Source organism: Carcharhinus amblyrhynchos, chromosome 7 (assembly GCF_965287045.1).
Source record: "Carcharhinus amblyrhynchos chromosome 7, sCarAmb.v2.hapA, whole genome shotgun sequence".
Classification (NCBI taxonomy): Eukaryota; Metazoa; Chordata; class Chondrichthyes; order Carcharhiniformes; family Carcharhinidae; genus Carcharhinus; species Carcharhinus amblyrhynchos.
The window spans coordinates 112,389,424-112,601,923 of NC_137330.1; the positions used below are offsets into that span (position 1 = coordinate 112,389,424).

General features: G+C 45.5%; 1 protein-coding gene across 1 annotated transcript; it reads right to left on the reverse strand.

The window, feature by feature from the left end:
- Positions 1-22,363: 22,363 nt before the first annotated feature.
- plb1 (phospholipase B1) lies at positions 22,364-172,835 on the reverse strand. Its single transcript, XM_080193449.1, has 59 exons — positions 172,811-172,835; positions 165,403-165,479; positions 164,254-164,320; positions 162,028-162,086; positions 161,891-161,925; positions 159,109-159,152; positions 157,060-157,159; positions 155,105-155,156; positions 152,513-152,593; positions 149,398-149,463; positions 147,801-147,883; positions 147,654-147,711; positions 146,334-146,438; positions 144,839-144,934; positions 136,418-136,495; positions 136,173-136,250; positions 135,265-135,325; positions 132,249-132,307; positions 128,579-128,652; positions 124,756-124,799; positions 122,432-122,540; positions 121,029-121,080; positions 118,248-118,328; positions 113,717-113,782; positions 105,724-105,824; positions 103,165-103,246; positions 100,759-100,863; positions 98,590-98,685; positions 97,131-97,202; positions 95,263-95,379; positions 92,313-92,373; positions 90,137-90,195; positions 88,431-88,504; positions 86,588-86,631; positions 83,522-83,630; positions 81,364-81,415; positions 78,276-78,356; positions 76,055-76,120; positions 74,418-74,518; positions 70,912-70,993; positions 64,400-64,504; positions 64,191-64,286; positions 59,296-59,367; positions 57,943-58,020; positions 56,225-56,285; positions 53,809-53,867; positions 49,911-49,978; positions 49,698-49,741; positions 48,677-48,776; positions 41,688-41,739; positions 40,571-40,651; positions 37,391-37,456; positions 35,611-35,699; positions 33,493-33,498; positions 32,156-32,237; positions 30,439-30,543; positions 29,068-29,163; positions 25,644-25,718; positions 22,364-22,507 (listed from the first exon to the last, which is right to left on the reverse strand). The coding sequence occupies exons 1-59, from the start codon at positions 172,833-172,835 to the stop codon at positions 22,364-22,366; spliced, it is 4,431 nt and encodes a 1,476-aa protein (XP_080049575.1).
- Between the last annotated feature and the right edge of the window lie 39,665 nt (positions 172,836-212,500).

The window sequence follows — 212,500 nt, forward strand, 5'->3', positions numbered from 1 at the left end:
GAGAATGTGTAAGATACATGCACTGTTGTAGGTTGTGAGAGATGTTTATTTTGTTTGGGTTGCTAGCCTCACAGTCTCACACACTGACAAGTTCAAATGTAGATGCAGCCGCATCCACACGTTCTCACGTAAACCCTACTTGCACAAACAAAACCGGCGTGATGTTGGGATCACAGACAAACCCTGAGAGAATCTTTTACAGTGAAAGACACAGAGTAAATCCAATGTATAATGGTTGCTAATTGTGATTCATGACTGAAGCTATATCTCCTGGAAGTGACTCAACTTATTTATTATTCAGTGTGCCAGACTCTTATTAAAAATAAATGACAACCAAACATAACCCTAGGTCCAATTTTTTAAAATTTTGCAGGACAATAAATAGATCTCACTTAATTCCTGCACAATTCATTTGAAAGGTACAGATAACATTGTGAACTTCAAGCCTGATAACTGTATTTAAATTTACTGACTAGCGTCAGGTATTATTTGTAACATTGTTATGGCATTATAGCTTTCAACAGTGAAAGATATTAATATTGATATTCCGCTTACAGGGGAAGTAACCATTGCAGCTTCATAGAATGCCTACAATTCAGGAAAGGCCATTCAGCCCATCGAGTCTGCACTGACTCTCTGATCTTACCCAGGCCGTCTCCCCCTATCCATGTAACCCCGCACATTTACCATGGCTGATCCACCAAAACTACACATCTTGGGACACTAAGGGGCAATTTAGCATGGTCAATCCACCAACCTGCACAGGTGGCACAGTGGCACTGCTGCCTCACACCATCAGGGACCCGGATTCGATTCCCAGCTTGGGTCACTGTCTGTGCGGAATCTGGGTGCCTCGGTTTCCTCCCACAGTCCAAAGATGTGTGGGTTGGGTGGGATTGGCCAAGCTAAATTTCCCCTTAATGTCAGGCATGTTAGCAGGGTAAATACATGGGGTTATGGGATAGGGCCTGGGTGGAATTGTTGTTGGTACAGGCTTGATGGGCAAATGGCCTCCTTTGCCTTGTACAGTTCTATGATTCAATGATCTTTGGACTGAGGGAGGAAAATGGAGCACCAGGAGGAAACCCACACAGACATGGGGAGAACATGCAAACTCAACACTCAAGGCCGAAATTTAACCCTGGTCCCTGGCACTTAGAATCATAGAATCATAAAATCCTACAGTGCAGAAGGAGGCCATTTGGCCTATTGAGTCTGCACCGACCACAATCCCATCCAGGCCCGATCACCATAACCCCATTTGCCCTAGCTCGTGCCTCTGATACTAAGGGGCAATTTAGCATGGCCAATCCATCTAACCCGCACATTTTTGGACTGTGGGAGGAAAACTGGAGCACCCGGAGGAAACCCACGTAGACACGGGGAGAATGTGCAAACTCCACACGGACAGTGACCCAAGCCGGGAAACAAACTTGGAACCCTGGCACTGTAAGACAGCAATGCCACTGTGCTGCCCAGGCAACTGCTTAAAAGGAACAAAGTTGATGGGAGGTGGACATTTCTGATAACACCAGCATTTATTACTCATGAATTTAGTAGACGATAAGAGATAATTTCTTATCTTAACCAGGTAGCAGGTGAGCTGGTGGTAGAAACTCCAAATATATATTTTCATAAAGAACCTGCACAGCCTCAGGACATCTGAAAGCGCTTTCCAGCAGCTAAGTGCTTTACAAGTGTAGTTACTGTTGTAATGAAGGTAATGCAATGTGCGCCAACGTGAGCACTGGAATATCCCACAATTAGCCACGATTTAAATGACTGGAGGATAAATATTGGCTGGAAAGGCAGGAAGTGGTGAAATCTTCTTCGTCCGCATGGGAAGGCCCAGATCCAATGTCTCATGTGAAAGATAGCACCCCCAGCAATGTGGTACTCACTCAGTACTGCACTGAAGTGTCAGTCAAGATGGATCACCAACTGTATGGCTCACAGTAAGAGAGAGGTGGAAAGCTTTACTCTGATGATAGGAGCATTATAACATGTAAAGCAATGTACCTCATTTGCTGCTAATGTATTGCTGGGAAAAGAAACATGCTGTTGAAGTTTTTTGTCTGATATTCACCAGGACAAAATGCATATTTCTGACACGTTGATGGTACATCAGTTATATTGGAATCCAAAGCTGAATGAGAGTATTTTCTTACATACTTTCGTGGACTTCATCCCAGGCTAATATTCACCTTTAAAGTGGAGTAATCAACGTAAGCATCCTTTCCTTGAGAAGCTGGTTGAAAACTCAGCCAATGGGTTCACTTTTACAGTACCATAAGCCAACCTTCACTGGTCAATATGCATGTTTGGATTTCTACAGTTCCACACAATGTAAAATGTTGGGAAAATGACACAAAATTCTGAGAACTTGTACCATCCTACACAAGAACAGCTCCTTTCCTGCTGTGATCAGACTTCTAAGTGAACTTACCTGATATTAAGCTGATCTTTCTTTACACCCTATCTATAACAGTAACATTATATTCTGCACCCCCTCCTATTGTTCTCCCCGATGCACTCTATGAATGGTATGTTTTGTCTGTAGAGTGCATAAGAAACAATACTTTTCACTGCATCTCAGTACACGTGACAATAATACAACAAAACAAATCAAATTCTCTCTTAAGCAGAAGACATATAGGGGACTTGGGCAGTCTTCTGGCTGCTGTACTGCTGTACAATTTTTCTGATTTTCTAATGAAGTCTGTGAAAGTGCATCATTACATCTGGTGATTAGGATAAAATTACAATGACACTGCCTTTGGCCCAACACCTGTGAGTATCCTGTTTATTTGAATTCTTAAAAAATTACTCTTCCGGATGCCTTTTTTGAGCGAATAGACCCATTTGAGATACTGAGATATTGCCAGGCTCTAAGGGACAGACACAGAACAATCTGGAATTGGCCAGTACAGTCAAAAGTTTAGAAGGAATTGCATAAAGAGAAAATAAGAGAAAATAAACACTGTGAAGCAAGAGCTGTGGCTTTAGGTTTAAAAAATGAACATAAGTTAAAAAACACATTTTTATAAAGAAAAGAGAACACAGAAAGCAATGTTTTAAATAAAACAAATGCCCTAAGTAAGCTGCAAGGTGGTGTCCAGAATACAGGAAAATTAAGAGGCTAAAACTGACAAGTTCCTGCTGTTGGAGCAGAGCCTTGGGGATTCCATGTCTGAATCACTGCACTGATGGACTTTAAGAAAGCTGCAAGTTTTACAGTAAAAAATTAAAATTTTTTTTAGAACAATGGCCCCCTTGGATCTCAAGAACACCAGATCTCCAAATGAAATCGGCAAAAACTACGCAGCACATCATAAAGAAGAAAAAATGAACTCTCCATACAGGCAGAAAAACTCTAAAGGTCGCTAAAAGGGCTGCAGTAAAAGTGGAACTACTAATAATTGAAAACAAAAGCAGCCAGGTTCACGCCAAAACTCGAAAGCATGGGAAAAATGCCAAGAGAGAGCCAGTTCAGTGAAAGAAAAGTTGAGTCTTAAAGCAGCAATGCATTTAAAGAGGTGCAATGTCAGTGTACCTTTAAGAGATTTTAAAAAAAATAACCTCTGCAGCTCTCATAGCCTCAGCTCTCATTGTTACTGGGCTGTCTGTTGAAGTCCTTTTATTGCTCCTTCAGTGGTTTAAAAGGGGTTTCCTTGCTTTAACGTTCCTTGCTGGGACGTTTTATGACCCTGCATTGCTGGGAGGAAGATCATATGTTTTAGAGAATTCTTTTTCCTTCCTAGTGAATTTAAGGTTTCATTTTCTATTTTGGCTGGTGGCAGTTTGAGTTTAGAAGGGGCATCAAACTGGAAAAAAACGTTTTTCTCTCTCTCCCTCTTTCCCTGATTTTGGAAATTCTGCTGGTTAGCTGAAAGCAAGGCTTCTTGCCTTCCAGGAGTAAGAGAATCTATTGTTGTTAGCTTCCCTAGGTAGTCTCTCACCCTGGTGTTTGGGAGCTTGTTCTGATGTCAAACTGTTCTGAGTGTATCTCAGTTATAAGGCTGAGAGGTCAGGGTTTCAGTTTTCCAACCAAAGGACTCAGTTCCAGTATCATGTGAGCATTAGTCTTTGCTGTGTTAAACCTGTGGCAAAGGGTTGTTTATGGAAAGTTTTGTTTGATTGGAACTATTTAGATATATTTGTTAAGGGTCATACATTATAGTGGCTGTTTTGTGTTTGCTTGTAATTGAAAAAAGTTATTGCTAATTTTCTTTCTATACATGTCAACTATGTTCTTAAATAAACTTTGTTTGATAAAAGCTCCCTAGTGGGTCATTTGAATCATATCGGAAGTGAAACATATTATGCTTATCCTAGCCAAATTAAAGTGCAAAACTTATGATTCAGTTGGGCTTCATAAGACATTTTGGAGTTTCTGACCTGAGTTGAAACAGGGGTGATACATTTGAAGTGGCAATGCAGTCAGAGTGGCAACAGGAAAAGGGAACATAGAAAGAATCATAGAAATAGAAACCCTACAGTGCAGAAAGTGGGCATTTGGCCCATCAAGTCAGCACTGACCTCAATCCCACCCAGGCCTTACCCCCATATCCCCACCAATCCCTCTAACCTACGCATCTCAGGACACTAAGGGCAATTTTTAGCATGGCCAATCAACCTAACCTGCACATCTTTGGACTGTGGGAGGAAACCAGAGCATCCGGAGGAAACCCACGCACACTCGAGGAAAATGTGCAAACTCTGCACAGACAGTGACCCAAGCTGGGAATTGAACCCAGGTCCCTGGAGCTGTGAAGCAACAGTGCTAACCACTGTGCTACTGTGCCACCCCGATGTTTTTGCTTCTTTTATGAATCTGTACCCTCTCATTCTTGGCCTATTTTGGACAGGAAAACTGGAGAAGACCCCAGAGAGAGGGCAGCTCTCAAGAAAGGTCTATAGGCAGCAAAGATCTCAAGGAAGAGACAACAAAAGACATTTAAAGTGGAGGAAACATTTAAAACTGAACAGTGTGAATTATGTTTCATGACAGTACGGTGAACTGTTTCTTTCTTTGCATTTTTCTGATGTTATAATCCTCAATTTTGTCTCTTTCCAGTGAGGTGAATGATAAATCGAGATCATGTCAAACAGTTCTGGCACTAATGTGGGCTGGAATTCTCCCAATCTGCCCGCCACTGAATTGCAGCAGGTTGCAGACAATGTGAAATGCCATTGATGGTTGGGCAGGAATTTCCGGCTTTTAGACCACTGTAGCCAGAGAATTCCACCCGTAATCTATTCAAATTTCCCAGCTCTGTGCTGCTGATCCTTACCTTATACACAGTCAAAGGGTAAGTTTGTTGATTCTTCACCACCAATCGAGAAGTCAGATTTGTGGTGAACCCAGGGACGCGATCGTACCACCCGTTCACGCCACGCTGCCACTGCAGCGAGGTCGGAGAATTTAGCCAAATCTCCGTCCACCATGGTGGGATGGGAGAATCCGGTTGGCATAAACAGAGGTAAGATTCTGGCCTGCTTCTCCAAGTTAGATTGGTCAGATTTGTTTCCCATTGGTGTGTGGGATTGTAAAATGTGCCAAAAAATGCAGTAGGTTGTGATCCTATTGAAAGGACTGCTGGTATAATACAGAATACTGTGTCAAGTGCTGTGTGCGTAACACAACATACAATGCGGAATGGAATCATCTGTCAAGTCATGTGGATACACAACACAACATTCAACATTGTTATTTTAAATACACCCCCTCAAATAGCGTTTCCACAATGAAATTTCCTTGCGATGAGTAAAAGACTAAACACACTCCAAAATAAATACATTGTGCTACAATAGAACTCCTAGCACTGCGATGACTCACAGTAAAAAGACATGTTACTGACACTGCTTGTTGTAAGTAATAACTTACCTTTTGTCCCCCCAGACTCTAATTATATGGTGGACCATTTTAGAACATAGAACATAGAACATTACAGTGCAGTACAGGCCCTTCAGCCCTTGATGTTGTGCCGACCAGTGGAACCAATCTAATGACCCTCTAACCTAAACCATTCCAATGTTATCCATATGCCTATCCACTGACCATTTGAACGCCCTTAAAGTTGGCAAGTCCACAACTGCTGCAGGCAGGGCATTCCACGCCCTTACTACCCTCTGAGTAAAGAACCTACCTCTGACACCCATTCTATAATTACCACCCCTTAATTTAAAGCTATGTCCCCTCGTGTTAGCCGTCACCATCCGAGGTAAAAGGCTTTCACTGTTCACCCTATCTAACCCTCTGATCATCTTGTATGCCTCAATTAGGTCACCTCTTAACCTTCTTCTTTCTAATGAAAATAACCTCAAGTCCCTCAGCCTTTCCTCATAAGACCTTCCCACCATACCAGGCAACATCCTGGTAAACCTCCTCTGCATCCTTTCCAATGCTTCCACATCTTTCTCATAATGCGGCGACCAGAACTGTATGCAATACTCCAAGTGCGGCTGCACCAGAGTTTTGTACAGTTGTAACATGATCTCACGGCTCCGAAATTCAATTCCTCCACCAATAAAAGCTAACACACTGCATGCCTTCTTAACAACCTTATCAACCTGGATCAACCTTTTAATCCTGAATGTTCACCCAGTCTCGACTCTCCTCATTTCTGTCTCTTGGGTGCCTTTCTATTCTATTTAGCCTGGTCTGTGATTTGATTCATTATTGCTACATGTATTGGGATACAGTGAAAACTATTGTTTCTTGCGCGCTATACAGACTAAGCATACTGTTCATAGAGTACAAATGGGATAATGAAATGAGAGGGTGTAAGATATAATATTACAGTCATAGATAGGATCAGCTTAATACAAGGTAGGTCCATTTGGGCACAGTGGCACAGTGGTTAGCTCTGCTACCTCACAACTCCAAGACCTGGATTTGATTCCTGGCTTGGGTCACGGTCTATGTGGAGTTTGCACATTCTCCCTGTGTCTGCGTGGGTTTCCTCCAGGTGCTCTGGTTTCCCCCCACAGTCCAAAGGTGTGCAGGTTAGGTGCATTGGCCATGTTAAATTGTCCATTAGTGTCCCAGGATGTGTAGGTTAGAGGAATTAGCAGGGTAAATGTGTGGAATTGGGGGTATAGGGCCTGGGCGGGATTGTGGCTGGTGCAGACTCAATGGGCTGAATGGCCTCCTTCTGCACTGCATGGATTCTTGTGATTCGATCCTATGATTCTAAAAATCTGATGACAGCAGGGAAGAAACTGTTCTTGAGTTGGTTGATACGTGTTCTCAGAATTTTGTATCTGTTTTTATTCATTCCTGTGACCTGGGTATCACTGGCTTGCCACCATTTATTGCCCATACCTGGTTGTCCAAGGGCAACTGGAAATGATTGGGGTAAGAATGAGTTGCTGATTTCTTTAGTGAATTTGTTATTCAGCGATTAACAAGAAATTGGCTCTTTGCTGTCATCCGAAGTGACCTAGCAAGCTAATCAGGAGGAATAGGGGATGGGCAGTAAATACTCCCATTACCCAGTGGAATTCTGTACTCCCACGAATCAAAAAATCACCATAAACACTGCTTTATGCATTGGTTAGAAGAGAATACAGTGAGAAGTGGACTACTATATATTCCGTGACAAAATATTTGCTTATGGGGAGGCATTGACCTTCAACTAAGGGGAATAGTTGCTCCTTATCTGCTCTGTGCCTCTCATTACCTTTATCACTTCAGTCAGGTCACCCCTCAGTCTCCTCTGCTCCAGAGAAAGCAACCCAAGCCTATCCAACCTCTCTTCATAACTTAGATGTTCCATCCCAGGCAACGATCAGATGGTTGGCAGCTCAGTAACTCCAGGAACACCCGTTAAAGATGACCTGTGCTGAGAATGCAGCAGGAAGGAGGCTGGGGTTCTGGCAGGCAGACCCAGGCAATTGTTGTCGGTGCAGATTCCATGGTAAGACCTGCTGGAAGGCTGTTGGGCCACCCCTCCTGATGCAGATAAAATGCTAGCGGGAGTGGGAAGTGGCCCCTAACTAGAGGCTTAATTGGTTCAATTGGTTGCCCAGTGAGTGGCCTCGTGCTGACGTTGCTGCCACTGGTGAGGGTGATGGGAAAGCTCCAGGCCCCCGTCCCTACATCTACTGCCGCCATCTTACCCACCCTTCCACCTCCCAGCCTATCGCCAGAGGGGTGGTAAAATTCAGCTCTCGGTTAGGAGTGACTGATACACCGACTTTCCCTGCATTCGTAACATGCACCTTGCTTGCTGCAGCAGCCTCTAACCAATGACTGATAAATAAGTGAATGATGATTCCAGCGCCCGAGCAGAATGTACGTGAGTTCCTGCTAGTCTCCCTCTTAGTAACCCACAGTTAAAAATAACCCAGTAATACCTGAATCCTATTACATGTTCCAGTACACGGTTTCATCACAAAGGCGCCAGAACACTTAATCAAATTAATCAGCATGCCAAGCTTTCACTAACGCACATCTGTGAGGCTGCTCTTAAAATAAAGCTTTTTATTCTCTGTAAGAGAATCAGAAACTTCTTACAAAACCTTTTAAGATTAAGAAATATTCAGTTGACTAAAAAAAGTACAAAGAACAAAGAAGAATACAGCCCGGGAAACAGGCCCTTCGGCCCAACGAGCCCGCGCCGCCATTTTAACATGATGAGTCCCCTCTCCACCCATGACCCTTGTCTATGCTTATGGCACTCCACATTGAGGGGAGACTAATTTAGGGACAATTTGTTACACCAGTCAGCCTAACAGCACATCTTTGGGGTCTGGGAGGAAACCGGAGCACCCGGAGAAAACCCACGCAAGCACGGGGAGAATGCGCAAACTCCCACAGACACCGACCCAAATCCATGTGTCTGCACAGCAATCAGTGATAGTCACCGAGGTGTCGTGTTGCCCAGCATCTGGTCCAGTTTAAGCGTACACTAACGATGTGAAGTACTAGGCTATTCTCGAAAGAACCAAGAGCAGCCCTCGTACAACCCATCGCATGTATGCCCCTTGTTGGACAACAAGGCGGACCGAAGCACCTGTGGATTAAAGTAGTTTATTTATGAGTTACAAGTAAGCTTACTGCAATGAAGTTGATGTGAAAATCCCCTAGTTGAAACACTCCAACGCTTGGGTACACTGAGGGAGAATTTAGCATGGCCAATGCACCTAAACCAGCGCGTCTTTTGGACTGTGGGAGGAAACTGGAGCACCCGGAGGAAACCCACACAGACATGGGGAGAACATGCAGACTCCACACAGACAGTGACCCAAGCTGGCAATTGAATCCAGCGTCCTCAGGCGCTGTGAGACAGCAGGGCTAACCACTGTGCCACCATGCCACCTATCTGATTCTGTACTGTCTTTCAGAAACATTTTTCAGTAATTGCAAATTGAATTATTCCCAAGTGGATCAGACAGTCACGTTATAAATATTGCCTCTTGATGGTAAACCCAATGACTGCACAATCAGTAGATCTGCAACAGTTTGTTGGAATTCTTAAACCCACTTCAAAAAATGTATAACCAGTTTAAGTTCATTTATTAATGTCACAAGTAGGCTTCTATTAACATTGCAATGAAATTACTGTGAAAATCCCCTAGTTGCTGCAGTGTAGCACCTGTTCAGGTACACTGAGAGAGAATTTAGCATGGCCGATGCACCTAACCAGCACGTCTTTCAGACTGTGGGAGGAAACCAAAGCACCTGATGGAATCCCATGCAGACACGGGGAGAATGTGCAGACTCCACACAGACAGTGACTGAAGCACAGATTTGAACCCAGGTCCCTGGCGCTGTGAGGCAGCAGTGCTAACCACCACGTCACCGTGCCGCCTGGTACCACTTGGAACTGTCAATAAAGTTGTGAAATTATCACCCTATTGTGAAAATGGAAGGCTGTGAAATCAATCCTGCAGCACTAATCCAGCAATAGTAGCACTCAGGCTTATGTCACCGGAGTAAAATAGCAATTGATGACTTTAAAAAGATAAGTGTTCCAGGCATCTGGCAATATCACCCAGTCACTTTGTATTTAACTGCACTAAATGTTCAAGAGGGACAAAATCTTTGAGTACCACTTTCAGATGAATCAGAAAAACTTCCTCCATTGTGCTCCAAAGAGGCAAATCAATAGAAATTGAATGAATGTGGATTATGGATCGGCGTACTGTCATTTCACTTTTGGAACCTGTTACTCTCAACCGCATTGAGGAATATTTTTTAATGCAAGGTGGGATAAATGCATCCCAATTGCATGGGCCTCACAGCGCCAGGGACCCAGGTTCGATTCCCAGTTTGGGCCACTGTCTATGGGGAGTTTGCACTTTTTCCTCGCGCCTGTGTGGGTTTTCTCCGGGTGCTCCGGTATCCTCCCACACTCCAAAGACACGCAGGTTAGTTGGGTTGGTCACGCTAAATTGCCCCTTAATGTCAGGGGATTAGCCGGGTTATGGGGATAGGGCTTGGGTGGGATTATGGGCAGTGCAGACTCGATGGGCCGAGTGGCCTCCTTCTGCGCTGTAGGGTTCTATGATTCTATGATTTATAACTCCACTTCTTTCATCACATTGTTCCAGACTTATTTAAAATGAGTGGGGTGGGGGGCAGGGAGGGTGCGGTGGCACAATGTCATGTTGGCAGAATGGGCTCAATCCCAGTAATTTCCCTTTTAAAATATCTGGGCTTTCTTTAAAAAGAAAAATATAAAAATAGAATCCCTGAACCTTCCCTGGAACATCCGCCTCCGACAGATCTCTTTCCCTCCTCTCCCCCAGGGAACATACCTCTCCAAACGGAACCCCACCCCTCTACCCCACAGAACCCATCCTCATGGAACCCCCAATCTCACAATAACCACCATCCCCCCCACAAAATGACCCCCCTGATGGAAACACCACCCCCTCCTCCCCAGGAACACCCCCAACTTAGATCCCCTCCATTACACAAACACTCATCTGTGTAAACCACCCCCCCCTTCCCCCTCCACCCACCCCCGCCCCTGCACTGTCCCCTGGGCACAGCCTGAGGGTCTCTGTCAGTAACAGAAAGCAAAATAGCTGGGAACCCTGAGTGCTTGTGCTGAGAGAGACAGCGGCCTCAGTTTCTCCATTCGAGTCACGTGCACGACATTGGTTTTATTTCCAGGTTGTGAACCTTGACCTGTGCGTAGCAGGATACTATGCAGTACCTTCCTCAAGGAGGCTAACTATAGCCACACCCCCAACAGAAGCATCCAATCAGGGATGGCAAGCAGGATGTAGGAGAGCCAATCAGAGTGCCTGAAGAGGGCAACACTGTCAGATCCGCTGGGAATACTGTTGAGGTGAACGGAGAAGGAAAGAGTGGCACAGGATGGAGGTGCCAATGGGGGTTAGCAGTCGATTCTCTACGCCCAGTGGATCCATCTGCAAGTGACAGGCAAACAATTGTGAGCATTGGTCTGGTTGGATGTCCTGGGAATTCCCCTTCCTGTCTTACAAAATGGCCACTGCTGTGGGCGAACTCAACAATCGCCATGACAATAATGCTTGATGTTGCGTTAGCTCTCCAAAGTGGTACAACATTGCCAGAATTTTACCGCCTCCCTCGCCCAAGGCCCATAAGATCCCGCCCAAGGCCAATGGAGAATGCCATTTGTGAGCCTCACCTACCCCAATTCTGCGGTGGCAAAGAGTTAAAATCTGAATTTAATAAAAAAAATCTGGAATTAAGACGCTACTGGTGACCATGAAACCATTGTCGATTTTTGGAAAAACCCATCTGGTTAACTGATGTCTTTTAGGGAAGGAAATCTCCCATCCTCACCCAGTCTGGCCTACATGTGACTCCAGAGCCACAGCCATGGGCAACTAGGGATGGGCAATAAATGCTGGCCCAGCTAGTGATGCCCACATCCCAGGAATGAATTAAAAAAACATGTCAACTGTTTTACCCTATGTGCCATTTTTACCATTTTGACCTGGGTCCTACCTCCTAACCTTTGATTTGATTTGATTTATTATCGTCACATATATGGGCATATGGTGAAAAGTATTGTTTGTTGTGAGCTACACAGACAAAACATACCATTTATAGAATACATAGAGGAGAAAGAAAGGAGAGGGTGCAGAATGTAGTGTTACTGTCATAGCTAGGGTGCAGAAAAAGATCAACTTAATATATGATAAGTCCATTCAAACGTCTGATGGCAGCAGGGAAGAAACTGCTCTTGAGTCAGTTGGTATGTATCCCCAGGCTTTTGTATCTTCCCCCCCCTGCCCCGGAAGAAGACGGCAGAGAGATGTCTGGGGTGTGTGGGGTCCTTAATTATGCTGGCTGCTTTGCCGAGGCAGCGGGAAGTGTAGACAGAGTCAATGGATGGGAGGCTGGTTTGTGTGATGGATTTGGGCTACCGTTTGTAGTTTTTTGCGGTTTTGGGCAGAGCAGGAGCCATTCCAAGCTGTGATACAACCAGAAAGAATGCTTTCTATGGTGCATCTGTAGAAGTTGGTGAGAGGTGTAGCAGATATACTGAATTTCCTTAATCTCTTGAGAAAGTAGAGGCATTGGTGGGCTCCCTTAACTATAATGTTGGGATGGAAGAACCTGGAAACTTCACCCTGTTAACTCTGTTCTCCTCTCTGCTCTCTGCCCGTCCTTGGATTTACTCCTTATCAGCGTTGCCTTTTTGATTTGTGTGCTTTGAATCTATCTCAGCATGAATTTATTCAGTGAAGGAGGAATTATCATAGCTTAATAAATAGCACCACCTCCTGGCCTTTAACATTTGGTTACATTAACCAAACATTGGTTCAATCAATACTTGTTTGAAGCATTCTGCAAACACACACAATGTTACAGCTTGAGCGCAGAATGGGAATGAAAGCAACACACTCATCAAATTAAAAAAGTACGTTAATTTTGCTCACTTGGTGATTATTTTTAGCAGCATGGTGGCACAGTGGTTAGCACTGCTGCCTCACAGCACCAGGGACCCGAGTTCAATTCCTGACTTGGGGTACTGTCTGAGTGGAATTTGCACATTCTCCCCGTGTCTGCGTGGGTTTTCTCCGATTTCCTCCCACAGTCCAAAAGACATGCTGGTTGGCCATGCTAAATTCTCCCTCAGTGTATGCAAAAAGGCACCAGAGTGTGGCTACTATGGGATTTTCACAGTAACTTCATTGCAGTGTTAATGTAATGCTATTTGTACATAATAAATTAACTTTAACTCTAAGAGAGCAATAGTGCTTCCCAAGTTCCAGGTATTGCCCCCAGCTCTACAGAACGGGTGGCCACATTTATTTACTGCCCCAAGAATTTGAGAACAGATTGATCAGATAAAAGTTGAAACAGAAAGACATTTAGCCATAAGTCAAGTCCCTGCAGTGCTGTTTTCTTCAAATTTTGGAAGAAAATTGATTTTCTGGAAGAAAATCATTTTTTGATTTAAAGAAAACCCAATACAATTTATGCTGCAAGAGAAAGGGTACTGATTGGTTGGCAATTGGCTGAGGCGTTGCCATGGAGATTGCAATGTGGAACTATTGGCTCTCTAAGCTGCCAGATAATTCCAACATTAAGACCTCTGCTGATTATCTTAGATAGATTTTTTGTGTAGCTACTGGCACACTCAGGATTATTCAGCAAGTGCTGCCCAATCACAGCTGACAGTAAGCATGCTGTTTCAGGTTTGTGGGTGCTCCCTGGTTGGGTGCAGTCTGTGCTCTGCCTATTCGGAGGAACATGAACAGGGAATGCTGGAAAACCTCAGGGAGAGAGAATGTTCTGAGTCCACATGACTCTTCTTCAAAGCTGTTGACCTGTAATTTCCCTCTGCCCTCGGGCAGGCGAGCTTGTGGAAGAATGGAACAGAAAAGTATGTACTTCCCTTCCCTTGTAGATGAACGCTGACACTTCCAATCCAGGAAAGGACGCAGGAACAGAGTGCCTCATTCCCACTGAGAAAACTACTTACAGGAACATGCAGTGAGGACATCCTTATGCAAAGGATTTTTAAACAAACGAGATGAATGCACAAGGATTCCTTACTGTTCTACAGCAAGGTGGCACGGTGGCACAGTGGTTAGCACTGCTGCCTCACAGCACCAGGAAATTCATAGAAACCTTACAGTGCAGGAAGAGGCCATTTGACCCATTGAGTCTGCATCGATCACAATCCCACCCATTCCCTACTCCCATATCCCTACATACTTACCTGCTAATTCCTGTAACCTGCACATCTCAGAACACTAAGAGGCAATTTTAGAGGAGCCAATTTACAAAGGAATAAATGGGACTATTCAAATGTTTTAGTCGGAGTAGAGAAGGAGGTAGAAGGGGGGGAGGGGTAGCATTATTGGTCAGGGACTGTATCACAGTGTCAGAGAGGAAGTTTGATGAGGACTTGTCTGTTGAGGTAGTATGGGCGGAGATTAGAAATAGGAGTGGAGAGGTCACCCTGTTGGGAGTCTTTTATAGACCTCCTAAAAGTTCTAGAGAGGTTGAGGAAAGGATTGCGGAGACGATCCTGGTTAGGAGTGAAAGTAATAGGGTAATTGTTATGGGGGATTTTAACTTTACTAATATTGATTGGAATTGTTATAGCTCTAGCTCGTTAGAGGGGTCAGTTTTTGTACAAAGCGTGCGGAAGGTTTTTTGACTCAGTATGTAGATAGGCCAACTAGAGGTGAGGCTATATTGGATTTGGTGCTGGGAAATGAGCCAGACCAGGTGCTAGACTTGGAAGTTGGTGTGCATTTTGGTGATAGTGACCACAATTCGGTTACGTTCACCTTAGTGATGGAAAGGGATAGGCATGAACCTTGGGCTAGTGGTTTTAGCTGGGGGAAGGGTAATTATGAGGCTATTAGGAGAGAATTAGGAAGCATAGGTTGGACTAGGAGATTACAGGGACTGGGAACGTCTGAAATGTGGAGTTTTTTCAAGGAGCAGCTACTGTGAGTCCGTGATAGGTATGTCCCTGTCAGGCAAGGAGGAATTGGTAGGGCTAGGGAACCGTGGTGCACCAAAAAAGTTTTTTCGTTGGTTAAAAGGGAAAAGGAGGCTTATGTTCGGATGAGACGTGAGGGCTCGGGTAGTGCACTAGAAAACTTTAGATTGGCTAGGAGGGAGTTGAAGAGTGAGCTAAGAAGGGCTAAAAGAGGACATGAGAAGACTTTGGCTGATAGGGTTAAGGAGAATCCTAAGGCGTTCTATAGGTATGTCAAGAACAGAAGGTTGGTTAGGGCAAGATTAGGGCCAGTTATAGACAGCAGAGGGAAGTTATGTGTGGAACCGAAGGAGATTGGAGAGGCATTGAACCAATATTTCTCTTCGGTGTTCACGCAGGGGGACATGGATATAGCTGAGGAGGACACTGGGTTGCAGGGGAGTAGAATTGACAGTGTTGCAGTTGATAAGGAGGATGTGCTAGATATTCTGGAGGGTCTGAAAATAGATAAGTCCCCTGGTCCGGATGGGATTTACCCCAGGATTCTCTGGGAGGCAAGAGAAGTGATTGCAGAGCCTCTGGCTCTGATCTTCAGGTCGTCGTTGGCCTCTGGTATAGTACCGGAAGATTGGAGGTTAGCGAATGTTGTCCCATTGTTTAAGAAGGGGAACAGAGACTTCCCCGGGAATTATAGACCGGTGAGTCTCACTTCTGTTGTGGGCAAGGTTTTAGAAAAAATTATTCGGGATAGGATTTATAGTTATTTGGAGAGTAATGAATTGATTGGAGATAGTCAGCATGGTTTTGTGGCGGGTAGGTCGTGCCTTAATAACCTTATTGAGTTTTTTGAGAAAGTGACCAAAGAGGTGGATGGGGGTAAGGCAGTGGACGTGGTGTATATGGATTTTAGTAAAGCGTTTGATAAGGTTCACCATGGTAGGCTTCTGCAGAAAATGTAGATGTATGGGATTGGGGGTGATCTAGGGAACTGGATTAGGAATTGGCTAGCGGATAGGAGACAGAGGGTGGTGGTTGATGGTAAATATTCATCATGGAGTTCGGTTACGAGTGGTGTGCCTCAGGGATCTGTTTTGGGGCCACTGCTGTTTGTAATTTTTATTAATGATCTGGATGAGGGTATAGTTGGGTGGATTAGTAAATTTGCTGATGACACCAAAGTCGGAGGTGTGGTAGATAGTGAGGAAGGGTGTCATAGTTTGCAGGAAGACTTAGACAGGTTGCAGAGCTGGGCCGAGAGGTGGTGGATGGAGTTTAATGCGGAGAAGTGTGAGGTAATTCACTTTGGTAGGAATAACAGATGTGTCAAGTATAGGGCTAACGGGAGGACTTTGAATAGTGTGGATGAGCAGAGGGATCTAGGTGTATGTGTACATAGATCCCTGAAAGTTGGGAATCAAGTAGATAAGGTTGTTAAGAAGGCATACGGTGTCTTGGCGTTTATTGGTAGGGGGATTGAATTTAGGAGTCGCAGCGTTATGTTGCAACTGTACACAACTCTGGTGCGGCCGCACTTGGAGTACTGTGTGCAGTTCTGGTCCCCACATTACAGGAAGGATGTGGAGGCTTTGGAGAGGGTGCAGAGGAGGTTTACCAGGATGTTGCCTGGTATGGAGGGGAGGTCCTATGAGGAGAGGCTGAGGGATTTGGGGTTGTTTTCGCTGGAAAGAAGGCGGCTAAGAGGGGATCTTATTGAAACATATAAGATGATTAGAGGTTTAGATAGGGTGGATAGTAATAGCCTTTTTCCTCTGATGGAGAAATCTAGCACGAGGGGGCATGGCTTTAAATTAAGGGGTGGTAGTTATAGGACGGATGTCAGGGGTAGGTTCTTTACCCAGAGGGTGGTGAGGGATTGGAATGCCCTGCCTGCTGCAGTTGTAAATGCGCCTAGTTTGGGGGCGTTTAAGAGATCCGTGGATAGGTTTATGGACGAAAAGGGATTGGTTTAGGTTAGTGGGTCATTGTTTTGTAACTGGTTGGCGCAACATCGTGGGCCGAAGGGCCTGTTCTGCGCTGTAATGTTCTATGTTCTATGTTCTATTCCTGGCTTGGGTCACTGTCTGTGCAGAGTCTGCACATTCTTCCTGTGTCTGTATGGGTTTCTTCCGGGTGTTCCTGGTTTCTTCCCACAGTCCGAAAGACATGCTTTGGAGAGTTCATAACTTGTTCACCGGGGGTACTCACAAGTTAAAGCAGATGGCAAAGGCTTTATTAAAAAGAGAACAAGGGCATTAACCTGGCATTGCTAAGTTACTGTTCTACCCGAGCACAATCACCAACCACATGGCTTGGCATATCCCCCAGTCAACCATTACCATGAAGCCAAGGGATCAACCCTGGTTCAATGGAGAGTGTAAGAGGGCATGCCAGGAGCAGTACCAGGCATACCTAAAAATGAGGTGTCAAACTGGTGAAGCTACAACACAGGACTACTTGCATGCCAAATGGCAAAAATAGCAAGTGATAGACAGAGTCAAACAATCCCACAACCATCAGATCAGATCTAAGCTCTGCAGTACTGCCCAGGTGCAGTTGTGAATAGTGGGTTATGAGCTGTCTCACAACTCACTGGAGGACGAGGTTTCACCAATATCCCCATCCTGAATGATGGAGGAGCCCAGCACATCAGTGGAAAAAAAATAAGGCTGAAGTGTTCACAGAATCTTCAGCCAAAAGTACTGAGTGGATGATCCATCTTGACCTCCTCCACTGGTCCCCAGCATCTCAGACACCAGTCTCCAGCAATCACTCCACGTGATATCAAGAAACTGGAGTCAAAGGGTATCAGGGACAAACTCTCCACTGGTTGGAGTTATACCTGATCCATAGGAAGATGTTTGTGGTTGTGGAGGGTCAGTCATCTCAGCTCCAGGACATCTCTACAGGAGTTCCTCAGGGTAGTGTCCTAGGCCCAACAATCTTCAGCTGCTTCATCAAAGACCTTCCCTCCAACATAAGGTCAGAAGTGGGGATGTTCGCCAACGATATTCAGCATCATCCACGATTCCTCAGGTACTGAAGTAGTCCACGTTCAAATGACACAAGATCTGGACAATATCCAGACTTGGACTGAGATGTAGCAAGTAACATTCACACCACACAAATGCCAGGCAATGACCATCACTAATAAAAGACACTTGAACCTTTACCCTTGACATTCAATCGTGTAACTATCACTGAATCCCCCACTTCTACTTTTCAGCCTTCACCAGAAGGTGACCAAGATTAGATTTCTCCGCAACAGATGCCAAAAGCAAGATATGGGGATATGCTATGTAAAGGAACAATTAGCAGAAGTCAGTTTCTCATTGAATGAGAAAGGGCGAAAAAGTCAGGATTTAACTGGTGAATATGTATGCAAATGAAGGATTAGAAAAATTGCTTGATTCTGATTTGCTGTCATTGATTATAAGTGCCAAGCTGTTTGTCTGTAACTTCAGAAACACTTGCAGGAAGACTGCAAGCTGGTTTCTCCATGTGCACAAGTCATTTAAGGCCCCATATCGGATGATGCATGGTGTCTAGTGCTGTTTGTACTCAAGTCGACTCTGAATGCCGAAGGCTGCTGGATCTCTGACACGTGCAGAGACTTGTGGAAGTTTGGAACTCTCTCCCTCAAATGGCAGAGGATGCTGGTTCAATTGTTAGGTTTAAGTCTTAGAAAGAAAAGGACAGCATGGTGGCACACTGGTTAGCACTGCTGCCTCACAGCGCCAGGAAGTTGGGTTCGATTCCTGGTTTAGGTCACTGTCTTTTTGGAGCTTGCATCTTCTCCCCATGTCTGCATGGGTTTCCTCTGGGTTCTCCAGTTTCCTTCCAGACATGCTGATGGGGTGCATTGGCCGTGCTAAATTCTCCCTCAGTGTACCCGAACAGGTGCCGGAGTGAGGCGACTAGGGGATTTTCACAGTAACTTCATTACAATGTTAATGTAAGCCTACTTGTGAGACTTACGAATAAAATTTTAAACCAATTAGCTGTCGTCTAATGCTTCAGTTGTACAGAACGTTGGTTAGACTGCATTTGGAGTACTGCGTCCAGTTCTGGTCACCTTACTACCGGAAGGACGTGGAGACCCTGGAGAGGGTGCAGAGGAGGTTTACCAGGATATTGCCTGGCATGGAAGGACTGAGTTACGAGGAAAGATTGGGAAAACTGGGGTTCTTCTCCTTAGAAAGACGGAGATTAAGGGGGGATCTGATAGAGGTGTATAAAATAATGAAGGGTATAGATAGAGTCAACAGTGGTAGGCTTTTCCCTAGATTGGGGGCAACTATCACGAGAGGTCACGAGCTAAGGGTGAGGGGGGAGAAGTATAATTTGGATACTAGAGGGAGGTTTTTCACACAGAGGGTCGTGGGGGTATGGAACACGCTACCAAGTAGGGTGGTGGAGGCAGGAACTCTGGACTTGTTTAAGGTTTACTTAGATAGGCACATGAGTGAAACAGGGATGGAGGGTTATAGACGACGGTTTTAAAAAGGATCAGAGCCTCGGGATGATACTGGAAATGTAATACTACATGTTAATGTTTTGTCTCTTTAATCCACAGGTGTCGGTCCACCTTGTTGTCAAACAAGGGGCATGCTCACGGTGGGTCGTGCATGGGCTGCTCTTGGAGGTTTTGAGAGTGGCCTAGTACGTCGTGTCGTTGTGTGTGCTTAAACCTGGACCAGCAGATGGGCACAACAACAGCTCAGTGACTATCACTGCTAGCTGTGCAGATACATGGATTTGGGCCTGTGTCTGTGGGAGTTTGCGCATTCTCCCTGTGGTTGTGTGGGTTTCCTCCGGTTTCCTCCCACACCCCAAAGATGTGCTCTTAGGCTGATTGGTGTACCAAATTGACACTATTCTCCCCTGAATCTGGCTACATTAGGGGTACCATTCACATACACACGGGTCAAGGTAGGTGTAGGAAAATGCTTTAAAATGGCGGCGCGGGCTCATTGGGCCGAAGGGCCTGTTTCCCATGCCGGGTTGTTCTTTGTTCTATTGAGCAGGGGTATCAGGGGATATGGACCTCGAGCAGGTACCTAGGACAGGATCTTCCGGCTGCGTTCATCCAACCTGAGGTCAACCAACATTTCCACGGCCTATTCCTCACCCACTCAGATTCCTGTGTGGGCGGTTTGGTAAAATTCTGGCCACAGAGTTAGGCCACAGATCAGCCATGATTTTATTGAATGGCCGTTTTGAGGGGCTGAATGGCCTACTCCTGTTCCAATGATTTTCTTGGCCAATTTGCCTTGCCTTTAGATCTAATGCTACCTCTAATATCCCAGGGTTAGATGTCCAGTGACATTATTACTCTGCCATCACCTCTCCCTAAGATGATCTCCCCATATTAGAAATGTCACAGAATCACAAAATCCCTACATACAGGAGGCCATTCAGCCCACCCAAGCCCTATCGCCCTAACCCCACACATTTACTCTAGCTAACCCCCCCTGACACTAAGGGTCAACTTAGCATGGCCAATCAACCTAACCCGCACATCTTTGGACTGTGGGAGGAAACTGGAGCACCTGGTGGAAACCCATGCAGACATGGTGAGAATGTGCAAATTCCACACATACAGTGACCTGAGGCCGGATTTGTACCCAGGTCCCTAGTGCTGTGAGCCAGCAGAGCTAACCACTGTGCCATTCCAGAGCGAATTTCAGTAAGGCGTTTGACGAAGTCCCTCATGGTAGGTTGGTAGAAAAGATTAAAGCTCATGGGATATGTGGCCAGGTATCTAGGCGGGTAGAGAACTGGCTTGCAAAGAGGAGACAGAGAGTAGTAGTGGAGGTCCTTTTCTAGCTGGAGGTCTGTCACTAGTGGTGTGCCGCAGGGCTCAGTACTGGGACCTCTTCTCTTTGTAGTGTATATAAATGATTTGGAAGAGGGAGTAAGTGGTGTGATCAGCAAATTTGCTGATGACACCTAGATGGCTGGATTGGCAGGCAGTGAGGAGCAGTGCCTGGCAATACAACGGGACACTGATAGGCTGGTATATTGGACAAATGGCAAATGGAGTTTAATCCGTTTAAATGTGAGGTGATGCATTTTGGCCGGAATAATGTAGGGGGGAGTTATATGATAAAGGGTAAGCCCATAAGGAGTGTAGAAATGCGGTCTTTGAAGGTTGTGAAGAAAGCCTATGGTATGTTAGCCTTTATAGGAAGGGGTATAGAATATAAGAGCTGGAGTCTAATGTTGCAGTTGTATAGAACGTTGGTTAGGCCGCATTTGGAGTACTGTGTCCAGTTCTGGTCGCCTTACTACCAGAAGGACGTGGAGACTCTGGAGAAAGTGCAGAGGAGGTTTACCAGGATGTTGCCTGGTATGGAAGGACTGGGGTATGAGGAAAGATTGAAAAAATTGGGGCTATTTTCCCTTGAAAGATGGCGACTGAGGGGGGATCTAATAGAGGTATATAAGATTATGAAGGGTATAGATAGAGTAAACACAGGTAAGCTATTTCCTATGTTAGAGACACACAGTACGAGGGGCCATGGGCTTAAGGTGAGGGGGGAGAGGTATAACACAGATATTAGAGGGAGGTTTTTCACACAGAGGGTAGTGGGGGTATGGAATGCTCTGCCAAGTAAGGTGGTGGACGCAGGCACGCTGGAGTTGTTTAAGAGTAACTTAGACAGGCACATGAGTGGGTTGGAGATGGGTGGATATAGGAGATTGTTTTAAATAAGATTCATTAGCATTGGGGCGCCCCTGGTAATGTAAATGGATATGGTACGATAATAATGTTTTTTTCTCTTTTCATTCACAGGTTTTAAGTCGGTCCGCCTTGTGTCCAACGAGGGGCATACACGCGATGGGTCGTACTTGGGCTGCTCTTGGTTGTTCGAGATTGGCCTAGTGCTTCATGTCGTTAGTGTGTGCTTAAACTGGACCAGATACTGGGCAAGATGACAGCTCAGTGACTATCACTGATTGCTGTGCAGACACATGGATTTGGGCCGGTGTCTGTGGGAGTTTGCACATTCTCCCCGTGCTTGCGTGGGTTTTCTCCGGGTGCTCCGGTTTCCTCCCACACCCCAAAGATGTGCTATTAGGCTGATTGGCAGGAATAAATTGTCCCTAAATCAGTTTCCCTCAATGTGGATTGCCATAAAACATTAGATAAGGGTCATGGGTGGAGGGGGGACTGGTAATGTTAAAATGGTGGCGCGGGCTCGTTGGGCCGAAGGGGCTGTTTCCCGGGCTGTTTTTGTTCTTTGATTTCTGTGGATAGGCGGGCTGGATGGACTGAAGACCTTCTCCTGCCTTGTTATAGCGCTGCTGTACATTTTCCCAGTAAAAAGCCCGCTGAACAATTTAAATAAATAAAAACTCTCAATAACATTTGGCCACATAAATTCCATTTATTTCAAGTGCTTTTCGCTGCTGCTTCCTCCATTGTGAAGATTCGAGCTTTAGGATCAGGACCAGTGTTGCCCTAGGGTCACGGCACCCACGGTTATTAGAACCACAAACCAAACTCTCCCCTCTCCCCTGGATACTCCTCCTGTTGTTGGGGCAGGTTCTGCTACACTGTTCCTCCATGTGAACAGATAAGGTGCCTCCTAGAGAAACGTGAAGAATAAAGAGAAGTGAAGTGGGTAACTCCACAATGTCATTGATTTCCGTATTCGAGTTATTGCAGCGTACCGTGTGTTGAGTAATCCATCACCCGACTGAAGTGAGTGACTCGATTAAAAGCTGATGCGGGTGTCACGGTGGCACAGTGGTTAGCACAGCTGCCTCACAGCGCCAGGGACCCAGGTTCAACTCCCAGCTTGGGTCACTGTCAGTGCGGAGTCTGCATATTCTTCCCGTGTCTGTGTGGGGTTTCCTCCACATGCTCTGGTTTCCTCCCACAGTCTAATGATGTGCAAGTTGGGTGGATCGGCCATGGTAAATTGCCCCTTAGTGTCAGGATGTGAGCAAGGTGAATATGTGGGGTTATGGGGATAGGGTCTGGGTGGAATTGTTGCCAGTGCACTCTTGATGGGCTGAATGGATGCCTTCTGGACAGTAAGGATTCTACAAAACTAGAATAAATGTGCAGATGCACAGCTTCAGAGTGAAAGGACAACCCCTTAGAACTGAGTTGAGAGAAATTTCTTCAGGCAGAGAGAGACGAATCTGTGGAATTCATTGCTGTAGAGGAATGTGGAGGTTATTGCATGTACTTAAGGCAGAGATAGCTAGGTTTGATCGATTAATTGGTAAGGAGATCAAGGGCTACTGGTGAAAAGGTGCGAGAATGGGGTTGAGAAACTTATCAGCCATGATTGAATGGTGGACCAGACTCAATGGGCCGAATTCTGATCCTATATCTTATAGTCTTTCCAATTTTGTATATCTCATATCTTGGTTTGTCTGGACAGGAAGGTTGCACATTATTTGCTTATCATCTGTTTCATTCAAATCAAATCCAGTCATCCTTTTGGGGTGGCACAGTGGTTAATTAAGGCTTCCCTCATTATAACATCACCAATTACACAATGGGATAGATGCATTTAAAATGATCAAAGTGTTGCCCGGGGTAGATAGAAACTGATTACAAGTGGATGAAGGATTCAGAATGAAGAGTCACGGACACGAGATTAAAGTGTGCGGGATTTAGAAGGAGAACAGGAATAACTGTCAGTGCGGAGTCTGCACGTTCTCCCTGTGTCTGCGTGGGTTTCCTCTGGTGCTCCGATTTCCTCCCACAGTCCAAAGATGTGTGTGTTCGGTGGATTGGCCATGATAAATTGACCTGAGTGTCCCAGGATGAGTAGGTTAGAGGGATTAGTGGGGTAAATAGGTGGGATTACAGGGATAGGGCCTGGATGGGATTGCGGTCGGTGCAGACTCGATGGGCAGAATGGCTTCTTTCTGCACTTTTTATGATTTCTAACTTCTTGCAATGCATTCAGGGACTATGGTCTGAATACCTCCCCGCTGACCCCAGCAGGCCTGAGGCCAGTTCACACTCTGACCAGCATTGATTGGCTGAAGGCGGGACTTGTGCCTGTCACCGGGAGCACATCTTCCCTTGCAGAGCTGCCGGCCAATCAGGTTGACCAGCAGCTCACCAGTCACTCCAGGGGACAGCGCCGCAGTGGCTGGAAGAGGCATTGCAGTGAACGGTCTGAAACAAAGTGCCAGGAACCAGGCGAATGGCGGGGGTGGGGTGGAGTGTAGAGGAGGCCTAGGAGGGAGACTGGGTCACAGGAGACAGTTCAGGGGAAGAAGGAAATCAAGAAGTCGTTGCCCCAACACCTCAGTCATAAGGAGGCTTCTGACGGAGGCAGAAACCTTATCCTTGATAAACCTTATTTTTTTTGGATTCTCCTCACCCTAATCAGTCAGGTGCCCGCCAACCTAAACATTGAGGCTGGGTGAGAAAAGGCCCTTAGTGGCCTCTTAGTAGCTACTAAAGGGCTATAACTGGGGCAAGGGCAGACATCCAGCTTGGGGTGGAGGAGGGGGGGGAATCCCATGATGCAATTTTACCCCCCCCGCCCGCAACCCACACTTCAGAACCTGCAGGTGATGGAGGGTAAAATTCTGGCCAATGAATTTCACATCAGGAATTTCCCATCAAAGTGTGGCCTGGGGGCACCAGAGTACCAGTCATACTGGACCTGTGAAGGTAGAGGGTGCCACATCAAGGCAGGGGGTGCCACTGCCAGACGGTTGGCTGGAATCTCTTCAAGGGACACAAAATGCCCGCGTAGATTTGTTCCCCTCCACCCCCAAACCCCAGTCCACAGTGAGGTTGCCAGGTTTCACCAGGTAGTCTTCCCACATGGTGAGGGCTCATCGATCAGGTTCGATTCCTGCCACGGCTGATGATGGAATTTGAATTCAATAAACAAAAATATTTGGAATTAAGAACCTACTGATGACCATGAAACCTTTGTCGATTGTCAGAAAACCCATCTGGTTCACTAATGTCCTTTAGGGGAGGAAATCTGCCACCCTTACCTGGTCTGGCCTACATGTGACTCCAGAGCCACAGCAATGTGGTTGACTCTTAACTGCCCTCGGACATCTAGGGATGGGCAATAAATGCTGGCCAGCCAGTGATGCCTATGCCCCATGAATGAATAATAAAAAAAAATTGTTGGTAAAATGCCAGCGGCAATGAGAAGAGGCTACTGAAGTGGCTCGCTTGCCCTCTGGGCAAGAACATTGTGCTCCATTTTGCCCGTTGTTTTTAAAATATCTTGGTGGTAGGAAGGCGATCCGCCTGCCCTCTCCAATTTACAGGCCACTGCCTGCCTCCCAGCCCCTCTCTAAAGTGCTGGTAAACTCAAATCTTAAGTGTGAAGCATTGTAAATTATTACAGGGTGGCATGGTGGCACAGTGGTTAGCACTGTTGTCTCACAATGCCAGGGACCCCGGTTCAATTCTGGCCTCAGGTCACTGTCTGTGCGGAGTCTGCACATTCTCCCTGTGATTGTGTGGGTTTCGTGCAGGGCTCCGGTTTCCTCTAACAGTCCAAAGATTTAAGGGTTAGGTTGCTAAATTACCCCTAAATGTCAGGGGGATTAGCAGGGTAAATATTGGGGTTATGTGAATAGGGCTTGGGTGGGATTATGGTCGGTACAGACTCAATGGGCCGAATGGACTCCTCTGTACTGTAGGGATTCTATGATTGTTACAGAATGAACTACAAGTAGTAATACATGTATTATACCAGGATACAAAAACTCTTCACTTACCGAGCTAGGACACTTCAACTTGGTTCGGTCATGAGTGAAATTGTTGTAATTTTGCTTGTGCCCAATTGGTTCCAGCTGCAGGAAATGGGACGAAGAACATTCAGTAAATAGAAATCTCTACACGTGACTGATTGAGAATAGGGAAAGAGATAGGTTTGTTAAAACCCAAGAACATTAAAAGTTCTTCATTATTTTGTTGTGAGTTAAATAACTGTTATTTTTCCTTTTGAAAAGAAATCCCAGCACGGATCCAGTTCCTGAGATAATCAGCAGCCTGAGAACTCCACTGGAATAGGATCATTGAACCAGAACAGGTGTCACGCTATGGAGATGCTGGGGTTAGACTGGGGTGGGCATAGTAGGAAGTCTCACAACACCAGGTTTAACAGGTTTAACACCAGGTCCAACAGGTTTATTTGGAGCACGAGCTTTTGGAGCACTGCTCCTTCATCAGGTGAGTGCACTGGAGCTATGCTCCGAAAGCTCGTGATACCAAATAAACCTGCTGGACTTTAACCTGGTGACTTCTTACTATAGAACAGGGCTCTGTAATCCACGGCTCCGAGCTGTGTGCGACTCTGTCACATCTCATTTACAGATCGCATCTTTTCCTGCTGGATTAACATGAGAAAAGCCTAAAAAAGGCTGAGTTTGATGCCAAGACACTGCCTGTGTAATTGTGTACGTATGGCTGCCATCTTCATAAGGGCTAATGTGCAGCAGGGCACATACACAGCTGCTCTCGGTATAGAAATACAGAAAATAGGAGCAGAAGTAGGCCATTCAGCCCTTCGAGCCTGCTCCGCCATTCGTTGTGATTATGGCTGATCATCGAATTTGATATCCTGATCCCACCTTCCTCCCTTTAGCCGCAAGGGCTATGTATAATTTCTTCTTAAAATCAGACAATGCTTTTCAGTCCTAAAAGGTTTAGCCCGATCCTTAGACTGTGACTCTTGGTTCTGGATTCCCCCACCATCAGGGACATCCTTCCTGTATTTATCTATCGGGGGGGGGGGTAACTTTATAGAGAGTAATGTGCAGCAGGGCATGTACACTGTCACTCTTTTTGTACAAGATACCTTTATAACTGAGTTAAACAGCTCTCTCACTAAGTCACAATTAGCATATTTACTGAGGTAGACAGAAAACCAGGGTAATTAATGGAGAAAAGTTCCTAACACATAAAATTGGCATTTTTCTATTGGCCATGCTATGTCTGAATAGAGGTGTAAAAATGACAGAGTATTTGCAGCGCAGAAACAGGCCATTCAGTCCAACTGATCCATGCTGCTGTCTATGCAGCACAAGAACTTTCTTCAACACCTCGTCATTTAGTCCCATAAATAGACCCTACTTCCCTCATGTGCTTGTATGTCTATGCCACTTCCCTCAGCTACTCCCTGTGGAAGCAAGTTCTCACTCCTCTGGGTGAGAAGTTTCCCTATTACCCTCCATTTCATTAATTAGTAACTATTTTCTTTGTGTGGTCCCCAGTTTGCGCACAAGTGGAAATATCTTGGTAGCTTCTTCCTTGTTGCCATCAGACTTTTGAATGGATCTACCTTATATTAAGTTAATCTTTCTGTACACCCTAGCTATGACTGTAACACTAAATTCGGCACTCTCTCCTTTCCTTCCCCCTTCTGTAATCTCTGAACGGTATGCCTTGTTTGTATAGTGTGCAAGAAACAATAGTTTTCACTGTACCCCAGTACATGTGACAATAATAAGTCAAATCAAATATAGATCACCAAGCAATTCCATAATAAAGAATTATCAGTAATCCCTCTGTTTTCTCTTTTCTAGAGAAAAGAGTCCCAGCCTGCTCAGTCTTTCCCAATTGGTGTGAGCTCTCAGTTCTGGCATCATTCCAGTAAATCTATTTTACATCTCCTCCAGTACCTTTGCAATAATATGGAGACGAGGACAGTTTACAATACTCCATGTGTGGTCCAACTACTGTTCTATGCAGGCTTAACATAACTTCTCTGCTCCTCAATTCTATCCCTCATGCCAATAAGCTTTGAGGTGCTATGACAGCCATTTTTACCATGAGCCGCATTTTGATCTGTACAGGACATTATCCATTGCCCCAAATGAATCTGTGGAGTTCACTGGCTGTGGAGGCCAGGTCATTGAGTGCACTTAAAACAGAGATAGATAGGTTCTTGATTGGCAAAGGGATCAAAGGTTATGGGGAAAAGGCAGGAGCGTGTGAAAGAGAATTACTTGGAGGGGAGGTGATGGCCTTGTGATATTATCACTAGCCTACTCAATTAACGTCCTGGGGACCCAGTTTGAATCCCGCCATGGAGATGATACAATTTGAATTCAATAAAATATGTCTGGAATTAAGAATCTACGATGAGCATAAAACCGTTGACAATTGTTGGAAAAAGTCATCTGGTTTCCTAATGTTCTTTAGGGAAGGAAATCTGCCGTCCTTACCTGGTCTGGCCTACATGTGAATCCAGATCCACAGCAATGTGGTTGACTCTCACCTGCTCTCCAAGGGCAAGTAGGGATGGGCAATAAATGCTGGCCAGCCAGCGACACACATTCCCACAAATGAATTTTAAAAAATGGCTTTGGAAACATATCAGCCATGATTAAATGGCAGAACAGACTCATGTGGCTGACTGGTCTAATTTTCATAGAATCATAGAAACCCTACAGTGCAGAAAGAGGCCATTCGGCCCATCGAGTCTGCACCGACCACAATCCCACCCAGGCCCTACCCCCTTATCCCTACATATTTACCCACTAATCCCTCTAACCTACGCATCTCAGGACACTAAGGGGCAATGTTTAACATGGCCAATCAACCTAACCCGCACATCTTTGGGTGGGATGGTAGCACAGTGGTTAGCACTGTTGTTTCACCGCTCCAGGGACCTGGGTTCGATTCCCGGCTGGGTTATTGTCTGTGTGGAGCTTGCACACTCTCCTCGTGACTGCGTGGGTTTTCTCCAGGTGATCAGGTTTCCTCCCATAGTCCAAAGATATGTGAGTTAGGTTGATTGACCATCCTAAAAAAAAAATGCCCCTTAGAGCTCTGAGATGTGTAGGTTAGAGGGATGTAGGGATATGGGGGTAGGGCCTGGGTGGGATTGTGGTCAGTGCAGGCTTGATGGGCCAAATGGCCTCTTTCTGCACTGTAGGATTTCTATGATAATTTTGCTCCTGTATTTTATGGTCTTACAGTCTAAATGAGAGAAATGGAAACTGTTTCTTCATGCGCTCCTGTGGAAAAGGTTGGGCTGTTGGTATGATCTCAGTGCACAAGTGGTGAAATTTGGGCGATCTTTGGGCTGGGGATCACTGGGATGGAATCTAAGTTGCAGCCATTGGGTGGACTGGCTGTAATGAGATAGTCTGTAAACAAGGTGCCAGAATGTCAGAGTTAAGGAGGAAGACGCACCATGTTGTTCCACAATCCAATGGCCATCTCAGCATGTCCTCGCTCACTGCAGTGGAAACAATCGACTGAAAAGAAGCTCAGGTCTGGCTGGCCGGTCTGGAAAAAGGAAAGAACAAACTAAATTAATGATGTTGGTGAGGGGGGGTGATGACTGAGTGATATTATCACTAGATTATTAATCCAGGAACTCAGCTAATGTTCTGGGGACCCAGGTTCTAATCCCACCACAGCAGATGGTGGAATTTGAATTCAATTATAAAATACCTGGAATTAAGAATATACTGATGACCATGAAACCATTATTGATTGTCGGAAAAACTCGTCTGGTTCACTAATGTCCTTTGGGGAAGGAAATCTGCTATCCTTACCTGATCTGGCCTACAGGTGATTCCAGAGCCACAGCAATGTGGTTGACTCTCAACTGCCCTCCAAAGGCAACTAGGGATGGGCAATAAATGCTGGTCATTTATTGTCCATCCCTGAGGGCATTTAAGAGTCACATGTAGGCCAGACCAGGTAAAGACAGCAGATTTCCTTCCTGAAAGGACATTACATCTGTCTACATTTCCTGCTGCTCTGGCAAAGCAGCCAGTATAATCAAGGACCTCATGCACCCTGCACATTCTCTCCCACATTCTTCCATTGGGAAAAAGATACAAAAGTCTGAGGTCATGTACCAACCTCTTTTTTCTTGCTGCCATCAGATTTTTGATTGGACCCACCCAGCATTAAGTTGATCTTTCTCTACACCCTAGCTATGGCTGTAACACTATATTCTGCACTCTTCCATAAACTGCTCTATGTACAGTATGCTATGTCTGCATAGCACTCAAGAAACAATACTTTTCACTGTATGTTAATACGTGACAATAATAAATCAAATCAAAAAAAATTAGTGAACCAGATGGGTTTTCCAGCAATCGAAAATGATTTTATGGTCACCATTAGACTTTTAAATCCAGATTTTTATTGAATATGAATTTCACCATGGGTGAATCCAACTCGGGTTCCCAGAGCATTACTCTGGGCCTCTGGATTACTAGTCCAGTGACATTAACCATGCCACTGCCCCTCCTTTTGAAGAGTGGATGCGGTTGTCATGTGCGTTAAGTTTATTTATTAGTCACATGTAAGGCTTACATTAACACCGCAATGAAGTTACTATGAAATTCCCCGAGTCGCCACAGTCCGGCGCCTGTTCAGGTCAATGCATCTAACCAGCATATCTTTCAGGAAGGTTTTGTAGGAAGATTTTACACAGGAAAGTTGACCATAATGTAAGCCCTGCCCCTGAAAGGTATGCGACAATAATCAAAATTCATACTTTCATACTTTGGGTCTCAAAATGAAGCCCAATAAAATTTAGCGTACCTTATTTAATGGGATAATTGTGTTTGTAAAGTAGGGTTGCAACACCACGGTGAATTCGTCATCTGTGTTGTACTTTCCACTGTAAATCAGTGCAGACAACTTGGTCTGAATAAGGAAGAGAAACAGTCTTTTACATTATTTAGCAAAGGAATTAGTGAATCTGTGATTGAAACTGAGTGAAAGGAAACTCAAACTCGATCCGTATTTCACCTCCTCAGCCTCCAGTGGTGAAAGGATCCTGGTCAAATCAACTCAGTACTAATCCCTCTTTTTAACTTTTAAAACAAGTAAAATATCTTCCTCTGTCTGCCTCTCTGATGCCCACAGCTCCCTGGCCAAAGTGACGTGTTTCCAGCTAACATTTTCAAATGCTTAGGGGCAATCGATGCCCCCAGAGGGTCGGGCACTTGGGGGGGTGGAATTGCCTCCTCCCGGGCAGTGTCCCCTTAGCAGTAACAGGCTGGGCCCTCTGGCATTGTCCAAAGGGCAAAGTGCCAATGCTCAGGGGGCACTTTGGCATTATCCATTGGGCATGGGGCAGTGCCAAGAGGGTGAGGTCTAATGGGGCAGGTGGGGGCCTCTGGGGGTGATCAGTGGGGGTGGTGGGTCCCACTGCCAGTCTGCAGTCGCGATTGGTGAGGGGGAGGAAGGGAGACCGGCTGGACATTGGGGTGGAGGGAGGGCAGCCTGCTGGGTAAGGGGGCAGCCTACTGGGAGGGAAAAGGGGGCTGCTGGGGTGGGGGTGGGGGTGGGGGGGGGTTGGACTGCCGGTGTGGGGTGGGGGGTGGGGGGAGGTTGGGGCAGCGGCAAGAGATCGAGGCGGGCTGAGAAGGGCGAGGGTCGGGGCTGTGCCCCGGGATGTTTGGGGGTCATGATCAGGCTGTTGGGGGGGGTGGAGGGCTGGCAAGAAATTAAGCTGGCCAACAATTGGGAGGCCATCAGTGCAGGGCAAGTGCCAATCTCGGTGCTGACAGATCACTGCATGCGGAGTGACTGCTCAGTGACATGCTTCTGGCCTCTCCCCGCAGGGATAGGCCCTGCCTATTGATCTTCAATGAGATTTACATTGAGGCACTCTGCAGTGCTCAGAGTGTCGGAGATTCATTTTGAAATTCCCACTGAAAAAAAACCAGCGGTATTTTCTCCTGTTTTTTACACAAATTTGACACTTTTGAGGATTTCGGAAGAATCGCCCTGCCTGTGGCTGGGGTCTTCTGGTGCCGCTCCAGTGAATGAAGTTGTGGCTGAATGTCAAATTCTCCATTCCTGCTGGCAGTTGGACAGGAACGGACAAGATCGGAGAATCGTGCCCATTAGCAGCAAATATATTCATATTCACCGTGCAAAGCTGCTAAGTTTGAGAAAAACTAATTTTCTTTATTAGTGTCACAACTAGGCTTACATTAACACTGCAATGAAGTTACTGTGAAACTCCCCTAGTCACTACACTCTGGCGCCTGTTCGGGTACACTGAGGGAGAATTTAGCATGGCCAATGCACCTAACTAGAGCATCTCTCAGACTGTGGGAAGAAACCAGAGCACCTAGAGGAAACTCACGCTGACAATGTACAGACCCCACACAGACAGTGACCCAAGCTGGGAATCAAACCTGGGTCCCTAGCATTGTGAGGCAGCAGTGCGAACCACTGTGCTACCGTACCATCCTGTTGAAATAAGGAGGAGTTTATTCTATTAGTTTACACACGAGCTACATACCTGATAGTCTCTGTTAATTCTTGCAATCTCATGCAGCTCAGGAGAGTTTTCTCTTGGGTTTAAAATGCATGGACAGATGGTTCTGTTAAAATGATGACACAAAAAAAATTAATACGTTCTAGTGTCAGTCAAGGAGTTTCCAATTTTTTTATTCATTCATTGGACATGGGTGTCACTGGCTGGCCAGCATTTATTGCCCATCCTTAGTTGCCCGAGGGCAGTTCAGAGTCAACCACATTGCTGTGCTCTGGAGTCACATGTAGGCCAGACCAGGTAAAGACAGCAGATTTCCTTCACTAAAGGACATTAGCATGGACTGGTGAATGGTGCCATTTTGCATGCTTTGTAATTCTTCCATGTCCTTTTTGGCATTCTCCATTGCCAGTGTTATCTCCAACACTCACTTAAAATTTACTTCCACCTCTGCTACTAACTTCTGTTGAATAGCCTCATTACTCACCCTGCAGACTAATCTGTCTCACAGCTTATCATTCAAGGTGGTTCCAAATCCACACTGCTTGGGTTATTCACTTCAGCAGGTAGAATGGAAAAGCAGAATTTTTTTTGGAATGCGTGATACTTGTAAATATTGATATTCAGAAAGACTTGGGGGTACTCATACAACAAACATACAAAGCTGGCACGCAGGTACAGGAAGGTAATAGGAAGGCAAATGGCCTTTATTGCAAAGGATTGGAGGATGAAATAAAGAAGTCTAACTAAAATTGCACAATGCTTTGTTGAGACCATACCCATGTGGATTTGGTCCTGGATTCAAGGGAAGGATATACTTTGCATTGGAGACAGTACAGTGAAGGCTCATTCGATTATTTTCCTAGGGTTCGTGAGTTGTCCACTGAAGAGGGGCTGAGTAAATTTGGTCTGTACTGTCTGTAATTCAGAAGAATGAGATGTGATCCTGTTGAAACATTCAAGACTGTTAAGGGACTTGACAGGGTAGGAACTGAGAGGTTGTTTCCCCAGATTAAACAAGGGGACACAGTTTCAGGATAAATGGATGGTCGTTTAGGACTGAGATGAGGAGAAATTTCAAAGGGTTGTGTTTCTTTGTAGTTCTCTACCTGAGAGGTTCGTAGATGCACCATCACTGAGTATATTTAAGGCTGGGATTGGTGGGTTTTTGGTGTCTCAGGGAATCATGTGGATTATAGACAGGAAAGTGGAGTTGAAGCCAAAGATGAGCCATGATTGTATTGAATGATGGAACCGGCATGATGGGCTCTACGATCTACTCCTGCTCCTGTTTCCTATCTTATCTCCTTCCCAGTTCTCAGGTTATTTCCCGCTTCTTCATCTCCTTCCAGCTTGCCGTTCACTTTTGCCTCTCTCGGACTCTCCATTTTCATTCTGACTTTTCTGCCTCTCTTTGTTCTCAATGTCAATCCTGCAGAGTATCATGAACATTGGCCATACAATCCAAGCTCTAACATTGTGCCAACTGCCAAGTGACCACAGTATTATAATGTAATCAACAGAAACATAGAAGATAGGAGCAGGAGGAGGCCATTTGGCCCTTCGAGCCTGCTCTGCCTTTCATCACGATCATGGCTGATTGTCCAACTCAATAGCCTAATCCTGCTTTCTCCCCATAACCTTTGATCCCATTTACCCCAAAAACCACCCTACTTTAATGTAAATTTGGTGCACAAATAAAAAAAAGTTTGTGGTCTTAAAAAAAATCAAGCACTTAGATTTATTTCATTGCAATAAACTTCAAAACAAGTAATTTAAGTTCATTTATTAATTTTACATTAATACTTCAATGAAGTTACTGTGAAAATCCCTTAGTCACCACACTCCAGTGCCTGTTTGGGTGCACTGAGGGAGAATTTAGCATGGCCAATGCACCTAACCAGCACATCTTTCAGACTGTAGAGGAAACACACACAGACACTGGGAGAACATGCAGATTCCACACAGTCACCCAAGCTGGGAATTGAACCCAGGTCCCTGACGCTGTGAGGCAGCAGTGCTAACCACTGTGCCACCGCACTGCCCTTGTCAATCTCAGAATTAAACCGAACAATTGAACCAGCATACACCATGCTAAATTCTCCCTCAGTGTACTTGAACAGGCGCCAGAGTGTGGCGACTAGGAGGTTTTCACAGTTACTTCATTGCAGTGTTAATATAACACTAATAAATCAACTTAAATTACTGATTTTGAAGTTTATTGTGATGAAATAATTGCATGTTTTTTTTTAAGACCACAAACTTTTTTTTATTTGTGCACCAAATTTACATTAAAGTAGGATGGTTTCGGGACGTTTGAGGAAGAGAGTTCCAAACTTCCACAACTCTCTGCGTGTTAAAGTATTTTCTAACATCTCACCTGAACGGCTTTGCCCTAATTCTTAGACTATGGCTCCTGGTTCTAGAATCTTCACCTAGTGGTAACAGTTTCTCCTGACCCACCCTGTCCTTCCCCTGTCAATATTTTGCAGGCTTAATGTCAGATCACCCCTCAGTCTTCTGAATAAAGGCCCAATTTGTCTCATCTCTCCTCGCAACTTAACCCCTGTTGAGCAGCAGTGCTAACCATTGTGCCACCTCTCAGTACTACTGTAAAGTTGATGTGTTGCTCGATGAATTCCTGCACTCTGTTTATCGTGAAGGCTGCTGTCATCAGCAATAACCACTCGGTGCCTTATTGTCATAGCAATACTGAACAGTACCGGACATTCTCTCTTTCACTTTCTTCCATTGGGAGAAAGATACAAAAGTCTATGGTCACATACCAACCGACACAAGAACAGCTTCTTTCCTGCTGCCATCAGACTTTTTTAATAGAATTTAGGAGCAGGAGGAGGCCATTTGGCCTTTCGAGCCTGCTCCGCCATTCATTATGATCATGGCTGATCATCCAACTCAATAGCCTAATCCCCATATCCTTTGATCCTTTTCACCCCAACTGCTGTATCCAGCTGCCTCTTGAATACATTCAATATTTTGGCATCAACTACTTCCTGTGGCAATGAATTCCACAGGCTCACGCTCTTTGGGTGAAGAAATGTCTCCTCATCTCCGTCCTAAATGGTCTACCCCGAATCCTCAGACTGTGACCCCTGGTTTTGGACACCCCCACCATCGGGAACATCCTCCCTGCATCTATCCTGTCTAGACCTGCATCTATCCTGTCTAGACCTGCATTTATCCTGTCTAGACCTGCATTTATCCTGTCTAGACCTGCATTTATCCTGTCTAGACCTGCATTTATCCTGTCTAGAATTTTGAATGGACCTACCTCGCATTAAGTTGATCTTTCTCTGCACCCTAGCTGTGACTGTAACACTACATTCTGCATCCTCTCTATGTTTGCTTTGTCTGTATAGCACCCAAGAGACAATGCTTTTCACTGTATGTTAATACATGTGACAAAAAAAAATCAAATCAAATCAAATTGAACTCAGGTTAATGAAAATGTTGCCACTTACTTCACTGCACACCCAATTTTATTGCTTTTAATTCTTCGAATACCAATCGTCTCATATAGTTGCATTATGTTTATAAAAGCTCTGGGTACCTGTTTGAATGAGTAAGCAAAGGGAAAAGAAAAGGTCAAAAGGACAATTGAAATGTTTTAAAATCCACAAATCCTACAGAGAATTTTTCGCAGTTGCTTTTTAGATTGTCTCAGGTAATGAGTGTCTTCACCATTTCTTTAGAACTGCAAATGTTAATGTCTTTGCTGAACTTAGTATAAATTCAACTGGAAGAGCTGGAATATAATCAATACATTGATTGATGCTGCCAGGACTTGATGGTTTGAGTTATAAGGAGAGGCTGGATAAACTGGGACTTTTTCACCCTGGAGCGTAGGAGGCTGAGGGGTGATCTTAGAGAGTTCTACAAAATAATGAGGGACACAGATCAGCTAGATAGTCAATATCTTTTCCCAAAGGTAGGAGAGTCTAAAGTTAAAGGGCATAGGTTTAAGGTGAGAGAGGAGAGATACAAAAGTATCCAGAGGGGCAATTTTTTCACACAGAGGACAGTGAGTGTCTGGAACAAGCTGCTAAAGGCGGGTACAATTTTGACTTTTAAAAAGCATTTAGTTAGTTAAGATGGGTATAGAGAGATAAGGGCCAAATGTGGGCAATTGGGAGTAGCATGGTGGTTAACAAAAAAGGACTGCATGAACAGATTGGGCCAAAGGGCCTGTTCCAATGCTGTAAACCTCAATGACTCTAATGTCTCCCAGAAATCATTTTTTAAAAACGAATTTATTCCTCGGGTGACTCTCTATGCCCATTGAGTTGGCACTGACCACAATCCCACCCAGGTCCTATCCCCATAACTGCATGCATTTACCCTAGATAGTACCCTGACACTAAGGAGTAATCTAGCATGGCCAATGCAATTAACCCGCACGTTTTTCAGCCCGTGAGAGAAAACTGAAGCACTCAAAGAAAACCCACGCAGACATGGGGACAACATGCAGACTCCACACAGTCACCCGAGGCTAGAACTGAACCCAGGTTCCTGACGCCCCAGAAGCTTAAAAGAAATCTGACGTTCTTTAGATGGTTACAGCTGGGACTTTTTTCCCTGGACTGTAATAATGGGGTGAAGGAAGGTTGGGAGTGGATATTTCATAATAGTTTATTTATCCATTAGTGTTGCAATTAAGCTTACGTTAACACTGCAATGAAGTTACTGTGAAAATCTCCTAGTCTCACATTCTAGCTCCTGTTTGGATATACTGAGGGAGAATTTAGCATGGCTGATGTAGCTAACCAGCATGTCTTTCAGACTGTGGGAAGAAACCAGAGCACCTGGAGGAAATCCACGCAGACACGAAGAGAATGTACAGACACCATAACCCATGCTGGGAATTAAACCCAGGTCCCTGATTCTGTGAGGCAGCAGTGCTGACCACTGTGCCACCCCACGACTTAGTTCACAAGGGTCACATGGAGTTCAACACATTTAAAGGGGCCATGTAATTATTTGAACCAGATTTTCAAATTGTATAATTAGGTTCATGAACTAGCAATTGCAAGATGCCATTATGACTGCCTTTCAGGTAAAGATTATTCAGTAGCACAAAGCTCTCGAACATTGGCATCCAATGCCAGTGTATTGGCAGGGTATACACTTACGGCTATGATCTCCCCAGTGCCGAGAAGGGGAAATATAAGAGATATTAATTCACATTAGGTGCCTCCTATTGAACAGCGCAGATCATGGGTCAAATCTCACGCCAACTTTTACCTGTTTGTGCAGTATATCCAGTGCCTCCTCGATGTGCTTCACGTAATTATCTGCAGAATATTTCTCCTGCAAGAGATGAAAGGGAGAATCACTACCTTCCTGTTACAGAGTGGAGACCAAATCTCTTGAAATCATAGACTCATAGAGGTATACAGCAGGGAAACAGGCCCTTCGGCCCAACTTGTCCATTCCAACTATGTTTCCGAAAGTGAACGAGTCCCATTTGCTTGCATTTAGCCCATATCGGGAAGGGGTGGAATCGGGATATTGAATTCGATGATCAGTCATGATCATAATGAATGGCGGAGTAGGCTGGAAGGGCTGAATGGCCTATTCCACCTTCTAACTTCTGTATTTCTATGTTAAACCTTTCCTGTCCAAATGTCTTTTAAATGTTGCAAGATCAAGGCGGCATAAACTTTTAACTGAAAGCTGATTTGTGTGCAGTGGGACCTGGGTATCCTTGTGCACCAGTCACTGGGGTAAGCCTGCAGGTGCAACAGGCTGTAAAGAAGGCAAATGGTATGTTGGCCTTCATTGCGAGAGGTTTCGAGTACAGGAGCAGGGATGTGTTGCTGCAGTTATACAGGGCCTTGGTGAGGACACATCTAGAGTATTATGTGCCGTTTTGGTCTCCTTTTCTGAGGAAGGATGTTTGTGCTCTCGAGGGAGTGCAGCAAAGGCTGATTCTGGGGCTGGCTGGACTGATGTACGAGGACAGATTGATTAGGTTAGGATTGTTTTGGCTGGAGTTCAGACAAATGAGGGGGGATCTCATAGAGATTTTATAAAATTCTAACAGGGCTAGACAGGGTAGATGCAGGGAGGATATTCCCGATGGTGGGGGAGTCCAGAACCAGGGGTCACAGTCTGAGGATTCAGGGTAGACCATTTAGTACAGAGATGAGGAGATATTTCTTCACCCAAGGAGTGGTGATCCTGTGGAATTCATTACCACAGGAAATAGTTGATGCCCAAACATTAAATGTATTCAAGAGGCTGTGTTTCAGATTTTGCCTGTTATCCTTTGAGGAAAGGACAGGCTGAGTGCTCTAAGTACCCTATCAGCGTGTGAAGATCTAGACTGGAGATTACTGAAGATGAAAATTTCCCCTCACATTCTTCCATCTTCAAAGCAAAATATTTCACATGAAAAGCCTGCCAGTTCTAACTTTGATCTAAAGTCTTTTCCTGCAGGCCTCATCACCAAAGGCTAAGTATAGAGCTGCGTGGATACTCATTTCCAGCAGACATCACTCTGCCAAGTTATAGGGAGAACGGGTTTTGCATTGACATGGTGCCGCTCACATAATTAAAACATCGCAAAGCATTTCACAGCCAGTGAGTTATTTTTGAAGTGTAGTCCCTATGATTGTGTAGCCAATATGGCCGCTGACCTGCACCCAGCCAGGCCCCACAGGCACACAGGAGATCAGTGGCCAGATCATTTATTTTTAACAAAAGCAAAATGCTGCAGATGCTGGAGACAGTACTAATTCAACAGGTCTGGCAGCATCTGTGGAGGGAGAAAAGAGTTAACTTCTTCCAAAGGTGAATCATATTGGCCGCAAAACATTATGTGGAGATGCCAGCATTGGAAAACTTTGGTTAAATTCCGCCCCTCCTCCCCCCTTCCCTTCCACCCTGCACCCCTCCCCCTCCTCAACCCTCCCTCCCCCTCCTCTTTCCCCCCTCTTCCCCTTCCCCCTCCCTCTGCCTCCCCCTCCTCAACCCTCCCTCCCCTCCTCCCTGCACCCCCCTCTCCTCTCTGCCCTTCCCCCATCCTACCCCTCCCCCTCCTTCTCTCTCCCCCTTCCCTCTCCCTCCTTCTCCTTCTGCTCCTCCACTCTCCACCTTCCCACTCCTCCCTCCCCTTCCTTCTCCTCCTTCCCCCTCCACTGTCCCACTTCCCACTCCTCCCTCCCCTCTCCCACTGCTTGTCCTCCCTCCTCCTCCTTCCCCCTCCACTTTCCCCCCTTCCCGCTCCTCATTCCCCCACCCCCTCCTATCCTCCCCTTCCTCTCTCCTCCCTCCCATCCTCTCCCTCTCCTCCCACCCCCTCCTCCCTCCTGACTGTTGCTGGCTGGCCAGCATTCATTGCCCTTTCCTATTTGCCCTTGTCCAGAGGGCAGTTGAGAGTCAGCCACAGTCTGGAGTCACGTGTAGGCCAGACTGAGTGAGGACGGCAGATTTCCTTTCCTGAGGGACATTAGTGAACTGGGTGGGTTTTCCCGACAATCAACAATGGTTTTATGGTGGATGTATGAGGAGAGATTAAATAGTTTGGGTTTATACTCGCTGGAGTTTCAAAGGATTAGGGGGGGATCTGATCGAGACAGAGAAATGGGATTGATGAAGTAAGTATAAACGTTTCCTCTTATGGGGTAATCTCGAACAAGAGGTCGCTGGTCTAGGTTGAGAGACAGTAGATTTAAAACTGAGATAAGGAGGAACGACTTCTCACAGAGGGTGGTGAATTTGTGGTACTCACTGCCCCATAGTGTGGTGGAGTCTGTATCATTAAATAGTGTCAAGAAGGAGATAGATATATTACCTTAATGACTTCAATCAGGCCATTGAGAATAATTTTGGAATATGAACTCCCTGTCTAAGGAGTCAATTGAAGGGCCAACCAGGGAGTCTTTTTCCTTGTATTTAACCGGGAGTGTCAGTTCCTCTGGCACTCCCTAGACGGCTGACTCTGTGCACAACTGGTGGGATGGTAAATAAAGGGATTTTGGTGAAGAGCCTCTGGAGATATATTACAATTACTGATAAAAAACAGGTTAAAGGGATATGGGAAACAGGTGGGGAGGCGGATTTGAGATCAGCCAATGTCTGAATGAATGGCTCAAAGGGTTGAACTGCAACTTCTGCTCCTATGTCCTCCGTCATCAGTAAATTCTTAATTCCTGATATTTTTTATTGAATTCAAATTCCACCATTTGCCGTGGCAGGATTCGGACCCGGGTCCCCAGAACATTAGCGGAGCTTCTGGATTAGTAGTCCAGTGATAATAACTAGGCCATCCCCTTCCAACCCCCAGTTGTTATAGATTTTACTCTAGGCCAAGGGTGGGCTGGTTCCTGTCAATCCAAACACATAACTATCTGTGAGGAGGATTCTCTGCTTGGCAGATACTTTTAATTGTTACATCAAAGTGAGAATGAGAAGCTGTACCTTAGCCATACAATAATCACAGAGATCATTGCCTCCAATAAAAAGGGTGATGACCTTCCAATCCTGCTGGAAGTTGATCTCCTAAAAGAAACAAAAATACAGTTTTTGCCAAAATGTTCACACAATAATATGCCCTCTTTTCTCGAAAATGAACAAATAGCAGTACAGCCTAGGAGCAGGCCATTCGGCCCATCAAGTCTGTGCTGATCATGTTGTCCTATCGAGACCAACTGCTTATATCCCTCTATACCCCGCCTGTTCATGTGTCGACCCAGGTAAGTCTTAAATGTTGGTGATGTGTCTGCCTCAGCCACCTCACTTGGCAGCGCATTCCAGGCCTCCACCACCCTCTGTGTAAAAATCTTACATCTCCACTGAACCTTTGCCCCCTTATCTTGAACTTGTACTCCCTTGTGATCATCATTTCCGTCCCGGGGAAAAGCTTCCAACTGTTCACCCTAACCATACCCCTCATAATTTTATAAACTTCTATCAGGTCGCTCCTCAATAATGGCTCCTTAGCGAAGCAATCCAGCCTGCCTCCCATTAACTTCCTTCCAGGCTGGATTTCCATGGAATGGACGGGAAGGGTGAAGCAGGAAGGTTAAGATGGGAACTTCCCGACTTGGCAGACCCATCTGCTCTCTGTTAGCGTACTGGCACAGTGGTTAGCACAGCTGCCTCACAGCGCCAGGGATCTGGGTTCAATTCCCGGCTCGGGTCACTGTCTGTGTGGAGTTTGCACATTCTTCCCATGTCTGCGTGGGTTTCCTTCGGGTGCTCTGGTTTCCTCCCACAGTCCAAAGATATGTGGGTTAGGTTGATTGGCCATGCTAAATTGACCTAGTGTCAGGGATTAGCAGGGTAAATATGTGGAGTTATGCAACTAGGGCCTGGTTGGGATTGTGGTCGGTGCAGCCTTGATGGGCCAAATGGCCTCCTTCTGTACTGTAGGGATTCTATGGACATGTTTGGATTGTTTGAAGTGGGTTTGACTGTGGATGACACCCCAGTGTTAACTCCCAGCTCAGAGATTCCCTCAGACAACATTGTTCAATACTGTGATCAAGCTGCAGCCCTGTAGGTGGCAGCAGCGAGCAGTAGACAGCACACTTACTGAACTATCCTTCAGGAGCTGAATCAGGGTCTGAGCCTGTTTGGGCATATCACTGCAGAGAGAGGGGGGAAAGAAACCATTATAAAATCATCATTTTAAAATGCATCACTTTTCAATTCATAGTCTTTGTTCAGCTTGTCATGTTGGTGTCTGCTAGGAAGGTCAGGGCTAGAACATTAAATTCTAAATTTAAATCTTGATTTTAAAATTCTCATCCTCATTTCAGTTCCCTCACCCCTCCCTATCACTGTACGCCCTCCGTTTCCACAACCCTCTGAACTGATCTAATTCTGGTCTTCTGAGCGCCATATGTATCGACATGCATTTAATATTATAGAAAGGATATTATTAAACTAGAAAGACTGCTGAAAAGATTTACTAGGATGCTATCAGGACTTTGTGGATTGAGTTATAAGGAGAGGCTGGATAGACTGGGACTTTTTTCCTGGAGCGTAGGAGGCCTAGGGGTGATCTTATAGAGGTTTTTAAAACAATGAGGGGCAAATATCAGCTAGATGGTCAATATCTTTTCCCAAAGGTAGGGGCGTCTAAAACTAGACGGCATAGGTTTGAGGTGAGAGGGGAGAGATATGAAAGGGTCCAGAGGAGCAATTTTTTTCACACAGAGGGTGGCGAGTGTCTGGAACAAACTGCCAGAGGTAGTAGTAGAGGCAGGTACAATTTTATCTTTTATAAAGTGTTTAGACAGTTACATGGGTAAGATGGGTATAGAGGGATACGGGCCAAATGTGTGCAATTGGGCCTAGCTTAGTGGTTAAAAAAAAGGGCAGCATGGACAAGTTGGGCTGAAGGGCCTTTTTCCAAGCTGTAAACCTCTATGATTCTAATAGGAGCAGGAGTAGACCATTCAGATCATCAAGCCTGCTTGCTATTCAATAATATTACAGCTCACCTGATAATAACCTCAACCCCTCATTCCTACCTACCCCAGATAACTTTCACCCCGTTGCTTATCAATGAATCCATCTACCCCAGCCTTAAAAATATTCAAAGACTCTGCTTTCACTGCCTTTAGAGGGCAAGACTTCCAAAGGCACACAGTCCTCACAACAATTCTCCTGATCTCTTCCTAATTTACCAATATTGGCCCCGGTCCCAGATTCTTCGACAACAGGAAACAACAGCAAGTCTGCTGAGATGCCTCAGGATCTTATAGGTTTCTATCAAGTCACTTCCCAATCATAGAATCATGGAACTTACGGCATGGAAACAGGCCCTTCGGCCCAAACTGGTCCGTGCCAACCAAGAAGCCCATCTACGTTAACCCCATTTGCCTGCATTTGGCCCATATCCCTCTAAACATTTCCTACCCAAGTATCTGTTCAAATGCCTTTTAAATGTAGTCAATGCCCCTGCCCCAACAACTTTCTCTGGCAGCTCATTCACACATAGACCACCCTCTGTGTAGAGAAGTTGCTCCTCAGGTTCCCAATCATTCTTTCGCCTCTTAACTTAAACCTATACTCTTTAGTTCTCGATTCCCCAACCCTGGGAAAAAGACTGCGTGCATTCACCCTATCCATGTCTCTCATGATCTTATACACCGCTATAAGATCACCCCACAGTCTCCTACACTCTAAAGGAAAAAAGCCCTAGCCTGTCCAATCTCAAATTTTAATTGCTCCATTATTTGTGGCTGTGCCTTCACCTGATAGGATAAAAACTCTGGATAGCCCTCTCTACATCTCTCCATCATTCTCCTTTGACACTGTGCTTAAACTATAATCTCTTTGGCCATTCTTTTATTTCTAATATCTCCTAGTGTCAGGTTTTTCTTGATAACTCTTCTAAGAAATACTATGGGATGTTTTACATCATTCTCAAGGCGCTATATAAATGCAAATTGTCGCTTAAACTCTGTGACCCTTCAGAGATCGTTTCTCCTTGTGAGAGAATCTAGGACCAGAGATATAAGAACATAAGAACATAAGAACATAATAACAAGGTGAAGCCTTCCATTGTTTGCTGGAGCAGACGAGTGAAGGAGCAGAGAGAGAGCTAAGATTTTACCTGTTAAAAACCAGTTTAAAATAAGTTTAAAGCACTTTGTTCTTTGTAGAACTGTTTAAAGCATTTATTTATTGTATTTACTGCTTTAAGAATTCTGAGGGAGTGGTTAGCAGGCAGTTGTGGGCCATCAGATTTAAATCAGCGCCAGGTTTAAAAGGAGGCCTGGTGTAGACAGCGGGCAGCGTCTGAGCGGGCAGTGGAGTGAGAGGGAAGCAGAGTGAGCTACTAGGGCTTAATATCAAAAAGGGCTTGAGGGAAAAAAGGCCAGGTGAGTTCGTTTGAAAAACAAAAAAAAAAAATTTTTTCAAAACTACTACAGTGAATAATGGAGGGGCATGTGATGTGTGGTTTCTGTATGATGTGGGAACTGGTGGACCCTAGGGTTCATCCCAGTGACCATGTCTGCAGTAAGTGCAGGTTGCTGGAGGAGCTCCAGCTCAGGGTAAATGAGCTGGCCTCTGAGCACAGACGCTGAAGCTCATCAAGGGGAGAGAGGGTGCCATTGTCAATGGGGTGCAAGTGACATCCACCCCCCCTAGACTGGCTAACTCTAAGGGTCAGGGACAAGAGGGGGCTACTGGGAAGAGGAAGGGGGGTGAGGAGCGGAGGCCTCAGCCTCTTAATCTGCATAACAGGTTTGAGGTTCTTGCTTCCAAGTTGGACGAGAACGAGGCAGGTGAGGTTGGTGAGCAAGCTGCACACGGTACAGTGCTGCAGCAGGACATAGGCAAAGAGAAAGGGAAAAGGAACGTAGTAGTGATTGGGGATAGTGGGGTGAAGGGTATTGACACTGTCCTTTGTCACAATGACAAAGTGCACAGAAGGGTGTGTTGTCTGCCTGGTGCTCGGGTCCGGGATGTCACAGCTGGGCTGCAGAGGAACCTGGAGTGGGAGGGTGAGAATCCGGTCGTTGTGGTACATGTGGGTGCCGGCGACGTAAGCAAAATGCGAACTGAGGATCTGGGGAGGGAGTATGAAAAGCTTGGAATGGAATTAAAAAGTAGAACCAACAAGGTGGTTATCTCTGGGCTACTGCCTGAACCGTGTGCAGATGGGCGTAGGGTTGACAGGATAAAGGAAGTGAATGGGTGGCTCAGGGATTGGTGTGGGAGGAATGGGTTTGAATTTATGGGGCATTGGCACCAGTATTGGGGTAGGTGGGACCTGTTCGGGAGGGATGGGGTTGGTCTGAACCGTGCTGGGACCAGAGTGCTGGCGAATCGAGTAAAGAGGACTGTAGACAGGGCTTTAAACTAATTAGGGGGGGGGAGGGTGTGAGGGTAGGTGACATTACGAGGTCTAAAGTTAAGGAGAGTGTACATGTAAGGGAAGATGCCGAGGATGTCCCAATAATAGAGGGAGTAGGGGGCGTGAGTATAGTTTGTGGCGTTGCGGCAAATAGGGTCCAGGTGAAGGCTGGGATGAAAGCACTTTATCTGAATGCACGAAGCATTCGGAATAAAGTGGATGAGCTGGTGGCGCAGATCGACACAAATGGATACGATCTGGTGGCCATTACAGAGACGTGGCTGCAGGGTGACAGGGACTGGGAGCTGAATGTACAGGGCTATCAAGTGTTTAGGAAGGATAGGCAGGAGGGAAAAGGGGGGTGCGTAGCTCTGCTGATTAAGGATAGCATCACGGTGGTAGCAAGGGATGATATTGGAGCCAAGGAGCAGAGGGTGGAATCGTTGTGGGTGGAGATTAGGAACAGCAAAGGGAGGAAGACGCTGGTGGGTGTCGTCTATAGGCCCCCGAATAATGATCTGGAGATGGGGCGGGCTGTTAACACGCAAATAAGTGCGGCGTGCAGGAATGGGACGGCCGTAGTTATGGGGGATTTCAATCTGCATATTAATTGGTCGACCCATGTTGGACGTGGCGGGCTCGAGGAAGAGTTCTTGGAATGCTGCCGGGATAGTTTCCTCGAACAGTGTGTGTTGGAGCCGACGAGGGAGCGAGCTATCTTGGATCTGGTGCTATGTAATGAGGCGGGTAGAATTAGGGACCTTGTGGTGAAGGATCCTCTTGGGGAGAGTGATCATTGTATGGTGGAGTTTCTGGTGCAGATGGAGGAGGAGAAAGTGGGTTCCCGGACGCGCGTCCTTTGTTTGAATAGAGGGAAATACGGTAGGATGAGAGAAGAATTGGCGAATGTGGACTGGGGGAGCGCATTGGAGGGAGGGTCTGTTAAGGAGCAGTGGAGGATCTTTAAGGAGATCTTTCTTGGTGCTCAACGGAAATTTATTCCGATGGTCAAAAAGGACAGTGGGAGGAGAGGTAATAAGCCGTGGATAACGAAGGAGGTGAAGGAAAGTGTTAAACTAAAAGTGGAGGAATTTAGAGTAGCTAAGAGTAGTGGGCGAGAAGAGGATTGGGAGAGGTTTAAATGTCAACAAAGATTGACAAAGAAGTTGATAAAGAAGGGTAGGAGAAACTATGAAGCTGGGCTAGCGCTTAATATAAAAAAGGATAGCAAGAGTTTTTATAAATATATAAAAAGGAAGAGGCTGGCTAGGGTGAATGTTGGTCCTTTAGAGGATGAGAAAGGGGACCTAGTGGTAGGGGATGGGGATATGGCTAAGGTATTGAATAACTTTTTTGTTTCTGTCTTCACGGAGGAGGACGTGAATAATTTGCCGGGTGTTAGCGATGGAAAGGTGGTAGGAATGGAGGGTCTTAATGACATTACTGTTACTAGAGAGGTGGTGCTCGACAGACTGGAGGGGGCTGATTGTGGACAAGTCCCCAGGACCGGATGGAATGCATCCGAGGGTTCTGAAAGAAATGGCGGAGGTGATAGTGGATGCCTTGGTGGTTATTTTCCAAACGTCGCTGGATTCCGGGGAAGTGCCGGATGATTGGAAAACGGCTAATGTTACACCGTTGTTTAAGAAGGGTGCCAGGCAAAAGGCGGGGAATTATAGGCCGGTTAGTTTAACGTCTGTGGTAGGTAAAATGTTAGAATCTGTCATTAAGGAGGAAATTGCGAGGCATCTTGAAGGGAATTGCTTGATAGAGCAGACGCAGCACGGTTTCATTAAAGGGAAGTCGTGTCTGACAAATTTACTGGAGTTCTATGAGGATGTGTCTAGGGCGGTGGATAGAGCAGAGCCGGTGGATGTGGTCTTTCTAGATTTTCAGAAGGCGTTTGACAAAGTGCCTCACAAGAGGTTATTGCAGAAGGTCGAGGGACATGAAGTTGGGGGTAGGGTGTTAGCGTGGATAGAGGATTGGTTGTCAAATAGGAGGCAGAGAGTGGGGGTCAATGGGTGCTATTCGGATTGGCGGATGGTGACTAGTGGAGTGCCCCAGGGGTCGGTGCTGGGGCCTCAGCTTTTTACCATTTATATAGATGATCTGGAGGAGGGAACCGAGTGTAGAGTGTCGAAATTTGCTGATGACACCAAGATTGGGGGAACGGCAAATTGTGCGGAGGGTGTGGAGAGTCTGCAGAAGGATCTAGATAGGCTGGGCGAATGGGCCAGGAACTGGCAAATGGAATTTAATGTTGGCAAGTGTGAGGTGGTCCACTTTGGTAGGAAAAATGGTAGGAAGGACTATTACTTACGAGGCGAAAAACTGCAGCAGGCGACGGTGCAGAGGGACCTCGGGGTCCTTGTGCATGAGTCGCAAAAACCCAGCTTGCAGGTGCAGCAGGTGGTCAGGAAGGCGAATGGGATGCTGGCCTTCATAGCGAGGGGGATTGAATATAAAAGTAGGGAGGTCTTGCTGCAGCTGTATAGGGCATTGGTGAGGCCGCAACTGGAGTACTGTGTGCATTTTTGGGCGCCGCACCTGCGCAAAGATATTTTGGCCTTGGAGGGAGTGCAGAGGAGGTTTACTAGGCTGATACCGGAGTTGAGGGGGTTGAGCTATGAGGAGAGGATGAATAAACTGGGCTTGTACTCGTTAGAGTTTAGAAGAATGAGGGGAGATCTCATTGAGACGTATAAGATGATGAATGGGATGGATAGGATAGAGGTGGAGAGACTCTTCCCGCTCAGGAAGGATAGTAGGACTAGGGGGCACAGCCTCAAGATAAAAGGGGGGGCGGTTTAGAATGGAGTTGAGGAGGAACTTCTTCACTCAAGGGGTGGTGAATCTCTGGAATTCTCTGCCCGTTGAAGTGGTGGAGGCTGCCTCGCTAAATATTTTTAAGAAGCGGGTTGATGGGTTTTTGATAAGAGAAGGGATTAAGGGTTATGGAGAGAGGGCGGGAATGTGGAACTGAGCCATGACAGATCAGCCATGATCTTATTGAATGGCGGGGCAGGCTCGAAGGGCTGGATGGCCTACTCCTGCTCCTATTTCTTATGTTCTTATGTTCTTAAGAACGTACGAGAAACTGGGTTCAAATCCCACGATGGCAGATGCTGAATTTTAATGGGGAGGTGACGGCCCAGTGGTATTATCGCTAGACTATTAATCCAGAAATTTAGCCAATGTTCTGGGGACCCGGGTTTTAAACCCGCCACCACAGGCAGTAGAACGTGAATTTTATGGGCTGTGCGGTGGTACTGTGGTTTGCACTGTTGTTTTACAGCATCAGGGACTTAGGTTCGATTCCCGGCTTGGGTCACTGTCTGTGTGGAGTTTGCACATTCTCCCCGTATCTGTGTGGGTTTCCTCCGGGTGCTCCAGTTTCCTCCCACAGTCCAAAGATGTCCCCCCGTGTCATGCTAAATTGCCCCTTAGCGTTAGGGGGATTAGCAGAGTAAATGTATGGGATTACGGGGATAGGGCCTGGGTGGGATCGTTGTCAGTGCAGCCTCGATGGGCCTAATGGCTTCCATCAGCCCTGTAGGCCTTCTATGAATGCTGCAGATTACTGGAGGACAGAACAAGAACGTAAAGTTGTTTGTCCTTAACCTGTGGCTTTGGGTGAAGGTGGTGAGCCTAACGTCTGCTTAATCATCATTATAAACCAAAGTTCAAACCACCCAACAAGTACTCACTTGGCTTTTGAACCTGGGATAGCCACATTGAATTTACTATTCTTTTTTCCGGTTCCAGTGGAAAAGCCATGGATATTTGGATTAAACTTTTTCAATATATCTGAAAAAGAAAAGGAAAAAATAAAATCAGATGTGGGCATCGCTGACAAGGCCACCATTTGTTGCCCAACCTTAATTATCCTTGGACAGAATGGCTTGTCAGAGGGCAGTTAGGAGCCAATCCCTCACATGTAGGACTCACATGTAGGCTGGCCAAGTGAGGACTGCATATTTCCTGCCTTAAAGGACATTGGGGAACCAGATAGGTCTTCCCGACAATTGACAATGGTTTCATGGTCACCGAACGGAAAGATGTGCTGGTTGGAGGCATTGGCCATGTTAAATTCTGTACCTGAACGGGTGCTGGTGTCTGCGTGGGTTTGCACGTTCTCCCCCATGTCTGTGTGGGTTTCCTCCGGGTGCTCCGGTTTCCTCCCACAGACAAAAAGATGTGCGGGTTAGGTGCATTGGCCATGCTAAAGTCTCTCTCAGTGTACCCGAACAGGCGTCAGAGTGTGGTGACTAGGGGGTTTTCACAGCAACTTCATTGCAGTGTTAATGGAAGCCTACTTGTGACACTAATAAATATTACTGACACTGGCTTTCCAATTCTAGCTTATTCATTCAACTTAAATTCCACCAGCTGCTGTGGTGGGATTCAAATTCTTGCGCGCGGGACATTAGCCTGGGTTCCTGGATCACTACTCCACTGACATTCCCACTACGCCACTTCCTCTTCATTCTTTATCATTCTCCAGCCACCATTGTCCGCAGTCCCTTGGGGTGTTAACTGAGCAAAATGAAAGCACATCAGATAGAAATAAATGGAGGATTCCCAGGAGCTAACATCCCAAAGAGAGTTACAGCCATTGGAATACTTTCTAAGCCATTGTGTCGCCGTGGAGATTTGATTGTCTTAGTCCTGTGTGCAACAAGGCTAAAAAACTACAATAACAACGAGAGATTCAAGCTAAAGACTTACTGGGCAAAGTAGTCACAACCTCAAGTGACTGGTCACCACCAATGCTACAACAAAAGAGAAATGAATGAACATTGGTACTTTGGACTAATGAATCATGAGAAATGAGTCATTTGAAGCTCAGTTGAAACAAACGGGTTTATTTGAATTTAAAACTAGTTTTAATTTTAATTTTAATTATGGGCTGCCGCACTCCTTGGTCTTTGTGTTTCTTACCTCCAAGCAACACCTTGATATTGAGTTTGCAATTGAAATAAATACTTCGCCTTCGCTCCGAATCCAACCTAAACATTGAAAACAAATAAGATTCTTCAACAACCTTATGCACATTGTCTGAGCTAAACCTTAAAGCAAATATGATCTACTGTTCATCGATGGGAGATTTTGTACAGTAACCATCACTAATAATGGAACTTGAACACATGCCTGGCAGAGATCGCAGCTTGTCTTGAACAGAATGTTAGGATGATGTTCTAACTTACTCTAAGCTTCACATTGCTCTGTGGCCGAGGGCTCAGCTCCTCCCTCTGTGACTGGATCCTGAACTTCCCAACCCACAGACCACAATCTGGAAGGATAGGCAACAACACCTCCTCCACGATCATTCTCAACACCAGTGCCCAACAAGGCTGTGTTCTCAGCCCCTTACTATACTCCTTATACATCTATGACTGTGTGGCCAAATTCCCCTCCAACTTGATTTACAAGTTTGCTGACCACCGTAGTGAGTTGGATCTCAAAAAATGATGAGACAGAGTACAGGAATGAGATAGAGAATCTGGTGAACTGGTGCAGTGACAATAATCTCTCCCTCAATGTCAACAAAACGAAAGAGATGGTCATCAACTTCAGAAAGCATAGTGGAGGACATGCCCTTGTCTACATCAATGGGGATGAAATGGAAATGGTCAAGAGCTTCAAGTTTCTAGGTGTCCCAATCACCAACAACCTGTCCTGGTCTCCCCGTGCCAATACTATAGTTAAGAAGGCCCACCAACGCCTCTACTTTCTCAGAAGACTGAGGAAATTTGGTATGTCATCAATGCTTCTAATATAAACTATATTAAGGCCAGTTCTGGTGCTCCAATCAGCTCCATTTTCACCAAGAAAATAACTCCTTCCAGGGATGAAACAGTCATTTATAGTTCAGATCCGGTTATAAGAAATTAGCATACACTTAGCAAAGATTTACATTTGCACGGAAATTATATCTATGTCCATTATCAATCAGATTTACATCATGCATATATAAGGGTATAATTGTCCAATTACAACTTGTGCACATCTTCCTAATTATAACATTATCAAGGACTGATGCGTCGGAGATGTGACCAACATTCAACCCCAAAAGAGCTGCAATTTAATAGAACTTAGAACATTACAGCACAGTACAGGCCCTTTGGCCCTCAATGTTGTGCCAAGCTACGTCCAATCCCAAGATCAAGCTATCCCCTCCTTATAATTCTGGTGTGCTCCATGTGCCTATCCAATAACCGCTTGAAACTTCCTTAAGTGTCCGACTCCACTATCACAGCAGGCAGCGCATCACACCCCAACCACTCTCTGAGTAAAGAATCTACCTCGGATATCCCTCCTATAAATCCCACCATGAACCTTATAGTTATGCCCTCTAGTAACATCTACATCTACCTGAGGAAATAGTCTCTACACACCCACTCTATCAATCTCCCTCATCATCTTATAAACCTCTATTAATCATTGGGAATATGGAAGCCAAGAATGTCATTGGCCCTTTCTGTGAACCCTATTCCTTTACCATCAATTTCAACCCCTCTCTGGCTGGTTGAACCAGTTGGTAATTATGATCTCCAATTCCACAAGACTGAGCTTCCAAAATCATCTCCAAGTTGTGCCCCCTTCTGATGGGGAGGTAATATAGAATTCTTAGTATGAGGCCCTTAATTTTAGTTTTACGATAATAAATAGACTAGGTTAAGGTAATTATAAAGTGCCTTATATATAGTAAGAATTCATAATGTGCCTGGAACAATATATGCAAAGGTATTATAAACTGTATATCCACAAATTGACCAAGCTTAAACTGTATTTTCAACTCTATGTTGTGCACCTTGGCCAACTTTGTTCTGAATGCAGCATGATGGGAAACACAGTGGCAGACAGGCCAAATACTGTTAATGCAATGGAACACAGAAAGGCAGCTTCTGTTATCTGTTCTTGGATATGCAAAAGGCAAGTTTAATCACAGACCTGGTAAGTAAGGGTGTGGATTTGTTCATGGGTAGCGAGGCTGGAACAGTCTCTCAAGCTGATAAAGGAGGCCCAGGTTCCAGCAAAAAAGTGACTCATTTCACCAATTAAAAATCACAGATGTGAATAATGGCCTTGGTTACTGGTAAGACGTGGATTGGGCCTCCTAAGAGGAAGGAACCTACGTGGGCAATAGTCTAATAATCTCCTATTGACCGGTGGAACGTTATTGGCTGAGGTAATAATGTGTGATGTTGTGATTGGGCCCTCCAGTTTGATTGATGAGACAAGGTGGGATACTGAAATGTTCAACATAATATAATAATTTTATCGGGCAATATTAGGTCAAACCTCAATGACTGTGTCTCACTCCTGATGCACGCATTAGCAAGTAGCTTCTTTCTCGGTCTTTAAATATATGTTGTCTTTCGCAGTCTATGTGGTGGTTGAGTGAGGTTCAATAAGTACAGGGCACTCCAAGGGGAACACCCTTCAGAGAATTCCTCTTACACCTTTCCACTAACGTTGCCTGACCCTCTTGGGCCACCAGCTGATGAAACTCTCCTCCGTAACCCTTGAGACTTCACTATTCTGACCTTCTCCTGGTCAACCTCCCCTCAAATTCCTACAGTGCATAACGAGGCCATTCGGCCCATCGAGTCAACACCAACTCTCTGACACACTTACCCAGGCTCAATGTCCACCCTATCCCTGTAACCATTTACCATGGCTAACCTATCTAACCTACACATCTTGGGACACTAAGGGGCAATTTAGCATGGCCAATCCACCTAATTTGCACATCTTTGGATTGTGGGAGGAAACTGGAGCACCCGGAAGAAATCCACATAGACAAGAGGAGAATGTACAAACTCCGCACAATTACCCGAGGCTGGAATTGAACCCCAGTCCCTGGCGCTGTAAGGCAGCAGTGCTAACCACTGAGCCACCCTTCCCGTCCACCAAATTCTTTAAACCCTGGCTTATATAAAACTCAAGTCCCTCTCACCCATTATTCATTCATCATGCTTGGGCTTTGCACGCTGGCTTTCTCTTCTTAAATTCTTATTTTTGGCACAGTGGTTAGCGCTGCTACGTCACAGCGCCAGGAACCCAGGTTCAATTCCTGACTTGGGTCACCGTCTGTGTGCGGTTTGCACACATTCTCCCCGTTTTCTTGGGGTGCTCCGGTTTCTACCCACGGTCCAAAGATGTGCAGATTAGGTTGATTGGCTATGCTAAATTGCCCCTTAATGTCAGAGGGATTAGCAGGGTGTATAAGTGAGGTTATGCGGATAGGGCCTGGGTAGGATTGTTGACGGTGCAGGCTTGATGCACCAAATGGCCTTGTTTGCACTGTAGGGCTTCAATGATTCTATAATCTCTCTCTCCTCCACTACAACCTTCCTTAAATTTCATCTCTCTGACCTGCCATTTAACTCTGTCTCTTAATATTTCATCCTTTCCCTCAGTTTCCATTATGATTGGGCCTCAAAAAATCTCTTCTGCAATGTTTCTCTCCCCTGATGGTGCCATATAAATGAAAGTTATTGTTGTCAGAGACGTGAGTCATGGCTGAGAGTCTTATTCCTCTTGCTACAAGAACTTGTGTTTTTACAGTGCATTTAGTATAAGAAAAATATCCCAAGGCACCAGCAGAACCTTAAACAAAACTGCAGAGTCCAGTGATCCAGATAGCTGTGACAAGAGCAGAAAAATGATTAATTCATATCTCACAAAATAAATGTGCAGAAGGTCGTGCAGTCCAAACGCGGTCAGTACTGACACTAACTCATAGACCCCATGATAGATGCAACTGACAGCTCTGCAATGGTTGCAAGGGTTTTTTTTGTCCGACATGGGACTTTGTGACGTTTATACTTACTGATAAAGAGTCTCCCATTGCTGCAATAACTTTGATGTCAGCAGGCCGGAGTTTGTGAACTGCAAAACAAAAAACAGAGGTGGAAATAAATGGAACATAGAAAGTAGAGGCCCTTCAAGCCTGCTCCGCCATTCATTTGAATGATGGCTGATTGTCCAAACTCAATAGCCTGATCTTACTTTCCTCCATATCCATTTTGATCCACTTTGCCCCAAGAGATATATATATCCTTCTTGATAAAAAAAACACGAATGGTGGAAAAAGAAAACAGATTTCAACTCTCGATACTCAAAACAAAAGAGAAAATACTGGAAAATCTTTTGGATGCCTTTTAGCTTTGACAAAGGATTGTCTGGATTCGAAGCGTCAGCTCTTTTCTCTCCTTACAGATGCTGCCAGACCTGTTGTGATTTTCCAGCATTTTTTCTCTTGGTTTCAGATTCCAGCATCTGCAGTAATTTGCTTTTATCCCAATACTTATTTTGGTACTATTTTCACAGGTGTGGAAACAGCATGTGATAGGCAGTTAATACAATGCTGACAAAGACTTCTTGCAAGCAAAGGCTGGAAATATTCTCACTCATTTCAAGCTTTGCAGCATCTACTGACTATCAGTGTCCAAAAAACAAATGCTAATGTGCAACTCAATGAGGGTCTTCATGATTTTACTGGAAGAGGTTTCAATATGACTAGTAGTGATTCAGTGAACCCACCTCATCCCCTGGATTAGATTCCAGTCTGTAATCACTCCCACGTATCCATTATTCTATATATAAACCATCTGAACCCCTCGATTAGATTCCAGTCTGTAATCACTCCCAGGTATGCATTATTCTATATATAAACCATCTGAACCCCTGGGTTAGATTCCAGTCTGTAATCACTCCCAGGTATCCATTATTCTATATATAAACCATCTGAACCCCTGGATTAGATTCCAGTCTGTAATCACTCCCAGGTATCCATTATTCTATATATAAACCATCTGAACCCCTGGATTAGATTCCAGTCTGTAATCACTCCCAGGCATCCATTATTCTATATATAAACCATCTGAACCCCTCGATTCGATTCCAGTCTGTAATCACTTCCAGGTGTCCATTATTCTATATATAAACCATCTGAACCCCTGGATTAGATTCCAGTCTGTAATCACTCCCAGGTATCCATTATTCTATATATAAACCATCTGAATCCCTGGATTAGATTCCAGTCTGTAATCACTCCCAGGTATCCATTATTCTATATATAAACCATCTGAATCCCTGGATTAGATTCCAGTCTATAATCACTCCCAGGTATCCATTATTCTATATATAAACCATCTGAACCCCTCAATTAGATTCCAGTCTGTAATCACTCCCAGGTATCCATTATTCTATATATAAACCATCTAAATCCCTGGATTAGATTCCAGTCTGTAATCACTCCCAGGTATCCATTATTCTATAGATAAACCATCTGAACCCCTCGATTAGATTCCAGTCTGTAATCACTCCCAGGTATCCATTATTCTATATATAAACCATCTGAATCCCTGGATTAGATTCCAGTCTGTAATCACTCCCAGGTATCCATTATTCTATAGATAAACCATCTGAACCCCTCGATTAGATTCCAGTCTGTAATCATTCCCAGGAATCCATTATTCTATATATAAACCATCTGAACCCCTCGATTCGATTCCAGTCTGTAATCACTCCCAGGTATCCATTATTCTATAGATAAACCATCTGAACCCCTCAATTAGATTCCAGTCTGTAATCACTCCCAGGTATCCATTATTCTATATATAAACCATCTGAACCCCTGGATTCGATTCCAGTCTGTAATCACTCCCAGGTATCCATTATTCTATATATAAACCATCTGAACCCCTCGATTAGATTCCAGTCTGTAATCACTCCCAGGTATCCATTATTCTATATATAAACCATCTGAACCCCTCGATTAGATTCCAGTCTGTAATCACTCCCAGGTATCCATTATTCTATATATAAACCATCTGAACCCCTGGATTAGATTCCAGTCTGTAATCACTCCCAGGTATCCATTATTCTATATATAAACCATCTGAACCCCTGGATTAGATTCCAGTCTGTAATCACTCCCAGGTATCCATTATTCTATATATAAACCATCTGAACCCCTCAATTAGATTCCAGTCTGTAATCACTCTCAGGAATCCATTATTCTATATATAAACCATCTGAACCCCTGGATTAGATTCCAGTCTGTAATCACTCCCAGGTATCCATTATTCTATATATAAACCATCCCAATCTTTCAGTTATCCTCTAATGAATCCAATCAGCAACTGACCTCACAAGTTTGGTTAAACGTGAATGTGATTACAGAAAGCGGGGGCCTAAAATAGGTAAATGTGGAAAAGGAAACTAAATCAACTTTTGCTGACCTGATGTTGGTACTGTTTCTGATGGCTCAGTTTCTGAACAAGAGAGATCACTGCCCCAATTCTGAAAGAAAATATATCATCAATTCAGAGGGTTTAGATAGGATTGGGCAGCATGATGGCACAGTGGTTAGCACTGCTGCCCCACAGCGCCAGGGACTTGGGTCCGATTCCTGGCTTGGGTCGCTGTCTGCGTGGAGTTTGCACATTCTCCTTGTGTCTGCGTGGGTTTCCTCTGGGTGCTCTGGTTTCCTCCCACACTCTAAAGATGTGTGTGTTAGGTGGATTGGCCACGCTAGATTGTCCCTTAGTGTCCCGAGATGTGTAGGTTAGAGGGATTAGCAGGGTAAAATGTGTGGGGTTGTGGGGATAGGCTCCGGGGTGAGATTATTGTCGACGCAGACTCAAAGAGTCAAATATCCTCCTTCTGCACTGTAGGGATTCTATGAATATCTGGCAATTCAGGTGCTTGTAGAACCACAGAATTCCTACAGTGCAGAAAGAAGCCTCCAGCACCAATGGAGTCAGCAATCACAAGTGTGAAGGAGCATGAAACAGCATCCCAACCAGGTCGTCCTCTCTGCCCTACCCCAGTTACCCCACCCATTTAGCACAGCCACTCCACCTAATCTGCACATTTTCGGACTGTGGGAGGAAACCAGAGCACTTGGAGGAAACCCATGCAGACACAGGGAGAAAGTGCAAACTCCACACAGACAGTGACCCAAGAATGGAATGGAACCCAAATCCCTGGCGCAGTGAGGCAGCAGTGCCAACCACTGTGCCACCACGCACTTGCTGAAGCCATGCAACAGGCTCGACAAACCTTATCATTCACTCTTCAAAATCAGCATCTTCTGTGGAGGTGGTTGCAAGTATATATCCTAATGTTGGCCCCAAATCCACAGCTTTTTAAATTCCTTCATACGATGTGGTCCTCTCTTGAGACCACATGAAATGAATCAAATTGGCCGATAGCTGTGAAGCTGGAGATTTCCAGAGGAGGCCGAGATGGACCATCCACTCGGCACTTCTGGCTGAAGGTTGTTGCGAATGCTTTAACTTTACTTTGATGAGCGGGGCTCTTCTATCATTGAGGATGGAGATATTTGTGGAGCCTCGTCCTCCAGTGAATTGTTTAACCATCCATCACCATTCAGAGCTGGATGTGGTAGGACTGCAGAGCTTCGATCTGAGCCATTAGTTGTGGGATCTCTTAGCTCTGTGTACTATTGCTGCTGAAGCAGCCTGGCACACAAGTCATTCTGAGTTGTAACTTCATCAGGTTGACACCTCATTTTCAGATAGGCCTGTTGCTCCTGGCATCCCCTCCTGCACCTTTTAGGGAGAAACTGTCCACTGCACTCTTTAGGGAGAAGCTGGTATAATGTACTTAATTTTTTCAGAAAGATTTTAATAAAGTTCCACATATGAGACTTTTACAAACATTTCAGATTTAGAATTATGAGCAAATTAAACTGTTGGATTAAATGCTGTCTTTGAAGTAAAATGCTAACATTGGAGTCAGTAAAAGTAATCACTTGCAATTTAAACCAAATAGTATGGAAAGGATCATTCTGACAATATCTGCTCAACATGCTGTTTGGATTGTAATGGTAATTGTTAAATAGTTTTTCTATTCACTCAGCCACCCCACAACCTTTAATTTATTACAATGAGAATTTATTGCAAAACATACAGCGATTAAATGGTGAGATTACCTTAGGGGGTTTGATTGTTGGATCCGATCCTGGGTGAATATAATTGCTATTCTTAGAAGTTCTAAGAAAGGGTTGATCCTGTAATGGAATAAAGAAATGCAAATAGCCTCATGAGTCCTTCGAACAATAAAATATATGGACCAGAACATAATTCATATAAAAGCTTCTCATTGTAAGTAAAAGATACAAAAGTCTGAGGTCACGTACCAATCTACTCAAGAACAGCTTCTTCCCTGCTGCCATCAGATTTTTGAATGGACCTTCCTTGCATTAAATTGATCTTTCGCTAAACCCTAGCTATGATTGTAACACTGCATTCTACACTCTCTCTTTTCCTTCTCTATGTTTTGCCTGTATATCATGGAAGAAACAATACTTTTCATTGTATACTAATACATGTGACAATAATAAGTCAAACCAAATCAAATGAAGCTTCTCCATGTCCTGGAGATCGATTCAGTGTATCGTTTCCGTTTTAAAACTTTTGTTCCTCATATATAGATAGATAGAGTCCCTATAGTTGCAGTTGTAAATGCGCCTAGTTGCAGTTGTAAATGTGCCTAGTTTGGGGGCGTTTAAGAGATTGGTGGATAGGTTTATGGACGAAAAGGGATTGGTTTAGATTAGTGGGTCAATGTTTTTTTTTAAAAATAAGACTGGTCGGCGCAACATTGTGGGCCGAAGGGCCTGTTCTGCGCTGTAATGTTCTATGTTCTATGTTCTATGTTCTAAGGAGGCCATTCGGCCCATTGAGACTGCACCGACCATAATCCCACCCAGGCCTTATTCCCATAAACCCACATCTTTACCCCACAAATCCCCCTGACACTAAGGGTCAATTTCATGGCTAATCAATCTCACCCACACATCTTTGGACCGTGGGAGGAAACCAGAGCACCCGGAGGAAACCCACGCAGACATGGGGAGAAAGTGCAAACTCCACACAGACAGTGACCCGAGGCCAGATTTGAATCTGGGTCATAAGAACACAAGAGTTAATGCTAATGAGTCGAATATAACTCTTCTTTGGAATTGCTGAAGTCTCCTAGCGAGCTCCACCCTCCAGCTCTGCTGTCCATCCCTTATCCTGTACTAACCTCTCCTCCCACCAGCCTCCTCGTGACCCTTTCCCCATTTTATTAATTTCAAAATCCTCCTTTTTGAAAAATCCCATCAAGGCATTGCTCTATCCAACCTCCCCAACTCCTCTTACCTTTGTATGAATGAAACAGGAAGCTATTGTCCTCCATGCTTTTGTATACTCAAAAAAAGTGCAATGTTTGGACACATTTCTCTAGTCCCCCCACCCACCCCTCCCCCCAGCCCCCACACAGCAGCGTGTACAATTCTTACCTGGGATGGGCAACTCAGAGAGATATTTGCTGTAACATCTTGAAAACTGGACTTTTTACCAACAGGCTGTAACTGTGGGGGAAATAAAAACAGTTACTTTTTTTGCTCGGTGTAAATTTGATTTATTTTCTCTCCATCTCTTTAAAGCTCTCTGTGCCACATAGAACCAGATGGTAGCCTGATTCATACTGAAAGCCTGGTAATTATTCTCTCACAATCACAAATACTGATAGAATTCACTGCTTAACTACTTTTATCCATATATTCCCATAGAAACTGGAAGCAGGAATTGGCCATTCAGCCTTTCAAGCTCGCTCTGCCATTCGTTTTGATCATGGTTGATTATCAAATTCAATATCCTGATCCCCCCTTCTCCCATATCCTTTGATCCCTTCAGCCCCAAGAGTTATATCTAATTTCTTCTTGAAATCACACAGCGTTTTGGCCTCAACTGCATTCTGTGGTAGTGGATTCCACTCATTCACCATCCTCTGGGTGAAGACATTTCTCCTCACCTCAATTCTAAAAGATTTACCCCTTATCCTCAAGCTATGACCCCTAGTTCTGGACTCCCCCACCATTAGGAACTCTCTTTTTAAACCTACCCTGTCTAATCATGTTAGAATTTATAAGTTTCTATGAAATCCCCTCTCACTCTTCTAAATACCAGTGAATATAATTCTAACCGACCTAGTCTCTCCTCATAAGGCAGACCTGCCATCCCAGGAATCAGCCTGGTAAACCTTCACTGTGCTCTCTCTGTAGCAAAAACTCCCACCCCTTAATTATTGCTCCTCTCCTTGTGTGAGCTGGGACAAAGAACAAAGAACAAAGAAAATTACAACACAGGAACAGGCCCTTTGGCCCTCCAAGCCTGCACCGACCATGCTGCCCAACTTAACTAAAACTCCCTACCCTGCCAGGGACTATATCCCTCTATTCCCATCCCTTTCGTGTACTTGTCAAGACGCCCCTTAAAAGTCACTACCATATTCGCTTCCACTATCTCGCCCCCAGCACTGAGTTCCAGAGGTTCCACTCTCTGCGTAAAAAAATCTGCCTCCTTTAAACTTTGTCCCTCGCACCTTAAACCTGTGCCCCCTAGTAATTGACTCTTCTATCCTGGGAAAAAGCTTCTGACTATCCGCTCTGTCCATGCCTCTCATAATCTTGTAAACCTCTATCAGGTCACCCCTCAACCTCCATCGTTCCAGTGAGAACAAACCAAGTTTCTCCAACCCCTCCTCATAGCTAATGCTGTCCATACCAGGCAACATTCTGGTAAATCTTTTCTGAACCTCTCCAAAGCTTCCACATCCTTCTGATAGTGTGGCAACCAGAATTGAACACAATATTCCAAGTGTGGCCTAACTAAGGTTCTATGAATCTGGAGTTCAGTTGGAAACGCAATCGCCTCAAGACTGTGAGCTCAAGAATCACTCACGACACTCAAGCACAAATATCTAGGCTGATTCTTCACTCAGGAAGTAAGGCACTATGCCATCGTGCTGCATGGGCAGTGGTTAACACTGCTGCTTCATAGTGCCAGAGACCTGCATTCAATTCCCGCTTGGGTCACTGTCTGCGCGGAGTCTGCATGTTCTCCCCATGTCTGCAAGGGTTTCCTCGGTGCTCCGGTTTCCTCCCTCAGTCTGAAAGTGCCATTGGCCATGCTAAGTTCTCTCGCAGAACAGGCGCCGGCGTGTGGCGACTAGGGGATTTTCACAGTAACTTCATTGCAGCGTTAAGGTAAGTCTATTTGTGATGCTGATAAATAAATAAATAAACTTGTTGGAAGTGTTGCCATCTGGATGAGATATTAAACCCTCTGCTCTCTCAAGTGAGTGGCCATGATGTGGAGATGCCACCGTTAGACTGAGGTGGGTACAGTAAGAAGTCTCACAACACCAGGTTAAAGTCCAACAGGTTTATTTGGAATCACGAGCTTTCAGAGCACTGCTCCTTCACCAGGTGAATGGAACAGACTGCCTGGCACTCTTCTGAAGAAGAATGTTTTGAAATCTGGTGAACGTCCATTTCTTAAACAACATCAGTGAAAAATGGGATAATCTGTGTATTTTCTACACACTGACCCATTTTTGACCCACTTTCCTGTCCTCTTTATGTTCTTCTTCATTCTCTCACATTTTTTTAGTTTTCCACTTTCCCCTTTTTGTTGCGCAGAGCAAACCTTGGCATTGTTCACTCCGTGCCAATCTTCATCCTTTCGATCTAGTTGTTACTTACTGCCATCTCTCACTGTTTCCTGACTTCTGGCACCCACAGTTACAATGATTCTTCACATCCTCTTAAAGATCGGCTGTGCCTGAGTTCCCAACTGGCCATCTGGCTCCTTAAGCATAATACCCGGAGTGAAATCTAGTCCACGCCAGCGGAGCTTAGGAATTAGGAGCGGAAGTAGGCAAGGTCAGTCCTTCGAGCCTGCTCCACCATTCTATCATAGAAACATAGGAGCAGGAGGAGGCCATTTGGCCCTTCGAGCCTGCTCTGTCATTCACTGCGATCATGGCTGATCATCTAACTCAATAGCCTAATCCTGCTTTCTCCCCATAACCTTTGATCCCATTTGCCCCAAGTGTTATATCCAGCCGTCTCTTGACTGCATTGAATGTCTTGCCATCAACTACTTCCTGTGATAATGAATTCCACAGGCTCACCACTCTTTGGGTGAAGAAATGTCTCCTCATCTCTGTCCTAAATGGTCTACCCTGAATCCTTAGACTGTGACTCCTGGTTCTGGACTCCCCCACCAATCAGGTCATGGCTGATCTCTCCCTGATCTCAAATCCACCTCCCCAGCTGTTCCCTGTATCCCCCGATCCCAATTTTGTTTTAGAAATATATCTATCTCTTTCTTGGAACCATTCAATAATTCAGAGTCCACCACGTTATGGGGCAGCGAGTTCCATAAATTCATTACCCTCTGTGAGAGGGTAGTGAATGGCTATATCATAGAAGACAGAAGACAGAGGGTGGTGGTGGATGGAAAATTTTCAGACTGGAGACCAGTTACCAGCAGTGTACCACAGGGATCATTGCTGGGTTCTCTGCTATTTGTGATTATTATCAACAACTTGGAGGAGGGGGCTGAAGGGTGGGTTAGTAAATTTGTTGATGACGCCAAGATTGGTGGAGTAGTGAATGAGGTGGAGGGCTCCTGTAGGCTGCAAAGAGACATTGATAGGATGCAGAGCTAGGCCGAAAAGTGACAGATGGAGTTTAACCCTGTTAAGTGTGAGGTGATTCATTTTGGTAGGACAAACTTGAATGTGGATTACAGGGTCAACAGCAGGGCTCCGCGGAATGTGGAGAAACAGAGAGATCTTGGGGTTCATATCCTCAGATCTCTGAAGGTTGCCACTCAAGTGGATAGAGCTGTAAGAAGGCTTATAGTGTGTTAGCGTTTATTAACGGGGGTTTGAGTTTAAGAGCTGTGGGGTTATGCTGCAACTGTACAGGACCTTGGTGAGACCACATTTAGAATATTGTGTTCAGTTCTGGTCATCTCACTATAAGATGAATGTGGAAGCATTGGAGAGAGTGCAGAGGAGATTTACCAGGATGCTGCCTGGTTTGGAGGGTAGGTCTTATGAGGAAAGGTTGAGGGAGCTGGGGCTTTTCTCTTTAGAGCGGGAGGAGGATGAGGGGTGACTTAATAGAGGTTTATAAGATGATGGGAGGGATAGATAGAGTGGATGTTCAGAGATTATTTCCTCGGGTGGATGTAGCTATTACTAGGGGGCATAACTATAAGGTTCATGGTAGGAGATATAGGAGGGATTGCTGAGATAAATTTCAGACAGTGGTTGGGGTGTGGAATGGACTGCCTGCTGTGATAGTGGAGTCGGACACTTTAGGAACTTTCAAGTGGTTATTAGATAGACACATGGAGCACTCCAGAATGATAGGGAGTGGGATAGATTGATCTTGGTTTCGGACAAAGCTTGGCACAGCATCGAGGGCCGAAAGGCCTGTACTGTTCTTTGTTTCTTTGTAGAAGTATTTCCTCCTCATCTCAGTTTTAGATCCACCGCCTCGCAACCTGTACCTGTGACCACTTGTCCTAGGTTGCCCCATGAGAGGAAATATTTGGTCTGTGTTTACTTTATCAATCCCTTTAAAAATTTTACCTCGATTAGATCCCCTTTCATCCTTCTAAACTCCAGCCAGTACAAGCCCAAACTGTTTAGTCTATCCTCATACGTCTACCCTTCCATCCCCGGAATCATGGCACCCTAGCCAGCTGACCACTGTGGATGGACTGCAGAGTGAGTTAGGTATGAGCTGCTGAGTATTAACAATGGCGACTTGCATTTGGATAACATCTTCAAAGCAGGAAAGCATCCCAAGACTCTTGAAAGAAGTGCTATCAAATAATATTTGATGCCATGCCACACAAAGGAATATCAGGGCAGACAAACAAAAGAGGTGGATTTTAAGAAGCATCTTACAATGGGAAAGAGAGAGAGAGAGGCGGAGAGGTTTAGAATGATAGAATCTCTTAATGTAGGAGGCCATTTGGCCCATCAAGTCTGCACCAACCACAAACCCACCCAGGCCCTATTCCCATAGCACCATATATTTACCCTGCTAATCCCTTAACATGAGGGTCAATTTAGCATGGCCAATCAACCAAACCCACACATCTTTAAGGCATGAATTCCAAAGCTTAGGGTCTAGGCAGCCAGCCAGCCTTGGTGGAGAGATTCAATTAGAGGTCAGCATTGAAGGAGTGCAGAAATCTCAGAGGGCTGAAGAAGGTTCAGAGATAGAGAGCACCGAGGCAACGGAGAGATTTGAAAACAGGGACGAGAGTATGGAAATTCAGGCCTGCGCCTGAACTGTAGCCTATGCAGGTCAGTGAATATACCTACCATGTTGTTCCAGAGAGCTCTTGACATCTGTGTGTGGAACTTCCTGTTTAGATGGAAACAGTCTGGGGCAAAGAATGAGATGTCTGGTCGTCCATTCTGGAATTCGAAAGGTAAAGTATATCAGTAGTGTGAGATGGAGCTGGATATTCTGGGAGCAGTGGGAGAATGTCCCATCCTGCATTTAGAGACATGAAAACAGTCGCACTTACTTCCAAGATAGGGATTTCCACATGGCGAAGGAAGGGCTGTAACACGACAGTGAAATCTTCTCGAGCATCGTACTTGCCTGATTCAACAAGTTTCTGAGTGCTGCGCTGAGGTGGCAGGGGAACGAGAAAGAAATGAATAAATGCTCGTTACAAATCGAGAAAACTCTGTTCACTATTGAACTCATAATTGTGAGTAAGAAGGGAGTCAGCAGAACTCCTCCCCTGCAGTTTATACTCTTATATACTCATCTTGAAATAAATTAAAGGTGAAATCTCAACCCTAATGATATCTTAAATATAATCCTTTATGTATCTCTGTCGAGTGATGTCTGGAACTAAAAAAAAATTTACTTCACTGAGATGTAATTTGTTTTCCTGAGTGAGGACTTGGGTCAAACAATTGTAGTCAAAGACTAATGTCAGTGGGCGCAGGACGCTGCCAACTGAATATTAACACCAACAGCAAACCCAATCTAAGCCTCAACCCCAACACCAACCCCAGCCCCAATCCCAACACCAACCCCAGCCCCAATCCCAACACCAACCCCAGCCCCAATCCCAACACCAACCCCAGCCCCAATCCCAACACCAATCCCAGCCCCAATCCCAACACCAACCCCAGCTCCAATTCGAATCCCAATCCGAGCCACAACTCCAACACCAATCCCAGCCCCAATCCCAACACCAATCCCAGCCCCAACCCCAACACCAATCCCAGCCCCAATCCCAACACCAACCCTAGCCCCAATCCCAACACCAACCCCAGCTCCAATTCGAATCCCAATCCGAGCCACAACTCCAACACTAACCTCAGAACAACCCCAACCCAACCCCAGCCCCAATCCCAACCCCAACCCCAACCCCAATCCCAACCCCAGCCCCAATCACAATCCCAACCCCAGCCCCAATCACAACCCCAAACCCAGCCCCAATCCCAAAACCAACCCCGGCCCTAATCCCAACCCGAACCCCAGCCCCAATCCCAACACCAACCCCAGCTCCAATTCGAATCCCAATCCGAGCCACAACTCCAACACTAACCTCAGAACAACCCCAACCCAACCCCAACCCCAATCCCAACCCCAGCCCCAATCCCAAACCCAACCCCAATCCCAACCCCAGCCCCAATCACAACCCCAGCCCCAATCCCAATCCCAATCCCAACCCCAGCCCCAATCCCAACCCCAGCCCCAATCGCAATCCCAACCCCAGCCCCAATCCCAACTCCAGCCCCAATCCCAACCCCAGCCCCAATCCCAATCCCAACCCCAGCCCCAATCCCAACCCCAGCCCCAATCACAATCCCAACCCCAGCCCCAATCCCAGCCCCAGCCCCAATCCCAATCCCAACCCCAGCCCCAATCACAATCCCAACCCCAGCCCCAATCCCAACCCCAGCCCCAATCCCAACCCCAGCCCCAATCACAATCCCAACCCCAGCCCCAATCACAATCCCAACCCCAGCCCCAATCGCAATCCCAACCCCAGCCCCAATCCCAACCCCAGCCCCAATCGCAATCCCAACCCCAGCCCCAATCCCAATCCCAGCCCCAATCGCAATCCCAACCCCAGCCCCAATCACAATCCCAACCCCAGCCCCAATCCCAACCCCAGCCCCAGCCCCAATCCCAATCCCAGCCCCAATCACAATCCCAACCCCAGCCCCAGCCCCAATCCCAGCCCCAATCGCAATCCCAACCCCAGCCCCAATCACAATCCCAGCCCCAGCCCCAATCCCAACCCCAGCCCCAATCGCAATCCCAACCCCAGCCCCAATCACAATCCCAACCCCAGCCCCAATCCCAATCCCAGCCCCAATCACAATCCCAACCCCAGCCCCAATCCCAACCCCAGCCCCAATCCCAACCACAGCCCCAATCCCAACCCCAGCCCCAATCCCAACCCCAGCCCCAATCACAATCCCAACCCCAGCCCCAATCCCAACCCCAACCCCAATCCCAACCCCAGCCCCAATCACAATCCCAACCCCAGCCCCAATGACAATCCCAACTCCAGCCCCAATCACAATCCCAACCCCAGCCCCAATCACAATCCCAACCCCAGCCCCAATCACAATCCCAACCCCAGCCCCAATCCCAACCCCAGCCCCAATCACAATCCCAACCCAAGCCCCAATCACAATCCCAACCCCAGCCCCAATCACAATCCCAACCCCAGCCCCAATCACAATCCCAACCCCAGCCCCAATCCCAACCCCAGCCCCAGCCCCAATCCCAGCCCCAATCACAATCCCAACCCCAGCCCCAATCCCAACCCCAGCCCCAATCACAATCCCAACCCCAGCCCCAATCCCAACCCCAGCCCCAATCACAATCCCAACCCCAGCCCCAATCACAATCCCAACCCCAGCCCCAATCGCAATCCCAACCCCAGCCCCAATCACAATCCCAACCCCAGCCCCAATCACAATCCCAGCCCCAGCCCCAATCCCAACCCCAGCCCCAAACACAATCCCAACCCCAGCCCCAATCACAATCCCAGCCCCAATACCAATCCCAGCCCCAACCCCAACACCAATCCCAGCCCCAACCCCAACACCAATCCCAGCCCCAATCCCAACATCAATCCCAGCACCAATCCCAACACCAATCCCAAACCCAGCCCCAATCGCAACCCCAGCCCCAATCGCAATCCCAACCCCAGCTCCAATCATAACCCCAACCCCAGCCCCAATCGCAACCCCAACCCCAACCCCAGCCCCAACACCAGTCCCAAACCCAGCCCCAACGCCAATCCCAAACCCAGCCCCAATCACAATCCCAACCCCAGCCCCAATCACAATCCCAGCCCCAATCACAATCCCAACCCCAGCCCCAATCGCAATCCCAACCCCAGCCCCAACGTCAATCCCAAACCCAGCCCCAACCCCAATCCCAACCCCAGCCCCAATCGCAATCCCAACCCCAGCCCCAATCGCAATCCCAACCCCAGCCCCAATCACAATCCCAACCCCAACCCCAATCCCAACCCCAGCCCCAATCGCAACCCCAACCCCAACCCCAATCCCAACCAGCCCCAATCCCAACCCCAGCCCCAATCGCAATCCCAACCCCAACCCCAATCCCAACCCCAGCCCCAATCGCAATCCCAACCCCAGCCCCAATCCCAACCCCAGCCCCAATCGCAATCCCAACCTCAGCCCCAATCCCAACCCCAGCCCCAATCGCAATCCCAACCCCAGCCCCAATCCCAACCCCAGCCCCAATCGCAACCCCAGCCCCAGCCCCAATCCCAACCCCAGCCCCAATCACAATCCCAACCCCAGCCCCAATCACAATCCCAACCCCAGCCCCAGCCCCAATCCCAACCCCAATCACAATCCCAACCCCAGCCCCAATCCCAACCCCAGCCCCAATCACAATCCCAACCACAGCCCCAATCCCAACCCCAGCCCCAATCCCAATCCCAACCCCAGCCCCAATCCCAACCCCAGCCCCAATCACAATCCCAGCCCCAGCCCCAATCACAATCCCAACCCCAACCCCAATCCCAACCCCAGCCCCAATCGCAATCCCAACCCCAGCCCCAATCACAATCCCAGCCCCAGCCCCAATCACAATCCCAACCCCAGCCCCAATCCCAATCCCAGCCCCAGCCCCAATCCCAACCCCAGCCCCAATCCCAATCCCAACCCCAGCCCCAATCCCAACCCCAGCCCCAATCACAATCCCAACCCCAGCCCCAATCCCAACCCCAGCCCCAATCGCAATCCCAACCCCAGCCCCAATCCCAACCCCAGCCCCAATCACAATCCCAGCCCCAGCCCCAATCACAATCCCAACCCCAGCCCCAATCACAATCCCAACCACAGCCCCAATCCCAACCCCAGCCCCAATCGCAATCCCAACCCCAGCCCCAATCCCAACCCCAGCCCCAATCCCAACCCCAGCCCCAATCACAATCCCAACCCCAGCCCCAATCACAATCCCAACCCCAGCCCCAATCACAATCCCAACCCCAGCCCCAATCCCAACCCCAGCCCCAATCACAATCCCAACCCCAACCCCAGCCCCAATCACAATCCCAACCCCAGCCCCAATCCCAACCCCAGCCCCAATCACAATCCCAACCCCAGCCCCAATCCCAACCCCAGCCCCAATCACAATCCCAACCCCAGCCCCAATCGCAATCCCAACCCCAGCCCCAATCCCAACCCCAGCCCCAATCCCAACCCCAGCCCCAATCACAATCCCAACCCCAGCCCCAATCACAATCCCAACCCCAGCCCCAATCCCAACCCCAGCCCCAATCACAATCCCAACCCCAGCCCCAATCGCAATCCCAACCCCAGCCCCAATCACAATCCCAACCCCAGCCCCAATCCCAACCCCAGCCCCAATCACAATCCCAACCCCAGCCCCAATCCCAACCCCAGCCCCAATCACAACCCCAGCCCCAATCACAATCCCAACCCCAGCCCCAATCACAATCCCAACCCCAGCCCCAATCACAATCCCAGCCCCAATAGCAATCCCAACCCCAGCCCCAATCCCAACCCCAGCCCCAATCACAATCCCAACCCCAGCCCCAATCACAATCCCAGCCCCAATACCAATCCCAGCCCCAACCCCAACACCAATCCCAGCCCCAATCCCAATATCAATCCCAGCACCAATCCCAACACCAATCCCAAACCCGGCCCCAATCGCAACCCCAGCCCCAATCGCAATCCCAACACCAGCTCCAATCATAACCCCAACCCCAGCCCCAATCTCAACCCCAACCCCAACCCCAGCCCCAACACCAGTCCCAAACCCAGCCCCAATCGCAATCCCAACCCCAGCTCCAATCATAACCCCAGCCCCAACGTCAATCCTAACCCCAGCCCCAACGCCAATCCCAAACCCAGCCCCAATCGCAATCCCAACCCCAGCCCCAGCCCCAATCCCAGCCCCAATCACAATCCCAACCCCAGCCCCAATCACAATCCCAACCCCAGCCCCAATCGCAATCCCAACCCCAGCTCCAATCATAACCCCAGCCCCAACGTCAATCCCAAACCCAGCCCCAATGCCAATCCCAAACCCAGCCCCAACCCCAATCCCAACCCCAGCCCCAATCGCAATCCCAACCCCAGCCCCAACGTCAATCCCAAACCCAGCCCCAACCCCAATCCCAACCCCAGCCCCAATCGCAATCCCAACCCCAGCCCCAATCGCAATCCCAACCCCAACCCCAATCCCAACCCCAGCCCCAATCGCAATCCCAACCCCAGCCCCAATCCCAACCCCAGCCCCAATCGCAATCCCAACCCCAGCCCCAATCCCAACCCCAGCCCCAATCGCAATCCCAACCCCCGCCCCAATCCCAACCCCAGCCCCAATCACAATCACAACCCCCGCCCCAATTGCAACCCCAACCCCAGCCCCAATCGCAATCCCAACCCCAGCCCCAATCGCAATCCCAACCCCAGCCCCAATCGCAATCCCAACCCCAGCCCCAATCGCAATCCCAGCCCCAATCGCAGCCCCAGCCCCAATCCCAACCCCAGCCCCAGCCCCAATCGCAACCCCAGCCCAATCCCAACCCCAGCCCAATCCCAAACCCAGCCCCAATCGCAACCCCAGCCCAATCCCAACCCCAGCTCCAATCGCAACCCCAGCCCCAATCGCAACCCCAACTGAAATCCCAACCTCAAACCCAATCCCAATCCCAATCCCAGCCCCAATCGCAACCCCAGCCCCAACCCCAACCCCAACATCAACCCCAGCCCCAACCCCAATACCAACCCCAACCCCAACCCCAACACCAACCCCAGCCCCAATCCCAACACCAATCTCAGCCCCAACCCCAACACCAATCCCAGTCCCAACCCCAACACCAATCCCAGCCCCACCCCCAATACCAATCCCAGCCCCAACCCCAACACCAATCCCAGCCCCAATCCCAACATCAATCCCAGCACCAATCCCAACACCAATCCCAAACCCAGCCCCAATCGCAACCCCAGCCCCAATCGCAATCCCAACCCCAGCTCCAATCATAACCCCAACCCCAGCCCCAATCGCAACCCCAACCCCAACCCCAGCCCCAACGCCAATCCCAAACCCAGCCCCAACGCCAATCCCAAACCCAGCCCCAATCGCAATCCCAACCCCAGCTCCAATCATAACCCCAGCCCCAACGTCAATCCCAAACCCAGCCCCAACGCCAATCCCAAACCCAGCCCCAACGCCAATCCCAAACCCAGCCCCAATCGCAACCCCAACCCCAGCCCCAATTGTAACCCCAAACCCCAGTCCCAATCATAACCCCAAACCCAACACCAGCACAACAACAACAGCAGTAGCATCATAATATCAACCCCAACACTAACACCAGCACCAATACTGGCACATCACTCAGCACCAATATTGGCACATCACCAGTACCAATACTGGCACATCACTCAGCACCAATATTGGCACATCACCAGTACCAATACTGGCACATCGCCCAGTACCGATACTGGCACACCACCAGCATCAGCCAATAACAATGATGCGAGTTACCTGATAGGCAGTGTTTGCTTCAGTCATCATCTGTAACTCTGGAGAGTTTTCTGCGGGTTCCACCATACAGTAACACAGCATTCTATCAGGAAACAACAGAAAAATCATTTGCGGCGGCTTCGGGGGTTTTTGTTTCGTTTATTCCTTTGGGCTTCAGCAGCAGCAACTACTCTGATATGGAAGCGCAGTGTGGCTATACTCTGGAGTGTGTCCTCTATCCCCGCACTCTCTGTGTCAATTTGAAATATCCAGGATTTGTGAGTCCGCACACTCTCTACTGAAAGATGACACCTAACAAGAAGAAATGGCTTCAGTGGTGGAAGGGTTGATAGCCACATGGATTTCAAAGAATCAAAGATAATATGAGGTAAGAGCTCTTTATGTAGATCCCATCAGGAATGCACTGTCGGAAAGGGTGGTGGAAGCAGATTGAATAACATTCAAAAGAGAGTGGGATAAATAATGTGAATAAAGTACACGGCTATGGGAAAAGAATAGAAACAGTGGGATTAGCTGGATGGTCCGATCAAAGAGCTGGCATAGGGCTGAATGGCCTTCTAGTGCTTTATCGTTTTCTGACTCTAGGAATAGAGCTGTTTTACTGCAATTGTACAGGGCATTGGTAAGGCCACACCTGGAGAATTGTGTGCAGTTTTGGCAACCTTATCTGAGGAAGGATGTCCTTGCTATAAAAGGGAGTACAGCAAAGGTTTACCAGGCTGATTCCTGGGATGGCAGCTCTGTCATATGAGGAGAGACTAAGCCGGTTGGCATTATATTCATTGGAGTTTAGAAAAGTGAGAGGGGATCTCATTGAATCTTATAAAATTCTAACAAGGTTTACTCAGAAAGAATGTTCCTGATGGTAGGGGAGTCCAGATCTAGGGGGGTCACAGTTTGAGGATAAGGGGTAAACCTCTTAGAACTGAGGTGAGGAGAAATTTCTCCACCCAAACGATGGTGAATGTGTGGCATTCACTACCACAGAATGTAGCTGAGGCCAAAACGTTGTCTGATTTCATGAAGAAATTAGATATAGCACCCTCTTGGGGCAGAAGGGATCAAGGAATATCGGGGGAAGGCAGGATTAGATATTGAATTCGATGATCAGCCATGATTATAATGAATGCAGACCAGGCTCGAAGGGCTAAATGGCCTACTCCTGCTTTGAGTTTGTGTGTTTCTATTCTTAAGTTATTTCTCCCTGTCAGAAGGAGACTGAATAAGTGTTCGATTGCAACATGGAGCAGTCTTCAATCCAATGATTTACTGAACTTGCGTGAATGAACAGCATATAGTTTGAAAGATATTTTCCAGAGCTGGTAGAAACAGCAACAATAAAGGATTAATCCTGTTTTCTCTATGGGAGCTCTACGATAGGAGATAACTTTCTTTATTTTAAGTGTTAAAACAAAAAAAAAATTAAAATGAAAGAATTAAAAGTTTATTTATTGGTGTCACAAATCAGCTTATCCTAACACTGCAATAAAGTTACTGTGAAAATCCCCTAGTGGCCACATTCCGGTACCTGTTCAGGTACACTGAGGGAGAATTTAAGCATGGTCAATACATCTAACCACCAAATCTTTCAGATTGTGGGAGAAACCGGGGCACCTGGAGGAAACCCACCCAGACACGGGGAGAACATGCAGACACCATACAGACAGTGACCCGAGCCAGGAATGGAACTTAGATCCCTGGCTAACCACTGTGCCACCATGCTGTCCCTGCTTACAAGAAAAAGCATTCTTATACCTTTCTCCATAACAATATTGATATGCAAGATTCTGATTAAACCCTGTTACTCTAAGTTCTGTTTTTGTCACATTGTGCTATCGCAATTGTCCTTTGCGCTTTTATTTTGAACTGCTCTCGTTCACGTCCTGTGTTGATTGCGTCTACTTTGTTGTAATATCAAGTCATCACAAATAACTTCCCAAATGTAAATTTCAATTGTGGATATCAATGACTACACTTACCCTGATGCTTGGTTAGTTTACCTCAGGCACAATGGATCTTATGTACTATCTCCAGACATTATGGGGTCATGGTAAATAATATTGATTCTTTATTGTTGCTGCAATCTCTGAAGAGTAGCACCTGGGGTGTGACTAGCTAGTATTGTCTGGGAGATAGTTATTGAAGTTTGTCTCCATCTGCTTTCCTGCAGCAAGTTTTGATATTTCAGCCAGGCTGTCTTTTTTTAACCCTCTCTGTCCCTTCTAATTTTGTTGCAGCCTAAGGTCCCATTTAACCCTACAACACCTGGTAAAAGAAGCAAGAAGCACTCCGACATCAAATTGCAAACAGCCTGCAATGCAACAAACATTTTTACAATGTCAAACAAGAGATGTGAAGCTCAGTAATGGGTTTTATGGGTGAAATGGCTTTGGTGGAATGGAGAGCTCTTTACCCAGCATGCAGAGCAGCAGAGAAACCACTCTATCTGTAGAATTGCCTGCCTGCAACGTCGCTCTATCCCAGGGGATAGTGGTTTCCCTGCCTCAATGGAAGCTGGGTGAAGAATTCAGCCATGCTACTGAAAAGTTGACAGTACATAAATTTGGCTATTTTATAGATAAGAACAGAGAAGGAGGGCTAATGCCAGTCCCTGGATAGTCTGTGACTAACGGGTTTTACTGTTTTCTAATGAATATGCAAATATTCTAATTGTTTTGTAACTGCCTGGGCAAATCCCAGTGGATGTAAATCATTCTTCTGTGGTAACAATCACCACATGCAAATTTAGGGTCTTAATATTTTGGAATTGTATTTAGCACCTGAGGAGTAAACTTCCAAAATCTTTGCCACCGTGGTTTTTGGAGCAAGCAAGGAATGGTTTTAAGTCTGCCCGATCCACTCTGTGCATTGGTTTTGTGAATGAAGTAAAACAAAATTAAGAATTAACCCAACAGTGTGCAGGCTTGTTGCCATGGGGATTGCTTTAGGGTTAGGGTCTCTGGGGGGTATTTAGTGTTTGTTCTAGGGACACAGGATTGGGAACAGGGTTGTGAGTGGAGAGCTGCCATCTCTCTTTGCTACTGACCCCACTGAATCCCGCTTCCCCGGAACGCACACCCCACGAAACCCCTTCTGCCATAACGTAACACTGGCCTGGGTCGCTCCACAATCCAGAAGGTTGGGTAGGGTGTTATTCCAACAGCAACCACTACCTCCACAGTGGCACTGCTGAGCAAAAGAGCTGCAGGCCTCTAATTGCCTAGTGGTTTTTGGCAGTTGGGTCTTCCCATCCTAGGGCCCTGTTCCTCACTAATTGCCTGATTGGCTGGCTAGCAGGCCGGTATTCCTCAAAGGAGGTTTTGTGCTGGTTCTCCAGCGAATGGCCAATCATCTCGAGAAAACTCTCTCCTCCCCGCTGTGCTCTCTCTCAATCCAGATCCCTGTGGATAACATTCCTACATTCACAACTACCATTAAGACGTAAGTCAAGAATGAAGCCAGAATGTTTGCAGATAGAGATAAGCACTTAAATGGAATTACCGTACCTCACAAGTGCCCTGGGGCATCTCAGTTGGGTATCTTCATAGAGGCGCCTCAGTGGAATGAGTTGCAATACCTCTATTAGATTGACGAAAGCTCTTGGAACCTGAAGCAAGGTTAAAGATCAAAGTTACAAATGAATTAGGTGCAGGAGTAGGCCACTCAGCCCCTTGAACCTGCTCCACCATTCAATAAGATCACGATTGAACTGAATGGCAGAGGGGGTGGGACAGCCTTACTGATCAGAAACAAAATCATGTGAGAGAGGATATATGAAGGGAAAGCATCCAGTGGAGACCTTAATTTTAAATCTGAGATCGATAAATCTCTGTTGAGTGAAGGTATTGATGGAGATGGGACAAAGGCAGGTATGTGGAGTTAGGCCAGAGCTCAGCCATGATCTCATTGAAAGGCGGAACCAGTACCCCACAAGGCTGTGTCCTCAACTCCCTATCATACTCCTTATACACCTGGGCCAAATTCCCCTCCAATTTGACTTTCAAGTTTGGTGATGACACCACTATAGTGGATCTGATCTCAAACAATGACGAGACAGAGAACAGGAATGAGATAGAGAACCTGGTGAACTGGCAACAATAATCTCTCCCTTAATGTCAACAAAATGAAGGAGATTGTCATTGACTTCAGGAAGCGTAAAGGGGAATATGCCCATGTCTACATCAACTGGGATGAAGTAAAAAGGGTCGAGGGCTTCAAGTTTTTAGGTATCCAGATCACCAACAACCTGTCCTGTTCCCCTCCATGCTGACACTATAGTTAAGAAAGCCCACCAACACCTCTGCTTTCTCAGAAGGCTAAGAAAATTTGGCATGTCAGCTACGACTCTCACTAACTTTTACAGATGCACCATAGAAAGCATTCTTTCTGGTTGTATCACAGCTTGGTATGGGCTCCTGCTCTGCCCAACACCGCAATGAACTATAAAAGGTTGTAAATGTAGCCCAGTCCATCACACAAACCAGCCTCCCATCCATTGACTCTGTTTACACTTCCCGTTGCCTTGGCAAAGCCGCCAGCATAATTAAGGACCCCACGCACCCTGGACATTCTCTCTTTCACCTTCTTCTGTCAGGAAAAAGATATAAAAATCTGAGATCCTGTGCCAACTGACTCAAGAACAGCTTCTTCCCTGCTGCTGTCAGACTTTTGAATGGACTTTCCTTGAGTTAATATTTCTCTACACCCTAGCTATGGCTGTAACACTACATTCTACACTTTTTTTGTTTCCTTCCCTATGAATGGTATTCTTTGTCTGTATAGCGCGCAAGAAACAATACTTTTCACTGTATGTTAATACATGTGAAAATAATAAATCAATTCAAATCAAACAGACTCGATGGGCTGAATGGCCTACTCCTGTCCTATATTCCCAGGCCTCTTAATCTTGTAGTTCCCAAAAAGGCTGTTACAGGGATGACCATTTACCCATCATCCTCTCATTACCAAAATGATCAGGCAGCTGATTGGCCACCATCTCAATTCAGTACAATATCGTCTTGAGGATTATTTTACCTCAAAAGATATCAAACCACCAAAGATTAAAAGAAAAGAGAAAGCCCCCAGTGAGAGGTGAGGACGAATCCAATGAGTTGAGGGATTGTCTTGAATAATATAAGCCTACCTCTTCGAGGAGGATGTCTAGAGCTTCTTCAATCCGTCTCGCAAAGTTCACCGCTGAAAAATAAGCCTATGAAGAACGAGGAAAATAGGTGAGACAAGCTCAGTACCTCGTAAATACGAAGAGCTCAGGAATTAGCATAGGCAACATGGCAGCACAGTGGTTAGCACTGCTGCCTCACAGCGCCAGGGACCCGGTTCGATTCCCGGCTTAGGTCTCTGTCTGTGTGGAGTTTGCACATTCTCCCCGTGTCTGCGTGGGTTTCCTCCAGATGCTCCGTTTTCCTCCCACACTCCAAAGATGTGCTGATTAGGTGGATTGGCCATGGTAAATTAGTTCCAGGGGGACTAACTACGGTAAATGCAAGGGGCTGTGGGGATAGGTGGGATTGTGGTCAGTGCAGACTTGATGGGCCAAATGGCCTCCTTCTGCACTGTATGATTCTATAACCAGCGACTGCCAGCTGACAAGTTTCCACTTACACCCAGGTGATGTCGCTGTGCCTTCAAGCTGCAGACCCAAAGCCGGGCCTATGGCTCCCAGCAGGCCATGTCTGAATCCCAAATCCGGCAACAAATGCACCAGATAATACTCAGCTGGCCAGACGTTAAAAATCCCCCATCCAACAACACACACTAAAACAGATACACACTCACCACCTCCACTTGAAGAACATGGCCCACAGTCCGACACTGACAAGGCACACTGCACACACAAGGGCAAGTGTTAACCTCTCCCAGATGATGGGAAGCTGATACTTAGGGATGCATGTTTCAGTAATAATAGGGGGCCTGACCACTGCTCACCATTAAATCATAGGATCTACAGTGCGGAAAGAGGCCATTTGAGTCTGCACTGACAACAATCCCGCCCAGGTCCTATCCCCATAACCCCATATATTTACCCTCCTAATCCCCCTGACACTAAGGGGCAATTTAGCATGGCCAATCAACTTATCCCGCACATCTGTGGAGGAAACCAGAGCACCCGGAGGAAACCCATGCAGATACAGGGAGAATGTGCAAACTCTGCACAGACAGGCACCCGAGGCCAGAATGGAACCTGGGTCGCTGGTGCTGTGAGGCAGCAGGAATAATCACTGAGCTACCGTGCCACCCCTTCAGCTTACCTGTGTAGAGAGTCTCTGAGTAATTCACCCGGGAGAGGCAGATATGTTGTTATATTTATGCCTTGTATCTCAGATTTTTCAAAGTGGGCCAATAATCTGAGGGTTGAAGAATCCCTGAGATGAAAGGAGTTTGGTACAGCCATAGCCAGCAGTTAACTCCTTTTTATAGGGCAGCTTGTGCCCCAGGGGAAACACAGTGTTTTATCAAAAATCTTCTGACATAGTGACCAGAATTTTACCACCACCAACACCTTCCCACCCCACCCCCACCGCCCATCACGGGAATCAGAGCAGGTAAGAGGTGGACAATGGGAAGGTCCGCTGACCTCGGGTGGGATTTTACGGTTTTGAAGACAAGCAAGACCATAAAATCCTGCCCAACCTCTCCTTTCCCACAATATTTCCAGTCCCCGAAATCTCCCTCTCTGTAATCACTCCCTCCCTTGATCTCTCCTGCTCGCAAATTCTCTCCACTCAATTTCACCCACTCACAATCTCTCCCTGTCTGCAGTTGCACTGTCCCTACAATCTCTCTCTGCAATCTTCAACTCTCTGCAATCTTCATCTCTGTACAATCTCTCTCTCTGCAGTCTCTCCCTCTGCAATATCTTTCTCTCTGCAATCCCTTTCTCTACAATCTCTCTCTGCAATCTCTCTGTCTCTTTTATCTCTCTCTGTAATCTCTCTCTCTGCAATCTCTGTCTCTGCAATCTTTCTCTGCATCTCTCTCTTTGTAATCTCTCTCTGCAATTTTTCTCTATAATCTCTTTCTCTGCAATCTCTCTCTCTCTGCAATCTTTCTCTCTCTTTTCAATCTCTCCCTCTTTGCAATCTCTCTCTCTGCAATCTCTCTTCCTCTGCAACCTCTCTCTGCAATCTCTCTGCGTACTCTCTCTCTCTGCAATCTCTCTCTGTCTTTCAGATCTCTCTCTCTCTCTGTATAATCTCTGTCTCCCCAAAGATTTTCCGGTCTCGTTATGGTGACAGCGGGTCTGGAAAATGCAGCGAGCAGTTCAAAACTCCACTGAGTTAGGTGGAATGGAACAACACTGCCAGTGAGTAGGGTGGTAACATTCCTCCCAATGACTTGCTTACCGAATCCGTGCAGTAATTGCAGATGTCATTGCCTCCAATAAACAGGTTAATAATCTTCCAGTCTTTCTGGAAATCGATTTTCTAGAGAGGAGAATGAGAAACACTGTCAGTTTTCCAGCCATTCCTTTGGCAGGAGTGATGCCATGAGGTAATTTTTTAATGTTCATTTATGGGACATGGGTGTTGCTGAATGGCGAGCATTTATTGTCCAACGCTAATGGCCCTTGGAGGGCAATTGAGAGTCAACCACTCACTCGGCCAGACTGGGTAAAGATGGCAGATTTCCTTCCCTAAAGAACATTAGTGAATCAGATGGGTTTTTTCCGACAATCGACAATGGTTTCATGCTTGTCTTTTAAGTCAAATTTCACCATCTGCTGTGGTGGGATTTGAACCCGGGTCCTCAGGGCAATTCTCTGGCTCTATGGATTAGTCCAATAGCAATACCACTACATTGAAGCCCTCTCGGTTCCCGCCACGAAAGGACAGGAACCCCATTACCGTGGGGTTTAACTATCGTTAGTGGGCTTCGCCACTGTATTATCCCCCCAAGTTAGGAATCCCGCACTCCTGTTGGTGTGACATCATGTCAGTGGGACTAACAACAGGTCTGGACAAATGGGGAACCAGGCGAATGTTCCCAGTACATTAAGTACAGCCCCGGGGGCGGGGGGGGAGTGCATCATGCCTGTGCAGTACTTTGGCACTACCAGGGGGCATTTCAGGGGGTGGCTTTCACTGGGGAGTTTCGGGAAGGTGTTGGTTCACGGGGGGTGGGGGTTCCCTGGAGGAAGAGGGGATTTCCCAGGGGTGGTTCCCTGAGGGAGGGTGCCCCATGTCCTTGGGGAGGGGGTACCACCCTTTAAAAATGTGGGTAGTGCAGGGAAGTGGAATCGATGTCAACAATTAGACACAGGATGGGATTCTCCAGGCCCGCTGCCGGCGGCCATCAGCGTGAGTGGGACAGGAAAACTTGGAGAGATGCTAAAAGTGAAAGGGCACAACCTTACCAGTTGTTCATGCCATGTTCCTGCTGCGGCGAGTCCAGAGAATTGGCATCCAGCCAAATCTCCATTTAGCACAGCAGATTGGGAAAATTCAGTTGGCGTGAACATAAGAACATAAGAACATAAGAAATAGGAGCAGGAGTAGGCCATCTAGCCCTTCGAACCTGCCCCGCCATTCAATAAGATCATGGCTGATCTGTTGTGGCTCAGTTCCACATTCCCGCCCTCTCCCCATAACCCTTAATCCCCTCTCTTATCAAAAACCCATCAACCCGCTTCTTAAAAATATTTAGCGAGGCAGCCTCCACCACTTCAACGGGCAGAGAATTCCAGAGATTCACCACCCTTTGAGTGAAGAAGTTCCTCCTCAACTCCGTTCTAAACCGCCTCCCCTTTATCTTGAGGCTGTGCCCCCTAGTCCTACTGTCTTTTTTGAGCGGCAAGAGTCTCTCCACCTCTATCCTATCCATCCCATTCATCATCTTATACGTCTCAACAGTGGCAACATTCTGGCCAAAGGCTTTCCAAATTTTCCAGTCACATCTGTGATGGTGACGGCCAATGGCAGGGTCTGACAAGTCCCAGCAATAACCTTTCTGAATGGTCACACAGACTCCCAAGGGCTGAATGGTCTATTCCTGCTCCTAATTCTTATGTTCATTGAGGTGTGTATGGGCACCGTTAGTCCCCGCTAATTCAGTAAGATAACGGGATAAGCAGTCGCAGAACTGTGATGAGCCAATCGCTTATAGTCTCACAGTTGTGTGCCTTTGTGTGCTGCATCTAAGGAAGGATGTGCTGGCCTTGGAAAGGGTCCAGAGAAGGTTCACAAGAATGATCCCTGGGATGAAGAGCTTGTCGTGTGAGGAACGGTTCAGGGCTCTGGGTCTGTACTCATTGGAATTTAGAAGGATGAGGAGGGATCTTATTGAAACTTATAGGATACTACGAGGCCTGGATAGAGTGGATGTGGAGATGATGTTTTCACTAGTAGGAAAAGCTAGAACCAGAGGGCAAAACCTCAGGCTAAAGGGACGATCCTTTAAAACAGAGATGGGGAGGAATTTCTTCTGCCAGAGAGTGGTGAATCTGTGGAACTCTTTGCTGCAGAAAGGTGTGAAGGCCAGGTCATTGAGTGTCTTTAAGACAGAGATAGATAGGTTCTTGATTAATAAGGGGATCAGGGGTTATGGGAAAAAGCAGGAGAATGGGGATGAGAAAAATATCAGCCATGATTGGATAGCAGAGTGGACTCGATGGACCAAGTGGCCTAATTCTGCTCCTATGTCTTATAGTCTTATGGTCTTTTTGTTAACTTCAATGGGGTTGTTTGTTTTTATTTTTTATGACTGCATTGTTAGGAGAGCAAATAAAAACTGGTTGGAAGATCAGGTGACAAGAAGTTATTTCATTTTCAGCTCTGGGCTGCAGTTGGGCTTGAACAGGGATAGCAAACTGAACAGAAGTCTCTCTCTCCCTGTTTTATTTGGAAATTTTGCTGGTGATTTTAAAACAAGGTTTCACCTTCCTGAAGGAAAGAATCTGCTGTTTCCTAAAGTTCCCAATGTTCTCTGAAGCTGTTCTGACTTCAGCCTGTTCTGAGTGAATCAAGACTGAGGGTTTTCAATTGTTCAACCAAAGGACTAAATTTCTGGTGTCACGTGAGCATTAGTCTGTGCTGTGTTAAACCTGTGAAAAGGATCTTTTGTCTATGGGAATGGATTGATTGGAACATTGTAGCTATCTTTGTTAAGAGTCATACATTATCATGATTGTTTGTTTCTTGTTTGAAATTGATAAACGTTCTTGCTAATTTTCTTACTATACATGTTAACTATATTCATAAATAAACTTTGTTTGATAAAAAAAACTCCCTAGTGGGTCTTTTGAATCATACCTGAAGTGAAACATCTCATGATTATCCTAGCCAAATTCAAAAAAATTATGGTTCAGGCAAATTTCATAAACTTTGGAATTTCTAACCTGAACTGTAGCAAAAGGTCCCACCCACCAGTGAAGCTTTCCAATTTGGTTTAAAGTTTCAGAAACAAAATGATTTAATATTATTCGAGGAATCTTACCGAATGATTTTTCATGATGTCCACTAATCGTCTCACTTGACCTGGGAGCTCCCTAGTTATTAAAAGAAAAATATGCGTTTGTATAATAATAGTATTTCTCTTTCACATTTCCCTTCTTGTTCTTTTGGAACATCACTCTTTCTAAAAGAGGTGCTGGTTAGGTGCATCGGCCACGCTAAATCCTCGCTCAGTGTATCAGAACAGGCACTGGAGTGTGGCAACAAGGGGATTTTCACAGTAATTTCATTACAGTGTTAGAGTCATATAGCCATTGTCATAGAGGTTTACAGCATGGAAACAGGCCCTTCGGCCCAACTTGCCCATGCCACCCAGTTTTTACCAATAAGCCAGTCTTGATTGTCCACATTTGGTCCATATCCCTCACCTGTGTAACTGTCTAAATGCTTTTTAAAAGACAAAATTGTACCCCCTCCTACTTCTACCTCTGGCAGCTCATTCCAGACACTCACCACCCTGTGTGAAAAGAATTGCTACTTGTCTGCCCAATCCCCCAGTGTGTCTATGGCTGGGATTTCTAATCAGGCATGAATAGTGACGGGAATGCAAAATCCCGCGAGAGGCCCAAATTGTTCCCCTACCCTCCCGTTATATTATTCACATCGGCCTAAGGGCATACTGACATGAATTACAACTGGTCTCCCACCTGGAACTCACGTGAGTGTAGCGCTGGGCCGAGGGGAGGGTTATGCCAGGCCAATTACTCGCATTGCCTGGGTAGTGCCCAGGAATTGCCCCCTGACGCTTACTCCTGGCGCTACATCCAGGCACAATGTCGGTGGGCAGTGCTGGGGTGGGTCCATGGGGGTTTCCTTGCGGGGACTTCCCATGTTCATGCAGGATGAGGGAGGAACCCCTTGCTTATTTTTATCATCTTTATATTTGGTCCAATTTGGTTTTCAGTCAATGGTAAATGCCAAGATATTGATGGTAGTGGATTCAGGAATAGAAGTGTCATTGAATACTAAGGCGAGGTGATGAGGATCTCTTGTTGGAGATGGTCAGTGTCTGGCACTTGTGTAGCACACACGTTGCTTGACACTTATCAGCCCCACTTGGAATGCTGTCCAGATCTTGCTGCATTTGGATATGGACTATTTCAGGATCAGAGGAGTCTCGAGTGGCGCTGAACATTGTGCGAACATCCTCACTTCTGACCTCATCAGGATAGGAAAATCATTGATGAAGCGGCTGGAGATGGTTGGGCCTCAGACATGAACCTGAGGAAGTCCTACAGTTAGGATTGACATCCACCAACCATGACCACCTTAATGCTCTATATGACTCCAAACAGTGGAGAATTCCCCCCCACCCCGACTCCAGAGCTCCTGATGCCACATTCAGTCAAATACTGCCTTCATGTCAAGGGCAGTCACTCACTCCTCACCTCTGGCATTCAGTTCTTGTTTGAAGAAGGCTGTAATGGTATCTGGAGCTGAGTGGGCATTCCCACTGTTGGTGTATGAGAGGTGGACTGATGGGGCGGTAACTGGCTGATCGAAATTTTCCTGCCTTGTTGTTTGGATGGAACAAATCTTAGCAAATTGCTGTATAGATTCCAGTGCTGTAGATCTGTTGGAGCAGACTGGCTGCGGAGGGGGTGGGGGGTGGGGGTGGTGGTGGTTTGAACTAGAGTCTTAGTCATCTGTATTGCAACTGCGTTGTTGTCAGGGCACATAGTCTTTGTTATGTCTTGTGCCTCAACTATTTCTTAATATGGTCGGGAATGAATTTAGAGGAGATGTGTGAGGCAAGTTTTTTACACAGAGGGTAGTGAATGTCCAGAATGCGCTGCCTGGGGAGGTGGTGGGAACATGTACAATAGCAGTATCTAAGGGGCATCCAGACAAATACATGAATAGGATGGGAATGGAAGGATACGGACTCTGTGAGTACATACGGTTTTAGTTTAGGCAGGTATCACGATCGGCGCAGGCTTGAAGAGCCAAAGGGTCTGTTACTATGCTGTACTGTTCTTTGTTCTGTTCTTCAAATGAAATTGCTGGATGTGGGAAGAGTGAAGCAAGACTACGGAAAAAGGCTTCTAAAGAATGCACCAAAATTAGATTGAGGAACCAGTCTAACTTCAGCATAGAACTGTGCCTCTTAGATACTCCAGGAATGGAATCCAGGTACATACACAGCCAAGGCTCCAGGAAAAGCTTGATTCAGAAATGTTCCGGGACTTTCAAGATTCCCCTTTCCAGTGGAAAATCCAGTCAACGAAGGATTAAATTCACGAAGAATGTCTGAAAAAAAGACAGCGGGAGATATTATGTAACCAGTTAACAAATTCAAAGAAGAAATTAAAAATCACCAATATTTATTGATGAGTGATTTTCTATAAGTTACCCCTTTTGGATATGTTACACAACTTCTTGGGAGAAGTAAGATGCCTTTTGGGAGTGTTAAAGTTGAACATGAATGTGTACTTGACAGTACCATAAATTCAATGGAACAATCAAAATTTTCAAAAGCAACTGGTCAAGGTAACTGTCATACTCTCAATGCATTTAAAACTCCTGCCCCTTAAATGTTTGAAATAACTATATGTGCACTGTTAAAATAAATCATTGCTAGCTATTTCACTGTCTTTTGACATAAGCCTGAGGATTGTCATTACTGGATTTGTGCAGTATAACTGATTTCACAATCTTCCATCATCACCTTTCATTTCACAGTTTGATTGACAGCTCCAAGTGATCATAGAATTTTGAAGGGAGACTATGATGATGGTGCAGTGGACTAGTAATCCAGAGACCCAGGCTAATGATTTTGGGACGCGGATTAATGTTGCATTAAAAAAAAGCCTGCAATAGATACTTTGAACTTTATTTTATTTAATCTCAGCATGGCTGATGACATCTGTCTTTTGTAGATACTGAGTGAGCTGACATGGTAGATATAATGCAAAAAGATGATGGGTGGAGAGCGTGGGTTGGTGTATAAGGTATGAGAGATTATGGGGGTTTGGAGGGCAGAGAATGGCATGGAGAGTATGAGGGGTTAAGGGGGTACGTAGAAGGTATAAGTGCTTGGGTTAGCATGGATAGGCACAGTAAGAAGTCTCAAAACACCAGGTTAAAGTCCAACAGATTTACTGGTAGCATGAGCTTTCGGAGCGCTGCTCATTAATCAAGTGAATGGACAGTGCTCTGAAAGCTCGTGGTACCAAATAAACCTGTTGGACTTTAACCTGGTGTTGCCAGACTTCTTATTGTGCCCACTCCAGTCTAATGCTGGCATCGTCACATCATAGCATGGATAGGGCATGGGGATTGTGTGGGGAACAAGGGAGTGAGGGAGTATGAGGGTTGTTTTTTTGTTTTAATGAAAATGTCCCAACTCAGAAAATCCCTAGATTGCAAAAGGAGGCTATTCATTCCATCGAAGACAGCATTGACTCTCTGAAAGAACATCTTACACAGGTCCCCTCCCCATCCTATCCCTGTAACCCCACACAGTTCTGATGGCCAATCCACCCAACCTGCACATCTTTGGACTGTGGGAGGAAACTGGAGCACCCAGTGGAAACCCACACAGATATGGGGAGAACGTGCAGGCTCCACACAGACAGTGACTGAGCTGGGGATCGAACTCGGGTCCTTGGCGCTGTGAGGCAGCAGTGCTGACCACTTTGCCATCCCCGGATACTGGAGCGAAAATTCAGGCTGGGGTCTCAGTTTAGCATCTTGTTTGAAAGGCAGCAGCTCCAACAATGGGGCACTCCCTCAGTGCTGCACTCGCGTGGAAGCCTCGAAGTTTGTGTTCAAGCCCTGACTTTGAGGTGAGAATTTCAGCAATGGAGCCATGGGCGACCCAGAGATCAGGGTCAGAATTTTACCTCTGCACCCATCACAGAATTGGAGCGGGCGAGGGGCGGACAATGGAAATGTCCGTTGACCTCGGGCAGAATTTTATGGTTTTGGGGTGAGCGAGGTTGTAAAGTCCCACCCCGGGTGTCAGGTGGAAGTTACTTCTGAAAAGCATGAAGTCAAAATATTTTGGGTGAAAACGAAGACTAGAAGCATTTATGTTAAGGAAACACATAAGAGTATTGATTCAGCAGGATGGTGAGCAAGGCGTGAAACAAACATGTTTTCTATTGAGCACTGCTGACTCACAGCGCCAAGAACCCAGGTTCAATTCCAGTCTTGGGTCACTGTCTGTGTGGAGTTTGCACATTCTCCCTGTGTCTATGTGGGTTTCTTCAGGGTGCTCCGGTTTCCTCCCACTGTCTAAAGATGTGTGGGTTAGGTGCATTGCCCATGATAAATTGCCCCTCAGTGTCCCAAGATGTTTAGGTGAGATGGATTAGCCATGGGAAATGTGTGGGGTGACAGGGATAGGGGAAGGGAGAGGACCTGGGTAAGATACTCTGTCAGAGAGTCAGTACAGCCTCAATGGGCTGAATGGTCTTTTCTGTATTGTAGGGCTTCTAAGGTGCGATGATTAATTTCCTCCTGCAGAGCCTCTACCCAATGGAAACATTTAAAATCAACCCTGAGGTTTATTTTGTTCAACCCATCCATCCAGTACAAGGTCCAGCACATGGCCCAAGGTTGATAGGCCTTTGCATGGCCCGTGTCCCGCTTGCTATGGTTCCTGTGGTGGGTGGGATGGGACAGGAAAATTTCACCCTCTGTCAGCAGTAATATCTGGGGTGGCATGGTGGCAGAGTGATTAGCACTGCTGCCTCACAGTGCCTGGGATCTGGGTTCAATTCGCAGCTTGGGTCACTGTCTGTGTGGTGTCTGCACATTCTCCCCATGTCTGTGTGGGTTTCCTCTGGGTGCTCCAGTTTCCTCCCACTGTCTGAAAGAAATGCTGGTTAGGTGCATTGGCCGTGCTAAATTCTCCCTCAGTGTAGCCTGAACAGTCGCCGGAGTGTGGCGACTAGGGGATTTTCACAGTAACTTCGTTTCAGTGTTAATATAAGCCTACTTATGACTAGTAAATAAACTTTGAAACTTTTAATTGTTTCATGAATAATTCCAATGTCTTTGTCTCCACTCCACTACCCAGAGATACATCCCATGAAGCAGATTCTATGCGAGTGCTTGATTTTCAGTGTTAAATTTATCTTTCACAGTTGGCGCTGGTGTGAGGTAACATTCTCTATTTAAACATTTAAATCTGTCAGAATATTCCAAATCTTACAAAGAGTGAGTAAAAGAAAACTTTTGGTTAACTCTGATGTCCTTACTTGGCAGAGTCGTGGAGCTTCTTAATGTTTCATCTCCTCCAATGCTGTTTACAAAAACATAAAACAAGTCTTGAAAACCATTCTCTCCAATAATTTTAGGAAGCATTTTAAAATTATTTTCCTATCTTTAAGTTAGGACACTTTTATGTTTACTTCACTCACATAAATATATAAATCTCAATCTATTTATATAATTCCTGCACACATCCTTCTCGGGAATATCCTAAATTCCTTTACATGCAAACTGGAATAGGAGGGATGAGCAAGTAAACTCATGGTATTGACTCATAGACAAATAGGCGTTTACAGCGTGGAAGCAGGCTCTTTGGCCCAACTTGTCCATGCCGCCCTTTTTTTTAAGCACTAAACTCGTCCCAATTGCCCGCATTTGGCCCATATCCCTCTATACCCATTTACCTATGTAACTGTCTAAATGCTTTTTGAAAGACAGAATTGTACCTGCCTCTACTATTACCTCTGGCAGCTTGTTCCAGACATCATTTCTGCACTCTTTCTAGTTTAATAATATCCTTTCTATAATAGGGTGACCAGAACTGCGCACAATATTCCAAGTATGGCCTTACCAATGTCTTGTACAACTTCAACAAGACGTCCCAACTCCTGTATTCAATGTTCTGACCAATGAAACCAAGCATGCTGAATGCCTCCTTCATTGCTCTGTCTACCTGTGACTCCGTTTTCAAGGAATTATGAACCTGTACCCCTAGATCTCTTGTTCTATAATTCTCCCCAATGCCCGACCATTAACTGTTTGAGAGAGGAATGTTGGCCAGGACACCCTGCTCATTTTGAAAGATCATCTTTGCCTAATTGAACAGACAAATGAGACCTCAGTTGAATGTCTCTTCTGCACTAGAAAGAGTGCAGAGAAGATTCACCAGGATGATGCCTGGGCTGGAGCATTTCAACTATCGAGAGAGACTGGATAGGCTGGGGTTATTTTCGTTCGAGCAGAGAATGCTGAGGAGGACATGACTGAGGTATACAGAAATATGAGGACCATAGATAGGATAGATAGGGAGAAATTATTCACCTTAGTAGATGGTAAGTTACCATGGGGCTTAGATTTAAGATAAGGGGCAGAAGCTTTGGAGGGAATTTGAGGAAAAACCTCTTCACCCAGAGGGTGGTGGGAGTCTGGAATTCACTGCCTATAAGAGTGTTAGAGGCAGGAACCCTCACATCAGATGAGCAGTTGAAATACCATAGAATACAAGGCTATGGGCCAAGTGCTGGAAAATGGGATTAACAGAGATAGGTGCTTAATGGCCAGTGCAGATGGGCCAAAGGGCCTCTTTTTGTGCTGTATAACTGTGACTCAATGATAATTTTAACTTGACTTGCCTGGAAGGGAGAGGATGGGTTTGGGGTCAGTTGTCTAATTTCCAATCCATCGGATTTTAAAAAATGAGATGTGGGCATTGCGGGCAAGGCCAGCTTTCGTTGACCATCCCTTGTTCCCTGTGAAAGAGTGTGGATGAAGGTACTGATACAGGAGGCCATTTAGCCCATCCAAATCTAGCATTCTTTCCTCACAGCCCCTAATTACCTCTGGAAATGATTTCAGAGTTTTATCAGGATCAGTTGAGGTATAGAAATAAATGCCCAGATGGAGCGAATTACTTCATTTTGAGCCAAAGTGACTCTATCACTCGATGGGGAATTTGATTTGGGGATTTAGTTTTTAATTTTTGGAGGCAGCGAGTGTGAATATTCGGACCTTGTTCCAGTGCACGGGAATTTCATTGTTCTGGATTTCTGACAGTTCTGCTCATTGTCAATAATTCAGTCAGATTTTCGTTTAGTTAGCAGCGTGCTTTACCTGAAGGACAGCCCTCTATACTGAGTTAAGACGCCCAGAACATCATTGGGTTTCGAGCCTATTCCATTGCCAGCCTGTAAAACAAAAGAAATGAGAACTAGTTTCAAATTCCCTCCTTCAGGTCAGATAAATCTCTTCATAGAAACTCAAAGCAGCAGTAGGCCATTTGGCCCTTCGAGCCTGCTCCCCCATTCATTTTGATCATGGCTGATCATCAAATACAATATCCTGATCCCGCGCCCTCCCCCCCACCCCTCTGCCCATATCCCTTGATCTCTTTATTCGCAAGAGCTAAATCTAATTTATTCTTAAAACCAGACAACATTTTGCCTTCAACTCATTCTGTAGTAGTGAATTCCACACATTCACCACCCTCTGGGTGAAGAAATTTCTCCTCACCTCAGTTCTAAAAGGTTTACCCCTTATCTTCCACATATGACCCCCCCCCTAGTTCTGGGCGTGGTCATGTCAATTCAGAAACATGGGGTGGGATTTTCCAACCTTTCCCACCAGTGGGATCTTTCAGTCCCGCCAGTGGCAGAAGGTGAAAACCGTGGGAAACTTCCTTGACAGCATCGCGACTGGAAGATCCCACCGCCAGCCAATGGCAGGCTGTCTCCACCATCGCAAAATGCGCCGCAGGGCAGAGGGGACTGGAAATTTCAAACTCCACCATTGTAGCTGGGGGTGAAATTCAATGAATTACATCAATCTAATCATCCAAACCCATCAGGTTCACTAATCTCCTGCTGCAAAGGAATTGTTCTATCATTTTACCCACTCTGAAGTATAAAAGGACTTCAGAAACACAGCAATGTTGTTGTCCCTTAAATAACTATGAATTAACCTCACAAAACATTCCGTTATCAAGATGGCAGCTCCGCCACAGGAAACTAGGCTTGGTCAATGAAAGCTGGCCTTGCCCACAATGCTGGGGAGCAATGGTCTAATGGTACTATCGTTAGCCTATTTATCCAGAAACCTAGCTAATGTTCTGGGGATCTGGAATCGAATCCCACTATAGCAGATGGTGAAATTTGATATTCAGCAAATAATGTCTGGAATGAAGAATCTACTGATGACTATGAAACCATTGTTGATTTCTGGGAAAACCCATCTGGTTCACTAATGTCCTTTAGAGAAAGAAATCTGTCGTCCTTACCTGGTCTGGCCTACACATGACTCCAGAGTCACGGCTATGTGGTTGACTCTCAACTGCCCTGGGGCAGCTATGGACGGGCAATAAATGCTGGTCAGCGATGCCTATTTCCCGCGAATGAATTTAAAAAAATGCCCACGTTGCTCTAGTAACTCCGATGGACTGGAAATTAGACAACTGACCTCAAACCCACCCTACTCCAGTCAGGCGAGTCAAGTTAAAACTATCATCGAGACATAGGGTGGGATTTTCTGACCTCCTTGCCCCTGTAACTGAAAAATCCTATCCGAGGTCAACAGCCCTTTCCATGGTCTGCCCCATCATGCGCTATAATTCCCCTGGAACGGGAAAATTTATGTCTTAGTGTCAGGGAGATCAGCAAGATAAAAACAGGGCTTCAGGGATAGGGCCTGCTGCAGGCTTAATGGGCTGAATGGCCTCTTTCTGTGCTGTGGGATTCTATGATCCTAAGATCACTCATTAGTGATACTCAGACTTTGTTACATGCCTTTTGAAGAGAAGTTAGAGACACAAATACTATACAGACCGTCAGAGAGTCTCCCACAGCTCCAATAACTTTCACATCAGCTGGTCGCAGAGAATGAACTGAAAAAGAGTCAAGTCAAGAATAGTTATAAATTTTGTATATTATTGATGGTGAACACAGATGGACACTATTAGGAAACACCTGTCACGGTATTTGCATCAAATTAAATGCAATAATTCGTCTTGCTTGTCAGAGCTAGAAGGCATTGGTACGGCCACACCTGGATTACTGTGTACAGTTCTGGTTACCCCATTATAGAAAGGATATTATTCAACTAGAAAGAGTGCAGAAAAGATTTAAAAGGATGCTACCAGGACTTGATGGTTTGACTTATAAGAAGAAGCTGGATAGACTGGGGCATTTTTCTCTGGAGTGTAGAAGGCTGAGGGGTGATCTTATAGAGGTCTATAAAATATTGAGGGGCACAGATTAGCGAGATAATCAATATCTTTCCCCAAAGGTAGGGGAGTCTAAAACTAGAGGGCATAGGTTTAAGGTGAGAGGGGAGAGATATAAAAGGGTCTAGAGAAGCATTTTTTTCACACAGAGGGTGTTGATTGTCTGGAACAAGCTGCCAGAGGTAGTAGTAGAGGCAGGTGCAGTTTCGTCTTTTAAAAAGCATTCAGACATTTACATGGGTAAGATGCGTATAGAGGGATATGGACCAAATGCGGGCAAATGAGGCCAAAAGAGGTTACCTCGCTAAATATATTTAAGTCACAGGTAGATAGGTTTTTGATAGACAAGGGAATTAAGGGTTACATGGAGAAAGCGGAGAAGTGGAACTGATCCACTTCAGATCAGCCATGATCTTATTGAATGGCGGGGCAGGCTCGAGGGGCTAGATGGCCTACTCCTGCTCCTATTTCTTATGTTCTTAATTGGGACTAGCTTAGTGGCAAAAAGTGGCGTCATGGACAAATTGGGCTGAAGGGTCTGTTTCCATGCTGTGAATCTCTATGACACTATGAAATAACCAGAGAAAGGTCACCTCTGTTCGATCAGACCTACACAGAATCCCACTCCTACCCCAAGTGGTTGACTGTTAAGGCCAACACTTTTCTGGTCACCATAGTTTAGGAAGGATGGGAGGGTCCTTGTGATGGTGCAGAAGATATTCACCAGAATGGTCCCAGGGAGGGGTAATTCTAGTTACAAGGTTAGGTTGCAAAAAGCTGTTCTGCTGAGATGGGCTAGGAAAAGTACAAAAAGTTAGCATGTGTGTAATTAGGATGGCCAATTCATTGGCCTTTCTGGCAAAGGGGAATGGAATATAAAAATAAAGGAGTCTTGCTATAACGGTACAGGGTATTAGTGAGACCACGCCAAGTGAACTGTGTACAGTTGTACTCTCCTTACTTAAGGAGTTAATACCTGCACTGAACGTAGCTCAGAGGAGACTTGCGAGGCTGATTCCTGGGATGAAGGGATCTTTATCTGAATATATAAGGTGAAGGGGACACAGATGTAAAGTTTTGGGAAAGAGCTGGAGGAGAAACAGGAAGAAGAATGCCTTACACAGCGAGTGATAATGATCTGGAACCCACTGCCCACAAGAGTGGCGGAAGCAGCAATACTCAATAATTTAGAAAGAAATCAATGTGCTCTTGTCGGAAATGAATGGAAATAGATGGTATGAGGAGCAGGACTGATTGAAACACTCTGCAGAAAGTGGGCAAGGACCTAAAGGGCCAAATGGCCTCTTTGTGTGCAGTGAATGACTCGAAAATTCAGTCATGGAATGCCGTTGAGTGGCGAGGGACCTCATGCATGATGAACTCTTAGATTTCAGCTAGCTGAGTTGAGCAGCTGAAAAAAAGAGCTTTGGCACCCGGAAGGAAAAAATGGGAAGCCAAGTCAGCGTGATTATGCTCACGGTGGCACAGTGGTTAGCACTGCTGCCTCATGGCATCAGGGACCTGGGTTCAATTCCCAGCTTGGGTCAGTTACAGGTGCCAGAGTGTGGTGACTAGGGGATTTTCACAGTAACTTCATTGTTCATAGTCCATTGCAGTGTTTATGTAAGCTTACTTGTAACACGAATAAATAAACTTCAAATTTAGTGTGGCCTGGGAATAGGTCTGCTCACCTAGCCCAGTAATGGTGTGGGTATTGGGGAAATAATAATGGGAGGATGGAGAAAGGAGGGAGAACATCTTAAATAATCTATAGTTACCTGATTTAGGAATGCTGATTGATGGAGACTTGTCTTTGCAAAGTAACTTACTCCCAAAGACCTGTAAATAATCACAGGTTTAAATTCAACTCATTTGTATGTTATTGTGACTAAGTCGAGAGCATCTTCTTGTAGCTCCTCGGTGAGTTACAACTGAACAAGAATTTTCTTAATCCAATTTATACCAAAATGGTGATGAACTTTATACTGGTTTCCACACCAGCCTTGCCAAAAATTATTTATGCTAAAATTCTTGACAATCTCATTAGCATACACCACTATCACAAGTAGATAAGACCAGGGGAGGCCAATCAGCCTCTCAAGCCTCCTCCATCACCCAATAAGGCCATAGTTGGTTTCATGGTGGCCCTAAGTCAATTCTCACGGCTGCCAACTACAGCCCTTGTTGATCAGGGTGGCACAGTGGTTATCACTGATGCCCCACAGCTCCAGCGACTCAGGTTCAATTCTGGCCTCGAGTGATTACATGTATGAAGTTTGCACGTTCTCCCTGTGTCTGTGTGGGTTTCCTCTGGGTGCCCTGGTTTCCTCCCACAGTCCAAAATGTGCGGGTTGGGTTGATTGACCATGCCCCTTAGTGTCAGGGGGATTAGCAGGGTGAATACATGGGATTACGGGCAGGGGTAGGGTCTGGGTGGGATTGTTGTTAGTGCAAGCTAAGTAGGCTCAGTGGCCTCCTTCTGCACTGTAGGATCCTGTGATTCTATGATCAGTCCTCATTATATTCAATGACCCAGCCTTGCTCTCTGAGGGAAGAAATTTTAGCACTGCTGCCTCACGGTGTCAGGGACCCGGGTTCAATTCCCGGCTTGGGTCATTTACAGGTGCTGGAGTGCTTAGGTCACTGTCTGCGTGGAGTCTGCACGTTCTCCCCATGTCTGCGAGGGTTTCCTCTGGATGCTCCAGTTTCCTCCTACAGCCTGAAAGATGTGCTGGTTAGGTGTGTTGGCCGTGCTAAATTCTCCCTCAGTGTATTTGAGTGCCAGAGTGTGGCGACTGACGATTTTCACAGTAACTTCATTGCCTACTTGTGACAGATAAATAAACTTCAAAATCTTTAATTTTACAAATGCTCCCTCATCTCCATCTAAAATGGGAGGCGATCAGGACCAGGGGATTTGTCAGCCTTTAATCCATGAGTTTGTCCGGTACTTTCGCTTTCATACTCTTTCCTCCATTTTGCCTGTAGATTTTCAACAATTGTTGGGTTGCTTTTTATGTCTGCTTCAGTGAAGACAGATAAACAAGTACTTGTTCAAAGCCTTTGCCATTTCCTTGTTATCCATTATTAATTAATTCCCTAGTCTCACCCACTAAATGGTCAATGCTTACTTTAGCTATTCTTTCCCTTTGATACACTTGTTGAAGCTTTCACGATCCACTTTTTTATATTTCTTGCTACTTTCCTCTCAAACTCTAATTTATTATCATTATTATTCTTCCTCTCTTTATTCTCTTCTTTATTTATCCTTTGTTGGTTTCTAAAACTTTTACAACCTTCTGACCATTAATCTTTGCAACATTGTATGTCTTTTCAATAAATGAGATACCATCTTTAACTTCCTTAGTTAGCCACAGATGGTGCACCCTTCTCATAAAGGCCAGAATTGTCCAACCGTTCATGCCTATGGGAATTCCCTGATCCTACTGAAGTGAACGGAAATTTGGTTGAGCGCCAAATTCTCCATCCACACTTGCAATGACAACAGGGTGGAGAATTCTGGCCAGAATCTTTCTTAATGGAATATATCTTTGTTAAGAGTCATTCACCATCTCCTTAAATGTCTCTCCCAGCTTCTCTATTGTCTTGCCTTTCAATCAATTTTTGCAGTCCACTTTTGCCAACTCCGTCATTGTCCCCTTGTAATTGACTTTATTAACTTTAAGGCTCTAGTTTCAGACCCGCATTTCTCACCCTCAAACTGAAAGTGAAATTCTATCATGTTATGATCATCTTACCTAAAGGATCTTTTACTGTTAAGCCATTGCTTAGGTTAAGTTTAAGTTTACTTATTAGTGTCACAAGTAGGTTTACATTAACACTTCAATGAAGTTACTGCGAAAATCCCCTAGTTGCCACATTCCGGCACCAGTTCAGGTACACCTTAGAATTTAGTTTGGCCAATGCATTTAACCAGCATATCTTTCAGAATGTGGGATGAAGTGGAGCACCCGATGGAAACAGACGTGGGGAGAATGTGCAGACTCCGCTCAAACGATGCTTAATCCTGTCAGTGCATTATCAGGCCTAAAACAGCCTGTTCCCTGAATACCAAAATTAAGCATAAATCAGTGTTACCCAAGGAAAGCACTGATCAGGTGTTAGTTTTCATTTCTTTTGTTTGTTTGTGGGATGTGGAGGTTGCTGGCTAGACTCTGAAGGCATTTAAGAGTCACCTACATTGCTGTGGACCTACAGTCACGTATAAATAAGCCAGGTAAGGATGGCATATCTCCTTCCCTGAAACAATGAACCAATTAGTGAACCAATTAGTCCTTTAGGGAAGGAAATCTGCCATTCTAACCTAGTCTGGCCTACATGTGACTCCAGAGCAATGTGGTTGACTCCTAACTGCCCTCAGCTCAAGGGCAACTAGGGATGGGCAGTATATGCTGGCCTTGCCAATGTCACTGATACCTCAGGAAAGGGCAAAGAATCTACCAGCAGGAATCTGATATTCTATCACTGGACAGAACACCGAGGCAACTGACACGAAAAAGGAACAAGTTACCACGAAGAAAAACCTCACAGTATAGAAACCCACATCTTAGAGAGTGACGTAGAACAAACAATAACAAATTATTACTCCGTTTTACACACCAAACCTAAAACCAACCATATCAGACTGTATGGAAAGGAACTGACGATAAGTAAGTTAATCAAAGTACAATTTTCTTGGAACAATTTAAGATTGCATTTATTACTGACCTTGTCGGATGGAACAGGACTGATCTCGAAAGTCATGGGTGCCTCTGAGGTCAACAATTCAGAGTTATTTGGATAAGTATAATTACTGTTCCTGTACGTTCTCAAGTAAGGCTGCTCCTGGTATTACCATAAGACAAAAAAAACTTGATGAGATTGCAAATAAATGCGTACTCTGATTTGGTTATTATTAATATTTTTATCGCCAAGTCTATTGGAATGAGTAATTACCCCTGCCTTCCTCTGAGAAACTTGCTTATCAACATTTTTAGATGCAAAATGAAGTTCACAAATCATTCGCCCCCCCCTCCGCCTGCAATGGTGGAGGCTTCTTCCGGTCCCATCGCTGTTAAGGGTTTTCCCGTTGTTTGCACTCTCCGCCACCCAGGATTCCGGGTGTGGGTGGAGGGGTCGCCTTCAGCTGGAAGATTCGGCTATTGGGAACAGCCAGAAAACTTTGGCCGATGTGTTTGCATTCAGTTTATTTTTGATTGGATTGTGACCAGGCAGAAAGTTGAAATTGGTAAGGATGCCATGGTAACCAATTTAGAGAATTAAACTCAACACTATCTAACACTCTAGTGGACTGCCACAGCTCAATTTTAAAATGGACTATTTTTTCCCTAGAGCTTAGGGGTGATCTTATAGAGGTCTATAAAATAATGAAGGGCATAGCTCAGTTAGGTAATCAATATCTTTTCCTAATGATTGGGGAGTCTAAAACTAGAGGCCATAGGTTTAAGATGAGAGGGGAGAGATACAAGAGGGTCCTGAGGAGCAATTCTTGCACACAGAGGGTGGTGAGTGCCTGGAATTAGCTGCCAAAGGTAGTAGTAGAGATGGGTACAATTTTGTCCTTTACAAAGCATTTAGACAATTACATGGGTAAGATGGGTATAGAGGGATATGGGCCGAATGCAGGCAATTGGGATTAGTTTAGTGGTTAAAAACTGGGCGGCATGGACAAGTTGGGCCAAAAGGCCTGTTTCCATGCTGTAAACCTCTATGACTCTATGACTCTTTTAGAAAAGAATTCACTCACAGAATGTGGGCATCATAGGCCAACATTTATTATTCATCCCTAATTGCCCCTGAGTCGCTTGCCAGTTAAAACCACATTGCTGCGGCTCTGGCGTCACATATAGACCAGGCCAGGTAAGGATGACAGATTTCCTTCCCTAAAGAACATTAATGAATCAGATAGACTTTTCTGACAATCGACAATGGTTTCATGGTCATCATGAGACATTTAATTGTAGATATTTTATTGAATTCAAATATCACCAACTTGCCTTGAACCCACAGGAAAATCACACAAATTATGACAACCCATTGTAAGCAAGGAACCAAACAGGGGTCAGTGTTCCACAGAAAAATCTCTGGGTGGAATTTTCTCTGAAAAATCCTAAGTGCCGTTTTTCCAGGGAGGTACGTAATGGTAATTTACAGCTGAAATGTGATTTCTGCCAGTAAGGGGAGTGGGTGGAGCCTAATCATGCCAAAAAGCTGACTGCAGGCCATTAGGGGTACCATTGTGCAGGTGCCCAGATCTCCCTGAATACTGTGTCCATTGTGTGTTGTGAGATCTGTCACCCCTCCCACCTCCAGCACAGACATCGCCCTCCCCCTCCCCCCACGAAACCTCCGCTCCAATCACCACCCCCACTGGCCACCACACTGCCAATCACTAAGTTATTAATATTTGAATCAGCCTCGTGTATAGCTGGCAATATCACAAGAAGCGACAAATTGGGCCCAGATGTGATTTCTTGTCTCTTGTTCACATCTCCCACTCTGCTAAGCTACTCAATCAGTGGGCGCTGAAATATCCCAACCCAAACCTATTCATAGACAAACCCTGTGTAACGTACCTTTGAAGGGCAGCTGATGGGAATGCGAACATCAAACGTTTGATCAGCTGTCTTTCTACCAACTGGCTCCAGCTGAAAGAAGACAAAGAGAAACAAAGTTCATTTGAACCGTTCAGCCAGCTCTGAGCAGAGTCTGACCCTCTAATCTCAGACCTCTTGCCATAAGATTAGGAGTGTGGTGAACTACACTTTTAATGCTTTCCCTGATTTCTTATAATGAATGGTTGTCCGTTGTGGAAATCAAATAAGATAGAATTTACAGCACAGACACAACATCGACACTCCTCAAAGCTCCCTTCCATTCTGATTAATTGCACCCAACTCTGATTAAATACATTCCTGGTGGTCTCATCAGATGGCTCAAAAAGCTCGGTAACACTAACAATGACTAACGCAGCCCGCTTGATTGGCAACACACCAAACACCTCCGAAATCCCCTCACCCCCGGTGCACAGTGGCTGCAGTGTGTGTGTGCCATCTACAAGATGCACTGTACAAGAATGCTCCTTCAACAGCACCTTCCAACCTCTGCCAACTAAAAGGATTTGGACAGCAGATACCTGAGACCACCACCACCATTCACCATCCTGACTTGAAAATACATCGCCATTCCTTCACTGTGGCTGGGTCAAGATCCTGGAACTTCCTCCCTAACAGCGCCATGGATGTACCTACACCTCAAGGACAGCAGTGGCTCACCACCAGCTTCTCAAGGGCAATTAGGGTTTGGCAATAAATGCCGGCCTAGCCAGCGTAGCTTATGTCCAATGAACATATTAAAAATAAGGAATAGTGTTAGTCACTTAAATTATTCCACGTGGCATTGAGTTTCACAATTTTACCACTTTTTGGGTAAAGAAGTTTCTCCTGAATTATTGAATTTGTTGATTATTATGTGATATCTTTTTGGAGCCTCATACTAATCTTCACCTTAGTTGGAAATATCTTCAAATGTACAGTACCGAATTCTCCCAGGCCTCTATAAGGCCACTCCACAAAGTCTTTTCGCAGGGAAACCTATTGAGCATTTTCTGCTAAGTAAAACATTGTAATTCTGGTTTCACCCTTTTTGCATTTCTCTTGTGTCTCTTCAGAATTATGGAAACCAGAACTGTGCACAGTGCACTAAGGAGTAAATTTTATGGTTCCCCTGTCAACAGAGCTGATAAAACAAAGCGGATAACTAATTTACCACTTTCCTGCCCATTCCTTGACCTGTTCGCCATATAATAGTGGGTGGGGAAAGCATCCAGCACTTCTTAGACTTACTGGGTAGACTATTAACTGCCACATAAGGATCTCTTTCCAGCGCTACCACTAGGGTTGCTTTTCAATGGCTGGAATTTAACCGTGATCAGAATCTCTACACTATGACCATCGTGGGAGGTATAGGAGGCGCATTCACCAATTGGACACATACAACTGCACCAACTTTTAAGAAAATGATCAGATACTTAACCAAGTTCTTCCATAAACCCCGTGCTGCCTGAGAATGGCCCTTCAAACTGAAGTGAAAGCAATCTGGAGAAAAATAGGTTCTATCGGGCAGTCCGTCCTAGGGGAAGAGGAATAGGTAATGTTAGATCAGAGATGATGGATGGGGCTCACCGGCTATTCGCTCTCCTGATGCATACATTAACAAATAAAACTCCTTTTCATTCTTTAACTACATGCTGTCTTTCATAGTCTATGTGTTGGTTGAGTGAGATCAAGTACAACACTCCAGTGGGACACCTCAGAAAATTCCTCTCACATTCCCTATTGAGAGAAAGATCAGAACTTCTTTGTCTCTCAGAAGGTTGTGAGTCTCAAAAGAAGTGGAAGCAAATCTTTCAATATCCCAAGGCTTGGGTGGATAGATTCTTGATTAACAAAGGGGGTGAAAGGTGACTGAGGGTAGATGGGAATGTGGAGCTGAGGTTATGATCTTGGGGCAGAACTGGCTTGATGGGCCAAGTGCTACTCCTGCTCCTAATTAGCATGATTGTAACCACAATTAGCTACTTTGGCTGCCAGGTGGGCAATATTACATTGCCCCAAAGTCCATAAGCTGCCTCGGGATGCCTGCTTGGAATGGGCAGATTGCTGTTCCTTTTATCCGTTATTAATATAGAACTGGCGAAAAGGCAGAAACATAATGATATGTGCAATGCAGAGTATTTTTGTAAATCTTCTGGCATCTTTGGCCAGACCCAAACTGACAGCAATTTTAAGGTGGGATGGGCAAGGCCTCCGAGCTGAAGCCCTGTTGCAGGCCCGTAAGAGCCACCTAAGGGTCTTTTCCTGCCCAGCCCTGATATTTAGATTGGTGCGCCGATGAGAACTCAGGGGGAAAATGCATTTGCCAGAAATAAACATAGCTGGATCTCGAGCAGGGAATAGCGCTGGCCACCTGCATCAGAAGGCCTCTTCTGACTGGGAGCGTATTAAGGCCTGGTGATTCTGAATCCTTAAGGCCTGGTGATTCTGAATCCTTAAGGCCTGGTCATTTCTGGATCTCCCCCAACTCTAGCCTCTGAGACTCTGGTTGCCCTCCCTGGGAAATCTCACTCCAGTACCCCCACTAACCTGTCTCTTGCTTCTTGGAATTAGTGCCAAGCAACTCCATGCAGTGCCACTTCTGGCCACTTGCAGTGCTGTTGCTGGAGAGCTTCCAGCCTTCTGATTGGTTGGCAGCTCTCCAAAGTGGCACTTCCTGCCAAGTGGAGTCCTGCCTAATGCCAATCAACGCTCATTAGAGCGCAACACGGCATTGGAGCTGCTGGAGTCAGTGGGGATTGGTTCTCAAAGGCCCTTTGGATGGAGGGGACCACGCCCATGCCATCCTGAAAATTCAGGCCTTTATCTTTATACCAGGATTGGTGCTGACATGTTTGAATGTCCCAGCTTATGTACATACAAATTAGAAGTGATAGGAGGCCAATCGGCCCCTCAAGTCTGCGCGCCATTCAATAAGATCTTTCAGTGCAGAAGGCAGCCATTCAGCCCATTGAGTCTGCACTGACCATAATCCCACCCAGGCCCTATCCCCATAATCCCATGCATTTACCCTAGCTAGTCCCCCTGACATTAGGGTCAATTTAGCATGGCTAATCCACCTAAGCTGCACATCTTTGGACTGTGGGAGGAAAGTGGAGCACCCGGAAGAAATCTACGTGGACACAGGGAGAACGTGCAAACTCCACACAGATGGTAACCCAAGTAGGGAATCTGAACCCAGGTCCCTGGCACTGTGAGGCAGCAATGCTAACCACTGTGCCATCACGTTGCCCATGGTTGATTTGATTTTGAACCTCACATTCCTGTCTATCTCCAATACCTTTCATCCCCTTGTTTATTGAGAATCTATCAATTTCTGCTTTAAAGACTCTGATTCGACCTCCTTTTGAGGAAGAAAGCTCCAAAGACTCCCCACCTTCTTAGAGAAAATTGCTTTCCTCACCTCTGCCCTAAATGGGCAACCCATTATTTTTAAACAGTGACCCCAGAGTACCAGACTCTCCCACAAGAGGGAACATCCCCTCCACATCCACCTTGTCAAGATCTCTCAGGATCTTGGATGTTTTTTATACTTCAACAATACTTCTGACTTACAGTCCGTGCTGCTTTTACATTTTCCTTCAGTTACCTTGTCCCGTGGTATTTCGATATTCTCCAGAAATGGCTGGATGACCACAGTAAAGTCTTCCTTGGTATCATACCTTCCAGATTCAACCAACATGCGTGTTCTTTCCTAAGAGAGCAAAAAAAGCTCCATTTGAATGAATGCAACAATTTCACCATTTTACTCAACAAGAGGTTCTGTGGCGCAGTGGCAGTGCCCTCACCTCTCACCCCAAAAGCTCTGGGTTCAAATCTAACATCAGGTCTTGTTGGCCATGGAAGGAGTGTTCATAACACAATAAATCATTCCACCCACTATTCCCCCAAGGGAAAAACTGCGTATGTGTGAATATGTTGGGGAGACAATGGCCTAGTGGTATTATTGCTGAACGATTAATCCAGAAACTTAGCTAATGTCCTGGAGACCCATGTTCAAATCTTACCATGGAAGATGGAGGAATGTGATTTCAATAAAACAAAAATCTGGAATTAAGAATCTATTGATGCTCATAAAACCATTGTCAATTGTCAGAAAAACCCATCCGGTTGACCAATGTCTTTTAGAAAAGGAAATCTGTCATCTTAACCTGGTCTGGCCTACATGTGACTCCAGAACCACAGCAATGTGGTTGACTCTCAACTGCCCTCCAAGGGCAACTAGGGATGGGCAATACCCATGTCCCATGAATAAGTGATTAAGAAAAGAATTCTGTGTCTCCATCGGCAGATAATTTCTCATGACCTACTGGGGAGATTGAATGTTTCTGACTAATTCCTCAACTGTGTCTTCCATGGGCACCAATTTCCTCCATTATACCTTCAAGAACATTTCAGCTATGCAGAGAGGCTGGTTGTTTTCCTTTGAACAGAGAAAACTGAGGGGAGTAAGGATTGAGGGATTGATTATGAGGGACAGAGATAGAAATAAACTTTTCCCTTTGGTGGAGGGGTCAGTAACCAGGGGGCATAGACTTAAAGTAAGGGGCAGGGGATTTGGAGGAGATTTAAGGAAAAAACTTGGTCATTTTTTGATTTATTATTGTCACATGTATTAGTATACAGGGAAAAGTATGTTTCCTGCACACTCTACATATGTTCATAGAGAAGGAAAGGGGGAGAGTGCAGAATGTAGTGGGGTGTAGAGAAAGATCAACTTAGTGTCCAGTGGGTGGTGGGAATCTGGAACTCACTGCCTGAAAGGGTGGTGGAGGTGGGAACCCACACAAGATTTAAGAAGCATTTAGATCAGCACACGAAACACCATAGCATTTAAAGCTACGGGCCAAATATTGGAAATTGGGATTACGATAGGTGCTCCCTGGCTGGCAGACATATTAGGTCTTTTGCTGTACTGTGAAACTCTAGACTGAAACTCTAGGTCTGATATTGAAAGAGAGGTTTCATGGATATAGCAATGGGATTAAAGCCTGTACAGTACAGTTAAAGCCGGGAATTAACCCGGACAATATTTATCCCTCAAACAACATCGCAGAAAGAGATTACCTCATCATCATCACATTGCTAACTGTGGGAGCTTGCTGTGCACAAAATGGTTGCCATGTAATTCACTTTGGCAGGAATAACAGATGCGTAGAGTATAGGGCTAACGGTAGGACTCTGAATAGTGTGGATGAACAGAGGGATCTAGGTGTATGTGTACATAGATCCCTGAAAGTTGGGAATCAAGTAGATAGGGTTGTTAGGAAGGCATACGGTGTCTTGGCGTTTATTGGTAGGGGGATTGAATTTAAGAGCCTCAGCGTCATGTTGCAACTGTACAAAACTCTGGTGCGGCCGCACTTGGAGTATTGTGTGCAGTTCTGGTCCCCACATTATAGGAAGGATGTGGAGGCGTTGGAGAGGGTGCAGAGGAGGTTTACCAGGATGTTGCCTGGTATGGAGGGGAGGTCCTATGAGGAGAGACTGAGGGATTTGAGGTTGTTTTCGTTAGAAAGAAGGCGGCTAAGAGGGGACCTTATTGAAACATATAAGATGATTAGAGGTTTAGATAGGGTGGACAGTGATAGCCTTTTTCCTCGGATGGAGAAAGCTAGCACGAGGGGGCATAGCTTTAAATTAAGGGGTGGTAGTTATAGGACGGATGTCAGGGGTAGGTTCTTTACCCAGAGGGTGGTGAGGGATTGGGATGCCCTGCCTGCTGCAGTTGTAAATGCACCTAGTTTGGGGGCGTTTAAGAGATCCATGGATAGGTTTATGGATGGAAAGGGATTGGTTTAGGTTAGAGGGTCATTGCTTTTTAACTGGTCGGCGCAACATCGTGGGCCGAAGGGCCTGTTCTGTGCTGTAATGTTCTATGTTCTATGTCTCTCACAGATAACAGTGACTGCCCTTCCTTGATTGGGAAGCGCTTTGTGATGTTCTGACACTATCAAAGGTGTTATAATCAGTAACATCTTCCTTTATCTCCTACCTGATATTTCCGATTCAGCAGCCGAAGCTTCTCCAGTTGTGTGGAGTTGTCTTGTGGGTCAATGACACACTCACAGATCAACCTGCAGGAAAACAGACTGTGATCAAGTGTGCAAATTCCCCTGTGGAGAACAGCCCCTCACACAGGGCAGTGCCTGCACTGCAAAGCGATGAAATCATGGTTAACCCATACCCTACCTCCATCCAGCTATCCTCACTCTATAACCTATAACAACCTTGGCCAGAGACATACTTATCAATCTCGCCTTTAAAATTGCTAATTGAGCTAACAATCTACGTTAGTTAAGAAGTCCCACCAGTGCCTCTACTTTCTCAGAAGTCTAAGGAAATTTGGCATGTCAGCTATGACTCTCACCAACTTTTACAGATGCACCATAGAAAGCATTCTTTCTGTTTGTATCACAGCTTAGTATGGATCCTGCTCTGCCCAAGACCGCAAGGAACTACAAAAGGTCGCGAATGAAGCCCAATCCATCAAGCAAACCAGCCTCCCATTCATTAACTCTGTCTACACTTCCCATTGTCTCAGAAAACCAGCCAACATAATCAAGGATCCCATGCAAATGGCCCTGGATGTGATCTCTTCCATCCTCTTCCGTCAGAAAAAAAGATACAAAAGTCTGAGATCCTGTACCAACTGACTCAAGATCAGCTTCTTCCCTGCTGCCATCAGACTATTGAATGGACCTACCTTATATTAAGTTGATCTTCCTCTACACTCTAGCTTTGATTGTAATACCACGTTCTGCACTCTCTCCTTTCCTTCTCTATGAACGGTATGCTTTGTCTGTATAGCACACTAGGAACAATACTTTTGACTGTATACTAATAGTAAATCAAACTAAACCAAATACTACTTTTTGCGAGGGAGAGTTGCATGTATATCTATAATTGTAGAATCCCTACTGAGCACAAAGAGGCCATTTGGCCCATCAAGCCTGCACCAACTCTTCGACACAGCATCTTACCCTGGCCCAACCCACACACTTGCTATGGCTAATCCCCCTTGTCTACACATCTTGGGACACTAAGGGGCAATTTAGCATGGCCATCCACCTAAATTGTACATCTTTGGACAGTGGGAGGAAACCAGAGCACCTGGAGGAAACCCACAAAGACACGGAGAGAACATGTAAGCTCCACACAGACAGACACCGAAGGCCAGAATCAAATACGAGTTTTGATTTGATTTGATTTATTATTGTCTCATGTGTTGGTATACAATTTCTCGCACGCTATACAGACAAAGCATAAGGTCCATAAAGAAGGAAATGAGAGAGTGCAGAATGTAGTGTTGCAGTCATAGCTAGCGTGTAGACAAGGATCAACTTAATTCGAGATAGGTCCATTCAAAAGTCGGATGGCAGCAGGGAAGAAGCTGTTCTTGAGTTGGTTGGTACAGGATCTCAGGTTTTTGCATCTTTTTCCTGATGGAAGAAGGTGGAAGGGAGAATGTTTGGGTTGCGTGGGGTCCTTAATTATGCTGGCTGCTTTGCCGAGGCAGCTGGAAGTATAGACAGATTCAATGGATGGGAGGCTGGTTTGCGTGATGGATTGGGCTACATTCACGACCTTTTGTAGTTTCTTGCAGTCTTGGGCAGAGCAGGAGCCATACCAAGCTGTGATACAACCAGAAAGAATGCTATCTATGGTGCTTCTGTAAAAGTTGGTGAGAGTCATAGCTGACATGCCAAATTTCTTTAATCTTCTGAGAAAGTAGAGGCATTGGTGGGCTTTTTTAACCATAATGTTGGCATGGGGGGACCGGGACAGGTTGTTGGTGGTCTGGACACCTAAGAACTTGAAGCTTTTGACCATTTCTACCTTGTCCCTGTTGATGTAGATTGGGGCATGTTCTCCAGTATGCTTCCTGAAGTTGATGACAATCTCCTTCATTTTGTTGACATTGAGGGAGAGATTATTGTTGCTGCACCAGTTCAGATTCTCTATCTCATTCCTGTATTCTGTCTCGTCATTGTTTGAGATCCGACCCACAATGGTGGTGTTGTCAACAAACTTGAAAAGCGAATTGGAGGGGAATTTGGCCACACGGTCGTAGACATGTAAGAGTATAGTGGGGGGGGTGGTGAGAACACGGCCCTGCGGGGCACCGGTGTGGAGGCTGATCGTGGAGGAGGTATTGTTGCCTATCCCTGGCGCTGTGAGGCGGCAGTATGAACCACTGTGCCAACATGCCACTCAATAACATTTAACACCCCTGAGAAAGTAGTGGCAGAACTTCCCCTATAACCACAGCAGTTCTTCCAATGATGAACAGCGAAAATGGCTCAAGACAAGGCAGTACGTAACGCAGAACATGTAACGGTTGACTCCTCTGGGAGATTGCTATCGTGATACAATAGCTGCAGGTTAATGGCCATAAAATTAAAACCCCCGACAAAGAGATAAGTCTTGAACAGGACAAGGCGCTCACCAATCCCTCACTTTCTTCCTGCTGATAGGATTTGGAATCAAAGTGCGTTTGGCAGTTAGATGGATAGATTTCTCATGCAAAGGTTGTGTTAAATGGAATACAAACTTTAAAAAGAATCGTGGGCACTTCACTCTGGTGTCAGCGAAAAGCTCCCGCAGCGGCAAAATGTGGAGAACAGTCACCAGGTTCACAAAGGCACGTGGGACCTGAATACAAAATGAAAAAGTTAACATTAATCTAGAACTAAAACTGCGGAAGCTGGAAATCTGAAGTTAAAACAGAAAATGCTGGAAAAACCCAGCATCATTGGAGACAGAAACCAAGCTAATGTTTCAAATCCATAAGACTCTCCTGCAGAACTGAAGGAAGGTTTTTTTTTATTCATTCATAGGTTGTGGGCATTACGGACTGGGCCAGCATTTATTGCCCATTACTCATTGCACTGGAACTGAATGACTTGCTTGGCCATTTCAGAGGGCATTTAAGAGTCAGCCACATTGCTGTGGGTCTGGAGTACATAGAATCATGGAATCCCTACTGTGTAGGAGGAGGCCATTCAGCCCATCAAACCTACCTATACTGGCCATAATTCCACCCTACTCCTGTAACCCCATGTATTTACCCTGCTAATCCCCCTGACACTAAGGGGCAATTTTGCACGGCCAATGCACCTAGCAGCACATCTGGACTGTGGGAGGAAATGGGAGCATCCAGAGGAAACCCATGCAGACACAGGGAGAATGTCCAAACTCCACACAGACACTGACCCGATACGGAATTGAACCCAGGTCCCTGGTCCTGTGAGACAGTAGTGCTAACCACTGTGCCACCGTGCCACCCTGCACGTAGGCCAGACTGGGTAAGGATGACAGATTTGCTTCCCTAAAGGACATTAGTGAATGAGATGGGTTTTTCCGACAATTAACAACGGTTTCATGGTCATCAGCAGATTCTTAATTCCAGATTTTTATTGAATTGAAATTTCACCATCTGCTGTGGTGGGATTCGAACCCAATTCCTTAAAGTATTAGCCTGGGTCTCTGGATTACGAGCCCAGTGACAATACCACTGCACCATTGCCTGCCCTAGGAGAGTTAGAGATGTGATGAATGATAATAGTTCTTAATAGCACCGTTAACACCAGCCTTGTCTGAGATCCACGACACCTTTGTGAATTTCCCCTCTGCTCCAATTAGTCCCTGTCCTTACATTCTGCCCCACTTCATCCATCTGCTTTTCCAGCTATGAATTCAATACATTTCTGCTCCTCTTCAGTTCTGTAGGAGGGTCCTATGGATTTAAAACATTAACTCTGCTTCTCTCTCCACAGATGCTGCCAGGTCTGCTAAGTTTATCCAGCATTTTCTGCTAATTTATTGTTAATCCCAAACTTTCTGGCTCGCCAACCATGAACGCACAAGACCCATTGCTGCTGAGCGAGGTGAGATTGAGGAGAACTTGTTATCAGGTCAGTTCCCAGCAAAGTCAGCTGGTTCAGCTGAGGGCACTCTCTCACCTCTAGTTCTAGAAAGTTGTGGGTTTGAGTCTCATGCCCAGAGACGTGAACATTGAATCTAGGCTGATGCTTCAGGGCAGTACTGAGGGAATGCTACACTGTCACATATGCTGGTTGGGTCTTATTGCTCACCACACCACTCAATCAGTGTGGTGAGCTGGTAAGATAGGGTAAGAGGTGAAAAATTGGGTGCCGCCTGACTTCTCGCCTCTTGTGATCTTGACGGCCCCATTCCGCCAGCAACATCAACTGATTTAAATACTAATGACCTGTTTAACACGTCATTAATGAGCTACGGACAATATCGTCCAAACCCACTTACCTTAGCCTCATCACAGATTGCGGTCCTCATCAGCTAGGGTCATAGGTGGTCCCCACCAACGGGGACCAGATGTAATGTCCTCGTAGGTGGGAACATTGAAACACCTCTGGCGGTGGAAGGCAGGGCATGGTGGTGCTGAGTGCCCCTAGAGCTCAGCAGTCGGCCTCATAGGTAAGCTGAGACTCCCCTCCCCCTTCTGGCGAGACTCACGCTATGTCCTCTGTATTGCACAGTGTGCCATAAATTACCATGATTTACTCTGCTGAAAAAACTGGTGAGAAAATCTTCCGTTTTCTTAGCCGTTTTACACTTGGATCTTTTTTGAGAAAATCCCTCCTGCTATCTCTCAGATGTAGACATTAAATCAAGGTCTTATAAGATGCCACTGTGCTAATGCAAAGGAGGGTGTTCTCCGCAATGTCCTGACTAATAATTATCCCTCAATCAACACCACCAACCAAATTGTCTGGTCATTATTTCATTGCCGTTTGTTGGAGCTTGTGTACAACTTGGCCTCCCTATTTCCTCATTTATACCAGGGGCTACACTTCAAAAAATACTTCACTGCCTATAAAACACACTTGGATGACCAGAGGACGTGATGGGTGATATGTAAATGCAAACCCTTTCTGTCTTTCATGAAGAAGGCCGGGATCACCCAGGAGAGGCGACTTGCCATTGGCTGCTGGCTGCCCAATGGTGGGTTTTCCCATGACAAAGGCAGTTCACCATTGGCTGCCAGTGGGATCTTCCATTTCACCGAAATCAGTGGCCATTTGCATTACTCGCTGGCCGTGCCGCTGAGAAAAATGCCACAGGGTGTTGTCCTCGGGGGGACCAGTAGATGCAGTTAATGGGAAGGGTCAGAAAATCCCGTAGGAAGAGTTTAGAAGACAAGGTTCATCTCTAAGGCCATAAGGATGTCTTTAGGTTATGTGCCTTCTTATGTTTAATGGGCATTGCATTTTAGAAAGGATGTCATGGCCTTAGAGAAAGTAGAGCAATCCTAGATCATTATCCTGAGTGAGGAACTTCAGTTATGCGGAGGCACTAAAGATTGTTCTGGAAGGTTTGGAAATTTCCTTAGATATATTGCACTATCTGCAATAGGCCCAGAGCAAGAACCGGCGTGTTAATGAGTTAAGGAAGAAGCATCATTAATATTTGACCAATGGGCGCAGACCTCCTGTGACTGGAAGTTGGAGCTGAATCTTATCCCAGGGCATCCTTTCAGCTTGTGAGCTGGGGGTGGTCTTGGGGGGACTGGGGGAAGGAGGCTGAGGGCGGGCGAGTCAGCAGGAAGCAAAAGGGAATCTTAATGACAAGTTTCCTTTTAACTTCTCATTAGATATACAACACAGATACAGGCCATTTGGCCCAACCAGCTCATAATTCATCCTTGCTTCCCTCAATTGATTCTATCATCCTATTTCTCTATTTCCTTCTCCTTTGTTTTAGAAAATTCTTCATTCACAGAATGTGGACATGTCTGACTAGGCCAGCAGTTGTTGCCCATCCCTAGTTGCCCTTGAGAAGGTGGTGGTGAGTTTCCTTCTTGACCTGCTGCAGTCCGTGTGGTGTAGGTAGACCCATAGTGCTGTTAGGGAGGGGGTTCCAGGATTTTGACCCAGTGACAATGAAGGAACCACAATATGTTTCCAAGTCAGGATGGTGAGTGGCTTGGAGGGGTACTTTCGGGTGATGGTGTTTAAGAACATAAGAACATAAGAAATAGGAGCAGGAATAGGCCATCTAGCCCTACGAGCCTGCCCCGCCATTCAATAAGATCATGGCTGATCTGTTGTGGCTCAGTTCCACTTTCCCGCCCTCTCCCCATAACCCTTAATCCCCTTGCCTATCAAAAACCTATCTACCCACGTCTTAAAAATATTTAGCGAGGCAGCCTCCACCACTTCAACGGGCAGAGAATTCCAGAGATTCACCACCCTTTGAGTGAAGAAGTTCCTCCTCAACTCCGTTCTAAACTGCCCCCCCTTTATCTTGAGGCTGTGCCCTCTAGTCCTACTGTCCTTTCTGAGCGGGAAGAGCCTCTCCACCTCTATCCTATCCATCCCATTCATCATCTTATACGTCTCAATGAGATCTCCCCTCATTCTTCTAAACTCTAACGAGTACAAGCCTAGTTTATTCAGCCTCTCCTCATAGTTCAAACCCCTCAAGTCCGGTATCAGCCTAGTAAACCTCCTCTGCACTCCCTCCAAGGCCAAAATATCTTTGCGTAAGTGCAGCGACCAAAACTGCACACAGTACTCCAGCTGCGGCCTCACCAATGCCCTATACAGCTGCAGCAAGACCTCCCTACTTTTATATTCAATCCCCCTCGCTATGAAGGCCAGCATCCCATTCGCCTTCCTGACCACCTGCTGCACCTGCAGGCTGGGTTTTTGCGACTCATGCGCAAGGACCCCGAGATCCCTCTGCACCGTCGCCTGCTGCAGTTTTTCGCCATGTAAGTAATAGTCCTTCCTACCATTATTCCTACCAAAGTGGACCACCTCACACTTGCCAACATTAAATTCCATTTGCCAGTTCCTGGCCCATTCGCCCAGCCTATCTAGATCCTTCTGCAGGCTTTCCACGCCCTCCGCACAATTTGCCGTTCCACCAATCTTGGTGTCATCAGCAAATTTCGACACCATACACTCGGTTCCCTCCTCCAGATCATCTATATAAATGGTAAATAGCTGAGGCCCCAGCACCGACCCCTGGGGCACTCCACTATTCACCATCCGCCAATCCGAATAGCACCCATTGACCCCCACTCTCTGCCTCCTATTTGACAGCCAATACCCTATCCACGCTAACACCCTACCCCCAACTCCATGCCCCCTGACCTTCTGCAATAACCTCTTGCGCAGTTTCCGAGTATCTGCTGCCCACGTCCTTCTCGAGAGTAGAGAACACAGAGACAATTTTCTCCAAAGATTTCAAAGTGCCCAACAGACAGGAAATCAGGAATTTTCCCACATGTTTTCTGGACTAAGTTGCTTGTCATGGGTTTACGGCACTCATACAGAGGCCACCAGGTGATTCATGCCAGTAGGGGGAGGCGGGAGGGGCGGAGCCTAAACCTGCTAGAGAGGCCAGCAGCAGAGTATTCAGGAGGCCATTGGGCATGTGCCTATCTCCAGCATAAAGATGAAGTGATGAAGGAGCAGTGCTCCGAAAGCTCGTGATTCCAAATTAAACCTGTTGGACTTTAACTTGGTATTGTGAGACTTCTCACTGTGTCCAATTAAGTTAAGTTTATTTATTAGTATCACAAGTAGGCTTACATTAACATTGTGATGAAGGTATTGTGAAAATCCCCTAGTTGCCACACTCCAGCGCCTGTTCGGGTAAACTGAAGGAGAATTTAGAATGGCAAATGCACCCAAACAGCACGTCTTTCATACTGTGGGAGGAAACTGAAACACCTGGAGGAAACCCACAGAGACATGGGGAGAACACGCAGACTCCGCACAGACAGTGACCCAAGCTGGGAATCGAACTCAGGTCCCTAGCGGTACCACCATGCCAGCCCACATTCATCAATACTATTCACTCCAGCCACTCCGTGTGGCAGTGAGTTCCACATTCTCACCACTCTCTGGGTGAGGGAGTCTCCTCTGAATTCCCGGTTAAATTTCTGGGTGACGATCTGATATTGATGGCTTCTGGTTACGCTTCTCTCCACACACTTTCTCTGCATCCACTTCATCATTGTAAAGGCCTCTGCATTTTCTTTATTCATGGAGAGAGAGGGAGACCCAGCCCATCTCCGGTACATCGCCATTCCTGCTTTCATCCTTGTCATTTTTTCACTTAGTAAACTTCCAACTTGAAAATCTTTGTCTTGCAGACTTTGCATTCCTCTATATGTTTTACGATACAGCAATCAGACCAGTCCAGAGCCCTCCAGCTTTATTTCTGTCCAAGGTTCAATGCAAATTTAGGATAACTTCCTTATTTTCATCTCTATCCCCCTTGAAATAAACCCTCGTCTTTTAGAAAGCATTTAGACAGTTCCATGGGTAAGATCGGTATAGAGGGATATGGGCCAAACGCGGGCAATTGGGACTATCTCAGGGGTTTAAAAAAGGACAGCATGGACAAGTTGGGCCAAAGGGCCTGTTTCCATGCTGTAAACCTCTGCAACTCTATGACTCGAAGTGCTTATTTGTTTTGTTTATGACCTTGTTAACCTGTGTTGCTGTCGATGGTTGTATTTGCACTTGAAGGTACCTTTGCTCCCCCATCCCAGTTAGATTACAATCCTTTTCTTGAAAGTAAATGCAGCCTCTTCATTTTACGTGTCAAAGTGTAATAATACCTGCTGTTTTCCTCTCCTTTCCAGGTATTCAGTCCTCCTGACTGTTGTTGGACAGTCAGCAATATCGAACACTGGCAAGAGGCACAGTGGTTAGCACTGCTGCCTTAGTGGCAGGGACTTAGGTTCGATTCCAACCTCGGGTCACTGTCTGTGTGGAGTTTGCACGTTCTCCCTGTGTTTGCGTGGGTTTCCTGTGGGTGCTCCGGTTTCCTCCCACAGTCTGAAAGACGTGCTGGTTAGGGGCGTTGGCCATGCTAAACTCTCCCTCACTGTACCCGAACAGGTGCCGGAGTGTGGCGACTCGGGCATTTTCATAGTAACTTCATTGCAGTGTGAATGTAAGCTTACCTGTGACTAATAAATAAACTTTAACTTTTTCCGTGTGGAGTTTGCTCCCTGTGTCTGTGTGGATTTCTTCTGGGTGCTCTGGTTTCCTCCCACGCTCCAAAGACGTGCATTTTAGGTGGATTGGCCACGCTAAATTGCCCCTTAGTGTCAGAGGGGCTAACAGGGGAAATACATGGGGTTATGGGATTGTGGTCAGTGCAAACCTAATGGGCTGAATGGCCTCCCTTTGCAGTAGGATTCTATGATTGTACAGTGGTGGCCAGGGCTGGATCTAACATTTCTACGGCTGTGCCCCATGCTTTCAATTCTGATACCCGGCACCAGGGTTTTAGTCTGCGTGGCTGGACCTGGACAGAGGGCACCACTCTGAATGTGCCCAATCTGGGAGGCACAGCAGGCCAAGCGGGAAGCCCTTACTTCAGATTCACTGTCTGTGCCAGAGGAGTGGGTAGGAAATGATCAAGCACTTTGTTCTGTTATGCTGTGAATGTAAAACTTCAATCAGTGGCAAATGAAAGAATAATCAGTCACTACATACACTATGTTTCCCTTACCTCAGATATGCAGCTCAAAACAGGGCCCTCAGCCCAACCAGCTCATATCTGCTCATATCTCTTTACCTGCCAACATCCTTGGGGTTACCATTGACCAGAAACTCAACTGGACTCACTACAAAAACACAATGGCTACAAGAGCAGGTCAGAGGCTAGGAATACTGCAGTGAGTAACTCACCCCCTGACTCCCCAAAGCCTGTCCACCATCTACAAGGCACAATCAGGAGTGTGATGGAAAACTCCCCACTTGTCTGGCTGGGTGTAGCTCCAACAACACTCAAAAAGCAGTTCCCTTGATTGGCCATCCTCAAACATCCACTCCCCCCACCACCAACGCTCAGAAGTAGCAGTGTATCTATCAACAAGGTGCACTGCAGCAATTCACCAAAGACAGCACCTTCCAAACACACAAACACATCCATCTAGAAGGATATGGGCTGCAGATACATGGGAACACCACCACCTGCAAGTTTCCATCCAAGCCACTCACCATCCTGACTTGGAAATACGTTGCCATTCCTTCACAGTCACTGAGTCAAAATCCTGGAATTCCCTCCCTAACGGGTCAACCCACAGAACATGGATTACAGCGATTCAAGAAGGTGGCTCATCACTACCTTCTCAAGGGCAACTAGGGATGGGCAATAAATTACAGTCATAGCTAGGGTGTAGAGAAAGATCAATTTATTGCGAGTAAGTCAGTTCAAAAATCTGATGGTAGTGGGGAAGAAGCTGTTCTTGGGTCAGTTGGTATGTGACTTCAGACTTTTGTATCTGTTCCACTGGGTGCTCCAGTTTCCTCCCACAGTCCGAAAGATGTGCTGGTTCGATATGTTGGCTAAATTCTCTCCGGTGTACCCAAACAGGCGTTGGAGTGTGGCGACTAGGGGATTTTCACAGTAACTTCATTGCAGTGTGAATGTAAGCCTATTCATGACACTAATAAGTAAGCTGACTGGATGAACTTAATGCCAATCAGCCAAAAGGACAAAGTCACAACATGTAAAGTATTTGTTACACTGACCTCACTGTGTAGAACATCCAGTGCTTGTTGTATGCCGTTAACAAAGTTATCTGGAGAGTATTCATCCTACGGATTTGAAAAGAATAAAAAAATTATTACTCCGTAACAGAAATTGTACCGTGCCTTGTTGCGATAAAGCGTCTTGTACTTTGCCACTTAATGAATTACTTTAAAACTTGGTGACCGTTAGTAAGAAGGCAAGCATCATGTTGTACACAGCAAGATCCCACAACGTGGGCAGGTTTTCCCCAGGCGGTCACTCACTGCAATTCCAAGCTAATCAGAGAAAAATACCTGCCTGGATTTACTTGTCACGTCGGCTACGAATTAACCCTCTTTGTTTTTAAACTCACAAGAAAACCTGCTGCTGGAATTACTTAATTTTACTTAAACCACTGTGAGGGTAAGAAAATGTACACATCTCACATGCACTTCAGCAACTGACAATCGTAAATCACATTCCGCCCATAATATTTCCCAATTCAATAATATTCTTCCTGCCAAAATGGAAAAAAATCACATTTTCCCACATTATACTCCACCTCCCAAATTTTCACGCACTCAGTTAACATTCCTATATCTTTGAGTGGGATTCTCCCCAAAAAATTCAAAATGTCGAATTCACGAGAAAATTGGAATAAATCCCCCTGGTCTTTCAGTGGGATTTTCAAAATGAATCTCCCACTGCAGAGTTCAAGGTGTGAATCTCATTAACAATTAATGAATGGGGTCTGTTCCCGCTGGAGGGGCCGGCAGCATAGTGCTGAGTGGGCCACTGTACATGCTGATCTGTCAGTGCCAGGACCAGCGCATGTGCAGTAGCCCCGCACTGCCAAGCTCCCGATCACTAGCACACTCGATTGTTGGTCAGATCCATGACCCCTCATCGCTGCCACTCCAACCCCAACTGGACTCCAACTGGACATGTGCAGGCCAGCCTCAACCCCCGTCCAGCCCCTCCTTACCCCCCATCCCCAGCCCACCTCAATACCCCCCACCTCCCCAGAGTCCCAATCTCCCAATTCCCACCTCGCTTCGCCAGCAACCCCTACCATCCTCCCTCCCAGTCCCGCCCCCCCCCACCTCACTGCAGGCCCAAATCCCCCCCAATCCCTGCGTTCCGCCTGAAATCCCCGGCCTCCCCCTCCCTCCTTGGCTAGCCCCAATCGCTGGCCTCCCTCTCTCTGTGACCGCTGACTGCAGAGTGGCAGTGGGCCCCGCATCCCCATCGATTCCACCCCCCCCAACCCCGCCCCCCCGCTCTCCCCCCCCCCCCCCCCCCCCAAAAGGCTCTGCCCCCATTGGCACTGCTTGATTCCTGGTGAGCATTACCGAGGTGCCCTCTTGGGCATTCCCACTTTGTCCCTTGGTCAGCACCAGGGAGCCAGGCTGGCACTGCCGAGCTGGCAATGCCTGGGGGGCAAATTCCCCCCCCCCTTACCTCCGACCTCTTAGGTGGCCTCCATGGTCCCCCTTCACTACAGCGGGGTCAGGCCTCCAGCTCCCCACAAGTGGGAAGTTACTGTAAATCCCACTGGAGTGAATCATTCCTGGTGGGGTGGTGAGGGGAAGGGGCAGACCATCAAAGGCCAAGAGACTTCAGCCCTGGGCCCGCAAATGATATTGAAATGGTAATTTAAATAATTTATGTAGTTCCATGCCGATTATTGGCATGGAGCCAATGGCTGAAGACGTGCAGAGACCATGGTGCCAAGCAGGGCACCCGCTACATGCCATCCATTGAGTCTCCCACAATGCTGCATTGTTAAAGAAGTACAGCATCCTGGGAGAATCATCCCCCCCCCGCCAATGTCCTCTTCACAATTTCTCACCTAGATATCTTCACCAGGTCAGCAAACATAGCAACCGTGGATTCGCTCCATTCATCCAAATTATTGATATAAATAATAAACCGTTGCGACCTCAGCACTGATCCCTGCAGCACTTCACTCATTACATCTTGCCAGCCCAAAAATGACTCATTTACCCCTACGCTCTGCTATAGCCAATCAATCCCGTGCTCAGGATGATACGTTACCCATGCACCATGAGATATTATTTTCTGTAGTAACCTTTGATATGACACCTTGTCAAATACCTTTTGGAAATCCCAGTACAACACATCCGCAGGTTCCCATCTATCCAAATTGCTTGTTACCTCTCAAAGACCATTAGTAAATTAGCCAATTGCAATTTATCTTTTGGGAAAACCATGTAGACTCTCCCTGATTTAATTAGAATATTCCAAGTTCCCTGCTGTCTTTTCGCATACATTCTAGCAGTTTCCCCACCACAGATGTTAGACTAACTGGCCTGTAGCTTCCTGACTCCCTCCTTTTTGAATACATTCATTACTTTCCAATTTGGTGGGGCTTTTCCAGAATATCATAGAATCCCTACAGTGCATCAGGAGGCCCATCACGTCTGCATCGACCACAATCCCACCCAGGCCCTATCCTCACAACCCCATGATTTACCTTAGCTAGACCCCTAACACTAAGGGGCAATTTAGTATGGTCAATCTACCTAACCCGCACATCTTTGGACAGTGGGAGGAAACCGGAGCACTCGGAGGAAACCCACACAGACATGGGGAGAATGTGCAGACTCCACACAGACAGTGACCTGAGCCGGGAAATGAACCCGGGCCCCTGGCGCTGTGAGGCAGCAGTGCTAACTACTGTGCCACCCATTTAAAGGGATATTTAAGGGATAATAGTTTAAAGGGTTATATTTAAAGTTTATTTAATAGCATCACAGGTAGGCTTACATTAACACTGCAATGATGTTACTATGAAAATCCTCTAGTCGCCACACTCCAGCGCCTGTTTGGGTAAACGCAGGGAGAATTTAGTGTGGCCAATGCACCCTAACCCGTCCGTCTTTCGGACTGTGGGAGGAAATTGGAGCACCCTAGGAAACCCATGCAGACACAGGGAGAACATGTAGACTCTGCACAGACAGTGACCCAGGAATCAAACCCGGGTCCCTGGTGCTGTGAGGCAGCAGTGCTAACCACTGTGTCACTGTGGGATATGGGGGAAAGGCAGGATTAGAATATTGAATTTGATGATCAGCCATGTTCAAAATGAATGGCAGATCAGGCTCCAAGGGCCGAATGGCCTACTCCTGCAACTATTTTCTATGGTAGAGACGTTTACTATTTCACAAATGCACAATCATGGCACTTTGACCAGGATATCTACAGCTGTCCTGTAATACAAGTTTACCAAGTGCATTGTTCTCCATCGTCAAGGTGACAAGCTGGTTAACCAGGGGCCTATATCCCTTTGTGGAAGATTAGTGAGTTTTTCCTGTGTCTTGGCCAACATTCACCCATCGACCAACATGACCAAGAACAGGTTAACTGGTCACTCATCTGATTCTGGGATCTTGTTGTGCACATTGTGTGGGAAGTCACTTCGGACCGAGGTAAGGAGAAATTTCTTTACATTAAAGGATGTGAATCTTCGGAATTCTCTATTCCAGAGGGTGTAGAAGCTCAGCCATTCAGTATATTTAAGGTAGAGATTGACAGATTTCTGAATAACACTTAATAAAGGGTTATGGGGATAGTAGCTGTAAAAGGCATTGAAGTGCCCAATCAGCCATGACTGTATTGAATGACGGAGCAGGCTTGATGGGCTGAATGGTCGACTCCTGTTACCAAATTGGCAACTGCCTTTAGTTACAGCAACAGTGATTAGCCTATGCAGCAATATGGAACATCCCAAAGATGTGAGGTGTGCAGTATAAATGCAATTCTTGCTTTGCTACATTTGTGAGCATTCGAATCGCTCTGTCATAACCTAATCTGTCTATACAGTGGGTGAAAATCACACGGTGGCACAGTGTTTAGCTGCTGCCTCACAGCAGCAGAGACCCAGGTTCGGTTCCTAGCTTGGGTCACTGTCTGTGTGGAGTCTGTACATTCTCCCTGTGTCTGCGTGGATTTCCTCCAGGTGCTCCAGTTTCTTCCCACAGTCCAAAGGCATGCTGGTTAGGTGGATTGGCCATGCTAAATTTTCCCTCAGTGTACCCGAACAGGCACCGGAGTGTGGCTACTGGGGGATTTTCACAGCAACTTCATCACAATGTGAATGTAAGCCTACTTCAGACAAATAAATAAACTTTAAACTTTTAAACTTTAGAATCTCTCTGAATATATTTCATCCCATGGAGCTGTTCCATAGCATGTTGGCCACAGGAATATAAAGTTAGACATCTCACAACACCAGGTTAAAGTCCAACAGGTTTATTTGGAATCACAAACTTTCAGAGTACTGCTCCTTCATCTGGTGCTCCGAAAGCATGTGCTTCCAAATAAACCTGTTGGACTTTAACCTGGTGTTGTGAGACTCCTTACTGTGCCCCACCCCAGTCCAACGCCGGCATCTCCACATCACAGGGATATGGAGGGGAGAGAAGAGAGATAAATGAGAGAAAAAGTACTGTTCAGTATAGCCAAGTGAGGAAAGAGACACTACGCTCTAGAGAAGGTTCAATGTACGTCTGTATTAATATCACCTACAGGATTCTGGCAAAATTTGCAGAGATCATTCCCGCCAATAAACAAGGTGATAATCTTCCAATCTTCTTGAAAATTGATCCTCTGTTGAAACATAATTACACATTCATTAGCAACTCACTTCCAATCTCTCGTGCGACTCCCTGAGTATCTCCCTGTCTGTGTCTCTCACTGATCACTTCCCCACCACCCCGCTGACCACTTCACCCTCTACATTCAACTCTCTATCTATCTTCCATCCCAGTACTCATAGCCCCCGGTATTCTATTGCCCACTAGGGTTGTCCAAGTCTCCTCGTGTCTCCAGGAAACTAAAATAATAATGCTCAGTGGCTCAGGGGTAATCTTACAGATGTCTATGAAATAATGAGGGGCACAGATCAGCTAGATAGTCAACATCTTTTTCCAAAGGTAGGGGAGTGTAAAACTAGAGGGCATAGGTTTAAGGTGAGGGGGAGACATACAAGTGTCCAGAGAGACAATTCTCTCGCACAGAGGGTGGTGAGTGTCTGGAACGAGCTGCCAGAGGTAGTAGTAGAGGTGGGTACAATTTTGTCTTTTAAAAAGCATTTAGACAGTTACATGGGTAAGATGGGTATAGAGGGATATGGGCCAAATGTAGGCAATTGGGACTAGCTTAGTGGTTAAAAAAAGGGCAGTATGGACAAGTTGGGTAGAAGGACCTGTTTCCATGCTGTAAGCCTCTATGACTCTATTATCAGTCCACATTTTTGTGATTGGTCAGTTGATTTGAAGGGCGCACGGGGAACATACGGAGGACATATGGTGTGGGTGTGGTGTTGGGGATGGTGGTGACAAAGTGTAGCGGGAGGTTAAGGTGATATTGGAGGGACATGAGAGGGAACAGCAGGGGAGTGTGCAGAGGTGAGAGCCGCATCATTAGAATGGGTATACATTCATGGGAGGGTGAAATGAGGGATGGGAATGGAATAGGAAGAAGGGGTGGGATAGGGGGATGGGATGAGGATTATATTGGGGGGGTTAGAAAGGAATGGGATGGATATGGCATAAGGCGGAATGGGATAGGATGGAATTGGAGGTGTGAGGTCTCATTATGGAATCTATCCGGGAAGTATTGGGGAAACCAGCCACCCATTGGATCACTGTCTAAATCGCTCCTTACTTTCCAATTTGGTTGCTGCATCCCCCTGATTGCTGCCTATCAACCTGTGTATATTCACAGCCTCTACTCACCAGCCGTGTCCCTCGACTTGGCTAATTTAGTCTTTATACAGAAATATAGTCAGGGATCCCAATTCGGGATACCGGGAGGAATTCTTCACTGGTCCCCTTGGCGGGATCTTCCGCTCTTGCCAATGGTGACCCCCTGTGGCAGGTTCCCCGGCAGCAGGAGCTGGGGGGTGGTGGATGGGGAGTGGGGGGGGGGGGGGGGGGGTGGCGGGGAATGGGGAGGGGGGAGTGGGGTTTGGTGAGGGGATTGGATGTGAATAACAAGAGACCTTGATGTCAGCAGCTGAACCGGAAAATCCTTTAACTGGTCAATGGCAGACCACCTCCTCCACTGCAGACTGGAAATCCCACCCACTCTGTATTACCTGAACACTGCACATTTACGTTGTGTACATATCTTTATAACTGGAGGGAAAATTGACAACACCAGAGTGGACGAGGGGAAGCTTGAGCAAATCTCTATTAGTCTCAACCCATGGATGGTATTTACCATCTTCCAGAGGATTCCAACAGCAGGAAGAGATGGAAACCTTCAGCCCAAGTATCACACAGTTAAAAGCAGAGCAAAGCTCTTCTATAATCTCGGCATCTTTTGATTGATTTGATTTATTATCGTCACATATATTGGGATACAGTGAAAAGTATTGTTTCTTGGGTGCTATGCGGAGAGAGCAAGTCCATCACTCAAACCAGCCTCCCATCCATTGACTCTGTCTACACTTCCCACTGCCTCAGTAAAAGCAGCCAGCATAATTAAGGAACCCACACACCCCGAACATTCTCTCTTTCACCTTCTTCCGTCGGGAATAAGATAAAGTCTGAGATCACATACTAACTAATTCAAGAACAACTTCTTCCCTGCTGCTGCCAGACTTTTGGATGGACTTACCTCACATAAGGCTGCTCTGTCCACATAGCGCGCAAGAAATTCATTGGGGAGAAGGAGAAGAGATGGTGCAGAATGTAGTGTTACAGCTAGCGCGCAGAGAAGCATCAACTAAATGCGAGGTGAGTCCATTCAAAAGTCTGACAGCAGCAGGGAAGAAGTTGTTCTTGAGTCGGTTAGTATGTGATCTCAGACTTTATCTTTTTTCCGTTGGAAGAAGGTGAAAGAGAGAATGTCCAGAGCGCGTGGGGTCCTTAATTATACTGGCTGCTTTGCTGAGGCACGGGGAATGTAGACAGAGTCAATGGATGGGAGGCTGGTTTGCGTGATGGATTGGGCTACGTTCACAACCTAAAGTAGTTTCTTGCAGTTTTGGGTAGAGCAGGAGCCATCCCAAGGTGTGATACGACCAGAAAGAATGCTTTCTATGGTGCATCTGTAAAAATTGGTGAGTGTCATAGCGGACAAGCCAAATTTCCTCAGTCTTCTGAGAAAATAGTGTCTTAGCCCTGACTTGAGGAAACTGTTTCCACATTAGCCCCAACACCCATTGCCCGAGTAAGACTGTGTGCCAACCTGATGGCAGGGACTTGGGCAAAGCATGGCATGCTGCTCTCACAATTATGGGGCAGCTTTGTATAAACCTGAAGATGTGGGGGTTAATATTAATAAGATCAGAATCATTACCGAATCATTTTTCATCAGCTTCACCAGTTTCTGGACTTGGACCAGTAACTCCCTGCGAAATGTAGGGGAACAAAAGAAGATGCAATCAGCAAACTGCTTTGTTAAACAGGCTTTACTCAACTGGTGGAGACTGGATATTGTGATTAACTTGCTTGCAGTCTTTAATGGATTTAATAGATTTTCTTTCTGTTCCTTTTTGTAAAGTGGTGAGGAAGACATTGGTCTTGTAAATACTGGCCGGAATTCCCTGGCCGTTCACTCCGACGGGATTTACAGGTCCCACTGGCAGCGCACCCCCTCCCGCGGGTTTCTCACCGGCACGGGGTGACATCAATGGGAATTCCTATCGTCAGCAGCGGGAACGGAGAATCCCGCTGCCACCTCCCACCATCGGGAATCTTGCCTGTGACCTACATTACCAGTGACAACCGTTAATTGGCATTCTCCCCAGAGGGATGACTGTTACGTTTTGTTGCCCTAGAGAGGAAGTGCCTAAGTTCACTATCACAAACAGAATATGTCTGCACACTATGACGTGCTGGTTTTAAGATCTGGAATGAGTGAGTCATTTTCTCCATCATGTACACTCCTTCACCTGGCCACTTTCCGAAGGTGGGACAACCAACCATGTGCAGAAACGTCTATGGAATCTCTCAGATTTACCGTATGACACAAAAGCTATTTCAACTCCAGGATGTTGTGATGAAGTTTTTGTTTATTAGTGTCAGAAGTAAGCTTACATTAATGGCAAAGTGGTTAGCACGGCTAAATCACAGCGCCAGGGATCCGAGTTCAATTCCAGCCCCAGCTCACTGCCTGTGTGGATCTGCACATTCTCCCCGTGTCTGCGTGGGTTTCTTCCGAATGCTCTGGTTTCCTCCCACAGTCTAAAGATGTGTGGGTTAGCTGGATTGGCCATGCTAAATTGCCCCTTTGTGTCGGGGGCCTAGCTAGGGTAAATGTATGGGATTGTGGGAATAGTGCCTGGATAGGATTGTGATCGATGCAGACTCAGTGGGCCGAATGGCCTCCTTCTGCACGGTAAAGATTCTATGATTCTATGAACACTGTAATGAAGTTACTGTGAAAATCCCTTAGTCGCCACACTCTGGCGCCTTTTTGGGTGCACTGAGGGAGAATTTAGCGTGGCCAATGCACTCTAACCAGCACGTCTTTCAGGCTATGGGAGGAAATCGGAGCACCAGGGGAAACCCACGCAGACACGGGGAGAATGTGCAACCTCCACACAAACAGTGACCCACGCTGGGAATCGAACCTGTGTTCTTGGTGCTGTGAGGCAGCAGTGCCAAACACTGTGCCACTGTGCCACCCCTAGTGGGTGTAATAATATGGGGATGACGAGGCCAGACGTCCATGTAAAAAGTCAAAGATTTTGGACATACGCAGCAGTGGCGCCTGCGACAGCCTGATTCAAGAAAGACTGGGGGGTGTCTTGACGACCAGTACCAGTGGAATGCCCAACCAACGAAGGGTTAAATTCACGGAGAACATCTGGAAAAATATTAAAGTACAAAATCCAAGTCAAATGTACACTCCAAAGAGATTTAAACCTCAAAGTTTCCTACACCTGATAGAGGCATGAACAGGAGGCATTGGGAGAGGGGGGGTTATTTTCCTCCTTGATTGACTTTGGGTGGGTGGGAAAGATGGAGCATGCACAGAATCCAACAGGAATCCCAAAACGTTGGGGGAATTTCCTGCTGAGATAATCCCCATGCCCCCCCACCCCCATTCCCCCATCTATGATATAATGGGCAAAAGGCCCATGGCTGGGAACCCCATTACCTTTCATTTAAACATCAGCAGCGAGCTTCCACATTGTATCATCCCCTCACATAAGAAACTTACTGCCCCCCCCACCAAAATATCTGGACTAACAGTTAAGTCCCCAGTGGGGATGGAGTCATGATGCCTGGGCAGTGCCCTGCATCATGCCCCCGGCACTGCCTAAGGGTACTGCTGAGGGGGATGGCGGGGGTTCTTCCACTGGGGAGGTTTGGCACGGGAGGGTTTCCCTGGAGCGGATTCCAGGGATTGCAGGGATGGGTTCCTTGCCCGTGGGTGGAAGGGTGTTCGTTTTCCATAGGGGGAAGATAGAATCATGGAGTCATAGAAGTTTACAGCCTGGAAAAAGGCCCAGCTTGTCCATGTCGCTCACTTTTTACCACTAAGCTACTCCCAAAAGCCCGCGTTTGGTCCACATCCCTCTATAACCATCTTACCCATGTAACTATCTAAATGCTCTTTGAAAGATAAAATTGTTCCCGCCTCTATTACTACCTCTGGCAGCTTGTTCCAGGCACTCATCACCCTTTGTGTGAAAAAATCCCTCTAGATCCTTTTGTATCTCCTCTCTCACCTTAAACCTATGCCCTCTAGTTTTAGATTTCCCTACCTTTGGGAAAAGATATTGACTATCTAGCTGATCTGTGCCCCTCAGTATTTTACAGACCTCTATAAGATCACTCTCAGCCTCCTACACTCCAGAGAAAAAAGTCCCAGTCTATCCAGCCTCTCCATATCACTCAATCCATCAAGTCCCAGTAGCATCCTAGTAAATCTTTTCTGCACTCTTTCTAGTTTAATCCTTTTATTTTTATTGTTATTTGTTCCTTATCAGGGTGCCATTTACACCAATCTGTCAGAGGCCGGATTTACTGGTGGGGCCGGCTCATTCAGAACCTGCCCACGATCATGATGTCATGGGACCCGCCTCCAGAACTTCCTTGAGCTACACATCGCTCTTTCCACCTGAGTTAACACAAAGTCAACAAAAGAGAAAATCTGCCTATTGAGTTGTTGAATCAATTGTGGAACTGTAAATGGACGAAGTTGGCATACAACTTCACCTACAGATACCTGCTGAGCCCCAGATAGGAATACCACGCCAACCTGCATATTTGCTCTCAGGATTTGGATGACTCTGCCATATGGAGACATCCCCCATGATCCTGAGTTGGTTTTTAGAACTTACAGAATTATAGAATCTCAACAGTGCAGAGGAGGCTATTTGGCCCATCGAGTCTGCACCAACCCTCTGACAGAGCATCCTACACAAGCCCCATTCCCACAACCCCGTATCAGCGTGGGTTTCCTCCGGGTGCTCTGGTTTCCTCCCACAGTCTGAAAGACGTGCTGATTAGATGCATTGACCCAAACAAGTGACGGAGTGTGGTGGCAAGGGAAATTTCACAGTAACTTCATTGCAGTGTTAATGTAAGCCTTACTTGTATCTGATAAATAAACCTTAACCCCACACATTTAATCCAATTCACCTACACATCTTGGGACACTAAGGGGCAATTTAGCGTGGCCAATCCACCTAACCTGCACATCTTTGCATTGTGGGAGGAAACCAGAGCACCCGGAGGAAACCCATGAGGACATGGGAAGAATGTGAAAACTCTACACAGTCATCCCAGGCCGGAATTGAACCTGGGTCCCTGGAGCTGTGAGGCAGCAGAGCTAATGGGTTGCCAGAGGTTCTGGCTACTACTGGAGAGCAAAACATCAGGTGAGAATCACATTGACTTGTCGTCTCCACTCTTGCCCTGTCCTTACGACCTCTGGGGACCCCTCCCAGGGCAGGCCAAGTATCATCCAGAGCCTTCAGCCAGGACTATCAATGGTCCCAGGCATTGAGATTGAGGCAAGAGACAAAGAGAAATCTGAGGTAAATAATACTGATAAAACCTGTGCTACTTACTGGTCAATGTGGTGACAGTTGTTACATTCGCATCTCCCCCGATGCTGTGGGACACAAAAGGTAGATGTTTATGTCTCTGTGTTTCCAAATGCAGTGTAATTCACACACTGATCATGTAATGGAACGCTGGGATAGAAATCAGTGTACCTCTTATCATGTTTAAATTAGATGTAAAGCGTAACAATTTATCAATCAATTCCTCCATGCCCTCACTCCATTCTATCTCTGTGATCTCCATGAAGCCTCACAACTCTCTGAGATCTCTCTGCCCCTTCAATCCTGGCCTCTTCCGCATTTCCAGCCTCCATTACCTCCAACACTGTCTTCAACTACCTAGAGTCCAAGCTCTGGAATTCAGTTTCTAACCTCTCCCCCTCCCTCTTCCCTCTTCAGACGTTCATCGAATTAGCCCGAAGTCAGTTGGCAGCATTCAGAGGAGGTAATGGCTGAGTGATATTATGGCTAGACTATTAATCCGGAAATGCAGCTAATGTTCTGGGGGCCTGGGTTTGAATCTCACCATGGACAAAATATCTGGAATTAAGAATCTACTGATGCCCATGAAACCATTGTCAATTGTCGGAAAAACCCACTTGGAAAACTAATGTCCTTTAGGGAAGGAAATCTGCCGTCCTTACCTGGACTGGCCTACATGTGACACCAGAGTCAACTGCCCCAAGGTGACTAGGGGTGGGCAAAACAGCGACACCCATGTCCTGTGAATAAAAAAAACTCACCCAACTGTGTCAGAAGGCTGTGGGTTCGAGTCCCAGTCTAGAGACACAGGCACAGTGCAGTACTGAAGGAATGCTGGACAGTTGAAGGTACCATTTTCCAGATGCAACATTAACCTGTCTGCTCCCTCAGACGTACAGAGAAAGATCCCATGGCATTATTCCCTGCTACTCCAGCCAATATCTACCCAACAATTAATGTCCTTGAAACAGATTCATTGTTTGCCATCATGATGAATGATAATTAAGGACCCCACGTGTCCCAGATATTCTCCCTTCCATCTTGGAGATTTTCACAGTACCTTCATCGCAGTGTGAATGTAAGCTTACTTGTGATTAATAAATAAATTTTACTTGTTCCACCAGGAAAAAGATACAAAAATCTGAGGTCACGTACCAACTGAACAGCTTCTTCTCTGCTGACATCAGACTTCCGAATGGACCTACCTCTTTTAAGTTAATCTTTTGCTACACTGTAGCTATGACTGTAACACTACATTCTGCAACCTTTAAGAACATAAGAAATAGGAGCAGGAGTAGGCCATCTAGCCCTTTGAGCCTGCCCCGCCATTCAATAAAATCATGGCTGATCTTGTAGTGGTTCAGTTCCACTTACCTGCCTGCTCCCTATAACCCATAATTCCCTTATCGATCAGTAGTCTATCTACCTGTGACTTACACACATTCAACGAGGTAGCCTCCACCACTTCAATGGGCAGAGAATTACTTTCCTTTCCTTCTCTATGAACAGTATGCATTGTCTGTATAGCGCACAGGAAACAATACTTTTCACTATATACTAATACACGTGACAATAATAAATCAAATCAAAAAATTGTCTGCTGCATTTTCTACATTACAACTGGGATTGTATGTGAAATATGCTTATGAAGCACTTGGGAAGATACTGAGGTTGTAAAAGATGCGATATAAATTTTGTTCTAATCTACCACTTTGACCAAATTTCTGGTGACCTGTCCTAATACCTTCCTCTTTGGCTTGTGCTGGCTTCTGTCTGACTGCAATTCTAATGTGTCCTTTATGATATTAAACACACTACATCATGCAAGTTACTGTTGATTGTATCAAGGCCAGGGTGCCTGAAGCTCTTAAAAAGAGAATATTTCTCTTGACTAGGGATTCAGAGATTGAGTAAGATGTGCTTCAAGCCAGATGGGATTCATCAGGAATGAGCATTTACCATAGGAACACAGGTAAGGAGTAGGCCATTCAGCCCATTGAGCCTGTTCCTTCATTCAACTCGACCATGTCTGATCATCCACTATTTCCCCATATTATCCCCTATCCCTTTAGGTATTTGGTATTTAGAAATCAGTCAATCTTTGCTTCAAACATACTCAGTGACTGAACATCCACCTCCCTCTGGCATAGAAAACTCTGAAGATTCACACCATTTGAATAAAAAACATTCCTCACCTTGGTCCTAAGTGGCTTCCTCCTTATTTTGAAATTGTGTCCCCGGTTCCTGATTCTCCAACCAGGGGAAAAATCTTACCTCCAATTAGTTTCTTTTTAAGTTTATTTATTAGTGTCACAAATAAGGCTTACATTGATACTGTAATGATGTTACTGTGGAAATCCCCTAGTCACCACACTCCGGCACCTGTTTGGGTACACTGAGGGAGAATTTAGCATGGACAATGCACCTAACCAGCGCATCTTTCAGACTGTAGGAGGAAACTAGATGCCCAGAGGAAACCCACACAGATACAGGGAGAACATGCAAACTCCACACAGAGAATGACCCAAGCCGGGAATCAAACCCAGGTCCCTAGTGCTGTGAGACAGCAGTGCTAATCTTTGCCACCATGCCACCCCCACCCTGGCTACTCCTTAAAGTATTTTGTAGGTTTTAAAGAGACCACCTCTCATTCTTTGAAATTCTAGAGAATATAGGCCCAGTTTCCCAAATCTCTCTTCATAAGACAGTCCCGCCATCCCTGGAACACATCTGGTGAATCTTTGTTGCACTCTCTCTACATTATCCTTCCTAAGGTAAAGGGACACTGTACTAATGCAGTCTAATCTAGGTTCTATAGAATTGAGGCAAGACTTTGCTTCCCCTACGCTCAAATCCTCTTGCGATTAAGGTTAATGTTCCATTAACCTTCCTAATTACTGCAACTGTATGTTAGCTTTTAGTGATTTGATGATGAGTACAGCCAGGTGCCTTTGCTCATATACTCTTTCTACTAATCTCTTACCACTTAAGGAAAATTCTATGCAATTGTTTCTCCTACCAGAATGGACAATCTCACATTCACGCACATCATATTCCATCTGCCTTGTTCTTGCCCACACATCCAAATCATTAATGTATATAAGTAGTGGACATAGGGATGACATGGTGGCACAGTGATTAGCACTGCTGCCTCGCAGTGCCAGGGACCCGGGTTTGATTCCTGGCTTGGGTCACTGTCTGTTTACTCGTTCTCCCTGTGTCTGTGTGAGTTTCCTCCGGGTGCTCCAGTTTCGTCCCAAAGATGTGCAGGTTAGGTTGACTGGCCATGCTAAATTGTCACGTAGATCAGGGGGACTGGCAGGGTCAATATGTGGGGCGACAGGGATAGGGGCTGGGTGGGTTTGTAGTTGGTGCAGACTCGATGGGCCGAATGGCCTCCTTCTGCACTGTAGGGATTCTATGATAACAATAGGGGCCCAAGTTCTGATCCTTGTTGTACTCACTCACCATACGGTTCCAACGCAAGACTGACACGTTATTCCTACTCTCAGCTTTCTGCCTGTTTACCAATCATTAATCCATGCCATTCCATCCCTTCTAATTCATGTGCTCTAATTTTGCTAACCAAACTCTTGAATGGGGTGAGGTTTACCGGAAGCCTTCTGAAAATCCAACTGTACTCCCCCTATCAACTCCCCTTGCTTAATTATTTTAGTAACATCCTCAGAAAGCTCCCAACAGGTTTGTCAAGCACTCTGCCCCATTTATAAATCCACATTGAACCATTGATATACAACATCACTTAGGAAAGATTAGCAATAAAACATAGAATGTCAGGGCTTTACTCATCAAACTGAAGAGAAAGGGGGTAGGAAAAGTTACTAACCTCCAAGAAAGTCCCCTGTACTGAGTGAGAACGTCCAAAAGATTGTTGGGTTTTGACCCTGCTCCATTAGCTGACTGTAGCATGGGTAAAAATCACAATGATCAAAATCGATGCTGGAGATATTCGTAACAATTTACAATGTCAGCTTGATTGATTCAATGCCTCAGCTAGCAAGATGATCGGTGCACGCTGTGGTCACCGATTAGAGATTACGTTCCAACAAAGGCATTGTTCCTGCCTGAGCTTTTCTGCTAGGTTGCCTAGGAAACGTAGACATGGGAGCATAGGGGACTTCCTGCTGGTCACTGCCCAACACCAGCATGGTGGCGCAGTGGTTAGCACCACTGCCTCACAGCGCCAGGGACCCGGGTTCGATTCCAGCCTTGGGTCACTGTCTGTGTGGAATCTGCATGTTCTCCCCGTGTTTGCCTGTGTTGCCTTTGGTTGCTCCGGTTTCCTCCCATACAACGTAGGTTAGGAGGATTAATGGGGTAAAGACGTGGGGTTACAGAGATAGGGCCAGGGTTGGACGTTCTGTCAGAGAGTCAGTGCAGACTCAATGGGCTGAATGGCCTCCTTCTGCACTGTGAAGATTCTATGATTCTTTGAAATAGGCGTTTAGCCTCAGCTTAATACAGAACCTGGCAGCTCACTGAAACCTATATGTATCTTGGAGGGTTTGGATAATGACAGACTCTTTCATTGGGTTTCAGAATCTACAGAGGAGGCTATCTGGCCCATCTGCACCAAACATCTTACCAAGGCCCGGCTTGGGTCACTGTCTGTGTGAGCTTCCTCCGGGTGCTCCAGTTTCCTCCCACAGTCCAAAGATGTGCAGGTTAGGTTGACTGGCCATGCCAAATTATCACTTAGATCGGGGGACTGGCAGAGTCAATATGTGGGGCTATGGGGATAGGGCTGGCTGGGTTTGTGGTTAGTGCAGACTCGATGGGCTGAACGGCCTCCTTCTGCACCGTAAGGATTCTATGGTAACAATGGGGGCTCACTCTATCCCTATAACACCACACATTCACCACGGCTAATCCATCCAACCTACACATCTTGGGACACTAAGGGGCAGTTTAGCACAGCCAATCCACCTAACTTGCATATGTTTGGACATGGGAGGAAACAGGAGCACCTGAAGGATACTCATGCAGGCACAGGGGGAATGTACACAAGGCTGGAATCGAACCTGGTACCCTGGCATTGTGAGGCAGAGGTGCTAACCACTGTGCCACCCAGTGGGACAGAGCCTTGAGATTGGCTATTTAGGACTCAGATGAGGAGAATTTTTTTTACTCAGAAGGTTATAAATCTTTGGAATTCTCTACCCCAGGAAGCCTTGGCTGATCAACAATTGAGTATAGTCAAAATTGTGATCGATAGACATTTGGACGAGGAGGGTGTGGTAGTGTGACCGCTTTAAGGGGACAATCTCTGAGGGCCGATGATCAGGCCGGACCCTATGGAGAGGCACTGCAGGAAGTGAGTCAATTGCCTGCAAGGGAACACGTTCTGGGTCGGGAGGAATCCCAGTTGGAGCCAGAGAGGTTTGTGTATTACAGTTCTGTCAGACCCCTGTCTTAGAATTGTGGAGTCATGCAGTGCAGAAGAGGCCATTCGGCCCATGGAGCCCACGCTGACTCATTAGAAACACCTGAACTCCCCACCTAATCCCACCTGCCAGCGCTTGGCCCATAGCCCTGAATCTTTTAAAATCATAGAACTCCTACAGTGCAGGAGGAGGTCATTCGGCCCATTGAGTCTGCACCAACTGCAATCCCCATGTATGTACCCCCATTTATGTTGGTATCCTAACCTCTAACCGTTCGTCAGCTCAAGAATGGAATGGCAGAGTTTCAAAAGGTGGAATTGGATGAGTACGTGAGGGAGAAAGAAATAGAAAGCTGTGTAACCGGGTGAGGGAGAGCGAGGGCAGAGTAATCCCTGGCCCCTTTCTCAAAATTAAAGTAATTCATGTCAGCTGAAAATAAACTTCTACAAAACAACAGGCCTTAAAGACAAAACTCCTCGTTTTGAAGCTAAATTCAACTTTAAAGTTTTATATTATCAGTTATGGCTCTTTCCACCATCTTGTTTTTGTTCAAGTGGGCGATGGAGCCAGGGAAATGATTTATTTTCCTTTGAGGGATGTGGGCATCGCTGGCTGGCCAGCATTCATTGCCCATCCCTAGTTGCCCTTGAGAAGGTAGCGGTGAGCTGCCTTCTTGAATCGTTGCAGTCCATGTGATGTAGGTACACCCAGGATGCTGTTAGGGACAGAGTTCCAGGATATTGACCCAGCGACTGCGAAGGAACGGCGATGTACTTCCAAGACAGGATAGTGAGTGGCTTAGAGGGGAACCTCCAGGTGATGGTGTTCCCATATATCTGCTGCCCGCATCTCTCTAGATGGAAGTGGGTTTAGAAAGTGCTGCCCAACGAACCTTGGTGATTTCCTGTGGGGCATCTTGTAGTTGGTACATATGGCTGCCACTGTGTTCGGAGGTGGAGGGAGTGTAGATGAGGTGCCAATCAAGAGGGCTGCTTTGTCCTGGATGGTGTCGCGCCTCTTAAATGTTGAAGTTGCACACAGCCAGGAAAGTGGAGAGAATTCCATCACACGCTGGCCTTGTGCCTTTTAGATGGTGGACAGGCTTTGGGGAGTCAGGAGGTGAGTTACTTGCTGCAAGAGTCCTAGCCTTGGACCTGCTCTTGTAACCACTGTGTTTATGTGACTAGTCCAGTTCAGTTTCTGGTCAATAGTAACCCCCAGGCTGTTGATAATGGGGGATTTAACGATGATAATGGCATTGAATGTCATGGGACAATGGTTGGATTCTCTCTTGTTGGAGATGGTCATTGCCTGGCACTTGTCTGGCAGGAATGTTATTTGTCAGCCCAAGACTGGATATTGTCCAGATCTTGCTGCATTTGGACATGGATTGTTTCAGTATCTGGGGAGTCACAAATAGTGCTGAACATTGTTCAGTGAACATCCCCACTCCTGACCTTACAACAGAAGGAAGGTCATTGATGAAGAGCTGAGGACAGTAGAGCCTACGGTACTATCCTGAGAGATTTGGACCAAACTTAAATTATCACCAGTCTCTGGCTCTGATGTCCAACTTAACAAGTAGCAGTTGGCGGATCAAATCCCCAGAACTTTTGAAGGATGGCTGGTAGTTTCAAGAATTATCTGGCAAGCCTGAAGGATGCTCTGGTGGCTGCAAACAATTGGTTCTGTAAAATGAGTCTTGTAAATCTCATGCAAACCAGGAAAACCTGGGCAGCACGGTGGCACAATGGTTAGCACTGCTGCCTCACAGCACCAGGGACACGGGTTCGATTCCTGGCTTGGGTCACTGTCTATCTAGAGTCTACATGTTCTCCCAAAGTCTGCATGGGTTTCCTCTGAGTGCTCTGGTTTCCTCCCACGGTCCAAAGATGTGCAGGTCAAATTGATTGGCCATGCCAAATTGCCCTTTAGTGTCAGGGCAATTAGCAGGGTATAGGGCCTGGGGGGGATTGTTGTTAGTACAGGTTCGATGGGCCGAATGGCCTCTTTCTGCACTGTATGGATTCTATGATCCCGCGAACCCCGCAAAATAATTTTCTTTCCTCTGGACAATGAAATAAAATTCAAAGAAACAGCATGCAGACTCACCGTGACGGAGTCTCCAACTGCACCAATCACCTTTATGTCTGCAGGTCTGAGCTGGTGGACTAGTGGACAAAGAAAAGGGCATGCGTGAGATTAAACCAAACACTTGAAGCCAGTAACAGAGGAGCATTAACCACAAAAAAACAATTGCATCCATCCAGTTCCTGAACATGTTCACAGCTAAGGATTTCTTTGGGATAAACACTGGTAATAGCTTAGAAACAGCGGAAATTATTCCAAATTTCTTGTGGGCTATGAGGTGAAGACATCAGAATGGGGCTCATGACCGAGCCGTGTACTGGCTCCAATGAACCATAGAATCCTGCCATTGCAGAAGGAGGCCATTCAGCCCATCGAGTCTGCACCGACCACAATCCCATCCAGTCCTTTTCCTCATAACTCCATGCATTTATCCTGCTAACCCCCGACACCTAACCGGCACATCTTTGCAGTTTGGGTGGAAACTGGAGTACCCAGAGTAAACCCACATAGACACAGAGAAAATATGCAAACTCCACACAGACAGTAACCCAAGGCTGGTATTGAACCCACAGCTGTGAGGGCGTGGGGCAGCAGTGCTAACCACAGTGCCACCATGCCACCATTTTTAATGGCTTCTTCCAACTGACTACAAATGAACAGATACGGGGAAGGGCACAGAGGATATTAGTGTCTTGGGGGATTAGCGGAATAAATATGTGGGGAAACGGGGATCGGGCCTGGGCAACAATGGTCTGTTGGAGAGTAGGTGGGAAATTAGGGTGGCACAGTGGTTAGCACTGCTGCCACATAAGTAGATAAGGTTGTTAAGAAGGCATATGGTGTCTTGGCGTTTATTGGCAGGGGGATTGAATTTAGGAGTCGCAGCGTCATGTTGCAACTGTACACAACTCTGGTGCGGCCGCACTTGGAGTATTGTGTGCAGTTCTCGTCCCCACATTACAGGAAGGATGTGGAGGCTTTGGAGAGGGTGCAGAGGAGGTTTACCAGGATGTTGCCTGGTATGGAGGGGAGGTCCTATGAGGAGAGACTGAGGGATTTGGGGTTGTTTTCGCTGGAAAGAAGGCGGCTAAGAGGGGATCTTATTGAAACATATAAGATGATTAGAGGTTTAGATAGGGTGGATAGTAATAGCCTTTTTCCTCTGATGGAGAAATCTAGCACGAGGGGGCATGGCTTTAAATTAAGGGGGGGTAGTTATAGGACGGATGTCAGGGGTAGGTTCTTTACCCAGAGGGTGGTGAGGGATTGGAATGCCCTGCCTGCTGCAGTTGTAAATGCGCCTAGTTTGGGGGCGTTTAAGAGATCCGTGGATAGGTTTATGGATGAAAAGGGATTGGTTTAGGTTAGTGGGTCATTGTTTTGTAACTGGTCGGCGCAACATCGTGGGCCGAAGGGCCTGTTCTGCGCTGTAATGTTCTATGTTCTATAATGCCAGGGACATGGGTTTGATTCCCAGCTTGAGTCACTGTCTGCGCAGAGTCTGCACATTCTCCCCATGTCTGCATGAGTTTCCTCTGAGTGCTCTGGTTTCCACCCACGCTCCAAAGATTTGTGGGCTAGGTTGATCCACCATTCTAAATTGCCCTGTAGCATCAGGGGAATTAGCCAGGGTAAATACCTGGGGCTGTGAGGATAGGGCCAGGGTGGGATTGTTGTCGGTACAAACTCAATGGGCCAAATGGCCTGTTTCTGCACTGTAGGGATTCTATGAGATGCATTTACAACCAACCTAGAGAACTCCAAACCAGGCTCCACTCAGCTCAGCTGAGATGATAATAGCCAAATGAAAGGTATTTATCACAGCGGGCCCCCTTTGTGTCTTGTGTGTGAATTCTTGATTGACTGAGATGGTTTCTACTCCAGTCGGAGGCTGGTCATAAGGAAATGTTCAAACTTATCTTACTCTCTTGATGAAAGAAAGGTTCGTCACACTGAATATAAAGATAGCAAAGCAATCTGGAGGCCGGGAAGTCCACAAAAGAACTCAGCCCTTAAATTAATATATGCCCTTGAAAATAACCTCGATCAGAGGAACATTCCTCCATTACCACCGCGTGGTGTTGTCCGTATCACAAAGGGGGCATCTCACATGTCGGCCATATTGGAAAGGCTGAAAGGTTAGCTGAAGATTGTCCTGTTTTGAAGGGACCATCGAAAAACATTTGGGCTAAAGCGCGGCCTCTACATCTTTGAGGGTTCAGGCTGTGCCCTCATCTCCATGGCGACATCTATTTCACTTCAGAAACAGTGTGATGCCCTCTCCTTCAGCAATGGCTTTGTTAACAGCATTCAGAGGCCCTGTCCACCGCACCAAAAGAAACCTGACAGAAACGATATCAGTGTCCCCAATTCTGCTTAATTTTCTACATCTCCATTGCACTTGGACTGGTGAATGACAGGAGGGTGCTCTGTGCTAGAAAAACTATGGATATCTGGCATCATTTCATTGACGCAATCCACCCATATTAATAAACATCTGACTGAGATCGCAAGAAACTACAAAAGGTCGTGAATGAAGCCCAGTCCATCACTCAAACCAGCTTCCTATCCATTGACTCTGTCTACACTTCCTGCTGCCTTGGAAAAGCAGCCAGCATAATTAAGGATCCCACACACCCCGGACATTCTCTCTTCCACCTTCTTCCGTCGGGAAAAAGATACAAAAGTCTGAGGTCACATACCAACCGAGTCAAGAACAGCATTTTCCCTCCTGCCATCAGACCTTTGAATGGACCTACCTCACAGTAAGTTGATCTTTCTCAACACCGTGGCTCTGATTGTAACACTACATTCTGTTCTCTCTCCTTTCCTTCCCCCCCCATGTACTCTATGAACAACATGCATTGTCTGTATAGCGCACAAGAAACAATACTTATCACTGTATACTAATACATGTGACAATAATAAATCAAATCAAATCTCTTGCATTCCTGTTATTTGTCAGCAGTTGGATGGCCTGAGATTGAATCTAACTGGATTGATAGGACATTCCTATAATGATGCATTTTTACTCTACCTGAAACTGGAACAGCATTAGAGGCATCCCGTTCTGTACAAGTCACTACGCTGCCCGAATCCTATTTGAAAATGAGGCACAGATTTATTGAAAGGGCACTGTTGGTGCATTTAAAGTAAAGCAGTGAAGTAAAAACAGAAAGTGTGCAGCAAGTCATTGGTCTGAGTGTGAGTGGCCCTGGAGAGGGTCCAGAGGAGGTTCACGAGAATGATCCCAGGAATGAAAAGCTTGATGTGTGAGGAGTGATTGAGGAGTCTGGGTCCATACTTGGTGTAGTTTCAAAAGCTGAGAGGGGATCTAATTGGAACTTACAGAGTAAGTGCTGGAAAGACCGAACATGGGGAAGATGTTTCCATTAGGAAGAGAGACTAGGATCCGAGGCACAGTATCAGAGTAAAGGGACAACCCTTTACAGCCGAGATGAGGAGGAACTTCTTCAGCCAGAGGGTGGAATTCATTGCCACAGAAGGCTGTGGAAACCAGGTCATTGGGTGTATTTAAGACACAGATGGATAGGTTCCTGAGTGGCAAGGGAATCAAAAATTATGGGGAAAAGGCAGGAGAATGGAGTTGCGGATTTATCAGCCATGATTGAATGACGGAGTAGACTCGATGGGCTGAATGGCCTCAATCTGCTCCTATATCTTATGGTCTTTTGGTTCAGAACTCCTAGATGAGAGGTCATATCGGAAAGATTAATCCTCACCAACCGCAAGATTGCCTAACAGTGAGGAGGGAAAGAAAGTAATTTAGAAACACAGGGAAAAAAAACTTGTTCCATCAAAATGTGAAAGAGAGCTGGAAAGAATTAGACAAGAACCAAAAAGATGGAAGGAACCAAACAAGGGAGGAGGTGACGGAGGTACAAGGTGTGAAGATGAAGACAGTTCACTGGTGAACTTGTTTACCATCCGGCTGGCCATCTCCGCCTCCACTTTCAGACTGTTCCTATAGCTCCTGTTTTTGTAAGTGTAGAGATAGGGTCTCTTCTGTGGGAATGGACAGAGACAGAGTTAGTGGGATACAACAGCGCAACAGGACAACTTTCCCTTTAAACAGTAAACACGTGCAGGGACTGGCCGCAGGAGGAATGATTGGTAGCAATGATAGGAGTGACTTGTGTAGTCTGACAGCATCACTAGTCTGATCATACCTGATCGTACGGACAGTGCAACTGAGGACTTGTTGTTGTGCACTCAAAGGCTTCCTTTCTGTCATCATTGGGTTGTAGCTGTGAAGGAAAACAGATGAAGATTGATGTTCAGTGTTTTTAAGTTTAAAATTTACTTAGTAGTGTCACAAGTAAGCTTACATTAATGATGAAATTACGGTGAAAATCCCCTAGTTGCCACAACTTTGGAGCCTGTTCGGGTGCACTGAGGGAGAATTTAGCATGGCCAATGCACCTAACCAGCACATCTTTTGGACTGTGGGAGGAAACCAGAACACCCAGAGGAAGCCCACGCAGACATGGGGAGAATGTGCAGACTCCGCACAGACAGTGACCCAGGCCAGGAATCAAACCCAGATCCCTTGCACTGTGAGGCAGCCGTGCTAACCACTGTGTCACTGTACCACTCCTTGTTGCAGAGTAAGTAACAGCACAGATTTGACCTTGGTAACAGTCAGGTTTAATATGAAAAAATTGCAAAATGCACAATATCATGAATTGAGGGCTCATTATTGATAAGAACCTGTATCTGAGGAAGATACGCAATGTGATTCATTCCTTTAAAGATACTTCGAGATCCTGAACTGTCCTTTCTTGTGGTTATCTTTGGTTCAGATTGCAATCTTACCTTATCTGAATTTACATAGGTACAAACAGGTTAATTGATCAAATGATTCAGCAAACCCTAACTGCTGCTGGTCTATATCTCCGGTTGCTGCGTCCAATAGACAGACTTTCAATCAGTAAGGGGACCAAGGGTTACGGAGATAAGGTGAGAAAGTGGAGTTGATGATTATCACATCAGGTCGGTCATGATTGGCCTCATTAGCCTGAAGGCAAATTTAAAGCATCCACAAGCCTTGCTCTTTCAGAAGAATTATAGAATGGTTTAACACAGGAGTCCATTCAGCCCATTATAATTGTGCTGGCTCTTTGAAGGAGCTTTCTAATTAGTCCCACTCTTATTTGTAGTCCTGAAATTTCTTTGAAGGGCTTGTCCAATCCCCTGTGGAACATCACCATTGAATCTGTCCCCACCATCCCATGCACTCAACGTTACAAAACAACTTACTGTCTAAAAATAAATCCCTTCCTCTCCCAAATGCTTTTGAGCCAAATCCCTTAGCTTGCTACCTGTTGACAAAGCACATCTTATTCATCTGCTCCTCCATCCCATGGACATATTCGGCACCTTCGCAAGCACCTATCATCCCCAACTTTGCAATTGGTTGAAGAAGAATTCCTCCTGTCTCAATTATAGCAAAATTTCTCTGTCATCGGAAGTAACATCACATTGGAGCATTCGAGCCTATTCTGCCATTCGATTAGATCATGGATGAGTTCCATCTTAAATTTTTCTTTTATTCATTCTTTTACTTTCTTCACTTGAGTGTCACTGGCTAGGCCGGTATTTATACCCATCCATAGTTGCCCTTGAACTGAATGGCTTGCTAGGCTACTTCAGAGGGCAGTTGTGGCTCTGATGTCACATATAGGCCAGAGCTAGTAAGGACAGCAGATTTCCCTCCCTAAAGGGCATTAGTGAACCAGATGAGTTTTTCCAACAATCGACAATGAGTCACCAGTGGACTCTTAATTCCAGACTATCTTTTATTGAATTCAAATTCCACCATCTGCTGTGGCAGGGTTTGAACCCAGGTCCCCCAGTACATTAGTTGAGTTTCTGGATTAACGGTCTAACAATAATACCACTAGGCCATCGCCTCTCCTTTAGCTGGCCACCAACCTCTTAAGGGCAACTAAGGATCAATGGTGGCCTTGCCAACATTGTTCATTTCCTTGGAATAGGTAAGAGAAGTTAGAAAGAGGAATGGGAATGGGAAGGCGGGGTCGGGTGATAGTAATGAGAGCAGATTAAATTGGACTGATGGAAATGGCAGAGGCAGCATCAGTGGTAAAAACAAAGAAAATGAAAATAAAAAGCAGTAAAAAAAAGCAAGGGAAATATCTTATCTCACTTGAACTATCTTTGACCATCTTCATTTTTGTTGCAGCAGTTAACAAGATGTTATCAGAGATTGGCTGATCCTGCAGCTTATTGTCAAGTATTCTAGGACCACGGCTTCATGGGAAATACACCAAATACACTAATTTTTTAATTAGGGACAAGACCTTTCCTCTAAACCATCTTAAACAAACACGGTTTATTTAAAAGAACAGAAAATGCTGATAAACAGTCAGCAGCTCAGACAGGATTGATGGAGATGAGGAAAACAGTTCAGGTCGCTAACCTTTCATCAGAATTCTTCACCCGTTAGAACCATAGTATCCCTACAGTGGAGAAGGAGGCCATTTGGCCCATCAAATCTACACTGACTCTCTGACAGAGCATTCCCCCAGCAGTATCCTCGAATCACTTGCTGTGAAAAAGCTTTTTCTTCCCATCATATTGGCTTCTTTTGCAAATCACTTTAATTTCCTGTCCTTTCATTCTTGATCCTTTAATGAGCAGTAACAGTTTCCCCCTACCCACTCTGTCCAGCCCCTTTGTGATTTTGAACATCTCTATCAAATCTCACCTTCGCTTTTTTGTCTCCAAGGAGAATAGTCCCAATCTCTCAAATCTATCCACGTGATTGAAGTTTCGCACACCTGAAACCATCTTTGTGAAATTCTCTGTCCTCTCTTCAATGTGTTCACATCCTTCTCATAGTGTGGTTTCCAGAACTGTACACAATATTCCAACTGAGGTCTTGTACAAATTCAGCATAACCTCTTTGTTCTTGCATTCAATGCCCCTATTAATAAAGCCTAGAATATTATAAGCTTTATTAATTGCTCTCTCCATCTGTCTTGCCACCTTCAATCATCTATGCCCATATATACCCATGTCCCTCTGCTCCTGCATCTCTTTAAGAATGTTACCCCTTTGTCTCTCCAAGTTCTTCCTACCAAATTGCATCACCTCACATTTCATCGCATTAAACTTCATCTGCCACCTATCTGCCCACTCCACCAGCTTATCTACGTCCTTTTGAAGTTCCACACTGCCCCCTCACATGCTGACAAGTTTTGTATCATCTGCAAACTTTGAAATTGTCCCCTGGGCACCAAGATCTAGATCAATAGTATTTCAGTAAAAGCGAGAGTCCCAATACTGGCCCTGGAGAACTCCACCGCAAACCTTCCTCCAGCCTGAAAAATATCCATTCACTATTACTCTCTGCTTCTTATTATTCAGCCAAATTTTGCACCCATATTGCTGCAGTCCCTTTTATTCTATGAGCTACGACTTTTCTCACAAGTCCGTTGTGTGGTACCTTCCCTTAAGAAATCAATGCTAGCTCTTCCTAATTGACACTCATTTTTCCATGGGATTATTGAGTCCATCCTGAATAATTGTTTCTAGAAGTTTTCCCATCACTGAGGTCAAACTGACTGGGCTCGGATTGCTGGCCTTATCCCTATAACTTAGACAAATGAGGGGGGATCTCATAGCGATAATAAAATTCTAACAGGACTAGGCAGGGTAGATGCAGGGAGGATGTTCCCGATGGTGGGGGTGTCCAGAACCAGGGGTCACAGCCTGAGGATTCAGGGTAGACCATTTAGGACGGAGATGAGGAGACATTTCTTCACCCAAAGAGAGGTGAGCCTGTGGAATTCATTACCTCAGGAAGTAGTTGATGCCAAAACATTGAATGTATTCAAGAGGTGGCTGGATATAGCACTTGGGGTGAATGGGATCAAAGGTTATGGGGAGAAAGCAGGATTAGGTTTTGAGTTGGATGATCAGTCATGTAATGAATGGCGGAACAGTCTCGAAGGACTGAATAGCCTCCTCTTGCTCCTATCTTCTATGTTTAACTGTTTTTGAACGAGGGCGTAATGTTTGCAATTCTCCAGTTCTTATCTAGCTTGTTGTGTTGAAGAGATCAATGACACATTATTCCCACTTGATGAAGTAAGGAGTTCATCACTTATCAGATTTGACCTGACCCCAGGCAGAGGCCTGTGCAGAATTCTGATCGAGTTTGTTGTGTGTGATGCACGCAATCTGCTGTTTAGTACACACTCGAGCTGTATCAGCAGAAATCTCCTTATCGCTTTATTTTTAAATGAGATAAGATCGGAATGCCCAAGGAATTCAACCTCTGATCTGAACAAATTTGCTTTCTTTCTCATCACTTATTAAGGTCGAAATACCACAATCCTGGAGCATAAAAATAAACAGTTTATTAATGATATCTTATCTGAAGCATCTCGGTTTGGCCAAGACTATCGCTTTTTGTTTTTCCCTCTGGATACAGCAATGCGAAAAGGTCACTGAACCCAAAATGTTTGAGAACTCAAAATAAGTTCCAGTGCGCCAGCAGCGCCTTGTGAACTGTAGCAAGTGTTGTGCTATTATCCAGGCAAGAATTCCCAATCGACTGTGAATCATTGCTTTGTTCTTGACTCTTAAACACCATTGCTTCCACTAACAGGACACCCTGGGGTATGGCTAAAAAAGCAATATTTCCCAGCACTGCTGAGGGGTACAGAGACCATCAGAGTAAAGCAGAAGGTGGGTATCTGAGACTGAGAAGGTGGCTCCAGTTTGGGTTTTACTCTTGCCAAGCAAAGTATTGACAGTGAAATGAGGGGGGAGGGGCGATTTTCCCAAAAGTGCTAAACGGGCTGGAAAACTGTTCTAGATCGCGACAGTTCTGACAGTTCAGCTTCTCACCTGAATCTCTGCACTCTGTGCACTGAAGAGGTCCCAGTCGTGAACAAAAACCCAGGGCAGTGGGGCCTATTGGCACCAGAGTCTGATAGCTCTGGAACTCTGCGCGTGCGCAGTGATCCCGATCTGTCAGACTTCTGTTTGCTGCCCAGCCCAGGACCCCCGCAGTGCTGCTCCTCCCGTCCCCTCCCCCTCAGCGGTCCGATCATAGCCCCCACAATTCCCAGGCCAGCCCTGACCCCTCCCGTCCTGGAGCGCCCCGATGCCCAGGCTCCACCGCCAACAGTGGCAATCCCCCCACCCCCCTCGCCATGGCAGACCCTCCCCCGCGCTGACCTCCCCCAGGGTCAGATACCTCCCTCGGAGGCAAGTTCCCCCAGTAGATCACACCCCCACCCCCAGCCTGCCCTGGTCTCTCTCCATCCAGACCCATCCCAATACAGTGGCAGTGGGACCACCCCCCCCCACCCCTACCAATTACCCCAGGCCCCATCCCCAGTTGGTCCTGCCCCCTTGGCACTGCCTGCTGCCCCTTTGGGCAGTGCCACCCCCTCAGGTGATGAAGGGACAGCCTGTTCCGAAAGCTTGAGGCATTTGCTACAAATAAACTTGTTGGGCTTTAAGCTGGTATTGTGAGATTTCTTTCTGTTTTACCCCAGTCCAACGCTGGCATCTCCACATCATGACTCCTTCTGCACTGCAGGGATTCTACGATTCTATGATGTTAATGTATAAACGCTGGATGGGAGTTTTCTGGTCATCCTCGCACCATCATGCTTCCCTGTCATTCAATCTCATCCACCCTCTGTCGACCTTCCTTTTCATTCTTTGGTCACTAGTGGTGTTTGCTACCAAATAAACCTGTTGGGCTTTAACCTGGTGTTGTGAGACTTCTTACTGTATTTACCCCAGTCCAACGCTGGCGTCTCCACATCACAACTAATAAGAACATAAGAAATAGGAGCAGGAGTAGGCCATCTAGCCCTTCGAGCCTGCCCCGCCATTCAATAAGATCATGGCTGATCTGTCGTCGATCAGTTCCACTTTCCCGCCCTCTCCCCATAACCCTTAATTCCCCTGTCTATCAAAAACCCATCTACCTGTGACTTAAATATATTTAGCGAGGCAGCCTCCACCACTTCAATGGGCAGAGAATTCCAGAGATTCACCACCCTCTGAGTGAAGAAGTTCCTCCTCAACTCCGTTCTAAACCGCCCCCCTCTTATCTTGAGGCTGTGCCGTCTAGTCCTGCTATCCTTTCTGAGCGGGAAGAGTCTCTCTACCTCTACCCTATCCATCCCCTTCATTATCTTATACGTCTCTACAAGGTCCCCCTTCATCCTTCTAAACTCGAACGAGTACAGACCCAGTCTATTCAGCCTCTCTTCATAGTCCATGTAGTTGTCCATCACAACTACAAGAGGGAACAGGTTCAAGGTGAGAAGGGTGAGTTCAGGGGAGATATGTGGGGAAAGCTTTTCACACAGAAAGTGGCGGATGCCTGGAACACACTGCTAGTGGAGGTGGTGGAAGCAGGCACCAAAACAGAAAACACTGGAAAATCTCAGCAGGTCTGGCAGCATCTGCAAGGAGAGAAAAGAGCTGACGTTTCAAGTCCAGATGACCCTTTGTCAAAGCTCTCCCAGGAATGCCGGTTTCAGACTCCAGCATCCGCACTAATTTGCTTTTATCCAGTGGAAGCAGGCACGTCAGCAACATTTAAGGCTATCTTAATAGACGCATGAATGGAAGGTGAACAGAGGGATAGAAACTATGTATCGGCACAGGCTTGATGGACAGAAAGGCCTATCCCTGTGCTGTATTGTTCTTTGTTCTCTCCTCCCTCCCTCCTTCCCTGGCCTTTTTAAAAACCTGTTACATCTCAAATATTTTCCACTTTTGGAGAAAGGCCTCTGTCTAGAAACATGAATTCTTTTCTCTTTCTCCAGCCAGGCCTGCTGAGCATTTCCAGAAGTTTCTGCTGGTTCACATTTCAGATTTCCAGCATCTGAGGTATCTTACTTTCCTCTTTATCTATCTGGTTAGTAGTTTAAATAGGTTAATATCCCAAATGAGATACAAGGGGGAGGCGATGGCCTCGTGGTATTATCATTGAAACCCTACAGTATAGAAATAGGCCATTCAGCCCATCAAGTCTGCACCGATCACAATCCCACCCAGGCTCTACCCCCATATCTCTACATATTTACCCACTAATCCCTCTAACCTACGCATTTCAGGACACTAGGGCAATTTTTTAGCATGGCCGATCAACCTAACTGGCACATCTTTGGACTGTGGGAGGGAACTGGAGCACCCGGAGGAAACCCATGGAGACATGAGGAGAATGTGCAGACTTCACACAGACAGTAACCCGAGCCGGGAATCAACCCCCAAGTCCCTGGAACTGTGAAGCAGCAGTGTTAACCACTGTGCTACCGTGTTGCTAGACTATTTACCCAGGAACTCAGCTAATGTTCTGAGGATCCGGATTCGAATCCTGCCAAAATAGATGGTGGCATTTGAATTCAATAAAAAAAATCCGGAATTAAGAATCTACTGATGACCATGGAACCATTGTCGATTGTTGGAAAATCCCATGACCTGGTTCACAAATGTCCTTTAGGGAAGGAAATCTGTCATCTTTATCTGGTCTGCCTGTGACTCCAGATCCAATGTCGTTGACTCACAACTGCCCTTGGGCAAGTAGGGGTGGGCAATAAATGCTGGCCCACCAATGATGCCCATGTCCCACGTATGAATAAAAAAAACAAGAACATAAGAAATGGAAGTGGGAGGAGTCCACATGGCCCATTGAGCCCCTCAATGTGGTCATGGTCAACCTTGGGTTACATTTTCCCACACACCCCCCATCACCCTTAATTCTCCAAGACAGCCAGCAGCTGTTTATCACACACGTCTATCTGACATAGCAACTACAGGGGTTTTATACAGCAGCTAAAGTGGTGGAAAGTCCCTCTCACTATTGCCTCAGAGAGGTTACAGGCTGGAGTTTGGGTGAGAGTTAGGAGGAATAGGGAAGATGAGGTGGGAATTCCACATTACAATCCAGGTTTCATGCCACCAACTGACTATGGGTGGGGTTTTACTGCCTCACTCAAGTGAGACCGGAAATTTCCGCCCAAGGTCAACGGACATTTCTGTTGTCCACCCCTTGCCCACTCCGATTCTGTGCTAGGCAAGGCGGTAGAATTCCAACGTTTTTGGTCTGTTGTTAGGTTCCAAACTAATACTGGTCCTTATTACAATAACAAAGGGAAACATGTACTTTTTTATCCATTCATGGGGCATGGGCGTCGCTGGCTGGCCAGCATTTATTGGTCATCCCTGGTTTCCCAAGACCAGTTGAGACACAACCACACTGTGGTGGCTCTGAAATCACATGTAGGCCAAACCACATAAGGACCACAGATTTCCTTCCTTACAGGACATTAGTGAACCAGATGGGTTTCCGGCAATCGTCAATGGTTTCATGGCCATCAATAGATTCTTAATTCCAGCTTTTTTTTATTGAATTCAAATTCTACCATCTGCTGTGGCGGGATTCGAATCCGGGTACTCAGAACATTAGCTGAGTTTCTGGATTAACGGTCTAGTGGTAATGCCACTAGGCTATCACCTCCCTCTCTATCGGTACAGGAAAAGTGTCAAGGCAGCTAACAGATCAATGGAAAATACAAAGAAGTCACACGCACCATGTTATTCCAAAGTATTCCGGCTAACAGAGCTTGGCCTTTGGCAGTGAAGTGGAAGCCATCGTGTGTGAAGCAGCTGAGATTGGGTTTACCATTCTGCAAGGAAGAATAAGCAGAAAGCAACTGTAGTCAAAAAGGTCCCTCAGGGAATAACTACACCCTATCAAGCAAATAAAAATAATTCCAGTCTGTAATCACTCCCAGGTATCCATTATTCTATATATAAACCATCTGAATCCCTGGATTAGATTCCAGTCTGTAATCACTCCCAGGTATCCATTATTCTATATATAAACCATCTGAACCCCTCGATTAGATTCCAGTCTGTAATCACTCCCAGGTATCCATTATTCTATATATAAACCATCTGAATCCCTGGATTAGATTCCAGTCTGTAATCACTCCCAGGTATCCATTATTCTATATATAAACCATCTGAACCCCTCGATTAGATTCCAGTCTGTAATCACACCCAGGTATCCATTATTCTATATATAAACCATCTGAACCCCTCGATTAGATTCCAGTCTGTAATCACACCCAGGTATCCATTATTCTATATGTAAACCATCTGAACCCCTGGATTAGATTCCAGTCTGTAATCACTCCCAGGTATCCATTATTCTATATATAAACCATCTGAACCCCTGGATTAGATTCCAGTCTGTAATCACTCCCAGGTATCCATTATTCTATATATAAACCATCTGAACCCTTGGATAAGATTCCAGTCTGTAATCACTCCCAGGTATCCATTATTCTATATATAAACCATCTGAACCCTTGGATAAGATTCCAGTCTGTAATCACTCCCAGGTATCCATTATTCTATATATAAACCATCTGAACCCCTGGATTAGATTCCAGTCTGTAATCACTCCCAGGTATCCATTATTCTATATATAAACCATCTGAACCCTTGGATAAGATTCCAGTCTGTAATCACTCCCAGGTATCCATTATTCTATATATAAACCATCTGAATCCCTCGATTAGATTCCAGTCTGTAATCACTCCCAGGTATCCATTATTCTATATATAAACCATCTGAGTCCCTCGATTAGATTCCAGTCTGTAATCACTCCCAGGTATCCATTATTCTATATATAAACCATCTGAACCCCTCGATTAGATTCCAGTCTGTAATCACTCCCAGGTATCCATTATTCTATATATAAACCATCTGAAACCCTCGATTAGATTCCAGTCTGTAATCACTCCCAGGTACCCCAAACCTACTGTAGATGTTCAGAGTGGGCAGGTCCCATGCCACATGCATGCTCAGCCTCAGCAGGGGCAGGGCACTGCATTAACATATTTAAATCAGGCTCTCAGTCTGATAGTTTGATTGGCTAACCCCAGCAGGAAACAGAAGGAAAGACCAATGATGGGATCCTGCCACTAAAATGGACAGGAACTCTGCTACCCTCAGCTTTCCAGACTTACCCCCGCTCTGTTTAAGGAAAACTGGGCCGTTGGATTTTAAGAAACTTACTGCGGTGAGAGGTATCTCCATGTTTCTGAGAAAGGGCTGCAGAATCACAGTGAAGTCATTGCTCCGGTCGTAGACCCCAGAATATACCAACTCCTCAAGGAGCTTCTACAGAGACAAACACAGCGGGAAGGTCAGAATCACTGCTTATTTTTTGAAAGAACCTCCTTTAATTATTCTCTGCATCATGCCCCACTTGAGTCTGTGGCTGTCCACTACATCAGTTTTAAATTCATTTATTTGTGTCACAAGTAGGCTTACATTAACACTGCAGTGAAGTTACTGTGAAAATCCCCCAGTCGCCACACTCCGGGTACACTGAGGGAGAATTTAGCATGGCCAATTAGCTAACCAGCATGTCTTTTGGACTGCAGGAGGAAACCGGAGCACCTGGAGGGAACCCATGCAGGCAACGTACAAACTCCACACAGACAGTGATCCAAGCTGGGATTTGAACCTGGAATCCTGGTGCTACAAGGCAGCAGTGCTAACCACTGTGCCACCATACCATCCATGTCAGCGAGAATCTCATTTCTCGATTCTCACGGGATTTGCGCCCATGTCTCTGTTCTCGCTGTGGATGAACACAGGCGCAAAGTTGCCCCCTAATGCACACACACATTCACAGATAGGAAAATGTGAATGCAAGCACACATGCACATATACATGCATGCATATGCTCACAGCATCACGAGTGTGCACACACAAACAAGCAGACACGTGCACATATATCTACGTATACAGATATGTTCCAACAAGGGTCTCTGGAATGTACTTAGCCTGGGTAACTTAATTTCCCACCTTATAATTTCTCACCTTAGTAAGAAAAGATTGAGTAAATAATTAAGCTGATCCAAGTATACAGGACCTTTAATGTGTGTCTGCACCAATGTGCAAATTCAGTTTTCTACCCTCTGCAGAATCACAGAATCACTACAGTGCAGAAGGAGGCCATTTGGCCCATCGAGTCTGCACCAACTACAATCCGACCCAGGCCCTATCCCCGTAACCCCACATTTTTACCCCTGTCACTAGGGTCAACATAGCATGAGCAATCAACCTGACCGACACATCTTTGGAGTGTGGGAAGAAACTGGAGTACCCGGAGGAAACCCATGCAGACATGGGAAGAATGTGCAGACACCACACAGACAGTGACCTGAGGCTGGAATGGAACCCGGGTCCCTGGTGCTGTGAGACAGCAGTGCTCACCACTGTGCCACCATGCCACAGTTGTACCATTTTATACCTGCAAATCCGTGTATAATTCCTTCAAAACAACTGAAGATATTCTGGGCAAATATGAGATGATAAGTTACGTACCTGGTAATCCACAGACATGTCTGCTGATTCACGTTTGACCAAACACTGACACCAGTCCCTAAGCAGAAACAATCACAAATATATCTTTACAAAGCCTCAGGCTCTCTGTATAAACTGATGAAGAGAGGTTAATGTGAACATTTTTACCTCAGTTCAGTGTCCCTGTCAGCGAGCGGGTGCAGGATGTTAATATCCGGCATCTCCACAAGATTCACCAAGGCTCGTGGGACCTGCGGGGAGCACAGGTTACTCAGTGAAATCACAGCTCTGTTCTTATTCAGGGTTCCAGGGGAAATGGAGCAAGGGGGGAGAGGGATAAATGGAGCTCAGGTACATTTCACCTGGAACTAACTGACGGGTTGGACAGGTTTCAAAGGAGTGAATGGTCTAATCCTGTTCTTTTTTAACTTGTGCTGTTACCACCAAGCCAGACAATAGCTTCGGCAGTGGTTAAATGGTGCTCTCTCTGACCTACGCTGGATGTTGTCTATTGGTCTCCTCCACTGTAGAGATTCTATGAATTGATTTGATTTATTATTGTTACATGTATTAACATACAGTGAAAAGTATTGTTTCTTGCATGCTACACAGACAAAGCATACCATTCATAGAGAAAGAAAGAAGAGAGTGCAGAATGTAGTGTTACCGTCATAGCTAGGGTGTGGAGAAAAATCAACTTAGTGTGAGGTAGGTCCATTCAAAAGTCTGATGGCAACAAGGAAGAAGCTGTTCTTGAGTCCATTGGTACGTGACCTCAGACTTTTGTATCTTTTCCCGATGGAAGAACATGGAAGAGAGAAAGTCCGGGGTGTGCGAGTTCAATGATGTGTAGTTTATTTGGATTATTGGGTTAAATATGTGGGGCTATGGGGATAGGGCCTGGTTAGGACGTTCTGTGCAGGCTCAATGGGCCAAGATATTTTGGCCTTGGAGGGAGTGCAGAGGAGGTTTACTAGGCTGATACCGGAGTTGAGGGGGTTGAGCTATGAGGAGAGGCTGAATAAACTAGGCTTGTACTCGTTGGAGTTTAGAAGAATGAGGGGAGATCTCATTGAGACGTATAAGATGATGAATGGGATGGATAGGATAGAGGTGGAGAGACTCTTCCCGCTCAAAAAAGACTGTAGGACTAGGGGGCACAGCCTCAAGATAAAGGGGGGGCGGTTTAGAACGGAGTTGAGGAGGAACTTCTTCACTCAAAGGGTGGTGAATCTCTGGAATTCTCTGCCCGTTGAAGTGGTGGAGGCTGCCTCGCTAAATATTTTTAAGATGCGGGTTGATGGGTTTTTGATAAGAGAGGGGATTAAGGGTTATGGGGAGAGGGCGGGAAAGTGGAACTGAGCCACGACAGATCAGCCATGATCTTATTGAATGGCGGGGCAGGCTCGAAGGGCTAGATGGCCTACTCCTGCTCCTATTTCTTATGTTCTTATGTTCTGCTCTGTAGGGGATTCTATGATGTGGGTATGCCGGCGTTGGACTGGCGTAAACACAGTAAAAAGTCTGACAACACCAGGTTTTAGTCCAACCTATTTATTTGATAATATTCTCACAAGCTTTCGAGGGGTTACCCTCTTCGTCAGGTGAAATATGGTTGGACTAAAACCTGGTGTTGTCAGACTTTTTACGGGGATTCTATGACTCAGAGCTTCATTCTAACCAGGGATCTGAGGCAACATGAATAAGTTATTAGTCACTAATGAGATGTCAGTTCCTGTAACGACAATGACAAAGCCATGCTTACCTCTCGTTGCAGTATATCCAGAGCCTCTTTTATTCTGAGTGTAACATTTTCTGGTGAGTCATGTTTCTAGATCAGGAGATAAAGAAAGAGAAACACTTTAAACACTCTGTGTGCAGTGCCCCTTCCATGATGTTTATGAATTTTTGTTCTAAACACATTTGTTCTAAGCTAATGTTTTGTTGTGATTTCGGAATTGTTTTATATTATTTAAGAGCACAGAGAATAGGAGTGGGAGCAGCTCACTCGGCCCATCGAGCTTGCTCTACCAGTTAACATGATCATGGCTGATCTTAAGCCTCAACTCCATTTTCCCACCCATCTCGCCATCTCATTCTATACATGAACCACTTTCACCCTTTTGCTTCTGGAGATCAGTTTCAATTTACCACCCCCACTGTATCATTCACTTCTGGGACGGCACGGTGGCACAGTGGTTAGCACTGCTGCCTCACAGTACTAGGGACCCGGGTTCAATTCTCGGCTTCGGTCGCTGTCTGTGTGGAGTTTGCATGTTCTCCCCGTGTCTGTGCGGGTTTCCTCTGGGTGCTCTGGTTTCCTCCCACAGCCGAAAGACGTGCTGGTTAGGTGCATTGGCCATGCTAAATTCTCCCTCAGTGTACCCGAACAGGCGCCGGAGCGTGGTGACTAGGGGATTTTCACAGCAACTACATTACAGTGTTAATGTAAGCTGACTTATAACACTAATAAATAACCTTTAATCTTCTGCAGTTCTGAACAAGGTAAATGGCTGCCATGACCAAAGTTACTTATTCCCTTTGGAATTCAGCAATCATGCCACCTCCCAGTGTTTGACTTGCTACTGATAAAAAAGTGGGAATTTTGCTCATTCTATTGGAATAACAGCAATACGTCTGAGAAACTGAATTAGTGATTCATTAGCCCATCTAGCTGAGCAAACAGACTTTGAACTTGCCATCCCACCACAACACCCACCCCCTCAACACTTCCTCTTTGAAGGTTTCTTGGAAGAGGCACAATAAACCAATGGCAAACTTTTGTAACCTAACACCGGCTCAGTCAAGAAATACATAAGAATCAAAGAACAGGTTAGGAGGCTGACTCATCGGGCCAGTTTCACCAGGAAACCATCGAGCCAGTTTCACCATTCTTCCCATGTGCAGAATGTGTGGATAGACCATGCTAGATTGCCCCTTATTGTCAGCAGGTCTAACTAGGATAGATTCATGGGGTTATGGGGATAGGGCCTGGGTGGGATTGTGGTCAGTGTAGACTCAATGGCCCGAATGGCCTCCTTCTGCACTGTAAGGATTGTATGATTCAGTGAGGTCACAGCTGACCTGTGTCGTAATTCCATCCGCCCCTTCCTGTTTCACATCTCTTATCACATTTGACGAGCAAAAATCTATTTTGGACAGAAAAGTATTGGTTGAGCTAGCATCTTCTGCTTATTGTGAGAGAAACCTACACTCTTCAACAGGCCTTGGTCTGAGGAAATGTTTTCTCACTTCTCTCCTGATAAGTTTAACTCTGATTTTGAGATTGTCGCCTTACCCTAGAGCAGAAAGGTTTTATCTCGGTCTCCCTATCATAGAATCTCTATAGTGCAGAAGGAGACCATTCAGCCCATCAAGCCTGCAATGACCACAATCCCACCCAGGCCCCATCCCCGTAACCTCACGTATTTACCCTGCTAATCTCCCTGACGCAAAGGGGCAATTTAGTATGGCCAAACAACTTAACCCGCTACATATTTGGTCTGTGGGAGGAAACTGGAGCACCCGGAGGAAACCCACGCCAACACGGGGAGAATGTGCAAACTCCACACAGATAGTGACCCAAGGCTGGAATCAAACCCAGGTCCATGGTGTTGTGAGTCAGCAGTGCTAACCACCGTGTCACCGTGCTGCCTTTCAATAATCTCAATGTAATCATTCCTTCTAGTTCTACTTTCCAGGGAATACCTGCCTAGTTTATGTAATCTCTCCTCATAATCTAACTTTAGGAGCTTTTTTTTTAATTTGTTCATGGGATTCGGCCCATTCCTGAGGACATTTAGGGGTCAGTCACATTGCTGTGGGTCTGGAGTCACATGTAGGCTAGACCAGATAAGAATGGCAGATTTCCTCCCCTAAAGGACGAGGTTTAAGCTTATTTATTTATTAATCACAACTAGGCTTACATTCACACTGCAATGATGTCACTGTGACAATCCCCTAGTCACCACACTTTGGTGCCTGTTCGGGTACACTGATGGAGAATTTAGCATGGCCAATACACCTAACCAGCACGTCTTTCAGGCTGTGGGAGGAAACCAGAGCGTCTGGAGGAACCCCACGCATACATAGAATCATAGAAACTCTACAGTGCAGAAAGAGGCCATTTGGCCCATCAAGTCTGAACCGAAGACAATCCCACCCAGGCCATACCCCCTTATCCCTTACTTATTTACCCACTAATCCCTCTAACCTACTCATCTCAGGACACTAAGGGCAATTTTTAGCACAGCCAATCAACCTAACCCGCACATCTTTGGACTGTGGGAGGGAACTGGAGCACCCGGAGGAAACCCACGCAGACACAAGGAGAATGTGCAAACTCCACACAGACAGTGACCCAAGCTGGGAATCAAACCTGGGTTCCTGGCACTGAGAGGCAGCAGTGCTAACCACTGTGGCACCGTGCCGCCCCATTAGTGAACCAGATGGGTTTTTACAACGATCGATAGTGGTTTCAAGACCACCATTAGATTTTTAATGCCAGCTTTTTATTGAATTCAAATTTCACCATCTGTGGTGGTGGGATGCGATTCCTCAGAGCATTACCCTGGGCCTCTGGACTACTGGTCCAGTGATAATATCTGGTAACATCCTAGTGAATTCACTCCTTCCAAAGCCTTTCAATGGCAGGATTTGTACAGAATTGTACACTGTGCCCCAGGCCTGGATGAACCAGAGGTTTGTTTGGCTGCATATTATGATCACTATTAGATAAATGCTGTTCGATTATTAACCAAGTCTGGCTCACTGTCTGTGATTAAATCTGCTGTCTTGATTTACAAACACAAAAGCTATCTTGAATGCGCATAAAGTAAATGACTACTTAATGAGAATTAACCGTTTATCCTGCTGGGTACCTGATTTGTGCAGTAGGCACACAGATCAGCAATGCCGAGGTAGACAGTGATCAGCTTCCAGTCCTTCTGAAAGTTGATAAGCTGCAGTAAAACAAACAACAGTTAATTCACACAACTTTTAACTTGACACAAGCAGATTTTACGATCTAATCTGCACGCCATCAAATCCCTACAGTGCAGGAAGAGGCCATTCAGCCCATCGAGTCTGCACTGACACTCTTACCCAGGCCCTATTACCCCTGCCCTCTCCCTGTAACCCCATGCATTTACCCTACTAATCTCCCTAACCTGTACCTGTTTGGGTATGGAGGGACTATTTAGCATGGCCAATCCATCTAACCCTCACATCTTTGGACTGCAGGAGGAAGCAACAGCACTCAGAGGAAACCCACACAGACACGAGGAGAATGTGCAGACTCCACACTGACAGTGCCCCAAGCCGGGAATCGAACCCAGGTCCCTGGCGCAGTGAGGCAGCAATGCAAACCACTGTGCCACCGTGCCATGAATTTAATGTTGGCAAGTGCGAGGTGGTCCACTTTGGTAGGAATAATGGTAGGAAGGATTATTACTTACGTGGTGAAAAACTGCAGCAGGCGACGGTGCAGAGGGACCTCGGGGTCCTTGTGCATGAGTCGCAAAAACCCAGCTTGCAGGTGCAGCATGTGGTCAGGAAGGCGAATGGGATGCTGGCCTTCATAGCGAGGGGGATTGAATATAAAAGTAGGGAGGTCTTGCTGCGGCTGTATAGGGCATTGGTGAGGCCGCAGCTGGAGTACTGTGTGCAGTTTTGGGCGCCGTACTTACGCAAGGATATCTTGGCCTTGGAGGGAGTGCAGAGGAGGTTTACTAGGCTGATACCGGAGTTGAGGGGGTTGAGCTATGAGGAGAGGCTGAATAAACTAGGCTTGTACTCGTTAGAGTTTAGAAGAATGAGGGGAGATCTCATTGAGACGTATAAGATGATGAATGGGATGGATAGGATAGAGGTGGAGAGACTCTTCCCGCTCAGAAAGGACAGTAGGACTAGGGGGCACAGCCTCAAGATAAAGGGGGGGGCGGTTTAGAACGGAGTTGAGGAAGAATTTCTTCACTCAAAGGGTGGTGAATCTCTGGAATTCTCTGCCCGTTGAAGTGGTGGAGGCTGCCTCGCTAAATATTTTTAAGATGCGGGTTGATGGGTTTTTGATAAGAGAGGGGATTAAGGGTTATGGGGAGAGGGCGGGAATGTGGAACTGAGCCACGACAGATCAGCCATGATCTTATTGAATGGCGGGGCAGGCTCGAAGGGCTAGATGGCCTACTCCTGCTCCTATTTCTTATGTTCTTATGTTCTTATTAATCCAGCTGCACATACAAACTTGCAAAGCATGTAAACTGCAGAAAGAATCAAAAATATCTGCGTAATTTACCCATGTAAATGATGGAGAAAGGTTTTCTTTAGGTCTTCTTGCTGGGATTTGACACTACTTTGGCAGCCGTGCCTTCAAGGGCCTAGATCCAAAACCACTGGAATTCCCTCAATAATTCTCCCTGCTTTTATCTTTCCTCCCTCAAAGACAGTCCTCAAATTCTATCCCTTTTGATCTCCTATCCTAACATCCTTGTTGGGTCCATTCATTTGTTTGAACAGACGAGGGGACAGCACCTATATGAGTTTTAAAATGGTTTTGAACACAACTTTAAAAAATATTATTAACATGACAAAAGTGAAAAGAAAAAGAAAAACGAACTTGGAGACAGGTTTCTACTGCCCCTGTTTCAGGCCCCTGTACTGAATTTGAACACACTGAACGGATCTCGGAAACAAACTAAAACACGCACACCTAAAATCCAAACTATATGTCAACCCTTATCTTGTTATCGGAAATGTTTTTCGCAGTCAGTCTCAGAAAAATAATCCTCACAGCTGAAAAGTTTGTTTGCCTGCATTGTGTATCCTTCGGGAATGCAGTTTTTTTTTAGTTAACCTTTATCCTTCTGATCCTACATGTCATAAAGTTAGCAGTCAATTGTTAGGCTTAGCAGAGTTAGTAGCATAGGCAGAAATGAAGTCTTTGAGCAACTTTGAGACTGGAGCAACCAGCACACATAGGATCTCTCAATTTTCTACTGTGACTGATACCAGTTTTGCGTGATTTATGCTGCTGTGAAGTGCTTTGCGATGTCTTGCTACTTTGAAAATGTTATTTGACTGCACGATGATTTCGCAGAAATATTACGATGCAAAAAGAGGCCATTCAGCCGTACTGGCTTTCCAAACGAGCACTATGATTTAGTGGGTACAGGTTAGCAGGAGTCAAGTTATAACTTTACCAAAAGTGTGATAGGTTGAATGGCCTATCTTTGTGCTGCAGCATTTTATAATTCAACAATCTAAAAAAACCCAACTGTGTAATGACACCACTGGATGTTAATATTCAGCTCCGAATCAGCTTTCCGCTGATTCTCCAGATGGATCAATCGGCCCATTATGATACTGAGCTATCAATGATTAACTGGAACCCAGTGTGGGCTAAAGTAACAGGTAGAGGAATTTCCCATGAATGCTAATTACCCTGACCCCACAAGGAAATGTCTATGGTCACTTACCGTGCTACTTTTCAAACTGGCCACCAGTTTTTGAGCCTGTCCTGGTAATTCACTGAAATAAAACATCTCTTAATTAGTCCATGAAATAATGTTTGGCCACAAAGGGAGAACTGCAACGTAATCAGGACTGTAAATGGAACAGTACTGCGGCCCGTGATTATTTCTCATATTTTCCAATGTCGCCAGCCAATTTTGATTTCTTTGGATGAATTTTTGCTCTTGATGTCTTAGTTTGAGTGATTTTGTAGATCAAGTGCATCCAGGTCAGGGGTCAACTGGATCTGCTGTAGGGTATAGGATACTTCACCTTTCAATCACACAGCTATCCAATCATGGAAACATAGAAGGGTTTAAGGTGCTGGGGAGTAGGTACAGGGGAGATGTCAGGGGTAAGTTTTTCACTCAGAGGGTGGTGGGCGAGTGGAATCGGCTGCTGTTGGTGGTGGTGGAGGTGAACGCGCTGGGGTCTTTTAAAAGACTCCTGGATGAGTACATGGGGTTTAATGGGTTTAAGGGTTATAGATAGGCCTGGAAGGTAGGGATATGACCGGTGCAAATTGTGGCTCGAAGGGCCTGTTTGTGCTGTAGTTTTTCTATGTTAAGCCCATTCAACCCTCCCATCCTGCGCCACCATTCATTCTGATCATGGCTGATCATCCAAGCCAATAGCCTGATCCCGCTTTCCCCCGTATCCTCTGATCCCCTTTGCCCCTAGAGCTCTATCTAACACCTTCTTGAAAACATACAACGTTTTGGCCTCAACTACTTTCTGTGGAATTCCACAGGCTGACTGGGTGAAGAAATTTCTCTTCACCTCTGTCCTAAATGGTCCACCCCGTACCCTCAGACTGTGATCACTTATTAAGGACTCCCTCACCATCAGGAACATCCCACCCTGTCTATCCTGTTAGAATTTTATACGTTTCTGTGAGATCCCCATTTGAACTCCAGCGAATATAATCCTAACCCACTCAATTTTTTTTCATATATCAATCCTGCCAGCCCAGGTACCAGTCTGGTAAACATTCGCTCCACTCCCTCTCGAGCAAAAACATCCTCCCTCAGATAAGGAGACCAAATATTCCAAGTGTGGCCTCACTAAAGCCCTGTATAATTGCAGCAAGACATCCTTGCTCCTACACTCAAATTCTCTCTATAAAGACCAACATACCATTTGCCTTCTTTATCGCCTGCTGCACCTGCGTGCTTACCTTCAATAACTGGTGCACATAACATTCAGCCACAGAGTGAGAACTGCATGTAATCAGGTCTGGCAACGCAACAGTACTGCGTCCCGCTGCGCATGCCCCTCTGCTAATTAATGGCTATTCAGCAAGAGTAATGAACACACCCAGATTCCCATTCACAGCTTCATCTGCTCGCAATAATCCTATAAAGATCTGCATATCTACTCTTTCACACCTCTCTGTACCTTTCCAGCCTCTCCACGGGGAAGAGAGAAGACTGGCGGGAAAATTATTTTTGGAATTCCTGGCATACGCTGGCATCCTGACAGCGTGTTACCCTCAACTCACAGCTAACTATGCAGTGAAAGGAGGAAACATAGATTTACCTTGCTCATTCCAGTTGAACTTAGTGTACTTATTAGTATCACCAGTAGGCATACATTAACACTGCATTGAAGTTACTGTGAAAATCCCCTAGTCGCCACACTCCGGCACCTGTTCGGGGTACACTGAGGGAGAATTTAGCATGGTCAATGCACCTAACCAGCACATCTTTTGGACTGTGGGAGGAAACTGGAGCACCCGGAGGAAACCCACACAGACACCGGGAGAACGTGCAAACTCCACACATACAGTGACCCAAACCGGAATCAAACTGTGTCCCTGGCGTTGCGAGGCAGCAGTGCTAACTACTGTGCCGCCTCAGGTATTTCTTAGAGATAATAGAGGTAAAAGTGAGATAGTCTCAAATAGAAAGAGAGAACCTACTCAGCTTTCGCTCTCAAAGCAGACTGATCGAAGGAGCTGTCATGTCTTCCATTGCTCGGGGAGTATCCAACCAGATCAGGATTAAACAATTTAAAAATATCTGTGGGTTAAAAACATGGGCAGAGGTGTTAATTGTTATCCATTCTGCTAATATGGTAACATTCATGTTATTGATATGATAACACTCACACATCCTTGTATCACAGTGAAATATTTCAAGATATTTAAATACAGTCCAAGGTTTTCTGGTTCAGCAGCCTCCTGGTATGTCACCAGCACCATTTTCTTTTGAAATTTAACACCTTCAGGATGCCAGTTGGGGCTCCCTTAAAATCTTAAATCAAAATCTTGTGGCTGCAAGTTCCACTTTGGAGACTTGGGGATAAAAGCAAGGCTAACACAGAGGGTGCTGACCTGATGTTCCGTCTGCCTAAGGCCCCAACTGTCCCTTTGGTGGATGCAAAGAGTTCCCATGACAACAAAGGAACTCTCCCTGGTCTCCTGGCCTCATTCTAGGGGAGGCGCTGACATAGTGGTATTGTCACTAGGCTGGAATCCAGGGTAATGCTCTGGGAACCTGGGTTCGAATCCTATTACAGCAGATGGTGACATTTGAATTCAGTAAAAATCTGGAATTAAAGAATCTAAAGATGACCATGAAACAACCATTGTCGATTGTTAAAAACACCCATCTGGTTCACTAATGCCCTTCAGTGAAGGAAATCTGCTGTCCTTACCTGGCCTGGCCTACATGTGACTCCAGAGTCACAGCAATGTGGTTGACTCTCCAATGCCCTCTGAGCTGGAAGGCAATTAGGGATGGGCAATAAATGCTGGATCCAGCCAGTGACACCCACAACCCATAAAATGAATAAATAAAAATTACAATGTCACTTCACAAAAACAATCACCTCATCATCGTCACATTGCTATTCTACTTGTGCCATAGCAATGGTCGCTACGAATGTAACAGGAAGCAGTTAAGGTTTAAAGAGTCAAAAGGTAGGTGCGGTCAAACACAGGGTGATCGCTTTTGCACGATTGAGGTTTTTTATTAACTTTTACACAGCCGACACAGAGGCCATTGACCACACGGTACCATGATAGGCCTCTAACAAAGAACAAAGGACAGTACAGCACAGGAAATAGGCCCTTCGGCCCTCCAAGCCTGTACCGCTCATTGGTCCAACTAGATCATTCGTTTGTAACCCTAAGGCCAGAAAGATCAGCTGGAGCCAATATTTCACCTACCCAGCAGGCAAACCTGCCCCAATCCCACTGGCATAATAACTGATCCAAAAATCCAGATCTTCATCTAGTATTTAACTAACATCCCAAACAGTTGTACACCAGCAGTATCCCATTATTAACAGGTGAATGCCCAGTTAGTCTGCCCCTCAGTGAGGGCTGGATTCTGGCCAGGAGAACTCATCAGACTTTCTCAAATTGTGCCAAGGGATCTTCGAACATTTATGGAACAGTTGGAGAAGATTTCAATTTAAGATTTTCTCTCAAGGATGCTATCTCCGAAGATTCAAGGTGAGAAAATGGCACAGTGGTATTGTTGCTGAACTTGTGGTCCAGAGACCCAGGGTAATGTTCTGGAGACCTGGGTTCGAATCCCACCAGGGCAGATGGTGTAATTTGAATTCAATACAAAAACTGCAATTAGAAGTCTAATGATGACCATGAAACCATTGACAATTGTCAGAAAAAAACCATCTGGCTCCTTTAGGGAAAGAAATCTGCAGTGCTTGTCTGGTCTGGTCTACATGTGACCCCAGAGCTACAGAAATGTGGTTGATTCTCAACTGCCCTCTGAGATGGCTCAGCAAGCCACTCAGTTCAAGGGGCAAATAGGGATGGGCAATAAATGTTGGCCCATCCTTCAAGTGCTGCAGTGGAAAATCCACCTTAGCGGGGAGGATAAGCTATGGTCCAGAATTTAACCACACCCAAAGACAAGAACATAGCCAACAGATCCAGACTGATACTCCACGTTTATTACTGAAAACCATGTATTTCACCGGTGGCACCTGTTACACGTACCTGGTAAGGAACCTGGCATCCGGGTACCTGAATGTTCATCAATGCTACAGTCAGTAAACAAAGAAAAGAGAATTGCGTCACCATCCTAGAACTGTACTGAAAACATAATGATAATCACTGGGCCTTTACTGGCTCTGTGAAACAGCTTTCATACAAACGGAGGGGGGTGGGGGGGACGCATAGTGGTATTATTGCTAGACTATTGAACCAGAAAGTCAGCCAGTGTTCTGGGGATCCAGGTTTGAATCGCGCCACGGCAGAAGGTGGAATTTGAATTCAATAAAAAATGTCTAGAACTAAGAATCTACTAATGTCCATGTAACGAATGCCGGAAACACCCATCTAGTCCCTTTAGGGAAGGAAATCTGCCGTCCTTACCTGGTGTGGCCTATGTTGACTCCAGAGCCACAGCAATGTGGTTGACTCTCAACTGCCCTCCGGATGGGCAATGAATGCTGGAGCCAGTGATGCCCATGTCCCACAAATGAATTTTTAAAAAATCCCTGTTTTACTCCGGAACACCACTTACTGAAGGATCTCGGGTTCGAGGTAAAATACAATATAGAAAATAAAGGACACAAGGGTTTTGTCCAAGTTGGTACCAAGAGTTCCAGCTTCAGGTCCTTCCAGGGATGCCGGGTAAGGGGTTGAATAACTGCATCATTACCATTCCCCAGTGATGTCCAGCTCCCTGCTGGGTGGGTGTCTAAGATTCAGCAGCCCCAGGATTACCCACCAATAGAAGATCATTTACATACAAATATATGAATATATGAAGAATGAGGGGAGATTTGATAGAGGTGTATAAGATTTTGATGGGTATAGATAGAGTGAATGCAAGCAGGCTCTTTCCACTGAGGCTAGAGGAGAAAAAAAACCAGAGGGCATGGGTTAAGGGTGAAAGGAGAAAAGTTTAAAGGGAATATTAGGGGGGGGCTTCTTCACGCAGAGAGTGGTGGGAGTGTGGAATGAGCTGCCGGATAAAGTGATAAATGTGGGGTCACTTTTAACATTTAAGAAAAACTTGGATGGGCTCATGGATGAGAGGGGTGTGGAGGGGTATGGACCAAGTGCAGGTCAGTGGGACTGGGCAGAAAATGGTTTGGCACAGACAAGAAGGGCCAAAAGGCCTGTTTCTGAGCTGTAATTTTCTATTGTTCTATATGTGAGGAGCAGGAGGAGGCCTGCTCCACCATTCAATAAGATCATGGCTGATCTGATTCTTTCTTTCAGCCCACATTCCCATCTACCCCGAAAACCTTTCACTCCCTTGTTAATCAAGAATCTATTTAAAAATATTCAAAGACTCAGCTTCCACCACCTTTTGAGGCAGAGAGTTATAGACCCATAGAGTCATGGCTAACATGAGGGGACATAGCTTTAAATTAAGGGGTGGTAATTATAGGATGGATGTCAGGGGTAGGTTCTTTACTCAGAGGGTAGTAAGGGTGTAGAATGCCCTGCCTGCTGCAGTTGTGGACTCGCCAACTTTAAGGGCGTTCAAATGGTCAGTGGATAGGCATATGGATAACATTGGAATAGTTTCGGTTAGAGGGTCATTAGATTGGTTCCACTGGTCGGTGCAACATTGAGGGCCGAAGGGCCTGTACTGCGCTGTAATATTCTATGTTCTAGAGAAATACAGCATGGAAACAAGCCCTTCGGCCCAACCAGTCCATGCCGACCATGATGCTCTCCCAGCTAGTCCCAATTGGTTTGGAACCCATTGCTATTACAATGTCAGCAGATACCGTTCCAAAGACTCACTGCCCTCTAAGAGAAAAAAATTCTCTTTATTTCTGTCTTAAGTGAGCAACCCTTTATTTTTAAGCAGTGATCCTGATTTCTACATTCTCCAGCAAGAAGGAACACCCTCTCAATAACCCTTGTCAAGATCTCTTAAAGGATTCAAAGGTTTCAATCAATTCACCCCCTATTCTTCTAAACTCTATTGGATACAAACCTTAGGACAAGACTGGCTGGGCCAACATTTATTATAGTGACTTGTGTCAATCATTGCCCAATTTGTAGCATACTTGTGTGATGATACAGTGCATTTAGGAAATGTATTTATATCATGTTTTTTGAAAGAGGTATGTTTAAAAGTCAGTTCTTTTTTACATGTTGCCAACTTGTCTGGACAACAGGCAGCTCAAATGTTGAGAATATAGGATAATAATTGATTTTAGCTAAGATGTGTTGTTTAAACAGCATTAATGCATTTGTATTTACTTTGGTCTCCCTTGGGGCTTCAGAATAATGTTTTTACTAGGTTGATTGGCAGAGAGTCATGTGTTAATGGGTGGAGCTAAGCTTGCAGGAGAGATGGTGTTTAAAACAGTCAGTTACCGCCTAGTTCTGAAAAAAAAACTAGAGTTGTCTTTCTGTCTCTCTCACTCTGGAGGTTGCTGTTTGGGGTTATCAGAAGACAGGTGTCTCTCTCTCTCTCTCTGTCTCTCTTTCTAGAGCAGGTCAAAAAATGCTAGGACTGTTAGCAAGTAAAAGCACATAACCCTGGGTTTTTGATAACTGATTTTGAAGAGGAGTTTAAGTCTATAAGAGGAATATTGCTTGAATTGGAACTAATAGAGATAGGTTAGCAGTTAAAGAATTGTATCTTGTCATGTTTAAGTGTTGTTCAAATTATAAATGTTAAGTTGATTCATTTGTTAGAGTTAAACTTTGTTAAATAAAGTTTGTTTTGATAAAAGCTTCCTAGCGTGTCAATAGAATCACATCTGGAGTGAAACACTAATTCTCAGGAAGAAAATATAACCATTACCTTGTTAAATGTCCGCTGTGCTGTGTAGACTCTACCTACAAGTGAAGAGCCAGTGAGTATCTTATGGTCAGTCAACACATCACACAGAAATAATAAGACCAGTTTCCAGCCAGCTTTAATCAAGTGATGTTACTCACAGTTAGTGAATCTCCCATCATCGCAAGCACCTTGATGTGTGACGGTATTAAAGTATGCACTGCAGAGAGTAATAAAAGCAAAGGTAAAACTCTGGCCCTATCACATCTTAATATGCAAGTTTGTGGCTAATAAGGAATAGGGAGAGCTCTTACACATAACAGGGTGGATTTTAGAATGCATCGGCAGATGGAAATTGGGGAGGGGGGTGCATTAAAATTGCTAGACAGCAATGAGACTAATTCCCACAGCATAGAAACATAAAACAGTACAGCACAATACAGGCCCTTTGGCCCTCAATGTTGTGCTGAGCTATGTCTGAACCCAAGATCAAGCTATCCCACTCCCTACCATTCTAGTGTGTTCCATGTGCCTGTCCAATAAATGCTTGAAAGTTCCTAAAGTGTCTGACTCCAGTATCACAGCAGGCAGTGCATTCCTCACCCCAACCACTCCTTGAGTGAAGAACCTTCATTGGACATCCCTCCTATATCTCCCACCATGAACCTTATAGTTATGCCCCCTAATAACAGCTACATCCACCCGAGGAAATAGTCTCTGCACGTCCACTCTATCTATCCTCGTCATCATCTTATAAATTTCTATTAAGTCGCCTCTCATCCTCCGGTGCTCTAAAGAGAAAAGCCCCAGCTCCCTCAATCTTTCCTCATAAGACCTACCCTCCAAACCAGGCAGCATCCTGGTAAATCTCCTCTGCACTCTCTCCAACGCTTCCACATCCTTCTTATAGTGAGGTGACCAGAACTGAACACAATCTTGTAGGAGCACTGTCAGTGGGTGACCTTATTAATACTGAGGTCTATTGAATATACATAAGATCAGGACTGCCATTTTAGAAACAACAGGGCAGAGTATGTTGGCATGCCCCCCTCACCCTGGTTCAGCTGGCCGTACAGCAGTAGAGGACCAAAAACAGTGAGTTGCATGTGACAATTGAGAGTCTGGGAGCAACAGCCTGTCCTGTACTTTCCATAGGATCTCTGTAGTGCAGAAGAAGGCAATTCGGCCCATCGAGTCTGTACTGACAACTATCCCACCCAGGCCCTATCTCCATAACCCCACATGTTTACCACACAAATCCCTCCACAGTAACTTCATCGCAGTGTTAATGTAAGCCTACTTGTGCTGACTTCAGCCAGGCTAATGAGGTTGGCTTGCTACAGCATGAACTATCAGATGAGTCCTTCCCCCTCCTTTTGGGGAGCTGCCCCTTTTTACTTTGTCCCTATGTTCATTTGAGTTTGTTTATTTGGTTGGTATGAAAATAAATACCTGATGAGTCCTAATTGATGGTTAAATCAGGGAGCCTCATGCTCCCTATTTAAAGCAGATGTGTCACAGTCCCAGTCTGCATTCAGCAGGGAGGAGCTGGAGAGCTGGCTGTGTACAGATGTATGGTGTAAATAAAGTAACTTGGTGACAGGACTCCCGTCTCTGTGGAGTTGATACACTACTTGTGACTAATAAATAAACTTCACTTTAAATGTTCTCACGTGTCTAATCTTAATAAATAAATGCACTGCAAGTTTTACCCAATCCCTTCTGAACAATTACAGGCTGGTTAGGATTGGATTTGATCCGGTTAGAATTATATTCGCTGGAGTTCGGAAGAATGAAGGGGGTGGGATTTCATCGAAACCTATAAAATTCTAACAGGGCCACACAGAGTAGATGCAGGAAGGATGTTCCTGATGGTAGGGGATTCCAGGGGGTCACAGTCTGAGGATACAGGGTAGAACACTTAGGGCAGAGATGAGGAGATATTTCTTCACCCAAAAATTGGAGTGCCTGTGGAATTTGCTGCCACTGAAAGTAGTTGAGGCCAAAACGTGGTATGTTTTTAAGAGGCAGTTAGATATGAAGGGGATCAAAGGATATCAGGGGAAGGCAGGATCAGGCTATTGAGTTGGATGAGAAGCCATAATCATAATGAATGGTGTAGTAGGCTGGAAGGGCCAAATGGCCCCCTCCTGCTACTTTTTTTACGTTTCTATGATTGATTGCATCTTATACAGTAAATAAGATCAAGGCATTACATCAATATAGTAACACATCAACTGGAAACAATTTTTCTTCACTTAATTGACTGAAACCCCTCATCATTTGCTGCACCTCCCGTTAACCTTCTCTACTTTGTGGGGAATAAGCCCAGATCCTCTAGTCTTTCCCAGTGTTGTCTCTTTCAGAGTGGGTGCACTGACACTTACCTGAATCAGAAGGTGAGCTGGGTAATGTGCCTTCACTGCAAGCAAGCAAAGCTGGCCCTGCAAAGCTCTATAAGGGAAAAGGTTCGACAATTAGACCCTGAACATCAATATGCCATCAGCACAGCAGAGGTATAGAGGAGGGATGCAGCTAATTCCCGGTGTGAAACACACTAGGCCCAGAGCAAAGCAACCCACTTGATTGGTATCCCTTCCACAAACATTCACTCCCTCCCTCCACACAATGGCAGCAGTCTGTACCATCTACAAAATGCACAGTAGGAACTCACCAACCTTTCTTAGGCAGCACCTTCCAAACCCATGACCTCTACATCCTAGAAGGACACGGGCAGCAGATACATGGGAACACCACCATCTGGATGTTCTCCTCCAAACCACTCGCCATACCAACTTGGAAATATATCACATTCCTTCACTGGGTCAAAATATTGGAATTGCCTCCCTAACAGCAGGGTTTGCCTTAATTCCTAATCATTAATTAAAGACCTAATTGGAGAGTGCACGCGAGGGGAGGCTGGTTGAAGACACAAAACACTCTTTGCCCAGACTCATACAAGGAGAATGCGTGTGTGTGTGTGTGTGTGTGTGTGTGTGCACGCACGTGTGTTCATGTATGCATAAATCTGTGTGTATGTGCGTGCATGCATGCGTGTGTGTATGTGTGTGTGTGTGTGTGCATTCTAGTGTGTGTATTTGTGTGCATGAATGCGTTTGTGTATGTGTGTGTGTGTTTGTATGTGTGTGTATGTATGCGTGTGTGTGTGTGCATGTGAGTGTGTGTGCGTGCGTGAGTTTGTGTGTATATGTATGTGTGTGTGTTTATGCGCACCGCGGACATTCTCTCTTCCATCTTTTTCCATCAGGAGAAAGATACAAAAGTCTGAGGTCACGTACCAACCGACTCAAGAACAGCTTCTTCCCTGCTGCTGTCAGACTTTTGAATGGACCTACCTTGCATTTAGTTGATCTTTCTCTACACCCTAGCTATGACTGTAACACTACATTCTGCACTCTCTCCTTTCCTTCTCTATGGGCAGTATGTTTTGTCTGTATAGCGCGCAAGAAGCAATACTTTTCACTGTATACCAATACATGTGACAATAATAAATCAAATCAAATAAATAAACCCACCTTTCCATCTCCCAGCTGGTTGATACCATTCTCCTTCTGTCCAACTTGCTTCCTCTCAGTCAGATCCTCTGCGGAGCCTGTGGAGAAATATTCTCAGCAGTGACACCTTCATGCACTGAAACTAAAACTTGCTCCTAATCAGGAATATCAAAGAGCATCTGCTAAAATGGGCCAAAGGTCTATTAGAAACAGAGTTTGGGAAGACATTCTAAAAATGATTCCTCAATGAAAAACTTATGTTTGGATTTATTTCCTAAGCGATGCAGGTGGAGACACAAAAAAACCTGGGATGTGTTACCTCCCAAAGGATGGGGAGGTGTAGTGGTTTTATCACAAGACTGCTAATCCAGAAACTCAACTAATGTTCTGGGGACCTGGATTCGAATCCCACCACAGCAGTTGATGGAATTTGAATTCAATAAAAAATATCTGGAATTAAGAATCTACTGATGACCATGAAACCATTGTCAATTGTTGGGAAAACCCATCTGGTTCATTAATGTCCTTTAGTGAAGGAAATCTGCTGTCCATATCTGGTCTGGCCTACATGTGACTCCAGACTGAACTGCCGTCTGAAATGGCTTAGCAAGCCACTTGGTTCAATGGCGACTAGAAATGATCAATAAATGCTGGCTCAGCCAGTGACACCCACGTCCAATGAATGAATAAAAAAAGGCTTTTTTTTCATCCATGCCATTGCTTATCTGCAGATGTGATTTTAAATTGCAATCATTGGTTCTCTACCACCCTGGACTCCATACTGAACTGATGAAAGGGCGGTACTGACCCCACTTTTAAATTGGCCAGTCACTTACATAGTCCATGAATTCGTTGCATTAACATCAGTTTCAATACTGACAGTTACAGCATTTTCAGCCCTCTGTTTACCATGGGCAGAAAGTGCTTTCTCGTTCTCTCTCTAGCTGGTTCCTTGTCAAGACACTCATCCATTTAGATCCACCTTTTGGTCTGGTCAGTGTTCCTCTATGGCACACCACACAGGGAGACATTGAGGCTGCAGCATGGGAAATGGCCATTTCACCCATAAAGCCCATGCCTCTGTAACTGCTACACACACAAGCCCCCTCCCATCAACCAACCATGCCCAAATATCCTTCTATTCCTTTCATCTTCGTAAACGTAGCTATGCTATTCCCCTCAATTATTCCTTGTTTTAGCAACTTCCACATTCTGAATGGACCAAATAAAGAAATTTCTCTTGATTTTCCCATACAATTATTGATTATCTTTTTTAATGACCCCCTACTTTTGGACTCATCCAGATGTGGAAACTTATTTTCTATGTTGTGGCGATTGGCTCTTTAATGGCAATGACCATCACCAATAATGGACACTCTAACCACCGCCCCTTGAGATTCAATTGTGTTACCATCACTGAATCTGCCACTGTCAACACCCTTAGGGTTACCATTGACCAGAAACTCAACTGGACTCGCCACATAAGCACAGTGGCTAGGAATAGCGAGTAACTCACCTCCTGACCCCTCAAAGCCTACCCATCATCTACAAGATACAAGTCAGGAATGTGATGGAATACTCCCCATTTGCCTGGATGGTGCAGCTCCTCATAAGACTTAAGAAGCTTGACGCCATCCAAGACAAAGCAACCACAAGACAAGGCACCACATCCACAAACATTCACTCCCTCCACCACCGCCACAGCACTCTGAATTATCTACAAGATGCACTGCAGCAATTCACCAAAGATCCTTAGCCATCACCTTCTAATCCCACAACCACTTCCATCTAGAAGGACAAGGGCAGCAGATAAATGGGAACACCACCACTGCAAGTTCCCCTCTAAGCCACTCACAATCCTGACTTGAAAATATATCATTGTTCCTACGCAGTCGCTGAGTCAAAATCCTGGAATTCCCTCCCTAACGACATTGTGGGTCATCCCACAGAATATGGACGGTAGCGATTCAAGAAGGCAGCTCACTACCACCTTCGCAAGGGCAACTAGGGATGGGCAATAAATGCTGGCCAGCCAATGATGCCCATGTCCCACAAATGAATTTGAAAAAACATAGCAGAGAAGGGTTACCCGGCTTCAACAATCACTACATATGTCGACCTTATATTCCAAACAAACCTCTGTCAGATTACCCATACAGCAATCCCTTTGCTTCAGAGAATTCCTCCCCAACTCACAATCCACCACAGGTTTTATTAAAATGGCCGACCATCGACACTGAATGGTCCATAGCGTTTTCCACAAGTACCTTTTCCAATTTCTGTGTCTCCAGCTTTGCTGTAATGGAGTTAGAATTATATTGGATAAACATCGGTCCCTGTTATAATACAGTGGTGAGTGCAATGCCTGAAGGAAATGTATTTCCTCTCCCTCAGACATCTTGGCCAGGGTTCTCCGATCTCGTTCGCCCCGCCACTGCTGCCATTCACTGCACCAGGACCAGACAATCCACAGGCAAAGTCAAGGAATTCCGGCCCTGATTCCCAAACTTCACAACACAGCAGGAAAGGTGATGACAAAGAGTTGGTGACATCCATGATAGTGCCCGGATGTGACCAGGTAAAAGCTGAACAAGAAGAAACCATGTCGGATGATAGTTTGGCTTCACATCTATCACAGTTTGTGCTTCCTGTCAGGTTGACATTTTATTTTCTACTTATTCTCACTGTCACCAGAACCGGTCACCACCCTCTGACAATGTAGAACTCCCTCAGTACTGATCCTCTAACAGTGCATTCCTTCCTCAGCACTGACCCTCTGACAGTGCGGCACTCCATCAGTACTGACCCTCTGACAGTGCAACATTCCTTCAGTACTAACCCACTAGCAGTACAACATTCCCTCAGTACTGACCCACTAGCAGTGCAACACTCCCTCAGTACTGACCCTCTGACAGTACATTCCTCCCTCAGCACTGACCCTCTGACAGTGCAACACTCCTTCAGTACTGACCCTCTAACAGTGTGGCACTCCCTCAGTACTGACCCACTAGCAGTGCAACACTCCCTCAGTACTGACCCACTGACAGTGCGGCACTCTCTCAGTACTGACCCACTGACAGTGCGGCACTCTCTCAGTACTGACCCTTTAACAGTGCAGCACTCTCTCAGTACTGACCCTCTAACAGTGCGGCACTCCCTCAGTACTGACCCTTTAACAGTGCAGCACTCTCTCAGTACTGACCCTCTAACAGTGCGGCACTCTCTCAGTACTGACCCTCTAACAGTGCGGCACTGTCTCAGTACTGACCCTTTAACAGTGCGGCACTCCCTCAGCACTGACCTTCTGACAGTGCGGCACTCCTTCAGTGCCAACCCTCTGACAGTGCGGCATGCCCTCAGCACTGAACTTCTGACAGTATGGCACTCCCTCAGCGCTGACCTTCTGACAGTATGGCACTCCCTCAGCACTGAACTTCTGACAATGCATTCCTCCCTCAGCACTGATCCTCTGACAGTGCAGCACTCCCTCAGTATATTGTATATTGTTCTTCCTATCCACATGCATCACCTCACACTTCACAGAATCATTGAATCATAGAATTTCTACAGTGCAGGCCATTCAGCCCATCGAGCCTGCACCGACAACAGTCCCACCCAGGTCCTATCCCCGTAACCCCAAGTATTTTACTCACTAATCCCCTGACACTAAAGGACAATTTAGCATGGTCAATCAACCTAACCTGCACATCTTTGGACTGTGCGAGAAAACCAGAGACCCACGCAGACACGGGGAGAGCATGCAGATTCTGCACTGACAGACAGACTAATATCCTGGCAGGGAAATTTGCTACAGCTACTCAAGAGGGTTTAAACTAGTTTGGCAGGATGGTGGGACCCAAAGCAGTAGGGTGACAGAGGAGAAGGTTGAGGACAGCACTAAGTTAAAGACCGTGCATTAAGTAGTAAAGACAATGTCAGTAATCCTAGTACCAGACAGGTCAGGCAAAAGCAAGAGAAAGGGAAATCTAGATTAAATTGCATTTATTTCAATGCAAGAGGCCTGACAAGCAAGGCAGATGAACTCAGGACATGGATGGGTACATGGGACTGGGATATTGTAGCAATTACTGAAACATTGGTAAGGGAGATGAACTCAGGACATGGATGGGTACATGGGACTGGGATATTGTAGCAATTACTGAAACATTGATAAGGGAGGGCCAGGACTGGCAGCTCAATGTCCTAGGGTACAGATGCTGTAGGAAAGATAGAACAGAGTTTAGAGAGGAGGGGGAGTTGCACTTTTGATTCGGGAAAGCATCACGGCTGTACTGAGAGGGGATATATCCGAGGATTCGGCCACTGAATCAATATGGGTGGAACTGAGAAATAAGAAGGGGGAAATCACTTTGATAGGATTGTACTAAAGGCCCCCAAGTAGTCAGTGGGAAATTGAGGAGCAGATGTATAAAGAGATTACAGATAGCTCCAAGAAAAATAGGGTGATAATAGTCAGAGATTTTAACTTTCCCAACATTGACTGAGGCAGCCATAGTATTAGAGGGCTGGATGGAGAGAAATTTGTTGAATGTATTCAGGGGGAATTTCTCATTCAGTACGTGGATAGCCCAACTAGAGAGGGAGCAAAACTTGATCTCCTCTTGGGAAATAAGGAAGGGCAGGTGACAGAAGTGTTAATGAGGGATCATTTTGGGACCAGTAACCATAATTCTATTGGTTTTAAGATAGCTATGGAGAATGGTAGGTTTGGTCCAAAATTTACAGGGCAATTTAGAGAAGCAAGGACTGATTAGGGACAATCAGCATGGCTTTGTCAATGGAAAATTATGTCTCACAAATTTGATTGAGTTTTTTGAAGGGGTAACCAAGAAGGTAGATGAGGGCAGTGCAACTGATGTTGCCAACATGAACTTTATCTAGGCCTTTGACAAGGTACTGCATGATAGGTTGTTAAATAAGGTTAAATTTCACGGGATCCAGAGTGAGGTATCTAAATGGCTACAAACTTAGCTTGATGAAAGAAGCTAGAGGGTGGTTATGGACGATTGTTTTTCAAACTGGAGGCCTGTGACCAGCGGAGTGCCTCAGAGATCAGAACTGAGTCCATTGATATTTGTCATTTATATTAATGATTTGGTTGAGAACATAGGAGGCATGGCTAATCAGTTTGAAGATGACACCAAGATCGGTGGCATAGTGGACAGTGAAGAAAGTTACCTCAGATTGCAACGGGATCTTGATCAATTGTGCCTGTGGGCTGATGAATGGCAGATGGAGTTTAATTTAGAGGTGATGCATTTTGGTAGATTGAACCAGGGTAGGACTTACTCAGTTAATGGTAGGGCACTGGGGAAAGTTAGAGAACGAAGAGATCTAGGGGTGGACAGAGTGGTGAAGAAGGCATTCGGCATGTTTGGTTTCATTGGTCAGAACATTGAATACCAGAGTTGGGATGTCTTGTTGAAGTTGTACAAGACATTGGTAAGGCCACATTTGTATACAGTTTTGATCATCCTATTATAGAAAGCATATTATTAAACTGGAAAGAATGCAGACAAGATTGACTAGGATGTTACCGGGACATGATGGATTAAGTTATAAGGAGAGGCAGGATAGACTGGAACTTTTTTCTCTGGAACGTAGAAGGCCGAGGGGTGATCTTATAGAGGTTTATAAAATAATGAAGGGCATAGAACATAGAACATTACAGCGCAGAACAGGCCCTTCGGCCCACGATGTTGCGCCGACCAGTTAAAAAACAATGACCCTCTAACCTAAACAAAACCCTTACCATCCATAAACCTATCCACAGATCTCTTAAACGCCCCCAAACTAGGCGCATTTACAACTGCAGCAGGCAGGGCATTCCAATCCCTCACCACCCTCTGGGTAAAGAACCTACCTCTGAAATCCGTCCTATAACTACCACCCCTTAATTTAAAGCTATGGTCCCTCGTGCTAGCTTTCTCCATCCGAGGAAAAAGGCTATCACTGTCCACCCTATCTAAACCTCTAATCATCTTATATGTTTCAATAAGGTCCCCTCGTAGCCACCTTCTTTCTAACGAAAACAACCTCAAATCCCTCAGTCTCTCCTCATAGGACCTCCCCTCCATACCAGGCAACATCCTGGTAAACCTCCTCTGCACCCTCTCCAAAGCCTCCACATCCTTCCTGTAATGTGGGGACCAGGACTGCACACAATACTCCAAGTGCGGCCGCACCAGAGTTTTGTACAGTTGCAACATGACGCTGCGACTCCTAAATTCAATCCCCCTACCAATAAACGCCAAGACACCGTATGCCTTCCTAACAACCCTATCTACTTGATTCCCAACTTTCAGGGATCTATGTACACATACACCTAGATCCCTCTGTTCATCCACACTATTCAGAGTCCTACTGTTAGCCCTGTACTCTACACATCTGTTATTCCTGCCAAAGTGAATTACCTCACACTTTTCCGCATTAAACTCCATCCTCCACCTCTCGGCCCAGCTCTGCAACTTGTCTAAGCCTCCCTGTAGACTAAGACACCCTTCCTCACTATCTACCACACCTCCGACTTTGGTGTCATCAGCAAATTTACTAATCCACCCAACTATACCCTCATCCAGATCATTTATAAAAATTACAAACAGCAGTGGCCCCAAAACAGATCCCTGAGGCACACCACTCGTAACTGAACTCCATGTCGAATACTTACCATCAACCACCACCCTCTGTCTCCTATCCGCCAGCCAATTCCTAATCCAATTTCCTAGATTACCCTCAATCCCATACATCTGCAATTTCTGCAGAAGCCTTCCATGGTGAACCTTATCAAACGCCTTACTAAAGTCCATATATACCACGTCAACTGCCTTACCCCCATCCACCTCTTTGGCATAGATCAACTAGGTAGTCACTATCTTTTCCCAAAGGTAGCCGAGTCTAAAACTAGGCTTAAGGTGAGAAGGGAGAGATACAAAAATGTCCAGAGGGGCAATTTTTTCATGTAGAGGGTGGTGAGTATCTGGAACAAGCTGCCAGAGGTAGTAGTAGAGGCAGGTACAATTTTGTCTTTTGAAAAGCGTTTAGACAGTTACATGGGTAAGATGGGTGTAGGGGAAATGGGCCAAATGTGGGCAATTGGGACTAGCTTGAGGGTTAAAAAAAGGAGCAGTATGGACAAGTTGGGCCGAAGGACCTCTTTCCATGCTGGAAACCTCTATGACTCTATAACCCTATGACAGTCACCCAAGGCCAGAATTGAACCCGGGTCCTTGCCACATTGAACTCCACCAAACTGTCGATATCTTTTTGAAGTTCTACACTCCTCTTCACAGTTTACAATGCCTCCAAGCTGTTTGTCATCCACAAACTTTGAAATTGTTCCTTGGGCACCAAAATCTAGATCATTAATCTAGCAAGGGCCCCAACACTGACCCTGGAGAACTCTACAAACCTTCCTTCAGCACAGAAATATCCATTGATCATGACTCTCTGCTTCTTATTATTCAAGCAATATTGCATCCACGTTGCTGCAATCCCTGTTATTCCATGAACTATAATTCTCTCACAAGTCTGATGTGTGGCACTGCATAAAATGAATTTTGAAAGGCTATGTCCACCACATCAACAGCATTATCCTCATTGATCCTTCTGTTACCTCCTCAAAAACACTCCTGCAAGTTAGTTAAACGCGATTTCTCCTTTTGAAAACTATGCTGGTTCTCCCTAATCAATTTATATTTTTCTTCTAAGTGACTACTAATCTAACTCAAATAATTCTAGAAACTTGCCCACTACTGATGTTAAACTGACTGGTGTGTATTGCTGGACTGACCCCCTCCCAGCCTACAACAATTAACCCCACCAACATGTTCCCCCTGTCCTTCTCTGACCTGTGTATCTATCTAGCTTCTTGATAGGTTGTTCAACCTTTTTTGAACACGGGGAAAACATCTGTAATTCTCCAGTCCGCTTGCACCTCCCCTCATCCTGAAGGGATGTGCCAGTGGACTGGAGAATTACAGACTGGAAAGTTATGGTCAGCATTCTGCAATTTCTATTCTCACTTCCTTCAATATCCTTGGATGCATCTCATCTGGATCCTGGTTCCTTGTCAACTTTCAGCACCAATAGTCTATTCAATGCTTCCTCCTAATCAATTTTGAATAATTCTAAAGACATAATTTCCTCCTCAGTGGCCTCTGTCCTGGTTAGCATCTTATCTCCTTAATAAAGGAGGACAGGAACCAAAGGATAGGCGTAGACTGGTCAGATTTAGACCAGCAAACGGGAGTAGAATATTAGTTAGTGATGTAGTCAGCAATTCGGAAAGACAAATGAAATAGGGGTTGAAAGCGGTCAGTAGAGGAAATTGATGGAGTCGGGAAGTTTGTACTTCCATACAAGGAGTGTTACATTTTGGCAGCACAGTGGCACAGTGGTTGGCGCTGCTGCCTCGTAGCACCAGGGACCCAGGTTCAATTCCCGGCTTGGGTCACTGTGCAGAGTCTGCATGTTGTCCCCATGTCTGCGTGGGTTTCCTCCGGGTGCTCCAGTTCCCTCCCACAGTCCAAAGCTGTGAGAATTCAGTGGGTTGGCCATGCTAAATTGCCCCTTAGTGTCAGGGGGACTAGCGAGGGTAAACACATGGGGTTATGGGGGGTAGAGCCTGGGTGGAATTGTTGTCGGTGCGGACTCAATGGGCCAAATGGCCTCCTGCACTGTAAGGTCTGTATGGTGTCTATGAAACAAGGCAAATGAAAATGGCAAATGGAGTTCAACTCTGATAAGTGAGAGGTAAAGTCAAGCAGTAAGATACACAATAACTGGGAATACACTGAGAGGGAGGGATGAAGTGAGAGATCTTGGCACACTTGTGCACAGGGCCCTAAAATTAGTACTAAAGGTAAATAAGGCTGTAAAGAAGGCACATGGAATGTTCTCCTTCATTGGCAAAGATGTAGAATATAAAAATAAGGATATAATGGTGGGACTGTATAAGATACTGGTGTGGGCAGTTCTGGTCACACTATAGGAAACACATAATTGCCGTGGGAGAGAGTGCAGAGAAGATTTACTAGAACGTTGCCAGGGCTGAAGAATTGTTGCTGCGAGGAGACATTGTACAGGTTGGGGCTGTTTTCCTCAGAACAGAGAAGGCTGAGTGGGTGACTTTATAGAGGTGTACAATATTGTGATGGGTAGAGGTAGGCTACACAGACGAACCTCTTTCCTTTGGCAGGGAGTTCAAAAACCAGGAGTCGTATGTTCAGGATAAGTGGTAGAAGGATCAGGGCAGACATGAGGCAAAATATTTCGACACAGAGGGTGGTGGGTGTCTGGAATTCACTGCCCAAGTTGGTGACGGAAGCAGAGAGCTTAAATTCATTTAAGAAGTACCAAGATCTGCACTTTAAGTGTTGTGAGTGACAGGGTCAAGGGCTGGGTGCAGGAAGATGGGACTAGAAAGGGTTTATTTGGGTCGGCATAGACAAGGTGGACCGAATGGCCCCTTCTCTGTTGGTAAGACGGTTGCCAAGTATTCTGAACAGACACCAAACATGGAAATGGGCAACATTACAGAGCTGAAGGAGATGATCTGGGTGATGGACAGGAGAGGTGGTCAAAAGTTCATCTGAAGGTTAAAGAGGATGCTGAGGTTATGAGGAGTTGTCAGCCAGTGACTCTGGCGGGGAATGGGAATGGAGTCAATGGGTTGATGATGAAGTGTGCAGCGGGGGACTAAAATGAATTGCTTCAATCTTTGCAATGTTATATTGAATAACGCAGAATTTGCAGCCCATTCATCAATGTTTGGATTCCAATGAGCCCCTCCCAGCCTACAGTAATTAACCCCACCAACATGCCTCCCCGTTCTTCTCTCATTTGTGTATCTATCTAGTTTCTTACTAACTACATCAGTACATGGGCAGTATGGTGGCAAAGTAGTTAGCACTGTTGCCTCACAATGGTCACTCTCTGTGCAGAGTCTGCATGTTCTCCCCATGTCTGCATGGGTTTCCTCTGGATGCTCCAGTTTACTTCCACAGTCTGAAAGACGTGATGGTTAGGTGCATTGGCCACGCTAAATTCTCCCTCAATGTACCCAAACAGGCACCGGAGTGTGGCAGCTACGGGATTGTCACAGTAACTTCATTGCATTGTTAATGTAAGCTGATTTGTGACGCTCATAAAATAAACTTTACACACCCCACCCCCATTTACAGCACATTCCAAACTTAGAATATCGGGCTTCCTCCTAAGTTCCTTCATGGATCTATCAAAAAATACCTTCGTGCATTAAACATTTATAAGCTTAACATCAACGTAGATGAGGAAAACCCTACCTTGAATTAATTGCATTGAAAGAATTAAGACCAAAATATTTGCAGTCTGGCGCCCCATTGCTTGGATCAATGTCACTCAAACAGCCAGGTAACCCGTCACCTCAGACAGTCAGCTATACTGAATGACTATCTGTCACTAGTGGCTGCTTTATGTTGGCAGGCACCTTTATCTCTACTTTCTCCTCCCAGTTTTTATGACATCTTCAGTTTGCCTACCAATAAATGCTGATTGCAAGACAGAACAAACCTCTGAATACATTACATGAATTGCTTCATGAATCTTTGTCCACACGGTAAAACAATTCGACACTTGTTTTCTCTAATGATTGCACAAACACAGTCATAAACCATCAGTACAGTTATAGCGCTGCATCCTCACCATCCAAAGAAAGTCTTGTATTTATAAAGCGTCTTTCTCGACCTCAGGATCTCCCAAAGCCAGTGAGGTCTGTACTGTTATGACACCAATGTCTATCCAATGCTATGGAAAATTGCCCTGGTATGCCCTGTTCACATAATGAAGGACAAATCTAATCTGACCAATTGCCTTCCCATCAGTACGGTCCCAGTCATTATCAGTGTGTTGGAAGGTGTCACTGACTGTGCCATTATAGGGATGATTAATGGTATAATGCTGGCATGAGGGTGGCACGGTGGTACAGTGGTTAGAACAGCTGCCTCACAACCCAGGGGCCATGGGTTCAATTCCCAGCTATGTGAAGTTTGCATGTTCTCCCCATGTCTGCATGGGTTTTCGCCAGTTTCCTCCCACAGTCTGAAAGACGTGCTGGTTAGGACATGCTGACCCAAACAGTGTGGTGACAAGGGGGATTTACTTTATTTTGTGCAATAAAGCCCTGTTCTTTTACAGCAGACCCCTGGAGTTATTATACCTGGGTTCTGCCCTCTGTGGTGCTGTAGTACCGGTTGGATCACTCTTACTGCTGGAGACTGAAAAGTTGTAGTTCAAAGTGCCACTCTAAAGGCATAAGCAAATAATCTGGCCTTTCCAGGCAGGGAGGAGGGGGAGATATCGCACAATCAGAAATGCTATCTGTTATATATGTTAAATTGAGGACTCAACGTCCTCTGAGATGATCTTAACAGATAGGATGATATTATTTGAAAGAAGAACGGGATTGTTTTGCCTGGCGCCAAGGACAATACTTATCCTTCCACCAACTGCACTTAAATTAGATGATTATCTGCATGGCTGTTATCTCCTGGCTTTCTGTGAGATTGGTCTATTAGTTGCTACACTACAACGTTACAGAGGTAATTATACCTCACCATTGGCTGTAAGGCACTTTGGGAAATCCTGAGGTCACGATATTTACTGTATATTTACTATACAAATGCAAGTTTTCCAATTTTAAGAAAGGGCAGCAATGAGGTGGAGGGGCTTCTTATGGAACCCGCGAGGGCAGGAAATGAAGCGGTTAGGCAGTTAATTAGGCAGGAGCCCAAATTTCAATTCCCTGATAGTGGGAAGGCAGTGGCACAGTGGTATTGTCGCCAGACTAGTAATCTGGAAACCCAGGGTAAGACCCTGGGATATCCGAGGTTCAAATCCTGCCAGGGCAGATGGTGAAATTTAAATCCAATTTAAAAAAATCAGGAATTAAAAGTCCAATAATGACCATGAAACCATTGACGATTGTCAGAAAAATCCACCTGGTTCACAAATGTCCTTTAGTAAAGGAAATCTGTTGCCCTTACCCAGTCTGGCCTACATGTGACTCCAGATCCACAGCAACGTGATTGACTCTTAAATGCCCTCAGGGATGGGTGATAAATATTGCCCAGCCAGCAATGCCCACATCCCATGAATAAAAACAGGATGCTGAGATGAATGTTTGCAGTGTGCCAGATCTCATGCCAATCTCTCACAGGTTTGTACTTGCGACACGTTTGCATGCCATGAACAGCCATTGGCATGAAGCTTTTGATAATCGCAACCTACCTCCATGATAAATCTAGCGGCCCCCAAGAATCTCATGGCCCCAGGTTTACGATTATTAAACCGGAGTGTGCACCAGTCAGTGTTTGTTCAGCTGTGTCTGAGGTCAGGGGTTTTTCTTGTTGAGATCTGCAGCAAGCAGAGGGAAGCAGGAGGTTGGCGGCTCGTGTGGGAGTCTTAGGGTTAGCAAGAGTCAGCCCGATGTGAGAGGGTGGGTGGGGTGTGTGCGGATTGGGGTCAGGTTGAGTTGTGGAAGGGAAAAGGGCCCTGGGTGCATTGGTTGTGGACAATGGAAGAATCTGGAAATCATCGAATCTTACAGTGCAGAAGGAGGCCATTCAGTTCATTGAGTCTGCACTGACCATAATCCCACCCAGACCCTATGCCCATAAGCCCATGCATTTACCCTAGCTAGTCCCCCGACACTAAGGCACAATTTAGCATAGTCAATCCATCTAACTCATACATCTTTGGATTGTGGGAGGAAACCAGAACACCTGGAAGAAACCCACACAGACACGAGGATGATATGAAATTCCACACAGAGAGTGACCCAAGCTGGGAATCGAACCCGGGTCCCTGGCACTGTGAGGCAGCAGTGCTAATCACTGGTCCACCATATCACCCTAAATCCATGGACACCTGAGTTTGCATTTCCCTACATGCCATCTTCACACCATTCAATTGCTGGAATAGTTTTGAGTTTCATACACTTAATCTTCCTGCAACATTGGAGGTGGGGACGCTACAGAAGATCTCGCCAGTCAACAATGTAGGTGGCAACGCCAGCCACAGGCGGCAGTGTAGGGGGAGGTTAGGGTGCAGCCATTCAGGGAAGCTAGGGTAGAAAATGGACTGCAGTGGTTAAGGCAGCAGCTCACCACCACCTTCATGAGAGTAATTAGGGCTGGAGAATAGACACTAGCCAAGCCCATGATGCCCACATCCCATGAATTTTATTAAAGACAGGGATGGGCGATTGATAGCAATGTTGTTTCTTCATTGAAAAGCTTTCCTGCTTCATGATAACACACTTAGAAAAATAAGGGCAGGAGGAGGTGAATCGTAGCCATCTTCTAAATTTACGATGCTCTTTAACAACGGTGGCACAGTGGTTAGCATTGCTGCGTCACAGCACCAGCGACCCAGGTTCAATTCACAGCTTGGGTCACTGTCTGTGTGAAGTTTGCACGTTCTCCCCGTGTCTGCATGGGTTTCCTCTAGGCACACCAGTTTCCTCCCACATTCCAAAGATGTGGTGGATTGGCCATGCTAAATTGCCCCTTAACGTCAGGGAGACTAGCTAGGGTAAATATATGGGGTTATAGGGATAGGGCCTGGGTGGGATTGTGGTCAGTGCAGACTCGATGGGCTGAATGGCCTCTTTTTGCAGTGTAGAGATTCTATGATTCTATGATTTAGGATAATAAGTTAATTCTCTGGATGGAACTGTTCCTTTAATCCAGATAAGAACAGGTTGGATCTCAGCTGAGATCACATAACATTCATTCCAAAGTCCCAATGCACAAAGTGTGACTGGAGCCAGATATGTATCACCCCCATCTGCATTGCAAAGAAGAACAACTTGCATTTGTTAAAGGAGCATCAGTGATTATGGGTGACTTTAATCTGCATACAGATTGGGAGAGTCAAATTAGTCACAGTACAATAGAGGAGGAATTTTTGGCGTGTATACAGGATGGTTTTCTGGAGCAATATATTGAGGAACCAAGAAGGAACAGGCCGTCTTGGACTGGAAGTTGTGCAATGAGGGAAGATTAGCTGCAGATCTAATTGTTAGAGAACTCATGAGGATGAGTGACCATAATATGATAGAATTTTTTGTCAAGATGGATAGTGATGTAGTTGGTTCTGAGACCAGGATCCTGAATCTCAGTCGAGGTAACTATGATGGTGAATTGGCCATGATGGACTGGGAAATATTACTGAAAGGAAAGACAGAGGACAGGTAATGACAGGCATTCAAGGAATGAATAGATGAACGCCAAAGGTTGTTTGGCACAAGAGTGGTAAGAGAACCATGGCCAAACCATGCCTGACAAGGGAAATTAGAGATAGTATTAGATTCAAGGAAGAAGCATACAAATTGGCAAGGAAAAGCAATAGATCTAAGGATTGGGAGAAGTTTAAAATTCAACAAAGGAGCACCAAGGGATTGATTAAGAAGGGAAAAATAGAATATGAAAGTAAGCTAGCGGGGAATATAAAAGCATTTTTGTAGATCTTTAAAGAGAAAAAGATTGACTAAACTGAATGTAGTTCCCTTACAGTTAGAAACAGAAGAGATCATAAAAGGGAATTAAATTTGTGCTTTGCTTCAGTCTTCACACAGGAATATATGAATAACGTACCAGAGGTTCTGAGAGAAACAAGTTTTAGTGAGGAGCTGAAAGAAGCCAATAGTAATAGAGATTGTTTTGGGGAAATTGATAGGTTGAAGGTGAATAAATCACCAGGATCTGATAATCTTCATCCCAGAGTACTTAGGGAAATGGCCCTAGAGATACTAAATCTAGTGATGGTCATTTTCCAAATTCTTTGGCCTCTGGACTGGTGCCTACAGATTGGAGGGTAGGTAATGTAAGCCCACTATTCAAAAAGGGAGGTAGAGAGAAAATGGGGAACTCTAGACCAGTGAGCCTAACGTCGGTGCTGGGGAAGTTGCTAGGGTCCATTATCAAGGATTTCATATCATATCAAAGTCAGCATGGATTTACAAAGGAGAAATCATGTTCAACAAATTTATTGGTATTCTTTGAGGATGTAATGAGTAGAGTTGACTGAGGAGAACTGGTGGATAGGGTTTATATAGACTTTCAGAAGGCTTTCGACAAGGTCCCACTTAACAGACTACTAGATAAAGTTAAAGTGCATGGGACTGTGGGTAGTGCCCTGAGATGGCTAGAAAGTTGGTCACCAGATAGGAAACAAAAAGTTGGCATAAATGGGTCTTTTTCTAATTGGCAGGCAATGACTAATGGGGTACCACAGGGAACAGTGCTTGGACCCCAGATGTTCATATTATATATTAATGATTTGGAAGAGGGAACTAAATGTATTATCTCCAAATTTGTAGATGATACAAAGTCAGATGGGAGGGTGAGCTGTGAGGAGGGTTCAGAGATGTTTCAGCGTGATTTGGATAGGCTGAATGTGTGGGCATATGCATGGTAGGTGCAGTATAATATGGATAAATGTGAGCTTATCCACTTTGATAGCAATAATAAGAAGATAGATTATTATTTGAATGAGTGTAAATTGAGAGGTGGATACTCAACGAGACCTTGGAGTCCTTGTGGATCAGTCGCTGAAAGTAGGTGCACAGGCACAGAAGGCACTGAAGAAGGCAAATGGTATGTTGGTCTTTATAGCGAGAGGATTTGACAAGAGGAATAGGGATGTTTTACTGCAATTGTGTTGGTGAGACCACATCTGGAGTATGGTGTACAGTTTTGGTGTCCTTATCTGAGAAAGGATGTCCTTGCTATAGAGGGAGTACAGCGAAGGTTTACCAGGCTGATTCCTGGGATGGCAAGTTTGTCGCGAGGAGACACTAAATCAGTTAGGATTATATTAACTGGAGTTGAGAAGACTCAGAAGGGATCTCATAGAAACTTATAAAACTCTAACAGGGTTAGACAGGGTAGATTCAGAAAGAATGTTCCCAATGTTGAGGGAGTCCAGAACTAGGGGTCATAGTTTGAGGATAAGGGGTATTGATTTTGATGATCAGTCATTGTCAAAATGAATGGAGGAGCAGGCTCGAAGGGCTGAATGACCTACTCCTGCTTCTATTTTCTATGTTTCTATATATTTGTGTAGTGTCTTTCACAACCTCAGGACGCCCCAAAACCTCACAGCCAAGGGAGTACTTTTGAAGTGTTGCCTCTCTGGAAGGGTTATGCTGCCATACTCTGCCTCAAAGTTGAATTAAGAAATAAGGGCACCCTTGACATGAGCATTTCTAGCTGTGAACAATTAAAGCCACCTCAATGGAGAGGTTGGGAAGCTGGTTTCCTGTACTTAAAATGCCTGGCAATCCCTTTTTCCAGTGGGATTAATGGGATTGCTGACAGATAGCCTATCATTTACCGAGAGAAGCTCCCTTTTGCCCCATTGGCAATGTGTGACAATGTGTTTCAAAGTGTGTCAATGTGTTTCAATGTGTGACAATGTGTGTCAATGTGTTTCAATGTGTGACAATGTGTGTCAATGTGTTTCAATGTGTGTCAATGTGTGTCAATGTGTATCAATGTGTTCAATGTGCGTCAATGTGTGTCAATATGTGACAATGTGTTCAATATGTGACAATGTGTTCAATATGTGACAATGTATTTCAATGTGCGTCAATGTTTGTGAATGTGTTTTAATGTGTGGCAATATGTGACAATGTTTCAAAGTGTGTCAATATGTGTCATTGTGTGTCAATGTGTGACAATATGTTTCAATGAGTGACAATGTGACAATGTGTGACGATGTGTGTCAATGTGTTCCAATGTATTCAATTGTGTCAAAGTGCTGCTAACTGTGCTTCTACTTCTGGGCAATACTCATTCCTGTTTTGCATTCCATCTGCACATAGTATCTAGGACATTATTTTTGAGGGTTGAGGGCACAGCTTTTGATTTTCTGAAGCCACCTATCCCACATGGCTCAGTCTTCTGGCATGTCTCTGTCCTTCATTTAAAACAATAACAACTTATAATTATTTTGCGATTTTAATGCAGTGAAATGCCCTGAGGCACTTCACAGGGGATTATAACGCAACGTAAGGCATCGAATCAATTAAGGACTTGTCCAAATCCATGGTCAAAGAGGTATGTTTTAAGGGTCGAGTTTCTTAAGGGAGGGTAGTGAGATAAAAGGGCGAAGAGATGCTGAGAGATGGAGGGAATTACAGATCTTGGGTCCTCGGTAACTGAAGACTTGGTCACTAATGATGGAGCAAATATCATAGAATCACAGAACCCCGACAGTACAGTAGGAAACCATTCAGCCCATTGTGTCTGCACCAACTTTTCAACAAAGCATCTTACAGCCTTATCGCCGACACCTCATGTACTTACCCTGCTAATCCCACATATCTTGGGACACTAAGGGGCAATTTAGCATGGCCAATCTACCTAACCTGCACACCTATAGACTGTGGGAGGAAACCGGAGCACCTGGGGCAAACATGAGCAGACGTGGGGAGAATGAGCAAACCCAGACAGTGACCTGAGGCTGGAATTGAACCCAGTTCCCTGGCGGTACGAGGCAGCGGTGCTAACCACTGCACCACAGTACCTCAGAGGCCAGAATTGGAGGAGTGCCAGTGTCTTGGAGGGCTGGGCGCTTGAGGGAGCATACAGAGAGGGACAAGACTATGGGCAGATTTGAAAATGAGGATGAGAGTTTTAATGCTAAGACATAGCTTGATTAGAGTCGATGTAGGAGAACCTGAGGGTGATAGGGCATTGACAGTTGCTGCGAGTTAAGAAACAGGCAGTTGAGTTTTGGATGGCCTGAAGTTTATATTTGTTGTGAGTAATGCAGTGATATAACTGCACTGATGTGAACACCAGAGTTATTGCTTTACAGATGAGTGATTTATAATGGAAATGAAATGTTGTTATGGGATAATAATCCCTCCATTGTGGCTGATGAGGTACCTGGGGGATAGAACCACACTGTAGCTGTTAGAAACTGTTTACAAAGTTTACAAAGCTTTAGCCTGTGATTATCCCTCTCTCCACTCACACTGTCTGAACCTGTAAAAACTTGATTACCTGAGACTCGCATTCCAACCATTATCTTGCAATTGGGTCTTTGCCTGTATATGCCGTGTTGGTGAAACCTACCTCTCCATTCACCTGATGAAGGGGCAGCACTCCAAAAGCTCATGATTCCTAATAAACCTGTTGGACTTTAACCTGGACTTCTTACTGTGCCCACCCCAGTCCAACGCTTGTAACTCCTCATTATTTTAGTTTGTGTGTTATTTCAGCCAGGGATGTATAGTGTTGTGCATGTGTGGTACAGTATTTCAGCTTGTGTCTTGGCTTTTCAGGGTGAAACATATCTGAAGCAACCTAACTCTGACTTTAGTATCGATTCTGACGGAACGTATGATTCAATTAAAGATTTTTCATTAACAATATCTGACATAACAAGAGTTAATGTGCGTGAATCAGTACCACCTGCAATGTGAAGTAAAGAGAGACATGACCTGATACTAAGTTCAGTTGTGGATTCTATGGTGCAGAAGCAAGCATTGAGTTAGCTCCGAGCTTGGGCTATACCCTGTATGGATGTACTTGGTAATCTGTTATCAATCAACAGTTAATGTTCAACGATACAAAACTCTGAATCTCTTCATGAGACCTACCGAGCATGCGACATGCAGCAATCACAACTTTAAATGAGGACTAATCAGCAATATTTTCTGTGTCTGTTGCTCCTCTCTCTATCCTCTCACTCTCAGCATGGTGGCACAGTGGTTAGCCCTGCTGCCTCACAGCATCAGGAATCCCCGTTCGATTCCTGGCTTGGGTCACTGTCTGTGTGAAGTCCACACATTGTCCCTGTGGCTGCATGGGTTTCTTCTGGGTGCTCTGGTTTCCTCCCACAGCCCGAAAGACATGCTGGTTAGTTGTATTGGCCATGCTAAATTCTCCCTCAGCGTACCTAAACAGGAGCCAGAGTGTGACGACTAGGGGATTTTCACAGTAACTTCATTGCGGTGTTAATGTAAGCCTATTTGTGATATTAATAAATAAACTTAAATTCTTTATTTTTTGTATATCAATTTATTTCTATCTCTTGTATCTATTCCTTCCAGTCTCCTCATTCTCTGTCTTCATCTATTGCTCCCTATCTCACCCTGTGTCTCTTCCTCTCTCCCTCTACATAAACAGCAAAGAAAAATACATCACAGGAGCGGCCCTTTGACCCTCCAAGTCTGTGCCATTCATGATGCCTTAACTAAACTGAAAAAGAACCTTCTGCTCTCACTGGGGCATATCTCTTTTACACCTTACTTGCCCTTTTCTCTCTCTATATCACTTCCTCTTTCTCTCTCCATGTCTCTCTATCTCCCTCTCTCCTCATTCTTTCTCTCTTTCCCTATCTTTATTTCTCTCTCTTTCCCTAGCTCTATCGCTTTATTTACCTCTATCTTTCTTTTTTATCTCTTTCCCTGTTTATCTCTCCTCTATCTCTATCTTTCAAGTTCCATCTCGAACTCAACATATCTCTTTATGGTATTTATGATAAAAATGAATCAAGAATAGATAATAAAACTGTTTCTCTGAATCAAGAATAGATAATAAAACTGTTTCTCTGCTGCAATTGCAATCACAGAAGGGAGAACTCAATGAGGAAATATGTAAAGCATCCCAATCCCCAGTTGTGTTGCTCTCACTGTTCATCCATGAGAAAGCTCAGTGGAGGAAAGTGCATTCAGCCCATCAACCTGTTCATTCCCATTCTAAGGCTGGAATTTTACTGGCACGCCTGCCCCGATTCCGACGGGCAAGGCTCGAAGAACGGCATTCTCTGTAGGCCTTCTGCGGGATCGTACAAAACTCGGACGGACGTGCCAGTAAAATTCCGCCCTAAGTGTGATTATTTTAGCATAGAACTCTTCCCTCACCCACCTGCAACTTCTACTGTTCCTCTACGTTTTAGTGTCAAAGTGCCTTTCACTATCTCCAGGAAGGAAAAACAGACAGCGCAGATACATTTTCTATACAACTTTCCCCTCAGCAATCATCAATCCTTTAAACAGGCCGCACGGTGGCATAGTGGTTAGCACAGCTGCCTCACAATGCGAGGGACCCTGGTTCAATTCCTGCCTTGGGTCACTGTCTGTGCGGAGTCTGCACATTCTCCACGTGTTTGCATGAGTTTCCTTCGGATGCTCCAGTTTTCTCCGAAAGACATGCTGGTTAGGTGCATTGGCCATGCTAAATTCTCCCTCTGTGCACCCGAACAGGCGCCAGAGTGTGGCAACTAGGGGATTTTCACAACAACTTCATTGCAGAGTAAGACCACTTGTGACATAATTAAATAATGTTATTTACTGGTGTCTCTCATCATTTCAATTAGGCAAATAGTTGTGGCAAAGAACATAGATGTCCCAGTTCTTCTGGGAAACAGTTTCATGTGTCAACTTATCTACTGGGAGTAAAAGCTTTTTCTCATTTCTAATTTCGCCGTAGATGAGTGATTATTAAGCTGCTGACTTGGAGATTTTCACTGTAACTGTGGCATGCCCTAGTTTGGCCCCAGTAGAAGTAAATAAACCTTCAAGATCCTGTAAAGTATAGGGGAACTCCTGAAGGGAAGTAAAGGTAGAATGGGGTGTAATGTATAAGCACTTGCAAAGTATAGTGTTAAGTTGGTGGTGCTTATTTTGTTTAGCTCTTATACAGTAAAGTTTTTATTTAAAACATGAAATCTTGTGATGTAGTTTAATAAGTGTGTTCAAAATTATTTTTAGACATTCCTGGTCTCCTCTGAGATTATAACAATTTGGATCACAAGACGTATCTAATAAAATCTATATGATGTCACACAAAATTATGTCCATAGGAGTCAAAGTGATATATTAGCCTGGATTGAGGCCTGAATAATGCTTAGTAAACAGCAATATGGATAAACAAGTCATTTTCTGGTTGTCAGGCTGTAATTAGTGAGGCACATCAAAGATCTGTACTCGTATCTCAGCTATCTACAATCTATATGAATGACTCAGATGAAGGGATCAAGTGTAATATATTCAAATATACTGATGATAAATCTTAGCCAGTGCACACTTGTGCCTATGTAAGGTGACTATCTGATCAGAGTTTATAGAGTCTTCCAGTCATGTTAGATTTAACTATTCTTAGGTACTGCTGATACTTGGTAGACTGCACAGAATTGGACGAATCATAAATGTGGGATCCCATCCCTAAAAAAATGCAGAAATGGAAAATAATTACATTGCTATAGCACCTTCCAAGACCTCACAACATCTCAAACTGCTTTACTTCCAATTAAATACTTCTTGCACTTCCAATAATATTTGGCAGTTGACTGTCATTCACCATCAACTGGTGCATTCTCAGAGAAAAGCTTCTACCAATCAGAGTCCACTTGTCAACCAAGCAGCACTATCTTCTCATACAGTATAAAGTTGTTGTTTTCTCTGGCATTAGGATTCTTGCAATTGCCCTGATAAGTACAAGATGAAAAACTTTGATAAAATATCTATTTTTCAGCAATACTTAAATGCCTTTCGAAATGCAGTTTATTGTGGTAATGCAGGAAAGGCATATATGGTGCAGGGAAAACACCACAAATGGTAACAAGATAATGGTCAGATCACCTGAATTCAGCAGGTTTTGCACTCAAGTTCCAGCAGTGAGGTTTGAACCCTTTGATTCAGACGTGAGAATCTATTGCTTTTTGCACCAGTGTAAACAGAAGTTAAAAGTGGCACACTGAGCTTTCATTGTGTCTAATTTTGGGCAGTCTTCCTGTAATATGACATGCCAATGTTAATAATCAACAAGCTCTCATCTACAATGGTACTTTAAAGTGTGTGCCAAATGTTTAAAGTGATGGTAAGTGGTTTATTTAATGCTGTGGTTATTGTAGCTGCAGTAACTTCCCCCACTGCTGTGGTCAGGACAATGCAGAATGTTTTCTTTCCTTGTGGCAATTCATTTTTTTGTGAGGAATAATAATTTACTGGCCTATTGTCATTTATAAATGTAATAAGCACAAAGTTCACTATACCAATGAGAAGATTTTGAGCATTAAGAACAATGAGACAAAGAAAGGATTTGCAATTATAAAACACCTTCCATTGCCCTCAAGCTGTTTCACAGCCAATGCCTTACTTTAGGCACATAATTACTGTGTTTATGTCAACAAACATGGTTATACACACCAACTGCATTGCTCCAAGGCATTAGTTATGTTTAAAGTTTATTTATTAGTGTCACAAGTAGGCTTACATTAACACCGCAATGAAGTTATCGTGGAAATTTGGGTACACTGAGGAAGAACTTAGCATGGCCAATGCACCTAACCATCATGCCTTTCGGACTGAGGGAGGAAACCAGAGTATCCAGAGGAAACCCACGCAGACACGGGGAGAATGTGCAAACTCCACACAGACAGTGACCCAAGCCAGGAATCGAACCCAGGTCCCTGGCGCTGTGAGGCAGCAATGTTAACCACTGTGCCACACTGTTCAAGTATCTGGGATCACAGCAGAGGATTATCAGAGTTCAAGGGAAATTTAGTAGGCCACTTGGCCCCTCGAGCCTGCTCCGCCATTCAATAAGAGCATGATTGATCTGACCTCAACCCCACATTCCTGTCTACCCCTTTGTTAATCAAGAATCTATCTAATTCTGCCTGACAGACATTTAGCGACTCTGCTTCCACTGTCTTTTGAGGAAGAGACTCCCAGAGACTCACAACCCTTTGAGAGAACAAAGGTTCTCCTCATTCTGCATTAAATGAGCGACCCCTCATTTTTAAACAGTGTTCCCTAGTTCTAGCTTCTCCGACGAGGGGGAACATCTTCTCCACATCTCCCCTGTCAAAAGTCCTCAGCATCTTTAAGGTTTCGAGCAACAATCTGAAATGTAACCCGCGATTGTCCAGACAAGGTCCAGGAATAGGATAGAGCTTGAAGTCACAATAGTCATCGATAGTCACGATTACAGTGACAGAATCGAGCTGAGAGTTTGATATATCTGCAAAGCAAAATGAGAGTAGCTCATCCCTCATTGGTGTTGGATACATTCATGTAGGGGTTTCTGGACCGTAATCCAAAGAGTTATCTATAGGAGGGTGAGGTCAGAATCCCACCCTGCCAGCCACAAAACTAGAAATCATTTTATAAAATCTGACAATAAGAAGCTGATATAGGTAACAAAGCTGTCAGATTGTTGGATTAAACCCAAGTGGGTTCCTTTAGGAGAAGGAAAGCTGTAATTTTAGATAATCATCCATTACATTAGCTAAGAAGACAAATTCCAGCATGGTGGCAGAGTGGTTAGCACTGCTGCTTCACAGCGCCAGGGGCCTGGGTTCAATTCCCAGCTTGGGTCACTGTCTGTGTGGAATTTGCACATTCTCCCCGTGTCTGCATGGGGTTTCCTCTGGGTGCTCCGGTTTCCTCCCACACTCCAAAGATGTGCAGGTTAGGCGGATTGGCCATGCTAAGTTGTCCCTTAGTGTCAGGGGCACTAGCTAGGGTAAATGCATGGGGTTACAGGGATAGGGCCTGGATGGGATTGTGGTCGGTGCAGACTCAATGGGCCAAATGGCCTCCTCCTGCATCTTCAGAAATACCCATTCTGGAAGTCCGTCTTCACAGGGCATCGGGGAAAGCCAAGCCACGACCCGGGTGTATGGCACTAGCTGCTGTATTTTTGGTAAGTGTTCATTCACTGACATAGTGAAAAAAAAGAGACCTTTAAATGGCTTTTCCCAGTGTCAGTGAATGAGTTTGAGCGAGCAAAATTAGTTTTGTTTTTAGTTTAAGTTTATTTATTAGTGTCACAAGCAGGCTTACATTAACACTGCAATGAAGTTACTGTGAAAATCCCCTAGTCGCCACACTCTGGCGCCTGTTCGCGTACACGGAGGGAGAATTTAGCATGGCCAATGCACCTAACCAGCACGTCTTTCAGATTGTGGGAGGAGACTGGAGCACTTGGAGGAAACCCACACAGACATGGGGAGAACATGCGGATCTGCACAGACAGTGAACAGCAGGGGAATCGAACCTGGGTCCCTGGCACTGTGAGGCAGTGATGTTAACCACGGTGCTGCCGTGCCACCTCAAAGTGGGTAGGTTAGTAGGGTCGGCAGGTGCCAGCTGGGTCAGGTGACAGGATAGGAGGTGGCAGGGTTAGCGAGCAGCTAGGGGGGGTGAGGCCAGGTCAGATCAGGCTAGAGGAAGTGAAAAGGTCGGGTGAGTCAGGCGAATTGATGGTGGAGATCGGAGGGTCAAGAGAGACCAAGATGTTTTGGGGGGGGGTCAGGTGGGGAGTTGGAAGGCTGGTGGGGTAGATGGAGGGTCAGGAGGGAGTCAGTCAGTTGGGGAAAGTCGGAGTTAGAGGGGCGGAAGGGTCGGATGGGACGGGTCAGTGGAGAGTCATGGGGATCAGTTGTATAATTACCCAGGAGTTAGATATGTTTTTTTCTAAGAGTTTCTGAATAATTATGCAGATAAATGACTCAATACCCTTGAGGTCTCAGACTCTAACTCAGAGTTAGAACATTTGGCGGGTTCTAGATGCAGGGAAATTGTCCATCAGATGTTGAAACTTCTCCGGCAATTCTTGCGGAGAAATTGCTTGGGGAACCTATGATCCTGCAATGAGGAATTCCAAGGGAGCCCAGTAATATATCTTCCGTGATACACCCAGTCTCTAACATTTGAATGGACTTACCTCGCACTAAGTTGATCTTTCTCTATGCCTTAGCTGTGACTGTGACACTACATTCTGCACTCTCTCCTTTCCTTCTCTATGAACAGTATGCTTTGTCTGTGCGAGAAACAATACTTTTCACTGTATATTAAAACGTGTGACAATAATGAGTCAAGTCAAATGAAATACCGAGACCGGAAGATCTAGGCCAGATTTCTGTCTCCACAGATGCTGCTGGGTCGGCTGAGTATTTCCGCCACTTCCTGTTTTTATGCCAGATTTCAAAGTGCTTTTAAGAAGTGAAGAGTTTGGCATTGATTTTATCGGCATGTCCGCCCTGAAATCAGAGCTGGCAAGGCCCAGGGAAAGGTATTCCCCGCTGGCCTTGGGGACGATCTTATGAGCCTCGGCCTGGCGTGGTGGTAAAATTCCAGCCTTGAGTTCCCTCTGTTCAAAACGAGTTGAGTTGCCAATCTTCCCACAGAACGGCGCCACACCCCCAATTTAATTTGTTCCTGATTATTCCCAATTCCCGATATTAATCTTAATCATCCGGAAAGATGAATGGAATTGACCCTGACCTTTGCATCCAGACACAGTCAACCTGTCTGTCAAAAAGAAGGAAGATATCCAAACTGGATCTGAGATAATAAACTGTAGTGCAATACTTGTCAGATTTATATCACAATAAAAGCAAAAGAGCTTATCGTTCACATCAGTTAGTGTCATAAAGCAGACAGGTTCATTCTATAGGGAACTCTGAGTTCAGTGTACCCTTTGAAAGATTGATTTACACTTACTTATCCATAGTTCACAATTTGTACTTTAACATGGAGAAGGAGACGCCTATCTACCCACCATTCTCCACATAGAGGACGCACGAAAATTTGGTATATTGCGTATGGTTCTGATGGCCGGACTCTCAGCAGGATGTGGAGTCTTCAGACAGGGTACAGAATAGCTTTTGGAGCGCTGCTCCTTCACCAGGGGACAGACTTACACCTCAATGTTGCCTCCGACTGTCCATTCTATCTATGCCTCTCTCATAATTTTGTAAACTTGCAAAAGTGATGGGGAGATGATGGCCTAGTGGTGATCGCCAGACTATTACTCCAGAAACTCAGCTAATGTTCCAGGGACCTGGGTTCGAATCCCATCAAGACAGATGGTAGAATTTGATTCCAATAAAATGTATCTGGAATTAAGAATCCACTGATGACCATGAAACCATTGTCGATTGTCAGAAAACCCATCTGTTTCACTAATGTCCTTTAGGGAAGGAAATCTGCTGTCCTTACCTGGTCTGGCCTACATGTGACACCAGAGCCCCAACAATGTGGTTGCCTCTCAACTGCCCTTGGGTAACTAGGGATGGGCAATAAATGCTGGCCAACCAGTGATGCCCATGTCCCACAAAAGAATAAAAGATAAATTTAAAAACTTCTATCAGGTCGCCCCTCAGCCTCCAAAGTTCAAGTGAAAATGTTTATCCGATCTCTCCTCATAGTTAATACTCTCCAAACCAAGCAATATCCTGGTAAGCTTTCAGCTAGATAGATTCGTGATTAACAAGCAGGTGAAAGGTTATCGGGGTTAGGCAGGAATGTGGGGTTGAGGTCAGATCAGTCATGCTGTTATTGAATGTCGGAGCAGGCTCGAGGGGACAAGTGGCCCACTAAATATCTCTTAGTTTCTGATAATCCTCTGCTATGATCTCAGATTCTTCAACAAAGGGTCCATCAATGGTGGCAACAGTGGTTAGCACTGCTGCCTCACAGCACCAGGAACCTTGGATCAATTCCCACCATGGGTCACTGCCTGTGTAGAGTCTCCACTTTCTCCCCATGTCTGCGTGTGTTTCCTCTGGGTGCTCCTGTTTCCTCCCACACGTACTGGTTACGTGCAATGGCCATGCTAAATTCTCCCTCAGTGTAGACGAAGAGGCGGTAGTGTTAACCACAGTGTCACTGTGCCGCCCACAGTAAATTTCCACCAGAAGAGAAACCAAAATATTTCCTAGATGAGATCAATGCATTCTGAAATGTAAATTTGATTTGATTCGATTTATTATTGTCACATATTAATATACAGTGAAAAGTATTGTTTCTCGCGCTATAGAGACAAAACGTACCGTTCATAGAGAAGGAGAGTAGTGTTACAGTCATAGCTAGAGCGTAGAGAAAGATCAACTTAATACAGGGTAAGTCCATTCAAAAGTCTGACAGCAGCAGAGAAGAAGCTGTTCTTGAGTCAGTTGGTACATGACCGCACACTTTTGTATCTTTTTCTTGACGGAAAAAGATGGAAGAGAGAATGTCTGGGGTGTGTGGGGTCCTTAATTATGCTGGCTGCTTTGCCGAAACAGCGGGAAGTGTAGACACAATCAATGGGAGACTGGTTTGTGTGATGGATTGGGCTACATTCACGATCTATTGTAGTTTCTTGCAGTCTTGGGCAGAGTAGGAGCCATACCAAGCTGTAATACAACCAGAAAGAATGCTTTCTATGCTGCATCTGTAAAAGTTGGTGAGAGTCGTAGCTGACATGCCAATTTCCTTAGTCTTCAGATATGTCAATAGACAAAGCACCAACTTTAAACTAATTATTGGAGTGAATGCAATGGTTTTTATCAATAAACTGGATTATAAAAGAGTTCAGGAACAAGGCCGGGCTTATTGAAAAGAATAGGCTTACAATTATAACCATACCAGGAACCTACTGAGGAGAAAAGATCTGGGTTTGGAACCAAGGGAACAATAATCCAGAGAGATACAATCTGCAGCTTCAGAAGACAGAGACCAGAGGAATCTTATTTCTATAAATCAAAGATAACCATCAGTTTATGTGTTTGAAAGAACCAGACGCTGAGTCAGAAATTAATAAACAGCAGAAATGACAACTCTCAATAAAGACCGTTCAAGTCAAGAAAAGTAGACTTTAAAATTTATTTACTCATTAGAACAAAGAACAAAGAAAAATACAGCACAGGAACAGGTCCTTCAGCCCTCCGAGCCTGCACCAACCATGCTGCCCGACTGAACTAAAACCCCCTACCCTTCCGGGGACCACATCCCTCTATTCCCATCCTATTCATGTATTTGTCAAGATGCCCCTTAAAAGTGTCTAACTATCTGCTTCCACTACCTCCCGGGCAGTGAATTCAAGGCACCCACCGCCCTCTGTGTAAAAAACTTGCCTTTTACATCGTCTTTAAACCTTGCCCCTCGCACCTTAAACCTGTGCCCCCTGGTAATTGATTCTTCCACCCTGGGAAAAAGCTTTTGACTATCCACTCTGTCCATGCCCCTCATAATCTCGTGGACTTCGATTAGTCACAAGTAGGCTTACACTAACACTGCAATGAAGTTACCGTGAAAATCCCCTAGTTGCCACATTCCGGTGCCTGTTCGGGTACACTGAGGGAGAACTTAGCATGGCTAAAGCACCTAACCAGCACATCTGGATACGGGGGTAGAACATTTAGACAGAGATGAGGAGACATTTCTTCACCCAAAGAGCGGTGAGCCTGTGGAATTAGGAGGTAGAAGATAGGAACAGGACGAGGCCATTTGGCCCTTTGAGCATTCATCACGACCATGGCTGATCCTCCAACTCAATAGCCTAATCCTGCTTTCTCCCCACAATCTTTGATCCCATTCACCCCAAGTGCTATATCCAGCTGCCTCTTGAATACATTTGCTGTTTTGGCATCAACTACTTTCCGTGGCCAGCACTTCCATCAGCCCCAGCAGCTGGACAAATTCATGGGCACAGCCCCAAACGCAACCAGGAAGGAGTACAAGGAGACAGACAAATCTAGGATCTGGGACCAGGAAGGAGGGGCAGGGTAGCGAGAGGGCATTGGGGTGGGTAGGAAGAAAGGGAAAGGGTTCTATCTTAAGGGGGGAGGGTCAACCTGGTCCAGAAAGGGCAGCCCCCGATTTTCCTGCCCCTTTGTAAAATCAAGCTGCCCACTCCCGCTTGACTGCCCATGCCAACTATTTAATCGCATGGGCTGCACGTTATCGGGATCAACTGGCTTATCAACGAGTTGTGTTGACACTTGATTATTTATTTAAATATGGCAGGCTGGTTCTTGACAGGCGCCCACCTCTTTGTACTGGAGAATGAGCTCAGAGGTGGGCAGTAAGGTGGGTACTGACCAATCCTGCCAATAACACCCCTAATGGGGGCAAGTAATACACAGCCCAAGATTCACTAAAGTCTTGTTGATGGTCTCCCTCTACTGGCTTTCATGAGTAAATGCGTGGGTTTGGCACTATTGGCTGGAATTTTACCGCCCTGCCTACCACGGGAATTGGAGTAGGCGAGGGGCGGACAATGGGAAGGCCTGTTGACCTCGAGCAGGATTTTATGGTTTTGGAATGAGGAACGCCATAAAATCCCACCCGATATTGCTTCCAACCACAAAAGCCTACATGGTTCAAGCTAACCATTCCTGCTGGATTGCCCAAGAATTAAAGATTACACAGACCCTTGCTGGGTTAGAGAATTTTTTTTATTTACATTTTCTTCAAACGTTTTTGTTTATTAGTAATATAAAAACCTAGGGAGTGGGAATAAATACCAGTTAAATTTGAGAATGAGTCACACATTTGGAAAAGTAGGTCTTCAGGAACGCAGGAGATGTAGAGGGGCAGAGAGGTTTCGGGAGGGTACTTCAGAGGTCAGAACTTTATGGGGCTTTTGGAGAAGGGCTCAGAGAAAGGAAGGTTGGAAAATTGGTGCGGGAAGGAGCTGGGAGGTGTACTTGGTACTTCACTGCTGTCATGCCCTTTTAATAGCAGTGTGGAATGTAGAGGACAGGCCACCCCCTCACTCCCAGAACTCAGTGAGACAGGGACCTCTTTCCCACCTCTGCATTTTGCCAGTGACTTGTGGGAGACCAACCGCGAGATAGACCATGGCAATCCCCGCCAACCCCCAATGTGGCTTTCTTCTCAGATACTCCCTGGCCAGCGGAGAGTTACCTGCTGACCAATGGCCACCCCTGTGGCATCAGCATTGCCTTTCGAACCAACTTTCCTCACCCCTCACCAGGGCCCACCTTACTGCCCCTGGTATCCCGACTTCCCTGACATTGAGGTTGCACCAGATCAGTGCCACCCTTACCTTCCAGGTGCAGTTCCAATGATGGCCACTGCTGGCCAGGGCGCTGTTCAGGCCGTTAAAAATGGAACTAAAATGAACAGAATTGGACGGACCTCCTGGCATTGACCTAGAAACAACAACAGCAAACCCTGCACTGTTGACCCTGCAAAGTGCCCCTTATTAACATCTGGGGGCTTTACTAACACCTGGGGGTTTGTACCAAAACTGGGAGAGCTGCCTTATGGACTAGTCAAGTAACAGCCTGATGTAGTCACACTCACAGAATCATACCTTACAGATAATGTCCCAGAAACCACCATCATCATAAGCTAGGAGAATGGGCCAAAATTTGGCAGATGGAGTTTAATGTGGGAAAGTGTGAGGTTCTCCATTTTGGCAAACAAAATAGAAAGGCAAATTATGGCCTAAATGGAAAGCAGATTCAAAATGCATCCATTTAAAGTTTAACTATCACAAGTAGACTTACATTAACACTGCAATGAAAATCCCCTAGTTGCCACACTCTGGCACCCGTTCGGGTACACTGAGGGAGAATTTACCATGGCCAATTCACCTAACCAGCTCTTCTTTTGGACTGTGAGAGGAAACCGGAGCACCCACACAGACATAGGGAGAACATGCAAACTCCACACAGACAGTGACCTGAGGCCTGAATTAATCCTGGGTCACTGGTACTGTGAGGCAGCAGTGCTAACCACTGTGTCACTGTGTCGCCCAGGCAGAGGGATCTAGGTGTTTATGCTCATGAATCACAGAAAGTTGGTCTGCGGGTGCAACATGTAATAAAAAAGCAAATGGAATTATGGTATTAATTGCAAAAGGACTGGAGTATAAAAGTGGAGACGTGCTGTTGCAATTGTATAGGGTGTTGATGAGACCACATTTTTTGATTAGATTTATTATTGTCACGTGTATTAACATACAGCGAAAAGTATGGTGTTACAGAGATAGCTAGGGTGTAGAGAAAGATCAATTTAACGCAAGGTAAGTCCATTCAAAAATCTGAGCAGCAGCAGCAAAGAAGCTGTTCTTGAATCGGTTGATATGTGACCTTAGACTTTTGTATCTTTTTCCCAAAGGAAGAAAGTGGAAGGGAGAATGTCCGGGGCGCGTGGTGTACTTAATTATGCTGGCTGCTTTGCCGAGTCAGTGGGAAGTGTAGACAGAGTTAGTGGATGGGAGGCTGGTTTGCGTGATGGATTGGGCGACATTCACGACCTTTTGTGGTTCCTTGTGATCTTGGGCAGAGCAGGAGCCATACCAAACTGTGATACAATCAGAAAGAATGCTTTCTATGGTGCATCTGTAAAAGTTGGTGAGAGTTGTAGCTGACATGCCAAATTTCCTTAGTCTTCTGAGAAAATAGAGGCATGATGGGCTTTCTTAACTATAGTGTCGGCATGGAGGGACCAGAACAGGTTGTTGGTGATCTGGACACCCAAAAACTTGAAGCTCTCGACCTTTCTACTTCGTCTCTGTTGATGTAGACAGCTGCATTATGCTTTATGCTTCCTGAAGTCAATGACAATCTCCTTCATTTTGTTAACATTGTGGGAGAGATTATTGTTGCCACACCAGTTCATTCGTTCTTTATCTCATTCCTGTACTCTGTCTCATCATTATTTGAGATCCAACTCACAATGCTGGTGTCATCGGCAAACTTGAAAATTGAATTGGAGGAGAATTTGGCCACACAGTCATGGGTGTTTAAGGAGTACAGTGGGGAACATCTGGAGTATTGTGTCCAGTTTTAGCCTTTTTATTTGAGGAAGGATGTGGTGGCATTGGAGGCAGTTCAGAGGAGGTTCACCAGACTGATTCCGGGGATGAAAGGATTGATGTATGAGGAGAGATTAAACAGTTTGGGCTTGTACACGGTGGAGTTTAGGAGGATGACAGGGGATCTGATTGAGGTATATAAAATTTTAAAAGGGATTGATAAAGTAAACATAGAGCAGATGTTTCCTCTTATGGAATAATCTCGAACAAGAGGTCACAGATACAGGTTGAGAGGCAGGAGATTTAAAACTGAGATAAGGAGGAGCTACTTCGCACAGAGAGTGGTGGATCTGTGGAACTGGCTGCCCCATAGCGTGGTGGAGTCTGAATCATTAAATAGTTTCAAGAAGGAGATGGATATATATAATTTAAAAAAAGGAATAAAGGGAAATTAAGAAATGGTGGGGGGTAGATTTGAGATCAAGGGAAGATCAACCACATAAAGGGCAAAAGAGTAACAAGGAGAGAGTAGGGCCTCTTAAGGATCAACAAGGTCATCTATGTGCAGATCCACAAGAGATGGGTGGGATCCTAAATGAATATTTCTCACCAGTATTCACTGTTGAGAAAAGCATGGATGTTAGGAAACGTGGGGAAATAAATAGTGATGTCTTGAAGAGTGTACATATTGCAGAGAAAGAGATGCTGGAAGGTAGATAAATCCCCGGGACCTGATGAGGTGTATCCCAGGAGATTGTGGGAGGCTAGGGAGGAAATTGCGGGTCCCCTATTTGAATTGATAGTCACAGGTAAGGTGCCTGAAGATTAGATAGTGGCAAATGTTGTGTTTTTGTTTAAAAAGGGCTGCAGGGAAAAGCCTGGCAGGCCAGTGATCCTCACATCTGTGGTGGGTAAGTTGTTGGAAGGTATTTTGAGAGATAGGATCCACAGGCATTTAGAGATGCAAGGACTGATTAGGGACAGTCAGCATGGTTTGTAAGTGGAAAGATCATGTCTCATAAATTTAATTGTGTTTTGTGAAGGGGTAACAAAGAAGGTAGATGAAGGCAGTGCATTTGATGTTGTCTACATGGACTTTAACAAGGCCTTTGACAAGGTACCGCACGGTAGGTTGTTTCATATGGTTAAAGAGAGTTGCTTATCAAACTGGAAGCCTGTGACCAGCATTGTGCCTCAGAGATCAGTGCCAGGTCCACTGTTATTTGTCATTTATATTAATGATTTGGATGAGAATATAGGAGGTGCGGTTAGTAAGTTTGCAGATGATACTAAGATTGGTGGCCCAGTGGACAGTGAAGAAAGTTATCTCTAATTGCAACAGGATCTTGATCATTTGGGCCAATGGGCTAACAAATGGCAGATGGAGTTTAATTTACACAAATGCGAGGTGACGCATTTTGGTAAATTGAACTAGGGCAGGACTTACTCGGTTAATGGTAGGGCACTGGGGAGAGTTACAGAGCAAAGAGATCTAGGGGTACATGTTCATAGCTCCTTGAAAGCGGAATCACAGGTGGACAGAGTGTTGAAGAAGGCATTCAGCATGCTTGGTTTCATCTGTCAGAACATTGAATACAGGAGTTGGACTGTCTTGTTGAAGTTGTACAAGACATTGGTAAGGCCACACTTGGAATACTGTGTGCAATTCTGGTCACCCTATTATAGAAAGGATATTATTAAACTAGAAAGAATACAGAAAAGATTTATTAGGATGCTACCAGGACTTGACGGTTTGAGTTATAAGGAGAGGCTGGATAAACTGCGACTCTTTTCTCTGGAGTGTAGAAGGCTGAGGGTTGATGTTATAGAGGTCTATAAAATAATGAGGGGCACAGGTCAGTTAGGTAGTCAGTATCTTTTCTCAAAGGTAGGGGAGTCTATAACTAGAGGGCGTAGGTTTAAGGTGAGGGGGAGAGATACAGAAGTGTTCAGAGAAGCAATTTTTTCACACAGAGGGTGGTGAGTATCTGGAACAAGCTGCCAGAGGAATGGCGGGGCAGGCTCGAAGGGCTGGATGGCCTACTCCTGCTCCTGTTTCTTATGTTCTTATGTTAGTAGAGATGTGTACAATTTTGTTTTTTAAAAAGCATTTAGATAGTTATATGGACATGATGGGTATAGAGGGATATGAGCCCAATACGGGTAATTGGGATTAGCTTACTGGTTTTAAAAAAAATGGGTGGCATGGACAAGTTGGACTTTAACGGCCTGTTTCCATGGTGTAAACCTCAATGGCTCTCTGTGACTGTATGATTGAATGGCAGAGCAGGCTCAAAGGGCTGGATTTACTTTCTTTTACTCCTAATTCCTATATTCTTATGTATGTCAACAGCAGGACAGACAGAGCTCAGATGTCAGCGGCACAGTGGTATGCCACTTAAATAGTATCGGCCATAAAATGTGACAGGCAATGAAACGTCACCCAACCCAATGGCAGAACTCCTGCCAAAATTCCTCAGCAAAGTGACCAGGCTGAAGGTACTACCCCCAGGGTAGAGCAATTAAAATTGAGGATGCTCAAGAGGCAGGAATGAGGGGAGCACAGAGATATTGATGATTGTTGAGCAGGAGGAGATTACAGAGATAGGGAAGGGCGATGGATTTGCAAACAAAGATAAGAATTAAGAAAATGACTCTGCAGACACAAAATATTTGTTAATATCACTTCCATTTCCTCATTCCCATGATAATTTATCCTATCTCTGCTTCTAAGGGACCAGTTTTTACTTTAGCTATTCTCTTCCTTTATATATACTTGTAAAATCTCTTAAAATCTGCTTTTATATTCCTGGCTGGTTTTATCTCATATGTTTTCCCTTTTTTTATATTTAGACATTACTATTTAAAGTATTTTAAGCCTCTTATTTTAATCTAACAGTATCCTTAACCTCCTTAATAAGTCATGGATGGAATTTTCTCATAGAATTATGCTTTTCAATGGAAAGTATTTTTGTTGAATATTTGGAGTTGTTTTTTTCGATGTTTCCCACTGTCCATTTACCACCAAACTTAGTTTATTTAGCTAATCAGCTTTAATTAGTTCACGTCTCATACCTATGTAATTGGCTTTGTTTAAGGTTAATATCCTTGTTTGTGATTGGAATATGTTGTTTTCAATCTTAATATGTAATTCAATTGCAGTATGATCACTATTTCCCAATGGATCTTTGATATAGCACTACTAATTAATCTTGCCACATTGCACAAAACTAGATCTAAAATAGCTTTATCCTAACTGGTTACACAATGTATTGTCATAAAAGTATCCTACAAATTCATTTTCCAAGCCTTTGCAAACTTGATTAGTCCAGTAAAGATTAAAGTCCCCCACAACTATGACAATGCCTTTGTTACAAGCTCCGGTAATTTCTTGTTTAGTACTCTCTCCAATGATATAACTATTGTTAGGTTGCCTTTAAATTACTCTTAACAGTGTTTTCTGACTCTTGCTATTCCTAATCTCTACCCATACCAATTCTACATCCAGATTTTCTGAGCCGAGATCCTTTCTCACTAATGTCGGATATCATCCTTTACTATCAGGGCTATGACTCCTCCTTTTCTCATATGCTTGTCTTTTTGAAATGTTGTCTACAATGGAATATTTATTTCCCAATGTTTGTCACTTTGTAATTACATCCCAATAATGGTGATTAGATAAAGCCATTTGTGTCACAAGTTCCTCTTTCGTATTAGGATGTCCCACACATTCAGATAAATTGACTTAAGTTTTTTTTATTGCTTTTCCATGCATGGACCTTATTCTCTGATGCATCATTACTGTGAAACATTCTGTCCCTTACTCTCCCATTCAGCTTGTCTTTACCCACATTGATATAGAATCATCGCATCCCTACAGTGCAGAAGGAGGCCATTTGGCCCATCGAGTTTGCACTGACCACAATTCCACCCAAGCCCTGTCCCCATAACTTCACATATTTACCTTGCTAATCCCCGGAACACCAAGGGGATTAGCCATGGCTAATCCCCCTGACAAGCACATCGTTGGACTGTAAGGAAGAAACAGCATCGCCCACAGGAAACCCACGCAGATACAGGGAGAATGTGCAAACTCCACACAGACAGTCACCCGAGGCTGGAATTGAACCCAGGTCCCTGACGCTATGAGGCAGCAGTGCTAACCACTGTGCCACCATGCTGTGATATACTTTGCTATTGCTTCAACTTTATATTTGGAATTCTGAAGCTCCCTTTATCCAAACCCTCCTCACCGTATGTTAGCTTCAACCTATTTCTCCCTGATCCAACCACATTTACTGGTGCATCCTTTATACAAAGGGTATAGGTACAGACATCAGTCACTCTACCTTTACAGGGTAGACACACTGGTGCACCAGTATCTCTACCTTATGTTATTACCTTATACTTTCTATCTAACTTTTCAAATCTTCCCTTATATGAAGCCTCTTGTGTTTCTTTTCCTTCTGATTCCAGTTTTTAATACAGCAAAGAAGGTTTCATTCAAGTCTGCAGTCCTTTTTGTTACATGCCGGCATGGTTCCATTCTCAAGCTTATTTCCATTTCAGATGTGGTCAGTTCTCATTTTGATTTTAACAAAGTCAAAGTGGCATTTTTTTGTGCATTTACATTTCATTTCTTCTCTGGTCAAAATCTTACTGATCTGTTTCAAGGGTGTTGGGCCAAAGGGCCTGTTTCCCGTGCTGTGTTGTTCTTTATTCTTTGTTCTTTGATGTTGTTGAGATTTTTCGAATGTTTACACAAAATGGTTTTGTATCCTTTGTCAGATTGTTCTTTGAACTTTTTATGATCTTGTGGTTTCTCACAGACCCATTTCAAATACATTATTTTCAATTCTGCTTCAACAATCTCAATTACTTCCTCCCTCTGGATTTTCCTACTTTGTTCTAACCCTTCAGCGTTTTTACACAATTCATGAACAGCTTCTTCCACAGTTACAAAGTGGTTAGCACTGCTGCCTCAAAGCGCCAGGGACCAGGGTTTGATTCCCGGCTTGAGTCACTGTCTGTGTGGAGTCTGCACATTCTCCCCGTGTCTGCGTGGGTTTCCTCCGGGTGCTCCGGTTTCCTCCCACAGTCTGAAAGAACTGCTGGTTAAGTCCATTGGCCAGGCTAATTTGTCCCTCAGTGTACCGGAACAGGCATCGGAGGGACGACCAGGGGATTTTCACAATAACCTCATTGCAGCGTTAATGCAAGCCTGGTTGTGATACTAATAAATAATCTTTAGTTTGCTGCCATCAGACTTTTGAATGGACCTACCTTATATTAAGCTGATCTTTCTCTACACCCTAGCTATGATTGTAACACTACATTCTGTACCCTCTCCTTTCCATTTCCTCTATGTACTCTATGAATGGTATGCTTTGTTTGTGCAGTGCGCAAGAAACAATACTTTTCGTTATATACAAATACACTGCTATAGTTTTAAAAGATGTTGGAGAGAATTCTCCCGTCCTGTTTGCCATGGGAATTATAGCAGGCAGGGGGGTGGATCACACAAAGGTCCATTGACCTCGGGCAGGGTTCTCTGGTTTTGGGGCGAGCGCGACTGGAGAATCCCACCCGTTATCTTTCCTGCTACTGCAATTGGTCGTCCATTTTAATTTCCAGCAATTCCTAGAATCCATCGAAAGCATAGAACCCCTACGCTGCAGAAGAAGGCCAGTCAGCCCATCAAGTCTGCAGGCCCTATTCCTGTAACCCCACACACTTACTCTGCTAATCCCCCTGACACTAAGGGATAATTTAGCATGGCCAATCCACCTAACCCGTGCATCTTTGGGTTGTGGGAGGAAACCGGAGCACCTGAAGGAAACCCACACAGACACGGGGAGAATGTGCAGACTCCGCACAGACAGTGACCCAAGCCGGGAATTGAACCCTGGTGCTGTGAGGCAGCATACTCTTTTTTGAGTATTTACTTTCCTTTCATCTTTCCACTCCCAATCCTTCTCAGGTTTATAAGGATGATGAATAAAAGGTTTGATTCTATCGTGGACCAGTCTGATGCCTGTCTAGCAGTTAGAACTTTTTTGCATCTCCACACAAGTGTGAATAACTGAAGGAAGTGAACCTTCAGATTCCTGCAAAAGAATCACTTCTATTGTGGCTTTGTATGTTGTCTCTACCTTCAATGCCCATATCCAGTGGTCAAAGGGATTTGTTTCACCCTCTCGAATTAATATAGGTTTTGAGGCAGTTGAGGCTACCTCATTGAATGTTTTTAAGGCAAGGATAGATAAATTTTTGAGCAGTAAAGGAATTAAGGGTTATGGTGAGAGGGCAGGTAAGTGGAGCTGAGTCCACAAAAAGATCAGCTATGATCTTATTGAATGGCGGGGCAGGCTCGAGGGGACAGATGGCCTACTCCTGCTCCTAGTTCTTATGTTCTTGCCCTACCTGGTTTCTCACAATTCCAAATTTCTGCTCATACATTTCAGGAACCAACTCATGCACACTAAGAATAGCTTTCTTTGTTGCATCAGGCTCTACAAATACCTCTTCTGACAGGAATGCTTACACTTCACTAGCTCTACTTACCAGCCTACATTGTAAAAGTCAGGCCCAAAATCTTTTTTTGCCATTTCATCTATTTAGCTACTTCTTCAAATGAAACGAAGGATGTTTCCATATCCTTTTCCTCAAACTCTGGAAGAGCTTGTGTAAATTTAAACATCTCCCCACTGGATTCTTATCGAGAAAGAAGTCCTTCCTCACTCCTTTCTGTGTTTTTCCTTTTAATTTCAAATTCCCTGTTTGGCTCCCTTACTGCTTCTTCCTCAGCTAACTTATTCATTTCAAATTCCCTTTCTTGCTTTCTTTCTCTCTTTCCCCCATTTCATAGAATCATAGAATACTACAGTGCAGACAGAGGCCATTCAGCCCATTGAGTCTGTACCTACCCCAATCCCACCCACACCCTGTACCTGTAACCCCATGCATTTACCCTGCTACTCCCCCTGACACTAAGGGGGAATTTAGCATGGCCAATCCACCTAACCCACACATCTTTGGACTGTGGGAGGAAATCACACAGACAGTGACCCACACTACCCGGAATCGAACCCAGGTCGCTGGTGCTGTGAGGCAGCAGTGCTAACCATTGTGCCAATTTCTGTTTGTTCTCTTTGAAATACTCTTTTTCCTTTTCCTCCAATTTAAGTTGTTTTCATTTCAATTTGTCTTTGAAGCACTCTCTCTTTTCCCTCTCTTTCTCTCGTTCTTTCCCTTTTGCCGCCATTTCAAGTTTTTAAACTTGTGGCTGGATTTCAGCCAGTTCAGTTCCCTCACCCTTTGGAGAACGGGGTCTCTCAGGTATCCCTCACCATTTTAAATGCTCTGCCATAACTTCAATTATACCAGCTTGCCTTACCCCTACTGGTAATCCTACCAGGGTGGCACGGTAGCACAGTGGTTAGCACTGCTGCTTCACAGCTCCAGCGTCCTGGGTTTGATTCCCGGCTCGGGTCACTGTCTGTGTGGAGTTTGCACAATCTCCTCGTGTCTGCGTGGGTTTCCTCCGGGTGCTCCGGTTTCCTCCCACAGTCCAAAGATGTGTGGGTTAGGTTGATTGACCATGCTAAGAAATTGCCCCTTAGTATCCAGGGATGTGTAGGTTAGAGGGATTAGTGGGTGTAATATGTAGGGATATGGGGGTAGGGCCTGGGTGGGATTGTGTTTGGTGCTGACTCGATGGGCTGAAGGGCCTCTTTCTGCACTGTAGGATTAGTTTACCTGCCAGTTCAGTTAACTGACTCTGTAAACCAGTCAGAGTTACAACTTCCATCTTCAGAAAAGTCTTTGCAATTTCCCACACCTTTCTGGATTCCAGCCTGTATACAATATAGCTCATAGTAACTTCAGTCCTTATGTCCAATAGCTCCTTTCCTTCAAGTACTTAATTTTTAAGGGTTCAAAGCACCCCGGACTCTTCCACCTTCTTCCTTCAGGAAAAAGATACAAAAGTCTGAGGTCACATACCAACCAACTCATGATCAGCTTCTTCCCTGCTGCCATCAGACTATTGAATGGACCTACCTTATATTAAGTTGATCTTCCTCTACACCCTAATTCCGACTGTAACACTACATTCTGCACTCTCTCCTTTCCTTCTCTATGAGCGGTATGCTTTGTCGGTGTAGCGTGCAAGAAATAATACCTTTTACTATATACCAATACATGTGACAATAATAAATCAAATCAGATCAAATCAGTTAAAAAATATATCCAAGACAAAGTTTCCAACATCTGATCTGTTTTTATATCCCTGGCTAGCTATCAGGTGTACTTTAACTTTTCCCTCCTGACTAATCTTTGAATGGCTGTCCTTATTCAATTAAAGTGCACAATGGATTGTGCATTCCACAGCTGTGGAGAGGAATTCCAAAGAATGTGCGTGAAATAAACCTATTCTACTGCAAGCAAATGTATGAGGGCGGAACTCAAACACTATTCATAGATTCATAATGTGCCCGTTTCTTTAGTGCAGCACAATGGCACAGTGGTTAGCGCTGCTGCCTCACAGCGCCAGGGACCTGCGTTCAAATCTGGCCTTGGGTGGCTGTCTGTGTTGGAGTTTGCGCATTCTCCCTGTGTCTGCGTGGGTTTCCTTGGGGTGCTCTGGTTTCCTCCCACACTCCAAGGATGTGTGGGTTAGGTGGATTGGCCATGTTAAATTGCCCCATAGTGTCAGAGGGGCTAACTAGGGTAAATGCATGGGGTTATGGGGAGAGGGCCTGAGTGGGATTGTGGTCAGTGCAGACACGATGGGCTGAATGGCCTCCTTCTGCACTGTGAGAAGGAGGCATTCGATCCACTGTGTCCAGCTATTTAACAAAGCTCTGGCTACCCTAATCCCATTTTCCAGCACTTTGGTCCAAAGCCCTGGAGATTCTGGAAGCTCAAGTGAATATTTGAATAGTTCTTAAATGTTATGAGAATTTTTGACTCTACCACCCTTTCAGACAGACTCCCACCATCCTCTGAGTGAAAGGTTTTTCCTCAACTCCCCTCTTAGCTTCCGACCTCCTACCTTTAATCGCTGCCCCCGGTTATTGACGCCTCTACTAATGTATTAGAAAAACTACAAGCACAAACAGGCCCTTCGGCCCACAAGTTGCACCGAACATGTCCCTACCTACTAGGCTTACCTATAACCCTCTATCTTACTACGTTCCATGTACTCATCCAAAAGTCTTTTAAAAGACCCTATCGAATCTACCTCCACCAACACTGCCGGCAGCCGATTCCACCCACCCACCACCCTCTGAGTGAAAAATTTACCCCTGACATCTCCTCTGTACCTACTCCCCAGCACCCTAAACCTGGGTCCTCTTGTGGCAGTCATTTCAACCCTGGGAAAGAGCCTCTGAGAATCCACTTTATCAATAAATCTCATCATCTTATACACCTCTATCAGGTCACCTCTCATGCTTTGTCTCTCCAAGGAAATAAGTGGGGAATAAATAATGAAATAAGTACTTTCCTACCCATCCAGTCTATGCCCCCCATTATCTTATACACCTCTACCAGATCCTCTCTCAGTCTTCGCTGCTCCAAGGAAAACTACCCTGATCTATCTAATCCCTTCTCACAGCTCAGACCCTCCAGCCCAGGCAGCATCCTGGTGAATCTCCTCTGCACCCTCCTCAGTGCAATCACACCTTTCCTGATTCCAGAACTGCACACCGTACTCTAGCTGTGGCCAAACCAGCATTTTATATACTTCCAGCATGAGCCCCCTGCTCTTGCATTCTGTGCCTCAGCCAATGAAGGTAAGTATCCCATATGCCTTCTTAACTATTTATTGTAAGCCAATAGCCAAGAAATCAGAGACTATTTGTCAGAACAATGAAAAAGAACATATACTGTGAGCACACAGCGGAAACTAGGGGCTGGATTTTTGGTGCCCTGTTGCATGTGTTTCTGGAGAGGGGGCATGGATAAAGTAGGGTGAGTGCCCACCCTACCACTTACCCTCCTTCACCAAACTCACCCCCTTAATACCGGGCACTGAACTCAGCAGCCCACTGGCGCACTTACATAGATTATGAAGACGCAACTGTGCTTAATAATAATACACTGCCCGTGCCATAAAGTTGAAGGCTTATTTATTAGTGTCGCAAGTAGGCTTACATTAACGCTGCAATGAAATTATGCTGAAAGTCCTCTAGCCGCCACATTCTGGTGCCTGTTCGGGAGAATTTAGCAACAAGCCAGTACGTCTTTCAGAGTGTAGGGGGCATAAGTTTAAGGGGTGAGGGGCAAGATTTAAAGGAGATGTACAAGGCATGCTTTTTACACAGAGGGTGGCGGGTGCCTGGAACTCAGTGGCGGGGGAGATAATGGAAGCAGATACAACAGTGACCTTTAAGGTGGGTCTTGACAAATACATGAATAGGATGGGGATAGAGGGGAGGGTAGGGGGTTTTAGTTCTGGCAGGCAGCATGGTCGGTGCAGGGCTGGGGGGCCTTTTCCTGCGCTGTAATTTTCTTTGCTCTCTGAAACCGGAGCACCCGGAAGAAATCTACACAAACAGTGAGCTAAGCGAGGAATCGAACCCAGGTCCCTGGCGCTGTGAGACAGCAGTGCTAACCGCTGTGCCACTATTCCATTGAACACAGGTTCACAAAACAACAAAACTTTCTGTTCCAAAATGAAACACAATTCAGTACCACAATTCCAATTACCCTTCAGAGCCCGACCCAACCAAAATCTACCCAAACTCTCAACTGACAAATCGAATTGACCCAGCAGCCGTTGCTGTTTGAGATGAAAGTTCCGCATTGCACATGGCCCTTTGCCTTCACACTACAATACTCCCACTAATGTTAAGCTGAGAACCTCTTGTTCTGAACTCCTGCTGCCAGCAAAAGAACCATCAATGCCAAACAAGGTGAAGGGTCCCGAATTCTCAGGAATGAGAAAGTGATTTCAGTATGAAGTCACCAGAGGGCGCTCTTGTATCAATAATGTTCACCTCACTATCCTGCTGTTGGCTACATATTAGACCAGAAGGCGTTGGAGCAGAAGTAGGCCATTTGGCCCATCGAGTCTGCCCTGCCATTCAATGAGATCATGACTGATCTGATATCATCCTCAACTCCGCTTTCCCGTCTTATCCCCCGAACCCTCGATTCCCTGACTGATTAAGAATCTATCTCACCCTTGAACATGATTAATGACTCAGCCTCTACAGCCCTCTGCAGTAAAGAATTCCATAGATTCACTACCCTCTCAGAGAAGAAATTCTGTCTTAAACTCCTTGCTTTAAAATCATTCCCTCTTCCGCGAGGGAAACAATCTCTTAGCATTTACCCTGTTATAGAAGCCTATATGTCTCAATAAGGTCATTCAATAAGGTCTCATTCTTCTAAACTCCAATGAGTACAGGCCCAACCGACTCACCCTCTCCTCTTAAGGAAATCCCTCCATATCCAGGATCAACCTAGTGAAGCTTCCCTCGCTGCCCCCAATGCAAGTATACATTTAGATAAGGGGAGAAAACCTGTTCACAGTGTGCTAGGTGCAGACTAGTTAGTACTTAGTCCAGTGTTAGGTATTTTTATGCTGCTCTTTTGTTACACTGCTTATTTAATCTCACTGTCAAACAATATAGTCGAAGATTGGCCAACATCAGAAAGTAACAACGGGAGAAGGTAGCAGTGAGGGGCAGTGGCACAGTGGCACAATTTTTAGCACCGCTGCCTCACAGTGCCAATTCCCAGCTTAGGATGGAGTCTGCACATTCTCCCCATATCCCCACGGGTTTCCTCCGGGTGCTGCGGTTTCCTCCCACAGTCCGAAAGACGTGCTGTTTAGGTGCACGGGCCATGTTAATTTCTCCCTCGGTGTACCCAAACAGGCGCCAGAGTGTGGCAACGAGGGGATTTTCCGCAGTAACTTCATTGCTGTGTTAATGTCAGCCCATTTGTGACACTAATAATTAAAACTTTAAACTTTTTAAACTAATCTGTTACAGATACCTCGTGTGTAACCTGGAAGTTGCAGTTTAAAAATCCTTCAGTTTTCTTGGGAGTTCCCTAGCTAGCCAAATACCAGACTGATCCAGTCTTTGTCTCAAAAAGATGAGGGTCAACCAAACCTGGAGCTGGCCTGCTGATAGCTCTCCAGCCAGTTGCTTGGAACTGAACCCCTCCCCATACACAGCAAGGAGGGAGGCAATGGCCTAGTGGTATGATTACTAATCCAGAAACTCAACTAATGTTCTGGGGACCCGGGTTCCAATTCTGCCGTAGCAGAATTTGAATTCAATAATCTAGAAGTCAGAATCTACTAATGATTATGAAACCATTGTTGATTGTCGGAAAAACCCATCTGATTCACTAATGCCATTTAGGGAAGGAAATCTGCTGTCCTTACCTGGTCTGTGACTCCAGAGCCACAGCAATGTGGTTGACTCTCCGCTGCCCTCTGAAATGGTTTAGCAAGTCATTCAGTTGTGTAAGGGCAACCAGGAATGGGTAATAAGTGCTGGCCAGCCAGCGATGCCCATGTCCCACGATTGAATAAACAAACAATTGGCCTCGGTGCCGTTACATGAGGAAGTGGTGTCCTAGTCCTGTTTGGTGATTCTGGCTGGAAAGTGGACTTCTGGAGAAGACAAGGTCAAGCTGGCCCTCCTCACAAACTCCCCCTCCACAGCCCAAGGCCTGTCACCATTGACTAACTGGGTTCATATCAGAATAATGATTGTTTGAGCAAAATATCAGTGAGTTCCCATAAAGTGACGCAGTCAGACACTGAAGGTTGACCAGTGAGATTCATGCAGTTACCAGTAGGGTGCTATAGACTGACCAGTGAGATAGTGTAAGTGTAAAGTGGCCAATGACATCCATAACAGGGGGAGATTGGATAGTCTGGGGCTCTTTTCTTTGGAGCAGCGAAGCTTGAGGGGGGATCTAATTGAGGTGTATAAGATTATGATGGGCATTTCAAAACTAGGGGTCATAGTTTGAGGATAAGGGGTAAACCTTTTAGAACTGAGGTGAGGAGAAATTTCTTCGCCCAGAGGGTTGTGAATGTGTGGAATTCACTACCAGTTGAGGCCAAAACTTTGTGTGATTTCAAGAAGAAGTTAGATACAGCTCTTGGGGCTAAAGGGATCAAGGGATATGGGGGAAAGGGGATCAGGATATTGAATTCAATGTTCAGCCAAGATCATTATGAATGGCGGAGCAGGCTCAAAGAGGCTAATGGCTTCCTCCTGCTTCTAGTTTCTATGAGGTGATGAGTGAGGTTCTCTAAGTTGTTGACCAGGGACTCTGGAAGAGTAGGCCTCATAATACGGAGTTCCAGCTGTGAGAGACCGTCATCTCCAGAGAAACGGGGAAAATTAACGGGAAGCTTCATAAATCATCGATTGAGACTGTTTGATCAGACACATTCCATCCAAATGAGCAAACGTGCTTTGCAATCAGGTCATGTCGGGAGGTGGAATGATCTATGGCAGAGATTTCAAAGCAGTGCCGTCTGGAGTTTCTCAGTTTTCAGTCCAGACCATCCCAGAAATCTCCAGACACTGAGATTGAGAAATCTTCCTCAGAGCAACTGTGTTTACGATCAAATGCAAGCAAGCCACAAGCGCGTCAGTCTGCCTCCCTCTGACTTCCACGGCAGGATATTTGTCTACGAGGCCTGGTCTTAAACCAAGATCAAAGTAGATTTGATTGTGAAAACTCTCAGAGCTAACTTTAGGTCAACTTCAAGAAGATTCCCATTACATCTCAGAGAGCGAAGATCCCAAATCTTCATACCTAGTCTGTACAATGAGCTGATCTCACCTGATCTGCTGGTCTGGTTACTACGATAGGCCTTGCTAACCGTCTGCTTTGAGAAAGTATCATTGGTTTGTCTCCCCACTCCTGCACTCTGTGCTACCACTCTACTGAAAATGCATGGGACAGGACTGGGCTCTGAGATGACCCACGGGACGGTTGCCTCGTTGACAAGATTCTCTAGCCTTTCTTCAGCAGTTTTCTCAGTGACGGGAAGTGGTGTGACCTTAACCTGCGACAGGATCCTCCAGTCCCGCCACTGTCAACGGGGATTGAAGCTGCACCTATGCTGCTGGGAAACCCACGGCAGGGGTTCTGCTGTTAGCGGGACTGGAGAATCCCACCAGCATGAATGGCCAGAGAATTCAAGTCATTATCTCATCTGCTATATATGATAGTCTTTTGGACACGGGACAGGAGAACAGGCCACTCTGCATGGGAAGGGCAAAACAGTTTGAGACAAATTCGAACAACAGAACATTTGTGAAATGATGTTTCTCTCACTTCCAGCTGCCAACCCCTATCTCTCCATTGCAATGTTATTAGTGACACTGCTACCTTTCAACTCTCTTCCACTTTGACTGCTAAGCTCCTGCTATATTCTGCTCTTCACCCTCTGAATCTTTCCCACACCCTAGCTGGGTTGAGAGCAAGGTACAGGGGTGAGGTGCCATCCCCCTGAGCCGACAATAGAAACCTGTGTTCCTATAGCTGCCTCAGACACAAATTGTTTTGCAGGCCCAAATGACCCCTGCAGGCCCAAATGACCCCTGCAGGCCCAAATGACCCCTGCAGGCCTAAATTATCCCTGCAGGCCCAAATGACCCCTGCAGGCCCAAATGACCCCTGCAGGCCTAAATTACCCCTTCAGGCCCGAATTACCCCTGCAGGCCTGAATTACCCCTGCAGGCCTAAATGACCCCTGCAGGCCCAAATGACCCCTGCAGGCCTAAATTACCCCTTCAGGCCCGAATTACCCCTGCAGGCCTGAATTACCCCTGCAGGCCTAAATGACCCCTGCAGGCCCAAATGACCCCTGCAGGCCTAAATTACCCCTTCAGGCCCGAATTACCCCTGCAGGCCTGAATTACCCCTGCAGGCCTAAATTACCCCTGCAGGCCCAAATTACCCCTGCAGGCCTAAATTACCCCTGCAGGCCTAAATGACCCCTGCAGGCCCAGATGACCCCTGCAGGTCCAAATGACCCCTGCAGGCCCAGATGACCCCTGCAGGCCCAAATTACCCCTGCAGGTCCGAATGACTCCCACACGTCCGAATGACTCCCACACGTCCGAATGACTCCTGCAGGCTCAAATTACCCCTGCAGGTCCGAATGACTCCTGCAGGTCCGAATGACTCCTGCAGGCCCAAATTACCCCTGCAGGTCCGAATGACTCCTGCAGGTCCGAATGACTCCTGCAGGCCCAAATGACCCCTGCAGGGTCAAATGATTCCCTACAGGCCTAAATGATTCCCAACAGGCCTAAATGATTCCCTACAGGCCTAAATGATTCCCAACAGGCCTAAATGATTCCCAACAGGCCTAAATGACTTCTGCAGGCTCAAATAATCCCTGTAGGCCCAAATGATCCCTGCAAGCTGCGGTATTTCAAGTCCATATAAGAAGAGATCCCAGCAGGGTAAAATGGCAGCACAGGAATGGCTGAGATGCCACGCCAATCTGTACTAACTTATCCCCCAGCTGGACCGGTTGAGTCTAG

What these genes read in the sequence shown, in the direction of transcription:
- plb1 (XM_080193449.1), bottom strand. Translation starts at nt 172,835, where the DNA reads ATGGATATTTCTGTGCTGAAGGAAG. An exon ending in CCAGTTTGAAAAGTAGCACG is followed by an intron (nt 152,594 to 155,104) that starts GTAAGTGACCAT and finishes GTTTTACTGCAG; the next exon opens with CTTATCAACTTTCAGAAGGA. An exon ending in CAATTATCCCATTAAATAAG is followed by an intron (nt 29,164 to 30,438) that starts GTACGCTAAATT and finishes TCCTTTTTCCAG; the next exon opens with ACCGGCCAGCCAGACCTGAG.